Here is a 288,358-nt window from a genome sequence, read left to right as displayed (position 1 = left end):
TCTGTCAGTTCTTTATAAGCGTGTTCGTTATAAACTGAGTTTATTGTATGTATATGGAGAGGAATAATTATTTATTGATGTTTGAAATACTGGATGACAAGCACAGGGGCAGCGGTGTAGGTGAGGAGTTGTCTAGGCACGCTGAAGACCTCTGTTCGAACCCCTTCCCCCCTCCACACACACACAAACACACACACACACACACAAACACATACACATATACACACATATACACACACACACACACACACACACACACACACACACACACACACACACACACACACACACACACATACACACACACATACACACACACACACACACATACACACACATATTTGTTTGTCTTTATTTAATGTCTGTACCCAATACGATGTATTGATGCGATGGTGATCAACGCTTCAGACGGCTTGAAGAATAATAATATATGAACATCCAGTTTGCCAGAGAACGTTAAGGTGTTCGGTTTACTGTTCGTCGACCACGTGAATACCATAAAAGACAGGACAGTAAATTGAATAACCATCAATTGGCTAATTGAAACGGATTTTGGCTTTGAATCAGACAATTACTCCATTGTTGGGCGTCGGTAAGAACAGCATTAAAGTCGCGCACGTCTTAATTGAAATTCAATGAACTTTGGAAGGTGGGTGACAAAATAAATTATCATGAATCACGGCAATTAATCCGCCAAGCAATATGATTTCTCCTCAACAATGCGAAACCCGCTTGACTCAGTCTTATACTGACAACTTTCGTGTTTTATTAATCCTTCGCGACAGATGTTAATACCATTAGCGGCCGAAACGCTGCCCAAAACAATCGGCCTCAAATACCTACCGAACTTAAACAAAACCACACATCCTAATATCTCGCCAGAAGGTTGAGATCAGAATCCCTTCCTACAGAAGTGAACAATTTGCACAGGTTCCAAATGCACGTGCAAATCGGTGGAATATCAACACTTTTTGTCCTTATTTGGACAGCTCGCGCAACACACACGTGCAGGATCTGTCGCGCTGAAGCGTGGCGCGTGCGCATTCTGGCTCGCCTCGTTCTGGTGTTGACACAGGAAGTGGATTTATCTTTTCCTTGGCGTGATAGTACGCCACTGGAACGTGATAAGTGTATGTTTAGTCGCTAACACCTCCATGGCCAATAGGACCATATGGGCGTTCTTCAAGACATGTGACTATATTTACACGTCTAGTTGCGCGTGTTTTGAGAGCGTCGATTGTACCTTTATCATCTTCTTATTGAGATCAAAGTCAGAATGAGAAGAAATATAGTCTTTGAAGACGTCAATGAACTTTCATAACCTTACCAATTAGATTGAATTGGCCCGACGTAAACTTGATTTTAGAACCGTCCATGAAATTGATTTGTATCGTTTCAAATCCTAAATCACTGCAAAGCATATACAGTAAACTACGGTTATAACGAACACGCTTATAATGAACTGACGGATATAACGAACTTTCGTTTTTGGTCCTGACTATTTGTTGTAGTTATGCTGTATATATGCTTATACAAACTACGGTTAAAACGAACTAAAATTAGTAGTACCTTTCAGTTCGTTATAACCGTAGTTTACTGTGGTATAGTGCTGTTTTGGGCTTCGTAAAAAATATTTATGAATATATTTATGGGTGTGTATGGAGCAGTAGGGATCTTTAGTTCACTCCGACATGTAAAATAATGTTTATGGTATGAGAGAAGAATTCAAATGTAGTTTTGAAACAGTAGGGACAAGGAAACTAGATTGAACAAAATGGTGGAATGGTTTGGCCCGAACCAAATGCTTGTGTCATATACTCTACGTACATATTTTGCATCGTGTAAATAATTCATCATGTTATTTTGTAACCTCTATGCCGCTTTAAATGAATGTATCAGCAAGTCAGCATTATTATAATTATAGTATCTATCGTCCGCATAACAAAAAGGTATTATCTCAAGCATGTGAATGTAGCAATAATGTACCGGCAATAAATATGAATTGGGCAAGAAAGCAACCAAGCTGAAGACTCCATTGAGATACAATAGCTATAAATAAAAAGCGACAAAAAAAACAATTATCATCAGAAATTTCTGTTAAAAGCAGAGTTCATTGTGCGATTCTGACTATCATGAGCGTGTGTTTATGAATCACTATCAAATAGTGATGATACCAGGTGTTCGTGAAAGGGTCAGCGTATTCTGCCCCACCGGTGGCACCCGTCACAAACACATGCAAAGGCAAGTCAATTGTTCACCTGATAAAATACAGGAAGATATGGTCAAAATAGGAAGTTGCACCAACCAAATATAAATTGATTGATTGTAAATATTGTATTTATCGGAAAGAAATACAGAATATCGCTTTGAATTATAAGCATTTATATTCAACAAAACTATTCTTATCCACTCAAACATGTTTCATCATTATTCATAGCCGAAAATAAACACCCGCTTGTCCCTGTCCGACCCTTACTACCCCCACATTTCCTACCACCTATATCTATATAACTGTATCTCCCTGTGGTGAGAGATTTACGAGCTTACCGGTCATAATATCATACCACGGTCATAATTTCTCAGGAAATAATGCCCACCTGGCTCAAGTTATGATTTACACCGGTCGTTCCCATCACATAAATTGATGACGGGTTGATACATATACGATCAGCGACTAAAATATTGTAGTTTGTAAATTTGAATGTCATAGCCTGGCACGGGAAACAAAGCGGCATAAAATTGGAAATAATCTGAGCTAGCGCGGCTCATAATTTAATTGCTATGTATTAAGTCCTCGTGTCAAAGCCCCGAGGCCCTGTCGCAGTCACAACAATCGTGTCTCTGGAGGAGGCGCGACGGAGTTGCTCAAGCTCTTTGAGAGTGAGTGAGTGAGTTGGGTTTAACGCCGCTTTGAACATTATTTTGTTACATTACGGCTTGTCAGTTTGGTGTGGAAGAAAAGTTTATATGAAGGTCTTAGACATTCACTTCGGTGAAACCTACGAGCACGGGCATGGTGCTGACAAAACTAGCTCTTAGAGATTCGATCCCTGGCGTTTATATATCTTTGACTGTCCAAATGGGTTTTATATTTAGAGTGAGTGAGTTGGGTTTAACGCCGCTTATAACATTATTCCAGTTATATCGCGGCGTGTCAGCTTAATGTGGGAGGAAAGCCCGAAGTGATGCAGGTCTAAGACGTTTAACACTTCGGTGAAACCCACGAACACGGGTATGGTGCTGACAAACCTAGAAACATAATTGGGGCGAACCGGGATTCGAACCCATAATCATAGGTTTCTGGCGTGCCCAAGGGACGCAACTCTGCACAGCGAATCGCGGCACCTTAAACGACTGGGCCACCCGTGCCCCCTTTTATATTTAGAAGAAGATAGTCTTCACTGAAGTGTAAATCTATTTGAAAAAAAACACAGGGTTTTGTAGTATACATTTTAATAAAGTAACTGTTCCAGCTCGATGTGTAATTCTATGTAACTTGATTTGAAAAACAAATGGACAGATATATCTTTATCTTGAACTCGAGATGTTTATCTCCATATATGTTTAAATTAATAGTATATATACGTATGTCACTTTATTAAAGATATTTACATATTTAAAGAAAAAATATTTTTAAATACTTATATTTGATTCGGTTTGTCCACTGACACTTCAATAACGTCATGGACATTGCGTTTGGTTAGAAAAAGGTACTTGTATGGAGAGTACACGGGTGCTTGTAAATCCCTTTTTTCTTTTTTTTCTTTTTAAGACAGTTGACTGAAATAGGGATCTACCCTTATCAATGTATTTCTACAGTTAATGCGATATGTGGACATGCATTAATGATGCAAGAGGCAAAATCGTCATAATTTTGTCGGTCCAAGTGGTATTTGCAGACATGCTAAATAAATAATGCATGTAAGGTATTTTTTTATAAGAGAAAGCAATTTGGATTACAAATGACAATATCGACAGTTTCATTGGTGTTTTTCAAACACATTTTTTTGTATACAAAAGTACTCATAATCAAAATGCATATTAAAAAACGTTATGTTACTTGTACGTTAAGTTGCTGTAAATTGTATGCACGATATTGTATCATTTCTCTTAATTTTAGGAATTGATCTGAATGATGAAAAATGGTAAATAATTTCAAGTTCACTTTGTAAGATGTACTCTTAAACCGCGTCCTATATTCATCGTCTTACACGTTTGTGTGAAAACATATGAATGAACTTTTATTGCTCTTTATGTGTGTCATCAGCTTGATAATGCTGACCATTAGCGATCAGTGTGTGTTATGTTTAAGATGCACTGTAAATTATAGAAGTTCACGGGAGGACTCACGAGTGCCATAAAGCTCTTATCTGGAGGAATATTTTGACAGCGTGTCACAGGGGGCGAGACTCTTCAACGGTCGTAGAACATTCTTACACGTCTATAATACGATGACGTTCAGTTTATATAAATTGTAAATTGTGGCGAGAAATATTAAATTGGGCGTGGACTTGTTGTCAGCTGCCAGACGTTGATAAGATACGGAGCATGGTTGTGAAGATTTATTATTATTTACGTATACTGACGTTTGTTGAAAAACTCGACACCCCAAGGGGATTCCTGGCCGAATGAGTCTTGTAGGAATGGGGACCGGGAGGATATAGGGGGAGACCTGGTATTGTGGCATCGTGTCTCAACGGCTGGGATCTCTGCTCATGATATCAACCACTAGTTCTCCTGACACAGATTTCATGAGTTACATTCTTCTGTGATATGGCTGGAATACTGCTGAATGTTGTGTACAGCATTATCTCGCTCACGCAATAACCCGCGGGGGTTGTGGGTTAGAACTGGCCCCCAGTAACCTATGCTGGTCGTAGTACGGGACATAATGGATCGGGTGGTCAGACTCGGTGACTTGGTTGAAATGTCATGATCGTGGATCGTTTCTCATGAAATCAATCACTGGATTGTCTGGTCCAGGGCCACGAAATATACCTGGTCCCCGTTCTACAAAGCCACCTTAGCTCTGGTGTAATCGTAACTCCCATACTTTAACATCGACATACGATAGTCGTAGCGCTAAGATCGCGTTGTTGAACGGATCCCTGGAACATTGCTGAGTGTGGTGTTAAACAACAAACGCTACATCTCGACTAAGGCAGCGGGGAGGGCATTCTGCACCGGAGTCCTCTCTAAACTATATTTACATTTCAGAATAATCATTTATGTAAATGTAAATGTAAAAGACTATGTTTGGAATATATAGTTTTATTTTTAACCAATGTTATTTATGGCGAGGCGTTCAGGAAAGCTTAGCGTATATGTCCCCTATAGCTTGTGTAAATCTTACATGAGAAGTTATCGATACCCTTGAAGCGTTGTGTATGAACGCTGGTGATGTTCGCCTCTTCTATATTCCGGTGGTTCCTGGAATCCGCTGCTCCGTGATTGTCTTGTCCGGATTCTTGTGCTACCGGTAACTTGTGTGTTTAGGTTTGTGGTAGCCGTTATTGTTCTGTCCGTTGGTTTGTAACACCTGGTTTTTGTTGGATTTGTAATTTCGTGATACCATTTATGTTGTGTCTTGATAACCGTGATTGTCATTTCCGTTAGTTTTAGGAACTGGCTGTTAGTTCTTTGACACCCGTGTCTATGCCTGTAGCTTCGTGATACCGTTATTTGTTACCATTACCGTTTGTGTGTTTAAGTTCTTGATACCCGTGTCTATGCCTATAGCTTCGCGATACCGTTTTGTTTTTCCGTTACCGTTTGTGTGTTTAAGTTCTTGATACACCTGTTTATGCCTATAGCTTCATGATACCGTTTTGTTTTACCGTTACCGTTTGTGTGTTGAAGTTCTTGATACCCGTGTCTATGCCTATAGCTTCGTGATACCGTTATGTGTTACCATTACCGTTTGTATGTTTAAGTTCTTGATACCCGTGTCTATGTCCGTAGCTACGTGATACCGTTATGTTTCACCGTTACCGTTTGTATATTAAGTTCTTGATACCCGTGTCTAGGACTGTAACATCCTGATACCGTTATGTTTTACCATTACCGTTTGTATGTTTAAGTTCTTGATACCCGTGTCTATGCCTGTGGCTTCGTGATACCGTTATGTTTTACCTTTATCGTTTGTGTGTTTAAGTTCTTGATACCCGTGTCTATGCCTGTAGCTTCGTGATACCGTTATGTTTTACCGTTACCGTTTGTATGTTTAAGTTCTTGATACCCGTGTCTATGCCTGTAACATCGTGATACCGTTATGTTTTACCGTTACCGTTTGTGTGTTTAAGTTCTTGATACCAGTTTGCCGTTCGTGCTCGATGTCCATATTGTCCATAAGTTATGTCCACAGTAAATCTCGACACAATTCACCAACCAACCATGAGCTGATGTTTGCTATGGCTGATAAATTCTGAAAAAGTAGCTGACATTGTCACATGTTAGTCTCGCCAGCACTAGCGTGGGACACGTGCTTAACAGATAGACATGCACTATCTGTATGCATGCATGTGTATGCTGAGGAAGTAGTGTAAATGTTCACATAATTGCACAGTAGCTGCTAATGACACCGATTACATAGAAAATAAACACAGAGCGCTTAATCCTAAAGAGGATGGCCTTATTTCAAGGACACACAAACCTACGATGAATATGCATCGTCAAACCACGCTCCATGTCGTCATCTCGCGAGACAATTAGTGATCTATTCACTCTCAAGAATTATGTCGTGTTTGAAGAGAACCCGATTAAGTCATCAGTTGTTTGTTCTGTCTGAGACCCACCGAAGGCCCGTGCCTTTACGTACAGCCCTTAGCGTAATGCTCAACTGCTTTGTAAGACCACTCCGATTTCCACTTTATTAATATGTGAGCAAACCCTTAAGACTCTTCTTTACTAACTGGCGGTGTTGGGCGAAGGTAGACACCGAATTAGTGACCTCCTATCACTTTATGCTGCCTGAAGGACAGCGTGTGACAACGCAAAGTGTCGCTTCCTGTTCTGTAGCAAACATATAGGGTAATTCTATCCACCTCAGAAGGGTACTTTTCCCCTGCAAGAGGGGCTTACACCCGCGCCAAGAGGGCTCTGGCTCGTTCAAGACTCTTTTCCGCCATCTTCACTCTGATTTCTCGCTTGCTTCCAGAAAGGTTTCCTCCAATCGTTTGGACGGGCAATCCTATTTTCGATTGTGACAAAGCAAAGCCACTGACAGAAGCCTGAGTTACCCACGACTCGACAAGCATGTCCTCAAACGTGTGAAATGAATCGAAGGGGGGTAACTGCAGTTGCCCTTCCACTGATGGCAAGAGGCATTCATCCATCCCCTATGACCGCTAAATACATAGACTGTCTGATGGAGTCGCGGCTGAGTAGTGGAGAACGATTGACTGGCGATTGTCAGAAGAAACCATGTCGTGACTTGGCGCTAGACGCCACTACCAACTCTGGCCCAAATGTTTGCCTTGTTTTCAGCGACCGGCATTGCATGGCCTCGCTGTTTATTGCAATGGCCGGGGAATATACAAATTGCTTCAATGGAAGTCCACGTAAACAAAAACCATGGATTGGGAATTAGTGGCCCCCTCTTTATCAAGCCTGTGTTTGGCTATCCGTCAGAAGCGCCCGGTCCATCTCTTCCTACTTCGTTAGCTTAATTAACTTACGTGCATCTCTGAATAGTTATATAACACTGTACACACGGTGCTGTCATGGCGTATTCAAAACGCCAACAAAACCAATTTATTCTCTTGAAATATGCTAAGTTGAAAGGTTATATTTTCACATTCTGTACCTCTTAAGTGGCCTGGATTGATGGAAACTTGCATGATGAAAGTAATTGCCAAATCAGATCAAGAAATCTGTAGGCGGCTGAAATGTTTGGCGTACATCTCAAACGCTTGAAGAAGTCTTGAGTGTGACCCTCTATGTGTTTCGTGTTCATTTCAATGCATCAGCTGTTGAGAATCTCTGGCATCGTTTGCATAATGACGAGACTTGATGTTATTATAGAATCTCTCTACGCCCCTGGTTGTGCTTTTCGTATTACGAAGATGTTGACAGTGAGTTCGTCACGGATTTGAATTGAAACCGACATTAAATTAACACAGCCGGTGAAGCACTTTGTGTATATATATTGTCATTCGATGAAGCAGTTAGTCAGTTTGAGTTGTTGTTTTTTACTGCTTACTTGAGGATTTAAATAAAAAATTACATATATAAACATTTAAGGTGTTTACCCTTCTCATTTACATAGAAATAGCCTTTTTAATCGTCAAGTGATATAACCATCCCTGAAATCACTATCGTTAATTTTACCGTTGGATCTGAAAAGAGACACATTTAATTGATGCTCTTACTATTGTTAATAGTGAAAGATACATGGGATGTTAATACTGACTTGATGCTGGTTGCAAATGCACTTTTACTCAACCATGTCAATGAAACATCTCATATGTACATACATATACCTACTCGTATATACAGAAAACAGAAATGTTTGAGTGAACGGTGTTACTTTGCATATGTTTCTCTATTTCTTTCCTTTCTATCATTTGATGTTTTAATTATAAAAAAGGGACCGGCAATTTGATATTCAGGGAGTGCGGCCTGGGATTTTATCGAAAAAAATAAATTGTCCCAGAAAATTCTTGAAACAATTTTTTTGTGCTTCGGACAGTTGAAAAGAAGAAGAAACTGTAGATTGATGCAAGATGCTTTAAAAATATTATGGCTCATACTTTTGATTTGAAATATATAGTTTTGCATTTCTAGCTGAAAATATACCCAGAATATAAAATGGTCGGTCCTTAAGCATACATGTAAATTTATGTGAGCGGACGGCCTACATTGTGATTACTTGTGCCCAATCTTTTTTACAAGAAAATAATATGTTTAAACTTATAAAACAGGAACATTTGTTTCTATGCAACTTTCCTTTGTGATAAGATTTTTTTACTTTATACAGTGAAACCTTGTAAGTCCATACCCCGTTAGTCCGGCAACTCCTTCTTCCGGACGACAGTTTAGTGAACGTAATATAGAATTAAAGGGACATTACTCTGTGTCATGATTTGTAAATCCGGACGATATCAGTGAAAACGGTAACTTTCGGGTGATACATATAGTGAAACCCCGTTAATCTGGACCCCGCGCACTGAGCGATTAGTGTTTAGAAAGTCTATAAATTTAGATTGACAACACTACGTATCCATTGGTAAGTGATCTTGGAATTTTGTAGGCGCCGGAACTCGCTTTGCAGAGTTCGTACCCCGGTTCATCCCGAATATGTGTCTAGGTCTGCATGTCCTCGTGGGTTTCACCGAAACGGTAATCGTCTAAGATCTGCATCACATCGGGCTTTCCCCATTCACCAAGCTGACACACCATCTTTGTTCATTTGTTTGTTGTTTAACGCCGCACTTAGCAATATTCCAGCTACATGATGGCGGTATGTAAATAATCGAGTCTGGACCAGACAATCCAGTGATTGACATCATGACCATCGATCCACGCAATTGGGATCGATGACATTCATCAACCAAGTCAGCGAGCCTGACCACCCGATCCCGTTAGTCGCCTCTTACGACAAGCATAGTCGCCTTTTACGGCAAGCTTGGGTTGCTGAAGACCTATTCTACCCTGGATCTTCACGGGTGACACACCATGCTATAACTGGAATGCATAGCGATGTTCAACCAATATCGCTCAGTCACTCACTCACTTGTACCTCCAGATGGACAATAGTACTCGGTCACGTGATCATAGAAACAACCATGTCACTAGATAATCGATATCGATTCCTGTACTTTGTGTCATAAAATAACGATTATAGAAAATTCTTATTTCACATGGTTATATAGAGTAGGCATTGATTAACCTTTTTCCTGGTGTATTTATCGGGGTAATGCTATTACGGTTAAGTTGCACATAGACAAACACATTTTACAAAAGAATCAAAGTTAAATATTTTTTAGTTTGGTTTAACGCTGTTTTTAACATGATGTCATTATATTACGGCGTGTCAGCAGGTGTGAGAAAAACCTGACGTGATGCAGGTGTTAGACGTATACAATAATGCAAATACTATAGACCCTAGATATTTAAACCATGGATCATGATTACGAATAATATAGTATAAATAATAACTCCATAACCAACAGTTTCCACTCCCTTTAAAACAGTCCTGATTAACGAGTGTCACGTATAAGATGATGTGTATTAGGGTGTATACCTTGTCCCCAATTTTAGGCAAGGTTACCATGGTTACATGCAAAGTCAAATTTTAGAACCATACCTGGCAATGTGTAAATGTGACCAACAACAACACGGGGGAGTAATTATATCAAGTAATAACGACATAAAGGAGAATGCAATACGTATTCATACCAAGTCTCATCATCAATGTTCAGCTTCCGTGAAACATATTCACGTACCCACTGGTGGGAAAATTACAACGCAGTTGTTAACAACTCGGCAGAAATTCCATCACACCATCAAGGCAAATTGACTTGTGGTCCCTGTGCTATCGTTAAGCTTGACAAACGGAAAGCAATTGGAGTATAGTGTGTTTTGTCAACTTGTCGGATTTCCTCGCTCAGTAGCAGATTAATTCCTCATTGAGAAAATGGAAGTGATCAATATATCTCCTCTCCCAGACAATCACGCCTGACAGCTAGGTGAGACGACCACAATGCACGCGACAGGTGGGGAAATCACTTTGGTCGCCGACACAGGTGAAAATTGATTGCTGCGCATGTCAGACGCCGGCACGTGCAAGATGGCGCCGTCTAAGTCTCGTAGTAACTGGCGAGATAGGACGAGATGTTAACCCTTTCGGCTGTTATGACACATACTTAATTCTGTCTTAGGCTGATTTTTTAACAGAAGAAGAAAAAATAGGCTTTGAAGTTCCAAAGTGATAATCAATGTTTCACAACCATCGGGATAATAATTTCACAGACAGACAGACAGACAGACAACACGATTGTGTACATCATGATACGGGATCTATTTATATTTATGTAAGACGTAGCGCCTGTGTTCTAAATACTTACACAGGTTCTGGCAACATAAAGAGTATGGTCCGGGGATGATAAAACTATAATTGTTCACTATCACTAAATAATGAATACTTGACCATTTCTGAAAACATTTCCCTGATTCCACTGTAGAATGGGCATGACAGTACAGTGTGCGGTTCATCCTCTACAACAGCTTTACAACTAAGACAAGAACGGAGGTGAGAAGTAGAAGGGGGGTTACAACAATCGAAGTAGTCTAGCATATGTAGTAGAAGTTGAGATAGCAGTAGAAGTAGTATCAATAGAGCAATGGCAATAAAAATAGTATCAATAGAGCAATAGCAGTAAAAGAAGTATCAATAGATTGAAGAAGTAGAAATAGTATTAATTGAGTAGTAGCAGTAGAAGTAGTATCAACAGAGTGAAAGTATTAGCAATTACTAGTATTAGAGAAATAGTAGAAGTAGAAGCAGTAGCAGTAGAGAACTCGCAGTAGAAGAAGTATCAAAACAGCAATAGAAGTAGAAGTAGTATCAAAACAGCAATAGAAGTAGAAGTTGTATCAAAACAGCAATAGAAGTAGAAGTAGTATCAAAACAGCAATAAAAGTAGAAGTAGTATCAAAACAGCAATATGAGTACAAGTAGTATCAATAGAGTAATAGACGTAAAAGTAGAATTAGTAATCACCGTAGAAGTAGCATCAATAGATAAATAGAAGCAGAAGTAGTATCAATAGATAAATAGAAGCAGTATCAATAGAAGTAGAAGTAGTATCAACAGAGCTAATATAAGTAGAAGTAGTATCAATAGATAAATAGAAGCAGAAGTAGTATCAATAGATAAATAGAAGCAGAAGTAGTATCAATATATAAATAGAAGCAGAAGTAGTATCAATGGATAAATAGAAGTAGTATCAATAGAACAATAGAAGTAAAAGTATCAATAGAGCAATAAAAGTAGAATCAATAGAGAAATAGAAGTAGAAGTAGTACCAATAGATAAATAGAAGCAGAAGTAGTATCAATATATAAATAGAAGCAGAAGTAGTATCAATGGATAAATAGAAGTAGTATCAATAGAACAATAGAAGTAAAAGTATCAATAGAGCAATAAAAGTAGAATCAATAGAGAAATAGAAGTAGAAGTAGTATCAATGGATAAATAGAAGCAGAAGTAGTATCAATAGATAAATAGAAGTAGTATCAACAGAACAATAGAAGTAGAAGTATCAATAGAGCAATAAAAGTAGAATCAATAGAGAAATAGAAGTAGAAGTAGTACCAATAGATAAATAGAAGCAGAAGACGTATCAATAGATAAAAAGAGTAATAGAAGAAGAATGCCGCTTCAGCAATATTGCAGGTATTCATTGAAAGTAAGCCAACTCGTAGTATTGGATGAGGTGGTGGTAATAGTTATAGTGATTTAATAGTAGACGTAGCAGTAGTGGTAGTAGTAGTAGTGGTAGTAGTAGTAGTAGTAGTAGTAGTAGTAGTAGTAGTAGTAGTAATAGTTGTGACAGAAGTATTAGTAGCAGTAGTTGCAGTAGAAGTAGTAGTATTACCAGTGTCAGAAGGAGTAATAGCAGTCCGTATCAGTATCTGCAGTAGTAGTAGCAGTAGTCGTTGTATTAATAGTATTAGTAGTATTAGTATTAGTAGTAGTAGTAGTAGTAGTAGTAGTAGTAGTAGTAGTAATTGTAAGACTAGCACTGATAGCAGGAGCAGTAGTGCTACAGTTGTAGTAGTAGCAGAAGTAGTAATTGTTGTAGAATCAGTAGTTGAAGTAGTAGCAGCCGCAGCAGCAGTAACAGCAGCAACAGCAGCAACAGCCGCAGCAGCAGTTGTAGAAGCATCAGGAGCAATAGTAGTAGTAAGAATAGCAGCCGCAGCAGCAGTAGTAGTAGTAGTAGTAGCATCGGCAGTAGTAGAAGCAGTAGTATAGTAGTAGTAAATACAGCGGCAATAGTAGCAGCACCAATAGTAGTCGTAGTAGTTGTAGCAACAGCAGCAGAAGTAGTAGCAGTAGCACTAATAGCACCAGCAGTAGTTGTAGCAGCCAAAATAGTAGCAGTAGTTTCAGTAGTAGTAGTAGTTGTAGCAGTAGCAGCAGTAGTAGTAGTAGTAGTAGTATCAGCAGCCGTAGTAGTAGTAGTAGTAGTAGTAGTAGTAGTAGTAGTAGTAGTAGTAGTAGTAGTAGTAGTTATACTAGTAGTAGTAGTTTTGGTAGTAGTAGTAGTCCTAGTTGGAGTAGAAGTATGTCGAAGCGTTGTTACCGTGAGATAAGACCAGTATTCAGTGTGTACGTGAAGATTCAGCACGTCAAGGGTTAAGGCGCCGTGCCATGTCAGTATATACAGACGCTCTCTCGTGGAGTGTATTTCACTCAATCAATGTGATCCCTTGTCAATTATGTCTCTTCACATTAATAACCCCTCAGGTACCTGTGTCAATACACAGCGACTGTATACATGCGACTCTGGTGCTGGCTTATACAATAACCTGTCACGTAGAACATCGCCAGCAATAAAGATCATCTTGTTTCGCCAAATTGTAGACATTCTAAAGAAATTGACAAAGCCATTATCTTGTAATGATATGTGTATAACAGGCCGACAATGGTATGTTTAGAGACATACTTGTGGGGCGTTTGCTGTGCAGTCTGAGAAAACACACAGAGAAGATACAGCATGTATTTGTTTTGCGTCGATAAATTTCAACACAACAGTTTACACACATATCAATAAAAAAAATTTACAGCTACCTGCATATTCCGATACTTGGAAAACTATGTGTATGGCTGGTACATCTCATCTCTGCCACAAAGGTGGCTTTGTTCACATTATGCTGTAATGATTGACTTAAAGGTACCCATCGAACGCTCAATCCTTGCACTGCTTAATCCCAAAACGAGGCTTACATAATTTGCTATTTTTATCGTCACTGGTCTTGCTTTGCGAGATACGTTCAATCAAGATGTTTTCGTTGCTCTTACGAGACTGTGCAAAAGGAATTCCATTGTGACGTACTTAGATCACGTGTTACTTTAGATCTTCCAACCTTTGTATATCACTCGATATCTTCCTTTAATCTGAAACATGTGAAGGAAACGTTTGGGCTCTGCTAGAATTATATGGAATTCTTACCTGTGACATCATCATGTCTACTGTGGCCACCTCATCCTAGACAGATGTCTTACCTGTGACGTAACCATGTATACGGTGGCCACCTCATCCTAGACAGATGTCTTACCTGTGACATCACCATGTCTACTGTGACCACCTCATCCTAGACAGATGTCTTACCTGTGACATCACCATGTCTACTGTGACCACCTCATCCTAGACAGATGTCTTACCTGTGACATCACCATGTCTACTGTGGCCACCTCATCCTAAACAGATGTCTTACTTGTGACATCATCATGTCTACTGTGGCCACCTCATCCCAGACAGATGTCTTACCTGTGACATCACCATGTCTACTGTGGCCACCTCATCCTAAACAGATGTCTTACCTGTGACATCACCATGTCTACTGTGACCACCTCATCCCAGACAGATGTCTTACCTGTAACATCACCATGTCTACTGTGGCCACCTCATCCTAAACAGATGTCTTACTTGTGACATCATCATGTCTACTGTGGCCACCTCATCCCAGACAGATGTCTTACCTGTGACATCACCATGTCTACTGTGGCCACCTCATCCTAGACAGATGTCTTACCTGTGACATCACCATGTCTACTGTGGCCACCTCATCCTAGACAGATGTCTTACCTGTGACATCACCATGTCTACTGTGGCCACCTCATCCTAGACAGATGTCTTACCTGTGACATCACCATGTCTACTGTGGCCACCTCATCCTAGACAGATGTCTTACCTGTGACATCACCATGTCTACTGTGGCCACCTCATCCCAGACAGATGTCTTACCTGTGACATCACCATGTCTACTGTGGCCACCTCATCCTAGACAGATGTCTTACCTGTGACATCACCATGTCTACTGTGGCCACCTCATCCTAGACAGATGTCTTACCTGTGACATCACCATGTCTACTGTGGCCACCTCATCCTAGACAGATGTCTTACCTGTGACATCACCATGTCTACTGTGGCCACCTCATCCTAGACAGATGTCTTACTTGTGACATCACCATGTCTACTGTGGCCACCTCATCCCAGACAGATGTCTTACCTGTGACATCACCATGTCTACTGTGGCCACCTCATCCTAGACAGATGTCTTACCTGTGACATCACCATGTCTACTGTGGCCACCTCATCCTAGACAGATGTCTTACCTGTGACATCACCATGTCTACTGTGGCCACCTCATCCTAGACAGATGTCTTACCTGTGACGTCATGTCTACTGTGGCCACCTCATCCTAGACAGATGTCTTACCTGTGACATCACCATGTCTACTGTGGCCACCTCATCCTAGACAGATGTCTCACCTGTGACATCATCATTTCTACTGTGGCCACCTCATCCAACCCAGATATTTTTACGAGTGACATCATCACTTCAACCTAGACAGATGCGGTTCCTGTGACCACCTCATGCAACGCATGAGTTTATACCAGTGACATCATAGTGCCGAGTGTAGTCACCGTATCCAACCCAGATCTTTAACATTGCTATCATCACTTCATCCTAGACAGGTGCTTTTGCAGCAACGTGTTCATTTATTAAGATGGTAAAGAGAACTGGCCACCCTAGGTCCCCACATATATCGATCTCAGACCCCACACATGTGTATGTGAAGAAATACCAACAGACTAGTTTCCCCAATCTCACTCCTACCCCTACCCACACCAAAATCCACCCTGTATGCCGAGGATGATTTGGCACCAGGCAAACCAATTTCATCGTCAACCTTTTACATTATTTGAGAACACAGGTCATCATATAGCCCCACCATTGTATGCTGGATAGCAGAACCATGACCCATCTCGTATCCACACTCATAGCTTACACCAGTATATAATCAGGGTTGATTTCAGATCCCCCAAGAGTAGCGTCAAGCCTTGTCAAGTGACCGGTTAAACGGGAGGGTCAGAGATCGATCCCTACCCCTGTTCCTGATTTGAAGTAATCCCCAGACCGTCACGTCTACCAGAGCCATTGCACTTCGTCGCTGTTTACAAAGGACCTACGCTGAATCTCTTTAATACGAAACTAATGGCTCGGATAGCAATGTTTGATTCCGGTGTCTTGGGGCACCCGGCCACCACACCCCTCCCAGGGGATTGCCCAGCGGGGGACTCGGTCCCGTGTCGGCTCGTGTAAGAGGAGGGACATAGCGTTCCCGACCCTGGCCCCTAAAGCTCGGAACTCGACCTCTGCACTCAGATCCCTTCCCGGCATGCACCGTTTCATGTGGGATGTCCCGGCATGCATTCCTGACAGCCGGATGTGTGTCCGGGTAGGTGCTATTTCTGCGTCTGTAATGAGGTTGGTGTTACAGGGACGGTGTCTCAAGCTGTGAAACACTATGCCAGGTAGACAGTGAGTGACAGGTCACAGAAACACACGGAACGAGGGCGACAACAGAGTGACACGGCCTGCGACAAATACAACATGTCTGCGTACTGTATTCTGGCAACACCTTGCCTGTGGAATCTTGTATAACCCCAATTTGTTCGAACACATTCCATGACTTGGATGCAAACAATCAAATATGTTTGAAAATAAAACTACAGTTTTGAATAGTTGTTATCGACTGCTACATGACACGGATAGAAGTGAGTTAATGATACGGTAAGGGCATTGAACGACCTTGACATTGACCTTGACCTCGGCACAACCTGAATTTCCACTGAGTGAGTGAGTGAGTGTGTGGTTGAGTATGGTTTTACTCCGCTTTTAGCAATGTCCAAGCAATATCACGGCGTGGGACACCAGAAATGGGCTTCACATAATTTACCCATATAGGAAATCGAACCCAGATTTTCAGCGTGACGAGCTAACGCTCTAACCACCAGGCTACCCCTCTGCTATTGCTGCTACTACTACTGCTGCTACTACTACCACTACTGCTGTTACTACAACTGCTACTGCTACTACTGCTACAACGACAACTATACTCCTGGGGTTCGAATCCCAGATTCGCCCTTACAACGTATTTAGGTCTGTCTGCACCAAACCAGTGCTCGTGGGTGATAAACGTCTAAGACCTGAATTACTTCGGGCTTTCTGCCGACATCGAACCGAAACGCCGTGATATGACTGAAATACTGTTCAAAGCGGCGTTAAACTCACATTATACACCCGATGCTACTATTAATACTGCAACTACTGCCGCTGAATCTATGTTAATAAATTCTTTGCTGCTGTTACTACTTCTTCTATAAAGACAACACCCACAACTACAGTTGCACCCGTAAGATCCGGGGTAGAATTGGTCATCAGCAACCCATGCTTGTCATTAAGGCGACTAACGGGATCGGATGGTGAGGCTCGCTGACTTGGTTGGTGCATGTCATCGTATCCAATTGTGCGGATCGATGCTCATGATGCCAATCATCGGATTGTCTGGTACAGACTCGATTATTTACAGACGGCTGCCATATAGCTGGGATATTGATTCAGTGCGGCGTTAAACAACAAACAAACAAACAAAACTACAGTTGCTGCTACTGTTACTAGTATTAATCCTTCTTTCTTAAACTGTTGCTGATGCGAAATCCTTGCCACTTCTTCGACCATAAAGAATTTTACTTACAGTATTAGAAAATGATTTTTCATCATCATCATCCTCATCATCATCACCATCATGTTTTTTTTCATCCGGGTAAAGGTCGGCAGTCAGCTGACTTCAACCCGTTGTTTTTAGCAGCGCCTGCATCTCGAATTATTAAATAGCGCTTTAAAAACAAAATCTGCACGTTTTTTACTATTATTATTTCAGTTTGTGCTGGTAATGTACGTATATTTCACACGCAGCTAAATAAAGCCGCTCGCATCCACTTGACTGCTGACATTTCGTGCCTCTGTTTCAAGTGGCGAAAACGATAGTACTATATCAGGATAAGGACACGTATAAGAACTCGTATTTCTAAATCATTTGGTGACATGTTATCAACAAAAATAGAAAATAATAAATGTTCGCTAACATACACAAATTGTTTCCCGTTGTATCTGCTTGGGGACCGCTGTTTGTACTTATAAATGATTATACACCTTGTGCCTATACTGAGTCGACCGCCTCCGTGGTGTAGTGGATAGAGCTTCTGCCCGGGGAGCGTAAGGCCGGTGGTTCGATCCCCGGCCACGTCATACCAAAATACGTTAAAATATGGTACAAGGACTGTTTGTTTGTTGTTTAACGCCGCACTCGGCAATATTTCAGCTATATGACGAGATCTGTGAATATTCGAGTCTGGACCAGACAATCCACTTATCGACATCATGAGCATCGAGCATCGAGCATCCCCACACAGACACAGTATACTGATTCCCAGCCGACCCGTGAAGATCCGGGATAGAATAGGTCTTCAGCTTGCCGTAAAAGGCGACTGAACTTGTCGTTAGAGTCGGGTGGTCAGGCTCGCTGACTTGGTTGATGCATGTCATCGTATCCCAATTGCGTGGATCAATGCTAATAATGTCAATCACTGGATTGTCTGGTCCAGACGCGATTATTTACAGACCGCCGTCATATAACTGGAATATTGCTGAGTGTGGCGTTAAACAACAAACACACAAACACTGAAATCAGAATCTCTGTTTCCTCTTATAAAAAAAACTTACTGAAAATTGAAACAAAAAACATTTAAAATTATTTTATAAGGATCAAATTACCTTGTTTAACTACAAATATGTAAATTAAATTCATCAAAGGCGCAAGCCACACTGCTATGAATTTCTTTAAATGACAATTGTCCCATGGTGTGATATGTTCAAAGGAAATATGTATGCGGTAAATAAAGCAACCAAGAAATTTACCCTTGAAGTTTACCTTCGTATTTCCCTGAGGTAATTCGTCAGCAATTTCTCATATATTTAAAAAAAAAGAAAAAAAGACTCAGTCTACATCAACATAAGATCAACATCATTTGACGACCACGCATTAAACGTACACCTACCGATCCGTGTAAAACATACGCGTCAGATTTTTCAAAAACAAAATTTAATAAAATTACAGAAATAACTCAGCTGGAATGTATTACATACACCCTGTGTGGTATACTCTAATGGGAGTAGTTTATCATTTTATCTGTGTGAGGATAAATGGTTAAATATATCAAGAGTTCAACAAAAGCGCATTTATGTCTGGGTTTTTATCGTTAAAAATCGTTTGAGGCGCCTGAGAAAGCACTGACGAACACGGGCCTATCAGTAAAGCCAAGTCGCTTATCGCCAAACATAAACCCAGAGATCACATTGGCATTAAACTAGGGTATTTATGTCAAAACAGTTTTGATATAAAAATCCTTTTATTTTGATGTTTGGAGTAGACTTGGAATTCATCATTTTTTTACCCACTGTCAAAGGTAATGGGTACTAATCCTTATAAGACTAACAAGAACGGGTTGAAACGTTATTTTGTAGGATCTTAGTAATAATCGTTACAAACACGATTCCGCCAGTCTGGTTAATTGCCCGGACTATGTATACTTGTCTAGCATGGCCTCAGACAAGCAAATCTAAAATTAGTTAATCCGCGTTGTGTGGACGGCATAATCCCATGTCAGGTATTATGGCACATTAAATTAGTACTAACAAACATGTAACCGGCGATGGTGTCGATATCACAATCAGCTGACAGATAACGGTATCATCTGGATATATATCATTATCACCTATTGGTATATTTCATGTTTATCTTCCTGTACGCCACATGTCTGTTAACATGAATCTCATACAAAGAATAATTTTCAAATATTATGATTTTGAACGTATATCATTAACATAAAAACACACTTTATAAAAATATTTGAGTGTTAAAAAATAAAGAATAATGATACAAATTAACTGGAATCTTTACTGAGCAACCTTTCGTACTCGAATGCATTTGCGTGACAAAAGCACTTCAAGACAATTACCTTATCCTAGTTTTTTTGTCAAATACATTTGTTGTAAACAGTTATGTTACGTCAAGTCGTTTTACATGAAATCTAAATAGAAAGTGTGTTGTTTTCTCTGTCACGCCGTGTCGGCACTATGTGTCATGGTAGTAATAAAAGCGACCTTTCTAACCAAAAGCCGTAAAAAACGCTTATTCGCTAGTGTTTTTACAGGGCTTCTAACTCGCCCCGGAAACTACCCCAGTAAGTGTAGTTTAAGGAGGATTCCGTTTATTCCCAAACAACAACTTTTTATCACAAGTGGAATGGTTTTAAGCGAACTTGTCCTCTGTAACAACTGATGTCGTATCAATGGGTAAACTGCTATTTAACTCCAATAAAATCACAAATTTATTCTGTGTATGACATCGCATTACGTGTGCTGCAATCAATTTATTAAGTGAATGCCTTTAAGGTAATCCGCATCCCAACAAAAGAAATATAATTACAGAGTGTAGCAAAATTTCAAAACTGGCCGTGTCAGATTTTCAAGGCATATAGAGTTATAAAACAAGAAATACAATGAGAACCTTAAACGATTCTTGAAAACCGATTAGGAGTATCGTTTTTCTTTTTAATTTTGTAATGATTGCCATACTGCGAAGCATGAATGGCGGCAGTGTATGGGCGGAGAGGGAGGGGAGCATTGTGGACTAGACCCCTGCGAGCCTTGCGATTAACGGGCGTGCTAATTATTTCCATAGTCTCATTTGTCTGTCTTTATCGACACGTTTGATTACTCTTCCAATGTTTTGCCCTCGTGACGGGAGCACAGCCAGTTCTCGACAAAGCGGCCTTTATATTCACCGTTCCATTATCGTCATATTCTTCACTTCAGTATCGACCAGGTTAAACCTTGACTGGCGAAACGGGTCCCATACTTTGGCCGTTGACCCCCTGCTAGGCAAATCGCGCTTCAGCCATGACGACGGGACTTTTGACTTCAATTAAATAAAACAAGAACTTTATGAAAGAGTTCGAAATGATTTGCTGTTTTATTAATGTAGCAAACGTTCCTATTGTCTGTGGAAAATCCAGTCCTGTCTTTGATGACGCTCTAACGGGCTATTAGTAATCTTTGGTGCCCAAGTCTTGAGTTTCCATCTAAGGAAGTGTCTTTATGCCGGACTGGTACTTGAGATCAGTGTCTCCCTGCTTCTGTCTCGCCTTGCACGGGCCCATCGTGCCTACGGGTGATTACTGACGATGTCCTATTCAACGCTTTCTCTCGCTGAGCAAAGAATAGATGAGTCCATTGTCGTTAAATGTACACTTACAACCTTATGGCATAAATCATTCGAGGCTTAATGACCTTAAAAAAGTTTCCATTTACGAAAAAATCTCAATTTGAACAAAACTTTTCATAAGTTAAGACGTCATTCGGAAACCTGTTATTTAAGATTTTTTAAGAAAACCGACCCGTTTCGATTAATGGGGTTCCACTGTATTTGAACTCTGTTTAAATCCATGTCGATTTAATCGTTTGTAACCTTTCTCTGGCCTCGTCAATGGCTTAAATAACAGTGCGGGCACAGCAATGGCGCGCGGGCAATAATTCCGAATGCGACCACCGTGAACCGAAATGTCCGGTTTACAGAAAACAGGAACACCTCGTTGTTGGGAACAAACTATTATTTCTGTATTATTTCATTATTTATTCGCAGTTCGATAATCTCAAAGACATCCTAAAGAGCCGTTTTGGAGCCGTCTATTTAAAGACGATTAAACTGTCATTGAGATGCCCGAGGATTGTACAAGGTAGCTATCAACTTAACCGATCTTAAATACATAGCTTATATCTTTGTCTTCAGTTATCTATAACACAAGAAACAGAATAATTAGGAAATTTGGAGGATTATATTTTCTATTTCGCTTTTTTTTTTACATAAAGATCCGACTTAAATGTAGCAATATAGGAAAAATTAAACGTCCAAGTAACAAATGCTTGTTAATTTTCATTGACCTTCCATTCTAACATCTTTAAGTAATTGGAGACAAGGAGTATATTTTGTTTTGTATTTTTCCTCATATAGATCCGAGTGAACTGGAGCAATATAGGAAACATTAAAGGTTCCAGCAACAAATGTTTGTTCATTGTCATTGATCTTCCATCCTAACATCTTAAAACAACTGGAGACAATGATGACTTGATTTGGTAAAATATACATATCTGCAATTTCTTGAAAGAGTCTTTGATTTTCAGTGATTCATTGAAATAATTTTCATCACAATATTTCCTTTTACGACCAATGGAATCTTTTTCACGGGTAATTGAGAGTGGTTATTCTCGGGCTTTGATGTTTTACAATTGTATATCAATAGAACTTTCGATTTTGTTTTCGATATTTTTGGAGGGTTCCTGTCAGAGAAATTTTATGGCATCAAGACTATGTTGGTTATATATCCCATTCAGGTCATAGCTGGAATCCTTAAGTCAGTTAACAAATGTTTCAAGCAATGTATCGACCTCAGGTCAACGTTTCATGTAGACAATTAGCTACTAACACACTCTCTAGCGCACTGATTGTCTTTAATCCGATCTTTCTATATTTCACAGTACCTCTTCAGTCTCCTAGCTCCGAAATCAAAGAAGTTCACATAACAAAACCTTAAAACAGCCTTCACAGAAAGCAAGATTTTTCATTTAGTGTTTAGTTAAAGACCTCTCCTCTCTTCATGTAAGGGGCACGGTTAATTAAGAGTATGTGTTAAGTGCACCTGGTCTATAGGCTATAAATAATATGCGTTCTTTAATGGTAGATGGAGAACTTGAGTTAAATAGGCGCCCGAGTCCTCAAGGGCTTGGCGAGAGGGCGGGAGAGCAGTGAGGACACTTACAAGTGAGATTTGTGCTGCGTTAATGGGGGCGGGGACCTGACGTCCCAAACTACAACTACGAGAACTCCTCAGAAAATATGAAACAAAAGTTATGATTTCCATAATACGAGCTCCCAATGTTCCGTTAGAGCTTGCCTACACTCTCATGCCAAGACATGACTTAGCAATTATACCACGCAGCTTAAGAGCGTGTCGGACCAGGGTGCAACATTAAAGACGTTTTAATTTATTAGTTCCAATGTTAGGCGAATTTAGAAAAGGGCACTTTTTCAACGAGGTTCTCTTGTAGTAGGCTTGGCTTTGCAGTTCTTGTAGCCTTTCATCGTGGCTTGAGTGTGCTTTATTAAACATGTAGGATGGGATTCTCGCCAGTACTGAACACTCAAAGCGATACGGACGGCTACTGATGGTGCTTGTAGGCCTATTCCAAACAAATCATGACCCCAAATCTTTATTTTTTACTTAATCCCGCATTGAAAGGTCTGTGATATGTGCGTACGCCAAGTAGACGAGAATATTTGATTTCTTTTTTTCCGCTTCTTCTACCCCCTTTTAATCGGAATGTCTTCACAAACAATTGGAGATAGGCAACAAGGTTTTGCTTCATCGTGGCGGCGGTTCAACATTTTGAAGCACTTAACTCATGGAGTCAAAATTGGATGGATATCCGCTAGGTGTTAACTCCGTTAACGGGGATGTTTAGTGAAAACACCATTCGGAAGAAACGTCACTGTAGCGTTTTTAAATTCGAACATTCAAGTGAAAAGTCTATTTGTGTTTCCAATCTGTGGGGTGTTTTTAAACCTAGAATAAACATGCATCGATATCAAATACAAAATAAACATTATGGTTTTAATGTCGTTGTCTGAGTTAAGTTCCAGAATTATTTAAATCTATATTGGCAGCATAGCTTATTGTCAGTGTGTTCTCGTACATCCATTTGTATTTAAGAATATGTATTTTATACAATATAGAATATACTTTATAAACCCGGTATATTGATAAATTATTGAATTGAATCTTCTTTTCATCTGCTCATTGTTTTCAGTTATGAAAAAATCAAAGGTCAGAATAGAACACACACACACACACACAGAGACACAGAGACACACACAGAGACACACACACACACACACACACACACACACACACACACACCATTCTTATATTTCTTGAAATAGATCGTGTTTGTTTGGACCCCTGTTGTTTCTCTGTATGGGGCTATGTGTATTTAACTCTATGTGGACGTGTATGGTTGTATTTATTATGTACAGTAAACTACGTTTATAACGAACACGCTTATAACGAACTGACCTATACGACGAACTTTGTTTTTAGTCCCGACCATTCGTTGTATATATGTTGTATGTATGCTTATAACGAACTACGGTTATTACGAACTAAAATTAGTGGTCCCCTCGAGTTCGTTATAACCGTAGTTTACTGTACTATAGTCAAGTTGATGACCTGCCAGGTGATGATCCTTGTTAGAATAGGTCTTCAGCAACCCATGCTTGTTGTAAGAGGCGAGCAACTGAATCAAGTGGCCAGGCTAGCTGATTTGGTTGATGCATGTCATCGTATCCCTATTGTGTCGATCGATGAATTGCTCATGATGTCAATCACTGGATTGTCTGGTCCAGACTCGATAAGTTACAGACCGCCGTCATATAGCTAAAAAAACCTTTCTATATTCATAAGACATCTCTGCCAAAAATTTCGATTGTAAGATTCCGACTATATCATGAGCACGTGTTCATTAATCATAATCAAATAATGATGATACCAGGTTTTAGCGAAACGATGAGCGTATTCTGCCCCACCGTGGTACCCGTCACAAACACACGCAAAGCCATGTCAATTGTTCATCTGAAAGAACACGGGAATATATGGTACAATAGGGAATTGCATTGGAGATCATTTTGGTTACAGATGCGTCAAATTTGGAAATGTCCTCCACATGTTTACCATAAAACTTTTGGAAAGCTTCACTGAGGCATTGAATGTAGTAACCTTGATCAGACAACTTCGGAGCAAGAGCCATGTGACGCTCTTGGAAATCTTGGTAGAAAGAGCATGCTTGATTGTACCTCCATAGTTGTGAAATGTAGACACCAAGGGCTGGAGCTGCAGAAATCTTGCTGGACATAAATGGGAAAGTTGACTATCGGAAGGTTGTGGAGAATGTTTTGTCACTCCGAATCTTTATGCACAAAACTAAATATGAAACAGATGAGATGGTCTCCTTTATTTCTAGTTCAGGTGGGTAGATCAGTGGAAGAGAATTTGCTATTTGATGGTTGTTGAACGATATCAGATCATCGATATACTGAAGCTTAAGTTCAACTTATTGGCAAAATTATTTTGTTTTGACTGTGCCAATCCGAGCAGAAATTCTGATTCATTGCATAAAGGAACAGGTCAGCAAGAAGGGGAGCACAGTTGGTGCCCATGGGAATGTCTACTTCTTGCAAAATGAAGTACCACAAATTTTACATAGATGTTATCAATGAGTCCATCATTTCACATATTGTTTTCTAAGTAAACTTCAGATGGCATTTGCGTTCATTTTTGACAAATTGACCTGAATCTCTGAAAGTTGTCAATTTAGGTGGTGTTTTTCATCTACTAGGTGGTTGCTCAAAGATCTTATTACGGAGATTTGGCCTTGAAAACCGAAATAGATACAGAAACATATATATGCTAAGAAAACACGAATCTCCGTTTCATGTAGCTAATGTAAAGCAAGTGTATATTAACATATGTCTGTGTTTCATTTTTCCTGTGTGATAAATCGGACCCTTTCGTCAACAGCGTTATTTTACAACTTATCGGAATTCCCGGTGCTCGTACAAAACATGTGCGTTCTATGGAGTCACCCAGTGCAGGTGTACCGATCGATTCCTTTAGACTTTGAATACCATAAGTTTCAGAAAACCTAGTACCTTTAATCACATCAACATGGAAGAGCCCAGCTCACAAAGACATGTTAGCATGACGCCTTTCGTATGAATATGTTGACGTATTGGGGGTACCACACTGCAAGTGTTAATATCACTTTGTTGGACAGAGTTAAAGACCGACGTGCATAAAAAACTTTGTAAATAAGTCTATGATAAAATATGTTAGTCTGCTAATATGGCTTTGTGGGGCGGGACAGAGACGCTACAGCAAGTCTAAGTTAAGATGAGAGTTACGACTATCTTCGTGCTCAAATCACTTTGCGGTTCTTTGCCATACTTGTACAAACGATATTTGCGCTTCGACTATCATCAACCTATGTTAAGGTATTGGAGCGCTGAGATCGCTTTGTGCATGAGGGCCCAGGGCGCGGTTGTACAAAACAACCTTAGCACTACGACTGTCGTAAGTCTATTTTAATGTTTGTGAGCTACGATCACCTTAACGCAAAGATCGCTTTGTACAGCAGAAGCCAGGTCAGCTTTTTACCCACGCCCACCCATCTTGACCAGACACGTTATATCGCTGCATCGGTACATGAATATATTCCCCTATAATGAACATAAATCAAACAGTCACTATAAACTCAACGCTGATATTAACCCACCAGTGTTGGGCTTATAGAATAGATATATTTGACAGTCTGGACAAACAGCCATAGCCTTATCAATAAAGATAAAATTGAATCATATTTTTGCCAAAACCTCACAATCTGACACATATTATGGTTCGTCATCCCCTTCAGTTATCTATCAAATAATTTATTATAGATCCCACGGCATCATAAAACTCCATAACAATTTTACTTGACATTTTGGTCAGCTTTTGTGCTTTGTAGTCTGAAGAAAATGTATACTCTACAAAACAATAAACGCACCCATCGTAATTATACTTGCCCTAGATACGGAACTAACTAGTACGAGACAAGTACTATAATTGCTGTTTTCTATGGATTTTCGGTCGAGATATGATTCTTGCTCAAAAGTTTTATTGTTTAGCGTTACAGCATTCCCAGGATTAGCAAAGCTGTCAGTTTATTTTATGGTAGACATGTGGAGGACATTTCCAAATTTGACGCATATATTCCAAATAATGTCCGATGCAATTCCTTATTCGGACTTATACCGTATGTTCCCGTATTTTTATCAGGTGAACACTTGGTTTGCCTTTGCATGTGTTTGTGTCGTGTGTCACCAGGGGAGCAATATGCACTCACCTTTTCACGAACACCTTTTATTATCACGATATGATAATGATTCTTGTTGTCGGAATCGTACAATCGACGGTGTTTTGAATATGTCGCTTTTATTTACATTTTATTTACAATTTTTTTTGTTATTTGACGACCATGGCATGTGTGTATTAATAAATAAGTTCGATACATATTGTTGTAAGCTGTCAGTCAGGTGCTATTAGCTGAAATGTTTCTCATGAAACATCTGAATTATCAGCTTATTTTTTTTTATCTGAAGAATTGATTTCTTTTCGGGGGATTTTATGTTTAAGGTCCTGAAATAAAATCAAGATAATTCTACTCCATCTAAAGTTCGAAATCATACTGATAGCTAAATACATACACGTAGCAATCAGCTGTCGAACCCACTTTAATTACCTAGATCGTTGCTATGTCTAATAAGGTCAAGGACATGTAAGGGGAGGCGACTCTCAATGGCGATTATCGATAGAGCACCTCCTTCGAAGAATATTCCTCTTCGATGATCGTGGGATCATTTACTGGTTGACACCAATGCTATCCACTCTCCATTGTTCATTTTTCAAACCTTTCGACAGTTTAAATCGTAAATTGATCTCGTGTCTACTCCACGAGACTTGTAACAAGTCTCGCGTGGTGAGGAAATCCCGCCGTATACGACATGTGACAATATCAGGTCATTTCTCATTGAGTGCGTGATGTATTCAAGTACGCGTTCTAAGAGGAGCGTGCTGATGTGGGTTCTCTCTGGTCCCAGGCTGTCAGTGGTGACCCAGAGGGCCGCTCCCCCAATACGTGTAGACTCCGGTGGAGGGTCGTCATCGTGGGGGGAGGGGGACAAGTATTCGACGTCCTATTGCTTGTCAGCGGAGAAATGGGTTGTCTCAAAAAGTGAGAGTGAAATATAGAAATCGGGCCCGTGTTATACCGTACCTGGATACCTCGGTACTATACGTGGATTCCATGGTACTGTACATATATACCTCGGTACTATACATGAATACCATGGTACTGTACCTTAATACCTAGGTACCCAAACCGTATACAATCAGTCAATCAATCTTTATTACAGAAATACTGAAAAGCCATAGCCTATAGTACATATCTTGTGGAAAGTGGATGGACATTGATTTCTACTTTCCTATCACTTCTAAAGTTCATTGCATGGAATAGATACGCAGTCAAAGGCTTCAGTACATTAATATTTATAGAAGACATTAATTCATTAAACTTAAAGGGGCGGTCGGGTAGCCTAGTGGTTAAAGCGTTCGCTCATCACGCCGAAGACCCGGGTTCGATTCCCGACATGGGTACAATGTGTGAAGCCCATTTCTGGTGTCCCCCCGCCGTGATATTGCTGGAATATTGCTAAAAGCGGCGTAAAACCATACTCATTAAACTTAAATATCTTTGGAAATTGATACATTGATGAATGTAGGTATGCAATTCGTAAATTATGATAAAAAGGACAAATGAGAACAAAATGGTACTCATCCACGATTAGCTGTAGATTACACATTCACATAATCTAATTTACTTTGGGATTTTGGAATAAGTCAGTACTATACATGTATACAAAGGTGCTATACACTGATACCGTGGCATTATGCGATATACCTCATTAGTAGCCATGGATACCATGATGCTATTCATTATGCCTCGGTACCACACCTGTACACATCGATGCTATACATGGATACCTCGACCCGTGAAGATCCGGGGTAGAATAGGTCTGCAGCAACCGATGCTTGCTGTCAAAGGCGACTACGCTTGTCGTAAGAGGAGACTGACGGGATCGGGTGGTCAGACTCGCTGACTTGGTTGGTGCATGTCATCGATCCCAAATTTGTGGATTGATGCTCATGAGTCACTGGATTGTCTGTCCCAGACTCGATTATTTACAGACCGCCGTCATACAGCTGGAATATTGCTGAGTGCGGCGTTAAACAACAAACCAAACAACCAACCAACATGGATACCTCAGTGCGATACATGTACATATTTGCTTAAGATCAAGACGTCATTTATATTGTTAGTGTATAGTAAGCTGAGAAGATCTTAGGGTCTAACCAGCAGATCTTCGAAGGATGGTCTAGTAGTGATCGGTGATAGTGAAGGACTACGGATATAACGAACCAAATTCAGTATGTTTTATTGTACGTGAGGGATGGCATTACTTTGGAAGTGGAATGCTGTCATTGTGTCACGATATTACAGGTCACCCCATACCAAACTATAGATTCCAGGACACGGACCACTGCGTAACTCACCGCCGTGTTTGTTGGAGTGTTAGTTCAACTGGTTTGATTCCCCAAGTGGGGACCTTGAGTATTGGCAGGTAGCGTCCTCTGCCACGACCAAGCTGCAGCATTGGGTGAGTGAATGTTGTATTGCGCTACATGCAGCTATATCAAATACCTATGACCAGCTGATCAAGTTTAGTCGCCTCAAACGATCAGATGTGGGGACCCGATGAAGGGAGTGCAATCTGTCTGGGTTAAACGAAGGGAAATAAAGCCTAGGTTATACGAAGGGATCTAAAGTCTGGATTATACGAAGGGATCTAAAGTCTGGATTATACGAAGAGAACTAAAGTCTTGGTTTTAAGAAGGGAAATGAAGTCTGGGTTATACGAAGGGAAATAAAGCCTAGGTTATACGAAGGGATCTAAAGTCTGGATTATACGAAGGGAACTAAAGTCTGGGTTTTAAGAAGGAAAATAAAGTCTGTGTTATACGAAGGGAAATAAAGTCTGTGTTATACGAAGGGAAAAAAAGTCTGGGTTATACGAAGGGAAATAAAGCCTAGGTTATACGAAGGGATCTAAAGTCTGGATTATACGAAGGGAACTAAAGTCTGGGTTTTAAGAAGGGAAATAAAGTCTGGGTTATACGAAGGGACATACAGTCTGTGTTATACGAAGGGAAATAAAGTCTGGGTTATACGAAGGGAACTAAAGTCTGGGTTATACGAAGGGAAATAAAGCCTAGGTTATACGAAGGGATCTAAAGTCTGGATTATACGAAGGGAACTAAAGTCTGGGTTTTAAGAAGGGAAATAAAGTCTGGGTTATACGAAGGGATCTAAAGTCTGGATTAAACGAAGGGAACTTAAATCTGGGTTTTAAGAAGGAAAATAAAGTCTGGGTTATACGAAGGGAAATAAAGTCTGTGTTATACGAAGGGAAAAAAAGTCTGGGTTATACGAAGGGAAATAAAGCCTAGGTTATACGAAGGGATCTAAAGTCTGGATTATACGAAGGGAACTAAAGTCTGGGTTTTAAGAAGGGAAATAAAGTCTGGGTTATACGAAGGGAACTAAAGTCTGTGTTATACGAAGGGAAATAAAGTCTGGGTTATACGAAGGGAAATAAAGTCTGGGTTATACGAAGGGAAATAAAGCCTAGGTTATACGAAGGGATCTAAAGTCTGGATTATACGAAGGGAACTAAAGTCTGGGTTTTAAGAAGGGAATTAAAGTCTCGGTTATACGAAGGGACATACAGTCTGTGTTATACGAAGGGAAATAAAGTCTGGGTTATACGAAGGGAAATAAAGTCTGGGTTATACGAAGGGAACTAAAGTCTGGGTTTTAAGAAGGGAAATAAAGTCTGGGTTATACGAAGGGACATACAGTCTGTGTTATACGAAGGGAACTAAAGTCTGAGTTATACGAAGGGAAATAAAGCCTATGTTATACGAAGGGATCTAAAGTCTGGATTATACGAAGGGAACTAAAGTCTGGGTTTTAAGAAGGAAAATAAAGTCTGTGTTATACGAAGGGAAATAAAGTCTGTGTTATACGAAGGGAAATAAAGTCTGTGTTATACGAAGGGAACTAAAGTCTGGGTTATACGAAGGGAAATAAAGCCTAGGTTATACGAAGGGAACTAAAGTCTGGAATATACGAAGGGAACTAAAGTCTTGGTTTTAAGAAGGAAAATAAAGTCTGGGTTATACGAAGGGACATACAGTCTGAGCTGTACGAAGGGAAATAAAGTCTGTGTTATACGAAGAGAAATAAAGCCTAGGTTATACGAAGGGAAATAAAGTCTGGGTTATACGAAGGGAAATAAAGCCTAGGTTATACGAAGGGAAATAAAGTCTGGGTTATACGAAGGGATCTAAAGTCTGGATTATACGAAGGGAACTAAGGTCTGGGTTATACGAAGGGAAATAAAGTCTGTGTTATACGAAGGGAAATAAAGTCTGTGTTATAAGAAGGGAAATAAAGTCTGGGTTATACGAAGGGAAATAAAGCCTAGGTTATACGAATGGATCTAAAGTCTGGATTATACGAAGGGAACTAAAGTCTGGGTTTTAAGAAGGGAAATAAAGTCTGGGTTATACGAAGGGACATACAGTCTGAGCTGTACGAAGGGAACTAAAGTCTGGGTTTTAAGAAGGGAAATAAAGTCTGGGTTTTAAGAAGGGAAATAAAGTCTGGGTTTTAAGAAGGGAAATAAAGTCTGGGTTTTAAGAAGGGACGAAGGGAAGTGCAGTCTGGGCGTACATTTAGTTAACTATATCACAAAGTTTAGACAGCATGTTTCCAAGTTTCTAGATAGCCCTATAAACACACTCAAGAAAAAGACAAATGTGTCTATGATAAATGATAAGGCGTTGACATGGGTTAAAGCTTTAATATCTGTTACGACAGCTGGATCGTAGACACCGGATTATTTCCAAGAAAACATGTCAGTTAGCACAATAACTTTCCTAACGAAATCTCAAATCTATCTCTATTTTTCTAGGAGCAAATATTTTAAGTGCTTAAACACGGGAAGTTAATGAAATTCTCATAAAGTTTAGACAAAGAATTTCCTATTTTCTCGCTATAAGTTAAAACGTGTATGACAGTGGATTTTTGTCACAGTTAAGTACAGTTTAAAAACTGACGGGGATAAATCTCTTTTGAAGTTCACGTTCCTGTACAAATTTGACCCTGTTGAGTACGTTCAAACAGGAAAAAAAGATTGGGATAAACACTGTATTAACAAAATGACATCTAAAGCCATGTTTGTATATTTTAATCCAATCTGAATATACACTCTTCAAAATAAAGAAACGCACAGGTAGTATGTAGTTCATTGAACCTGACTACACACAAAATCCGGTGTATAAATTGGGTATATGTTATTAGAAAATGTTGGTGGCCTGATATTCGACAATCGGTGCGTCAAAACGCAGCCATTGTCGATTTGCAAAGTCTGAAACGGCATTGTTTTCACACTTGTTCAAAAATGTCATGGAGGAAAACAGTAAAGCAAAATGCACGTGCAAGTTCGTGCATTCGTAACTCGTGGTAGTGGCTATAAAAAGGCAAGCATAAGCCAATAATTTGTCATTCAACATTGTTCAAGTTCGAAAATGCCTAGACTCAGCGCTGTCGATGGGAACATCGCCATAGGACGTATCCAAAGAGGGGAATCGCAGTTTTCTGTTGCACGCCACTAGAACGTCCACCGCAGCACCATTTGCCGCCTTTATTACCGATCCACACAGTTCAATTCCACTGCAGACCGTCCGAGAACCGGCCGACCAAGAGTTACCACCCCTGCACAGGATCGCTACATTCGACTATTCCGCCTACGTCATTGCAATGCCACAGCTACGGAGACTGCAGGACGCATCCCTGGTTTGAGGAGGATATCGGACCTGACTGTCAGGAACCATCTTCGCGAGGCTGGAATCCGACTCAGAAGACCAGTTATCGTCACTGTTTTGCAACAGATCCATCGACAGCGACGCTTGCGTTGGTGCTATACCTTACAGCCTTGGAATTTGAGAAACTGGAGACGCGTGTGGTTTAGCGATGAATCACGATTTCTTCTTCACCGGCGAGATGGAAGACAACGTGTTTATCGTCGTCGAAATGTGCGTTTTGCCCCACATTGTGTACGTGAATTCGACAATTTCGGTGGCGGCCGTGTATTGGTGTGGGGGGGCCGTTTCCTACACCACGAGATCTGACTTGGTTGTGGTTCAAATTCTTCAACCTCACCTTCTTCCAATCATTGGCCGCCAGAGGGAGCTGTTTCAACAGGACAACGATCCACCGCACACAGCTCGTGTCACGCTAGACTACCTCCATAATACCAACATCAACGCTTTGCCCTGGCCGTCGAAATCTCCAGATTTCAACCCAATCAAACACCTCTGGGATGAACTCGACCGACGTGTACGTCAACGTCAGAACACACTGCAGACACTCCCACAACTGGCCAACGCGTTACAAGCAGAATGGCGCAGAATTGCGCAGGACAGAATTCGTACACTTATCCCGTCAGTGCCAAGGAGATGCAGAGCCGTGATTGCTGCCCGGGGCGGTCACGCGAAATACTGAGTTCAGTGCAACCTTGTGGCCTTATGTGACATGACAATGAACAGTTTTCAATAAGTTTGTACAAAGACAAAATGTGACTATCGAGCTCCAAAATTCCATATTTGTATCTATGATATAAAAATAAATATATCGACTTTATTAGGTACAATGAATTTACTATAAATCTACCTGTGCGTTTCTATATTTTTTTTGAAGAGTGTAAGATCTTACATAGGTGGGTGTGTTTGCCATAAGGCACCACATCAAAAAGGAGACAACGTTTGCATATTTTAGTGACAGGCTTACAAAACCATGCCTAATGCGATTCCATGCCGTGATATATTTCTTACCATGAGACACAATCATGTAGACAAGGTTTGTTTACAATTGCCATTATTAGGCTTGTGCAATATAGACAGTCCTTGGGTACATTGGCTGGGCTACGATTGTCATGTGATGTGTCACGCAAAGCGTATGCGTAGTGCCAGCAAAATTGTGCTGAGTGTGTTTTTTGCCCAAGCAATAAACAACATTTTCTCTTCAGTTATTTTTCTCAAAGTTGGCGTTGTATCATCTGTATCTACGTATATATCCACAACAACCACGCCAACATCTACGCCAACATCTACGCCAACATCCACGCCAACATCTACGCCAACATCCACGCAAACACCTACGCCAACATCGATGCCAACACCTACGCCAACATCCACGCCAACATCTACGCAAACATCTACGCCAACATCCACACCAACATCCACGCCAACATCTACGCAAACATCAACGCAAACATCTACGCCAACATCTACGCCAACATCCACACCAACATCCACGCAAACATCTACGCCAACATCTACGCCAACATCCACACCAACATCCACGCCAACATCTACGCCAACATCAACGCAAACATCTACGCCAACATCCACGCCAACATCCACGCCAACATCTACGTCTATCTTCTATGTACTTGCTATTCAGACTCTGGAAGTGTTATTATTTCCTCGAATGTCGTAGTTACATGAAATCTCGAAGATTAATATTTCATGAGTTTTTCAATTTGGCATACAATTTGATCTTAATATTATTCCATATGACGACCCATACTCAGATGATGTCTTGAAAGCGCCGCAATACGCTGTACAAAGTTCCGTCTCCTTGGCACGCCAGAAACATGTGATCGTGGGTTCGAATCCGAGTTCTCCCCGATTATTTGCCAGGTTTGTCAGCACCATACCATGATCGTGGCTTTCACCGAAGTGGTCAACGTCTGAGAACTGCATCACTTCGGGCTTTCCTCACACATCAAGCTGACACACCGTGATATATCCGGAATACTGTTCTAAGCGGCGTTACACCCAACTCACTCACTTTTTAAAACTGTACATAATCATATTATGTTTAAATAATGTAACTAACTCATGGTTTTGTCTCCAATTATGTTTATCGACAATTATACTGTTGATTGCATGTATTGATCATGCTATTCTTTTGAAAAGGAAAGGATCGAGTAAGCTCTTTGAGCTTTTCACCAATTCTATTGACTATCAATAACATATGTTTTAATAAGAAATCTACATCCATGTCTACGTCTACTTTTGTTTCAACATCGACGGCTCCTGTCTACATTTCCGTCTACGACTGTATCAACATTTGCCGCTATCCACCACATCTTCATCTGTTCATTCAGTGTATATGTAACTCGACGTCTTCCACAATGTACACAATTAGGTGAAGCGGGGTTTAACGTTGCGTCCAAGATTATTGAACTTATACAGAGACGTGCATGTGTATGGCTGCTTGTACTAGTCCAGACTGATGCCGATTTATAGTGCTAGCTCACTGAGATACCGTGCCGCAGTTTAACATGAATACCCCACTCAGACACAGTATACTGACTCCGAGCCGACCAGTCCTTGTTTTAGCCCCTTAATGCCGAGCGCCAGGCAGGGTAACAACAAATACCATCTTTTAATGTCTTTTGGTATGACGCGGCCGGGGACCGAACCCCGGACCTTCCACTCTCCGGGTGGACGCTCACTACTAGACAACGGAGGCGGTTCTACTATTTTCGTGTGTTTGTTGTTCAACGCCGCACTTAGCAATATTCCAGCTATATGACGGCGGCCTGTAAATAATCGAGTCAGGACCAGACAATCCAGTGATTGACATTGTGAACAGCCGGGGTACGATGGAACGCTATCAACCAAGTCACCCGGACTGACCACCTGATCCATTCTGTCGCCTCTAACGACCCGCATAGGTTGATGGTGACCTCTAACCCGGAATCCCCAAGGGGCATTTCTTCTTCTTCTACTACTACTACTACTACTACTACTACTACTACTACTACTACTGCTGCTGCTGCTGCTGCTGCTGCTGCTGCTGCTGCTGCTACTACTACTACTGCTGCTGCTACTATTACTACTTCTACTATACTACTGCTACTGCTGCTACTATTACAGTAAACTACGGTTATAACGAACTCAACGGGACCACTTATTTTAGTTCGTTATAACCGTAGTCCGTTATAAGCATATTACAGCATAACTACAGCAAATAGTCGGGACCAAAAAAGTAAGTTTGTTATATCACTCAGTTCGTTATAAGCGGGTTCGTTATAAACGTAGTTTACTGTACTACTACTACTGCTCCTGCTACTATTATTATTACTACTACTGCTGCTCCTGCTACTATTATTATTACTACTACTACTGCTATACTACTACTACTGCTGCTGCTACTATCACTACTACTATATTACTACTGCTGCTACTACCACTACTACTCTAATACTACTACTATACTACCACATTTACTACTACTATTACTACTACTGCTGCTGCTACCGCTGCTACTACTACCACTACTACTATACTACTTGTTTTACTTCTAGTGCCACTACCACCACCACTTTCACTACCACTACTACTATTACTACTACTACTACCACTACTACCCTTATACTACTACTATACTACTACATCTACTACTACTATTACTTCTACTACCACTACTACTACTATACTATTACTACTACTATTACTACTACTTCTACCACTACTACCCTTATACTACTACTATACTACTACATCTACTACTACTATTACTTCTACTACCACTACTACTACTATACTATTACTACTACTATTACTACTACTACTACCACTACTACTCTAATACAACTACTATACTACTACATCTACTACTACTATTACTTCTACTACCACTACTACTACTATACTATTACTACTACTAGTAGTACTACAACTACCACCACTACATCTTAAACATGCCAACCTTTATCCTTCTTATTTTTTTAACTTTATTAACAAACTGTGTATCTAATACTTTTATACAACGCTCCTACTCCATGCCACGCCGACACCGACTCCCTCCCCTCCACCACCACCCCTCCCTCCCCCACCTTACTTTCCTCCCACCCACCCAACCACCCTCTTTCCTAAGTCAACTCCTTAACCTACCCCCTCCAGTGGAGTCAGCCTCATGGTACGACTGCCTCTACTCTGATATGACAAAATCCAAAACACTACCCCCTCCTCGACCCCGTCCCCCTGTTGTTATCAGGAGCCTTGGTGTCCATATATCAGTCAAGCGGGGGCCTGGCAGATTTATATGCCGGCAATAACGCTCGGCACCCAGTGTCACGGCCGGGCGCTGTGCAGTTCCTCTTCCTATACACAAGTGTCAATAATGGGACGGGCTGAATAAGCACTAGACAGTCGTGACAAGCTCAATAAGTCACTAGACAGTCGGAATAAGCTGAATAAGTCAATAGAAAGTCGGGGTAGGCTGAATACGTCACTAGACAGTCGTGACAAGCTAATTTAGTCACTAGAAAGTCGGGGCAAGCAGAAAAAGTCACTAGACAGTCGAGAAAAGCTGAATTAGTCACTAGACAGACGAGACATGCTGAATGAGTTACTAGACAGTCGGGACAAGCTGAATACGTCACTAGACAGTCGTGGCAAGCAGAAAAAGTCTCTCGACAGTCGGGATAAGCTAAATTAGTCACTAGACAGTCGGGACAAGCGGAGTACGTCACTAGTCAGTGAGTGAATATGGTTTTACGCCGATTTTAGCAATATTCCAGCAATATACCAGCGGAGGACACCAGAAATGGGCTGCACAAATTGTACCCATGTCCGGAATCGAACCTGGTTCTTCGGCGTGACGAACGACCGCTTTAGCCACTGGGCTACCCGACCGCGCCCACAAGTCAGTCGGAACAAGCTGGATAAGTCATTACACTTCGGGATAGGTCGGGGCACGCTGGATACATCGCAAGACTTCTAAATATGTATGTGTCCGAGTACGTTGTGCATAGGCTAGTCTGTGGGCGTTTGTGTTTGTGGGTTTTATTAATGTGTATGTGTGTCCGAGCGAGTTATGCATGTGTATGTGTGTGTGTGTGTGTGTGGCTTGACACTGCAGGGCGTGTGAGTTCTCACCCTGTGAACAACACATCCCACACATTGTGACGTGGCCTGTGTGTCAGGCTATTCCCAACATATACACATTCCCACATATACACATGTCCTAAATACACCAGGCTTCCATCGGAAAACATATGTTGGGGAATTCGGCCAAGCTTTGTCGCCCACAGCACCCCTGTCAAACATACATACAGATATTTAGAGAACCTAAAAATAAGAATAAGGTGATCTGAAAAAAGCAACCACGTTTATTTATGGCCGTGAGACCCAAACGACAGATCCACGCAACACGCAATACGCACCTCAAATACTCCACATTTTCAACACAGAAATGTTATCTGATATTTATAATTTTCATTATATTTTTTATGTCCAGCAATCTTGAGGTGGATATGGGTGTTATCGCGTGTCATTGTAAACGCACCGCCAATGTAATTGCGGGAAACTGCACTTAAGTATTATAAATCATTTGAACTACATACAAAGGAAACTAGAATTACAATCTATGGAAGGGTAACTTCAACAAAAAACAGATTTTTTTCATGTTGCGCCCTGTTTTGGCTGAGATCTTGACTGTGATGTACCCGTCTTTTGTCGTTTTTCTGTCGTTGTCGTTGTCGTTGTTCTGTCGTCGACGATGTTCTATCGTTGTCGTTGTTCTCGTGTTTGTCGTTGTTTGTCTAATATTCTTTTTCTATGTATACTTGTGCGTGTTCATGTGCGTCATATTTACAAATGTGTGTGTATCTGTGTCTGTATTGAACTAGAAATTATAACTATATTTAATAGACTTTTATGAATATGTTCTATTCTTTAATTATTATTTTTAAAAACGCCTACTCCCATGGGACTGATTTGAAATTAGTCAGTTTGATATTTTTGTGTCTTGTTTCACTACCAGAAGCATCTAGTTGTTTGTTGTCATTGTCAAACTACACCCACGACAAGCCACTTAACGCAGTAACAACGAGCGCAGGTTTTACAAAATAAGTTCTCAATTTGATAACAAGTCGATAGGGGATCGAATTAAAATCAGAATGTAAATTGATGAAATGTTAAATCTTGTTTATTTATGTTCATTTTCGACATAGTTTTAGCTATAACCATTCAACAAAATATAAAATCGTAATTCAGTGCATATTTTTATACCCTATAATCCTCACATTTTCCCAAATTATTGCTGAAATATTACATCAATCCATGCGATTTTATCTGTGTTTATTGTCGAGTCCCAGAAACTGTAGCAAGTTAACGAAAGTGACAAACGAAATCGCTTGCAACAGAAACCCATAATCGTCTCGACGGGAGGTGGATTGTCCAGATGACGAGTTGGAAAAAGGCAAGAGACAAAGATATAGTTGATTTTAGCCTAAGGTCTTAACTAAATGAGGGGGAGCTAACAAAACCTTCCATCAGACCGTATATGTCTGTACCGGTAAAGCACCTTGAGCCTCGTGGGGCTGATAAGAACGTTCAATGCTAAAGGCCGTGTTTAATATCACAGGCAAGCAAATTGTCCTTCCATTTCCGAGACAGTCAACAATTCAAGTCGAATCTTTCTTTGAATAAGCCTATCGTAACTATATGAATGCTAGCGACTTCAGTTTAAAAATACGAAGATTCTATTGAATCGGCACTCCGAGCCTGTGTTACGAGATCTCGGATCTTAAAGTTACCCGACACTATTTGATGCGTGCGCCGAGCACGAGAGTAGCCCCGCAGCAGTCGGCCAGCCTGGGCTTTAATTGGGTGGGCGGGGCGTAAAGCGCAGTTTCAATTTACAACGTTTGTTCATGGGATTTCCTCGCGCCATGATTAATTCATCAACACCGGTAATGAAGGAAGGCGTAGACACATGCTGGCGCTGTGTCAAGGCTGGTCCGGCAAGCAGCACTGTCCTGGTGTTACGTACAAGCGTTCGTGTTGGGGCCAACTTGTCCCTGTTTTACTTTTAAATTGGTGGGTAATTCAACATCACGCCCCTAATTTTATTTGGTGCCTCATCCAACGGCACCATCCCCGTGAATGGAAATTAAAACTTTGGGCTATAGGGAAATTAGACTTCGAAATAAGATGGATCGCAGCCTTGGCAAATTGAGCAGACAATGTGGCCAAATTGAGCACAAGAGACGGCCGATTTATGAAAAGTGTCAACAGAATAACTCCAATTACATAGATTTTCCAAAATGACACATGCTGAATGCTTTGATTGAAGCTTGGCTTTTAAGTATTCAACTTACTTACCCCGTTTTGTTCGCGTCGCTGCCGACCGCGACCAGAAAGCAGGGGGAATTCAGGCCACCGGTCAGCTGTCATGGGTCGGAAGGGCAATAGGAAATCATTTGGTCATATTGTCCAGTTTCTTCTCCAAGAGGCTACTTCAGAATGACCCCTCTTGAAACCCTGGTAGGGGGACCATCCCGGCATTGACCACCACTGACCATCACACTTCTAGGGCCACTTTCACAGATGGACTTTCCAAAGACGCCCTTGCTGTATACAGAATGTATATAAAGCTTAATGGAAAAAATAAATGGAATTATTTATCTTGTCCCTTGATAAACATTTCATTTGTACGTGCAGGTGAGGTTTAGAAAGATAAACAACATGGAATAAATTAACATGAATGCAAACAAACACAAATATTGATAAAACTGTCGAATGTTCTTAACAAAAGTACGGTCTCGACCTTAGAAGATTTTTCGTGATTTTAATTAAAGGGATACATTTTTAGAAAATTACGGAGACGAAGAAGATGGAAAAAAACATTTTACCTTCATGTAAACGCAGTTCAATATAATCGACGTTCACATTTCAGCTTACATAAGAGCTTAGCTGTAAATGTTTACCTATAACCCAAACACTCAAATTTTTTTTTTTTTTTTTTTTTTACTTTGTCTTTGTTTCATTTCAGTTGATTAAGGTAATAAATTGTCCTTAAACTGGAGAGTGAAAAGGGGGTTCATATCTAATAAATAGTTCCGTGAGTATTGGTACATGAATGGAATGTGCTACACATAAGACTGTTTTGTGGGGGCGGTCGGGTAGCCTAGTGGTTAAAGCGTTCGCTCGTCACGCCGAAGACCCGGGTTCGATTCCCGACATGGGCACAATGTGTGAAGCCCATTTCTGGTGTCCTCCGCCGTGATGTTGCTGGAATATTGCTAAAAGCGGCGTAAAACCATACTCACTCACTCACTGTTTTGTGATGTCTGGATGGCGCTGACAGGCTGACAGGCATTCATTCCAGTGTTTGTCACCCAATCTTCATGAGTCTTAATATGTGTTTCACGCCGTCACAATATTTACCATTTCTTTGTTTGTTCTTGAAATTATCACTTCTTTTTGTTTTCTCAAGTTATTAACACAAACATAATGTCAAGGGTATTAACAAAATTAAATTACTCACAACCCGCTTCTCATAACTATCAAACACTTCAGTGAATTTCGTCAAAGAGGGTGTCAGCAGTTTGACTGACGGGTTTCAAGATTGACAAAGATTATTTACAGGAGTCTTGTACAAAATCCCTTTCCGCGCCCCCTGATAACTAAGACAATGGGTTTTAATCCCCAAACCAACGTGAAGAGGGTAAATTTTAAAGATAAAATCATAACACTCTTGATTTTACCCAGCTATACTTTTCCCTCACAGGGATTATGTTTTCTTTGTCTTCCAATACTTAACGGCACACCTGGCCCCTGTAATGACATGAAATATTCATACGCAGTGTGGAAGTGTTTGTGAACAAGTTGTGAAGTGGTCAGTAAGAGGATAGCGAAGGGCTACCTATCTGCCCCTACTCCTGTTGGGGTAATTATATCGACGGGTGTTGTGCTTATCGTGCGGAGACGATATCTCCAGTGTATCCCAGTTTAATATGAGACGGTACGCTAATATTCCACGATGTTTATGCACAGGATCTTTACTTCATACGGGTGTAAATAAATATAGTTTATTTGGCTAAATAAAACATTTATGTCCATATTTAATGAGAGTACAGTCTGCTATGGCATTGTGTTGTATTCTTATACGTGACCTTGGTCTATATAATACATTGTGACGCGATACAAGCTGAAATTGTTTCGCAAGAAAACGTTAAAAATTCATTAAGCTGTCATGTATTGAGTTATCGCCAAATCGAAAATTTAACGAATCTAAGAACTTCCTCTAAAACATTTATTTCAAGATTTCATACTTTATAGTTTGCAGGGTCGATTTGGATTGAAATAGATTACGTTTATGTGGCTTTGGTATGAGGAGGCCCGAATGGTCCTTGGGCATGACAGAAACCTATAATTGTGAGTTCGACTCCTAGATTCGCCCTGAATGGTTTCTAGGTTTGTAAGCGCCATATACGTGGATGTGGGTTTCACCAAAGTTGCAAACTTTAGGCTCTCTGTCCTCATCAAGCTGGGGGCGGTCGGGTAGCCTATGGGGTTAAAGCGTTCGCTTGTCGCGCCAATACCCGGGTTCGATTCCCGACATGGGTACAATGTGTGATGCCCATTTCTGGTGTCACCCGCCGTGATATTGCTGGAATATTGCTAAAAGCGGCGTAAAACCATACACACTCACTCCCTCATCAAGCTGACACTGTTTGAAATAACTGAAATACTGTTCAAAGCGTCGTTAAACCCACTCCCTCATATGATATAACCATAGGGGCGGGTATATAAGTGGAATTATTCTCAGTAATTACCACTGAGCCATATAATTTTGGATTCAATCTGCCTGCTAGTTTGTTCCAATTGTTTTCCTTTCTTGCAGAAAAGGCTCATTGCTTCGTGATGTCATTGTCACAAATAATAGATGACGTCATCCATTGGTCATGACGATTGGTTTCGATAATAGTGAGTGAGTGAGTATGGTTTTACGCCGCTTTTAGCAATATTCCAGTAAAATCACGGCGGGGGACACCAGAAATGGGCTTCACACATTTGTACCCGTGTCGGGAATCGAACACGATAATAGTCCAACTGAGCTAATGTCTGTACTTGAAATGAGGAAACCCACGTTCTTCTACATTTTCTTATAACAAGAAGGCTGTGGGTATTATTAAGAATTACCCACTCGGCTCGGAACTTAGAACATTTATTAACTCGGGACAATTAGTCAGTAATTATGCTTTCGGTTTCAAATTAAATGTTAACGGGTGAGTGGGTGAGTGAGTAATTAGATGCCGCTTTGGGCAGTATTCCAGTGACATCGATCGTGGCGCCACCAGTGGCTATTACGAGTTATGTCCCTTCTTTGTCCCTGCTATTGACCAATAAGATTTCACCTCTTATATCAATTGCATTTCCTTCAAACAGAATGGCGGGGCCATCTGATAGATAATCAAGATCTATATAATAATAAAACGGGTCTTAGCCCGCGAAGTGCACCAGATCACGTGAGCACCTTGATAAAAACATGAAAATATAAGCAAAATATCTGTCGGTACACAGTTGACGGTACACATGCTTTGGAAATACTGCAGTCGACGGACATCCGCTTCCTGTAATCCATGTTGTTTACGAACCGGATGTCATTTTTGATTGGACTATGCAAAGTGAGTGAGTGAGTATAGTTTTACGCCGCTTTTAGCAATATTCTAGCAATATCACGGCGGGGAACACCAGATATGGGCTTCAAACATTGTACCCATGTCGGGAATCGAACCCGGGTCTTCGGCGTGACAAGCGAACGCTTTAACCACTAGGCTACCCGACCGCCCCGACTATGCATAGACTCGTTAGTCCAGCCAAACTGTAACTCCGACATTCCAGCCTAGTTCGGCAAGGGGGAAAACTAGACTTTTATGGTCAGTTAATTTTTTTGGAAGATGACCACTTTGGTGAAACCAACCAGTGCGGACATGGTGCGGACAAACCAAGAATCATAATCAGAGCGAATGCGGGATTCAAACCCCCGATTAAAGATTGTGAAATGCCTAATGGGCGTCACTGTGTAAGGCGAATTGCGACAGTGTGACGATTTGGCCACCCGTGCCCGCCAGAATGTTGAAATATTCGTGCCAAACTTGTCAATGTGAAATACAGTGTCAGTATGAAATAAAAATTAAACTTAGAAGTCACGGCTCATGACTACGGAAGCGTAGTAGGGCCACGGGGATTTTTTTTGTCTAAGTATCTCCTACGAAGGACTGAGTATTTTCTACGTAGGACTTAGTACCTCCTACGTAGGACTTACGATCTCCTACGTAGGACTTAGTATGGCCTAGAATTACTATCTCCTAAGTAGGACTTAGTATCTCCTACGTAGGACTTAGTATGGACTAGAATAATTATCTCCTACGTAGGACTACGTAGGAGATAGGAAGTGCTACGTAGGAGATATTAAGTCCTACGTAGGAGATACTAAGTCCTGCGTAGGAGATACTTAGACAAACAAAATCACCGTGGCACTACTACGCTTCCGTACATGACAAACCGGGAATGGGTGAGTTGTGTTACATTTCATAGTAAACTTTCGACCGGAGGTAATCAGTATCATGTTTATTTTACGGATGCCTGCAATGTAACATTCTATGACGGCCTATAACAGCAACATTTCATCTATACCACGGTGATCTGTAATCAGCAATACTACATTATATCACAGGCGTCTGTAACCAGCAATAGTACATCTATATCACAGGCGTCTGTAACCAGCAATATTACATCTATATCACAGGCGTCTGAAACCAGCAATATTACATCTATATCACAGGCGTCTGTAACCAGCAATAGTACATCTGTATCACAGGCGTCTGTAACCAGCAATTTAACATCTATATCACAGGCGTCTGTAACCAGCAATTTAACATCTATATCACAGGCGTCTGTAACCAGCAATAGTACATCTATATCACAGGCGTCTGTAACCAGCAATTTAACATCTATATCACAGGCGTCTGTAACCAGCAATTTAACATCTATATCACAGGCGTCTGTAACCAGCAAGAGTACATCTGAATCACAGGCGTCTGTAACCAGCAATAGTACATCTATATCACAGGCGTCTGTAACCAGCAATAGTACATCTATATCACAGGCGTCTGTAACCAGCAATTTAACATCTATATCACAGGCGTCTGTAACCAGCAATAGTACATCTATATCACAGGCGTCTGTAACCAGCAATTTAATATCTATATCACAGGCATCTGTAACCAGCAATAGTACATCTATATCACAGGCATCTGTAACCAGCAATAGTACATCTATATCACAGGCGTCTGTAACCAGCAATTTTACATCTTTATCACAGGCGTCTGTAACCAGCAATAGTACATCTATATCACAGGCGTCTGTAACCAGCAATTTTACATCTATATCACAGGCGTCTGTAACCAGCAATTTAACATCTATATCACAGGCGTCTGTAACCAGCAATCGTACATCTATATCACAGGCGTCTGTAACCAGCAATTTTACATCTATATCACAGGCGTCTATAACCAGTAATAGTACATCTGTATTAAAGGCATCTGTAACCAGCAATAGTACATCTATATCACAGGCGTCTGTAACCAGCAATAGTACATCTATATCACAGGCGTCTGTAACCAGCAATTTAATATCTATATCACAGGCATCTGTAACCAGCAATAGTACATCTATATCACAGGCATCTGTAACCAGCAATAGTACATCTATATCACAGGCGTCTGTAACCAGCAATTTTACATCTATATCACAGGCGTCTGTAACCAGCAATAGTACATCTATATCACAGGCGTCTGTAACCAGCAATTTTACATCTATATCACAGGCGTCTGTAACCAGCAATTTAACATCTATATCACAGGCGTCTGTAACCAGCAATCGTACATCTATATCACAGGCGTCTGTAACCAGCAATTTTACATCTATATCACAGGCGTCTATAACCAGTAATAGTACATCTGTATTAAAGGCATCTGTAACCAGCAATAGTACATCTATATCACAGGCGTCTGTAACCAGCAATAGTACATCTATATCACAGGCGTCTGTAACCAGCAATATTACATCTATATCACAGGCGTCTGTAACCAGCAATATTAAATCTATATCACAGGCGTCTGTAACCAGCAATATTAAATCTATATCACAGGCGTCTGTAACCAGCAATGTTACATCTTCATCACTGGCATCAGTAACCAGCTGTAATACAGCCTTATGTCGGGCGTCTGTAACCAACAAGATTACACCTACATCACGGGAGTCTGTAACTAGCATTATTACATTTGTATCATGGACGTCTGTAACTTGTTTGTCTGTTTGTTGTTTAACGCCGCACTCAGCAATATTCCAGCAAAATGCCGGCGGTCTGTAAATAATCGAGTCTGGACCAGACAATCCAGTGATTGATATCATGAGCATCGATCCCCGCAATTGGGATAAGATGACATGCATTCTACCCCACGTCTGTAACTATCAAAATTAGAAGTATATCACTGGCGTCTGTAACCAGAAACAGTACATCTATATCACAGGCGTCTGTAACCAGCAGTAGTACATCTATATCACAGGCGTCTGTAACCAGAAACATTACATCTTTGCAGGAAGGAACTCCGGTGGAGTCTGCTAGGGAGGACATAGAGCCACGTTGTCGGGGTACGATGACACGACAAGGCAGCCAGGCGCAGACTGACCACCAGCGTGTTGTCCCATCGTGCTGACTATCACAACAGGTCCCTGGCTATCGCTACACGGTCCTGGCGCAAGCAGTGCTCGAAATGTTCTTGGTTTCAAATTTCCCGACCAGTGGGAACCAAATACAACAAAACATTCAAACCATAACTGACTTTTCGAGGTTAATCTAATTTCGGAATGAACGAATCGCAAATAAACGTTGATGGATGTGGCTCACTCACTCACTCCCTCACTCACTCACTCACTCACTCACTCACTCACTCACTCACTCACTCACGGGTGTTGATAATTGTTATGTCAAAAGACACTAGGGTTAGATTCTATATTCGTTTTCCCAAACTGGCTTCCGCTTGGGTGATATCGCTACAATGAAACTGCATCTCAATACTATGCATGCCGTTGTGGCGTCACTAATCACTAATCGATCTGCCATTGAAGCTGTTCATCTGCACCTTTTACATCCAATACACTGGATATTTTATTGGAAAATATCCTAATGGTATTTGAGAAGTATCTCCCTTTCATAAGGCGTTTCTCAGTCCATCCTATATGCCATGCTGTTGCGATTTAAGCAAACGAAAACCCATACAACAGCGGCATGTTTCAAAGCGTCAAAGGTAGATATACTCAGCTCCAAAAGAAACGCGAACCATAGAAACATATGGAGTGAGTGAGAGAGTATGGTTTTACGCCGCTTTTAGCAATATTCACAGCCGGGGACATCAGAAATGTGCTTCACACATTGTACCAATGTCGGGAATCGAACCCGGGTGTTCGGCGTGACGAGCGAACGCTTTAACCACTAGGCTACCCGACCGCACCTAGTTTGTAGACAAGTTTGTACGTTAAGAAGAGATGTTTCCCATGTGTACCAATTAATGACGAAACTAACAATCAATCAAGTGTAACCACAGCGTCTTTATTCTTATTACAATATGCTGCACGTGATTTCCAAACTTTACACGCTAATCCCGCACGAGACAAATGGTGCATCCCGAATCATGGATCTATGACGTCACATGTTATGCGTTCATGAGCGTCGGTTCACACAACATACCAGTATGTTCGTTTGTGCATCGAACCAATCTAATATCTCTTGAATATGAGTAATTCTTCATATATTAACCAACATGTATGATATTCGCGTTTCTTGTGGCGGTGAGTATATAAACAAACTTATAACCTTGAGCATCTTGGCGTGGACGTTGACGTTCACGAACAGTTCTTCACGACCAGCGTTATGAATACACGAATATATAAACCACACATGAACCTCGCCAATTCCTTGTATCAAATTCCGTTCTAATCTTGTCCACGTGAACTCTGTGACATTCTATTTGTGTGTCGTGTGTACGGGGTGTTGCTGGAAGCAATGATTGCTGTAACGCCTTAGCAGTATTAGTTCCAGCTCGCTCGTTCCCCGCCAGCAACCAGCATCAAGCATTCAACTCTCACGTCCTACTAACATCATACAGTAATTGCTAAGCCTGCCTAGTTTTCATTGGGGTGAAAAATCGTGTTTAATTGCTTCAACATCCTTCTTTGCTCGTTATGTTAGGCTAAATGCGTTCCCTTTAGACATCGATGTGGATTTGGAGCGCCCTGGCCCCAACCTATGCCCCAACCCGCCATGGGCTACAGTGCCAAGCCGCTGGTCGCACTTTCCGCCAAATTTGTCAGTCACTGTAGCGGTGCTGTGCATCTCACCCCCATCCATCCCCCCGCGCGTGAGGCCCGGGGGACCTGCCGGACTGTAATTAGGCTAATTTTTCAGTGTAACATATTTGTTGCATTCCATCAAGTAGCTCGATTATGGAGGTAGCACAATCCAGCCATGGCGCTCAGTCTAATAGTGTCGTCTGCTCTGATACCAAGACCTGCGGAAGGTGGTGATTCAAGGATTTGGAGGAAACAATGATCTCCCGGAAACAAAGATTGTAAGGCGTTGCTCACAAATCATGATATTTCTCGTGTGATCAGGCGATGAACGCTAAATGAGCACGTTTTCCGTTTGAGTAACCTAACCTCGTGGCGACGTCGGCTTCGGTGGCAGCGACTGTCAACGTTACAACTCGGTAATTAGAACGAAAACCAACAGGCAATGTTTTTTTTCTGTTCCTGATGCAAGACTGGTCCTCGCCACTGGGCTAGGGCCATGGCAGAATTCACTTCCAAGCTGTAATGCCGGAATAAAAGGCTTTGTTTTTTGTGGTTGGGCTTAGCACGAAACTATGACAATGTATAAATAAGGCTTTTATCTTCGCGCTACCTAATCGGCCACAATGCCGGAGTCGTGTTGCAGCGCCACCCTACGGCAAGCCGCGGATCAAAGGATGTATCTACAAAAGATTAAACGATACTAGGACCTCCAGATGTTGGGCTTGGGAGGGGGGTACGGAGGGGGTCGGGCAGGACTCAAACAATCAGCATGGGACCCATAGAAAAGGAAAGGATCTTCAACTTGTGTGGCAAGAATGCTATAAGACGTATTATATGATTTATTAATGGGCTTAATAATGTGTAGCTTGTTCCTGGTAGGTGTGAAAGTTGCCTACAGACAGTTCTAGTCTTATAGGTGGTTCCGTACCTGCGTGTTAGGTATAATTTAACGTCACGTCGGCAGTGTTTCGGGCATATGCGATATATAGTGTGTTATAATATCTGTTTGTTGTTTTTTGTGTAGACATGGTGTAGAAAAGCATTGATAGACACATATACTTTAATAGTAAATACAGTAATTATATAAAGAACTTTTTTTCCATGTGTCTCTAGGATCTCTCTCTCTCTCTCTCTCTCTCTCTCTCTCTCTCTCTCTCTCTCTCTCTCTCTCTCTCTCTCTCTCTCTCTCTAACATGTGCTGTCTCTATCACATACATGTAAATCTCCCTCCCTCTCTCTCTTTGCTGTGCTGTCTCTCTCACGTACTTCTCCTTCCTCTCTTTCCACCCTCTCTCTCCCTTTCTCTCTCTATAGCATGTGCTGTCTCTCTCACTTAATTCTCCTTCCTCTCTTTCCATCCTCTCTCTCACTTTCACTCTCTATAGCATGTGCTGTCTCTCTCACTTTCTTCTCCTTCCTCTCTTTCCACCCTCTCTCTCCCTTTCTCTCACTCTCTATAGCATGTGCTGTCTCTCTCACTTTACTCCTTCCTCTCTTTCCATCCTCTCTCTCCCTTTCACTCTCTATAGCATGTGCTGTCTCTCTCGCTTTCTTCTCCTTCCTCTCTTTCCATCCCCTCTCTCCCTTTCTCTCTCTCTTTCTCTCACTCTCTGTAACATATCCTGTCTCTCTCACTTTCTTCTCTCTTTCTCCTTTCTCTCTCTCTCGCATTCCCTCTCTCTCTCTTTCTCTCACTCTCTATAGCATGTGCTGTCTCTCTCACTTAATTCTCCTTCCCCTCTTTCCACCCTCTCTCTCCCTTTCTCTCTCTATAGCATGTGCTGTCTCTCTCACTTTCTTCTCCTTCCTCTCTTTCCACCCTCTCTCTCCCTTTCTCTCTCTATAGCATGTGCTGTCTCTCTCACTTTCTTCTCCTTCCTCTCTTTCCACCCTCTCTCTCCCTTTCTCTCTCTATAGCATGTGCTGTCTCTCTCACTTAATTCTCCTTCCTCTCTTTCCACCCTCTCTCTCGCTTTCTCTCACTCTATATAGCATGTGCTGTCTCTCTCACTTTCTTCTCCTTCCTCTCTTTCCACCCTCTCTCTCCCTTTCTCTCTCTATAGCATGTGCTGTCTCTCTCACTTTCTTCTCCTTCCTCTCTTTCCACCCCCTCTCTCCCTTTCTCTCTCTCTTTCTCTCACTCTCTGTAACATATCCTGTCTCTCTCACTTTCTTCTCTCTTTCTCCTTTCTCTCTCTCTCGCATTCCCTCTCTCTCTCTTTCTCTCACTCTCTATAGCATGTGCTGTCTCTCTCACTTAATTCTCCTTCCCCTCTTTCCACCCTCTCTCTCCCTTTCTCTCTCTATAGCATGTGCTGTCTCTCTCACTTTCTTCTCCTTCCTCTCTTTCCACCCTCTCTCTCCCTTTCTCTCTCTATAGCATGTGCTGTCTCTCTCACTTTCTTCTCCTTCCTCTCTTTCCACCCTCTCTCTCCCTTTCTCTCTCTATAGCATGTGCTGTCTCTCTCACTTAATTCTCCTTCCTCTCTTTCCACCCTCTCTCTCGCTTTCTCTCACTCTATATAGCATGTGCTGTCTCTCTCACTTTCTTCTCCTTCCTCTCTTTCCACCCTCTCTCTCCCTTTCTCTCTCTATAGCATGTGCTGTCTCTCTCACTTAATTCTCCTTCCTCTCTTTCCATCCTCTCTCTCACTTTCACTCTCTATAGCATGTGCTGTCTCTCTCACTTTCTTCTCCTTCCTCTCTTTCCACCCTCTCTCTCCCTTTCTCTCACTCTCTATAGCATGTGCTGTCTCTCTCACTTTACTCCTTCCTCTCTTTCCATCCTCTCTCTCCCTTTCACTCTCTATAGCATGTGCTGTCTCTCTCGCTTTCTTCTCCTTCCTCTCTTTCCACCCCCTCTCTCCCTTTCTCTCTCTTTCTCTCTCTATAGCATGTGCTGTCTCTCTCACTTTCTTCTCCTTCCTCTCTTTCCACCCCCTCTCTCCCTTTCTCTCTCTCTTTCTCTCACTCTCTGTAACATATCCTGTCTCTCTCACTTTCTTCTCTCTTTCTCCTTTCTCTCTCTCTCGCATTCCCTCTCTCTCTCTTTCTCTCACTCTCTATAGCATGTGCTGTCTCTCTCACTTAATTCTCCTTCCCCTCTTTCCACCCTCTCTCTCCCTTTCTCTCTCTATAGCATGTGCTGTCTCTCTCACTTTCTTCTCCTTCCTCTCTTTCCACCCTCTCTCTCCCTTTCTCTCTCTATAGCATGTGCTGTCTCTCTCACTTTCTTCTCCTTCCTCTCTTTCCACCCTCTCTCTCCCTTTCTCTCTCTATAGCATGTGCTGTCTCTCTCACTTAATTCTCCTTCCTCTCCTTCCACCCTCTCTCTCGCTTTCTCTCACTCTATATAGCATGTGCTGTCTCTCTCACTTTCTTCTCCTTCCTCTCTTTCCACCCTCTCTCTCCCTTTCTCTCTCTATAGCATGTGCTGTCTCTCTCACTTAATTCTCCTTCCTCTCTTTCCACCCCCTCTCTCCCTTTCTCTCTCTCTTTCTCTCACTCTCTGTAACATATCCTGTCTCTCTCACTTTCTTCTCTCTTTCTCCTTTCTCTCTCTCTCGCATTCCCTCTCTCTCTCTTTCTCTCACTCTCTATAGCATGTGCTGTCTCTCTCACTTAATTCTCCTTCCCCTCTTTCCACCCTCTCTCTCCCTTTCTCTCTCTATAGCATGTGCTGTCTCTCTCACTTTCTTCTCCTTCCTCTCTTTCCACCCTCTCTCTCCCTTTCTCTCTCTATAGCATGTGCTGTCTCTCTCACTTTCTTCTCCTTCCTCTCTTTCCACCCTCTCTCTCCCTTTCTCTCTCTATAGCATGTGCTGTCTCTCTCACTTAATTCTCCTTCCTCTCTTTCCACCCTCTCTCTCGCTTTCTCTCACTCTATATAGCATGTGCTGTCTCTCTCACTTTCTTCTCCTTCCTCTCTTTCCACCCTCTCTCTCCCTTTCTCTCTCTATAGCATGTGCTGTCTCTCTCACTTAATTCTCCTTCCTCTCTTTCCATCCTCTCTCTCACTTTCACTCTCTATAGCATGTGCTGTCTCTCTCACTTTCTTCTCCTTCCTCTCTTTCCACCCTCTCTCTCCCTTTCTCTCACTCTCTATAGCATGTGCTGTCTCTCTCACTTTACTCCTTCCTCTCTTTCCATCCTCTCTCTCCCTTTCACTCTCTATAGCATGTGCTGTCTCTCTCGCTTTCTTCTCCTTCCTCTCTTTCCATCCCCTCTCTCCCTTTCTCTCTCTCTTTCTCTCACTCTCTGTAACATATCCTGTCTCTCTCACTTTCTTCTCTCTTTCTCCTTTCTCTCTCTCTCGCATTCCCTCTCTCTCTCTTTCTCTCACTCTCTATAGCATGTGCTGTCTCTCTCACTTAATTCTCCTTCCCCTCTTTCCACCCTCTCTCTCCCTTTCTCTCTCTATAGCATGTGCTGTCTCTCTCACTTTCTTCTCCTTCCTCTCTTTCCACCCTCTCTCTCCCTTTCTCTCTCTATAGCATGTGCTGTCTCTCTCACTTTCTTCTCCTTCCTCTCTTTCCACCCTCTCTCTCCCTTTCTCTCTCTATAGCATGTGCTGTCTCTCTCACTTAATTCTCCTTCCTCTCTTTCCACCCTCTCTCTCGCTTTCTCTCACTCTATATAGCATGTGCTGTCTCTCTCACTTTCTTCTCCTTCCTCTCTTTCCACCCTCTCTCTCCCTTTCTCTCTCTATAGCATGTGCTGTCTCTCTCACTTAATTCTCCTTCCTCTCTTTCCATCCTCTCTCTCACTTTCACTCTCTATAGCATGTGCTGTCTCTCTCACTTTCTTCTCCTTCCTCTCTTTCCACACTCTCTCTCCCTTTCTCTCACTCTCTATAGCATGTGCTGTCTCTCTCACTTTCCTCCTTCCTCTCTTTCCATCCTCTCTCTCCCTTTCTCTCTCTATAGCATGTGCTGTCTCTCTCACTTTCTTCTCCTTCCTCTCTTTCCACCCTCTCTCTCGCTTTCTCTCACTCTATATAGCATGTGCTGTCTCTCTCACTGTCTTCTCCTTCCTCTCTTTCCACCCTCTCTCCCTTTCTCTCTCTATAGCATGTGCTGTCTCTCTCCCTTTCTTCTCCTTCCTCTCTTTCCATCCCCTCTCTCCCTTTCTTTCTCTATAGCATGTGCTGTCTCTCTCACTTTCTTCTCCTTCCTCTCTTTCCATCCCCTCTCTCCCTTTCTCTCTCTATAGCATGTGCTGTCTCTCTCACTTTCTTCTCCTTCCTCTCTTTCCATCCCCTCTCTCCCTTTCTCTCTCTATAGCATGTGCTGTCTCTCTCACTTTCTTCTCCTTCCTCTCTTTCCACCCTCTCTCTCCCTTTCTCTCTCTATAGCATGTGCTGTCTCTCTCACTTTCTTCTCCTTCCTCTCTTTCCACCCTCTCTCTCCCTTTCTCTCTCTATAGCATGTGCTGTCTCTCTCACTTTCTTCTCCTTCCTCTTTTTCCACCCTCTCGCTCCCTTTCTCTCTCTCTTTCTCTCACTCTCTGTAACATATCCTGTCTCTATCACATACATGTACTTCTCTACTTCTCTCTCTCTCTCTCCCTCTCTTTCTCTCTCTCCTATGAAAATCCTATAATATTCGACTAGACGAATATAGGTTTATCACGTTTAACTGTTAATCATCTTCATATACAGTTTTCAGTTCAGTTAGTCATATTATTTACATACAAACCTCTAAGATACTTGTAGGATGTCAAGATGATGATAAGATATCATGATATACAAGTAATTTAATATCTGATAATCATGCCCACAAGATGTTGTTTCAGATGCAAGAAGAAAAATCATACAATAAAATCATCGACGAAAACATAAAGATACCCACTGCAAGATATCGGTAAATCAGAAATCAATTTCAACCTACCACTTGGAAAAATACATCAATTTGAACCGTTTTTGTCTATATAATGTCAGAAGGAGACTCCTGGTAAAATTTCAATAAACTATTTCTTGTTTATCTTAAATCAATTTTGATCAAACCCGCAAGTTAGTTTATGTAAACACTGCCTCCACGTGCGGCGCACGGTTGTCTATTTCAGGAGTTATGAAATTGACATTTGGCCGTTTGGACAGATACATAACAATTGATGAAATGTTCGCTGCGGCTAGACCTTTTGTCTCCTGTATTGCACTTTCAGGAACAGTAGCTCTGTTCTTTCCTGTTTTTAGAGTTCACACATAAAAGATGTGTGCGACTGTGACACATATTTCTCTATACGCTGCGAATTCTGAAAGCTCAATTTTCGCAAAGCCCCTGTAAACGTATGACGATATTGAAGTCACCGAGCACATGGACTTTCAACACAGAATGGAGATAATAGGTTCGAAGTATTACTTGTTTATGCATTTGATTTTGGGATATGGCTCCATGGTGACCACACTGCAAGTGGCCAAAACTAATTTCTTTTTTGCAATACAAATCAGAGAAAGCCAAAAGTCAGGATTGTTTGTTTAAAACCATTTCAAATGACGTTGTGTTTCTATATATTTCAGTACATATTACCTCAAGTTACAACATACCGAAATCCCGCTACATTTTAGTATATGTTATTTGTACATTGTAACGAATGATTTAGGCAGTTAGCGGAAGGAGATGCAGAAGATCACATGTACAGTGAAACCTCGTTAATCCGGACCGTTCCCACTAAAACTGTCCGCATAAGCGAATCATGTGTAAATTGTTCTGTCTGGATAAACTGTTATTATGGTCACACAAAGTAACTTTTCAGGAAACCGTGGTTTCGGAATAACGAGGTCCGGACTACGGAGGTTTCACTGTATATCTCCCAAAATATAGGTGCAAAATCACATAGATCATCGTTTATTGATAACGAAATATGTCGCACCCTGACATACACATACGAACACATACATACACATATATATACACGCATACACACACATACATACACACACATACCTACACATATATAGACACACTTACACATACATACACATATATATATACACACACATACATACACACACACACACACACACACACATACATACATACATACATACATACATACATACATACATACATACATACATACATACATACAACAAAACCATTTCCTGGATTATAATATGTAAAAATATAATATGCAAGAGAAAAAACAGCCTCGATTATCCGACGCAACAGATTCAATTGGCGTAAAGTACAAAACAGCCGTAAAAATTATCTAAGATATCCCTGCTGAAAGCAGAATCCGTTGTACAAGTCTGCCGATCTAATACGCATGTGTTTATGACGCACTATTTATCAGTGATGATACCAGGTGTTCACGTGTCACAAACACATTCACAGGCAAGTCAATTTTTCAGCTGTCCAACGCGAGAAGATATGGTACAAGTCAAAATAAGGGATTGCACCGGATATCATTTTGGTCAATGGGGCGTCAAATTTGGGAGCATTCCGCATGTCTACCATAAACGACTTTGAAAGTTTCACTGAGGCCTCGAATGTTGCAACCCTGAAAAAAACAACACTTTTGAGCAAGAATCGTACACGAGAGTGATGTTTCATCACTTTAGGCTAAATGTCAGCAATATCACGGGGGGTGAGGATTCCAGGAATCGACGTGCCACTTTATACCCATATGGAATCGAACCAAGGACTTTTCTGTAACAGCAAACGCTTTGGCTACCTAACCAAACTCTCATAGCTTGCTGTTTGGTGCATAAATGTCAGCCGACATGATTTCCCAACAGCAATTTCGTACGAAAAATAACCAAAACAGTGTCCCTACCCATTTCTCCTCCCCCGGGGCGGTCGTGTAGCCTAGTGGTTAAAGCGTTCGCCCGTCACGCCGAAGACCGGGTTCGATTCACGACATGTGTGAAGTACAATGTGTGAAGCCCTTTGTTTTGGTGTCCCCCGCCGTGATTTTGCTGGAATATTGCTAAAAGCGGCGTAAAACCATACACACTCACTCACTCACTCCTCCGTTTTCAGACGATCCCAGTAGAAACACACCGAAGAGCACCTCACACTGCGCTCTGATATTGCGTCAGTACTATTGTCAATTAGTATACTATGGAAATATTAGGTCCATATTTGGAACACTCCCAAACTGATCATTTCGAGGTTTCGTTATTCTTTATCCGAATGTTTCTGCTGCGAGTTTCCTCATTTGAGGTGAGGTGAAATGGGGTTTAGCGTCGCGTTTAAGACTATTGCACTTGCCGGGCGCCAGGCAGGGTAATAACAAGTACCATCTTTACGGGCTTTTGGTATGACGCGGCCAGGGATCGAACCGACTTTCCGTAATCTGGGCAGACGATCTAGTAACTAGGCCTCGGAAGCCGTCTCCTCGTTGAAACAAAACGTCACATGTTACACTTTTCAGTTAACAAATTTCTAATTATAACACGAAAATAATCAGATGTTTTTAACATTTTTGGACATAAACAACCACGGATCTCTTTCTAGAAGCATTCTCGTCAAGTCTTGATTAGTCATTCGGTACTTGATTCAGGTGAGCTTCGCGATCTTTCCCTATAACAATCTCGCAATTTTATTCATGAAATTCATATTTCATGTGATAACGATTTCTTGAAATTGAATCTCTTGTCCCTGGGTTAATGCAGTTGTCCCCTCGTCAAATGAGGTTTTGGAAATGACAAATCCGGACGGTTACCCAATCCTTCGTTTGTACCATCGGCTTTAGAGAGGATAAGATTTCAAAATACAAACCCTTGCAATGAAAAGTTAACATAGTAATCTGATTGAATGATTAGACGCCAATTATGGCGAACGACAAGCTAATGGTAACTACAGCCGTATTGTTCCTTTGTAACGCTCTAGGATCATATTCAGGGCGTGATGCGGCTCTGGCAGTTAACTCACCACAATCGATTCCTCCGCCGGTATTGCCTGCCAACTCACGGCGCGTTTGGCCAATCAATCCGCGACAAAACCCAGTGCTGACGTGATTGGCGCTAGCAGACTTTTGGGTTTTAATTGGTGCGGACACATTTTGTGTCTGAGTATGGATACAATGATGAAGCGAATTCTTTCATAATAGGACGGCGGGAATGATTCAGTTCAAGGAAGTAATCTAGTTAATACAGGAATCCCACCGCTCGGTCAAAAACGGAACATTGTTTCGTGTTCAGCGTTTAAAAAGAAATATTTCGGCGGAAATTTGGATGTTTGTTCAAGTTTTTCTATTGCAAACGCCGTCATTAAAAAGTATGTATGTGTTCGCATCATGTCTCATAATCATTGTGTTTAGCGCCTTGCCATTTCGAAATATTTGTGGCATCGCCAGACGCTAAAAGCTACTTTACAATCGAACCATTCCTTAAACATACCATATTTAAGAATATTTGTTAGAATATTTATTTTCTACACTGCGGTATGCATGCGATATATTGATACAAGATATTGTGAATCCGATGAAATTCAATTGGTCACGATTAGGATTAAATCGTGTCTTAATATTGAGGCAGATATCATTTAACACAAAAATGACGAAGAACGCGCGTTATTTTTATATTTAGATATTTATTTCTACGTTCTACATCAATGAGCTAAACATGAATATAAATTTTGTCTTGTGTTATGTTTTATTAGTTCATCGCTATCTAAAAATATATGTTAGCTTACTGCTTGTACGTTGCTATCGAAGTTTCTAATAAATATGTCCAAACATTTTACTCCTTTAATTGCAGATATTAATCACAAGATATTTGTTTAATTTCAAAATTAATGAGACTTTAACTGATTAAAGAAATCCCATTAGATAATAATGTATACCAATTTTAACAGCGTCTGAACAAAAAAACCTCATATTTACAATTTAAACAACTGATACAAATTGGGTTGTAAGTCCTAAATCATCGATCATAAAAAAAGTAACATAAAAAATGAATTTAGATTTCAAAACTTAAAGTTATTTTCAAAAGATTTCGACGTATATTCAGTAAATCAAGAACGAAATCTTTGTCATAATTCATCTAAATGCGTGTAAAATAATCATCAATATTGTTTGAAACGTATTTTCATCCTTTAGCTGCGTTTAACTTTTTGCTAGCTTGGGGGCAAATCGGGCTGTTATTTTCTCGTTCTGTAAACAACAAACGAAGCCCGGAATTGGCGAGAGGAACAATTAGCAGAGGAAACTGATACAACGATGTTGTTGACTGTGTTCGCTGTCCCTTATCCCCCCTTACCCCGGGAATATGGGGACAATTAGACTATAATCGCTAATGATCGGGTATAGGGTGAACTGCAACACGGGAACCATGGCGCAGCGTATAGGAGGAAGATCGCCGACAGGCAAACGGAGAATAAAAGCCAATTGCGGGTTTAATTTAGTCAGTGTGAAGCAGAAAGGAAAATTGAAAGTTTTATTTTGGGGTAGGGATAAAACCGACTTTGATTTGATGTATTTGGTCGCGTGCAGGGTCGGGTGCTCTGCCGCCCCTAGAGAAAGTCCATTCGGTCCTTCGTCAACGTATTGGTTCAATTTCCTGTACATACCATTGATTCAGGCGCTGTGTCAACAGGACGAACGAAGAAACGTCACTTGAAGAGAGCTGAGTTCTCGTCTGTCCACGATGGGCCGAACAAGCAGGCGGGAAAACACAGAATTTCAATAAAAAGCCGCTTGCCCAACTAGCAGGCACGTGCCCTGCCTAGATTGGGCGGTTGTTAGAACCGCCTTATAGCTTGAAACTGAAAAGTCAAAATATAAGTCACAATATTAACGCTTGCCCCTCGGAACAAAGAGATCCCCTCTCCGCATGGGATAAAACCTCTCCCTCAGAAATTATCACAGAGGTTAATGTTAGACAACGGAGAGCATATTTAGTCATAAAGTCTAGCTTTATGTTCCGAACAACTGTCGGTCCTGAAGAAAGTCGAGTTGTTTAGATTAGAGCAGTCAGTTTGTAAGGTTGATAATAAATCAATAAAGATGCTCGGGGCGTCATAATTTATTTATGGTCGCAATATAGAGGTACATGATTTTGAGACTATCCCTTTGTTTCGCCCCTGTTCGGCGCTACCGACAGTTAATGCGCGTCAGTAAAAACATTAAAACCCAATTTCAAAAATCTTTTATCGAGATGGACGTTTTGACAATAATTTATGAATCAGTAACTGAATTGATTTCAATATTTAGAATCGATTCAATCAAGCAACACAGTGAACATAACGAAGTAAATGTATTATCAAGTCTAAATAACACGCGTCCAAGGTGGAAGAAAGGTTGTTTTGGTAAAAGGAATATTAGCTCTTAGAAATCAGGATAAAAGCGGATTTCGAAATTCCCAATAAACAACGATAGTATATTCAACTTGAAGGAAACACATTTCTAGTGAATATACACGAATATTTAAAATCTGCCGTAATCCAATTTAATATTTGGGATACAATTCGCAATACAGCACCTCATGTTTCTAAACACCACATTTTCTCTGGATACCCGGTGTTGAATATTCAAATTTCATCATGTTTTACTGCTAAATCGAATGTACAAAAATAGACTAAAATATTACAACAAAGAACAGAAAAACACACAATACATTCATTAAGATTAATGATTCAATACGTTTCACTATATTTAAAACATACTTAAGTACTGAAACACAACGAAAACATTTTTAAAACATTCAATTGTCAAAATATTAATGACTAAAGACAGGCTATTGATTTTCATATTAACTATAAGCTTCTCGTGTAATGAAAACGGCCACCAACATAAATTTGAACTGACCAAACCAAGGAGGCAAAGTTCAAGGTTTAGCTAGAAGTCTTTGCGTGTAGTTCATGGTACGTTATCTATCAATGTTGATGCTACTGAATGTATTATTTATCAACCTTGGCAATTCTTGTCCCATTCTTTCTTCTTTATCTGTCATCCATCTCGTCATTGAAGCCCATCTCGGGTTGTGACAAAGGTGAAGTACGCTGATATAGATATGTCAGCATGACTTATATAGGCAAGGTAAAACAATGATGTGCTTCATGTTTCTACCCTATTCAAAGATTTGTTTAAATTATTTTAAACTGCCATAATATTTCATTTATATCTTAAAAACCAACCCTTCCAATCCAGCCTTTTCGTAACGTTTGGAGCTGGGAGTTCCACGTGCAAGAATTGATTTTCTTTCATTTCTGTTTGAACTTGAATCCGACGAACATGATAACACATTATCGACATTTTTTAAGTCATATGATTATTTTTTTTAATTTTTGAAACATTCTTTTCAAAAAGTTTTAAGAATAGAGATGAACATGAGACATTCAATATTATCACTCTTCATCTAATTAGAAATTGCATTAGCTCAAACCAGGTAAACCACTGGTAAGGTAACATGATTGCCGACACCTATATATCACATTTAATCATTCCTTTGCACTGGGAGTCGTGTGAACATATTAAATGTACCGACCCTGTCTGTTCAGAGACTGTGAGAGTTCACAATACTCTAATTAACCGTCATGCGTGGTGCTTCCCAGGTTTTACCTGTTGTTTTGATATACTTTGTATTGCATATCATTTTTAATGTCAACCGCTATTATACTTTATGATGAACGAATTTATAAGATAAAAATATAAAATATCCGATAATTCTAAAATATATACTTGCATTTGATCGTATTCAGTCGTATTAAATAAAGGTGATGACTCTTCACCTGTATCAAGAGTTCAGACATGAATCATATCATGCCAGTTTAAAATGTTCAAACGACATTTTCCTGAAAATTAAAGTTTATCGAATGTATTTTAAAAATTAAATTTAAGAACTTGATGTTTAAAGGTTGTTAACAGACATTCAAGACATTTTTTTCAAACAAGTGATATATATCAAAGATGAAACCACAAGGATCAAAGACGCATCTTCCAGCATCACCCTTTCACGATGTGGTGTCACCTTTGAATAAGTCATCCTCTGTAGCCATCACACATGGGCCCAAAGTGTACCTACACCGTGACTACGCCTGATGTAACCACAGAGGTCGCCACAAACAAACAACCAGTTTTAGATCCAGAATGGTCCCCCTAGGCTTTTCCAAATTTCAATTTAAACACCTGGCCGATTCTTACCTGAGTGACGTCACGGGTGTATTAAATAATATACCCTGAAATTTGCCATTTGAGTTTGACGCACTTCTTCTGCGGAATTTTGCTGTTTTAATCTATACTTATTTTACTTTCAAACTAGATGAAATTAAATCTGTATAACTGGTTGATAACTGTATTTACTGAAATGGATCTATTTATTCGCAAATAGAAATCGTAATGAAAATATCATTCACAATTTTTATGCAATCTTCAAGAAAGTTCTGTGTTAAATTACAGTGCCTCAGAACATAAACTCATATCTCGGTCATTTTGTCAATTTATATTTTTCGACTTTAGTTATCAAACATTATTAGCTACTCTTTTCTCACGGACACACATTTATCTTGATGCTTTAAAACCTGCAGCACATAAACCCAATGTGTATCACCTTATATTAAGTACATGCCAATCAGTGTCATCTTTCAAATGAATCGATTAAGGAATGAAAGCAATACGTGCGGGTCGATCTTTATCGGGCACCAGCTGATCAGGCTCTTCAGCAATACACACTTGTAGTTTTCGTCTAAGCAATATGATGCCGTGGTACCATTTTCATCTTACTTTATGATAACAATCTATAGATGCAAGTGCACTAGCATTATGATAAATATGGAGGAAATCGTGCATGGACGAGAGAAAAATATGTAATAGCCCCAAATGTTTAAAAAAACAAAACAAGTGGTGAGACGTTGCAGAATTTCTGCAAAACTCCAAACGTATGTGAATTGAAGGTTTACTTGTATTTGACAAGAAAATCCCAATTTCTTGTTTCCTAAACCCATGTCACCTGATAAAACCAGGTTTAAACTGGACACATTTCACTCCAAGATCATACTGCAGCGGGGAGGTGGTCTGTTACTATTAGGAGGTAATGAAGTGCCTCATCAGGCACTCACAGCTTGTTCCGAATGCAAAGTTTATATTCGGATAAGCCAAGACTCTCAGTTATCACGCTTGCAACCTTGGCATATTCCTGGAATTGTAGATACACGTGCATGCACTTTTATCTTGGATATGCTAAAACAGTTTGAAAAATACTCTTTGATATTTTACGAACATTATTGCCTGATATGCGCATAATTCATATTGTAATAATTAGACATCTTGATATATTTATTAATATATAAGCTCTGAATTTCCAATGATGTAACAAGAAGGGAATAATATCATTATCATCATCATCATCATCTACGGTGTTTCCGACATACCAGCGGCGGTATGGGGTAGGGACGGTGTCCGGTAAAAGGAGGTTTCACGGTAATTCTGCGAGGCCTACACCTCTATAACGATGTCATCGATCGTAACAGTAGGGTTTGCAATAAAATACACAAATGCATCATTACCTCGACAAATCGTTCAGGACGACACAGCATTAAAGTCCTTATCGACACGAACACCGATAATCCGTTTATCTCGAACTACGAATAATTCGATAGTTCAAAAGGCTTCGAGTTCACAGGATTTCACTTTATAATATCTATTAACTTCGTCTTTGCTGATACTTTAACTTAAATCAGTAAAAAGGCTTTTGCGAAGTTAGAACACAGGTTTCTCGGTGTAAATGACAGCCTACCTTAAAGTCGCATATAATGCAAGTTCTACCCTCCCCCCTTCCTCAGTCCCCCCTTCCTCAGTCCCCCCTTCCTCAACTCCCGCCCCCTATCTTAAGAAAGATTACTGCTCAAACATCAGCAAAATTTCTGTCCAGAATCACGATTCGTTAATCCGATAATGTTTTTAATCCTAGTGGTTGTAACGGTATCGTCCGGATTAACGGGATTAATCATCCGAAAAACTGACTGTTTGATACTGAATACTATAAACAGAAAAGGATTAGCTTAATATAGCATAGAAAAAGGTGCATATAAACTTATAGGGTGTTTTAACATGAAGGGTCACATTTTGATGCGAAATATCACATTGATGTGTGTAGCTATTACTTCACGAAGAAAACAGATAATGGTGACATATTAAACATGAATATTAAAGGAAGCAAAATGATAAATAATAGTGTTATGTGTTATACGCAAGCCTATATGCATGGGGAAATGTATTAAAAGTTGGAATATAAAAAAAATAACATAAGGTTATATATAAGAATGAATCATGTGTTATATGCAAGCTATTTCACATGTATATGAGTATGCAGGAAAAGGTTCCAAGTAATAGTTACATAATAATACATTCACATACACGTAATGAAAATGGCATATTCTGGGTTAAAGCGTTAATGCAAATTATCAAAAGATCAAGATCTAAAGTATATGTTATAAGAAAATTAACTACGAATAATAATAATGATGATGATGATGAATTGTTTATAATGATGAGGATAGTATCATATGTAAATTAATGCAAATAAACTAATGATAATAGCATAATGCTGAGACTGACTTGGTGAAATACGGCCTATTTGTTCTAATACAAGCTCATACATGAATATATACTTGTATAAAGGTTACACTATCGCATTATGCATGTTATCGAAAACAGTCTTTTGAAAGGAGCAAAGATACATGTAGCAATTCGATGAAATGCAATTTATTGATTGAGCAAAGCATCAAGTTTGTTGAAGCTGAGCTACCAGAAATCTGATCATTTTACCACTGTTGAGATCGACCACGCACCTAATTCTAAATCACCCCATCTTTAAAACAATACGTGGTGATAGAGAATTTGGACATTGATTGAGCTTGCTAAAGTTTATGTTACGTTATGCCTATCGTTCTTTCAATGTGAGTTGAATTTCAAACAAATGAAAAAAGTGAAGTTTCTCTTAACGGTCTAAGTTTTAAAGAACACACGAAATTGAATTCTGAGAAGTTTTTAACGAACTTATCAAACGCGGATTAGTTGGATACTTTATTGGCCGGCAAGAGATACATTTTTCTAGTGTACGGTATAAATTATAAATAGGTGAAAATATAATTTGTAATTGTTTTCTTTAACGATTGTACGTGTTCCGGTTTTGTGTTATAGAGACTGTAACTGATAACAGATTCTGAAAATCTATAACGTCAAAACGATATCATTATTCATATTTGTACCTCTTTCACAAAATATTGAGAACACTGTCTCAAATATTTTCACGATGAATTCAAGAACATACATTCATAAAGTACCTCAAAAATAAATATGTATATAAAACGCTTATCTATTGATATCAAGATAGACATCATGTTCATCGTTAGAAGTAAAGCTCAGTTTTAAACTTTGCATAAAATATTCTGCTCCACAAACGTCATGAATGTTATGTTTTTAATACTTCAAGAAAATCGTGTATTGACATACAGATCCATTAAACAAACCGTATCATGTTACGATGGAGCATTTAAGTCAGGCTCTTAGACTATCGATTCGAATATACGAACTCATTGTAAGATACATATAAAAATCCCAAAATAGTATTTCAAAATAGTAACAGTATTGTTAACAGTTTCTTGTTTAATTCTTTCAAACTATCTGGGTACGGCAGATCGTTTAACTGACCGGCTGTATTCGTTGCGTTATTTTAAATCGTGCCGTATAAAAGCATGTTGATACACAGTGCTAAGGGTGCGCATAAAACACACTACTTCTGATCAGTCAAGTTTGCAGTTAAGTGCGCTACCTTGAATAAGGAGGCATTTCATTTTGGAGTCGCATACACAAATACGCGCTCGCTTTTAAATCAGACTTAACCATTGTAAAATTTGAACTGTGGAGAACGTATATGAAAGGATGTTATTCATATGACGTCTTACACGAGCTACATTAAAATCTGTCGTTTTAGGGAAAGGTAAAAGAAAATAATACGTTTATTCAATAGATATATTTCTGAAACTGCTACTTATAATTGAATTAACACTGTAACACTTGCTCACAATGACATGAAATTAACGTTCGACGAAAGCGTTATTTCAGATTGGGGATTTCGGACCATAAACAATTGAAATCGAATTTAAATTTGAAATTAAATTGGAGTAAATGTTCTTTTATAATATCCCAGATTCATCATTCGTACACAACATAATGTTAATAAACGTAACTCAGAATAAAAAATGAATGTATTTGAATGCCTGTCCCAACACGGACATTTTCCTTTTAAGAATTCTAAAGTGTTCGTACATACGTGAAACTTATTAGGAGCTCTCCGTAAGTAAGTTCGTTAATCCACGTCTATCCCCAACCCAGGGAGACATTTCCTGCACCCGATCAGCGGACAATTGTGCTAATAATATGTCCGCCCTAGCGCGATCTTACACTCCAACTCACTCCAACTCACTCCAACCCTCTCCAAAACACTTAGCGATATTTGAGCTCATATTGCAGGGTGAGACAAGTCCGACATCTAAATCATATCTTGACTTGGCTGATACTGTCTTTTCTCGATACGGTATTTCATTTGTTTTATGAATGTTTAAATAAATGTGTTTTGATTTTTTTTAAATTTAATCGTAAATGTAGGGATTTTAAGCCCGCTTCAAAAATCACGCCGTAATTATTCAAGAAGATTTTCTTATCGTGTTCATTTCAATTGAATTTATTTTTAAAACGTATCTACATATTTATTTATATGTATTATCATAGATTAATTGTTATTTTTTCAATAAGTATTCTGTATGAATGTTCGACAGCGGAATCTATAAACAAAACTTACAAAAGAAAGTATACACTTGAAAATTGGATTTGACCCCCAAAATGCAAAAGTTTTCAAAACGTTACTGGCTGAAAACAGCCGCAAAAACACTACACAACTGAGATTTAAACACAACTTTGACCCGTATGAAATATATCACAATCGAATAACCATTTCGTGTCTGTTTCATTCTTAGCAACAATCAAACCTAGGTGCATACTTTCTTTTGCCGGCCGCTTGGTTTCCGTGCTTTCCCGTTGCTTCCAACAAACTTTTCTTCGTACAAATAAAAAACACAAAGCAATCTCTATATGTATTATAAAACTAGTTTTAAGATATAAAGATTGAAATATTTTCATTAAAATCAACTTGAATAAAAAAAAACGTTTTTAATGACAGTTTGAATATGGACTGCAAGTCCGTTGCCTGACTGTTTCCTAGTATGACAAGTGACACGAATGATTGATCCTTCTTATCAATGGTGTTGTTGTTCATGTCACTCTGCAACACTTGACATGGAACAACAAGTTACTAAATCATTAAGGAGGTGCTGATCGGAAGGACAATTGCTTTCATTATGTCAACACATTCTATTGACATTCGTCAAACTGATAAATTAATATCATAAACGTTGTGCAATTATATTCGCATTTTGACCTTCTACCCTGTACTTTGTATCTATTTAACCTTTATATGTGAGAACACAAGGTTCGTGTCCTGTTGAGCCATATCAACAATCATTGTGTATATAGTAAAATGAATGCAACCTGATTGTCTTAAAACGTTGTTAAATGGGATTGGAGGACTATTGCTGCGTTTGAATGCTAGTACATTTCTTGACAAGTATCATATCCCAAATAGAGAAACGCGACATACGGCATAGTAACAAGAATGCCGTATCAATTATATATTGCGTTTGATTAATACTAAGTTTTAGGCTTTTACTCTGCGTTTTGCTAACAAGGCGTGTTCGATTAAACATAATTCCAGATTTGAAAAGAAGTATTGCACATTTGAAGGCACACAAAGACATAGACAGTCTAAAAACACAAGCTATCGATGGACACAAATGCACAATCTGAACCTACAAAAGGTCAATGACGCAGTCTGAACACATAAGGTCACAGGCGGTCTCGACACTCACAAGGTCAAGGCCACACCCTCAACACAGTCAAGTTAAAGGACACAACATGCATATACAAGGTTATGGACACGTCTGGGCACATACAAGGTCAAGGTAACGGTTCGGACACACTCAAGGCTGACAAAGACAGAGACACAGTCTGAACAAGGTCGGCACAAGGTCAAGGACATAGTCTGGGTATCAACAAGCCCATAGACACACATATGAGCTGCCAAGAAAGGGAATCGGATGGTGTTATCGAGCTTCGACATTATTGCTCATGCCACATGCCAATACATCTACATACCAACATTTCTATATACCAAAACGTTGACATACTAAAACATCTACATGCCAAAACGTTTATATATCAAAACATCCACAGCCTAAAACATTTGCATGCCAAAACGTTTACATAAACATCTTCAGCCTAAAACTTTTACATGCCAAAACGTCGACATACAAAAACGTCTACAGCCTCAAACCTTTACATGCCAAAACGTTTACATATCAAAACATCTACAGCCTAAAACCTTTACATGCCAAAACGTTTACAGAAACATCTTCAGCCTTAAACTTTTACATGCCAAAACGTCGACATACAAAAACGTCTACAGCCTCAAACCTTTACATGCCAAAACGTTTACATATCAAAACATCTACAGCCTAAAACTTTTACATGCCAAAACGTTTACATATCAAACATCTACAGCCTAAAACTTTTTCATGCCAAAACGTTCACATATCAAAACATCTACAGCCTAAAACTTTTACATGCCAAAACGTCGACATACAAAAACGTCTACAGCCTCAAACTTTTACGTGCCAAAACGTTTACATATCAAAACATCTAAAGCCTAAAACCTTACATGCCAAAACGTTTTCATATCAAAACATCTACAGCCTAAAACTTTTTCATGCCAAAACGTTTACAGAAACATCTTCAGCCTAAAACTTTTACATGCCAAAACGTCGACATACAAAAACGTCTACAGCCTCAAACCTTCACATGCCAAAACGTTTACATATCAAAACATCTACAGCCTAAAACATTTTCATGCCAAAACGTTCACATATCAAAACATCTACAGCCTAAAACTTTTACATGCCAAAACGTTTACATACCAAAACGTCTACAGCCTAAAACTTTTACATGCCAAAACGTTTACATATCAAAACATCTACAGCCTAAAACCTTACATGCCAAAACCTTTTCATATTAAAACATATACACCCTAAAACTTTTACATTCCAAAACGCTTACATATCAAAACATCTACAGCCTCAAACGTTTACATGCCAAAACGTTTACATATCAAAAGATCTTCAGCCTAAAACCTTACATGCCAAAACGTTTACATATCAAAACATCTACAGCCTAAAACTTTTACATGCCAAAACGTTCACATATCAAAACATCTACAGCCTAAACCTTTTACATGCCAAAACGTTTACACATCAAAACATCAAAAGCCTAAAACTTTTGCATGCCAAAACGTTTACATACCAAAACATCTACAGCCTAAGAATTTTACATGCCAAAACGTTTGCATATCAAAACATCTACAGCCTCAAACTTTTACATGCCAAAACGTTTACACATCAAAACATCTACAGCCTAAAACTTTTACATGCCAAAACGTTCACATACCAAAACACCTACAGCCTAAAACTTTTACATGCCAAAACGTTCACATATCAAAACACGTACAACAGCAAACTGCGACTCCAATGCACAACTAATCCTTGCCTGATACCTGATTAAGAATGGTTCACTCAAACATACGTCACTTTACACGATAACACAGTAAAGAGGACATCACTGTCGATCATCGATCATAAATAGCCTATCTATCTCCTACCGTAATCATATTCAGATTATTATATTCCATATTAAAAAAAATTTAACGAATAAACAGGAAAATCAACGTGTTCGTGTTTCAATGTATTCAATCAAAATCAAAATGACAGGAACATATTTGTACAGCCAATTCTATAAATATATGCGACAAAGTCATTTCATTTATCATAAGAAATATCTGCTCAAAGCATTGTAAAAGTCTCTTGTACAATTCAGACTTTATCGTGAGCTTGTGTTCATAAATCACCAGGTGAGCGTATCCTGCCACACCGGCGGCACCTGTCACAAACACATGCAAAGGTAAGTCAATTGTTCACCTAAAAAAACACGGGAACATATGACACAAGTACAAAATAGGGAATTGCTTCGGAAATTATTTGCGACAGATTTGGAAATGTCCTCCACATGTCTACCATCACAATGTTGAAAGCTTTATAAATGTCTGCAATGTTACATCACCGATCAAACAACTTTTGAGAGCCAATTGACGCTCTTTGCAATCGTCGTAGAAAGATCAAGCTCGATTGTACCTCAAATGTTGTGAGACCTAGACTCTAAAGACAGTTGATTCAGGAATATTGCTCGACATAAAGGGAAAGTTGACTATTGGAAAGTTGTAGTCATCACTGTTGTCATACAGTCTTGTGGAGAGTTTTTTGACACTCCGAATATTTATGCATATATATAAGTATGAAATGGATGAGGCGGTCTCACTGGTCTCTTTTACCTTTAGTTCAAGTGGGTAAATCAGTGGAAGGAGGTTGACTATTTGACCACTATTGTACGATATGACATCACAGATGTACCTTAAGTTTAAGTTAAATTTCCTAACCAAATTTCCTTGTTTTGATGCTGCCAAAACGAGCAGAAATTCTGCATCGTATGCAGCAGATCAGCAATAAGTCGTAGCATCAAATCACTATTTGATTGGCATTCAAGAATTTACATGGACACGTCGCTATGTGCAATGCCCAGATTGATAACGATGTAAGACGATTTCAAGGAGAGGCTATCTGATCGACCTCAGCATCGAGTTTATCGAGTTCTGGTTTATCACATATGGCGACGTTTCGATGTAGATTCTTACAACGTTATCAAGCTGGATCCATCTTGATAACAGTATAAGAATGTACATGGAAACGTCGCTGTGTGCAATATCTAGATTGATAACGATGTAAGAATATACATCAAAACGTCGCTATATTCAACAAACCAGAAATTGTCGATAAAGTTGTATGGTATAAATAAAAGAAATGTGGAGGCATAAGAGTTTTAAAAATATGTGCATGTTGGTCTCTTTGAAATTTGTACATACAGCATTTGATATTTTAACAATGTAAGAACTTTTCTTCTGATAGGGTTGTCAATGTATCTCATGTTCTTTTGACGGAACATACTTGTGTTTTGTACGTTTTTATTTGATTGTGGCTTCACAAACGAATATATTCTTGAAAATCATAATTTTAAAAAGTAAACTTCCTCTCGTTTGATAAGACAGAAATTTCTTCATTCGCTTGCTGACTTAGGGGTATGCTTTTTCAAAATTTACAATTTGTTTATTTGGGTCACACACTAAGTTGTGAAATATGTTTTCTATTAGGTATAATTCACTTTTGAAGCGAGTTATTTACATTTCTCTATAGTGCAGTGGTGCTATTTGTTATTTAATATTATCAAACAAACTATCAAGCTCGTATTAATATATACTGCTTGTAATTTGAACAAACTTAGAAAAACACACTAGAAGGTAAACCTTTGTCTATTGTTTAAATTTATGGAATAAATTACCAGGTTACCTGAATATCTATATGGCCAACATTTGAGGGGAGGGGGGTGGGGGGTGGGGTGGTGGGGGGGGGTGGGGTGGGGTGGGTGGGCTGTAGTACTCTCACTCCAAACTCCTGATAAATAATAATAATAATAATAGAATTGTATTGTGCACTTTTGCACACATTGATTTGTCTGATAATCCTCTTGTGAAGCATGTCACGATGAAAACAAGGCATTCCACAGTTTTCTTAAACGAGAGAAGGATGTGGGACATAAACTCAGCGTTGATTTTGTTGACGGTTCTGTACTGCTGGACGGTACAGAAATGAGTGTCAACCAAGCGAAGTCCCATATCAGATCAACCCAGACTCAGGTTTTCAAGGAGAGACTATCTGATCGACCACAGCATCGAGTTTATGTGCAGTGTGTTGAGAAGATCAGCAAACCCGAAGAGTCGTTCGCTTGGATGAAGTCGGCTGGCCTGAAAAGTGAAACAGAGGGGCTTTCTGTTTGCTGCTCAGGACCAGTCACTTCTCACTCGAAACCGTCAATGTGGGATTTTGCATCAAAATGTAAATGTGAAATGTAGATTATGTAATGAATTTAATGAGACTGTCCAACACAGTGTCAGTGGATGCACAGCTTTGGCACAAACACAGTATCTTAAACGACATGATGGGGTGGTTCGATCATTTTATTACCGCCTTCGCCATGCTTGTGGTTTTGACACAGAGATCCATCCATGGTACGACCCAGAATATGTAGAGGGCGTCATTGAAAATGATAAATACAAAATTCATTGGAATAGGCCCGTATACAGCCTCAGGCCTATCCAGGACAACAAACATGATCTTGTCCTTTTTGATAAATCCAATCAAATCATTTGTATTGTTGAATTTTCTGTCCCCTTTGACACTAATGTGATTGACAAGATTCGGGAAAAACATGGCAAATATGCGGACCTCGTTTTCGAAATGTCACGCTCGCGTCCCAGTTGTTCGACTCCCCATTGTTCTCGGTGCCTCAGGTTTGGAACCTCCCAATCTGTTGACTGACACTGTTTGCTGCCAGGAATACAGCCCTTCTGACAATCTGGGTAATGAAGTAGGCTGCAGTGAGCTGATGATGAGCCTAACCAGCCTGACTGTACCAGGATCACCCAAACCTTATTTTAATCTGTACATAATCATAATCATGATATTATCATTGTTGTTGTTGTTGTTGTTGTTTTTGTTGTTGTTGTTGTTGTTGTTGTTGTTGTTGAAACACAACACTTTGAGTCTGGGAGATGGCGGGTACCTTTAATTGTCACATGCTTCCATAATGTCCACGTGACGATGTCCAGACAGTTCTACTTTGATCGGACGATGACCGAGAGTAATTACCAAAGCAACGATTTCATTTTTCATTTAAAAAAGAAGTTCTTTTAAATTTTAAAACATTATATTTCCATTCTCGTTATCCGTCATTCATGTCATGCGGAAAAAAATCTAAACTTCCTTAGCCCACTTGTGTATTTACTTACACCGAGTAGACGTTGACACAGCGTTCGCCATATTTATTTGTCTTTGAAAATATACATCTAGCTCTATTCCTCTTCATTCACAAGCCCCAGCTGATGGTGAGTCTGCCAATTACCCAATTAGAGTAGCACCCTTGACGGGGCCCACGACTGGGGTCACCCAAGGATATGCAAATCTGACACAGCGAGTAAATATTGTGATAGGAAATACCGTCCTCGCCTGGTATAGGTGTACGTCAGGGTCCCTAGCTATGAACTGATGTGTGTATAGCCCAACTCTTACACCTCCCCACCACAGACATAACTGCATTTAACACCCTTATATATTCAAGTCGGTCACCCCCCTCGTCGACATAACTGCATAACCAACCCACCTGTCCTACAGACACAATTGCATATCACACCTCATTTTTTCTTGGTCTGATCACCACCCGTCCTATCGACCCAACTGCATCACACGCCCATATTTTTACTTTGGTGCGTTCCCATCCCGCCTGTCGACAACTTTATGGCATCCACTTATTCATGTCTATTTATCGACGTCCCTACCACCACCGTCCCTATCCTTAACCCTACACCTATAGCCAGTCCATCCTTACCATTAAATAACTATAAGAATTGACCATCCCTACCATTAGCCAATCAAAATAATTACCAAATCCTCACCAACCACTGCCATTACCATATCCTTACCATCACCCAATCACAAGCATTATCCAATCCCTACGCTAACGAAGCACAGCCATTGCTCCATCCCTATCATTAAATAATCACAGTCATTACCCATCCCTACCACTAAACTAATCACAATCGTCACCCATCCCTACCACTAAACTAATCACAATCGTCACCCCATCCCTAACGCTTACCAATCACAACCATTGATCCATCCCATCACTAAACTAATCACAATCGTCACCCATCCCTACCACTAAACTAATCACAATCACCCATCCCTACCACTAAACTAATCACAATCATCACCCCATCCCTAACGCTTACCAATCACAACCATTGATCCATCCCATCATTAAATAATCACAGTCATTACCCATCCCTACCACTAAACTAATCACAATCATCTGCCCATCCCTACCATTATCAAATCACAATCCTCATTCACCCTTACCATTAATATTATAGTAATCACAATTATTACCTTATCACGACAATTAACCAATCGCAGCCATTACCCAATCCCTATCATTAGCCCACCCTATAGACTATAACTTAATATTGAACGGATTAACTCACTTAAACACTCACGTAATCCTTACCCTTGTATACCTGTCCCCACTATCCCAACTGTAAAATCACAGCCCTGACACATGCAGTGATTTCACCACACCTTTAACCTACCCCACTCCCCTGTCCATTCCCAACCAATGACCCTACCCCCATCACCCTACCCCATCACCATCACACCTGTGTCTGACTTCCCCATAATATCAACGCCTTCATCGACGCATGGCAAACCTATCCCCATCTCGTCTTCCCGTGCCTCATCCTTCTCCCCCGAGGATGTTTTCATTACCCAAAGCGCGTTGCTCGGTAATTCCTCTTCCTGTGTTCACCTGTGTTTACCTGTGTTTACCTGTGTTCACCTCAACACGTGGATTATACCCTCAGCCGAAAACCACACACCCATTGTGTGCAGGCACACACACATTTGCGCAGCGACAACTAACAAATATTTGATATTTAATTTTGTTTCTGTACATAATTGTCGGGGGTAAGCTTTGTCAACACTGGCTGGTCTAGTCTAACCCGGTAGGTCGTCATACGCACAGGTGTACGACATAGCGAGGCATGGAGTAGACCTTCACCCGAGAACTACCGACTACCACCCGTACTCTCACATTGGTTTGAAACTACTTCACGGACACATTTCCGAACAAACCTGATATCCTGTTATCCTTCCGATTGCATAGAAGGTTGTGTGCTTTTTCCCCTTTACGGAGAAGGTATTTGGATTTTTCAAAGGGCTAAGTACCACCTCAAAATATAACACTAATGCGATATGTTTACGGGAGCGGATGGGTAATGAGGTTGTTGTAATTTTCTATGTAAGAATTTGACATTTATTTGCTCTTAAATAAAAGGAAATCTGAAAAAAAAGTTTGATCATACAAGAACTTTTTAAAAAAATCGTCGGTCCTGTAGCAGAATAAACTCGACACTCCATGCTCCTATACTTTTAACGCTGTTGTTCTAGTTAGCTCCGGCTGCCGGGCACTTTGTTGATTGGGTGGACACAATGGATGCTAAAGCCATGGTTTTCACAACAGAAGAAGCGAGCTTAGCTTTCGCCTAGGACTTTTCACACAAATGCATTTTAGTGTACGACTGATACATACATTAACACAGACTTAAAGGTAAGAACACTTTGTGGAAAGCGGCCCCCGATTGTGGAGTCATCGTACGTGTACCCTCGCGAAGATCTAGATCGCTTTACTTCACATGCAGTTGTTGTAATATAGTTGTAATGTCTCTCAGTGCCATTCCTTGGCATACAGGTGTGTCATTAAACATCATACTCTTCTGAGTACCGTCGCGGAAAGTAAAAAATGAAATGAAAAAAATTGCGAACAAAAGTTTTTTCGTTTTTTTTAAATCGATGTACTTTGGAAATAGTAATAATGACGTTTGTAGATAAAAGCAACGAAATCATAAGAAATAATCATGAAATATCTCAACTGTATTCCACATTTGATAATATTTGGGTCGGGATTGTAAACAAATTAATATATGATTGAAACGAATAAGGGAGCTATGGCAAATAAAGGGAAATTAAGCTTTACTGTCAGTATTTGTTTAATAGCGCTACAAATTCAATACGTGTCGGAATCAAATGTTGAGATGTGTTTGTGTGCATTGTTTCCAACGCGTATTTGATAGACAAGGCCGGGAACCCATGATAGCATATATTTTTACTGTGTGTAAAACTTAGTGATCCCTTATTCTTTTCCGTCAGAACACGGAAGCTCCGATTACAGCGGTTCAGCTCACTCACTCTGGTAGCCATCGGAACTTCCAGGGCACTTGTTTTGTCAGATGAATCATTGACTTGCCTTTGCATGTGTTTGTGACAGGTACCACCGATGGAACAGGATACGCTCACCTTTTCACGAACACTTAATGATACATGGACGCATACACATCATATCGTCGGAATTGTACAATTGAGTGAGTATGGTTTTACGCCGCTTTAAGCAATATTCCAGCAATATCACAGCGGGGAACACCAGAAATGGGCTTCACACACTGTACCCATGTCGGGAATTGAACCCGGGTCTTCGGCGTGACGGGCGAACGCTTTAACCACTAGGCCACCCGACCGCCCAGGAATTGTACAATCAACTCTGCTTTTGACAGAGTTTGTTTGTTTGTTTATTGTTTAACGCCGCACTCAGCAATATTCCAGCTATATGACGGCGGTCTGTAAATAATCGAGTCTGGACCAGACAATCCAGTGATTGATATCATGAGCATCGATCCACGCAATTGGGATCGATGACATGCATCAACCAAGTCAGCGAGCCTGACCACCCGATCCCGTTAGTCGCCTTTTACGACAAGCAGAGTCACCTTTCACCTTCATGGGTTGCTGAAGACCTATTCTACCCCGGAATCTTCACGGGTCCTTTTGACAGAGACTTCTTTTGAATATGGAAACGGTGTTGTCACTTATATTAAACACGTTGTAATGCAAAGACAATCACAATATTTATATACCAAATGCTGTACATGAACATAAAAAATGAGATTCACTCAGCCCATTAAAAGACCATAGCAGCAAACAGTTCTCTTCGCTCAAAAAGTTATAAAGTATTCTGACTTTGATACCAGAAGTTACTAATGCTATTTTTTCTCATGTCGCACAATGTAAACACTTAATGATGAACAAGATATCAAATGAGTTGGGTTCCTTTGATAAACTTCCCTCTTCAGTCAGAGGAGAGTTAACATTAAGATGGCTGCAAACATGTCTTGAAAAAATTGTAAAATAAATATATTATAAATTAAATAGATATGTAAAATCTTCTCAGAAATGAAAACTTACTTGCATCAATACGCGGACGACGTAAGTATGTAAAGCCTTCAGGCGAATATCCAATAATCCTGACATTAAAACCGTGATTCATCTATACTATATTTTCTTTCGCTCTTTTCCGTTCTGTGTTTTATATTTCAGTTAAAGATGACGGTATCAGAAAAGGAAGTACTACAGTGTGTCCAATGGGAATATGACGTGTTTTAGTTTGCACCTAGGCCCTGCTTGATCGCTGCATATGGAATAAAAGCTTCCGTAAAACTGTTTTGATGTTTTGTTATTGTTTTTGTTATTTTTGTTTTATTGATACCGCTACATGGCTCCACACCTCAAACCATGGGGCTTCAATGACGGTATGACCTATGTTGACCACAAGGTGTCATTTTCATTGTCATTGTCGTTGTCATTGTCATTGTCATTGTCGTTGTCATTGTCATTGTCATTGTCATTGGGGACAGCGTCAGTCGATTGTGATTGTAAGCCACATTGGAGAAACATTTTTCATCACTAATCTTTAACATTATGTATGTCAATGTTGTTGTCTCCGTGAGAATTATCAAAATGTTTCGTAACAGAATGCAGGGCAATGGTAAATAAGCCTGTGGTATATACCCCGGAGTTAAACGGGACGTTGTTTGTGTAATGGGGTTGTTGGGGAAGGTCACGCAGCCTACAAACATGCAACCTGTTGATAAGTTCACAGCATCATACGCCACAGGCGCTATTTTTTTCTATCTAAAAAAATAATGTACACGAACGCTGCCTTACAACGCTTTGGGGAATCTGGCGTCAGAAGAGGACAGAGTATAGCCACGTGACCGGCCATTGCCATGACATCATTTAATCATTTGATGTGAAATAAGTCAGTTGAAGTTATTACCCTTCTATTGGTATGTCAGATTAACTACGTCAATGACGTCGGTGTACTGCTTAAACTGTTTTTCAGCGTCAGTGACCTAATGATGTTTAAGCTGGCAGACCTGTTCAGAGAAATGTCATGACATCATTTAAACATTTGACGTAAAATAAGCAAAGTAACGAAATTATATCCCATTTTGTAGGGTATGAATGGTGGCAAGACATTATTTAAGAACTTATTGTTGCGGTAATGACGTTGGTGGACTACTTAAAAGGTCTATATTTCAACACCAAAGTCATAGTGATATTTAGCTGGTCATGGCATGACACATTAACTGTTGTAATATGAAAGAATCAAGTAGTCCTGAACTTATGAGGTGAGGTAAAATGGGAATTAATGTCGCTTCCAAGATTATTGCACTTACATAGCGACGTGCATGCACGTGTGTTTGTGTGTGTGTGTGTGTGTGTGTCCGTGCGTGCGTGCGTGCGTGCGTGCGTGTGTGTGTGTGTGTGTGTGTGTGGCTGCTTGTACAAGTCCGGACTGATGCCGATTTATAGTGCTAGCTCACTGATATACCATGCCGCAGTTTAACATGAATACCCCACTCAGACACAGTATACTGACTCCGAGCCGACCAGTCCTTGTTTTAGCCCCTTAATGCCGAGCGCCAGACGGGGTAACAACAAGTACCATCTTTTAACGTCTTTTATTATGACGCGGCTGGGGATCGAACCCCGGACCTTCCGCTCTCCGGGCGGACGCTCTACCACTAGACCACGGAGGCGGTCTCTAGGTCCTTAAGTGGGCGGTATATTACCGAGGACTCAAATGGTTACTATTCAAAAATGAGCATACTGGGGTGTTTACATATATATTGCTTTATAATGATGTTGATTGTGATAAACAAACTCATGTGTAGAGTGTGTCCAGTCCTTTCCTTGCAGCTGAGGTCATCGACTGCACTCCCTGGTGTACATAATGACCCTGTCTGAAGTGGTGTAGCTGCGGTGGTGGCTCAGTGTCGGGAATCATGGAATCCTCTCCAAGAGTCTGGCTGATAACACATTTAACGTTTCGGTGTGTGACTTTACCGACCGGAGAGAGTTGACACATCACGCAGGGTCTATATTAAATGTCATCGGCAATCATTTGCAATATATAGTAAAACGGCATTCTGTCTAGTCTCGCTCGTTATGACCTATCATCATCATCGTCATTATCATCATCGTTGTCGTCGTCGTCGTCATCATCATCGTCGTCGTCGTTGTTGTTGTTGTTATGTACAGATAAAAAATAACAAATGCAGCAAAGAGGGTTTGGGTGATCCTGGCACAGTCAGGCTGGTTAGGCTCATCATCAGCTCAGGGCCCTTGCCCCCTCTACACGCAGCTCAGACAGCGAATGGGACTTCTCCCAGGAAGCGCTGCCTTGTCAAACCCACCCAGAACTTTTCGGAGAATGTGAAGACTCCCCAAAACTGCAGCCTTCTGCAGAAGGGCTGTATTCCTAGTAGCAAACCAGGGTACTCTCCCAATGGACAGTCTCATTAAATTCGTGGCATAATCTACATTTCATATTCACATTTTGATGCAAAATCAAATTGTCGGTTTCGAGTGAGAGGAGACTGGTTTGAGCAGCAAACAGAAAGCCTTCTGTTTCACTTTTCAGACCAGTCGACTTCAACTGTGCTCTAATGTGTTACTGAAAAAAATTTTGTTTTGAAGAAAAACACAATTGTGTCGTCATTGATTGTTAAAGAAAGCAGTTGTATTTTAAAAGGATGATTGACATAAAAATGATTTCTTCAACGGTGTTTGACAAGATGGCATCAGCTATAGGGAGTCTAAAAGTTCAAACCCTGACAATCCGGACGGTGCTGTTTTCACTGTTCGGATTAACAAAGGTCCACTGAATCGAATCATGGGTAAAACAATAATTGCTCGGAAGGCGAGTATCCAGACTAGCAGGTTTCGGATTAACGAGGTTTGACGCTATAACAATTGACTTGCCTGTACATGTGTTTGTGACGGGTGCCACCGGTGGGGCAGGATACGCTGACCTTTTCGCGAACACCTCGTGTCATCACTATGTGGTAGTGATTCATAAACACATGCTCATGATATAGTCGGAATCGTACTATCGACACTGCTTTATGCAGAGATTTCTATTGGATGTGTCGCTTTATGTCATATCTCTCTCGTGTCTAGTCAGAAATATACGCTCGATACACAATCAGATGAACCTCGCATCATATCTGGCGCTGTATAACATATGCAGAAGGCCTGAACAAAAAAATCACACACAAAAACTAAAACTCGACAAAACCAGGAATCTGACTTCTGACTGGACTGTCCCGCGATCACCCTGACACCTCGCCATATGTGTGCTGTGTAATTTCGCCAGTGTCGATCCAGAGGTCCAGTAATCTCATTCAAGTATTTAAAGACGGTAACCCGTCTGTGTGTACGGGCCAAGATTGTATTGCCCCCGTCAGCATTCGGTCCATCTCCGGCCTTAGTCTGGCGTTCTCCCAATTCGCTCATCTTGTTTGACTACCGAACGTCGATTTCATTAACAAGCAATCCCTCCAAACCCGGACTAGAAATTATGGCTTTATTTGCATTTTTCATCGATACTCAATGATGCTCCGCACAAGGTAAATTTGGCTTGGGGCGGATAGGGAGGGAGCCTGCCTCTCGTGGCTGGGGAGGGGTGGGGGGTTGTGTTGTATGACTAGGGGTGAGGGGAGGGGGAGGTGCCAGCGATGAGGGTTTGGGTGCAAGAATCAATGTTGGAAAACAGGGAGGGTTAAAAGAAAGGGGATGGGAGGGGGGTTAAGGATGATCTTCAGAAGTGGATCCAGGATTTTGATAAAGGGGGTGCTCACTGAAACACTGATATTACACCTCAGGGTCCGCTAGAGGGGATTCTGGGAAGACATTATTTTTACATACATGTATTTACTGCTAGTGAGTGAGTGAGTGAGTTGGGTTAAACGCCGCTTTTAACAGTATTCCAGTTATATCGCGGCGTGGCTAGTAGTAGTAGTAGTAGTAGTAGTAGTAGTAGTAGTAGTAGTAGTAGTAGTAGTAGTAGTAGTAGTGTCATTATTATTTGTATCATCATCATTATAACATCGATAATTTCTATTTGTCCGTAATATGTGTTGTGAAATGTGACAAAGGTTAAGATACACTCAAAGTGGGTTTTTGAAAAATGTGAATTCTTAGTCAAGAGTTGAAGACAGAGCAGGGATGATGAAAGGGGGAGAGAGACGATTTTTTTTTGATTATTTTTTTTTTGGGGGGGGGGGGGGGGATCTCAGGGTTAAGAGTCGAGGGAATGCAGTTTGTAGGGCGTACAGAGAGCGTTTACCACGTACACTTAAACGAGCGAATAGAAGAAACAATATAATGCGAATTGTTAAATAGTGCAGTATAGGGGGAGGGGGGGGGGGGGGGGGGGGGCGTAGCATCATCACTGCGTCGTTGTAGGTGGGGGTTACGGGAGAGTGCCGGGGGAGGGGAGAACACCAAAAATCGGAGGCTTCGTGGCGGCAAATATTAGCAGTTGCAGATCGCTTGGAAGAAGCCAAAGCTAGCCGAAGGCGCCGTCTTCTGTAAGTGGCAGTGTACCCTGGATCGGGGGGATTTCCGCTAATACAGATTACAGACATCTGGGTCTGTGTTGGGGGATTTACGCATTTAGTTTGTTTTCCTAAAAGATTATGTAAAAAGCAGCTTTTCAATCTGCTAATTAAATCACACGGAATTAACTTCAATTAAATATTAGACAAACACTGTCATAATATCTCTGTCTGTAATGTTCCGATTTGGAATTGACAGACATCAAGAAAATATTATATACACAGTGAACAGTTGATTAAAACATGACTTGATTTTATAACATCTGTGTTCTGATGGCGATGAATATTTTTATTCGAAACAAATTAATTACAAAAAGCGAAAAAACATACACGTGTGTTAGAAAAGGACGTTTTTGAATTAAACAGTTAGTGATTTTGAGTATCCGTAGCTCACAACTGAATGCCAGCATCGCTGTTATACCTAACAACCACTGAAGGTTATATACAAATAGCTTTATCAGATCGTTGATATCAAATTACAAAAACGAACAAACCCGTTGTACAATTATTCGAACGTCTTAAAGATTCGTCTTTGATTAAGTTAAAAGCTGATATTAACGCGTAAAGTAAACGAGTAAAATTACCAATGGGGTCAACTCGAATTCATAGATACAGTATATTCTTTTCACGGTAAGTTCGTGTAGATTTTAAAAGACAGCTAAAGAAAAGCAACCCACCTCATGGAGAGTCGTGATACATTGGGGTAGTGACGTCAATTTCTAACATCAAAATTGTCGTCTCGTACATTTAGTTATAATTGTTTCACGCCAGTTTCGTGACAATATCGTGAATTCAATCATGAAAACATCATGTTACTTTACTTATTTATGGCAATATAAAAATAATGTTAGTGAGAACTTGATAAAAAATATTGTCGCAATACTTATAACAAGGTTATTGTATATATGTTTCTCACATAATCCTCAATTGAATTCCTAAATTCCGTTTTAAATATCCGTTTCCATCATCAAGTTCAAGCTATAGCTGGGATGTTCGAGTAATGCAGGCTGATCAACGAATGGCGCCTTGGAGACGTGATCAGGAAGTAGACATAACGACATCCGCACTCCATGGATATGGATTCGCGGTACAGCAATTAAAATACTCTCACGCCTGCAACTTATTTCAGTTTTTGCTTTGTTTTTGTCAGTATTTTAAAGCTAAAATACAATTGATATTCTCAACAGCAGGATGATTGATGTTTTAGGCATGGCGTTCACTTCTAAAACAGGAGTTGTCTCGAAATATCGTAAATTATGAAAAGACATAACATCTGCGTATTGAAATTCAAAGTTTGAAATGTTTGATTTTTTTGCAGTAAATGCTTGTTGTTTTACGCTAGTTTTCTTAACACTAACGCCGCTTTGTTTGAAAGGATAGGCTTTACACTCTTTTGTGGCCGCATGCAATTGTGGTCATAATCTCGTGCGTTTATAGATTAATATCTTGAGAAATATTTCACCCAAGCACTAACGCTGGAATTATAAGGAAAAGCATAATGTGAAACATTGATTCAAAAATAAAAAAAACTTCAAAATTCGCTGCAAGTCTTTTTCGATTTCTTGTGCAGAACCTTTTTTTCAAAAGAGTGTTTGATACGTTTAAAATCTGCAAATCAATACCTTTCGCCTAGGGAAACGAACGCTGATTCCCATATTTCATAAATATTTCTATGAAATGAAGCATCGCACAGTTGGAATTTTCAAAGTCCGACCCCTCGGCACACAGATAACGGGTGGTCTAAGGGGGGTAGCATCGCCCGGGGGTGGGGTAAAAAGGCGGGACGGGGGTTAGAGGAAGGGTGGAATATGACAGAACTGCATGGGAAATATCGAAAAGTAGGATCTGGTATAAAATATATCAGCCTCTCTAGTAATTAGTGTTCCCCGAGATGAATCAGAACACCCCATCTGTAGAAAGGGTCCGCAGAGCCTGAAGGCGCCGTAGAGAAGCTACTTGATATAAGAGAAGGCCAAATGTTGCTCGCTACAGCTGGTAGACAGTGTCATCTCACAAAAGGCTTACACTTGGTGAATAACAAAGCAATACAGTCTTAACCGACATGCTATTTGCAGGTTTAAGAAACAGCGGGACAACATCCCTTTAACATTTAAACCCATTCCAAAAACAAACTCTTTCGTAATCCATACGATTCTAAAGTATGGTTTTTCATGTGAGGAATACTATGAAAGGAATACTTTGCAGAGAAGCGCGTGTGAATATAGTTCGATCGAGGTGTGATGGGGATTCGCGGAACGATATTTCAAGAGGTTCTGACGGCAGCAGTCTCCAGGCAAGAGGGTCAAGTACCTCGTTTCCATAGTGACTGGAAATTTGGTGAACTCACAGAATTCAAAAGAAATTTTCTTCAAGTGTCCACGCGAACTACACAGCAAGTTTGGGAAACAAAGCAAGCCCGATTCTTGGTTTTGTTAGCAGCGAGCGTCTTCCATACACGACGTTCTGGGAGAGACTGAATCTGTTCTTTCTCTCATACAATGACGAATCAATTCTAAATTATCAATAATTGTTATTTCATTTGGCCAGTTTCCTCTAATGAAGATTATTCAACTAATATTGGCTATTACGTCTACTTACCAAACTGAACTAGGAACTACAGCGTCGTCTAGTCCATCTTTTACACGAACCCGCTACCCTCTCCTCGGTGCCAGCCGGTCGCCTTGTGCCCGTGTTAACTTGACTCGGCCACAAGCCCTCTCGTGGCCATATCTGGCTACTAAAGTTTCGTGAAAAGCTTTTCAAGTATATTTTTGAGGGCCAAAATGGGGCTATTTCGAATTGCTGTCTATCTCCTGGGAATTATTCTTTTCTCGACGTTAACACCCGTAAACAGGTAGTCAGCTCTAAATAAACTTTATAAATATTAAAAAATCTTATTTATCATTAAGCGATTATATGTCTTTAAATGATATTTTCATATGCAAAACCCTTCGTTTAATCATTTTTTAATTCGAATTTATTGATATCTTTATTAAAACAAATAACTTTTTTTAAATTACCTTAGGATAAATATGTAAAATATTATTCAGTCTGACAAATATGTTTCGCATGGTCTACAAAATCGCATTAGTTATTTTATTGATTTTCTCTCTTTGATAAACACGGCTTCTGACATTCGTTGTGGGTAGATCAGTAAGCACGGCGATAAGGTATGGATTTCTTAAACGTTGTGTAGGGACAAGCGCGGAATATCAACTTTTCTCTTGATTTATACATATTTCTTTTAATATTGAACAGTTTTGGGAACAAGTTTTCGAACACAGGAAACCTTCTCCTGAAAATGCATTCAAAATCTTGATATCAGTACACAGAAAATAGAAAAAGAGAGAGAATAGAAAACATTAGTAAAATAGACACTCTTAGCTTTATTTTTATAGTTTAGAATATGACGTTGTGCTAATTGAAAAATCTTTTCATTTTCAGCTGTATATCAGCATTGCCATGTAAATTTAGATTAATATCAATACCTTTGGTTCCCTGTGATAATAAGGGGATAAAACAAAGTCTAGGCGGCTCCGAGTCCGCATACTGGGTGGGGTATTCATGTTAAACTGCGGTATGGTGTCTCAGGGTCCTAGCATTATAAAAACGGCATTAGTCTAGACTAGTACAAGCACACACACACACACACACACACACACACACACACACGCAGGTTGTCGCTATGTAAGTGCAATAATTTTGAATGCGACGTATATGCTTATATACATTCTGGTAAGCATTTGATTCTGTTTTTAGAAAGGGGGCTTAAATATATTTCATTCACGTAATTAATTGGCAGTGAAGCAGTCAATGATGATAGTTAATATTATACCTTATTGCCAAGCATGCCACATGTAACTGTTATCATACGTTACTTTTATTCATCAGCGTCATATAGAAATATATTGTTCTACTGACAGCAGAATATTTCAAAATTTGTCATAAAATTTCAATACATCGTATCGTAAAGGCGGGCTTTCATATCCTACGTTGTACGCTCGGGTTCATATTCAAAAAATATTCCTAGATATGAAAACACAATACAGCTATCACAAATGATTAAGTAGCAGAAAACCCATTCCTGATGAGCCACGTACAAGTAAGGACATGAATTGTTACCGAGGATGTTATCCAATACAAGAATATCAGTTCACAGGAACTGAAAATCAGCGTCCATACATTTTTTGAGTCAAATATAATTTTCATATTTCACTTTGTTTCTATAATACACCATGGAATATATAATATTGTTTAACTACCTTGTTATGGGTTTCCTTAAAGCACGTAAATGTTCTCATTTATTTAAAACCGTCACCACGGACGAAACTGCAGTTTTTTCCAGCAATAATGTTTCAAGCTAACATACTTAAGTTCAAAGTAAAACATGCATGCATTTGCTTAAGGAAATATTGGCGTTTAGCTACTGGTACATAAGTTAACTATAGTATGAATATAACAAGTGTTCACATTATAAAACACGCATACCATTCCTTGTGAAGACTTACACCGACCTCGGCAATACAATAATGAATTAGTATATATGGCTCTGAAAGCATATCAATTTCTATGAATGTTATAACGGAACACTGACATGGTATAAAAAGAATGATAATTTTAAATATTGCTTTCAGAAGGGTACATATATGCATGAAATTCGTTTGGGCTTTGGAATAATAAGATATTCGCAAGAGGTGGGGAATGTACAGTTATTTTTGAAGGCATTTAAACAAAAGTTAAAGGATGGATTAGTCACATGGATAATCACTTCATCTAAAACTCTCTTTTGTATTCTTGACAAAGTAGACACTATATGTGGATAAAAGTGTGTGTAGATGTTGATCGCTGATAAAAAAAGAGACAATTTATGGATAACAACTTCTTTATTTACTGTAATGGTGTCGTTTCGGAACCTTATACCGCTGTCAAGGGAGGCTAAATAATGAACATTGTACAGGATATATATTGTAGGTGGGGGATTAACAGTAACAACAATTGCATACATGAGAGATTAATTCTTGCTTACTTTAAGTCCTTGTTAGAATGTGAGATCTATTTCTTACATATCGACATTCTACACTATAGAACAGCATTGATTAAATTCAGAAGTGGATAGAATTCTCTCTGAATTCAGACATTTCGGAGGAGTTTTCATTATATGATTAAGAAGTAATGTGTTTAGTATGTTCAGTATCTGAAACTGAAAACCATGTATTGTGTAATTACCCTCTGTCTGATCTAGATCGCACTCTGCTGACATGTTAAATAAACATGAATGTATCTCATGGTAGTCCATTACTGAGACCGGAAACACGGCAGTTCTGTTTGCAATATCAACAATGTGTATGCAACGTTCCGCTCAAGAGAAGATATGTACGCCATTTAATGTGTACGCTCCCAAAGTACTTATCACCTTTTGTGAAAAACAGAAAGAAATGAATAACGCCTCACTCATGTCATTTACACAAACACGCACGCACGCACGCACGCACACACACACGCACGCACACACACGCACGCACGCCGCACGCCGCACGCCGCACGCACACACACATACACCATGTTGTCGCCATATCAGTACAGTAATTTTATTTGTGACGTTAAACCCCTCTTTTCACCTCACATTACAGATGCTTACATACATTCTAGTAAGCATTAAGTTCTGTTTTTAGAAAGCGGGCCTAAATATATTCCACGTAATCAATTCTCAGTGAAGCAGTCAATGATGATAGTTAATATTAAACCTTATTACCAAGCATGTCACATGTAACTGTTATCATACGTTACTTTTATTCATCAGCGTCATATAGAAATATATTGTTCTACTGACAGCGGAATATTTCAACATTTGTCATGATTTCAATACATCGTATCGTAAAGGCGGGCTTTGTACGTTGTACGTTCGGGTTCATATTCAAATAATTTTGCCAGATATAAAAGTAAAAATACAGCTATCACAATATTAGTATCACACATTATAAAATAGCTGAAAATTCACACAAAAAAACACACGACAGGAATTGTTCTCCTACATATGCCAATTGTATTTTTAGGGGAAGTTATTACAGCTACTGATTATATTATGCTCTCGTAATATAAAATAGAAGTAACTAAAATATATAAGTATAATCTGTAACTATAATCACTTCTCGCTGAAGATAAAACTGACACATGTAGGAGAGAAATTCGTGTCGTGTGATTATTTTGTGAATTTCTTTATAAATATACAGATATAGATATAGTTATAGATATATACAACTAATAATAAACTTAAAGAACACCACATTCGTTCATCATACGTCAAGACATGACATGACAGATTAACACAATAATATGAAAGACTCGCGTGTGCTTAGCCTCTTCTGAGTAGTATATTTCTTGTACATGCATTATGGGTTGTATGGCCTTAAAAGCATATAAAACTTGACTTGACTTGAAAACGAATCATTGAATGTTTGATAATGCACAATGTAGTTTTACCATCCGTAGAATATTCCGATAGAATTTGTCATACTGTTATGGGAAATATGGGAAAGTTATCCACTCAACCCTTGTCTTGTCTCGACACATTTTGGAGATATCAACAATGAATACCCAAGTCCATTTAATCAATACCGTTTATTCTGAATTTAACAAAGTGTTTTATAGTTTCGCCGGGGTTTTCCAAATCGGGTATAAGAATTTTATCTAGAGTTTGTGCACTAGCTTATCGCATGTCAGGCAAAGCGAAAATCACGTCAAGAATACCCGCGTATTTGTTAACCGAGTTTTTATAAGAACTTACATTGTATTACTGACGTAGGTTCCTCGCGACAAAGGAAAAGTTATAATTTTAAAACTTATTAATTTAACAAAAATTTAAACATTCGATTTAATATACATGTATTTGGCGCAGTGAAATTGTTTATACCATCCATGATCATGTTTTTTATATCAGCGGCTTAACACAACATGCACGTATTCACTGACATAATTTCCTTACGTTAACGAAATCACTCAACATGTGTGTATGGGTTTATATCCATTTTAAATTTTTACTTATAATGCAATGTTTTTAACAAAATGCAAAGTTGTGGCGTGTAGAGCTTAGTCTTAAATCAAGGATTCTGTGGTGAGAATTTAAGTATAGGAGTCATTGGATAGATGAATGAGTGAAATGGTAAGTGAGATAATATGTCCACAGTACTATTTCAATTCCTAACAAATAAAAAAATTGTTTGTATTTGAACTGTTTTCATATATCAGATAGTCCCACGCACAAAGAACCACGAATGTTAAAGCATGTTCAACGGTACAACCACAAACAATCATCGTAGGATTACGTGGCAACACACATTCGGACCACACCCCGAGGTTCAACGCACCCTCCAGTGCCATTGCCTGACATCCATTTCTGCAAGATGTCTTTGATCTTTGACAACGCTTCCCCCGATAAGCACGGTCTCAAAGAGTTCCATCTAATGCCGACGTATTTGACGCCTGTGTAATCAAAGCTTGGCAATACACGGCCATCCATCTATCACTCAGTATCCCTGTACAAAGACAGGTGTATCGCCTCGTGAAAGAAAATATGGTGAAATTATCGACTGTAGTCACAGTGAAAAATTCAGAAATCGGAGCCAGGGCCATATGTCATCCCAAGATTCAGGCAAAACACTATTGATGTTTTTCAAGTGGAACAATCTCAGCGGATTTAGCTGGCGGTGAAATACGCCACATTCACGCAGTAGAAGCGAGAAGTACAGATGGACGCTAATATGCGTTTTTGAGTCGTGTTCTTTTCAAACCCAACCAGCAATTAATTACTAAGATATAGATTTAGAAGTAAGACATGTATGTTTTCAAAGCTTCAGAGATTTCGTTTGGATTAATAATCACACGATTTCGCGAACATTTGTTTATCACGTGTCTTAGGTCTTATCACCTAGATGGGATGCAAACATGACTTGTGTAACGAGATAGGCCATTGTAGACCATGGTCGTTTTTCATGGGATGTCTTTTTTTAAATTAAAATAAAAATGAAATTAAATTATTAAAAATATAAACGGCTGTTATTTTCGTACATCAAGCTTCCCATTTACACACATATACCGGTAGTTAATAAATTAATAACAATTAATAATTTAAAGGAAGCGGTGAGGTAGCCCAGTTGCTAAAGCGTTGGTTCGTCACGGTAAAGACTCGGGTTTGATTCCCTATAAGGGTACAAGGTATGGGGCCTATTCTTTTTCACCCGCCGTGAATTTTCATGAATATTAAAAAGGGGTGTAAAACCATACCCACGTACTGTTATCAAATAAACACGTATTCTCAACATTTGGAAACTGTCGACTATATGTGCCAGGAATTCCTCGGAGACAGGTATGCTCCCTTAGCACGATATCCCTGCTTACAAGAGCGGTTCCACGGGTGGTGGGTGCATGGGTGGCCCAGTCGTCTAAGGCGCCGCAATTCGCTGTGCAGAGTTGCGTCCCTTGGGTGCGCCAGAAACCTATGATCGTGGGTTCGAGCCCCGTTTCGCTCCGATTTTGTGTCTAGTGTTGTCAGCACCATGCCCGTGCACGTGCGTTTCACCAAAGTGGTAAACGTCTAAGACCTGCTTTCCTCCCACATTAATCTGACACGCCGTGATATAATTGGAATACTGTTAAAAGCGGCGTTAAAGCCAACTCACTCACTCAATCATTCTAAAGATCGTTGTCATTTACGTTAAATACACAATCTCAAATGGTACATTTGTACGGCTTTGGAACATGCGATTAACATACCACACGTGAAATGACAGGACACGTTTAGTTAAAATATTTTTGGTTCACCCTTTCAAAACATCATGAAATGCTACGTCTGGACGAAACCCATCAAAAAGTCGGACTGGTTGGGAAATTAGCATGATATGTTTATCAAAAATAGAGTCAACGAGAATGTCAGAATCGGTCGATGAAGAGTAATGTTTTTTCCTACAAGACCGAAGCCATCTACACAAAGAGAGACCAGTGTTGGGAAGAGGTAAGTATTATATGGATCTAGACGTTTGAGACAAACGGGCTGGTGTTGCTGTACACTAGGGGTGTCACGATGAATCGAAATATCGATATATTGCTATTGGTAAGCACTTGAAGTCAATAAATCGATTGTGAAATCAGTTTCCGATCAATAGTATAGGTTTCAGTTGGGAATATCGCTAGTTTCGATTGTATTTACCATATCAATGAAATACATGCAATGCTGTTCAAATTTGTTTTTCTTTTGATCATGAGTGGTAGTAATTTACACATGGTAATGTGGAAGTTTCTTTTTCTTAAATTATCAGGGTAAAGAAAAAACAAATCAGTCATATCTCAAACTTTACTTTTTATTTGTTGTTGTGGTTATCACATTTATAGGAAACTTCAGTTCCAAGGTTTAATTCAACTCTAAAATCCATCTACAATGATACACTGAAAACTATCGATATTTATCGCAATAGTTGCTTGCAATATCAATAGTTATCGCAATAGTGATTTCCAGACCAATAGTCACCCCTACTGTACACTACGACAAGAAACGCCAATTATGCGACAAAAAAATATACTACTCATAAAAAGTTAAAGAGCACCGATGTTTTCATATGACTTCAGTTAATCTGTCATAGCTGGTCGTTTTGCAACACAGGACCCGTGAAGATCCGGGATAGGATAGATCTTCAGCGACCCATGCTTGTCGAAAGAGGCAAGTAACGGGATCGGGTAGTCAGGCTCGCTGACTTGGTTGATGCATGTCATCGTATCCCAAGTGGGTGGATCGATGCGCATGTCAATCACTGGATTGTCTGGTCCAGGGCCCCGTTCCCCAAAGCGATCTTAGCGCTAAGGTGATCGTAAGTCCCATACTTTAACATAGGCTTACGATCATCGTAGCGCTAAGATCGCTTTGAGGATAGGGGCCCAGACTCGATTGTTTACAGACTTGAATATTGCTGAGTGCGGCGTTAAACAATAAAGAAAGAAAGAAAGAAAAGAAAAAAGCAACACAGCTTTCGAAATGGGGGTTAACTTCTTTTGGGTAGTAACAAAACTGCATAGCGAGTTCAACGTGATGCCGGTGATGTTTTCTGGTTAGATAACATAAAGCTTTACCTACACAAGTTGATATTTTTGTCTCGTGAAAATGTTCAGCTTGGCTGTCATCTGTGGTGGTGGAAATCTGGGACATCAGAATACGTTGTCAGTTGTGGTGGAACCAGATCACAAGTAGAATTTCATTGTCCAGTGCAACGATGCCACTCACAGCTGACAAGCCGTATCGAATATGAAAGTATTGTTTTAGCTGCGAAGCCATGTGTGTATTTCTCCCGCTGTTGCCGTCAGACGGGCACTGGCCACCGATACATAACATCTACTTAAGTCCAATGCTGAATGTATCAAAGTGAAAATAACAGTATATCGTCGATTTTATTACACCCCCTTGATCCCAAAGCTTTAGCTGGACATATATTTTGATAGACGTCTAAAAAACACAATGTGGCGGAGCTTTGGGACCGATCATTTGGCATTCTGGGGGAGGGTAGGATGGGATTTTGTACGAGATTAGATATTTGTTCAGCTACTGCTACAAAACCAGATATTATTTTTTTTATTTCAAACTGTGAACCTGAATTCTATTTCAAGAAAAACACCTTGCACCAATTTCATTTTCTGGGCAGGCCATTTTCGCCAGAGAAATCTGACGTTTTGCTGAGGTGCCGTTTTAGCCTGCTGTTCACCATCATATCATGCATGTATAAAAACAGTACAAATATAGGACAGGTGTTGTTAGTTTTTATTTGAATGTCCGAAAATACAACATAAAGTACAATGATATTTTTTTCAGACTTTGAACTTACCCATACGTTTGTATACAAAAACAAATGAATTCGGTTTGAGGAAAGGAAGTCATGTTAAATTCTAACATCACAGTACACTGGTTCAATATTGTTCCACTTATACACTTTGATGGCATGTTTGAGTTCTGAGTTGAATAAATTATTAAGTTTCTCATTTCTCCCAAGACTATTTGCAACAAATATTCTTTGACCCACACTTATTGTAACAAAATTATGTGACAATTGTGGTTAACATATTGCATGAAAATCAGGCATATTTGCAAGTTCAGTAAATGGTTTTTTTAAACGAAGCAAGCAAGAATATTTTCAGAAAAAGACAAATATTCCATGAAAAGTAATGATACTGGAGAATTGAATTGAAAATAAAACTGGATAGTGTTTTTAGCTAAGTACTCATTTCTGCACCTGATATTTACAATGCAATAAGGATGAATCACAGGATACGAAGATAGCATCCAGCCTCTGACACACCGGGCAAGCATAACCTCTTGTCACAGCTCTAAACAGGCCATAAATGCTTATATCAAATAGTGCCTGCTCTCATGAAACAGAAGTCCACGTGGCTCAACACTTTCTTTACTAACTTCGTATTTACACTCCTCAAAACAAGTTAATGAATACCCACAATTAGAGTGAGTGAGTGAGTATGGTTTTACTCTGCTTTTAGCATTATTCCAGCAATATCATGGCGGGGCCAACAATTAGAAGTATGTGTTGCAACAAGCCATGATCGATTAACTAGTCATATGAAAAAATAGGGTGTTCTTTAACTTCTTTTGAGAAGTATAGTTCTGAAGAAAGAGATATTGAATGCGAGTGACTTGATATTGTGAATGAGAATGAAAAAAGTGTAAATACAGATTGTTTTTTCACATTCCTAATAAAGAACCTGTATATTCCTTACAGTGACATATCAATTTGAATATATATTTTCTAACATTTATTTCTATATGAGACTTACATAATGATAAATACTGACTCATTACATGTTCTATTTCAATTATTTTTCATCAATAAGAAATTGGATTTCATTTTCAAAGTTACTAAATAACAGAAAGCCACCATAAAAATTTAGAGTTTTCAAACTTCAACAAATGTCTAGGATTTAAACAAGATTGGAATCAGCCATCATAATCATAACCTGGGTGTAATCATTGCACCTGTCTGGGGATGCAAATAGTGCTCAAAGACAAATATTTCATCAAAACTACTAAAGCCTGAAATACGCAATTTACACTGCATTCATCTTTCCCTTATTGTTAGAAGAGGCTAGTCAAATTAGTGTGAGCAGTTATATACATGTACCTTGTTTCATTTAAAGGATGCTGATAACAAACAACAATGACTTGTTATGCATTTATTAGCATTTATTAAATAACTTTCTCAGTGGAAAAGCAGTACTGAAATCAAGTTTTTAATTGAAATCATATCCTGACAGTTCAATTATTAATTTTATACGTAACGTTTTCATGCTCCAGGTTTCATGTAGTATTAGCATAACAAATTTCCATGACTTACAGATGGGATTGTCACTACTGTGCCAGTTTTCTATGACATAATACCAGCAAAGATGACACAAAAATATAACCAAACTCACTTTATGTCAACTTTTTTTCACTTTGGTCAAAGCATTTATTTGCCGGTCACCCATACATCCCCAGGAAAAAACAGCTGCTAATAACTAAACTTTTCCTTGATAATTCCATGACTTTACAACAACAAAAAACTTTCCAAAATTATTTCAGGCCTGGATATCATAACAAAAATTTCATGATTCCATGCTCCTTAAACCCTGTTTCTTACTGTCCATTAATTCTTCCAAGTTGTCTGGTCATCTATTATTGCCCAACTGGCCTGGAAAACCCTCAACACAAAACTTTCAATATCCTTTTCATACTTATTCTAAATGTTCAATGCAATGTATGTTTCTTTAAAATAACAACATTTCATGTAACCAAATATATACGCAAACTTCTAAAATGATCAGTACCAACATAAAACAACAAAGTCTTCACCAAGTACCAACTGACAAACATAATGGTGTTTCATGAACAGGGTATGACAAATATGATGCTATTCCATGATCAGGGTATGACAAATATGATGCTATTCCATGATTAGGGTATAACAAGTATGATGTTATTCCATGATCAGGGTATAACAAATATGTGCTATTCCATGATCAGGGTATAACAAATATGTGCTATTCCATGATCAGGGTATGCAAAATATGATGCTATTTCATGAACAGGGTATGACAAATATGATGTTATTCCATGATCATGGTATAACAAATATGATGCTATTCCATGATCAGGGTATGCCAAATATGATGTTATTCCATGATCAGGGTATAACAAATATGATGCTACATGTATTTCCAGATCAGGGTATGACAAATATGTTATTTCATGATCAGGGTATGACAAAAATGATGTTATTCCATTATCAGGGTATGCCAAATATGAAATGATGGCACATGAATTCATGAAAAAATTACATGTGTTTCAAAAACCCGACCAACCCAATGTTTCACATGCAACCCAAACGTGTTTTATCACAGCTGGAAACAGCTGTAAAAAAAAACATACTTAAGACTGGAAACGAGTAGATCCTGCATATTATCGTTGCTGCAGCTGTTTTGACCTACAAATTTGATAAACATTGCAACTAACATCAGTTCTAAACAGACCATCCGCGTTACACATCATTAAAAATGAAAACATTAAATTAAAAACAAACCTACCTACCAACCCATAACTGTTGGATCATGTCAGCTGAAACAAGTACTTTTTTCTTGGCCTTATGAAAGCTATGTACATGTTCTTCATCAGTTATGTGGATATCATACACACCTATTTACATGTAAAAGTCAGGACCATGACAGGCAACCATTAATGGACTGACCAGGTGCAGTAGCATTGGATAATGTAATCTCAAACTATTGTGTCCAACAAAACGTTTCATATCAAAGTTGCTAAACGTTCAGCAGAAAAGCACAAAGTCCCTGAAAATACAAATGTGGTTCCATGAAAACAGGACCTTTATTTCTTGTTTACAGATGTTTTTTTGTGAAAAATCTTGGTCAGCAGATGGGAATAAACATAAAACAAAAAACATATTTCAGATTGATATATTTTTCAATTTATCCGAATAAGTTGCCATGTGTGCAGTGTTAGTAAACTATGTCATTGATAAACAGCTTAACTGATTTTCCAGCAGTGCTTAACAGATTTCCTCTAAACACACACTTTTCATAAATACAGAATGTGCAGATGTTTTAAAAAAAATCTTTCAAAAGCCCCACGTTGACATAAACACTTGTATGGCAACTTATTCTTTTGGAAACTGTCAGCCTTGGGTTGTGAAGTGTCTTGAACAATGATGATTGATTGTTGTTTAGGATGTCTACAACACTGATGTTCAGCTGCCTGAATGTAGACCCAGCACCACAGACACACACGTCAGCTCTATCTGGCCTCAGTCTGGGTTCAATACCGCCTGTAGTTACCGCTACCGCTACTGCTACCACTGCCTTGTGGGTATTGTTGCTGTTGGTTGTACGGTCGATACTGAGGACAAAAATAAGTAAAACTGTATCAATTTTAGGGTTCGAATTAATACAGTTTGCAGAATGTTCTCACATGCAATGCTCTCTTGTGCAATAGTGAGTTGGGGATGGTTGCTTAATGTTGCAGGCAGAAATATTCTAGCAATATAACAGCGACATATATATGAGCAGGTCAGTGCCAGACAAACCAGCGGTTGATACAAAGAGCAACAAACCATTCCATTGGGGTACAATCAGCATTAGATATTGGCACTAGTCCTATAGTCCTTGCCAAACTGTCCAATAGTTAAGGTATCAGAAGGACTAGTAGAAATTTTCCCCTTTTAAGGGTGTTGCTATATGTTATCATAATAAGGACTAGTTGACTAACACTGTCAGTTTCTATAGCTGGTACAATGCTTCACAATCAACAGTCACACATTGTGAACATGAAGTAAGTTGACAGGCACAGTAATCCCAATGAGGTTAATCACGTAATTTATTGAATTATCTTTTAAATTAACAGATTAGACAAATGCCAAAAAAAGCAGTTTACATTATCTGCAGTATTGTAATGTATTTCCTGATGTCCTTCGATCAGACTTCACTGAAATACATTAGTTTCTTAAACGAGTGTAGAAACCTTGACATCATACATTCAAACTTATTCAAAAGTTCCATTTTCTTCAGAGCCATTACTCCTGCATGTAACACCTACCCGGTCTTGTCCTGACTGCTGGGACCTCTGATCACCGTATCCCCGTGTCTGACCATCACGACCACCATAGCTGCTACCGTAGCCTCCACCATAACCCTGGGCGCCCCCGCCATAGCCGCTGCTGTAGCCGCCCATCTGACGGCTCCCCTGTCCCCCTCCATACTGATCCATGTTCCTCTGCCACCCTTGGCCTTGGCCTCCTCCTCCTCCTCCCCCTTCACTGTAACACAAGACAAGTAGATCAGTGTGAATGTACACAGGATATGTAGTACTTGTAACAAAAGACTGGATGATGAACATGAAGACGCTGGCATGCTTTAGGAGGAATGCATCTCTCCCCAAGACCTGCAGATGCTGGCATGGTAATGGAGGAATGCATCTCTCCCCAAGACCTGCAGATGCTGGCATGGTAATGGAGGAATGCATCTCTCCCCAACACCTGCAGATGCTGGCATGGTAATGGAGGAATGCATCTCTCCCCAAGACCTGCAGATGCTGGCATGGTAATGGAGGAATGCATCTCTACCCAAGACCTGCAGATGCTGGCATGGTAATGGAGGAATGCATCTCTCCCCAAGACCTGCAGATGCTGGCATGGTAATGGAGGAATGCATCTCTCCCCAAGACCTGCAGATGCTGGCATGGTAATGGAGGAATGCATCTCTCCCCAAGACCTGCAGATGCTGGCATGGTAATGGAGGAATGCATCTCTACCCAACACCTGCAGATGCTGGCATGGTAATGGAGGAATGCATCTCTCCCCAAGACCTGCAGATGCTGGCATGGTAATGGAGGAATGCATCTCTCCCCAACACCTGCAGATGCTGGCATGGTAATGGAGGAATGCATCTCTACCCAACACCTGCAGATGCTGGCATGGTAATGGAGGAATGCATCTCTCCCCAAGACCTGCAGATGCTGGCATGGTAATGGAGGAATGCATCTCTCCCCAACACCTGCAGATGCTGGCATGGTAATGGAGGAATGCATCTCTACCCAACACCTGCAGATGCTGGCATGGTAAAGGAGGAATGCATCTCTACCTAACACCTGCAGATGCTGGCACGGTAAAGGAGGAATGTTTCAGTTTCTCCCATGTCCAAACATGGTAAGAAAGACATTTGTCTACAGTCTGGCAACCTCATTGATTGATTGATTAATTGTTGTTTAACACCGCACTCAGCAATATTCCAGCTATATGACATCAGTCTGTGAATAATCGAGTCTGGACCAGGCATTCCAGTGATTGATATCATAAGCGTCAATCCACACAATTGGGATATGATGATATGCATCGACCAAGTCAGGGAGCCTGACCACCCAATCCTGTTAGTCAAATCTTACAACAAGCACAGTCGCCTTTTACAGCAAAATGAAATATTTGATTTGATATTTGAATAATGATTTGACACATATGCTCATGTCCAGGGAGTGGGTGCATCTAATTTTGGTGTTCAGGCTACACCCAGTAATAGCTTTAGGGCCCCATGCTGGAGACATGTGACCCGTTACACTTGATTTCCAATAATATTACTGATGTCACATCACTTCACATGCTAAAAAGCTTTAAGTCTTTCACAGATGGGGATTCCAATGAAGATTGAAGAAAGTATGCCATTGCCACTCCAAACTATGAAAGAAGTTCTTACCAGAATAGAAATATTAGTTATATGTAACAATATACAGTAGATCTACAATTTTGAGTTGTAATGATTCAAACTTTTTTCCACCAGGATTTGCAATGCAAATTATTTGCATCCATTCCCAAGTTTGTTTGCTTCCAGGATGAACTATTTTCCATCCAGTGACCATGATTATCTATTAAACAATATCATATATTTGTGGAAATCAAATCATCTTCTGCTAAGAAAATCAAACCCATACAGGCACGCATCCTCCCCCTCACGTCTTCTCCCTCTTCAGACATAGCACAGCCACACCATAGCCCTGGGAGAACACTACTAGTCTTTTTCAAACAGTTGTTGTGAATAAGTCAAGAAGCAACAAGGATCCAACCACCATCTTTACATATGTTGTACATTGTCAGCCTCCCAAGCTAGGAGGAGGATGGCTGGTGTGAAAGGGCCGGCGATGAGAGTCAAGACTTGTCTTGTCAGTGTCAGGCCCATTAGAAGAAAGGTGCGAGCCATTGATGGTCACAGGTGTGACGCTGATTAGGGACAACAACAATTACGCCAGGAAAGCTGTTTTCCGTGTCGCTGGGCGGGTCATTGCCTGACCCCCACTCGTGGGGACGGCATAGAGGGGCCGGACAATCCAGGCCCTCAAAGCCGGGACAAGCGATTTGACCTAGGACAATACTGCTTGTTAAACACCGCTCTCGAGAGGGAGGGTACAAAGATTGCTCAGCGACAGGACCCCAGCAGGGGGCAGGGCACGAATGGCCAGAGGTGGGGTCAATCGTTCTGTCAGTAGGGGGTGGAGGTCAATTGGGGTGGGGGACAATCTGAGGGAATAATGAGAATGTCAACATCTGCAGTGTTCGTGCGGACCAGTCAATCATCTGTATCGTATACACAAGCTACAGACCATCACTTCCTCCGCCATTGTTTCACAAAGTAGCCATCTTGACATCTGCTTAACAAGAGGAGTCGACGAGAATGGCCGGCATCCTCATGGCCATTGCGTATGTCATTTAGATGGCGTAAGACACAAGGGCAGGTGAGAGGGTGGGAGGAGGTTCTAAACGCACCTCAAACCCTCTCAGCCGACATGAAGCCTAGCCGTGAGAGCTGGCAATCTCATCATGCCCTCTCCAAACCACTGAAACAGATAGTGATAGCTGCTTCAGCTTCTCAGCTCAGCCTGCGACCAAGACGCCGTCTCCACATCGGCAGCTCCGCACACATCACACACCATCATCTACTGCACCTCACGCAATACTCCATCACAGATAGACATCTCAAATAACTCATATTCAATTAATTTGTTACCTCTTCCAAAACACACACCCATGGAATACAGTTACAAATAAGCCTCACTAATAACTACCCTTCAGTGTCTACCATGACTGACAACACTCATTCCGAACTCTCACAAAGGGGACCGTTGGATTTTGAAAATCACATTCCAGAGGACGCATAGGAAAATTTATCCTTATTAAATTCAAAAACTGGAACAAATTATCAGTTCATCATACAACCATACTACAATTAATTCCAACACCCCAGGACAAATTTACAACAAAAACTACTGGTCAATTTCATTATGGACCACAACATCAGACAAATTACAAGGTTCAAATTGTGGCCAAGATTGAAGCTGCTGGCCATTGAGTGGCCGCTTGACCAGCGCTTGGCTCCCTGCCGGGAGGAACCCTAATCAACAGCAACACCGCAATCATCTCATTGTCATTAAGACCCTCTATGATGACAGGCTTCACATGAAAATCAAATCAATCTCATTTAAACGGCAGCGGTAAGCTTGACGTGATCCGTGGCGGGCCGTAGTCACACAAATATAAAGCTGGTTGGGGTATCACGCTCTCTGTCAGTGCATTAGTCCATGTGCTTATTTCCTCTTTAAGACTATCATATGATGAGAGGACTGACAGAAACATATGCCCGTGTCGTGGTTCATTCAGCAGCTGACTGACGAGGATGGGATGATTCCATGTATTACCCTAGTTTTATCTACCAGGATCTGTTAGCCCCATCATACTTTCTATGTTTACTTTCTATTTTAATTACACTGTATGTTGAACAGTTTATTCTCACCAAACCCTCGGGGGGAGGGGGTCACAGAGTACAAGAGTAATACTAACACATTCATTATAGATATGTGACAAGATGACATTTTAAATATTTCATTAATAAATCTCAAAAGGTTCTTCTGATGAGCTTATAGCCAACACAAAAATACAAAAATCTATGTCTTGACAGAGCCTGGCATCTCAAGAAATAATTAAATTCCTCTGGAGGAGAGACACAGAGGTACAGATCTTAGTAAACATATCTGAATAAGAATTGGAAAACTAGAGTTGCAGAGTGAAATCTTGTCATCTTTCCGAGGCAAGAGAGTTAACTGCCTTTAAAAGTCCAGTTTCCTGCCTTTAAAAGTCCAGTTTCCACTCATGCCGAACTAGGCTTGTATTATGGAGTGACATTTTGGCTGGACTAATGAGTCTATACATAATCCAGTTCAAAATCCAGTTTGTAATCTGTCATGCATGTGCACCACCAACTCGTTGTCAACAGATATTTTCCAAATCTTTTCATGTTTTTTATCAAGGTACTCAGGTGATTTGATGCACTTCGCGATGTTTTATCACAATATAGATACTGATTATCGATCAGATCGTCCTGACCTGGCGCCACCATTTGGTTTGAAGCAAATGCCAGTGATATGAGAGGTGGCATCTGATTGGTCCACAGGAGAGGCTTAGAAGGGACATCACTCATAACAGCCACTGGTGGTGCTACGACTGTGTCCAAGAATTCCAGCCTAGTTTGGCAAGTGTGGAGACTGGACTTTTATAGTCAGTTAACTCTTGCCTCGGGAAGACGGATCTTGTCAGCTTGAAGTACTGTTGATCATTACATACAAGTCAAGGATGGCAAAGAGTCCATAAGTATCCATAAGTGAGTGAGTGAGTTGGGTTTTACGCCGCTTTAAACAGTATTCCAGTTATATCACGGCGTGTCAGCTTAATGTGGGAGGAAAGCCCGAAGAGATGCAGGTCTCAGACGTTTACCACTTCGGTGAAACCCGCGAGCACTGGTATGGTGCTGACAAACCTAGACACATAATCGGGGCGAACCAGGATTGGAAGCCACAATCATAGGTTTCTGGCGTGCCCAAGGGACGCAACTCTGCACAGCGAATATCGCCACTCGTGTGCCCGATTCTGGAGGAACCATGAAGTTACATCCTCTTAAAATATACACTACTCAGTTAATCTATAGTAATATGAAAGAAAAGGGTGAAACAGGAGGAAAACTGTTTTTTCTTCTTCGAAAAATAACCGAAAGGACGGATGTATTCGCAATAAACATTGTTTCAAATGCTGCTCACAAAAGTGCAACCCACTTCCCTTTTCATACTGACCTTCGTCCACCACCTCCACTACTGCCGCCGCTGTAGCCTCCATACTGACTCCCACCTGTAACAAAGCAACAAATAGGTAGAGACAGTGCTGTAAATTCGGTTTAACACCGCCTTGAGCAGTATTTCAGTTACATCACGGCATGCATCCTATGACTTTGGTCACAACTCCAGAAGTATAACAGCAACATCAGCAAGGATGAAGATGATGTTAATGTTGGAGATTTTACGAATGCTTCCTGTGGAACAAATTATGCACTCTGGGCACACCTTGAAAATATTGATAAGATGACAAAAAATTACATCATATGGGAAGAATGGGAATAATATGGATCTAGAGCAGTAACACTAGGATAAAGGTCCTGCTGAGGTTATTTCATGGGAAGTGGTATTGTCTGGAATAAGAAGATTGGGTGTTTTATATCCTACCGTTTAATTTTGACTTCATTAGGGAATGCCTTGTTGTAATTCTATGAGTTGGTGAGTAGTTGTTTTGATGATCATCTTATTTAAGAGATAGATATGGTGTGATTGGTGGTGTTGGCATTAGAATATCTCAGCTTATATCCTCCACTGAGAGACAATGTTTATGGCTATTTCAGTTTGTGTGGCCCTGCAGAACCTAACTTGACAGTTGTTGTTGCTTTAAGTGTTTAAGAGGTCGACTTCTGCCTTAACAATTTCGGCTGACCTGTCCCTCTTTGGGACTCGTGTGTGAGTAGGGTACACGTATCTATTGCGAGTTTGGTATTCACAGAATTTCTGTTTTTGTATTGATATGATTTCTATTTCCATATATTGATATATTTTTTCATTTTTATCTTTGGCTGTTCTGTTTATATACGTTCGAGTAGCTGTCCATCTCTCAGAAATAAGGTTAGTTTGGCCTTCGCTATTGCATCTCTTGGCTTTAGGAGATCTATGACAGATAGCGGGTCTAACTGTAATTCTTGTTTAAACCGAGCCCGGGCTGGGGCGTGGTCTTGACATTCCAGTAACAAGTGAGCAATGGATTCAGGTTGATTGCAAGATGGACAAACCTTGTCATAGTGCTATTTGTGACCTAGTCTGAGGCGTGAGATGGAAATTTCAACTTTCATCTCATTTGAGTAAGAGTTTGGCTTTTGGTGGATCTTGGGTAGAATTTTGTATAACCTTCTGCCGATCATACTTGCGTCCCACTGGGCTTGCCATCTTTTGGCTATGGAGGCTTTGATTTTGATTTTTATCTCTGGTTTACTAGAGGGAATAACTTGACAGTAAAAGATGACTTGACTCATACCCATGTCATCTTCAGCACCGGATGGGCAATTATTCATGACAAGATCAGATGAAATAAAATACAACCTCAAGGGACAAACCTACAATACCTCACTAATACATCAACGAGCAGCCCAACTTACAATAACACTCAACCTGTCCCCATTATAATCAGCCAACCATGTGCACCAGCATAACACCAATCAGCTCAATATGCCTGCTTAATTCCCCACACCTAACTGCTCTGCTCTAACAGGACATTACATGGTCTGTATACTCAGGTGAACACTGGACAAGGCTGCCAAGGCTGACCACGCTGACGTAACATCCTCAGAATTCTCTAGCTTACATCATTGTCTGCCTGGCATCACGCTGGCTGAGGACCAAGCCCCAACACAAACGCTCTCCCTAAATCCATTTACTGGCAGGCGAGTGAAAGGCTGTCATGGCCTCTCCATGTGTTCGAGATACCTGAACATAATGGTTAATCTGGGTGAGGGGCTGTTGGGAGTCGGTAATGGGCAGGATATTATCATAAGTGAGAGTCCTTGTACCTGCTGAAGCGATGTAAAGTAGATGAGGAGATAATCTCCTCCTTGTTTTACAGGTGAGAAAAATCACAGGTGTGCATGTCAGTGTTAAGCTACTGTTGGCACTTGAAGCAGGTAGACTGGAACTAAACTAGTGGCAAGGGCATTCCTTACTGCTCTATCTTATACCTATACTATTGATTAGCTGGAGTCCCCTCCATCGACTTAATCACTGCCCAGTGCTGTTCCTTCCAACCATACACAATCTCATTACAGACACTTAACTCACACGCTCCAATGAACACTGCAACACCCAACTTAGTGAGTAGCCTCTAATAGCACTTCCAACAACTTAACATGTGATTGAGTGGAAGTTGTGAAATGCCAGTCAGCATTATTTCAGATAAATCACAGCAGCCTATAAATATCTGTCTGGACCAGGCAAACCAGTGATTGAAAGCATGAGAACTGATCCATATCACAGGGTACAATGGCATGATCCATCCAACAGGGTAAAATGGCATGATCCATACCACAGGGTACAATGGCATGATCCATCCCACAGGGTACAATGGTATGATCCATCCCACAGGGTACAATGGCATGATCCATACCACAGGGTACAATGGCATGATCCATACCACAGGGTACAATGGCATGATCCACCCCACAGGGTACAATGGCATGATCCATCCCACAGGGTACAAAAACATGATCCATACCACAGGGTACAATGGCATGACCCATACCACAGGGTACAATGATCCATACCACAGGGTACAATGGCATGACCCATACCACAGGGTACAATGGCATGACCCATACCACAGGGTACAATGATCCATGCCACAGGGTACAATGATCCATACAAGGTACAATGACCAATACCACAGGGTACAATGATCCATACCACAGGGTACAATGACATGACCCATACCACAGGGTACAATGGCATGACCCATACCACAGGGTACAATGACCCATACCACAGGGTACAATGACCCATACCACAGGGTACAATGACAGGCATTCAGCCAAGCCACAGAGCCTGACAACCCAACTCCTAGTAAATCAGAAAGCTCACAACAGTCATTTCACATAGAGAGTGAGTGAGTTGGGTTTAACGCCGCTTTTAACAGTATTCCAGTTATATCACGGCATGTCAGCCTAACATGGGAGGAAAGCTCAAAGTGATGCAGGTCTCAGACGTTTACCACTTTGGTGAAACCCATGAGCATGGTATGGTGCTGACAAACCTAGAAACATAATCGGTGCAAACCGGGATTCGAACCCGCAATCATAGGTTTCTGGCGTGCCCAAGGAACTCAACTCTGCACAGGGAATCGCTGCCATTGCCACCCGTGCCCCCCTCATTAGACATAGACATAGACACAGTTACAAACATCGAGACTGTCGCCACTGGCTTATTAAAGACCCTGGTTTACTTCTCTACATGGGTACAATTTGTGAAGACTCTTCTTGAAGCCACTCTCCAGCAGGTTCCCAAATGGGAAGAACGGTGCTAAATCGGCACAGAAACCAAACTCCCTCCTAAACTGCCCACAGAACACTCTCCTCAAAAAGTTGGAATGGTACTATAGGTCAAGTGGAACCCTAGTGTTGAATGATTTTCCTGATGACAGAACCAACAGAAATACACGAACACTCTACAAGCCAAAACAATCCACTTTCAAGCTTCAAAGGAACTCATTATTTGTGCGAACATTTCTTTCCTGTACAATGGAATCCTCGTCAACCCTGAAAGCCTTCCTTACATCCAGATGATCTGCATCAGATGTGCCAGCCAACTAAAAAGTTTCTCTATAGTGTATTCCATCCACGTATCTACTAATTTGGATCTGCAAAAAATTACAAAAAACATCCTGCACTTTTACCTGCACATGATGGTTTTATAAAGCTGACATATGAATGTTGTTTTCATATTGCTGAAATATGAGTGTTGTTTATATGAAGCTGACATATGAATGTTGTTTTTATGAAGCTGACATATGAACGTTGTTTTTATGAAGCTGATATATGAACGTTGTTTTTATGAAGCTGACATATGAATGTTGTTTGTATGAAGCTGACATATGAATGTTGTTTGTATGAAGCTGATATATGAATGTTGTTTGTATGAAGCTGACATATGAATGTTGTTTTCATTATGGTGAAATATGAGTGTTGTTTTTAATGAAGCTGACATATGAATGTTGTTTTAATGAAGCTGACATATGAATGTTGTTTTTATGAAGCTGACATGAATGTTGTTTTTATGAAGCTGACATATGAATGTTGTTTTTATGGAGCTGACATATGAATGTTGTTTTCATTATGGTGAAATATGAGTTGTTTTTATGAAGCTGACATATGAATGTTGTTTTCATAATGCTGAAATATGAGTGTTGTTTTTATGAAGCTGACATATGAATGTTGTTTTTATGAAGCTGACATATGAGTGTTGTTTTCATTATGGTGAAATTTGAGTTGTTTTTATGAAGCTGACATATGAATGTTGTTTTCATAATGCTGAAATATGAGTGTTGTTTATATGAAGCTGACATATGAGTGTTGTTTTTATGGAGCTGACATATGAATGTTGTTTTCATTATGGTGAAATATGAGTTGTTTTTATGAAGCTGACATATCAATGTTGTTTGTATGAAGCTGATATATGAATGTTGTTTTCATAATGCTGAAATATGAGTGTTGTTTTTATGAAGCTGACATATGAGTGTTGTTTTTATGAAGCTGACATATGAATGTTGTTTTTATGGAGCTGACATATGAGTGTTGTTTTTATGAAGCTGACATATGAATGTTGTTTTTATGAAGCTGACATATGAATGTTGTTTTTATGAAGTTGACATATCAATGTTGTTTTTATGAAGCTGACATATGAGTGTTGTTTTTATGAAGCTGATATATGAATGTTGTTTTTATGAAGCTGACATATGAATGTTGTTTTTATGGAGCTAACATATGAATGTTGTTTTTATGGAGCTGACATATGAATGTTGTTTTTATGGAGCTGACATATGAGTGTTGTTTTTATGAAGCTGACATATGAATGTTGTTTTTATGAAGCTGACATATGAATGTTGTTTTTATGAAGCTGACATATGAGTGTTGTTTTTATGAAGCTGACATATGAATGTTGTTTTTATGGAGCTGACATATGAGTGTTGTTTTTATGAAGCTGACATATGAATGTTGTTTTTATAATGCTGACATATGAATGTTGTTTTTATAATGCTGACATATGAATGTTGTTTTTATGGAGCTGACATATGAATGTTGTTTTTATGGAGCTGACATATGAATGTTGTTTTTATGAAGCTGATATATGAATGTTGTTTTTATGAAGCTGATATATGAATGTTGTTTTCATAATGGTGAAATATGAGCGTTGTTTTATGAAGCTGATATATGAACGTTGTTTTTATGAAGCTGACATATGAATGATGTTTTTATGAAGCTGACATATGAGTGTTGTTTTTATGCTGTTTTCACCAAAAGCATAATCCCAAAACCAGGAATGTGTCTTTTACAGTGTCAGGGAGCTTTGATCATATTGGATGAGTGGGCGTTCTTCTACCCAGCAGTCACCAGTATTCCAGCACCCGCAGCAGCCTGTAAGTAAGTCTGGGTCAAGAACACCAGAGGTTGAAGGCATGGACAAACATCGAGACTGTCGGCACAGTGGCATGAACAGACCCTGGTCTTCTTCTCTATGTGGATACAATGTGTTGCCTCTTCTTGAAGGCACACCCCAAATAGATGGAATGGTGCTAATGTGGCACCAAACCAAACTCCCTCTCAAACTGCCCAAAGAACACTATCACTTTCAATTTTGTTTGTTTGCTTGTTTGTTGTTAAACACCACATATTTCAGTACACGGTGTAAGTCTGTAAATAATCGAGTCTGGACAAGACAATCCAGTGATTGACATCATGAGCATCAATCTACACATTTGGGATAAGACATTGTCAACCAAGTCAAGTCAGCAAGCCTGACCATCCGATCCCGTTAGTCATCTCTAACAACAAGCATGGCTTGCTGAAGGCCAATTCGAGCCCGGACCTTCGCGGGTGTATCACTGCGAAGGATACAATATCAGTCATGTTGATAACATGTTCACTCAAATCTTTCCACAACATCTTCCTGACAATCCAAGCTGACAGAAATCAACTACTTACATGACAATAACAATATCCCCTACATATCCATCTTAATAGCAATATCCACATCACAGGCCACTCCATTCAAGCAGGTGACAAACTTACCCTGAAGAGAGTACATGGCAGGTGCTTTGTTTATTGTACAATTGCAATTAGTGCTGGGTAAGGGTGAAGCTCTGCTGTGAAGGAGCTGCCACCCCGAGGTAGAGGGCCGGTCTCTATTCACTCCTCACCTTTCAGGGATAGACACTCAGGTAGGTAGGTAAGTAGTAGGTGCTTGACCAAGTGGCTTTACATCTTGACATGGTTACATCACCATCTGAAGAGATGTGATTAACCTTCCAGGGACAGGCAAGATGGCCTAGGCTTGGCTAGAAGGGATTAGTGGTTGTTTCTGGATTAATGCTGGGTTTTGTTCTGATCTGAATAGGTCTAACCTAGCTTGTAAAGTTAAGGGGTAAATCACCTCTTATTTGTGTTTCTGGTTTATGAGTAGTCTGTGACGGACAATATTGTGCAATTGGGTCAAAATTACAAAATGATTTGATCAATTGTTTGATTACAACATAACTATGGCCCATGTTCATACTCCCTGGACCAATGTAAATATTCCCTGGACCTGTGTCCATATTCCCTGGATCAATGTTAATATTACCTGGACCAATGTTAATATTCCCTGGACCTGTGTCCATATTCCCTGGATCAATGTTAATATTACCTGAACCAATGTTCATATTCCTTGGACCAATGTTCATATTCCCTGGATCAATGTTAATATTACCTGGACCAATGTCCATATTCCCTGGATCAATGTTCATATTCCCTGGATCAATGTTCATATTCCTTGGATCAATGTTCATATTCCTTGGACCAATGTTCATATTCCCTGGACCTGTGTTCAATTCCCTGGACCACGTTCATATTCCCTGGATCATTGTTAATATTACCTGGACCAATGTTAATATTACCTGGACCAATGTTCATATTCCCTGGACCAACGTTCATGTCTCCTGGACCAAACAATACCCCAACAAACTTCCCGACAACCCTGTCCACAACCATCACATCCAATGAAAGCTGACAAACCACAGCAACTGACGATACTTGACATGGTATTAACAATACTCTTCTTTCAGTAACCAAACCCAAAGCATACCTACTGTTCAATTATTATCAATCTCCACGAAAGATTAAATCTTCACATGTGAAGAGATGACTAACAACGTTTAATTTCATACTTAAATGCCCTACAACCGCTCGCTACAACGTCTCCACAACTTGTGTATCTCCTATCTACACAACACTCTTCACACACTCTCAAAATATTATCTCTATCAAGTGAACTTCTTCATCCCACATCTGTTGATGGCAACAAGGATGCCCTGAAACAAAATGTCTTCATCGGTGCTATCTTAGCATACTGAGATTGAGAGAGTTTGTTAAACCAAAACACAAAGACGTGCTATGTTTCAATACCTGGGGGCTGTAGATACAATCAATGCCTCACTGGCTGTGAAAATCTTTACGAAGAGGCGACAAATCAAACAATCAGATATATTCATAACAGATAAGTTTTGAATTTAGTTGTATGTGTCAATTATTGTGTCCATTACACTGTGAGCAAAGTGGTACGCTAAGTCCCATGATGGCAGGACAAGCAGGACGATCAGCCACTTGCAGCCTCTTGAGTACCTTACCTCGGCCTGAAAGGATCTTCAGACAGCCGGAGTACCGCTTAAACATCGGAATTATTGCATGTAAAAACATGTCACACGAAAGAAGAAAATGAAGGAGACACATGTAGAAAATGCAAAACAGTCAGGCAAGTGTGGTGAAGCTCGTCGGAGACGGATCAAGTGCTGTATCTTGAGGTGGGAAGACAAAGCTAGCATACCCTTCAGGAACTCATATTGATTAATTGCATGTAGGACTCGGCAGGTAAAAGCGTGCCTTTCAACCACACCTCAGTCGAACATCTTTACATTTCCAAATGAAAACAACCATTTGACGGGTGCAAGAGCAGCGGTGAACCTCAGTTCGATACACAGCATTAAAACCCTTCAAAACCACGGCTGTGCAAAAGGCTAGTATCGAACACTATTATCTGACTAAATTAGAGGCAAATTAATATCAAGTGTAATCGGTTGACAGCAGAAAGAGACGCGGCTTAGTGGTAAACATGTAGTCTCTTTAAAGTCTTTGTCAGCGAGTCGTCACACCCTAATTACTGTGAGAACTCACACTTTTTTTCAAGCCTGGGGCTATTATTGTTGAGAGTCCATACTATTCGTGCACCAAGATAACTTGCTCCGTTTCTGTCTCTCCTCTCAGCTATCCATCCCAACTTCTTACATTTAACCTCAAGTGTTTCCAACCTTTTTCTATCAACAATACACTTCATAAATTCAGTGCGCTCTATATTCTGTAAATATTATTTTTCTACCTTTTCGTGGTTATGGGTTAAAACCCCAGGAACTTAATTAACGTGTAAATCTATTCAGTTGGAGCCATTATTTTGAGTGTGGCTGATGAAGATGGTTATTCTCACACTCACTAATGAACAAAACACATGGCGGAAACCTATGTCATTGCAAAACATCTTAACCATCAAGTCGAAAAATCTCATGAAAACTATTAACCTGGAAGGTTGTCATGAAAACAAAAACACCTTTTTTCCATCCATTGTAAATGTCGCCATTGTGTCTAACAGTATATAAATATAAAATAAATACATATATAACTAACCTACATACCAGTATATACATGAATCCCAATTTGCAAGTTAATCCCCAGATGGACGAAGAATTGATACTAAAATCACACATATCATATCTATCATTCAGTCGGTTTGAAAAAAACCAAGAATAATGACTGTATGTCATTCAGGCATCAGCTATATCTCAGTCTGATGACTCTTACAGCCTATGGTTGACTCCTGTAATCTGTCACTTCCCTTCTACCCTCTCCTTTTGAGAACCTACATATCCCACAACTTGAAGAACATGTCCATCAGAGAGGGGATCAATGTACATAAATGGATATTCTGAACATGATAGAAACGTATTAAAAAAATAATCTCTCTTCCACAAAACTACCTATGTTTATCAACCATCTTCCCACCCTAGCTCAGAGCATTAAGATGGAGATTCTCTCCACAGCATCTCAACACGCAAACATATAAAAGAAACACACCCAGAACAGAGCCTTTGTGTCTTTTAGCCCAGCTACAAAAAAGGATTTGAGAAAGGAAATACTTGAAGTTATTCACATGCAGTCTCTGATTGCATAATGATTTCATGTCATGTCCGACTAGTCTTCCGACTGTAGCAATGCGTCATCGGCAGCAACAAAGACCTGGCCACTAGACGGGGCTTTGTGAGCTGACATCACGAATCTTGGGTCGTCATTACAATCGTTAATATCAATAGAATTAACCCACCAATATGTACGTCGGCCCAAAAAATCATGCAGCAATAGTTAGTGCACAAAGAAGCACCAGCAACGAAACATGGTCGGGACAATTAAAGTTGATAGTGTGAGCGCGTCTCTACAATACATCCAAATTCAATCTGTGATGTAATTAGAAGTATAGGGGCTATTATGAACAAGTTGTTGAGGTGAGCGTGGACCGTGAACGAAGCGTGACCAAGTATGGCACAGGGATTATTGCCTTAGACTGGAGTTTCCGTGCAATTACCATCAGTTTTGTCCGTACAAGAGTCAATATTATATCACAATAACACAAGCTGACACGATGTTCACATGAATGCCCTCTGGGACATGTTACAAGAAAACATGCACGACAAAGTCCAAACAAACTTAACCATTTTATATTTTCTTTAAAAGTTTTTTGCCAAAACAATACCTTTTTATATGCTTTATGCCATGAAAACTTCTACATGAGATTTGAAACAGAAGAAAAAATATATAAAAAATCAATTTCAAAATCTTGAATAATTATGACAATTATGTTTGATTCATTTGCTAAATGAATATAGAGTTAATCTCCGCTATGATAAAGAATTAGATATAACTTTTTCTTTCAGAAAATCAACACAAAATGATTACTTGGAATCTTGTCTCGTACATTGACTGGTCTTTGCAGTTTGTAGTAAGGACATTAATAGAGTTTGTGTATTCTGATCATAAATATACCAACAAACCCAAATAAATATTTCTCTGTATACATACTAAACAACTTCAATGAATTTCACCCCCTTTGCTCGGAACCTATGAATTTTAAAAATCACCAACAACTTAAGTACATATGTTCCAATTCTGGTATGCAAAAATGCCCAGGAAGGAGTTTACCAATCAGTAATAGGGACAGAACTCAGGCTTCCAATACTTTCTATGTTCATGTTTAAAATGGCCATGCTTCAATTGCTGAATTTCAAACATGCTCAAGGACATCGTCAAGCACCTCAATCTGCAGCTTCAGCAATCGAGCAAGAATCAAATGAACCTATTCCCCAATGACCAAAATTGTCCGAAGCCAGATTCGGAAAAGTTACTGACAAGCCAACGATTGCAAATAGGGGCTGATCTAATTGGGCGAAGCGAAACATATAATTTTGGTGGACTCCATCAGTCGTAATTGACTGGTGGGTACGGTGAAGAGCCGACTAAACCAATGCTAGCAACTGGCCGCTTCGACACTTGTCAACAAATTGGATTACAATTACACGAACGAAATTTTGCCAATGTGCCTAATACCTGTGCTTGGTGTTAGAATTGAGAGCTTGACAAGGACCCACAAGGGTGTCCGAGCGATTGACATTCATTGCGTGGCCTTCCAATTCATTCCCCAACAAAAACGACAGCAAATTTCGGGTGATTTCATTCAAATCAGGGCAATTCTTCACACTTTTCATCATGGTCGCAATTAAAATGAACATTCCAATGAAATTTAGTGGTAATTACTGGAGCATGTGGGGTGCTTGAAGTAAGCTGCTAGCTGATTGGCCTTTGTTGGGGGGATAAGTGGGGCATAACACTACAATTTAATCTGCAACATCATCAAGTAAGTTCTCCGCATCTTCTCGGGGATGGGTATTCCAGATCAATCTGACATACATCAAATCTTTTTTCTATTTTTTAAAAACCTTTTTTATAGGTATGAGAGCAAAGATGACAATCTGTGTACCCTGCTCCCTTTAGGATGTGTTGAAATACATAATAAAAAAATGCCTCCTGTCACATGTTCGAAACATTTTGAGGCCTTAACCATTAAGTAGGTCTCTTTCGTCACGTTTCTTCATGGAACATAACTTTTATATAAAGAAGACACTAAGTATAAGTAATTATTGTGCGTATCCTAAGTTGCTTGTGTCCTGACAATGATGGGTGATCCAGAAGTCTGAGATGCTGCAAATTGACATTGATAGTTCAAATCTGGGCTTGGCTTTTGGCAACCTTTGCCACTATGAACTGCCACATGGAGCTGACATGCTGTGCTATCATTAAAGCACTGTTAGAAGCAGCGATAACCCAACGTAATCACTCACTTCAGCAACGCAAGTAGGACTGACCAGAGTACAGGTATCAGCACCATCTCAAGGATGAGGGTACCACTCTTTGTTCCTGCATCTCTTATCAACCAGCTGGCCACATTTTACAGCCATCCCAAGTCAAAAAATTTCTAATTTCCAAGCGCCTAAAATTTCACCAGAATTTACCAAACAATATGAATACCGTATTCGACGTAATAAGCGCCCGCTCTAATAAGCGCCCAGGGCGATATTTGCGAATATATTGGCTAGTGAACAATCCCAATTAGCACCCCTTCCGATTGATCAATGTTCACAAGACATTGATTCGCGTATGATACGCACTCGTGTGTTATATGCAACCTTAATTATGGACAATTAAATCTGGAAAAATATATGTCGTACATGAACACGAAATTTATCTTTCAACTGTTTTTTTTTTCACCAAAATAATATTTTAATAAGAGCCCCCTATTTCTAATTTTGAGAGTGCCCTGCGCTTATTACGTCGAATACGGTAAGCCTTTATGTTGATACATGATCAAGGGGAAGAAAACATTCAGAAGATGCAAGCTGCAGGTCAAGTATCTTTATTTCTTACTTCCGACCAAATTTCTTGACTTACTAAAAATAAAACTTATATCCATGCCAAAACGGATCTTTTCATCTCATAAAACAGATTTATGACAATTTCAAGTCTGTCTTTGTCAGTCCCCATTTCCGCCAGTTGACTAAATAATATGCCTGGCTAAAAAGATAGATAATAATGTCAATGATGTCAATTGTCGAAGACAGAAAGCAACTGTTTTTGATAAATGTCCTCAAAGTAATCCATGTATAAATGTGTTACTGCTCACCAGTGGTGTGAAATATGTTGATTTTTTTCGGGACTTTCTTGCATATTTGCTTAAAGTTACTTCTCCGATATTTATCGATAATTGATCGATATTCTGTTAGCAATTAGCATTCTCTATAATCTATATCGAAAGCCAGCCCTACTATATAATTGATCAAAGCCAACTGATAGCTCCTGTCTGCAGATGTAGCAGTGTCAATAGTGGCTAAAGTCAAATCACCCCTAAAGCCACAAAAAGAGAAACTCACAATCAATGCTTTAACCCAGAATCTCCAAACTCTTTGAAAAGAAACATATTTTTCCATATTTTGCAACAAGAATAATATGTCCATATTTATTCTTTTCCATGGATGTTCTTTATTAAACCTGTAGCTTTCATCTCGGCACTCTTCATACAGAAGCATCTTTGAAGTTGTATTCATCAATAACCTGCATATTGAGTTTTTACAGCTTCTACAACCAATAGATTCAACAGCCAAGCTAACCACTTCATAAATTGATATCTCTCTTATTTCAAGGTTTATTTCTTTTATTTGCCAACAAATTGACTAGCAGAGCCAACGAGCCCTCACTAGTTTGTCTTGAGAACTCTTGTGGAGAATTTAAGCATTCCTTCCCGTGGAGAGTTACAGCACAATACAGACATCTTGTTTGTCAAAATGGTGAGAAAGGGGTTTCGAGTCTCTCTTCGCAGTGCTTGCCACAGACTTGAACCACTTTACCCACTCAGACTATAGGCTTGTGGCCGTTTGTTGCCGTAGACAATTTATGCATAAGGTGCAAATAAGTCATCTGTTGGTAGTATTTCTGGCCAGGGCTGATTTTGATTCGGAATGTTACGAGAGCAATCGTCCGCTAAAATCGGCATGGATAACATGTAGTGTTAGTCCACACTTGAAGTTGGCGGAGCTCTCGGCTCCGTACTTGTCAGCATGGGGAGCCTTGTGTACGCCTCAAGCGCTCCTGCATGAATAATTACGACAGTTTTAGCAACTATCACTCCGCTCTCTTGAAGGGATTAGCCCTGGTAGGAAAGGCCCAGATGCTAACGGAGTCCACGGCGACAAGTGACGAACGACAGCACTTGAAATCCCGGCCAAACACCAGCGAAAAACCCTCAGCTAATTGTCACAAGCAGACTTAATAACCACACTTAAGTAGATGTCAAAATCTATATCCTCATCTGTCAACTGCAGTTTCAGATTTGTCTTGAAGCTCCAGGTCACAGTAAGCCGACTTGCCCTAATTGATACCACCAAGATGGAGAGCACGTTAAGTCTGATGTGGTCCCACCTCCATCTTCCCTCGAAAGCTAAGTATAACAAATGACTCGCAGTCTTTCTTCTGTTGTCGTACGCATTGAATGGAGTGGTATATTGGGCCCTCATATGCCAAATTAGCCATAGCAAGAGCCCTGAGTAAACATGGGAGAAACATTATCGGCCATTAGTGATGTCAACACCAACAGTGATACGCCATGTGACCATGGCCCACTGAAATAATTAGGGATGGTCACTTGGGGAATAGCAGGGAAAAAAATAATATGATAACTTTTTTTTTTCAAATTTTAAACATATTTCATTTCAAGGAGCTTCTTTGTTAGTAATCTTTCCTCATATAATAATATTTAAAAATATTTAGTTCAAGCTTAATTATTTTCAAGGAACCATCTATAGCACAGAAATTAAATCTCTCTGCTAATAAATAATGAAATATTCCTTATTCCTCCCAAGTAGCTTTACTTCTATTCAGCCTAAATATTAAACATTATCGATGATGGTCAAATCAATTTACATATAATTAGTGTTTTAAAAAAACAACAATTAAATATAAAAAATAAAAATAATTTTGGCATCACAAATACAGTCTCAACACACTAAAAATAACTATTCTTGCCATTACCCAAGCTTCATCAAAACACAAAATAAACACCATTTTCAATGTCCTATCTAAATAATTTAAAATTACTCATTTGTTTTGCCCCAACCATGATCCTTCCCCACTTTGGTTAGCTGATACAGCATTGAGCTGAGACAATACAACGTGCAACAAGGGATCAGCTGAGAGTAAGGTATAGCTGTCCCACCTGTCTGGGTGCACACGCGCACACACACACAGATAGGTAACGCTACACACGCCAGCTTCACATACTGCCTAGCTGCCTCGAGTGCTCATCCAGCCTGGTATGGATAGGCATGGAGGGTCATCGAAAGAGACGAAGAGGGGATTTTGAGGCTGAGGTCGATACTGTCAACGCAATACCCAATCAATCTTGAACAGTTTTCTCTGGGATATATTACCGGGTGTTCCCAGTTAATACGAACCCCTGACAGTATCTTGAAACAAAGGCTTCGGCAGGTTTATCCACTGAAGTAGAAACTCATCATGTTCATTCATAATGTACAATGAACAATGACACAGAATAATTTTGCCCGATTCACTTTTTAAATCTGTATGGTTTTGGTACTTTTACAAATGATTAATACGAAATACATCATCAGATTTTGGCTGTTTTCCCAGCAACAGATGGGTGATTTCCATTCACTCAGTGTTTTTGAGAGGGGTAATTTGGAGAATACAAGTTTTTCACCAATTAAGTGTGGTGCAAATATTGGATTACTGGAAAATATCTCACTTACTGTTGGATCAGTCTGTTGCCTCTAATCCCTAGAATTTGTGTAATTGTTCTTCAATAAATTATGTCTGACCCTAAAGTCAATGTGTACAGATTAATTTTTGAACTAACATTCATTGCTAAAAACAGAATAAAATTAATCCATTATCAAAACTTGAAGATTTGACAACTAATCTAAAAATCTAATGTGTGGACCAAAAAACTATAAAAAATCCTCAGGATCCCACAAGGAATAGCCTCGTAGTTGAAGCACTGCCATTTTTTCAAATCCCTAAATTTGTAAATGAGTATGTATGAAACCCCACCTCATGGCTGGGCTGTTGCTAAACAAGGCATAATACTTGACTGAGATCAATCCATTAATACAAAGGGTTTTGTTTGGTTGTGTTGTTGTCGATGGTCTGAAAGAAGACATTTTGTCAATTTGTTTAACAGGTCTGACCAAGCTGAAAGTCACAATCAGAAAACAAATCAGAAATAGCTTACATTTACTCCTGTATACTAGACCACTCATCCGTGACTGACAACTTTTAAATTAAAAATTAGTTAAATGCACTGAATGTAGTCTTGGGCAATTCTGTCACAAAAGAGTGAATGAGTGAGTGAGTATGGTTTTACGCCGCTTTTAGCAATATTCCAGCAATATCACAGCGGGGAACACCAGGAATGGGCTTCACACATTGTACCCATGTCGGGAATCGAACCCGGGTCTTCGGCGTGACGAGCTAACGCTTTAACCACTAGGCTACCCGGCCGCCCCCGTTACAAAAGAAAAACAAAGCCTTTTCATAAGTATGACATCTATATCTTACTGTAAAAAAAACTAAATATCCTCCACATAATATCAGCATTTATTTTTTAACCTTGACAACACATTTCTTTTTGTCACTCCTGCATTTTGGCAAGACTGCCCCAACAGAGGAAGATAAGCAGTCCCAGTAACTCCCCCAACTTTTCAGGTATTTTCTTGCAACCTCTTGTTTCTGGTTATGGAGTCATCCAGTACTGGACATACAACTATATGTTAATTTGCATAAAAATACTTGTTCCTGATTGGTTGCTGAAAGGAGATTTTTTCCCACTCCGCTGAGGTACAAATTTCATATACCCCGCTAGGAAACGCCAAACTTCTCCCTACTGCAATTCATAATTATACAATTATATTATCTCGAAATGCAGTTTAGCGAACTTAATCAAACATTCCCGATTGCAATTCAAGGGTGATAACTCTGTGAGTAAATTTGTTGACAACCAGTCACTTGGGGCATATGGTGGGTGTATCCTGTGTGTGGCCCCATGGGTACATCGGGCCAAATACCTTTCAAGACAAGACATCAACAGACTGTGTATTACACAAAAAAGGTTTAAAAAGCAACAACCTAGTTTGCAATAATAAGTTGATAACCAAGATCAGATATCACTGATGGGGATGTCATTGATCGAAAATTTCGGAAATGATATATCGATTAACATGATTTACAATAAAATGAATTATTCTGCATGTGTACAGAAAAAAGTTAATCAGTTTAAAGCTAAATATGAACTAGGCTCATCCATTAAATGTTTAAACTGAATTTTCGTCATTCTAATTGTCCTTCATCACCATGGTTATCATAACTAATGTAAACGTGTCTGTGGCAGTGAATTATTAAATTAGTATCTATCTTCACAAATTTATATCAATACAGTATCGACATTCAACACTTACTGATACATCGACATCGCGATATACAATGACGTCCCTTGACATCAGTAAACATTAACCCTTCTGCCCCCAGTAACAGTTTGAGAGACAACAGGAACACTGTGTGTGTTATGTCAAGCATGTGTATGATACAATGAAAGTGAAATGATCACTACACTCGATCAATTCAACATGATTCAACATGATTCAACATCAATTCAACGTCATTCAAGATGACATCCTTCAGAAATACACCAGAAAGTAGACCAATCTACAGCAAGATACTTGTATGGTTGCCAGATACGTGTTATATTGCCTGCAAGTATATCTGGGTCGATTCTGGATATATTGAAGTGGCAAGACACTCCATCAATTCAACATGATTCAACATCATTCAAGATGACGTCCTTTACAAATAAACCAGAAAGTCGTGACCAATCTGCAGCAAGATACTGGTGAGATCGGCAGATACGCGACATATTGCCAGCGAGTATATCGGGGTCGATTCCAGATGTATTGGAGCAGCATGAATATGTATCTATGCAGATACGCACGCAAAAAGGGATCCTTTGACGAAACATATGTCAAGAACCAAGTCGGAGACAATATTGAACGTAAGTCCACCCTGAATGGGAACACAAAGGTCACTATAGCTCTGTCATGTCACCAAGTGCACAGTCAAGCCATCATACAAGGGGGAATAACTCCTATTAAGTCTTTACGATGAAACAGCATGACTCTCGTCAACCATTTAGTATCACATTAATATATTCAAAGTTTTTTAAGAATTTTGTTTGCTCGAAAACTTATTGTCCCAAAAGCAAAAAACTTCCTGGCTATGACAGTGACATTACTGAGAGCAAGGGACTTTGGGGACATCAGACCCTTGACTGTAAGAACTCATGGACTTTTTAACTACCCCGATTTTTTGTGAAATTCTCAAGAGCTACTTTCAGTGATAAACTGGCGGACAACCTGATCAGACTATTGTATATGTGAGTGGTCTTGACAGGTTTGCAAGGAAGGGAAGAAATGAAACTTTTCAGTTAATCAAGAAAATGACAATTAGGGTTGGTCCAATTTCCTCGGCGTATCATCTGGACGTTGACAACTCTGTCACGAAATTCTCATTTACCTCCCAGATCGCAGTTGTGTGTCCGTACACCTTTTGGCGCACCTCCTCAGAAACAATACCACTGGTTTGGAGAGTCCTCAATACGGCTGTCCTCTCGTAGGTAGCAACTGGACACCCCTCTCAGCCTCCCTTTAATAGAGATATTCTCACTCCGAGTGACAGGCCCCTCTCTCACTTAGATTGTACAAGTGCTAATTAAGCCGTGAAGGGGTTTAAGATTTGACCGGGAACCTGTCAAAGACGCTCTTATCTATTCTGACGAGCATGGCACCATTAGCAGTCTTTTCTCTCTCTACCTCTTTTGTCAAACGAACAAAACTCTCAGTAAAAAGTTCATTAGTTAGTTTGGTAATGGACACCTGCACGGCGGCCGTCTAATTGCCGTGCGATGTCACACTGCACTTGCAACTTATATCGCTGTTCAGACAAATTTAACTTGAAAAACAGGAAGTGGATGACATGACATATTTATCTAAATATAGGGCATGTTCAAAGTATGCCATTTCATAGAGTGATTTTCAAATTGGACATTTTCCATACTCAATAAATTGATTGAATCTCAAAAAAAAATACAAGAACAATATTGTTATCTACAACAAACTAACAGTGTCCCAAACTAACAGTCTGCTTGTCAAGGTGAAATTTGAGTGTAATTGATGGACTATTTCTCTCAAATCGTCTGCAATGACATTAACAAATAATACCTTTGGAGGATTAATGGATGTTGTACGCCACTTTTAGCAATATTCCAGTCGTATCATGGGCGTGACATCAAGAATAGGCTTCACACATTGTACCCTTGAGGGGAATCGAACCTGGATCTTGATTGTGATTAACCAGCGCTTTATCCACAAGGCTCCCCCACCACCCAGGAAAGTTAGCTGAGATTACTACCCCATAATCCACAACCCTGTTCAACATATAGGAATAACCCACAACACATACCCTTGATCGAGCAATGATAGAAGTGTTAACTTCACAAACTCACATCTTAGTATAAAAACAGGGACGTTTGACGCCATGGCAAAGTCATAGACATTCAAAATACAACCTAGATATGAAAGTATATTTTTAGCCGCTAACAACAATTTTCCAGAGATATTTTTTTCATTCATCAGAGTAAGCAGAAGCTGAGAAATGTATCTAATTTTAAGTGAGGGAAGATCTTATTTGCTCAAACACTCAACTTGCCACAGCGGCAGGTTGCAAAACGTTAAGTTCTCACTGCTAAGCAGTTAGTAGGGAGAGAGCCTGTATACGGTGTTGTCTCAGTAAACAAGTTGAACAGAGCCCTCGCTCCAGCCAAAATACCCAACATGAGCTGTGTTATGTCCCAACCAATAAAATATAGTGTATCTACACCGGCAGTGTTGACCTGTGTCAACACCCAGAGCCGTCCCAACACGGCAGCATACAGCCCAGCCCCACGGAGAACCATTCAGTCTCATCGGGATGCACCAGCACAAAGCATTCACTCAGGGGCGGTCGTTTTGTAGATGGAATGGCTAGCATAATTGAATTAATTCGTAGATCCCTTGTCAGTGAATGTGAAAAAGGTTATTGAACATTATGTGAAAAGGAACCTACATCAACGCATCTTGCCACTCATTGTGAAGGTTTCTTGTTTCTTGTCGAGAGATTTGCGTAAATTGGGGAGGCCGAGCTTGCAGCACCTGGGTCGGAGAAGCGCTGGGGCCGAGGCAAGCTTTGAGGGGCTCCCCCAATCACAGCAGCCCGAAGAATCTTTACAAGTGAGACAATACCGCCATGTCTAAGAGGCCAATTAGGAGAACTTTCTTCGCCCGTGCATTCAGCTTTTTGCAAGTAATAACAGATCAGTGGCTGCGATGCGCGAACAGCAACAATTAAAGACCGCTCACTGCTGAAGGCCGGACGATAGAGGAGACACTTCAAACTGGAGGGGCCACCATTTTGACAGCTTAGATTGACGGGTACGGGGAAAAAATACACAAAATCAGGCTTCAATTGAGGGAACAAATAATACTTTCCACCCAACTAAACAATAATGGTGGAACGAGGGCAACTTTTCTGCTTACAAACATATCGCTTCATTGAAAGACAGTGTGGGTGCTTGAAAGCCTATTACAACGCAAGTAGGTCCCCCATCAATGCTGTGCTAAATACAAGATTACTACCATGTCACCTCTCCCAAAACTCCCCAGAAATGCTATTCAACGTCGACGCTGTCGATACTATCGCCAGCATAGCAAAATATTATCTGTCACTCAAATTCACAGCATCTTTCAAAGAGTATTGGGCTGAGAAACAATATGAGGAAATTGGCAACGTTAGTAATTTATCTTCAAGTTTGCCGCTACCCCCATGATAGACAGATGGTGTGAGTGTGTGCCTATTAAACTCCTCTTGTCGGACTTTCTTGGGTTAACCCAAGACGGCGGGGGTCATGTTGTAGAAGGTACAACAGCCCACCCACAAGCTCCAGCAAACTGTCGCTGTACCCCTCCCATCTCTCTATCTCCTGTCTATGTCCCCATCGCTGGCACACTCCATGTTGGCTACACTGTATCAATGGGAGGCAAAAGCAGGAACATGTCCCCGTGGTGTGGCACTTCTGTGTCAAGCTGACAAGGGTAATAGGATCTCTAAGGCTTGTTCGTCATAGTGAGCAGGGTTATACAATGATGTGTATACAGTAGAACAAACTGGTTAAATATACATCACAGAGTAAGGGTTTCCTGTGGAGGGGGAAGAAAGATAAGAGAGAAAGAGAGAGCATGGATATTAACATTGTGGGATTCAAGTACAGTGAAGGAGACCATCAAATATGTAAAGCTATCCGTACTTTGATATAAAAAGATTTGTTTTGTTTGTGCGGTTTGACTCTGCACTCCACCATATTCCAGCTATAAGATACGTCCCTTACATAACAGAGTGTGAAAATGCAAATCCGGTGATTGATAGTATGAGCAATGTTATGTGTATTTTTATGCGTTATGTATTTTTTGGGTACGATGACACACAATCAACAAAATCATGAAGTCTGTCCACCCAATACATTGAGTCGCCTTGCACGACAAGCATGGGTGGCAGGGCACTTTTCTAACCAGGAATCCCCACAAGGAGACAAGCAAAGGTTGCTGGAGACCTTCTTTTACCAGGACTCTCCAGAAGACAAGGAGACAAGCACAGGTTGCGGGGGACCTATTCTAACCTGGAATCTCCACGGGACCTATTCTAACCAGGAATCCCCACAAGGAGACAAGCAAAGGTTGCTGGAGACCTCCTTTTACCAGGACTCTCCAGAAGACAAGGAGACAAGCACAGGTTGCGGGGGACCTATTCTAACCTGGAATCTCCACGGGACCTATTCTCACCAGGAATCTCCAGAATGAGACAAGGAGACAAGCAGAGGTTGCCGGGGGACCTATTCTAACCCGGAATCTCCAGAACGAGACAAGGAGACAAGCATAGGTTGCCAGGGGACCTATTCTAACCAGGAATCTCCACAAGGAGACAAGGAGACAAGCACAGTATTCCAGTTGTATCATGGCTCCTGCTTAGTATGGGTTTGTTTGTTTGTTTGTTGTTTTACGCCGCACTCAGCAATATTCCAGCTATATGATGGCGGTCTGTAAACAATCAGGCCTGGACCAGACAATCCAGTGATTGACATCATGAGCATCGATCTACGCAATTGGGATACGATATCATGCATCAACCTAGTCAGCGAGCCTGACCAATCGATCCCATTAGTTGCCTCTTACGACAAGCATAGTTGCCAAAAACAGCAAGCATGACCTATTCTAACTCGGATCTTCACGGGTCTGCTTGGTGAGGGAGGAGAGCCTCAGGTGAAGCAGGTCTCCAGCATTTACCACTCTGATATTTACCGATCTGCTTAGCAATGAATTTCTTTTCTTCAAAATCATGAATATATTTAAAGACCATTAATTATTTAATTTAGCAAATCAAAATTGATATCATATGTGTCCAAACTTTTGAAAAAATGTACCCATGCAGTGCACCTTAAAAAACCATACTGACAAGATATCCGACACAATGCAGATTGCTCAGACTACTTCAACAGAATTCATTCTTGATGCTTTCACTCCTATCTAGCTTGCCTTACCGTGTACAAACATGCACCATCACAACAAGACTAGGCATCCTTACAGTCATTGATACATGCAACAAGATCAATGTGAAGGTCATCATATACATGAAGGTGAAGGTCAGATGACCCTGAACGCCCCGAGAGTATCTCGACCATTGTGTAAGTTGTCAATGACATTGAAGTGCATCTCGATGCCAGTGCTAGATCCTGCTTGTTCCTTAATTGAGAACATGTATGCTTAATCTGAGATTATCTGTATCAATGATATTCTTCAACACATTCACGGCTTAGGGAGCTGTAAGGCGAATAACTGTTTTACATGGCTTACATGGCTTACATGGTTTTACATGTTTTACCATCTCCAGAATAGTTAGAAGGAGCCTGAGCATGCTGACGGTGGTCTGTAAATAATCGCGGACAATCCAGTGATTGACATCATGAGCATCGATCCACGCAACTGAGATACGATGGCATGCATCAACCAAGTCAGCAAGCCTGACCACCTGATCCCATTAGTTGCCTCTTACGACAAGCATAGTCGCCTTTTACGGCAAGCATGGGTTGCTGAAGACCTATTCTACCCCGGATCTTCACGGGTTCTGCACAAATGTCTCCTCACTTGACATCATCATTAGGCTCCTCCTCTTCATCATCATCCTCCACCGAGTGAGTGAGAGAGTGAGTTGGGGTTCACTCCAATAATAGGAATATCCCAACCATGGGGGAGACACCAAAAGTGAATGAGAGAGAGTTGTGTTGAATGATGCGTGTGAGATTAATGTAGGAGGAAAGTGATGCAGGTGTAAAGCTTTTGGGCATGGTGGTGAAATTCCTCGAAACATGATTGAGGTTAATCTGGGATCTTAACCCACAACCACAGGTTCCTGGCCCGCCTAAGGGACACAACTCTGTACAGCCAGGACCAGCCGCTTGAAGGACAAGCCTAATTAGGAAAGTGGGCGAGTCATTGAGCTGGGTTTTATGCAACATTCCACCCATGATGGGGACGAGTTTATTGTTCCCATTTTGGGATTCAAACCTGGTCCTGGCATGACAGGCAAACGGTTCAACTACTGGGCTACTGCATGTCCTAATAATAACTCTTGGACATGACAAGTGTAAAAGGCTTTTTTTCAAGAAGAATTATGCTGACATAAAAGAAAGAGTGTTTGGAGTGTTTTTGCTACTGAAAATACAATCAATATCTTTGATACCAGTGACAGAATAGTGTATTTTTAAACAAACTTATGAACAGTTAGTTGACATAAATAAGAATTTTAAAAATAGCATTCATTTCAATGAATATTTTACCACTTCAAAAAAGGAAGGGGAAAAAAAAAATATTTACAAAGAAACAGAATGACAAGTTTCTTTACCAAGCTCAAACAATGTTCTCAGGTCACAGTGACCCAGGAGCCTTGAATGAATCTGTATGTCATCAGTGATGTCAAGGGGCGCCCAACATCATCTACATGACTCCATTCAGAGTTATCTGCCCCTTATCTGTGAGTACATCTCTCCATCAGCTAACACGACCACGATAACGCTCCAGCGTCATCGCCAGTCTCCTACACAGCCCCAGCAATCAACACTAGAACTTATCTTCAAATATTTCTCAATCATATCTTTAAACTTGTGTCAATGATTTCCACAGCTCATTCACAGGCCTGTACAGCCTCAATGGGGGTTGGAAGGCCATTCACAGGCCACAAGGGGTAGCGTTCATCTTCATCCCTTGTTCAGCGTGATCACAACTCTTCAACCCTCCTTAGGCCTGCTACATGGTAAACTGGATTGATCTTAACACTATTCATTCATTTTTAATTAAGTAAGTTACAAATAATAATTAACAATATCCATCTTCATCTAAATAACCATTTGTTTTTTCCCGTTCTTTAAAGAGTTCTAAATTAATGAAGAACAGAACAGACTCCAATCATGATAAAATGATTAATATTGTAAAATATCTTTTATTCGTTTTAAAATTGTTCATTTAAAGTATTTTTTTAGTATTCCTTGTTCAAATTTCTCAAGTATTAGTTTATTTAGTGAGTGAGTATTGTTTAACGCCGCTTTTAGTAATATTCCAGCAATCGAGTGAGTGAGTGAGTGAGTGAGTGAGTGAGTGAGTGAGTGAGTGAGTGAGTGAGTGAGTGGCTTCACACAAACCAAGGTCTTTGGTCGGATGAGCGAAAGCTTTAACCACTAGGCTACCCCACCATCCCTACTTTTATTAAGTTGTTGAGGGTGAGTGAGTGAGTGAGTTATTCTACACCACCATATTCCAGCAGTGTCAAGGCAGCATAAACATTTTGGTTGACAGCATAGTGTCCCAATGCCGTTTGTAAGTATCACACTACTACTGCAATAGTCCAGAGGCCTCTGAAACCACCCCAACTCAATGAGTGAATGTTGTTTTACGCCAGTCTGAAATATTCCAGCTATATCCTGGCAGACTAAAATGATCGAGGACGGATCAAGCAAACCATAGTAGATGCCATAAGGAACATCCCACATCATCAAGCCATGATGAAAACTGAACCGCAATCAACCATGTCACCGAGATTAGATTCAGTTGATCAAGAGAATGTGACAGCCGGTTCCAACACAGGTCTCCATCGGTCATCTGGGAAATGATAATATACAGGGTGCTGTGGTATAACTGGAATATTGCTCACTGCAAACAATAAACAAACAGCGGATACATCATGTTGCAGAACTAGTTTCTAGTTTCACTGGGGGCCTGCTCTGGTCTGCAATCTTCACTGGCTTTAGCAAGTAACAGACATGTTCTGACAAGAGGTGGAGACAACTGAGGGTTCAATCCCAATCTGCACCTGCTTTATGTTAATGGGAGGGAAGTGGTGTGTGCTGATTTACGAGTGTGTATGGATTATAATCAGTTGAGTAACGTAGGCAAAAAAAAGATTGATTATCGGAATTATCATCGATGGAGAAAAATATAAAGGATTATCAATATAAAAATTGTGTCATCGATAATATCTCACAAAAACTATTGTGATGAAATAAATTTAGATTTACCCAAACAGAACTGTTATTGTCAATAATGTCAATTGCTAAAGATGGGAAGTAGCTGTTTTTTGTTATGTCTCAAATGTCAACAAAGTAATCTCTGCATAAATGTGCCACCACTCACCAGTGGAGTGAAATATGTTGATTTCCTTGGGAAATTTTGTGTGTGTATTTGCTCAAAGCTGCTTCTCCGATATATTTATTGATAATTGATTGATATTTACCCGGTAGTTAACGATTATTGATCTATATGATATGTCTCGACAGCCAGCCCTAGAGTTATGTACCCTTGTTCTTTGTTATTTACACACATAGGTGATTAGGTAAGTGTTTCCTTACTATAAATAGCACATATACTACTTAAAGAACAGTTTTTTCAAATCACTACAGTTTATCTTTTATGTCATGACAGATTAACTATAATCCTATGGAAAAAAAAATGTGTGTTCTTTAACTTCTTTTGAGTAGTATATTAGGATTAAAAAGTGTATTGTGCTCACCAAAGGCTTGCATATTTTTAGTTCCTGATAAATGAAATTACGATGTGGAAAAACACAAGGGTAAACTCTTTGTATCATACGTCATTCTTAAATTACCTGTGCTTACTGTGTTATTTCATTCACTGAAGTGAGTTAGTGAGTATGGTTTTTGGCCGTCTTTTAGCAATATTCCAGCAATATCACGGCGGGGGGACGCCAGAAACGGGCTTCACACATTGTACCCATGTCAGGAATCAAACCCGGGTCTTCAGGGTGACGAGCAAATGCTTTAACCACTAGGCTACCCGGCCGCCCCTTTATTCACTGAAGTATCTTTAGAAACCACATCATAAACACAATGCTAGAGCCATGATTTAGTATCACATAGTGCCAATATTTGTGAACAGAAACATCAATACATTGGGAAAAACTATCTAGACTATCTGAGAGCAACAGTTTATTGAGCAACATACCTTGCATCAATGCATGGAGCTTGTTAAAGTAGTTCCTCTTAGGGTGCCTCATTTGCATATATATCGGATCCTGATACCAAGTATATCAGATTGGTTCCTCGCATGTTAAAACACTTCTGTGACGTCTCCATTATTTTCCAGGAATGGAGAGTTGTTTGTCAACCATACATTATCTTGCACCAGCATTTGAATTAATGTCCATTTGGAATAGACGGAACTATTTTTAACATTTATTGACTATAAATAATTATGATCTCTTTCCGAAAAACATATGTCACCAGGGGGCTTCGAACCCCCATTGATTTGAGAACGTGTAATTGTCAACCTCAACTACGGCGGCAGATGAGGGAATCATGTGAAATTAATTATTAAATATTTCCATAATTTTGCATAATGCTAGAAAGCTAAAAATAATATGTACATAATACGGTGTTAGAGCAGGTTACCTACAACAATGTTCATATTTATAGCAATAGGTTTACATAAACCTTTGGCGAGAAAAAACAAATCAGGAAATATATATATATATCCTTGTTCGTGGCTCTATATTTCCTATTATTCCTGTCAGCAAGTATTAACAATGTGCAAGCGATTGATAAATACTAGTTTAGGACCCAACAAAATTATGAAGAGCCGTGTACCATGCATTGTAAATGTTAGCTCGCAACGGAGCTTGGCGCACGTGCATCAGCGGCAGAGAACGCATTCCTTGTGCATCACGCAAGGGCGACTCACGCAGCATAAATAAAGACAACAAAGAGTTCTGGTGTATTTTTCAAATATTTTCTACAACAGAATATTTTGTCAAAGTGTGAAAGTAGGGATGAGTTTTAAAATTTAAGTAGGGGAATATCCTTGTAACTCTCCATTCCTTAAAATGCGCCATTATTTTTAAGGAATTGAGAGTTACTCGGACATTTTCCTCTACGTAACACTAACCATTACATGGTAGTGCCAGTAATTTATCAATGATTTCACGTCAGAAATGTTCTTGTTCGGGTAGTCATGGCATCATTTATCATAAGAACAAAACGTCTACATATAGGACATATGTAGGATTGTACAGAATTTCACTCAAATAGTTGCGTGTCAAACAGTGTGACCTGACAATGTGATCATGAATTCCGTGTCCCTTCTCCATGTTGTTGTATTTTCAGCCCTGCTTTTTCAATCTCACAAATGAGTTCTCTGTCAGAGTTACGATAGCTGTCGTATTTTTGTGCGATCTGCGACAGGTTTACGATAGTTTCGAAAATGTAACCTATCTTAAACTTAAGATATCTTATCTTTGAACGTAAGTTGTTAAGATTTATCGTAGCTAAGATCGTTCTGAAAATCTAGACACAGGGCTATAAAAGTGTAACAGACTCAGAGCTCCAGATAAGCTGCGTATCTGCGTAAAATACGCATCAGAAATGCAGAAATATGCAGTAAAACAAAATCCAAGCGTATCAAATACGCAACGAAAACATTACACATACGCTACAAAAATAAAACTTGTGCGTATCATCAAAATATTGTGAAGTAACCCTGCGTATTCGATTAGCAAATCAGCAACTTATTTTAAAATTATAAACGGGCATTCCGTCAACCTTGCCAAACCCCACGATGATACATCATGATCATTTGCCATCACACTTTCTTGTGGAAGTATCGTGGTATTTTTGAGTCCTATAAAGCTCTCGAACCCACACGACACCAGTTTGCAGGGACTAGATGAATAGCGTTTTTAAATATTTAACTTAAATACCCACATGTGTAAATCTAGTGGGTAACAGAAATTTGAATACCCAGATAGAATTACTGATACCCAATGATTTTAAAATGCATGGGTAAAATACCCACAAAAGCTTATCTGGAGCGCTGAGACTTGGGCTTTGTTTCTTATCTAATGATAAAAACAAGTGTGAGTTGTATCAGTATCTAACTCACAAGGCATGCTGGCTTCTGTTATGTGGCAGTTGATATTGTTGTATGTTTATTTGTAGTTATTGTCAGTCAGAGCAAATGATTGAAACGCTGGTAAAAATGGTCGAGGGTTGTCGGCGGAATCGAATAAGTTGAATTCAGAGTTACCTCCCCTTGTTTTAAATAAACATGGCAGGCTTGATCACTCAAGGAGTCTCTGGATTGGAAAGTTTCTAAAAGGCTGGCTGTACCTATACAAGCAACACAAGGGCGATTGAAGGCCTTGAACGACCAGACTTGTCTTATCTACAAAAAACTAATTCCTGCCAAAGAACAAAAACAGGCCTGTTTAAAGACATTCGACAGTAAAAATTTGGGACATTCATGAGACATTCACTGACATATATTGTTGGACTTGCTTCTTATTGCTGGGACCAATTATGACACATTGTATTGCCTTTTGTGATTGTAGACCTAAAACTGTGTGTTTCAACATAATTTTGTTATTACTCATTGATCGTATGCGGTCATTTACTGACTTCACAATTTAGTTCTGTACAAACCAATTTATGAGTTAACCGTTAATTTTGAAATCACCCCGTAGCACGTGGTTGAAACAGTGTTTGTTGTTTCATGCCGCTCTCAGCACTATTACATTATATGATGGTGGCATCTAAATCATTAAGTCAACGAGACAATCCAGTGTAATCAATCAATGTAATGTTTCATTTCTATGGTTACAAATATTCATGTTAGTATCACTAATTTTGACAAAGCTGTTTCTGAAATGAACGATAATCTATTTTCACTGACACTGTCATTCTCATAAAGATACACCTCTCTGGGTCTAGAGGTTCGGAGAAGAAAATTCATAAACATGAATTTTTACCATTTACTGGCACAAATCTGACTCCAACTATGTTATCTTGTGATGTCTAAGATGATTGATCAATGTTTGATCTTTTTAAACACCATACAATACAACAATATGCAAGCTGAATCGTCTGCGTGTATTGATCAGTAAATTCCTCAGTGCGAGGCAGCAAAATGTGGTGCAAGGGGAGTAACTCTTGCTCACACAATCGAACGAAGCACCAATAAAAGCACCACTAATAGCACAAACACAACAGCTGTTTCCCCAGTTCGCATTGTGACGGTTCATATAACTGAAAGTTCTTTTATTACCTTGACAATCAGCTGAGCAGTGGACGTGAGTGAAGCCACTAGTGTCTGACAAAACAGTATGAAGCAAACTCGTAAAAGTACCCCAGCCGTCTGCAGTCAACAGCACGGCTCTCACCGTCACAATGTTTGTCACCATAAACCGCTAGGTTCTCAGAGCCATGTTTGGCCCCTTCCTTTACAAGAAGAAAGTCTGTAGCAAGGAGCTGAGGTCGCCACAATGTAAGAATGTAAGAATGTAAGAATGTGAGAAGGACCTAGACAAAACACAGTACATGAAACTCTCCGGACATCTTACCTCCGTAGTTGCGGCCGCCATGATACTGAGAGTGATGCATGCTCTGGGACGACATGACAAAGTTCTGACCACCTCCGTAGGCCTGGCTCTCATGTCTGTAACAGAACGTGTCTCTTGAGGTGATTTGTGGCTTGTTTTGTTTTACGCTGCAGTCAGCAATATTCCAGCTATATCACAGCAGCCTATAAAAATTATGGTCCAGCCAAACCAATGGTTGATGGCATGAGCTTTCATCTATATCACCATGAAGCCACCAGATCCCCATTTGGTTGGCTCTCATGATGGGGTACTGGGACTGTGCCTCAGGATTCCCGCATGGAGAATGTATTTTACTCTGCAGTCTGTTTTATAAAGGCAGCCATCAAGAGACTAAGGTTACACTTTCTCAATTATTTTGGTTTATGGTGTCAATGATGTCAGAAATTTATATAAAAGCATTTTAAACTTATTCATATTTATTTATTTATTTATTTATATCATATTTATGATATATATGTATCCATTATGTGTCAACTAAAGTTTTTTGAAGGCGCCAATAGCGGTAATCTGACCATGGTTGCTGTTAATAATAGTGAGTTGTGCGATCTTCCCATTGCGTCACATACGATTTTGACAAAATAAATTAAGACAATATTAAAAGGAATTTTGAATAAAATTAATGAAATAAGTTACAAACATAAGTCCAGATATACAATGAACATTTTTTATAACCAGGCAGTGTAATTACATGATAAATTTGCGTACTTCAGTAGGGATTTGTTGACATGGTATTTCCGGAGTTACGTGCTCACAGTAGTGTCTTTGCGTTGGGGGAAAAAAACATCAAAACTCATCATGGCGTGTATAATGTGCACTCCCTTCTACCCAGCTGTGTTTTTTGGAAAAAAAGTGTGCACTATACTCACGAAAATACGGTACTTGCCTCCAGTTGGTTGGTTTGTTATTTAACGCTGCACTCAGCAATATTCCAGCTATATGACGGCAGTCTGTAAATAATCAAGTCTGGACCAGACTATCCAGTGATTGATATCATGAACATTGATCCACGCAATTAGGATCGATGACATGCATCAACCAAGTCAGCTAGCCTGACCACCTGGTCCTGTTAGTCACCTCTTACGACAAGCATAGTCGCCTAGGCCTTCTTGCCTCTAACCATATATTGAATATCAACATGTTTGTGAAGAAAAGGACACATTCCACAGTGTCCTGGCAGTGTACTGACCTGATCATCCTGAGGGCTGAAGAAATGTCTTTATCCTGTCTGTAGCCACTGTTGGGGGTGAAGCCAAGCTGCGGTCTATAGCCCAACCCACCCCGGCCTCCGCCACGGTACCCACCGCGTCCCCGGCCACGCCCTCGCTCCTGCTGGCTGCGGAACATCTTCACAAAGTCCTCTGGCTTCAAGACCTTATCAGGCATGCTGTGGAAACAGGGTTTCACGCATTGTTTGTTTGTTTGTTTGTTGTTTAACATCAAACTCAGCAATATTCCACCTATATGATGGCAGTCCGTAAACAATTGAGTCTTGACCAGACAATCCAGTGATTGATATCATGAGCATCAATCTACACACTTGGGATACAATGACATTCATCAACCAAGTCCGTTAGCCTGACCACTCGATTCTGTTAGTCGCCTCTTACGACAAGCACAGTTGCCTCTTACTGTAAGTATGGGTTGCCGAAGACCTATTCTCTACACAGATCTTCACGGGTCTTCAGACATTGTACTCATGTGGAGAATCAAACCTGGGTCTTCAGTGTGACTTTGACAACTAGGCCACCCCACTACATGAAAATAATATTCATGTGTTGTCTAGAACGGTTAAAAAGGTGGAAGAACTTACTTGGCGCCAGGCAGGATCTTGGCAGGGAAGAGATGATCTTCATCAAACTTGGGATCCTTGAAGTGAACACTGGTGAAAGAGGGAAGAATGAACAGAGATGCCAGCACCAGATTGTTTGATAGGCATTACTTACAAGTTGACAGATGACAAAGTAGGATATTTCTGGATAACAACTTCTTTATATACTATAAAGGCGACTTTTCAGAAAAGATCCTTATACCGTTGTCAAGCAACGGTGCTTGCCAAATGATTTAAGGGTCTATAGCGAAACATCACCTTTCCAGAAAATAATGAAGTTGTTATCCATAAGTTGTGTCTACTTTGTTATGCCAACACTAGATTTCAACAATATATCAAATGGCCCTTATGAGCTTTGGAAAACATGAACACATCCCATGACAAAATGCATGTTAGTCATGACTGTGTGATTCCTCAAACACCAGAAAACTGATGGTGTATTCTTGAATTGTTTTACTCCCATTTCTTAAGCCTGCATTTGGTCCTTAACCCTTACTGCCATCGCTAATAACGACAAGAGACGTGTCTGCTGAAAGTTTGAACAATGGTCAAAAGTATGGATTAACTTAATTAACTTTTTTTGGCATTAATATTTTGCAATTTTTCAAACCAATCATGATGGAGTAATTTGTAGTAGTCCTTTGTATCGATTGTCCAAATGGGTTTGTATCAATTGTCTAAATGGGTTGGTATCTCTGTGTTGGCCTGTCTGTCTTAATAACCCTAGAACTGGGACAGCAGGTTTCAGCTTTTTGCATGAATGAGTGAATGGGCTTGTATGTCCTATCTTGCACTCTGGAAGCAACATATGTTTCATACAAAACTTTAGGCCTTCCTATGAAATACAGACTGTATGTAGACTTGTCCAATGGTTCTGGTATCCTGGATTGTCTCCCCTGTTATGCCACAACCCGAGACTTTACGCTTCACCCAATGGCTGTTATCCTGGATTGTCTCCCCTGTTTAGTCCCTGTATTACGCCACACACCAGACTGGACACCTCACCCAATGGCTCTGTTATGGATTGTCTCCCCTGTTTAGTCCCTGTATTACGCCACACACCAGATTGGACACCTCACCCAATGGCTCTTTTATGGATTGTCTACCCTGTTTAGTCCCTGTATTACGCCACACACCAGACTGGACACCTCACCCAATGGCTGTTATCCTGGATTGTCTACCCTGTTTAGTCCCTGTATTACGCCACACACCAGATTGGACACCTCACCCAATGGCTCTTTTATGGATTGTCTACCCTGTTTAGTCCCTGTATTACGCCACACACCAGACTGGATACCTCACCCAATGGCTCTGTTATGGATTGTCTCCCCTGTTTAGTCCCTGTATTACGCCACACACCAGACTGGACACCTCACCCAATGGCTGTTATCCTGGATTGTCTCCCCTGTTTAGTCCCTGTATTACGCCACACACCAGATTGGACACCTCACCCAATGGCTCTTTTATGGATTGTCTACCCTGTTTAATCCCTGTATTACGCCACACACCAGACTGGATACCTCACCCAATGGCTCTGTTATGGATTGTCTCCCCTGTTTAGTCCCTGTATTACGCCACACACCAGACTGGACACCTCACCCAATGGCTGTTATCCTGGATTGTCTCCCCTGTTTAGTCCCTGTATTACGCCACACACCAGATTGGACACCTCACCCAATGGCTCTTTTATGGATTGTCTCCCCTGTTTAGTCCCTGTATTACGCCACACACCAGACTGGATACCTCACCCAATGGCTCTGTTATGGATTGTCTCCCCTGTTTAGTCCCTGTATTACGCCACATACCAGACTGGACACCTCACCCAATGGCTCTGTTATGGATTGTCTCCCCTGTTTAGTCCCTGCATTATGCCACACACCAGACTGGATACCTCACCCAATGGCTGTTATCCTGGATTGTCTCCCCTGTTTAGTCCCTGCATTATGCCACACACCAGACTGGACACCTCACCCAATGGCTCTGTTATGGATTGTCTCCCCTGTTTAGTCCCTGCATTATGCCACACTCCAGACTGTAGACTCACCCAATGGCTCTGTTATCCTCGACATCCTTCAGTTCAGGCAGAATAGATCTCACAACACTGAAACAATATAAACTTCAATGTACTAAAGGGACACTGAATTTACATTATACAACTACAACATATCATCTTTTACAAAATACCACATCTAGTTGTGGCAATGAGCCATGCAGGAGACACCACATACTACACAACTGAACATGAGTGTAAATGACTTACCCTCCGGTTAGCACTGCATACTCATCACACCAGATTTTCCCTGAGACTCCTTCAGACAGACCGGCATCCAAATCTACAGGCTTTAACAAAACAACAGAAGGAAACTGTTTTATATCTTTCAGTTAAAAGATTCAGTTGGAGACTGGAGACAAGTAAAGGCTACTCCCTCCGGCCAACTACCCCCAGCCCATTTCCTCTCCTTCATTTTTAACCCCCAACCCCCCCATTTTTGTAAAAAGTGCCAAAAAATCTTATAATTTATTTATCGTGGCCTAAAGAGTACACAATCCTGATTTAGTCAATGACATGTATCGGGTACTTCAAGAAGTTGAAATATGCTGCTTGATGCCACTGAGACTATAACCCCATGAGGGCCTCACCTCACTGGTTCCTCCACCCTCGTAGAGCCCCTCAAACAGGGAGTAGGAGGGATGGTTGAAGCCCACAAACAAGCGATCATCGCCGCGGACATTTCTCTTCCCTGAAACAAACACACACCATGGTGAGCCAAACAATGGTGACTCAAACTCAAACAGGTAGGAAAAGAGGCACCTCAAATCCAGTACATCATTTCGCAATAAAAAATATAATATTGAAATGGTAACAAAACAACAACAATTAAAAACTATATTAAAAAAATAGAACATCAAACAAGTGAACAATTTAAACACTTATGAGGACTTAAGCCATCATTAATATCTTCACTTCCTGACATGACCACCATGTGAAAAACAAAGTTCACAGCTTCTGTCAACAGTCAAGCTCTGACTGCATCGAAGTATTGAATTGTTAAGTAGGTAATCTACCATCAGCTAATTTGGATCTGTCTACTTCTGGAGCTCAGTGATCTCGATTTAATATGAACACTGTGCTTGTTTACTTAAATTTATGTTTTGAAGTCATTATATAAACATTTTATGGCTTAGTACAGATAGTGAATGGATGTGAGTGTGAATGAATGTCTATGTCAATGTCCAATATTAAAATAAATCTGAGTCCATAATATCCATACCTCTAACATCAATTCTACTTTTAGTATCAACCTGCATAACAATAGCTTCTGGAATCCATTTCATAACCTTGTATGTATTGTCTAAAACTGTCTGTACCTTTTCTTCCTTAGCCAGGAACTACCCTGGGTGTCTGGTCATAGCTGCAAAAGGGACTCGGAAATAAAATATCAATTACAAAAACAGCAACTTACGTTCAGCCTCTGAGAGATCAGGATACACACTCTTCAAGGCCTCCTTTAGCCTCTTCTCATCCACAAACGGCAACAGAGCGACACCTACAAACAGAACAGCTCTGTGTGAGGATTTCTGAATTGTTAATCCATGACCAGGAGGTGCAGTGAAAAGAGGTTTAACTCAAGATTATTGCACTTACTTAGAAACATACATGGCTGTGTCTGTGTGAGTGTGGCTGTGAGATACCATACAGTTCTACATGGCTATCCCACTCCCACACACTACACTGACTCCCTGCCAACCAATACTTGTTTTATCCCCTTGATGCTGAGCGACACAAGTCCAGATATGCAATGTACACTGTTTATAACCAGATAGTGTAATTACAGTATAAACTGCATACATCAACACAAATACAAAACCAGGCCTTGGGTAAAGGTAAAATGTCCTTGTAATGTTCTGACAATGGGAAAGTTAGGAAATTAGTACTAGCCCGCAGGAATTTACACCAGCCCCGGGCTAGAGGGCTACTGTTAATTTCTAACCCTGTCATTGTAGGTGTGTAATTTCCACATCCCTCCTCTACACAGCTGTTATTACCGGGGGAAAGTGTGCACTATGGTAAAGGAAATATGGAATACCACATTTCAACCAATAACAGTGTCCGACACCTCTTGAACATCACAACCCACACCTTATTTACCGGTTAACATCTGGTATATCCTTGAGGAACACTGCTATACACTGAACATTACTGCTGGTCGCAAACACTATCCTGCTCACGTTGGCAACACAATCCCTCTTACAAGTTTCAGACATATGGGTGTGAGGAATCAGGCCAGGTGTAAGGAGCATGAACTACTCCATCAAAGCAACCTGATGATGAGTGACAGCAGGGAATGAATCAATGCCTATTCTTTGAACATAACAAATACACCGTTCACCCAAAATAATACATCAAAAGCATAATTTGAACTTGGATAGTTCCTGCCCAATTCAATCCCCTTGAGCAACTGCCCTTCAAAACAAGTCGATTTCTTACCCTGCCAAGCGTATTTCTTGCCATTCAAATCTATCTTGAAGTCTGTGGGGTAGAAATCAATGATGGGTGATTCCTGAAACAAATATAGTAGAACTTAACAACAGTTTCATACAAAGTAAGAAGTTAGCATTGTCAAAAGAACAGTGTGATGTAAAATTCTTAAACACACCGTGAATAAAACATCTGTTTAAAAACACACATAATTGAAATGTTTCGATAAGCAATTTAAGTATTTCCTTCTGTTTTTCTTCCACAATCAGAGTAGAGCAGGGTTTTGATGTCATTATCATCAATTTCCAACAATGTAATTTGTGTGCCTCAAACAATGACATCCATCATGACAGTACTAGCAGAACATATTATGTTAATGTTTGTTTGTTCGCCGCAATATTCCAGCTATATGATGGTGCTCTGTAAATAATCAAGTCTGGACAACACAATCCGGTGATTGACATCATGAGCATCAATCTACACAATTGGGATATGATGACATGCATCAACCAAGTCAGAGAGCCTGGCCACCCGATCCCATTAGTCACCTCTTATAACAAGCATAGATCTTCATGTGTCAGCAGAACATATTAATCCAACTCAGTCATATCAACAGTCGGAAGATTTGTTGGTTTGTTGTTTAGCCAAAGCTCAGCAATATTCAAGCTATACAAAGGTGGCCCTTAAATAATCAAGTCTGGATCAGACAAACCAGTGTTCGATATGATGAGTACCATCCTACACCATTAGGTGACACACAATCAACCAAGTCACAGGGCCTGACAAGCCGATCCATAATGTCTCCCCCCCCCGCCACCAAATATGTCAAACATAGGATGCTGGGGACCAATTCTAACTTGGAATCCTAATGGTACAGCAGGAAAAGAATCCCTTGAACAAGGTACAGTGATACACATTATAAGAGACATTGTGTCTCTTGAATGTTCAGCTTACCGGTTCCTCCATGAGAGTCTGCCAGGTGAGGGGGAGATGCTGCTTGCTTCCCGCGGGGAACACACTCATCAGCTGCTCCAGGGGCTGGAACTGTAACGGAGGCACACACATCAAACATGACATGTACAAAAAAAAAAGTTGATCAGGGCTAGAGCCCTAGCTTCATCCTAGAACACCCATCATCTGTTCCAAGGAGCACACACTTCAAACATTGGCCAGTGCTAGCTCTACCCAGAAAGCCTGATATCCCAATTCAGTACATGTATATGAGGGTCAACCAGGATGCCAACTTTCCAGCATGCTATTTGTTGGTATTTCACAAACTTCTTCTCCAAATTTTACTAGGTAAAACTGACTGCTAAACCATAATTTGTACATATAATGATTACACATTTGACTGCTCCATCGACTTACAGAACAGTTCTTAATCTTAATTCCCCAAGATCGGGGGAAAGGTCAACAGGTCAACAAAGTTTCCATTAGTTGTAACACAGTTCAAGTGAAGAAATAACAGCCCTAATCATCCAAGCGGTGTGTCAGGGGGTTTGTCTCAAAATCATATCTCTGATATATCATTTATCCAGAGAGAGGGTTACGTGATAAATATTCATGTCAATCTGCATGAAGCATCCGATGGACTAATACTCACAGGTGCAGTGTTCCTCTCAAAGTCGTTGGGAAGGTCACCAATGTTGACAAAATCCGATGCAAATGGTGCATAGTGGTAGGGGAAGTACCATTTCCAGGAAGCACAGCCCTGAAAGCAAGTCAGCGTGAACTTAATTCAGTAGCAGATGTCGGCTGTCATCACATGACAACCACACATATATGTCAATGTTAACATAACATTAAAAGAGATGACCTGTTCCTGCTCTAGTATTCTCATTAATCATGTTAATGTTGCAAGTTTTACTCAAACTGTCAGAAGAGAAACCATCTTTGGTAGTCCGTAAGTTAGAAATGTTTTGTTTGCTTGTTTGTTTGTTGTTTAACGCCGCACTCAGCAATATTCCAGCTGTATGACGGCGGTCTGTAAAATAATCAAGTCTGAACCAGGCAATCCAGTGATTGACATCATGAGCTTCGATCCACGCAATTGGGATAAGATGACATGCATCAACCAAGTCAGCGAGCCTGACCACCCAATCCCGTTAGTCGTCTCTTACGACAAACATAGTCGCTGTCCGTATGTAGTCTGCATGCAGTGTGTATGTTGTCTGCCTGTAGTTTGTATGTAGTCTGCTAGTAGTCTGCATGCAGTCTGTATGTTGTCAGCCTGTAGTCTGTATGCAATATGTATGCAGTCTGTATAAAGTCTTCAAGTAGTCTGAATGCAGTATGTATGTAGTCTGCAAGTAGTCTGCATTTAGTCTGTATGCAGTTTGAATGCAGTCTGTATGTAATCTGCCTCTAGTCTGTATGAAGTCTCTATGTTGTCTGCTTGGAGTCTGTATTCAGTATGTAAGTAGTCTGCAAGTAGTCTGCAAGTAGTCTTCATTCAGTATGTATGTAATCTGTATGTAATCTGTATGTAGTCTGTATGTAGTCTGTATGAAGTCTGTATGAAGTCTGTATAAAGTCTGCCTTTAGTCTGCATGTAGCCTGCATGTAGTCTGTATGAAGTCTGCCTGTAGTCTGCATACAGTATGTATGCAGTACGTAAGTGGTCTGCATGTAGTCTGCCTGTAGTCTGCATTCAGTATGTAAGTAGTCTGCATTCAGTATGTAAGTAGTATGTAAGTAGTCTGCATGTAGTCTGCATGCAGTACGTAAGTAGTCTGCATGTAATCTGCATTCAGTATGTAAGTAGTCTGCATGCAGTACGTAAGTAGTCTGTAAGAAGTCAGCATGCAGTATGCATGCTTTATGTATGCAGTCTGTTGTCTGTATGAAGTCTGTACGTTGTCTGCGAGCAGTCTGTATGAAGTCTGTACGTTGTCTGCTTGGAGTCTGTATGAAGTCTGTATGTTGTCTGCCTGGAGTCTGTATGAAGTCTGTATGTTGTCTGCTTGGAGTCTGTATGAAGTCTGTATGTTGTCTGCCTGGAGTCTGTATGGAGTCTGTATGTTGTCTGCCTGGAGTCTGTATGGAGTCTGCATGGAGTCTGTATGTAGTCTGAATGAGTACTCACCTGATAGTAGTACCTCAACACCCAACACAGTCCTCTCACATAGTGGTGAGCCTGAAACAATGGAAACAAAAGCTTACTGCCGTAGTGTGTGACAGGACAGAGGCAGCCAGACACATAGATTAGTTTGTTGTTTCATGCCACTCAGCAGTATTTCTGCGTTATTAAAGAAACTGGAAATAATCAAATCTGTGCCAGGCTAAACTGTGGAAGATAGCATGAGGTCAAGGCAAGGTCAAGAAAGTCACTACTCACCACTTTATGTCGGAAGTCAATGTCATTTGCATCAGTGTCAAACTTGGATTTGTAATACCTATCTTTCCAGCCATCTTCCCATAGTCTGTCAAACAAGAAAGTGTTCACCATTACCACCTTGATAGCAACAGACCTCACAGTAAATACACTCAAGACATGCACAATGTGGGACATCATCTAGGTGCCCTCCCCTCACGGAACATTCTGGGAAATACAACATTCCTCATACTGAGGTGTTGGTTGAATTCGCCACAATTCTCCCTGATGGCAACAGTACAAACAGCTGAGCCAAAAGAATTGTTTCAAAGAACATAGTCCCAAAGTGGGGAATCAAACCTGCACCTTTGGCGTGTCAAGCGAATGCTTTAACCACTAGACTACTCAGTGTTAACTCCAGTGCTTACGAGTCTGCACAAATGTTTGTTCGTAGTTTAATGCCACACTCTGTAAATAGTCGAGTCGGAACCAGACAACAATGAGCATCGAACCACGCAATTGGGATACGATGACATGCATCAACCAAGTCAGCGAGCCGGATCACCTGATCCCATTAGTCGCCTCTTATGACAAGCATGTGTTGCTGAGGACCTATTCTAACCCGGATTGTCACGGGTTCTGCACAAATGTCTCCTCACTTGACGTCATCATTAGGCTCCTCCTCTTCTTCATCATCCTCCACTGCTGATGCTCCTCGCTTCGTTCCCCGACTTTCCCCACCATTCTCCGCGGCATTCTGATTGGCTGAGCCTCCACTAGATGTGGAGTACGATGCTGACTGCTGCATTCTCATCTGGTAGGCCTCCTGTCGTGGGTTGGACACAGGAGATGCACCATCGCCAACAGGCTGCAAACCATCAAGCAAGATAACCCATTCATGCAACTTTCTTAAGTACCAGAAACATGGAAAAAATAATTGTCAAGTAAATTTTTGCATCTTTGTAGGGATGAGTCAATTAAATGGGAGAAGGGCCTGATTAGGTCCCAACTGTATTAAAGTAACAAGAGCCATCAACAAAGTGAGGATTGGGTGGTTTGTTTGTTAGTTTGTTTGTAGTTTACCACCGCTCTCAGCAATATTCCAGCTGTATGACTGCGGTCTGTAAATAATCAAGTCTGGACCAGACAATCAAGTGATTGACATCATGAGCATCGATCAAACCAAATGGAATCGATGATAAGTCAGCGAGTCTGATCACCTGATCCCGTCAGTCGCCTTTTATGACAAGCATGGGTTGTTGAAGACCTATTCTACCCCGGATCCTCACAGGTGGTTACAATGCTGCTTGGTGTCTCCTATTGCTCAGATCATTGCTCATCTCCGCAACTGCCTAATCTTATCCACAAGCAAAGAACAACTACTGTTTGAAGGTTAATTAAACAAAGTCAGAATTTTATTTCACAAGTAATAAAGATATGTTTCATAACTTCATGTGATAAACAAGCAAAGTGAATGTTGTTTTATGCCACAATCTGCAATGTTCCAGTTATATCATGGCAGTCTTTATGTGATAGAGTCTGGGCCATGTGAACCAGTGAGTGACAGCTTGATCCACACCTTCCAGATCTGCCGACACCCAAGCGGCCAGGTCAGACACTGTAGCCACCCAATCCTCATGCATCATCTCAAACAGTAAGTATTTGGATCTAATCTACCCTAGATCGTCATGGGATCCTACAAAAATCAATCCTGGACGTTCTAGGGTCCTGTTTGCTAATACGCCCTTGTCCAATCTTGAAGTAAGCAATAAGTCTCCTCTATTTACCTTTGGTGCAAACTGTCCCCCTGCCATCCATCGCGGTCGGTCTCCTTGTCGTTGCTGAAGATAAACATGAGTTCTGTTTATCACTCCATCAAATTTGTCCCAAAGTACCATTCGTTTTACATGTTCACAGTTATGAAGACTATATTTCCAAATGTCATGTCTCACATGTCCTGCCTTCACACAGCAGAAGGTGTGAAAGCCTTCAGGCCTCTTCACTCACCTGTTTCATCCTCATCTTCTTCTCCTTGTTACGTCTCCGGAAATCAAGCTGAAATGGTAACAGGCAAAACATAAATAGAAACACACTATTGCTACTGTCATCATCATCATCAATCATCAGTGTTGTCACAAATAACATATCAGTTCGCATGTCAAGTGAAACCATCACCATCATCAATCATCAATCATCAATCATCAATGTTGTCACAAATAACATATCAGTATGCATGTCAAGTGAAACCATCACCATCATCAATCATCAATCATCAATCATCAATGTTGTCACAAATAACATATCAGTATGCATGTCAAGTGAAACCATCACCATCACCATCACCATCATCAATCATCAATCATCAATCATTAATGTTGTCACAAATAACACATCAGTTCGAATGTCAAGTGAAACCATCACCATCATCAATCATCAATCATCAATCATCAATGTTGTCACAAATAACATATCAGTACGCATGTCAAGTGAAACCATCACCATCACCATCACCATCACCATCATCAATCATCAATCATTAATGTTGTCACAAATAACATATCAGTTCGCATGTCAAGTGAAACCATCACCATCATCAATCATCAATCATCAATGTTGTCACAAATAACATATCAGTTCGCATGTCAAGTGAAACCATCACCATCATCAATCATCAATCATCAATGTTGTCACAAATAACATATCAGTACGCATGTCAAGTGAAACCATCACCATCATCATCATCATCATCATCATCATCATCATCATCACCATTCACCACCATCAACATCACCATCACCAATCATCAATCATCAATGTTGTCACAAATAACATATCAGTATGCATGTCAAGTGAAACTGGACATTTTTACCAAATGAAAACATGTTTAGTATGTATTAGTGAACATGGCCTTGCGTGTACCATGAAGACGTGCATTGTCATCTGGAGAAACACTAGCACCCTGTAGACTCCTCCCGTGTCACAGGTCTATCTCCAGATACATGGTGGATGTCAACATGTCACAGCTGCTGGTAAAGAATTTTCTCCAAGTAAACCAGTGGTTGACAGCATGAACAACATCCCTGGATGCCATGGTTACAATGATACACAAGAAGATCTAGATCTAGAAAGGATGCCTTGCATCCCGCGTCAAGGAGTAAACTGAGCACCATTACCTCTGTTTCTCGTCTCTTCTTGAAAATCTCATCTTCCACTTGACCCAGATCTGGAAGAAGAAGAATCCCACACAATTGAGGGAACTAGCTGCAGTCTATAAGCTCTTGGTTTTATGCTTCAGTTAGCTTGCTTATTCAAAACAGCATATATTCACATAAATGAGTGAGACACCTGATACCATGTACTCAGTATTTTAGTCAAGGACGGATCCAGCATTTTTAAAAGGGAGGGGTCCAAAATATAAAAATCCCCTCTCAGATAATTTTACTGCCTACAACATACCACATTTGGTTTTCAAAAGAAGGGGGTCCAGACCCCTTGACCCCCTGAACCCCTCCTCTGGACCCCCCCTCTGGATCACCTATGTTTGTTACATGTCAGCTTAATGTGGGAAGAAATCCCAGTGTGATGCAGGTCCCAGATGTTTACCACTCTGGTGAAACTAAGAGGTACATCACTTCATGCACTATGTTATTCACAAAGTAATCTTGAGATTCAGGATTTCAGAAGCATATTATCAATCCTTATGAAATGAAGGGGGCAACCTTCTTAACTGCTTATTATCCAGCTCATGAAGAAATAACATTCATTGTGTTAAAGACAGATCAAATGCATTCTTTCGACTTGTGGGCACGCTTAGATTCCAAAGGGAACGCTAAATATCCTGATATAGCCCTATATGTATTAGTTTCATTCAATGCAGAAAATAATTTACACTGGAGAGGAATTTTGTTGAAACCCTGTTGTTTTTTGTAAAGTGATACTGCCTGTTGTTAAACCACAGACTTACCTGCCATGACAAGTTGTACTCTCTCCAAGGACACCACTCCACTGTCCGTCAAGTAGCCCTGTACAAGACAAGCAAAACTCACATGGTGACAGAGCTTCCAAATATCAGATGCTTCATCACAACCAGACACACAGACAGTCAGCTCCTACGCACAGCAGTGTCTGACAACACTGTTTATGGCAAACATGAGGTACTTGACTCACAATCCCAAAAAGCTATAACTAGTTTGTTTGTTGTTGTTTAATGCCGCAGCCTGCAAATATCTGAGCCTGGATCAGATAATCAGTGATTTGTGCTGTGGGAAAAGATCCATGCCCTTGTGGTACAATGACACACAACCAACCAAGTCACCAAGTCTGACCACCCGACCCATTGCCTCGTACGACCAGTATAGGTCGCAGGGGACCAATTCTAACCTGAAATCCACCCGGTTATATCCCAATGGCCAGTCATACTTACCCCAGTCTTGTAGACGGTGATCTTGTACAGCTTTATCAGTCTGTCTATAGCTCCCTCCCTGAAACAAGCGTTGAAAGTTTATAACAGGTACCGGACCAGCACATTTATACATGAAACCCATTTATTCATACAACAGCCCGATGGACTATTATTTCGTTCACTGGTCTTACAAAAAAACTTGGATTTGGTGATACTGCTGAAATTGCACTGAAATGACGTGCAGGAAAATTACACAACATCAAACAAACACTGAAATAAAGAACTGCTTTAGTCATGTACAGTTACCGAAATTGGCTATTAGAAATTTGTCCGATAACTTGACAAAGTCTTCACTCAGAACATATCAGTACATATTGTTTATCATTTTAAAATGTGGGACACATGAAACCCCATGTACCCTGAGTGATCCTGCTACAACAAATTTATCATACCGACATGTTTTAATAATACATTGTAAACGAACAAAAACAAAATCAAAATTGACAGATAACAGCTGTTCGATTGAGCTAAGGTTAACTTTTGCTATGTCATGTGATTTTCATTGACTCGGAAAATGTGTGTGGCTTTTTGCATCGAAGCAGGTACAAGGGATTTATTCTGTCTCTCAGAAATCCACATACATCCTGACTTGCTGGTGGCGGGGTATAAGGGATTTATGTTCCCAGTTCCCAGCTTCTGAGGCCAACCTACCTGATTTCCAAGGATGGTAGATGTGGTAGAAAGTCATTGCCCACAAAGAAGCACATGAACACCCAATCATCCAACGCTCGCTGAAAACATACAACACATGGGTAACCAGACTCGTACTATAATACTCACATCACCAAAATGGAGGCATTAAGGCTTAAAAAAGATAGCCTTCATTCTCAAATACATATATATATACAGTTGACTAGAGGTATGAGATACCCAATTGTACAACTGAAAACAGACTAAAACATATTTCTTCATAAACTCATAATAACATCATAAACTGTTTCATCAATATCAGAAAACATCCTGTGAGAATTAATATGGATAACAATCTCACCTCAAAGTCATACTCAAACGGTAGCCCATCCATCTGCAGCTCTCGCTCCAGGTACTCCCGAAGGATGTTCAAGCGCAGAAATATAAACTCCTGCTCCGCACCAACGAAGGGCTCGATCTGATCATGCTGAAGAAAGAGCATTTGCACAAAGTTCACAACCAACAAATTCTTCATTCCTGGACCTACACTAAGAAGTACCAACTAAACTCCCAGCTTTGTAAATACAACTGGCTGGTCGACAAAAGAATCATGCCGAAGATGCAGGTCTCACTGGTATGGTGCTGACAAACCTTGAAACATAATCAGGGCAAACCAGGATTCAAATCCACAATCATTGGTTTCTGGTGTGCCCAAGGGATGCCACTCTGCACAGCAAATTGTGACGCCTTAGACAATTGGGCCCCCATGGCCCTGTACATCAAGGAAACAATGGTTTTTATGTCAAAACAATTTTACTGTGCACGCATTAGATGAAAATAATGTGAAAGAGACTATTTCAACAAGGGAGATAATCCGTGTCTTACCTCTCCAGATTTTTCCTTTGGCAAGCCAGCACACTCCTTCATTTCATGACCTTATAACCAACAGAAAAGTGCTTAAATAACCACCTGAAAGTGATGTTAAAATTGGTATTACACATGTGCACTGCTATCAATTGTACATGAATACAAGACTAAGTAAAACATTCTGTTATAAAAGTTACTTACTGTTTGCTAGAACATCATGAAAACTGAGGATACATTATACATGATGTATTATGATGTAACACAGGCAATCATCCAATAACAGCCATCTGGTTCATTCAAGTGAGGCCAGAAAAAAATATGAGACAGGGATAGACATGGCCACAAGTCCATCAGTCCAAGAATAGCGTAAATCCAGAGGGACAAGGTGTTTTGTACCAAAATATAGCTCTGATTTGGATTTGACCAATGGTGTCTACCTCTGTGAAACGAGACAATGGTCATTGTTCGTTTTTGTTTGTTTGTTGTTTAACACCGTACTCAGCAATATTCCAACTATATGACGGCGGTCTGTAAATAATCGAGTCTGGACCAGACAATCCAGTGATTGATAGCATGAGCATCGATCCACACAAAAGGGATACGATGACATGAACCAAGTCAGTGAGCCTGACCAACCTATCCAGTGAGTCGCCTCTTACAACAAGAATGGGTTACCCGGATCTTCGCGGCTCCAATGAACATTGTACACAATATACATGTCGTAGAGTAAATTACTGAATAAGTAATACTTCCAAGTGAAACCTACCCATTTGTCCACACAGTTCGCACGGCTTGGGCTTGTTGGGTTTAAACTCCTCTCTGATGATGGTGAAGTACGGCTCATGGGTTGCCAGGCCTGTAACCATGGTAACACTGGGTCATACTGAGTGAGATGGGATTAACGATACACTAAACTGCATGTCATTATTTCACAATGTAAGCAGGTCACCGACGTTATGGTGAATCTTGGAGTCAAGCCCACAAGCTCTCTTCACAAGATGTTGCACTTAAGGCCTCTCGGACACCACTTTAGAGTGAGAATGGTGTGCATAGCTTTTAGCAACATTTCAGCAATATCACAGCAGGGGACACCAGAAATGGGCTTCATACAATATACCCTTGTGGACAATCAAATCCAGGTCTTTGGCATGACAAGCGAATGCTTTAACCGCAATGCTATCCCTACCGCCCCCAAACACCCCTTTTGACCAACAGGGGAGGTCAATAATACATGACAAAACAACTGTGGATGATGCAACATAAACAAGTCATTTTAACCACACTTAGCAACATTCCTGTATTGACAGAATTAAGGCCCTTCAGTTTAGTCCTGGTACAACGTGAATTGAGATCAAATTCATTTCATTCAAATAATGACAATAGTTGAGATTCAATCTAAACAGAACATATCCATCCAACAATTCAAGTATAGAAATTATCATCCAACTTATTTGACGACAGAATCTTCCAAGCATACTTACCCAGCATAATGAGATCAGCTGAAACAAGACAAATTTCCTTATTTTTATAACCGAATCATATTCAGATGTCGATTTCATTCCAACAATGTTACTTTAGTTGCATTCTCAAATTAATTAAATTCATTTTACAATGATTTACTGATGACTGTACATGTTAACTATATTGGATACTCAGTGTATGGTGTACATGTGTACTGATCAGCAGAAATACTGCATCTTACTTCAAACGAGCTCTACCTGGCCATCTAAGCATGTTAAAACATTGCTTGTGAACACCTACCGTCAGCCCCGCAGAGACAGTGATGGGTGTTGGGGTCATGGGCAGGCATGGCTGAAATGTACAGGTGTCATTAGACTCATTACACCTCATTCCAGTGACAGGCAACGCACATACAATCCAAACCATAAACAAAGAACATGTACTCTCTCATCTCTCTCCTGTACGCTCTCATCTCTCTCCTGTACGCCCTCATCTCTCTCCTGTACGCCCTCATCTCTCTCCTGTACGCTCTCATCTTGCTCTCATCTTTCTCTCCTGTACTCTCTCATCTCTCTCCTGTACTCTCATCTCTCCTGTACTCTCATCTCTCCTGTACTCTCTCATCTTTCTCTTATCTACTCTCTCATCTTTCTCTCCTGTACTCTTCTCTCTCTCATCTTTCTCTCCTGTACTCTTCTCTCTCTCATCTTTCTCTCCTGTACTCTTCTCTCTCTCATCTTTCTCTCCTGTACTCTTCTCTCTCTCATCTTTCTCTCCTGTACTCTCTCATCTCTCCTGTACTCTCTCATCTCTCCTGTACTCTTATCTCTCTCATCTTTCTCTCCTTAACTCCCTCATCTTTCCTGTACTCTTATCTCTCATCTTTCTCTAATGTACTCTCTCATCTCTCCTGTACTCATCTCTCTCTCCTGTACTCATCTCTCTCATCTTTCTCTCCTGTACTCTCTCATCTCTCTCCTGTACTCTCTCATCTCTCTCCTGTACTCTCTCATCTCTCTCCTATATTCTATCATCTTTCTCTCCTGTACTCTTTCATCTCTCTCCTGTACTCTCTCCTGTACTCTCTCATCTCTCTCCTGTACTCTCTCATCTTTCTCCTGTACTCTCTCATCTTTCTCTCCTGTACTCATCTCTCTCTCCTGTACTCTTATCTCTCTCATCTTTCTCTCCTGTACTCTTTCATCTCTCGCCTGTACTCTCTCATCTTTCTCCTGTACTCTCTCATCTTTCTCTCCTGTACTCATCTCTCTCTCCTGTACTCATCTCTCTCATCTTTCTCTCCTGTACTCTCACTTCTCTCTCATCTCTCTCCTGTACTCTCTCATCTCTCTCCTGTACTCTCATCTCTCTCCTGTACTCTCATCTCTCTCCTGTACTCTCATCTCTCTCCTGTACTCTCATCTCTCTCATGTACTCTCTCATCTTTCTCTCCTGTACTCATCTCTCTCTCCTGTACTCATCTCTCTCATCTTTCTCTCCTGTACTCTCTCATCTCTCTCCTGTACTCTCATCTCTCTCCTGTACTCTCATCTCTCTCCTGTACTCTCATCTCTCTCCTGTACTCATCTCTCTCATCTTTCTCTCCTGTACTCATCTCTCTCTCCTGTACTCTTATCTCTCTCATCTTTCTCTCCTGTACTCTTTCATCTCTCTCCTGTACTCTCATCTCTCTCCTGTACTCTCATCTCTCTCCTGTACTCTCATCTCTCTCCTGTACTCTCATCTCTCTCCTGTACGCTCTCATCTCTCTCCTGTACTCTCATCTCTCTCCTGTACTCTTTCATCTCTCTCCTGTACTCTCATCTCTCTCCTGTACTCTCTCATCTCTCTCCTGTACTCTCTCATCTCTCTCCTGTACTCTCATCTCTCTCCTGTACGCTCTCATCTCTCTCCTGTACTCTCATCTCTCTCCTGTACTCTCTCATCTTTCTCTCCTGTACTCATCTCTCTCTCCTGTACTCTTATCTCTCTCCTGTACTCTCTCATCTCTCTCTCCTGTACTCATCTCTCTCTCCTGTACTCTTATCTCTCTCATCTTTCTCTCCTGTACTCATCTCTCTCTCCTGTACTCTTATCTCTCTCCTGTACTCATCTCTCTCTCCTGTACTCTTTCATCTCTCTCCTGTACTCTCATCTCTCTCATCTTTCTCTCCTGTACTCATCTCTCTCTCCTGTACTCTTATCTCTCTCATCTTTCTCTCCTGTACTCATCTCTCTCTCCTGTACTCATCTCTCTCATGTACTCTCTCATCTCTCTCCTGTACTCTTTCATCTCTCTCCTGTACTCTTTCATCTCTCTCCTGTACTCTCTCATCTCTCTCCTGTACTCTCATCTCTCTCCTGTACTCTCTCATCTCTCTCCTGTACTCTCATCTCTCTCCTGTACTCTCATCTCTCTCCTGTACTCTCATCTCTCTCCTGTACGCTCTCATCTCTCTCCTGTACTCTCATCTCTCTCCTGTACTCTCATCTCTCTCCTGTACTCATCTCTCTCATCTTTCTCTCCTGTACTCATCTCTCTCTCCTGTACTCTTATCTCTCTCATCTTTCTCTCCTGTACTCATCTCTCTCTCCTGTACTCTTATCTCTCTCATCTTTCTCTCCTGTACTCTTTCATCTCTCTCCTGTACTCTCATCTCTCTCCTGTACTCTCATCTCTCTCCTGTACTCTCTCATCTCTCTCCTGTACTCTCTCATCTCTCTCCTGTACTCTCTCATCTCTCTCCTGTACTCTTTCATCTCTCTCCTGTACTCTCTCATCTCTCTCCTGTACTCTTTCATCTCTCTCCTGTACTCTCTCATCTCTCTCCTGTACTCTTTCATCTCTCTCCTGTACTCTTTCATCTCTCTCCTATCTCTCTCCTGTACTCTCTCATCTCTCTCCTGTACTCTTTCATCTCTCTCCTGTACTCTTTCATCTCTCTCCTGTACTCTCTCATCTCTCTCCTGTACTCTCTCATCTCTCTCCTGTACTCTTTCATCTCTCTCCTGTACTCTCTCATCTCTCTCCTGTACTCTTTCATCTCTCTCCTGTACTCTCTCATCTCTCTCCTGTACTCTCTCATGTACTCTCTCATCTCTCTCCTGTACTCTTTCATCTCTCTCCTGTACTCTCTCATCTCTCTCCTGTACTCTTTCATCTCTCTCCTGTACTCTTTCATCTCTCTCCTGTACTCTCTCATCTCTCTCCTGTACTCTCTCATCTCTCTCCTGTACTCTCTCATCTTTCTCTCCTGTACTCATCTCTCTCTCCTGTACTCTTATCTCTCTCATCTCTCTCTCCTGTACTCTCTCATCTCTCTCCTGTACTCTCTCATCTTTCTCCTGTACTCTCTCATCTTTCTCTCCTGTACTCATCTCTCTCCTGTACTCTTATCTCTCTCATCTGTCTCTCATGTACTCTCTCATCTCTCTCCTGTACTCTTTCATCTCTCTCCTGTACTCTCTCATCTTTCTCTCCTGTACTCATCTCTCTCTCCTGTACTCATCTCTCTCATCTCTCCTGTACTCTCTCATGTACTCTCTCATCTCTCTCCTGTACTCTTTCATCTCTCTCCTGTACTCTCTCATCTCTCTCCTGTACTCTTTCATCTCTCTCCTGTACTCTCTCATCTCTCTCCTGTACTCTTTCATCTCTCTCCTGTACTCATCTCTCTCATCTTTCTCTCCTGTACTCATCTCTCTCTCCTGTACTCTTATCTCTCTCATCTTTCTCTCCTGTACTCTTTCATCTCTCTCCTGTACTCTTTCATCTCTCTCCTGTACTCTTTCATCTCTCTCCTGTACTCTTTCATCTCTCTCCTGTACTCTCTCATCTTTCTCCTGTACTCTCTCATCTTTCTCTCCTGTACTCATCTCTCTCTCCTGTACTCATCTCTCTCATCTTTCTCTCCTGTACTCATCTCTCTCTCCTGTACTCTTATCTCTCTCCTGTACTCTTTCATCTCTCTCCTGTACTCTCTCATCTCTCTCCTGTACTCTCTCATCTTTCTCCTGTACTCTCTCATCTCTCCTGTACTCATCTCTCTCTCCTGTACTCTTATCTCTCTCATCTTTCTCTCCTGTACTCTTATCTCTCTCATCTCTCTCCTGTACTCTCATCTCTCCTGTACTCTCTCATCTTTCTCTTATCTACTCTCTCATCTTTCTCTCCTGTACTCTTCTCTCTCTCATCTTTCTCTCCTGTACTCTTCTCTCTCATCTTTCTCTCTCATCTTTCTCTCCTGTACTCTTCTCTCTCATCTTTCTCTCCTTAACTCCCTCATCTTTCCTGTACTCTTATCTCTCATCTTTCTCTCCTGTACTCTCTCATCTCTCTCCTGTACTCTCTCATCTCTCTCCTGTACTCTCTCATCTTTCTCCTGTACTCTCTCATCTCTCTCCTGTACTCTCTCATCTCTCTCCTGTACTCTCTCATCTTTCTCCTGTACTCTCTCATCTTTCTCCTATACTCTCTCATCTCTCATGTACTCTCTTATCTCTCATCTTTTTCTCATGTACTCTCTCATCTACTCTCTCATCAATCACAGACCTCAGACCACGCTGAGTCACAAATACATTTCCTTGCCAAAAGATAATGTTTAGGCAAAGGGTGAGTGGAGGTTATCCCAATATAATCCCAGTATATTTGCTTCTTCAAAGTTTTTTCTGTGTTTCAAAATACAGTTCATAATCAATATCATTGACAAGTTAGCAAACATGAAATTTGTTACCTCTCTGTCTTCTAATGTAGTCCATGATCTTGTGTTCTCCCTCGCCAGGGACATTGGCATCAGACAAGATGACCTTGATGCCCGACCAGCCAGGGTCGTGGTTGAGCCGATCGTGAATGTAGTAACGCAGACAGTCGGCCAGTTTGAACATAAATGGCGTTCCCTGTATGAGAGGTCAAAACAGAAACCACAGTGTGAATAAAGTATCCACAACCAAATAATGGTGCAGCCTTTATTATTTACATTTGAAAATGGACATGTAACTTTATTTTCAAGATGCAGCAATCAGGCATGATTGCCAGCATGTTTAGCTCACTTGTCACAAGAATAAAGAGTGAGTGAATGAGTATGGTTTTACGCCGCTTTTAAGCAATATTCCAGCAATATCACGGCAGGGGACACCAGAAATGGGCTTCACACATTGTACCCATGTCGGGAATCGTACCCGGGTCTTCGGCGTGATGAGCGAATGCTTTAACCACTAGGCTACCCGACGGCCCCCACAAGAATACAGAAGCCTTAACCCTGATTGTTTGATTAAAACCTTACTGAACGATTAGAAGGTCCACCTGACTTGTGGAGGTATCATCAGGTCTTCACAGAGGTATCGCATTGGACTTAAAGATTTGATCATAATGACATTGATCTATGCCGATAGGTATTCCTACTGTTAGAACAAATGTGATCATGCTAACCGGAGTGATACAATTGCTGTCAAACTTTTCTTGAGCAGGTTTCTCTGGAGGGAGACTACAACCCTTCGCGAAGATCTCTTCCCTCAGTTGAGCCATGATCTCCGTCTTCTCTCTGGAACAACAATGAGCTATATCACTGAGGAAGTAGTACCATGCATCAATAACAGTGGTAGAGTCCACTAGTCTGACACTAGTTAAACTGCACATTAACACGATCAATAAACAATAAACAATAAAATGTTGTCCATAGACTACATGTACTGGTCACCGACCAGTTATGGACATTTTTGTCATATCATTTCTGAAATATTCTGTGTACAAAGTTTACAAAGCAAAAAACTTTGAATTGTGAGAAACTATGAGCAAATGTGCATATTTCTGTCAATGGAAAAAGAACCAATAGATTTCTGTTATAACGCGGCAACAGGGAATCAAAACAGTGGAAATAGAAATTTCCCATCGATGGAAGAAATGACAGACAAATACATGTAGCAAGCAGGGACAGAACTGAATGTGCATCAGCATGTTGTTAGATTTTTGTTTACGCATGAAGTAGTCACATGACACTGCTTGTGTGTCTCTTTTGAAGTTGTATTTTAGAAAGGCGATTACATGGTTTGTTTTTTAATATTTTTTCACAAGAGTCAGTTTTGTTTACCATTTATGGAAAAATATCTCTTTCTTCCAATGAAACCCAGCAAAAGTAAAACGAGCTGTGATCACATGCCCGCTATAACAAGGATTTGCCGATAATTGGTCCTAGGCAATAACAGGCCGCAAGCCAGTAGCTCTATAAAAATTATTCAGCATTCTATCATCAAAATCCAAGTTTCCAGAAAATCACTGGGGTTTCAACTATTTCCAAATACCAATGTATACGTATAAACACACCATAAACCATAACATTGATGTGTTAATCGGACAGTTTCACTTGGGACAGTGCTTCTTTATGAACAGAAGGTTACTGCACACTGCCAAGAGAGTAGATATGTTCAACATGTCTTACATTGCTTCCTTTGAAGCTCGGAATCGCCTGGATCTCTGTTGATTCATCTTTGCTCGAGGGGCCTGAAGGAAAATTACATCCATTGTTATATTCAAGTAATATTTGCAGTGGTAGAAACTGTTGGAGTGATTGTCTGAGGCAGCAAATGACTGAACTGCTAGTCACAAAAAGCAAGTGTTTCTGTGGCCAGATTTGAACATTGGCTGAGTTATCTGCCCCTTGTTTACATAAATAAGGCAGGCTTGACTGTTGGAGACATTTCTGGATGGGACAGTTTCTAGAAGGCTGGCAGTACCTAGGTGAGAGTGACAAAAGAGCAATTTGTAGCCTTTTGACCTGATTTGTTTCCTATCTACTTGCCAAGTGCACTTTGGATACCTATTTTGGAACACCAAATTCCTGTCAGCTTCCAACACTATTTCGGATTCAAGAACGGAGACATTTGACAGTGACAAGTCCAGTCATTTGTGAGAGCATTAACCTAATTATAGGACATGTTGCTTATTGCTGGTGACACTTATTTCACCCATTGTACTGCCTTTTCGATTGTAAACCCAAACTGTGTTTTAATTAATTATTGATGATTAACTGATCTTGTGCGGTCATTTATTGATTTCACAATTTCGTCCTGTGCAAACCAATTTCCAGGTTAACCTATGCATTTCAATCTGGAAGTCCACTTATAATAGACAGGATGACAACTGTTACTATGGTTACTCACCACACCATCTATAGCCATGTAGAGGACTTTCCTGGGACGCACGATGGAGAAAATGCGATCAATGTACTCAAAGATCAGGACCATCATCTCATCCTCATTCTTGGGAGCAGGTCTGGAAGGAAAAGTATATTTAGACATGCGAGTGACAACTGAGGACTACAAAAATTGCCATTACACAGGCCCATTGAGACCAGGGACGTTATGATAAGGAGCAAATGCATAATCCACAAGGCTGCTTCTATTATGCCAAAATGCTCACACGCTGATACCATCTCAAGAAGCTTGGTTTATCTATTTTCGTTGATAATTTTGGAAAACAATATTTCCATTAAACAAAACTTAAGCATTACAACATGTGTACTACAGCTAGAATAATACCAGCTGACCAAAGGATAGAAATCAAAGTTGTCCACAGATTCAATCAGATCGTTGTTTATCATGTTTAGTAACCATTACTTAGATTTTGGGACTCGTGAAGATCCAGGGTAGAATAGGTCTTCAGCAACCCATGATTGTGGTAAGAGGCACCTAACGGGATCAGGTTGTCAGGCTTGCTGACTTGGTTGATGCATGTCATCATATCCCTATGGCATGGATCAATGCTCATGATGCCAATCATTGGATTGTCTGGTCCCGATTTGATTATTTACAGACTGCCATCATATAGCTGGAATATTGCTGAGTGCAGCGTTAAACAAACAAACAAATAAAGTTAAACTTTGGGAAACTAGTACTTATGCTTAACCCTGTGTAAGGCCAAACATCAGCATCATAGCTCACATGTAAGGTACCAATGATGGAATTGTGGTTTCGAAAATAAATGCCCAACATCAACTTCTTAACCCATTAGCATAAACAAGATTCAGTTATTTCATCCTTAAGCTTCATTCTGATCATAGATAATTATGTTAATCTTATCATGTTAATAACCTGGAAATTAAGTGTAAGAGCTTAATTTCTGTGGAAACAGGCCAATAAATTTGAAAATGAAAATAAGGCATATAAGTGTTACTTGTCTTCAGGATGGCAGCATGGATGGATAATGCCGTTCATGTCCAAGTAGAGGTTGTCAAACTCCACGTCATTGGGGTTAGGCTTGCTGCTGTCAACAGGCACCATGACCCCATTCACCTCCTTCGGCTGCAAACAAACATGCACAATTCATAACTGGCATTATCTGATTATCATGGTGGGAGTAGTGCTAAATTGAAATGCAAAACTTTGTGCCCATAAAACTGGGTAAAGTTCAATCCTTTCAGTTTATCATTCTTAACGTATCATTTTAAGTGAAGGGACAGGACGTCAACCGTTCTGAAGCTTTGTTTGTAAACAAGAGCTGATAACCCCTGAGCTTACCATGCCTACTCAGCTCTGCTCGCCCTATTCAGTTTCCAGTAACCACACAGCAAGTGTAGGCCTATGACGTGACCAGACTTTATTGTTGTTAGTAAATAAACAGTTATTCTCAAATTAGAACAGACAGACCTAATGCAAGTGCGCTGTCGTATTTTTATACACTTTATACTTCAACAACTGCAACAGTGAGATGCATGACGATATAGCTTTACACATCAAATTGAGTGTATATTGATTGCTCTGCGTAGGGCTTCGATGACCAGATGTTGAGAATACGCAAATGGAAATAGTTTTTATGTTTTAGGACATTTTAACCATGTTAACAATGAAAGACAAATATTTCATGACATAATTACCGTATTCGACGTAATAAGCACCCAGGGAACTCTCAAAATTAGAAATAGGGGGCTCTTATTAGAATATAATTTTGGTGAAAACAAAACTGAGTTGAAAGATTGAAAATTTCTAGGTTTACCTGAAATGATACAAAAGAAATGCCCGTGAATATTATATACGACAGATATATTTTTCCAGAATTTAATAGCCCATAATTAGGGGTGCATATAACACATGAGCGCATATTATACACAAATAAATAAGTCTTGTGTTCATTGATCAATCAGAATTGTTAACTAGCCAATATATTAGCAAATATCACGGTGGGCGCTTATTACATTGAATACAGTATGTTGATCATGTTGATGTAATGGTGCAGACTCAACGAAGAACTGTCCCTTTAACATGTTTAATCATCAATGTATCGGTCATTAGACTATCATAATGGTTATTTCTAGAATGTGATCATGGTGATATTCCAAACTTGTTCACATGCATGTTCACTTGGCACGCTTGTCATTGTTTTCACCAAGTGTTAACAGTTCTGCATTAATCACTATAAACATTGTCCCCTGAAAAGCGCATGACTCCCATTTTGGCTATTGTGCATGCTCAGAATGTGTCTTGTGAGCATTATTCAAAAGCCAGAGATACTGTCTGCACACATTTTTATTATGGTGTAAATATTCTCAAACTTGCTGCCTTATTGCAAGTTGCACTAACTATTTGTTCACGCTTTGAATCAGTATCAGGAGTAATGCACTAAACACGATTATTTATCAATCAGCATTTAGAGAATGCAAACACTTTGGCTGAACAGAACCATGGGCTATTGCATAAGAATCACATGATGTGTGACAATGTCTGTGCACAAACAATACTTTAAAACAGGGCCAATCGCATCATCACGCTTTGATTTCATGTTAAACGCAATCTTACTTTGTGGAACAAAAAGACGTTTGAATTTTAATAACTTACCTTTTCTTCCACACAGTGCACCACAATGGAGGCATATTTGCGACTTAGCCATCTAAAAAATGCTGGAACACCCATTTCTTAAGAATTATGAAGAAGCACGCTTGTTGTTTTCATGCGGCTTCTAAAATGGCCGCTTCTGAGTAATTTGCAAAGTGTATTTTTATTGGTTATTGTCCAAATCTTAATCCAATCAAATCACACGTCTCAGTCAATCGCGATAGACTGAATAATCGAAAAGTATAATTGACAATTACAAACGGAAACAAATTCTTTGGAAAGGGTTTATAAATAAAGATTTACATATATTTTCATTTTTGTTATATTATATCAATATTTCATACTTTTTGTGCTATGCAGTAATATGTTTTAAGATGTATACTCTGAATAGTACTTTGGAATCAAATCCATATTTCAGTTTTACAAATACAGAGTCACCCTATGTTTAAATATGGCGGAAGATATGTTGAAATTGCTGTGCAGTACAGCCAAACTTGATCGGGACAAAGGCTTACAACAGCTGCAAGAATTTCTTAAAAAACAAAATGTTGATGATGTCAGGGAATTTGAAAACAAGCTTGTTGATTTGATGTCAGATGATGACAGTACGTGGGAAAAGAAGCATGGGTCCCTTATGGCCGCAAAGACGATCATGGACAGTCAACACTTTTCAACAGAATATGGGAATAGAGTTCTTCAGAAGTCCCTCATTCTCTTGGATGACAAGGAGTATCGTGTTAGAATATCAGCAGGTAATAAAACATTATTCATGATTGTTATTTTAGCTTAGGTAAAAGATGGGCAAGTAAGCATGTTATCAGTTTGTACCTTGGACTATTAACATGATTAATCACTGTTGATCAAGTTGACCACATATTAATCCAAACTTATCATGATTATCAATGATGATAGTGATATTTATTTTTGACAATCGGTAAGTCTTATTGTTGAACTGATGTCTTACAACTGGAATACAAATTTACTTGAAATATATATTTACACATTACAGGCCTCAAAGTTGCAACTAAAACGGTAGCCAATGTGGCCTAAATTTCAGTTTGTCTACTGTCTAAAATTCAGAGGTAGCCAAATGACTACCTAGAAAAATATATTGTGGCAACTAAATTCTATTGCTACTCATCTGTAGACACAAAAATAAATAACAGCTGATATTGGAAAACATATCTGCTGATAATTGTACTCGCAAATAACTCCTTCTAAAGTCGACAATGAACCAAAATACATAATTATTAATGTAATTAGTAGTTTAATTTAGTTGACAATGCACATTGGATAAGCAAGGATATACCTATATAATCTAGTAACATAAATTGCATCATTCTTCGAGTCACAAATAACAATAATCAAGTACAGTTTCCACTAATATACAATTTCAAGACTAGTGCTGTTACTTGTACATATTATAGTAGTTATTTGATAAAGATAATTTCAAATGCTTTTGGCTTCCAACAATATTGGCTTGACTTCTGGATTTTACCACTGGCTACCTGGAAGAAAATACTTGTAGCTATATGGCTACTTGGTAAAAATTTAAACTTTGAGGCCTGCATTAAACATGTTAAAACAAATTTCAATCCTATCAAGATACAGGCCTAAAACCTGCTTTTTTCATTACCTACAGTAGATTCCTCCTTATCATGATCTGTTCCATGTCAACAGGACATAATAAAGTATTCAATAAAATATATCACATTGACAATAACACGGTTAACATGGTTAAGTCATAACCAAAATATTTTGCGTTATCATGCGTAGAACAATTCACTAACATTATGCATTGATTAGCGTATGAATTAGCCAAATTATGATAAGGCTGTAATTGGCTCGCTCTGTAACTTGCTGTTTGGTTTTGTGATCACCAAACTCATGAATAGGGGGCGGTCGGGGAGCCTAGTGGTTACAGCGCTTGTTCGTCATGCCGAAGCCCCTGGTTCGATTCCTGACATGGGTACAAAGTGTGAAGCCCATTTCTGGTGTCCTGTGCCGTGATATTGCTGGAATATTGCTAAAAGCAGCGTACTCATGAATGAATGAATGAATGAATGATTGAATGAATGAATGAATGAATGATTGATTGATTGATTGATTGATTGATTGATTGATTGATTGATTGATTGATTGATTGATTGATTGATTGATTGATTGATTGATTGATTGATTGATTGATTGAATAGGAGTGTCTGCCTTCAACTGTCCCATCACAATAGTTGCCATCTTTTCCATAAAAAAACTCAGAACTTTGCATCTTAAGATGCTTGACAGGACCATTGTGTTGTTGATTTTGTGACGTGGATAAAAAGGTTTCCCCATGTTGACGTAAGCCATTCGTAAGACTGTTAATCAATGACGAGCCCATCAAACCACCTGTTTTTGGTGTCAGATACTGCAACAAAGACTGCACTCTAGAATGAACTCTGCACGTCTTTGTGTAAGTATTCATTGACATGCTCATTTATGCTTGCCTTTTTTTTTGTGTAGGTGAAGTGATTGGCTCGTTATGTAGAACAGCAGGTGCAGACATTTACAAGCAGGCCCGAGAGAAAGTCTTGACTGGGATACGTGAGAACCTGGAAAGGCAGCCACTAGATGGAGAAACTGGAGATGATAGATGTCAACAGGAGAGGTTGATGGAGAAGCTTGTACCAGGATCCATACCCCAATCCCCGCCCCCATCCCCGCCCGTATCCCCACTCCCAGCAGGGCAGCAGCGAAGGGTGAGATATCAAACTACAGTGAAACCTTCTTAAACAGGCTGACCCTGCTGCCAGTGAAATCTAGATTAGGAAATGTCTGTATAAAGGAGTCATTGTTACAGAGTAATGTCCCTTTGGATACTTATAGACGTTCCCAACACGATCGTCTGGAAGGAAGTTTTGCGGACGAAAAGGGTGGGGATAAAAGAGACTTCATTCCATTTATCATGCTGTATTCCTGAATTTTGGAATAAGGGTTATTCACTGGGTTCTATTTCAAAACAGTCATTAGTAATGCATTGTCACAGTTTTAATAAATGTTAAAACAATTATATGACATTGTTAAAAGGTTTTATGTATGCTGTTAAAGTACTGGGATGGAAAAGTGTGTCCTATAATAAGTATTAATATAAAAGGGATGGTATTCCTATGTATTGCAGTAATGCATATTTTACTCACTGTTGAACTTATCAGGATGATTAGTCCCACAGTCTGTTGGAGCCACTTCAGGTGAAATCCAGAAATATGTTGACTATGTTACTTGATCGCTCATATCAATCAAAAACTAAGAACTTGTTCAGGTTCTCTTCCTTGTTAGTTAGTTGTTTTTTAATGCATTTATTTTACTTTTTCAACCCTATGTCATGTTCCACAGAGAAACAGTGCTGAGCAGATCTTCCATGACACTGCAGGCTGGAAGTCCCTGGAGACGTGGATGAAGTAAGACTTTAGGTCTTGTCGATAAAGATGCTTTCATGGTTCAGTGATCAACTTCAGTGTGTTGACTGGCTCACCTGAACAAACAAAATTGGAGCTTTACTGTAGTACTCCATCTTCCGTCCTTCATTAACCCCCTGGAGGGGATTCTGGATTATGATTGGTCCCACAAACTATCATGCCATCATACGGAGCTACTTTGTGGATTGGGTGGTCAGGCCTGGGGACTTTGGTGATTGTGTTTCATTGTATCCCGAAGGCGTGGATTGTAGCTTATAATATCAGTCATTTGATTATCTGGTCCAGACAGGAGTATTAACAGCCCGCCATCATAAAGCTAGAATATTGCTGAATGTGACATTAAACAACAAATAAAGAAACAAATCCCTGTTACTTCTGGGTTCATTTAGTGGCTGAAATGTTATATGCTTGTTGATATTTAAACATGGATGTGAAATTGTACAGGTCTTAATTGGAACTGAATTGTTAAATTTATCAAGCAGATGAAGATTTAAGGGGTTGGGTTGTTATTAAACATGCCAGCTTCTAGATTTTCATCATAATTGTCGTTGAAGAAGGCCCCATGAAAAGGTCAGCCACAATACACAATTAGGCACTTGGCATCAATCATGTGATTATATTAATTTTTTAACTTATCCTGCATTACTCCGTATTGCATTTACTGCTGTCTTTTGACAGAGAGACGAACTGTGTGAGATCCAGCTGCTGAAGAAAGTTGTCCCAACCAGTACAGGAAGCAGCGCCCTCTCACAGTCGGCACGTGACCCGGAAGTCATGACGTCACATCAAAACACATAACTGCTTTGTCACCTCCACGGACGGACGTACTTTGTATCCCTTGTGGAAATTAAAGCTTATTGTTTCTATATTTTGCGTGTTTCTACATTCATCGTATGCTGCTACATTGTTACCTGTTTATGGGCTGTTACCTTAGGGTCTTCCCATTCGTAACGTTTATCGCTCGTTTGTGGCTCTAGTCACAGTAATTTATGGGCGCAATGTTGTTCCCGCCATTTTGTGTCTTTCCCGCCATTTTTGCCATTGACCACATGGCCACGTAATTTTGTGTTCTGCGTTTTGAATTCTTCCTTTGGCTTGGGTAATACATCAAGTTTATGTATTTTGTTTTTGGCGGGCTTCAAGCCTTGCCTTTTTCGCTACCTTTCAGCGTAATTGTTTCCTCTCATAAACTTCAATAAAATGCAAAGTTTTTGAGTTACATTATGCTTCCCTTTGTGGTTGTGCCACATGGTTACGTTTTGCTTGAATTCCCGATTTTCTGCCTCACTGCACTTGTTGCCGTGGGAACAAATCTGGTCGGGGCCGCCCCTTCTGCCGTGTTTGTACGACACCCTGTGCTTTCACAAGGCAGTGCCTATGTTGCAGTCCTTTATCGCTGTGCTCCTTCAACTCGATACGAGTATCAAGGACACACCTCACTCAACGTGCTCGTCGACCCCCTGATATGGCTTACAACTCGGAGACTGCGGTCTTTCTACACCACTCTTGCCGTCACCTTTATCGACAACATCGCCCCTTCCGGTGATGCCCGTAACGGGACGGGTCTTCCGTCTCCTCAGCCATCTACATTGACAGCAGCCACGCTCAGCCGAGCTTCCCAGCGCCTCCGGCGCTACCAACACCACCGGCACTCCCAAGAAGCAACACCTCCGGCGCTCCCAGCGCCTCAACTCTCTGGCGCTCCAGGGGCTCAGATCAACAAGCTGATTATCTCAACCGATCTTCTGCTTCGGCATAAGGGGTGCCATCGGCAATCGCCTCTCCGGCGCTACTGACATCTGCTTCTATTACTGACATCTCATAGATCGTCACACAGGGAAGCAAGGTGAAACAATTGTCTGCTCCTGTCGCTGCTCTCCAGTAGGTCTTCGGGATCGTTTCGTATCGTTCAACTTCCTGGGAGGAATCTTTTCAACCAATAGACATTTGGTCTGATTCATCTTGCCCACTGGTGACGTTCTCCTTAACCCCGCCGTTTAAAGCACCATGCTTTCGGAGAGATGACCTGTGAGTGTCCATCGAAACAGAGCTTCTGGTGGACAGCGTCTGTATCAGAACTGGCAGATCTTCACTGTTAGGCTCATTTAGCCTGTTTGACCCCTTCGTCATAGGCTACCGGGTACCCACTTCTCGGGATCATGGTTGACTGGTCTCGCATATCACAGTGTATCATATCACCCTGCACTGTCCCCGCCATTCGACGACGACATCCACTCTCTTCTTCGTCAACATCGCCGACACCAACGCTCCTCTACCCTGCCCTACTGCAGCGTTCCTCAAAGAGGCTCTACCTCGGCGCTCCCCGGGTTTTCCACGGCGCCCCCGGTGATCCCCCGTTTTTTCACAAGACTTGGGTACACCACTTGTTTGTCTACCGCACAGTTCATTGAGGATTGTCTGCCTGTGGATGTTGCACTTCATTTCCGGCTCTAATACAGCTTTCTCGGCTACTGCGCAGAGTGATTCACATGTCACGTGTCAAGTACTAGGACGGTCAACAACTCCGACCAGAATTAGGTCAACTGACCATGGTGAGCAGTGCAATGTATTTCTACAGATTGGTTTGCATGCTTACATGTATGCATGGTGCAATCACTCAACCAGATGCCTGTCACAAGCCATCCATGCACAGATGATGGAAAAGATAGACCTATGGTTTGATCTTTTAGACCAAGACACCTTCATATCTTCAGCCTTGGCTTCCAGACACAGCATCGATTTTATACTTCGTTCCACGACCGTTCCATCGACCCCTGTTGACTATTTGCCTTGTATGTCGTCCTTCATCGTCACCTCGATATAAGACCAGGACGCTTATACGACGCTCAGGGGATGGAAACGATCACATTACTTCGTGCAGTACGGTGCGATCTACCCGAACCACAGTTTTACAGATTTCCTCATTCTCTTCTAGACATATTGCCTCGTAACTACTCGGTTACGTCGATGCCTCTGCGGTCGAATGTGAAGCTGGTTTATTTCGTCTGGGGTTTGGTTCGCAGGCGAGCACACCTCTCCACGTATCGTCCCGACGGTACACTTTCGGAGAGCCCTGTTGCTGACTTTTCAACTTTACAGTCTTGTAGACAACCTCATATACCATGACTTCCCTCTCTTCCACTGCCACTTCCACCTTGTCAGTGGCTAGTGTTCTGGGCTTGCCCACACCAGCCCACGTTGTGACCGACTGTGATCCGGAGATCAACACCATTGGCACAGCAACAGCCTCGAGATAAAAGTGCTTATCCAGGACGTCACTTGCTGGCAGAGAATTCTCGGTCACGCCCTGTTGATCATGTCCATTGACAACATCACCATAGTGTGGTGTTTGAGGAACCAGGGTACTCTCCACTCTCCATCCCTGCTAAACCAGACCCTCCACTTCCTCGACTTGGTAGTCAGCCTGGACCTGTACTTTAAGAAAAAGGAGCTCGTCTTGGTTGAGAGCATGTTCTGGCACAGGCTTTGTCCAGGCCTAACTAGGTTGCTCCCACTGGATGGAAGCTCCACCCAGAGGCCTTCGCCAGACTATGTCAAACGGTCAACGCACCAAACATTGATCTGTTTGCCACATCTCTGAACTGCCAGCTGTCGCCTTACATTTCACAGGTGCCAGATCCGGCCGCTGTGGCAGTCAACGCCTTCAGTTGTTCCTGGGAAGGAATACACGCGTATGCTTTTCTGCCTCCAGTTCTCCCTCCCATGGTTCTTCAGAGATCCAGGCCACTCGGCACCTGACACTGATTTTGGTCGCGCCTTGGTGGCCGGCCAGAAGTTGATTTATCTACCTCCGAAACATCGCCAGAGACAGCCCCTGGAACTTCCAACCTTCTGCTCCATCCACACAGTCTGTTGCCACACCCTAATACCCGCATGGTTTTGTCTGCACGCCTGGCACATCTGCAGAAAGCCCCTTGAGCCAAGGGCTATTCGGCTAGAGCGGCCAAGTCTATTGCTTCAGCCCACCGTCCATCTACACGGGGACTGTATGATGCGCTGCTTCCTGTACTGGTTGGGACAACTTTCTTCAGCAGCTGAATCTCACACAGTTCGTCTCTCTGTCAAAAGACAGCAGTAAATGCAATACGGAGTAATGCAGGATAAGTTTACAAATGTAAAAGATATTTAGATTTTACTAATTTTTGTGAATGATTGCTATCTGAATGAGGTCTGCAGTCCAGGATCCAATTGTATTCATTTATTTCAAATGTATTGTCACTTACCATGCCTACATTAATTTCATGACAAATTTTTGAATAGGGGTTGGCACTCGCATTAAGTTGGTGCTGCAGTAATGTCATGATATACAGTATTTCACATGTGTGTAATTGTTCCCCAGATGTCTGCAAGCCGCTATAGAAGGCTGTGGCCCAAGCTTCAACTCCTTTGTGGACCAGGAACTGCTCGACCTTATCTTTGCTGCACTCGTACACACCAACCGCTTCGTGCGCGAGACTGGCTACTACGTGTGCTCATCTCTTGTGGACTCCGGTCCTAAAGGTAAGAAGCGGTAAATAGGAATCAACTCAAAGATGCAGACCCCCACTGGGTCATGTCAGCGGTAGTTCATCGCTCTTAGCACGGGGTCATCAATTCGCTGTGCAGAGTTGTGTCCCTTGGGCACTGCAGAAACCTTTGATCGCGGGTTTGGATCCTTTTCTGGGTTTGTCACTACCATACTCGTATTCGTGGGTTTCATCAAAGTTGTAAACGTCTAAGACCTGCATCGCTTCAGACTTTCCTCCCACATTAAGCTTGTTAAGCTGACATTCTGTGATATAACTGGAATACTGTTCAAAGCGGCTTTAAACACAGCACACTCACTCACTCACTCACTCACTCACTCACTCACTCACTCACTCACTCACTCACTCACTCACTCACTCACTCACTCACTCACTCACTCACTCACTCACTCACTCACTCTCACTCACTCACTCACTCACTCACTCACTCGTACACTTGGATCAAGTTATCAAGATCTTTTGTTTCTAAAACTGAAGAAACATCTGTCATATTTCACTGAAATAGCTATACTTTTTCATATTCTATGAGAAAAACCTCTTCAGATTTACACAGAAATAACTTGTAAAAGAAGTGTGGTTTCTCTTTGTGTGTAATGTCATTAATGACTTATTTCAGAAACCAAAGAGGATGAAGGACAGGTAGAAGATAATGCCATCTATCGCCATGGTGATCAGTTTTCAGAGTACTTGGGGAAGGGCCTTGCTGACAACTGGAGCCAGGTAGTTATCTAGATCTTGTGAATGCATTATCAACTTGATGAAGTAACTCGTATCCTTCATCTGAATGTGCTGGAGACATTATAACTATAGCTATGGTTACATCAGGCATATCAAGCATTTAGGGAGAAGTTGAAAGTTCAATGTAGAATATATACTGTAAATCGTGAAATTATGCGTCTACAAAAGAATGCGACCGCTGGCCCCTAGCCATAAATGCGACTCAATATGAATGCGACACCCCCCTCCTCTCAAGCATCAGTGGATTTATATCTAAAGAAAATGTCCTGTCAGGTTTACAGGAGAATCCTCACCTTAATCAAACCTTACATTAATCCAACCACACACCAAATAGCACTGCTTATTAGCGCTGAGTAAAGTACTTCTGCTAAAACAATACATGCGCGCTGGCTCGTGTCGGCCTTTGACACAGTCGCAAAGAACCAAGACGCCGTGTTGCGTGGGTGGCGCCTGTCTGGACTTGCAGGTGTGATCAGTGATGACATAAGTGAGTAGAACTCTTGTCTTGACCCCGGCAGTGACAATTCACAGGATGTAATTAGTGTTTGAATGACATTGTTTATATACTTGCTATAAGTGCTGCTCAATAAACAGTGATGTGGAATACATTCTTTATTCTTATCACGTGATTTCCAAACTTAACACACTAATCCTGCACGAGACAAATGGTGCATCTTGAGTCATGGATCTAAGACATCACATGAGATGCGTTCATGAACGTTGGTTCATGCAACATACCAGTATGTTTGTTTGTGCATCGAACCAATCTAATATCTCTTTTATATAGGTAATTCTTCATACATTAACCAACATGTATGGTATCTGCATTTCTCTTGTCGCTGAGTATATTACTTAATTCAGTTGGAAGGTACTCCTTGATGTGCCACTTTACGGGAGTTGACAGCATGTCCCTTACTCCTCTACAGGTGAGACTGGCTAGTTCTGTGGCGACACGGAAGTTCCTCATGAAACTGTCTGCGGAGGAGGCGCGGGAGAAGTACTACTCCTGCCTGCTGCCCCGCATGTGTCTCAACCGGTACTACGTGGCCGAGGGCGTCCGGATATACTCGCAGGAGACGTGGAAGCTTATCACACACGGAGTGGGCAAGTCACTGGTGGAGAAATACATCAAGAATGTGGTATGGACTTCTGTACTACCCTCATTCTTCTTCCTTTTTGTGTAGGGCAGTCGGGTAGCCTAGTGGTTAAAGCATTTGCTCGTCTGGGTGCAATGTGTGGAGCCATTTCTTGTGTTCCCCACTGTGATATTGCTGGAATATTGCTAAAAGGGCGTAAAACCTCACTCACTCACTCAAGATAACAATTAGGCAACAGTCTCAATATGAAAAAGACTTTTACGACAGCTTCAGAAGTTTATACCGTATTGAAGCAGAGGCATACAGGTACGGGAGCCTTTGAGGGCCATTTTTTTCCTTTTATTTCTTGAAATTTAAAGATAAGCAAAATCTTGAAATTTCAACTAAGTATCTTGAAATTTCAACTTATGTTTCTTGAAACTTCAACATAGAATCTTGAAATTTCAACATGGCATGTTGAAATTTCCAGATACTAAGTTGAAATTTCAAGTTAAAATCTTAAAATTTCCACTTAATATCTGGAAATTTCAAGGTTATCATATTGAAATTTCAACTTAGTATATAGCTTGAAATTTCAACATAACATCTTGAAATTTCAACATAACATCTTGAAATTTCAAGAAAAAAGCCCCAAACCAAATGGCTTCTGTTTACGGAAGACTCCTGGGACTCCTCCAATATATCAGGGATTAATTTACAATTCCCCACTAAGCACCCTTGGACCCCACTAACACTCGGGTTCGATTCCCGACATGGGTACAAAGTGTTAAGCCCATTTCTGGTGTTCCCCTCTGTGATATTGCTGGAATATTGTTAAAAGCGGCATAAAACAAAACTCACTCACATCTTTTTGTTTAATTATTTATGAAAAAATATCCCAAAACATACTGCACTTGTATTATTATAGTTTTAAAGCTTGAAGGCAGCAAGATCACAATCAGTGATATAGTCGTGGAGATGTCTTGTGATGTATGATGTCGTATTGTGCCACCAGGTGGAGTTCTACATCGCCCAGACTGAGGCTGACAACCATGCAGTGCGGGAGGCTGCATGTGCTTGCATCGCAGAACTCGGCTCAAAGGTTAGATATGTTTATGTGATCCTAATTGCACCAAAACTCAGACTGGGTGCTTAGGTAACGTAGTGGTTAGGGATTTTGTTTCTCACACCAACCACAACCTTGTAGTTAGATGATGTGGTGGAGGCAGAAAGAGATATGGCTGAAGGCCGGGAAAGGCAGGGAGAGATATGGGTGAAGACAGGGAGAGATATGGGTGAAGGCAGGGAGAGATATGGGTGAAGGCAGGGAGAGATATTGGTGAAGACAGGGAGATATGGGTGAAGACAGGGAGAGATATGGTTGAAGGCAGGGAGAGACATGGGTGGAGGCAGGGAGAGACATGGGTGAAGGCAGGGAGAGACATGGGTGAAGGCAGGGAGAGATATTGGTGAAGACAGGGAGAGATATTGGTGAAGGCAGGGAGAGATATTGGTGAAGACAGGGAGAGACATGGGTGAAGACAGGGAGAGATATGGGTGAAGACAGGGAGAGATATTGGTGAAGACGGGGAGAGATATTGGTGAAGACAGGGAGAGACATGGGTGAAGGCAGGGAGAGATATTGGTGAAGACAGGGAGAGATATTGGTGAAGGCAGGGAGAGATATGGGTGAAGGCAGGGAGAGATATGGGTGAAGACAGGGAGACATGGGTGAAGGCAGGGAGAGACATGGTTGAAGGCAGGGAGAGACATGGGTGAAGGCAGGGAGAGATATTGGTGAAGACAGGGAGAGATATTGGTGAAGGCAGGGAGAGATATTGGTGAAGACAGGGAGAGACATGGGTGAAGACAGGGAGAGATATGGGTGAAGGCAGGGAGAGATATTGGTGAAGACAGGGAGAGATATTGGTGAAGACAGGGAGAGACATGGGTGAAGGCAGGGAGAGACATGGGTGAATGCAGGGAGAGACATGGGTGAAGGCAGGGAGAGACATGGGTGAATGCAGGGAGAGACATGGGTGAAGGCAGGGAGAGATATGGGTGAAGGCAGGGAGAGACATGGGTGAAGGCAGGGAGACATGGGTGAAGGCAGGGAGAGATGTGGGTGAAGGCAGGGAGAGGTATGGGTGAAGGCAGGGAGAGATATGGGTGAAGGCAGGGAGAGATATGGGTGAAGGCAGGGAGAGACATTGGTGAAGGCAGGGAGAGACATGGGTGAAGGCAGGGAGAGATGTGGGTGAAGGCAGGGAGAGGTATGGGTGAAGGCAGGGAGAGATATGGGTGAAGGCAGGGAGAGACATTGGTGAAGGCAGGGAGAGACATGGGTGAAGGCAGGGAGAGATATGGGTGAAGGCAGGGAGAGACATTGGTGAAGGCAGGGAGAGACATGGGTGAAGACAGGGAGAGATATGGGTGAAGGCAGGGAGAGATGTGGGTGAAGGCAGGGAGAGATGTGGGTGAAGACAGGGAGAGACATGGGTGAAGGCAGGGAGAGATATGGGTGAAGGCAGGGAGAGACATGGGTGAAGACAGGGAGAGACATGGGTGAAGGCAGGGAGAGATATGGGTGAAGGCAGGGAGAGACATGGGTGAAGGCAGGGAGATATGGGTGAAGGCAGGGAGAGACATGGGTGAAGGCAGGGAGAGATATGGGTGAAGGCAGGGAGACATGGGTGAAGGCAGGGAGAGACATGGGTGAAGGCTGGGAGAGATATGAGTTAAGGCAGGGAGAGACATGGGTGAAGGCAGGGAGTGATATGGGTGAAGGCAGGGAGAGACATGGGTGAAGGCAGGGAGAGATATGGGTGAAGGCAGGGAGAGACATGGGTGAAGGCAGGGAGAGACATGGGTGAAGGCTGGGAGAGATATGAGTTAAGGCAGGGAGAGACATGGGTGAAGGCAGGGAGAGACATGGGTGAAGGCAGGGAGAGACATGGGTGAAGGCAGGGAGAGATATGGGTGAAGGCAGGGAGAGATATGGGTGAAGGCAGGGAGAGACATGGGTGAAGGCAGGGAGAGATATGGGTGAAGGCAGGGAGAGACATGGGTGAAGGCAGGGAGAGACATGGGTGAAGGCAGGGAGAGACATGGCTGACAAGAGCTTGTGTTTGTGTGGCAGGTGGAGAAGACGGTGGTGAGCCCCAACATTCCCCAGCTCCTGGCTGCCCTGGTGGTGTGCTTCAATGATGACAGCTGGCCGGTCCGAGATGGTAGGTAGTCCCAGGAAACGTGGCACAGAAATAAATAGTGGATAGAGGTCATCTAATTGTCCCATTCCTGAAAATTGCAACATTGAAACCACAATATTACAATACCATGACCACAACCCATACCACCATTCTGTACATGGCATCTGACTGGTATGTTTCAGCTGCTTGTGTGGCCTGTGGGAACTTCATCAAGTGTTTTCCCGAGGAGTCCAGGTGAGTGAAGGAGCATGTTCATGGAAGAATGTCGTGAGACTCCATCAATAGAGGATTGCTGGGTATGTGCCTTGTCAAGTGTGTGATATTGCCACAGGGTTTGGGTGTTTGCATCGTCATTACTTCACACGTTCTGTGCACACTATTTTCCTCCATCACCTGTGAATACATCCGACCACTTTGTGGTGTAGTGGTGTCTGTCAATTTTCATTTAAATCATGAAATAAGGCCATTTATCATACCTCTCTGTCAGAATAATGACAGCTGACTGTCCACGTAATCTAGATAAAATACTGTGTATCCTGCCTTGAGGGGAAATAGATTCTTAGTGGGTGACTAAATCTCCTATACCCCGCCATAGCTAGTCAGGCTGCACATGGGTTTCTGAGAGATACATCCCTTTTTCCGAGTCAATGACCGTGATGTGACATAGCACAAGTTAACCTCAGCTCAACCGAACAGCTGTTTTCTATCAATTTTTAATTGATTTAATTAATTTACAATGTCATGTTAAAACATGTCGGTAAGATAAATCTGTTGTAGCAGGATCACGAGGGGAAGATGAGGTTTTACGTGTCCCTGGTTAGGTTCTATACTATAGTCCTCGGTAATTTACAATGTCATATTTAAACATGTCGGTAAGATAAATCTGTTGTAGCAGGATCACGAGGGGAATATGAGGTTTTACGTGTCCCTGGTTAGGTTCTATACCACGAGTCCTCGGTAACTTACAATGTCATATTTAAACATGTCGGCTCGTGGTATAAAACCTAACCAGGGACACGTAAAACCCCATGTACCCCTCGTGATCCTGCTATAACTTATATTGTAACTCCTCGATGTGAAATGCGTCCTACTCCATGTGAACCCTACCGTTGCCTGATACTGAAGCTGTATGTAGAGTACTGTATTTTCTTAGGTATAGTGCACACTTTTTTTCCAAAAAACACAGCTGTGTAGAAGGGGGTGCGCATTATACACGAAATAATGAGTTTTGATGTTTTTTTTCCCCATGGAAAGATATTACCGTGAGCACGTAACACCGGAAATACCATGTCAACAAATCCATACTGAAGTACGCAAAATCATGTAATTACACTGCCTGGTTATAAAAAATGTTCATTGTATATCTGGACTAATGTTTGTAACTTATTTCATTAATTTTATTCAAAATTCCTTTTAATAATGACTTAATTAATTTCAGCGAAATCGTGTGTGAAGCGATCTTCCAATTACACAACCACCGTTATTAACAGCAACCATGGTCAGATTACCGCTATTGACGACATGAAACAAACTTTAGATGGCCACAAGGTTGGGGCACATGTTGCATGAGACACACCATATAAACTGAGCACTCATTGGCTCCCCTCTCACTTGAACCATTCCCTGTCTTGATTCCTTGGCTATTGATAAATGGTCTTGTGTATTTCTTGTTGATGGGGGAAAGTATCAACCTATAAGTATTGACAATGGGCGTTTGACACATGAGAATGAAACATGTTAACCTAAATACAGTCAAGTCTCATTAATCCGACAATCGGCTTTATCCGACACTAATGATGGGAACCAATTAAATCAGTCTCGCACTCCAACACACCTAATTTGCAAAGAATTACCGAAATTACTCATTAATCAGTCTCCTTAATCCGACACAGTGATCAGCGTACTCCATGGTCATCTGCCCGTGAGTACACAGTCCGTGTTTTGATGCGAGACGAGTAGAGATAAACTGTAGAGATAAACTTGCTGGACAATAAACAATTGATGAACAATTAGTGTTTGTATCATTATCTATCGTGTAGTTGTCCGATTTTCGATCACGAATGTTGATACTTAATTTTGTTTATCCCACATACTCATTAATCAGACATAATCATATGCAACCGACCATAACAGGACTGTATCTAAGCACCATGGGTCTCCTAACTCTTGTCATCTCAGAAAATACATAATGCATCTCTCTCCCTTCTTCAATCCTGGTGTGGAAACGCCTCAGAACAAAGTTTCCAACTTAAAAAAAACACCTCCCCCAACACATCACGCACCAATCAATCCCATGCTACCCGACCTCAGCTTTCTTGACCACTTAGTATACCTTCCCAAGCCATTCTCTTTCTCATCGCCAAGGTGTCGAGGGTTGACTTTAAGAATTGAAGATTTTTGGTTGTTTTTTGCTTTGATTTACCTACGAACATTTCTTAGTTTGTGTGTAGAGATTGTCCGGGACATGAGAATGAGTTGTTTGTTTCAGAGGGACCATGCCGGAGCTGTATCCATTGTTCTTCAGCAACCTGGAGGACAACATCCCGTCTGTGAGGCAGGGCGCCGCCCTTGCACTGGCTCATGTGGTTCAGGCGTACGGTGAGAACTAGCCCACATGTTCTACAATGTTCAAGGACATCAGTTTTGCTAGGCTGACATGATAGCACTGCTAATTTACTGATTTCCATGTATAGCCTCATCCACTCTGTCCCCAACTAGTAGAATGTAAAGAAGTCATTGCTACAAATTGAATTTAAGGTCATCATTGCAACCAGTAGAATGTACTTACATTGCAACCAGAAGAAATGTAAGGTCATTGCAACCAGTAGAACGTAAAGTCATCATTGCAACCAGTAAAATGTAAGGCACCATTGCAACCAGTAGAATGTAGGGTCATCATTGCAACTTCTCCAACTGCGCTGTGTAGGTGAGGAGTCGATGAGTGTGATCCTCCCCAAGCTGAAGGCGGGGCTGGAAGGGGTGGAGCACCAGGCCGCATGTGTGGAGAAGTACAGTGGACTCGACAAGGGGCCGGCAACCTACGGGGTGGTCAAGCGTCTCCGTGACAACGACATGGAACTACACACTGATCAACAGGTTTGTCACACAAGTCTCATATCTTCTAAACCTAGTTTAGTAATGGTCAGAATTGCATGTACCTTTTTATTTGATTCATCCATACTAGTAATGGTGATTATTCATATGGTTCAAGAGCACTGTTGAAGAAATGAACATACTATGGTAAACTTGAACGTATTCAATTCTAAGGGGAAATCGGCAGCCATTGTTATGTGCATCGATGCATTGACTATTGATAGATCAATGTTTTCATATGCAGGGTTTGTGTTTGGAAAGGCATGTTAATTTTGAGGCATCAAATGGAATTAGGCATCTTGTTTTGACCTGTCAGAATCAAGCATTCTTCAGTTTGAAGGTAGAATGCTTGATAAATAATTACAAATCATTTAAAAGGACATGAAAATTGAGCTTTACAAAATGAATTTATAAAGAACTGTCAGGAAGTAATTATTATCAGAACAACAGAACACTCACAATGAGTCAGTGTGTCAGTGCGACACAATCATGTGTCAGTAAAACCTCGCAGACTCTCATGTCGTACGATGCCATCTAGTTGTCACTCAGCTCCAAATTAGAATAATATATCTAACCTACAGTTAGACAACTGTGGCAGTGCAAATTGTAGGCAGACAGGAGGCGGGTAGGGGCTAACAGGGTCCACGAACTTACCCCACAACATGATAAGACAATAGCACCAACAACCCAAGAAAAAGAAATAACACTGAACACCAAATGTTTACAGAACTATAACATATTCTACCCTATTATCATAACCATAACATGAGATGTGCAGTAAAGTAGTGCGCATGTAATGGTAAGTAACCGTGTGCTATATTGGATTACGTTGTTATTACCTAGTATAAGGATGTTTTTTATGTGTTTTTTTTTTAAATGGAAATAAAAGCAAAACGTGCAGCAGACTTTATGATGATGCGGGCGGTGCCTGATAACCAAGACTATTATTTTTTTAGCCTAATGTAAATATCGTTATCACCCAATTAGTTCAAATGGTAACAAGGTCATTAAACCTTACGACTAACTAATAAATCTTAAGTAAAAGTTATGTACATATTTATAAATACTTGAGCCTGTCACACAGCCCCAAATATATAAACACAGCCGGTTCATGTCCTAATTGTATGGTTTTGTTTCCAGATGTATTCCTGTGGCTCTCTGGCGCCAAAGATGGGTCGGGGCTCTCGAGGGGGAGGTTGTATGGACCACAAGTTCCGGAAACCTCCAGAACCTTGGGAAATGGCTGATGGGTAATTACAGGAATTTGCAGAATATTGCTAAAAGCAGAGTGAAACTCACCCACTCACCCCAAAGTTGTCTTATTCGTCTAAGGTGTTGCAACTACTGTACAGAGTTGTCTCCCTTAGCTTTCCCATCTGCCATGATCACTTGGCTCATGTCAGCCCAACAGTATGACGGCCAGCAAAGGGAGGAATCCAAGTTGAACTAGTTTTATGCACATGATACATCACAACCTGTTGGCGGTTCAGATTGTTTCCGTTTCCTTCAAATCAAAGTGAATACTATATTCGACATAATAAGTGCCCACAGCGATATTTGCTAATATTTTGGCTAGTGAACAATCCCAATTAGCACCCTTGCAAATGATCAATGTACACAAAACACATTTATTTGTGTATAATATGCACTCGTATGTCATATGCACACTTAATTACGGGCAATTAAATTCTGGAAAAATATATCTGGCATGTATAATACTCACAGACTTTTCTTTTGTATCATTTCAGGCTGTCTGCATAAACCATGAAATTTACAATCTTTTAACTCTTTCACCAAAACTATATTCTAATAAGAGCCCCCTATTTCTAATTTTGAGATCACCCTGGGCGTTTATTACGTCTAATACGGTACCTAATTTCTGTTTATCACAGAATAACCTGTCTTTGAAAGTAGCCAGCTTGTTATGTGAACTACATGCGGCGGGATATAGCATTAAAAGGTTTACAATGAATGTTCATGAATACCCATGCCATATCAATACTCCAATACTACTGCCCCAAGTATTATGTAGGAAGCGAAATAAGCCAAGAGGACCCGAGTGCTGGCATGTGGGGAGCATTCCAGTACCCTGTTTGTTTGTCTGTTAAATGCTGCACTCAGCAATATTCAAGCTATGAGACGGCGGTCTGTAAATAATCTAGTCTGGACCAGACAATCCAGTGGTTGATATCATGAGCATCGATCAACATATTTGAGATATGATGACATCAACCTTGTCAGTGAGCCTGACCAGCCAATCCCATCAGTCGCCTCTTATAACAAGCATAGTCGCCTTTTTCAGCAAGCATGGGCTGCTGAAGACCTATTCTACCCAGGATCTTCATGGGTAGTTTGTTGTAAGAGCTGACTAACATGGCGACGAGAGGGTGAATGTGGCCATTGCGTGTCCTGATGGCAGGCAAGTTTGCTCATGCTATTAACCCTGGTTTACCTGATCCATTGTTGATAGGCCACCATGCTATATTTGGACTATTGCTGCTAATGTAAGCGACACTGGGGTTGTGAAGAATGTCTGCAACATGCATCCGATGCATCCCCCATAATCAGATGGCGTCCCATGATATGCCAGAAATACTTGTAGAAGCAGCTTCAAACCCGAACTCACTCACTTCTTGTTCTTCCTCCAGATGTGTCCACCTGTTGGCGGAGTTATCTCCCCAGCAGCCTCATCACCAGAAGGTGGTGGAACTACTTTCTGTGATGTCACAGACGGCCGACAGACATCACTACACTCAGCATGTGGCCTTCCTAGAGACAGTGTGTAAACAGGCAAGTCATAGTACTGGGTGCTGGAGGGGGTGCTGGGCACAGGAAGGGGTGGGAGAGCAGGTCACAGGAGGGGTTGGGAGAGCAGGTCACAGGAGGGGGTGGGAGAGCAGGTCACAGGAGGGGGTGGGAGAGCAGGTCACAGGAGGGGTGGGAGAGCAGGTCACAGGAGGGGGTGGGAGAGCAGGTCACAGGAGGGGGTGGGAGAGCAGGTCACAGGAGGGGGTGGGAGAGCAGGTCACAGGAGAGGTGGGAGAGCAGGTCACAGGAGGGGTTGGGAGAGCAGGTCACAGGAGGGGTTGGGAGAGCAGGTCACAGGAGGGGTTGGGAGAGCAGGTCACAGGAGGGGGTGGGAGAGCAGGTCACAGGAGGGGGTGGGAGAGCAGGTCACAGGAGGGGGTGGGAGAGCAGGTCACAGGAGGGGGTGGGAGAGCAGGTCACAGGAGGGGGTGGGAGAGCAGGTCACAGGAGGGGGTGGGAGAGCAGGTCACAGGAGGGGTGGGAGAGCAGGTCACAGGAGGGGTTGGGAGAGCAGGTCACAGGAGGGGGTGGGAGAGCAGGTCACAGGAGGGGGTGGGAGAGCAGGTCACAGGAGGGGTGGGAGAGCAGGTCACAGGAGGGGTTGGGAGAGCAGGTCACAGGAGGGGGTGGGAGAGCAGGTCACAGGAGGGGTTTGGAGAGCAGGTCACGGGAGGGGTTTGGAGAGCAGGTCACGGGAGGGGGTGGGAGAGCAGGTCACGGGAGGGGTTGGGAGAGCAGGTCACAGGAGGGGGTGGGAGAGCAGGTCACAGGAAGGGGTGGGAGAGCAGGTCATGGGAGGGGGTGGGAGAGCAGGTCACAGGAAGGGGTGGGAGAGCAGGTCACAGGAGGGGGTGGGAGAGCAGGTCACAGGAGGGGTTGGGAGAGCAGGTCACAGGAGGGGGTGGGAGAGCAGGTCACGGAAGGGGTGGGAGAGCAGGTCACGGGAGGGGGTGGGAGAGCAGGTCACAGGAGGGGGTGGGAGAGCAGGTCACAGGAGGGGTTGGGAGAGCAGGTCACAGGAGGGGGTGGGAGAGCAGGTCACAGGAAGGGGTGGGAGAGCAGGTCACGGGAGGGGGTGGGAGAGCAGGTCACGGAAGGGGTGGGAGAGCAGGTCACGGGAGGGGGTAGGAGAGCAGGTCACGGGAGGGGTGGGAGAGTAGGTCACAGGAGGGGTGGGAGAGCAGGTCACAGGAAGGGGTGGGAGAGCAGGTCACGGGAGGGGGTGGGAGAGCAGGTCACAGGAGGGGGTGGGAGAGCAGGTCACGGGAGGGGTTGGGAGAGCAGGTCACAGGAGGGGGTGGGAGAGCAGGTCACGGGAGGGGTGGGAGAGCAGGAGGGGTGGGAGAGCAGGTCACAGGAGGGGTTGGGAGAGCAGGTCACGGGAGGGGTTGGGAGAGCAGGTCACAGGAGGGGTGGGAGAGCAGGTCACAGGAGGGGTTGGGAGAGCAGGTCACAGGAGGGGGTGGGAGAGCAGGTCACAGGAGGGGTTGGGAGAGCAGGTCACAGGAGGGGGTGGGAGAGCAGGTCACGGGAGGGGGTGGGAGAGCAGGTCACGGGAGGGGGTGGGAGAGCAGGTCACAGGAGGGGGTGGGAGAGCAGGTCACAGGAGGGGTGGGAGAGCAGGTCACAGGAGGGGGTGGGAGAGCAGGTCACAGGAAGGGGTGGGAGAGCAGGTCACGGGAGGGGGTGGGAGAGCAGGTCACAGGAGGGGGTGGGAGAGCAGGTCACAGGAGGGGTTGGGAGAGCAGGTCACAGGAGGGGGTGGGAGAGCAGGTCACAGGAAGGGGTGGGAGAGCAGGTCACGGGAGGGGGTGGGAGAGCAGGTCACAGGAAGGGGTGGGAGAGCAGGTCACGGGAGGGGGTAGGAGAGCAGGTCACAGGAGGGGTGGGAGAGTAGGTCACAGGAGGGGTGGGAGAGCAGGTCACAGGAAGGGGTGGGAGAGCAGGTCACGGGAGGGGGTGGGAGAGCAGGTCACAGGAGGGGGTGGGAGAGCAGGTCACGGGAGGGGGTGGGAGAGCAGGTCACGGGAGGGGTGGGAGAGCAGGAGGGGTGGGAGAGCAGGTCACAGGAGGGGTTGGGAGAGCAGGTCACGGGAGGGGTTGGGAGAGCAGGTCACAGGAGGGGTTGGGAGAGCAGGTCACAGGAGGGGGTGGGAGAGCAGGTCACAGGAGGGGGTGGGAGAGCAGGTCACGGGAGGGGGTGGGAGAGCAGGTCACAGGAGGGGGTGGGAGAGCAGGTCACAGGAGGGGGTGGGAGAGCAGGTCACAGGAGGGGTGGGAGAGCAGGTCACAGGAGGGGGTGGGAGAGCAGGTCACAGGAGGGGGTGGGAGAGCAGGTCACAGGAGGGGGTGGGAGAGCAGGTCACAGGAGGGGGTGGGAGAGCAGGTCACAGGAGGGGGTGGGAGAGCAGGTCACAGGAGGGGTGGGAGAGCAGGTCACAGGAGGGGGTGGGAGAGCAGGTCACAGGAGGGGGTGGGAGAGCAGGTCACAGGAGGGGTGGGAGAGCAGGTCACAGGAGGGGTGGGAGAGCAGGTCACAGGAGGGGGTGGGAGAGCAGGTCACGGGAGGGGTTTGGAGAGCAGGTCACTGGAGGGGTTGGGAGAGCAGGTCACGGGAGGGGTTTGGAGAGCAGGTCACGGGAGGGGTTGGGAGAGCAGGTCACGGGAGGGGTGGGAGAGCAGGTCACAGGCGGGGGTGGGAGAGCAGGTCACAGTACTGGGTGCTGGTCACAGGATGTTTATGTTAAGAACTGTATATTAAGGTTGTCCTAAGATCATGTTAGATTACTATACTATATAGCCCACACCTCTTTGATTTGAGACTTGTTTCGTCGAGATTGAAGCTGATAGACATTCCAGATTAATTTATGTCCGAGAAACTTATCATCTGGACCACCATAAGAAGAAATACAAAATGTAACTTCTGTATTAATAGCATTCATGGAAACAAAGTATTTGGACAGTTTAGAATCATTTGTATGATAAAGAAAAAGACATTTAAAGTAAAAAAATAGATGACATTTGGTAAGGTCATACATTTCAAATACACTGATGGTTGAACATTGTCACAAATATTTGGACAGCTCACAAATATGTTGATCTTAACAATCCCACCATCTTGTTTCAGATTCCTAATATTGCCAAAGGTTTGGGTAAACGGGCCTTCAAGCCTCACCTGGAGCAATTCATGGACTCTCTCTTCTACAGCTTGGTAAGTACCGGTGAATTCTTGGCTGTGACTCTTCACGTGACAAACATAGATTCACTGCAATGCAGGTTGACAGAGCTGGTATAAGAGCTGTCACTTTCATGAATCATTTTCGCTGTGAAGATCCGGGTTACAATTGGTCTTCAGCAACTGATGCTGGTCGTATGAGGCGAGTTACAGGATTGGGTGGTCAGGCTCACAGACTTTGTTGATGCATGTCATATCCCAATTTTGTAGATCAGTGATCATGTTGCCAAAATCTCGATTGTCTGGTCCAGACTCGATTATTTACAGACCTCTGTCTTATAGCTGGAATATTGCTGAGTGCAGCGTTAAACAACAAACAAACAAACAAATCATGGCTTTTTTTAGTGTTTGATATGTGTGCAATGTGTAAATTCTATTCTTGGTACCAGAACTGCTTTGATTGGATAGATTGTTGCAAATGACCCATCCTTGATAATCCAGTGTAGTATATCTATTGTTTTATGATAAATGCCTTCCACTCATTCACCACCATACCTTTGTTTTGAGTCCTGGTCAAATGACATAGTCATACCGAAAGACATTTAAAGATGGTACTTGTTGTTACCCTGTCTGGCGCTCTGCATTAAGGGGCTAAAATGAGGACTAAGTGCAATAATGTTGGACGCGACATTAAACTCCATTTCACCTCAAATGACACATCGTTAAAAATAGGCCTTCGTGAAATTCTTGATTAAAACAAGCAGTGAAACGACTAGTGATTGACATCATAGTATGAAGTCTTAGTACTTTGGATAACACCTTTTCAAGCAAAAAATTATTTTGTAAGTATCTCCTGATTGAATCAGTTATATCAAATCTTGTTACGAAGCCTTGATTTGGAACGCAGATCTATGCTGAACGTCTGTTCAGAAGAGGTGTTTTGATTGGTTGTTGATTACAAGCTCATGAGCAAGTTAAATTCTGTGCTGTGTCCAAAACAAATCTATGGTTTAATCAATTAAAGACTCCAGGATATATATAAGTCGCAATAAAGAACAAAGCATGGTTTATTTCACACTAAAACATTTTTCTATCATGACGTCAGTCCTGGAGATTCGAACATGCTCTCGCAACTTGTTGATGTCGTATGTTTGACGACGTTATTTTTTAGAGGGGAGTGTCTAGTGAGTTGTTCCTCATAGATGTATCTCGGCAACGCAGATAAACGCGATGGCCAAACGATCCCATCTAAAAGCAGGAGAGATATGACAGTCAGTATTTAGAGAAAAGGTTCAGGTAATCAAAGAAAGGATTGCAAGGTTATGTGGAAAATACACACTTGTGCATAAAATGGACTTTTCCAACATTGCCGAGGTCGGATTCTGTTGAGGGAGTCATCATTATTAAAATATGGGTGAACATTTTTAAAGCGTGTACATTGTATCATCATCCTTAAAAAACCTGTACAAAATGTTGATATCTCAAATAAGAAATACACGACTCATGGTCGTTGTTTATCGTACATTAAAACAACTCCCACAATCATTCATTTCTTAAATGGAATAACAAATGGAATGGAGATCTGATAAACTGGATTATCGAGGATGTGTAAGTTCATACTCACTTCAGTAAAAACCGAGAAAACCAATCACCAATGTTGTCACACATGTATTCCAACCTAATTTGACATTTTAGTTTGTTTAACTTTGTATTGTATGCTCTGTCAGCACAAGTCTTTTACATTTCTGACACCACTTTCGTTGTCTCATTGATTGAATTGTCTGAAGTGTGGACCTTGATACGAATTCAGGGGATAGTTTTCAGGTCTTGAATACATCCCATACTGTAAAAACATTTTGTTAAACTTCATTCAGATAAATGTGCTCCTGAGACCTGTAAAAACTTCAGTAATAAACAGCTCACAGAGGTCACAACTGTGAGCTAACTGCAGTCTGTCTGTTCTCAGTCATGTGACAACATCCTGACGTCGACTGCGGCCACTCAGTGCCTGTCTCAGCTCAGCACCTTCCTTGGCCCGAGTATCCTGCGGGGCAGAGTGGAGCAACACAACCCGAGGTCAGCTGTCTTTCAAACACTACGATCTTAATACAGTTAGAAATTGGCACTAGTCCTGGAGTCCTTGCCAAACTGTCCAATAGTTAAGGTATCAAAAGGACTAGTAGAAATTGGCCATTTTTAAAGAGTTTGCTATATGTTTTCATTTCAAAGACAAGTGTACAAAAACTGTTAGTTTCTACGGCTGTTAATGTTAGTGTGATCATTTCTAGTGTTTGTGTTCAGATCTAAAGACGCCATACCCGTGCTCGTAGGTTTCACCAATGTTACATCCAAGACCTGCATCACTTCGGGCTTTCCTCCCACGGAGTGGTTTAGGTGAATGAATCACTGAACGCAGGTTGATTTGTTGATGACAGTTGTTTAATACAGAAGCATAAATAACTGAGGCCCTGTGAAAATAAATACACAGAGTTAAAATATGCACACAATACCTACACATACAAATAAATCATTACATTATAACTTATTAACAAATATTAGAATCTTATATATGATCATATACATTGTTATGATCCATCGTAATTAGTTTTATCTTACTTTACTCTAAATATTACAGGGGATTTATCATATGATAAATATCAATAATGGGAGAATGATGATAAATGCATTAATACATAACACACAATTTCAGTAAATATCAATAATGGGAGAATGATGATAAATGCATAAATACATAACACACAATTTCAGTACCGGTACATATCACTATAAATACATTCAAAATATAAATGTCCTCACCAGGTGTATGGCACTGTGCTCTATGATGTCACAACATCAGACATTATAGCTAAAATGGATAGAATTATCATTAAACCGCCCGCACGTTATCAGAAATGAGCGGGCCACTGTAACTTGATAATGCCCTCATATTGCTTGACGACGGGCCATTATCAAGCCCGTTGTTAGGTGACGTCATAGGGTAGAGAAAATGACGTCACGTATTATAGTGACGTCATCTGGTTTGTTCTATGACGTTTCAATATTTGTAAAATGTGGTCAGTGACATTCGTGTTGATTGCAGTAAATGTTTCAAAACCGATGTTGTTGTTTCCCTTTATTTGATAACAAATTTCATCCATTTTAGCTATAATAACGGTAACGCTCTTTTTCAGGGCATTATCATTTGCAGAAGCCCTCGGTCTTTTCAACTGCCCTCCTTCGTTGGGCAGTTAATAGAAAACCTCGGGCTTCTGCAAATGATAATGCCCTGAAAAATAGCGTTACTCTTATATCATTTGCTTTACCGGGACACACCTGAACATAAATATATATATATAACATGATTACAGTGAACATATTACATCAATATGTTTACATCCTTAGGTATATACAATAACCCTAAAATATATATTCTAATCACTCACCTCATCATACAGACATACATTCATACATGTGCAGTTAGGTGCAGAACTTTAATTTACAGGTAAATAGCTCCAGTCTATCAATAAATGTACTCATTATGCCTAGTTACACAATAAGTTAAGTAATATCAACATGAAAATGCTTGTTAAGTATTTAAGCAAATTTAGCCTAACTACATTTACCTGAATACGATGACTGATATGATATATATTTATCACACCTAACAATATAAGTATTATTAAAAGAAGTTAAGAAACCATACATATGCACCTTAACAAACCCTACAAAGCACTAAATAAGAACACATAAATATACAATTCAAACAAACTAACCTGTGACAGTTGATTGAATTATTTCAGAGAACTTGTCTCCAAGCATAGTCAAATACAAGTGTGAATATAAACTGACCAGTCCCATAATGCACCCTGTCACTGAAAGTAAGGGGCTTGGGCTAGACAATAGAGACCAGAGAAACAATAGAGAAGGCAAGCGCAAGGGTGACTGTGCTATTGTATTAGTGAAGCAGGTTAGATTGGAGGGTAGACTAAAACTTAGGTATTAAAATAAGAGGTGACCTTAATTACATACTACTACATTAAGCTGACACGCCGTGATATAACTGAAATAATGTTAAAAGCGGCGTTAAACCCAACTCACTCACTCACTCACTCACTCACTCACTCACTCACTCACTCACTCACTCACTCACTCACTCACTCACTCACTCACTCACTCACTCACTCACTCACTCATTCACTCACTCACTCACTCACTCCTGCATACAGTTTAACAAATGTCATATTTGGGATAACACTTTCTTTGTAAAGTACAGAATATCGTTCTTTTTTGGGTTGAGTCCTGTCCGGGATTCGAACCCACAATGCCAGAGTGCACTTTACAAAGTATATAGCAGCATATGGGAACAGTTTTTAGTATCACTATAAAGGTGTTACAAGATAACTAGGTTTACTTAGAAAGTGTTATCCCAAATATAACATTTGTTACATTTGACCACCTTCTAAATGGCAGTGTGTGTTCATAGCTTTCGGCCATTGGACATGTTGGAGTTTTACGCTTGTCAGAGGGGTACACAAAGTACGTGATCTAGACAAACAGTTGTCAGACTTTCATTTTTGTGGCCTTGGTGGCGGGGTTGGTTAAATCGCTGACTTTGTGTACTTGCGATTAAGTGCCTCACTCTGGCAGTGTGGGTCGAATCCCGGACGGGACTCAACCCAAAAAGGTACGAGAATCTGTACTTTACGAAGAAAATTTTATCCCAAATATGACATTTGTTTCATTTGACCACGTTTTAAATGGCATTTCATACCCACAGTTTGTTTCTTGGTTGTAGGTACCTGGAACAGTTGAATCAAGTCGCAGGACCTCCAGTGATAATGTGAAGACATTTTAAACCAATTCTGTGATCAAAGCTTCCACCTAAGATGACAATTTCTGGGGATACAGAAGACTCCTTTTAATCAAACATGCATGTTAAACAACATTTGTGCTCATGTAAACCACAGATATCACACAGTGTATGTTCAAACTCAGATGTCACACAATATGTGCTTGTATCAAACAGATACTGTAAATCTTGAAATTAACGCGAGTGTGAATTAAATGTGAAAAATGCAAGTGATCTTTGTTCGCATTAATGAAACTTCACATTTATATCTCCAAAATGACTATCAATAATAAGACGGCATCACTGCACTCTTTGGATAGCAGAAATACCAACTTGAATATAAACACAAACACTGTTTATTGAGCAGCACTTGTAACAAGTATATAACAATGTGAGTTAAAGAATAGGAATTACACAATAGGCATCCGGTGAGTTATCGCTACTGGGGTCAAGAGTTCTACCCACTCATGTCAAACTAGGCATCATTGACCACTCCAGCAGTCCAGACAGATGCCGCCATGCAACACTTTGTCAAAGGCGGAAATAACCTAACGCGCACTGTTAGGCTTAATCACATTCCTCAGATCTACAGCCCTTGTCTTGTTATCTGCCTTCAACTTTGTTGACACCTTCGCATACCAATCAGTGAACTGTTGGTTCAATTATTGTATTGCCTTTGAACTTCCTTAAGGCCAGTCAACAGAATAAACATATAAACTGTGTGTTGTTTTTAGGAAAACACTGTTTATTGTTTTTACAGAAGTGCTATAGTCAGTGCTAATAAGCAGTGCTATTTGTGTTTGATTGGGTTAAGGTAAGGATATGTATCATTCCACTGGGGATAGGGTGGGGGGGGGGGGGGAATACTATTGATATTGAGTCAATTTTTTGGCTAGGGTTGGAAACGCATTAATTTTAAGATTTACAGTATCACAATATCAAACACATATATCACACAATAGTTTCTTACCCCAAACAGATATCACACAATATGTGCTTAACTCCAAAACTGATATCTAACCTTCGAAATTCCTGCTAGTCCGCCAGCAAGAGACTACTATATAGTGCTGAGGACAAGTTAACATCCAGTGATGGTAGCAGTGGAAAGCTAAACTTCTGAGCCAGTTTTCAATGCTTCAATTTTGCTACAAATTGGGACTGAATAAAACTGACAGAAAATGTAAACACAGAAAACACTTTGTCTCGTTTTACCAGGACTAGCTTCAAACTCTATTGACTAGTAAAATAAAAAACAAATTTCCATGGGTCAATGTCACACACTATGTGCTTAACACACGTCACACAATTTGTGCTTAACTCAAGCACACAATGTGTGCTTAACTCAAACAGATGTCACACAATGTGTGCTTAACTCAAACACAGATGTCACACAATGTATGCTTAACTCAAACACAGATGTCACACAAAATGTGCTCAGGTGAACATCACTACAATAACTAGAGAAGAGTGAAAGTAGTCTAAGATAAATGTGCCCACTACATCGATCACAAGCTATTGATGTCAGATTAGTAGGAAGTCAGTTTGTTGAAAAATGTATGTTCCTTCTGAATACCACAATGATGTAAAATGTATAGTGTATAGATTTGTAAAAATATTTATCTGTGAAATGGGGATATTCACACATAATAATGATATTAATATTGCCAGATCTATGTTTGAGAACATTTTTAGTTTGAAGATGAGAGAATTTGCATATACTGAAATAGTATTATACTAATTAAATTAAGAATTTGTGTAGAGCATTTTCTAATTAATAACCGCTCAAATGACCAAACTTGATCTAGTCAAAGGCTGTCTTGAAGAGACTGGTTGCTTCTCAGAATTCCTGTGGCAGCTTGTTCCACAGCAATGGGCCAGCATGATTATGTTCATGATTTATTTGGGGGGAAATAAATATTTGTTGCCTAATACAAAACTAGTGAATATAATAATCATACAACATTTATGTTAGAACTACTACTTTCTGTGGAGATTTGTCCTGTCGTGTACCTGTCCCTGACCCGCCGTGGTTTGAACCCCCACCTGCTGAGTGTGTAACCTCGCAGTTTAAGCTGCAGCAGTTCTATGTGCTGAGTTGTGTCCCTTAGTTAGGCCAGGATCTGCTGGTCATAGGTCAAAGTCCCAGACATTCCTGCTACATTAATCTGACATGCCACGATATAACTGAATACTGAAACAGTGTTAAACCCAGCTTACTCTTCACTGATGGACATGTGCTTGAACTTTCTCGGGGTAATTAAATTGTGTTCCTGTACTATCCCACCTGTGCGAAGAATTGGATTGTCCAATATACTGGTGTTAGTAGTTGTAGATACCAGTCATACACACTGATACCTGTGATGTGCAGTGCAACTTAAAAAAATAACTTCATGTGTTTTGTTGTCATTGATTGAAATATGTCCTTGTTGAATTGTGAAGCTATATTTTTGTTCCATGTTCATTGTTGTTGCTATCAATAATCAACATGACTCCTTGTCAGGACTTTTGGGTGATCAAACAAAATATATAATTAAAATCTTTTATGTACCTTGTTTCAAGTTTTTGTTAGGATGTTAATCTTGGTAGAATCTGTTTGTGCACAGCATACAAATATCTGTGCTAAGAAGCTGATTGGCTTAGAGCCTATATGTGTCAGTGGATGTAGGTCAAGGTTACAGTGTAGCTGAAAGGGTCGTTGTCGGCACAGGTACAACAGATATTTACCCCAGGTACGTTTCTGTATAGAGAAATGTACCGGAGACCAAATTAGAATACAGAGATGTACCGGTACCCTAAACGGCGGACGAGTCCATATTTCCCAACCCGAAACCGGTTCATGTTGTAATTCCTGTTCGACTGATTACGAGTGCATGCGTGCTACTTCTACACGATCCTTTGCCTAAAGCTCCCTATCCTTGCGTACCATTACGACCTTGTCAAAGACATTCAACTTCAGAAGATAATCCAAAAGTTTCTCCTGACGAACGCGTACTGCCATGTTGAATTTAACCGCGGTTTGGCATACAGTAAGTGACGAATACCTAAAAAAAGACCCGGTTACGCGCATTGCACCCTGCGGCGAATGGACTCATCCTAGGTTTCGTTTCTTTTTTTTATTTTGGCTGTGGTACATTTTTGTTGTATCTGTGCCGATAAAGACCCCTTCAGCTGCAGTGTAGGACAAGAAACTGATCTTTAGTTGATGATGATGATGATCTGTCAGAAGTGAGCAAGGACAAACACTCCATAAACAGTAGTCGGCATGCTTCAATGCATTAACCACATGTAGATCTACACAGTTTTGTGTAGGTTTGTTCATGTCAATGGAGTGTGCAGTATTGAGTGTGTTGGTTGGGTGATATTGTGTAGGAGCAGGTATGGGGTGTTTGTAAAAAGACAAATGTGTCCTAAAATTATGTTCTTCAAATGAAGATAATGTTTTCGTGTTACTGAATTGATTGAAATGTTCTTTATCCTACAATGATAATCGTGTTCAGTAGTGTATATATCTATGGTTCTTATGTCAATTCGGCTCCCAAATTTGTTTGCCTCCTTGGCTCCGCATTTTGATAAGTTGGTGCAGACATGAAGCACAGGTGTTGTGAATTATCAATATTTTATTTCAGGGTCAGACTTTTCGTTTGTTTTGCTCGTGTAAAAAATATGTTTAGTGCACTGTATTTTTGCCGATATGCCGGTGCCGGAGATTTCTTTTTCTTTTTCTTTTTTCCCAGCCTAATGTTAACAAGAGGGAGATAGAACCCTTTGAACATGTATCAGTTTAATCAAGTCTTTTACAGAATTCTTGGTTTCTAACATGGACTGTCACTGTTTTAAGAAGTTGGTGTGTACATCATATTGTCACTGAGCTGAGGTTTCCAGGGCGACAGTGCGGGACTCACAAGGCCGACCTCAGCTCGTAACTAGACGTAGTATTTCAAAATATTGTCATTTTAGTAAGAAGTATATAAAGTTTAATTCATTAGTGTAAACAAATAGCAAGAACATACACAGAAAGAAAGAACTTTATTTACAATTCTATGTGAGTATTGTACACATTACATCAACTTATTTGTGACTTTAAAAGAAAGTGCTTGGAAGAAAACACACAAGGCTCTTCTGGACCAAACTTGGTAGACTATCACATTTGAGGATGTTGGGTAATTTACGCAATGGCCCTTCACCATCAAGCTGTTGGGCTAGTTACCCAGATCATATTCAGTTCCCTGCCGGCCACATGACCATGTTCAAGTACTGTATTTGCCGTATTAAGCGCCCTGCTCATACCCTGACAAATTTCTAGACCAATCTGTAAGTAATCCTTATAAGCACCCCTACTAAGTCCCCAAATTTGTATGACAGTCCGTATTTTCTTGTGTACATGCAATACCTTTTTTACAGAAAACATCAGAATAGAAGGGGGATATAGTTGCCAAGTAACTATTATCCAAAACCTTTCTTTCATCAATGTTTTTTTAAAACTAGGTTGTTCTCCACTGCTCATCTCGACAACACGTTTAACAAGCTGGTATAATAAGCTCTCCCTTTGTCAATATGTCTAAGCACCGGGGGCGCTTTTTACGGCAAATATGGTACTGGAGTTAGGGCAATCACGTCACTATTGTTTTGTTAAAAAATGAATTTTCACCTGAGATGCTAACCATTACGGTTTTGGTGGAATTATTATGATCATGATGATACTTTTAATATAATTTTTTTTGAATACGATAAAGTGAAATATATTACGATAAATAAATTAAAGTTTCCATGACTGCAGGGATACTATCAAAGCATGATATCAGAAGGTTTTGTTTGGTTTAACCTACAAAACAAAGTTAGGGATCAAATATTTTGGGGATATTTTTTGGGTAGCGAGGATTGAGCACACACTTTCAGAAACATATCCCTAATATTATGATCCCAACCTTTTTTGTTCTCTATATATATATATTACTTGACACGTCCAGTTCAGAACGTTGAAATAGACAAGGATCCTCTTTTCCTAGTTGTGTCCACGTTAATGTAGACTTACTGTAGGTCTCCTTTTTCATTTATTTACAATCTTGTCCCATAGACTTAGCAAGAAAACAATCACATGCATATCAATTTGAAAGACGTGTATTTGTATAACAAAATGTAGAAAGGGTTTAAAGCTTTATATACCCAAGACACGAGTTTCATGTTAGATTTACACAGACGGAAGTAGTGCTTGAATCTGCACTTGGACTTAATCACTGGTGCTTATGGATGTAATTGACCCGTGATGTGCCAAATGTTGTATTAATAAATATGATGTTAGTAACAAACAATGAGACTGGATTCTTCTGTTCCTGAGACTTGGCACATCACCAGAACCAGCTTGTCCAAAGTGACCTCAGCGCTACAACTATTGTTTGTCGTATGTTAAAGTATGGACGTTACAATAGTCTCAGAGCTGAGCTGGTTTTGTGCAACCTGGCCCAGGGGATACGTCTTGTCATCTGCAGAGCCATTTTGAAAACAGGATAAAATATCAAGTGTACCTGACTTACGTAAGACAATGGTCTGGTTTCCAAATATGAAAATGTGTCCATCTCGGGACAAGGGAAATGAGACCCAATGTACAAGAAAGATCTACAGTACGCTACTACGCTTATAACGAACACGTTTATGAGGGACCGACGGATATAACGAACTGTTTTTTTTGTCCCGGCCATTTGCTATGTATGCTTATAACGAACCTCGGTTATAATAAACTAAAATGAATTGCCCATTTGCGTTCGTTTTAACCGTAGTTTTGCAAGACAGGGAAATGAGCACCAATGTTCTTACAGAATATGAAGTGTGGTTATACATGTCTTCCTCCACCCTCTGGATTAACGTGATTGTTGTAAATGAACAAAACAATTACATTCTTTACAAAAGTAAAGTTGTTAACCAAAACAAGGCCATCAGCGAGTGCTGAAATGTGTTGTGAAGTGTTCTTACAATTGAGATCAGAGCACGTCAACAGGACCATTCGGTTCCATCGACTTTGCAGGGTGAGATGGGGGGGGGGGGGGGGGGGGTACATCTGTACGACCGTGTGGCTTACTGATGGCAGAGATTGGGTATCCCGTATTAGAAGAGATCTCCGATCTATGCTGGTCTAAAGAGGCGATCAAATGTATCAGATTGTCAGACTCGGTGACTTGGTTGAATGCCTCCTGCGATGGTATTCCAACAGCGTGGATCATTCACATTATCAATCACTGGATTGTCTGGTCCAGACTCGATTACTACCACACCGGAGTCATATAGCTGGAATATTGCGTTGCGGCGTTAAACATTCAGAGGCTATGACTGTGATTATGTGAAGACTTGACATGTATGGATTCAGTATTCTTCCAGGAATGAACAAGATACCTAAGGACCACAATATCAGGTAAAAAAATGATAAAAAGTTGAAAATCTACTAAAACAAGGTAGTTATTAAAGAAAGTGGGAAACGTCATATGCAGATAAAACGTCCATCACCGAATCCTGGGGTGAAGGTCACTCCATATTCCCCAACCGTGTGATATTTGTTGCTCTGAGAACGTTACCATACATAGTCTGCACAGTCGGTTATGTAGGATGTGACTTGTACCCGTTGCCACAGTCTCGTAGAGGAGCTACGTCCACCGCGTGGCACCATTCAGTCCACATAGCCACCTTCAAAGCACGGCGCACCTTTGTCCACAACTTGAGGCAAACTAGCTGTGGCATCAAATAACGGCGAACACCTTGCTGTATGTGAACACTCTGAGGGTCGACTCATCACAACCTCCCTCCACATTCCACATATGTCTAATCTCTCAATAGCCCCAGGTCTTGTATTGAAAGGGTTACATTTCCATTTTATTCAGAATAGGTTTCTCCTAATTTTGATCCGTGATACGCATTTTTCGTTTGCTCTTCATTTTTGTTTTCCGATCAGTGAAAAACCACCCATAGTACTCCAAAGAAGAAAGGCCCTGGTAGTTAGATCAATGGCAGATGTACAATCAATCACCAACCAACCTATTCGGATTCTCGTATATTCATACCCATTCCATGATGAGAATATCCGTGGGAAGCTGTTTGGGTAATCTGACGCAGTGGTACCTATGAATCAAACACACGCCCTACCACTGTCCCTGTCAAGACGGGTGGACTATACCCTTGGGCACCTGTAACCTGTAACATCACACACCATTGTCCTCAAGAGATCAATTAATGCTAGCGTTGATCTGAACACCTGTAACATCACACACCATTGTCCTCAAGAGATCAATTAATGCTAGTGTTGATCTGAACACCTGTAACATCACACACCATTGTCCTCAAGAGATCAGTTAATGCTAGTGTTGATCTGAGCACCTGTAACATCACACACCATTGTCCTCAAGAGATCAGTTAATGCTAGCGTTGATCTGAGCACCTGTAACATCACACACCATTGTCCTCAAGAGATTAATTAATACCAATGTTGATGCACGGGTGACCGACGACCCAATCCTTGTAGTTGTAACGGGTTTTGCAAGTGATCCACAGTCCATTTAGCGTTATGGAATGACATGGGTACCATAAAAGAACGGAAATTCATCTCTGCATCATTTGCAAACAGTGCAACCATGTCTTGACTCATCATTTGATTGAGCACTGATCACAGACACAGAACAAACATCTCTGAATCCATGTTGACCTGCCCTGTGTCAAGACGAGTGTTGTAATCATCCCATCACTACAGTAAAGTACGTTTATAACGAACACGCTTATAACGAACTGACGGATACAACGAACTGATTTTTATCCCGACTATTTGCTATAGTTATGCTGTATATATGCTTATAACGAACTATGGTCATAACAAACTAAAGTTAGTGGTCCCTTCTAGTTCGTTATAACCGTAGTTTACTGTACTATTCAATACCCTAGTCTCCCGTTCATAGTATTAATGTCTCCATGGTTTGTGTCCACGAAATTATTCTAGAGTGATACCTCCCGTATATCTACCATCCCTTTCAAGTTTACAACTTCCCCTCCCACTCCCCCCTCACCCCATCCCTTTCATCAACCATACATTAAGATGAGCTTGACCTGGGTCACCCACCCTCTCTTATGAGCCCCCCCCCCCCCCCCCCCCCCCCCCCCGCCCCCTCCTTCCTGCTTCCATTACCCATACATTTAGTTCAGTTTGACATGGGTCACCCACTCTCCCTCATATCAAGTTGACAAATTCTCCTCCCTCTCCCCCCTCCCATTGACATCCACCCCACCCCTCCCCCACCCCACCTTCCATTATCTATTCATTTAGTTCAGCTTGACGCGGGTCTCCCACCCTCCCTCATATCTCAAGTTTACAACCTGCCCCCTTCCACCACCCACACATCTCCTAGCGCTATGAAGCGTGTCACGGCATCTGCCTCAGCTGTTGGAGGTTCTCCTGCTCCTGCTGCCGACGTTGATACTCCGCCAGGAGACTGTAGTACATGTCGTCGTCGGTTTGAGTGGAGATCTCGTGGGTCACCATGCTCACTGTCGGCGTCGCCGTGCTCACGTAGCGCGTCTCATGCTTGGTGTAGACGATGCCGTACTTGAAGGTCTTCACGATGTACAGACAACCCAGGATGATGAGCAGGAAGCCTGCAAGAAAGAAGCTTGATCAAGCATCCCTGACAGGTGCTGCATCTTCACATGGGGGAGTGGGAAGAGATTGCCACAGGTTTCACAAAACAAAACATTATTGTTCACTGAACATGATGGACCTGATAAAAACATGCTTTGTGACACAAATTAACGCGTAACAACGTTTATCAGAAGGATGGGTTAACTTAATCCGGATTACCCAGTCACGGGGCGAAGACTGTTCATGTGTATTCATAGTGACATTCTTCTTCCAGAAGGGGAAATAGGGATAATGGTTTTTTTTGTAACCATACTGGGTGGATGGGTGGATGGATGGATGGATGACGAATGGATGGATGGATGGATACTTACCGCTGACCATGCCAAACATGATTCTCATGCCGCTGATGAAGGTCGGGATGACCAATGGATGGATGGATGGGTGGATCGATGATGGATGGATAGATGGTGGATGGATGGATGGATGGATGTGTGGGTGGATGATGGATGGATACTTACTGCTAAGCATGCCAAGCATGATGCTCATGCCGCTGATGAAGGTCGGGATGATTGATGGATGGGTGGATCGATGATGGATGGATAGATGGATGGGTGGGTAGATGGATGGATGGATGGACGTGTGGATGGTTGGGTGGGTGGATGATGGATGGATACTTACTGCTGACCATGCCAAGCATGATGCTCATGCCGCTGATGAGGGTCGGGATGATGGATGGATGGATGGGTGGATCGATGATGGATGGATGGATGGATGGATGGATGGATGGATGGATGGATGGATGGATGGATGGATTAATCGATGATGATGGATTGATCGATGATGGACGGATGGATGGATGGATGGTTGGATGGATTGGTGGGTGGGTGGATGGATGGATGGATGGATGGATGGAAACTTACCGCTGACCATGCCAAGTATGATCCTCATGCCGCTGATGAAGGTCGGGATGGACAGAGCCAGGTAAAGGATGCCCTTCTTCCAGTTGTCCACCCACATCATGATGGACCAGCACTTGCAGCAGCATCCTTCACGTCTACAACGACAACCACATCACCGGTTACATCAGCACTTGAGTGAGTTGGGTTTAACGTCGCTTGTAACATTATTCCAGTTATATCGCGGCGTGTCAGCTTCATGTGGGAGGAAAGCCCGAAGTGATGCAGGTCTCAGACGTTTACCACTTCGGTGAAACCCACGAGCGCGGGTATGGTGCTGACAAACCTAGAAACATAATCGGGGAGAACCGGGATTCGAATCCACAATCATAGGTGTGGCTTGCCCAAGGGACGCAACTATGCACAGCGAATCGCGGCGCCTTAGACGACTGGGCCACCCGTGCCCCCATCAACATTTGGAGGGTACTCGGGTAAAATAACACAGCGCAGCCATCAGTTCTGTGCTTATTTAGTACAAAATACTTTTAAATGTATACATTTGAGTTATGAACTTGTTACGAGAGCAGCGCTTTTAGTAAAGAAAATACTATTGTTAGTAAAAATAAGTGAGTGAATGTGGTTTGACGCCGCTTTAGACACCATTCAAGGCGGGGAACACCAGTTACGTGTGTGACACATTTACCCATAGGGGAATCGAACCCTGTATTTGGCTAAACATTCCATCACGACACCACTGGGCTGCCCCCTGTACTGATAGTGTATTTAATACCAGAAAAGACTTACGTTGGTCCTGAAGCGCTGCAGTTAGTGTTAGAAAATATTGCTTGTGCTAGAGATAAACGACTGATACTACATATGTGCAATATCATTCATAACTTCTTGTATACATTGTATATTCTTCCAGAAAACACAAAGCCTTCATGAGTACACATGTCTATTACTTACAGACAACAGGCTGACTTGTCAAAGAACCAGGTTATTTCATACCAAGTAACCAAAACGCCGGCTCCTCTGAAAAAAATACAGGTCTGCTGATATAAGAGATTCACATTGTTTCAACGCGCCAGAAGGTACCTAGAGTATGGAATCCTGGAAGGGACATTGTCACGGTGTCGCATAAAACAAGCACAAAGTGTCAAAATTAACCAAACATTTTGGTCATTTGTCGCATTGTCGCGCTTTGGTTAATTTTGACACTTTTTGCTTGTTTTTGTAAGGGCGACAGTGAGACAACGCGACGATGTCCTTTCTAGGATTCCATACCAGAGAGTTTATCGAATTTCAGGTTTTTTAGGCGGTTTTCAGTAAATGTCGGTAAAAAATAGCATGTCTGAATATATTATGTTTTTATATTGATCCTCTCTGGTGATGAATGCGTTTCGGGTCAAACTAACAGAAAATATTGATGACTCATGCACAATCACAACGGCCGGGCAAAAGAGAGTATGCACTATGCACCCATGTTTGATAGTGGCTAGTCTTAAGTATGCAGTGTTTCGGCGATATTTTTCAGCCTAGTAACGTTTTGATAACATTTTTTTATTTTCTGATATTGTTGTTTGGTGTATACTTTCATTTGCCCGCCGGTTTATTCCAAAATACAGTGTCTATGTCCTGCTTGACCACAACATATGTTTTGTTTTGGTCTTCTGAATCGTATGTCATCAGAATAGTAGACAGACACGCGCGTGTAGTAGTTTTATAAACAGTGACATAATAGTCACGGGAGCCGGAGAATGGCATTTTTTGCTGGACAGTTGGGTGTGTGAATAGTGAGTGAGTTTGGTTTTACGCCGCTTTTAGCAATATTCCAGCAATATCACGGCAGGGGACACCGGAAATGGGCTTCTCACATTGTTCCCATGTGGAGAATCGAACCCGGGTCTTAGGCGTGACGAGCGAACGCTTATACCTCTTGGCTATACCAAATTCGATTATTCACAGACCGTTGTCCATATAGATGGACAATTGCCGAGTGCGGCGTTAAACAACAAACAAACAAACAATCAAACACATGCTATAACATTCAGTATTCATAATAGCAGATAAACAATCAAAAACACTGGCACTTGTAGATAGTCTTGTTGTGTTTAATTGTTCTGGTAGTTGACCCAATTTAATTATTATTCCTTCGATGAACCAATAGCTGTTCTCCCATCTGACATTGAAAACAACATACCAACGACCTTTCGCCACTGCAGGAGCCGATACACTGAATGGTTAAAATGACAAATAGATCTTGAGACAGCTGCAGCTCGATTGCTACCAACAGACATCACTAGGCATGCGGAGGTGTGTGTCACGTAAGTATACGCACATCTGCCAGCACACTGGTATCGGTATATACATTAATTGCTTCTATGGTAAGACTTTTAAGAATCGATCTCTGGCATTTGACGGGATTGGCTGATTCGTCCACCTGATGTATGGCAGCCAATCCGTTTCCTACTGGATGAATATCTGATTTTCGCCCCTAATAGCGTCACGTGACCTGTGTAACACGCTGCGCGTGAATATGCTGGTGAATATTTGCTTAATGCAGCGTCAGCAACTTCAAGATATTCTCGCAGCGTGTTGCATATTATCACTCGCTCGTATTGTGTAGTGTGGTCACAATACGAGCTCCGTGTTAAGATATAATTACAGATAAATAGTACTATTATAAACAATTGGATCTAGTTCAATAAAATAATGAATAGCAAGTAATATTATAGGAGCGATGTATCATCTGATAGTGCTATGTGAATGCATGGTTATGATCTGTGGGTGTCTGTACGGATTATATTACACGGCAGTTTAATATACAGAGTGCGACTGTACTGCTGATTCCATCATTTGAAATGACTATGGGTTTAGGTACGGTGGACTTAGAAGGGGCGGTCGGGTAGCATTGTGGTTAAAGCGTTCGCCCGTCACGCCGAAGACTCGGGTTCGATTCCCGACATGGGTACAATGTGTGAAGCCCATTTCTGGTGTCCCCCGCCGTGATATTGCTTGAATATTGCTAAAAGCTGCGTAAAACCATACTCACTCACTCACTTAGTGTTGAATAAAACTGTCAAGGTAATTGGTTTCTGTTTGTGACATCAAGGCTCCAGTCATTGGATGACGTAATCGGGCGAATGTATACAGTCCTGTCGGCTAGGGGGGACTAGAGAGGCTGTCGGTTTGCAAAACAAGTAGTGGACATTGATATGTGGAGGTATGGTGAAATATGGGGCGACACAGGTCTGTGTAGTAGTAGTAGTAGTAGTAGAAGTAGTGGTAAATATAGTAGTGGACGTAGTAGTAGTAGTAAATATAGTAGCAGCAGTAGTAGTAGTAAATATAGTAGTATTAGCAGTAGTAGTAGTAAATACAGTAGTGGACGTAGTAGTAGTAGTAAATATAGTAGTAGCAGTAGTAGTAGTAAATATAGTAGTATTAGCAGTAGTAGTAGTAAATATAGTAGTGGACGTAGTAGTAGTAGTAAATATAGTAGCAGCAGTAGTAGTAGTAAATATAGTAGTATTAGCAGTAGTAGTAGTAGTAAATATAGTAGTATTAGCAGTATTAGTAGTAGTAAATATAGTAGTTATAGCAGTGGACGAAGTAGTAGTAGTAGTAAATATAGTAGTAGTAGTAGCAGTAAATATAGTAGTAGTAGCAGTGGTGGTAGTAGTTTAGTAAATATAGTAGTAGTAGCAGTAGTAGTAAATATAGTAGTAGTAGTAGTCAATATAATAGTGGACGTAGTAGTAGTAGTAGTAGTAGTAGTAGTCTAGTAAATATAGTAGTAGTAGTAGTAAATATAGTAGTAGTAGTAGTAGTAGTAAATATAGTAGTAGTAGTAGTAAATATAGTAGTGGGCGTAGTAGTGGTGGTAGTAGTAGTAGTAGTAGTAGTAGTAAATATGGTAGTAGTAGAAGTAGTAGTCGTCGTAGTAAATATAGTAGTAGTAGTAAATATAGTAGTGGGCGTAGTAGTAGTAGTAGTAGTGGACGTAGTAGTAGTAGTAGTAGTAGTAGTAGTAGTAGAAGTAGTAGTAGTATACTTTGTTTGTTGTTTAATACCACACTAAGCAAGAAGTATTTGTTGTAACAGCATATATTTTATATAAAACAGTCGTCCTTACGTCGTCCTCACAAGATGACCTCAGTATATCCACATACCCAGGGTACCCGTGTGACTCACAGTAGCGCCATCTGTTTACGCACGTAGCACGACAACACGGACGGAAGGAAGTCGGTTATAATGGTGATTGGGGTAAACTCTGAGAAGTTGTTGTCACTGTTTACGACAGCTACAAGTTGGCGAGTTTGGCGTAACTGTCTACTTACACGAGGTACCAGCCCACGTAGTACTGGTCGTGGCCGGACTGTATGGTCGTCACGGCTCCGGCCCACAGCACTGAAACACAAACAGTCTGTACTGTTTACCACGCCTGCTGACAGCCACATCGCAGAAAAGCCCCCCTGTCTACTATACCTGCAATGGTAGAAGGACCCACAGTCTACTAGTTTGTTTGTTGTTTAACGCCGCACTCAGCAATATTCCAGCTGTATGACGGCGGTCTGTAAATAATCGAGTCTGGACCAGGCAATCCAGTGACTGACATCAGAAGCATCGATCTACGCAATTGGGATACGATGACATGGATCAACCAAGTCAGCGAGCCTGACCACCCGATCCCTTAAGTCGCCTCTTAAGACAAGCATAGTCGCGTTTTATGGCAAGCATGGGTTGCTGAAGACCTATTCTACCCCGGATCTTCACGGGTCTAATGTAGCACGTGCATTACTCAGCAAACGGGTCTCACCTGCAATGGTGGCGAGGCCCACAGTCTACTATACCTGCAATGGTGGCGAGGCCCACAGTCTACTATACCTGCAATGGTGGCGAGGCCCACAATCTACTATACCTGCAATGGTGGCAAGGCCCACAGTCTACTATACCTGCACAATCTACTATACCTGCAATGGTGGCGAGGCCCACAGTCTACCATACCTGCAATGGTGGCGAGGCCCACAATCTACTATACCTGCAATGGTGGCGAGGCCCACAGTCTACTATACCTGCAATGGTGGCGAGGCCCACAGTCTACTATACCTGCAATGATGGCGAGGCCCGCAGTCTACTATACCTGCAAAGGGGGCGAGGCCCACATTCCACTATACCTGCAATGGTGGCGAGGCCCACAGTCTACTATACCTGCACAGTCTACTATACCTGCAATGGTGGCGAGGCCCACAGTCTACTATACCTGCAATGGTGGCGAGGCCCACAGTCTACTATACCTGCAATGATGGCGAGGCCCGCAGTCTACTATACCTGCAAAGGGGGCGAGGCCCACATTCCACTATACCTGCAATGGTGGCGAGGCCCACAGTCTACTATACATGCAATATTGGCGAGGCCCACAGTCTACTATACCTGCAGTGGTGGCGAGTCCCACAGTCCACTATACATGCAATGGTGGCGAGGCCCACAGTCTACTATACATGCAATGTTGGCGAGGCCCACAGTCTACTATACCTGCAATATTGGCGAGGCCCACAGTCTACTATACCTGCAGTGGTGGCGAGGCCCACAGTCTACTATACATGCAATGGTGGCGAGGCCCACAGTCTACTATACATGCAATATTGGCGAGGCCCACAGTCTACTATACCTGCAGTGGTGGCGAGGCCAACAGTCCACTATACATGCAATGGTGGCGAGGCCCACAGTCTACTATACATGCAATGTTGGCGAGGCCCACAGTCTACTATACCTGCAGTGGTGGCGAGGCCCACAGTCTACTATACATGCAATGGTGGCGAGTCCCACAGTCTACTATACCTGCAATGGTGACGAGTCCCACAGTCTACTATACCTGCACAGTCTACTATACCTGCAATGGTGGCGAGGCCCACAGTCTACTATACCTGCAATGGTGGCGAGTCCCACAGTCCACTATACCTGCAATGGTGGCGAGGCCCACAGTCTACTATACCTGAAATGGTGGCGAGGCCCACATTCCACTATACCTGCAATGGTAGAGAGGCCCACAGTCTACTATACCTGCAATGGTGGCGAGGCCCACAGTCTACTATACCTGCAATGGTGGCGAGGCCCACAATCTACTATACCTGCAATGGTGGCGAGGCCCACAGTCTACTATACCTGCACAATCTACTATACCTGCAATGGTGGCGAGGCCCACAGTCTACCATACCTGCAATGGTGGCGAGGCCCACAATCTACTATACCTGCAATGGTGGCGAGGCCCACAGTCTACTATACCTGCAATGGTGGCGAGGCCCACAGTCTACTATACCTGCAATGATGGCGAGGCCCGCAGTCTACTATACCTGCAAAGGGGGCGAGGCCCACATTCCACTATACCTGCAATGGTGGCGAGGCCCACAGTCTACTATACCTGCACAGTCTACTATACCTGCAATGGTGGCGAGGCCCACAGTCTACTATACCTGCAATGGTGGCGAGTCCCACAGTCCACTATACCTGCAATGGTGGCGAGGCCCACAGTCTACTATACATGCACAATCTACTATACCTGCAATGGTGGCGAGGCCCACAGTCCACTATACCTGCACAATCTACTATACCTGCAATGGTGGCGAGGACCACAGTCTACTATACATGCAATATTGGCGAGGCCCACAGTCTACTATACCTGCAGTGGTGGCGAGTCCCACAGTCCACTATACATGCAATGGTGGCGAGGCCCACAGTCTACTATACATGCAATGTTGGCGAGGCCCACAGTCTACTATACCTGCAGTGGTGGCGAGGCCAACAGTCTACTATACATGCAATGGTGGCGAGTCCCACAGCCCACTATACCTGCAAAGGGGGCGTGGCCCACATTCCACTATACCTGCAATGGTAGAGAGGCCTACATTCCACTATACCTGCAAAGGGGGCGAGGCCCACATTCCACTATACCTGCAACGGTGGCGAGGCCCACATTCCACTATACCTGCAAAGGGGGCGAGGCCCACATTCCACTATACCTGCAAAGGGGGCGTGGCCCACATTCCACTATACCTGCAATGGTGGCGAGGCCTACATTCCACTATACCTGCAATGGTAGAGAGGCCTACATTCCACTATACCTGCAAAGGGGGCGAGGCCCACATTCCACTATACCTGCAATGGTGGCGAGGCCCACATTCCACTATACCTGCAAAGGGGGCGAGGCCCACATTCCACTATACCTGCAAAGGGGGCGTGGCCCACATTCCACTATACCTGCAATGGTGGCGAGGCCCACATTCCACTATACCTGCAATGGTGGCGAGGCCCACATTCCACTACACCTGCAAAGGGGGCGAGGCCCACATTCCACTATACCTGCAATGGTGGCGAGGCCTACATTCCACTATACCTGCAATGGTGGCGAGGCCCACATTCCACTATACCTGCAATGGTGGCGAGGCCCACATTCCACTATACCTGCAAAGGGGGCGAGGCCCACATTCCACTATACCTGCAAAGGGGGCGTGGCCCACATTCCACTATACCTGCAAAGGGGGCGAGGCCCACAGTCCACTATACCTGCAATGGTGGCGAGGCTCACAGTCCACTATACCTGCAATGGTGGCGAGGCCCACATTCCACTATACCTGCAATGGTAGTGAGGCCCACAGTCTACTATACCTGCAATGGTAGAGAGGCCCACAGTCTACTGTCTACTATACCTGCAATGGTGGCGAGGCCCCACAATCTGCAGATGATAGTGATATTGGCCAGGAAGAATGGTTCTCGAGCATAGCCCCCGGATGTGTTGCCATGGAGAGGCTGTTTCTCCATGCTGTTGCTGTTGTCTCACTTGCTGTTGGCCTTGGTATACACACCGGTAGTGTAGCCATTAGGGGTTACATTTCTGAAGCACCAATTAATGTAGGAATGTATGATAATAAATAAATCAAGTGATTAAACATGCGGGGAATGGCGCACTCTTAATAAGATTAATCAGTCAGTTAGTTTACTACAATATTTAAAACATTATGATTGACAACATGGTCAGGTGATATGTTATTGATGCTGTTCAATTATCCTTCTACATAGAAGCACCTGCCACACCCAGATTTCTGACTGACAACGAGGTGAGGTGGCATGTGATAGATACTGTTCAATAGCACCTGGTATTGTTATCCTTCAACAAAGAAGCACCTGCCTCACCTAGACTTCTGACTGACAACGTGGTGAGGTGGCATGTGATAGATACTGTTCAATAGCACCTGGTATTGTTATCCTTCAACAAAGAAGCACCTGCCTCACCTAGACTTCTGACTGACAACGAGGTGAGGTGGCATGTGATAGATACTGTTCAATAGCACCTGGTATTGTTATCCTTCTACAAAGAAGCACCTGCCACACCCAGATTTCTGACTGACAACGTGGTGAGGTGGCATGTGATAGATACTGTTCAATAGCACTTGACATTATTATCCTTCTACAAAGAAGCACCTGCCACACCCAGATTTCTGACTGACAACGTGGTGAGGTGGCATGTGATAGATACTGTTCAATAGCACCTGACATTATTATCCTCCCACATAGAAGCACCTGCCACACTTAGACTTCTGACTGACAACGTGGTGAGGTGGCATGTGATAGATACTTTTCAATAACACCTGGCATTGTTATCCTTCAACAAAGAAGCACCTGCCTCACCTAGACTTCTGACTGACAACGTGGTGAGGTGGCATGTGATAGATACTGTTCAATAGCACCTGGTATTGTTATCCTTCAACAAAGAAGCACCTGCCTCACCTAGACTTCTGACTGACAACGAGGTGAGGTGGCATGTGATAGATACTGTTCAATAGCACCTGGTATTGTTATCCTTCTACAAAGAAGCACCTGCCACACCCAGATTTCTGACTGACAACGTGGTGAGGTGGCATGTGATAGATACTGTTCAATAGCACTTGACATTATTATCCTTCTACAAAGAAGCACCTGCCACACCCAGATTTCTGACTGACAACGTGGTGAGGTGGCATGTGATAGATACTGTTCAATAGCACCTGACATTATTATCCTCCCACATAGAAGCACCTGCCACACCTAGACTTCTGACTGACAACGTGGTGAGGTGGCATGTGATAGATACTTTTCAATAACACCTGGCATTGTTATCCTTCAACAAAGAAGCACCTGCCTCACCTAGACTTCTGACTGACAACGTGGTGAGGTGGCATGTGATAGATACTGTTCAATAGCACCTGGTATTGTTATCCTCCCACATAGAAGCACCTGCCACACCTAGACTTCTGACTGACAACGTGGTGAGGTGGCATGTGATAGATACTGTTCAATAACACCTGGCATTGATATAACATTATGGTTGCTGCATTTACGTTCACATGCCATCATCATTTACATATATATTGAAGAACATGTCAAAAATTCTTGATGTAATTTATGCACATACGTGTTTTTCAATATCAAATCTGCCTTGTGTAAGTCATTCCTATACATCAGTTATTGTGTGCTATCACATTTGAATAATTGGAATTCGATTGAAGACTTATTAACACCATCTTGATAAAGTCATTGTTTTGAGTTTCAAACGTGAATCAATGGCATCAGTATCGGTGATGCTGGTTTGACCCCCATAGTTGACGTAGGTGTACAGTTATGGCTAGGAGTATACAAGCTGTTGGAGTTACTCAGGAAGAAAGGCAAACACACAGAACAGAATTGCTTCCCACCATTTGCCAGGATCTGTACCAATCTCAGAATTCAAACAGTTCCATGGTCGATTCCCATGGTTGTACAATGTGTGGATCAAATTCTTAATGTACCAACTATGACGTTGATGGACTATTGTTGAAAGCTGCGTAAAATTCTATAGAAATTTACACATGCCTGTAATCACCATCATCATCATCATCATCATCATCGTCATCATCATCATCATCATCATCATCATCATCATCATCATCATCATCATCACTGCAGTCACATATACAGTTCACTGTAGCCTTAGCGTCGCCTGAGAACCATAATGTCCTATATCCACCTTTACAAGTTTTGGGTTAATAATATTTTAAAATTTGGGGTGTTGTATAATAGTAACTTAGTAGCAATATGCATTTATTTCACATAAAACAAACAAATACAAATCAATTTATATGTTTTTAAAACAAAAGTAATTATTTATTCTCAATTAGAGATAAATGTTATTTTTATGTGAGAGTAGCAATGATGTTTGGACATTTGTTTTCAGATCCATCCTGTTCTATCACCATTAGTAAATTCAATTGGCGTATTCTTATTATTCTGGACGAAAATGTGGTCATTATTAAGGGGGGGGGGGGGGGGGGGGTATTTTTGGTATTTGTTTTTGGTGTTTTTTGTTGTTGTTGTTTTGGGGTTTTTTTTGGGGGGGGGGTCTTTGTCAATTTTTCTTTTTTTGGGGGGTAGCGGTTAATAGTTAACATAGTTTTGGCTTCAAATGGGCGGACATCCAAGTAGGTAACTTTAGACACCCTCTATTGCCCCTGACAAGATACTCGCTAAGGGAGGCGATTAGTAATGATTTGCAAGATTCTTAGGGATTAAGGATTTTAGGGACATATTTTTCTTTAAATATTGTTTAAAAAACAAGAACTTATCCTGAGCCTTGATCGACAAAATACAATGTTGGCTGGACACGCTGGTCATACTGACTATCCTGAAGAAAAAAGTTTATTAAAAACTGATTTTGTGAACCTACTCTTGGTGTTCTCCAGGAAATACTAACTGCCGGGCAAAAGAAAGTATACACTTGACAACTGGATTTGTCCCAAACATAGCAAACGTTACTTTGAAAACAGTTGCCCGTGAGATATACATTGATACGCATGTACTATCGCCTATGATACCCGTATCAAATACCGCACCATCGAATAACCATGTGCGCCCCATGAAACCTTCCTCCAGCTAACTGTCATCCAGTGTGTTTGGATATGTCAGCCTACTTAAAATCACTTACACGATGCATACTGGTGAATTATGTCATTATATGTGGCGTGCACGCACGTTTCACCTCCCTCACTGAACGCTTACATTCAGAATAGCAAAAGGTTATGCAGAGACAAGAACAAGTTTGCTTGATGTAATAATAATAATAATAATAATAATAATAATAATAATAATAATAATAATTATAATTATAATAATAATAGTAATAATAATAATAATAATCAGCTTGTAAAGCGCATACATACAGACACAATGTATTCTCGAAGCGCAGTATTATTGCCCCAGTTAATAGATCAGTGTGCACTCGGTTTTCATTCTCAGCTGCCTGGGGAGTATACAATCCATGCTGCCTTTAAGGCGCTAGGTCAACATTTACATTGCTATCTCATCTTACCGGGTACCCATTCACTGCTGGGTATGAACTCAAATTTACTTGTGTTAGATTATCTAAAGATGAAACGGACTCCGAGCCGACCAGTCTTTGTTTTAGCCCCTTAATGCCGAGCGCCAGGCAATGTAACAACAAGTACCATCTTATAACGTCTTGTGGCAGCCGGGGATCGAACCCATGACCTTCGCTCTCCGGGCAGACGCTCTACTACTAGACCACGGAGGCGATCTCTATTATATTTACGACACAGGGATAATAATCTATGTGCATAAACTATGAGTGATGTTTCGTTAACATAGAATGACAAAACACGTGAAACAGACTGTTGATGAATTATTATTAGTCATATCCCTACAGATGTTGCTAATTGACGCAATCCACGGTTCAGAAACCCGTTCCGCAGAGCGAGTTTAATGACATATCTGTGACGTACTTGTTATTGAAGCTGTAATAACCATCGCTTTTTGGAGTGAGTGAGCAGAGTTTTAAAGTCAGCAGCGGACTTCACACATTGTACTTTTAAAGGCAATAACACGTGATGAGCGAGTGTTTTCACTATAGATAATTGTAATGAAAAGTATAGGTCTATGAACTAGACTAATGTAATGTATACTAGAGGCCTGTGTTTGTTTGTTTATTTGTTGTTTGACGCCGCAATATTTCAGCTACATGACGGCGGTCTGTAAATAATCGAGTCTAGACCAGACAATCCAGTGATTAATATCATGAGCCTCGATCCACGCAAATGGGATACGATGACATGCATCAACCAAGTGAGCGAGCCTGACCACCCGATCCCGTTATTCGCCTCTTACGACAAGCATAGTCGCCTTTTACGGCAAGCATGGGTTGCTGAAGACCTATTCTACCCCGGATTTTCACGGGTCTATAATAACGGCATGCCTTGGCCGCGATTTCTTCACGAAGTGGGGACAGTCTTTGACCTACGCCAAGCTATAACGGCATGTCTTGGCGCAGGGCAAAGACTTTTCCCCCTCTGGAACAAATCGGGGCGACTCAGACGACTGGGCCCCCTGTCTTAGTCCGGACACCGTTATAACAGAAATCCCGCGATACGGTGTGTTAGGCTGCTTGTCCGGAATGATGCCGATTTATAGTGCTAGCTCACTGAGATACCATGCCGCAGTTTAACATGAATACCCCACTCAGGCACAGTATACTGACTCCGAGCCGACTAGTCCTTGTTTTAGCCCCTTAATGCCGAGTGTCAGACAGGGTAACAACAAGAACCATCTTTTAACGTCTTTGGGTATTACGCGGGTGGACGCTCTACCACTAGACCACGGAGGCGGTCATAATCGCTTTGAACGCAGTCGGGCAAGGGTGTACTGTATGTGTAACGGACATGCAGAGGTGCAGGATATGTGCCTTTCGACATAATTGGAGTGAGTCACACTACAAATGGAAAGAGTCGCACCACGACCAATGTAAAACTGTCAACTGCTTGAGTGAGCGAATGAATATGTTTTTACGCCGCTTTTAGCAGTATTCCAGCAATAAGTATATTATGTATAGTAACATATATTCGAGGCCCCCTGTAATAGTTCCGGTCCGTGAATGTCTGTCACAATGGTGTTCAGTACACAGCTACAAATGTCAGTGTACGTTCAATACCACTGACCTATTTCACAAATACTGTTGCTGATTCTGAAAGTGTTTCAAGGGATCTTCGTGGTGAAATATTAAACACACAACAAAACAAGGGATCTTCGTGGTGAAATATTATAAACACAACAAAACATCATTTACCTGCGATGCGCGGTACATCCTGCCAATGAATTGTCACAAACACAACGAAGGCTTGAAAACTGTCACTCTCCGCCTACAAGCTGTCGTCTGCTCAACCGTCGCCAATTATCTTGCATTCCTCACCGCGATTAAGTGGGATTAATTATCGTAATATTCTCCATATATAGATGCAATGTGGTAAGCCTTCCCTGTGTAGTCCAGAGCTAGAGATAGTCAAGTCAGTGCGTTGTTTCAGTGTTAATTAGTCAGCTGAACAAACTTCCTAAATGTCTATTCGAAATTGCCCACGCTCAGCAACAGGTGGCGTAGAACGGGAAAATATATGCCTCACAAACAGATCGATACCTCAACTCCACCAAGTCCACTGTCGCTATTTAGAATGGATCGGTGACCCTGACATCATATCAGTCGAACACGTGTTGCCGCAGCGTTAATGTATATGTATATATAGATATTGGTTCTATGCATGTTTTTGTGTTGTGCTGTATCGTATGTTCGGCTGAATTGTCGACTTGCAAAGTTTCCTAAATGGTTATTCATGAAACTTGATGGACATATCATTGCATTTCGAGATACAGTAAACTACGGTTATAACGAACTATAACGAACAAACGGATATAACGAACTAACTTTTTAGCCCCGACTATATGCTGTAGTTATGCTGTATATATGCTTATAACGAATTACGGTTATAACGAACTAAAATTAGTAGTCCCTTTGAGTTCGTTATAACCTTAGTTTACTGTATTACCTGTGCATCTTCGTGTGTATTTATATATTTAAGGTATCGCGAAGTATCTCAGAGTATCGCGAGTTCTGTCTATGCATTCAAGGTTTATAAGGGTATTTGGGGGCACGGGGGGCCCAGTCGTCTAAGGCGCCGCGATTCGCTGTGCAGAGTTGCGTCCCTTGGGCACGCCAGAAACCTATGATTGTGGGTTCGAATCCCGGTTCGCCCCGATTATGTTTCTAGGTTTGTCAGCACCATACCCGTACTCGTGGGTTTCACCGAAGTGGTAAACGTCTGCGACCTGCATCACTTCGGGCTTCCCTTCCACATTCAGCTGACACGCCGCCATATAACTGGAATACTGTTAAAAGCGGCGTTAAACCCAACTCACTCACTATAAGGGTATTTCTGTTCATCTCAATATTCGTGTATTTCATTGATCAGGTTATTCCGAGGTACAGTAGAACATGGACAAAACGAACTACAAGGGAGCAGAGAAATCAGTTCGTTATATCCGTTGTTCGTTATACACGTAAATTTTATATGATGTGATTTAGGAGATAAATCGGGGATTTTTTAACAGTATTTCAGGGTGACGGTGTCTCGACCTTTCTCAAGGTGTTTCAGTGTATTTCAAGGTGTCTCAGTGCATTTCAGGGTGTTTCAAGGTGTCTCGATGTTTCTCAAGGTGTTTCAGTGTATTTCAATGTGTCTCAGTGCATTTCAGGACGTTTCAAGGTGTCTTGATGTTTCTCAAGGTGGTTCAGTGTATTTCAATTTGTCCCAGTGTATGTCAATGTGTCTCAGTGCATTTCAGGGTGTTTCAAGGTGTCTCGATGTTTCTCAAGGTGTTTCAGTGTATTTCAATGTGTCTCAGTGCATTTCAGGACGTTTCAAGGTGTCTTGATGTTTCTCAAGGTGGTTCAGTGTATTTCAATTTGTCCCAGTGTATGTCAATGTGTCTCAGTGCATTTCAGGGTGTTTCACGGTGTCTTGATGTTTCTCAAGGTGTTTCAGCGTATTTCAATGTGTCTCAGTGCATTTCAGGGTGTTTCAAGATGTCTTGATGTTTCTCAAGGTGTTTCAGCGTATTTCAATGTGTCTCAGTGCATTTCAGTGTGTTTCGAGGTGTCTTGATGTTTCTCAAGGTGTTTCAGCGTATTTCAATGTGTCTCAGTGCATTTCAGGGTGTTTCAAGATGTCTTGATGTTTCTCAAGGTGTTTCAGCGTATTTCAATTTGTCCCAGTGTATTTCAATGTGTCTCAGTGCATTTCAGGGTGTTTCACGGTGTCTTGATGTTTCTCAAGGTGTTTCAGCGTATTTCAATGTGTCTCAGTGCATTTCAGGGTGTTTCAAGATGTCTTGATGTTTCTCAAGGTGTTTCAGCGTATTTCAATGTGTCTCAGTGCATTTCAGGGTGTTTCGAGGTGTCTTGATGTTTCTCAAGGAGGTTCAGTGTATTTCAATGTGTCTCAGTGCATTTCAGGGTGTTTCAAGGTGTCTTGATGTTTCTCAAGGTGGTTCAGTATATTTCAATGTGTCTCAGTGCATTTCGGGGTGTTTCAGGGAGTCTTGATGTTTCTCAAGGTGTTTCAATGTATTTCAAGGTGTCTCAGTGTATGTCAGGGTGTTTCAAGGTGTCTTGATGTTTCTTAAAGTGTTTCAGTGTATTTCAATGTGTCCCAGTGTATTTCAGGGTGTTTCAAGGTGTCTTGATGTTTCTCAAGGTGTCTCAGTGCATTTCAGGATGCTTCACGGTGTCTCGATGTTTCTCAAGGTGTCTCAGTGCATTTCAGGGTGTTTCACGGTGTCTCGATGTTTCTCAAGGTGTCTCAGTGCATTTCAGGGTGTTTCAAGGTGTCTCGATGTTTCTCAAGGTGTCTCAGTGTATTTCAATGTGTCTCGGTGTATTTCAGGGTGTTTCAAGGTGTCTCGATGTTTCTCAAGGTGTCTCAGTGCATTTCAGGGTGTTGCAATGTGTCTTGATGTTTCTCAAGGTGTCTTAGTGCATTTCAGGGTGTTTCACGGTGTCTCGATGTTTCTCAAGGTGTCTCAGTGCATTTCAGGGTGTTTCACGGTGTCTCGATGTTTCTCAAGGTGTCTCAGTGCATTTCAGGGTGTTTCAAGGTGTCTCGATGTTTCTCAAGGTGTCTCAGTGTATTTCAATGTGTCTCGGTGTATTTCAGGGTGTTTCAAGGTGTCTCGATGTTTCTCAAGGTGTCTCAGTGCATTTCAGGGTGTTGCAATGTGTCTTGATGTTTCTCAAGGTGTCTCAGTGCATTTCAGGGTGTTTCACGGTGTCTCGATGTTTCTCAAGGTGTCTCAGTGCATTTCAGGGTGTTTCAAGGTGTCTCGATGTTTCTCAAGGTGTCTCAGTGTATTTCAATGTGTCTCGGTGTATTTCAGGGTGTTTCAAGGTGTCTCGATGTTTCTCAAGGTGTCTCAGTGCATTTCAGGGTGTTTCACGGTGTCTCGATGTTTCTCAAGGTGTCTCAGTGCATTTCAGGGTGTTTCAAGGTGTCTCGATGTTTCTCAAGGTGTCTCAGTGTATTTCAATGTGTCTCGGTGTATTTCAGGGTGTTTCAAGGTGTCTCGATGTTTCTCAAGGTGTCTCAGTGCATTTCAGGGTGTTTCAAGGTGTCTCGATGTTTCTCAAGGTGTCTCAGTGCATTTCAGTGTGCTTCAAGGTGTCTCGATGTTTCTCAAAGTGTTTCAGTGTATTTCAATGTGTCTCAGTGTATTTCAGGATGTTTCAAGGTGTCTCGATGTTTCTCAGGGTGTCTCAGTGCATTTCAATGTGTCTCAGTGCATTTCGGGGTGTTTCAAGGTGTCTTGATGTTTCTCAAAGTGTTTCAGTGTATTTCAATGTGTCTCGGTGTATTTCAGGGTGTTTCAAGGTGTCTCGATGTTTCTCAATGTGTCTCGGTGTATTTCAATGTGTCTCAGTGCATTTCAGGGTGTTTCAAGGTGTCTCGATGTTTCTCAATGTGTTTCAAGGTGTTTCGATGTTTCTCAAGGTGTCTCAGTGCATTTCAGGATGTTTCAAGGTGTCTTGATGTTTCTCAAGGTGTTTCAGTGTATTTCAATGTGTCTCAGTGTATTTTACGGGTGTTTCAAGGTGTCTTTATATATTTGATTCTATCGGAAACACAAATGTGACATATGCATATTTCTCAAGTGGAAATGTGAACTTCTAATTATTATCCCTGCTGTTATAACTTGGTTATCTATACTGTCCGTTTTATTACGCAGTGGTTTTAGAAAGTTGAAGAATCTTCGCATTAACCCGTATTTTATGTGCAAGTTATTTATCCCGAAAGAAACCAGAAATATGTACAGTTGGTACTTACGATGGGCAATTTGACCACAAGTGATTCTTGATTTTGCTTTGGGCAAACAGAGTATAAGAAGTTGAGTATTGATGGGTATAAATGTACATCTATATTTGTCACTAATCATGTGACTTAAGCAGTGTTCGAAATACCTGCCTGTCCGACCGTCCGAGACGGGTTGATTTCAACTCGGGCTGCCAGATTTGCAAATCCCCCTGCCCGACGGTCGGGTTATATTTCATATGTGAAAATATTCAAAATATTTCCCGATGATAAGCATTAATTCACATGTAAAGATGAATGATAAAATGTAACCAAAAAGAAACCCCGTTAGCTTATCCTGAGAAACATATGCTTATAGTGGGCAGGCAGGTTTTGGTCAGGGCGGGCAAGTATTTCAGCTAGCCAGTCCTGTGGTCTGGCTGAAATCTTTGGGAGTTTCATACCCTGACTTAAGGCATTCACACGGTACAACTAGTTGTATACAATTTGTTGTATGCAATTAGTTGCACGAACTGAAATTGTATACAACTCGGCATTCACACGGCGGCGAGTTGCATACAACTCGGGTCTCGCGAGATCTCTCACAAAATGCTTTTGATTTACTACATTATCGCTGGAATCCTGGTTGCCGAGTTAATTTTCAGACGCATAGCTTTGAAAAATCAACGCTGTGCGAGAATTGCCGTTGCGCAGTACTGGACCAACCTCTGACTTTGCAATTTAACGGACTTGTATATTATTGAATTTTTAACCCTATGATGGAAAATTAAAGACTGGTTTAAAAAGCAAAATATGTTAAATGTTGTCCAAGTTTCTGTTTTGCTTACGAGAAAGCCACTGAAATATTTAGCCACAATTGATCGTACATAGACAAAGTACAGTTCGACGAAATGTTTTATTTGACAGCTTTATGTAAACTGTGAGCGAACAAAATATATCTTACATCCGAACAACATCATGAGACAGATATATTAGAATTGTACGATTATGCATAACGTGATATTCGATACGAAAACGTACTTGTTTTATGTCGCGAAAATAAATTCTCCGCTATGACGTCAAAACACGAGGGCGATGTCTACATGTACAAATACAAAAAAGGGGCATAACTCCGCAATTCTTAACCTAAGTCATTGAAAAACTCAGTATCCGCCATGTCTGTGGTGAGCATCTGCTTTGGCTCAAAACAATACGTTCTTGTATATTTTTGTTTATTGTGTATCTGCAAAGTTCCCAGACAGTTATCGATTTTAATAACCACATCGGTTCCTTTTCTGGGACATTGAATGATAGTTATAAAACAATGCCCTGAAGACATATTTCAGATTTTGTTATGATATAGAAGAATGACTTATAAAAGTCCTGAGAGTGCCTTTAGCCAGTTGAAACCAATTACGTTTAGGTTATATCCCAATTTATAAGAAACGTTGAAATCGGTACCACAAAAAAGTAACAGTATATTAACAATAATATTCGTTCATTGTATATAGAAAATTTCGATTAAAAGAACAGAGTGTTTGGTTTTATCACTACAACAGCTCAACAACTCCACACCCCAACCCCACCCACTAACGCACACCCAAACCCCAACAGACCATGACCCTCCCCCACCCATGAATCTCAAATGGTCGGCCCCTATTTTGAAACGCGCACCTGATGCAATCTTTAGCTGTCAATGTTCCGCCCATTAAACGATATAATTCAAATGTAAAACAAATAGTTGTCCCCACATGAGTATACATTAATAAAACATGACGAATTTCCTTCAGGTATACTAAAACCGTATACATCTACTTTGATTTAAGAAATGAAGTGCATGTTTTATTCAACCTATCTATATAAATTTGCCACAATGAATATTTCACAATTCTCCAAAGGAAATATGTATATGCTGCGGTGTGTTACATTCACAAGGCAACTTATATAGGAAGAATAACACAACGAATGTCAATTTCTATGTTCAAACAAACAAGTGATTATTAAGAGTTTCATAAATTCTATGGCATTTTAGATTATATTAGTAACAGTACTACATACATGTACCCAGTGCAGCAGTGCATTATTTTACTGGGTGAAAAGGTATTGAAGAGATATTCAAATTATAATTCAAGATTGAAACAGTAAACTACTTCATGAACTGAATGCGTTGTGTACTATTTCACCCGCACCGCAAAGAAAAAAACAAATATGTACAACGATGTTGATGTTGACGTATACTGATATGACATCACTACCGGTAACCTCCCGGCATAACAAAGCGAGTTCAGTGATAGCAGTACGCGGAATGTTTGGAGTAGGTTTTACCGTGATGCTGGGATCACATGAGGTCTGGGACGAGTCCAAATTTACCTACCGGGTATCCACCCCTCTATTACCCGACCCTACCCGGGTACCCGCTGTAGGTCTCAAGAGATCGGTCAAAATGTCCGACTGGGAATAGTTTGACCGTAGCCCCGGCAAAATGTATTGAGATGCATAAACTGAAGTTGACTGAAGTTTTATCTTCATTCATACATATAAAGTCAGAAGGAATGTAAGCATAATCAAAAAGATATGCAAACATTAGTGACTTGTAGTGTAACCGTAGAGTTCTAGATAATCTTTTGTCATTGAACAATACATCACGTGACTAACCACGGGTCCGGGTACCCACAGGACTACCCGGGTCCTACTCAGTACCCACCCGACCCGAGTACCCGAGTTACCCGTCCCAGCCCCAGATCACATATACACATAAATGAGTCATGTAAGTTAAGTAATCAGAATCAATCTGAAATCAACAAGTTCTGTTTGTTTTGTTTCCCTTCTCGCCTTGATACTACGTGGAAAGGCAGACCAATATACCGCGTTCAGTTTGTGTGATTTTGCGTCAATCATGGCGTCACGTGGAACGATTTCTGTTGACTTTTCCAAATAAGTATCTAGACTCTAATTAATAATTCCTCAATTCTTGCAACGATTATCGACCCATGCATATCGATTAATCTGAGCTAATGTATGAAACAAATTGACGACGGAATAGTAGAAAATGTTAAGTAAAACTAGAAGTTTGCTTTGTTTACGTTTTCAAGTGAGAAGGCCCACTGGTAGGTCGCAGAGCACAGGGTTTGGTTTCACACATGAATATTTCGGTTGATTTCATTTGGACGGATTATATTAGTGTAAATTGATTCTTAATGGTATGGTGAATTCAGGGATGTATGTATCGTAGCTGAGTGTGAAATACATGTGATGTGACAGGCGTTTTGATTGGCTGCGTTTATACAACTTGTCGCATGAAAACAGAGCATGTCCTATTTCGTACGACCGACTTGCGTGTTCACACGATGCAATGTGTTGCATGCAACAAATTGTATACAACTAGTGGTACCGTGTGAATGCCCCTTTACACTTGAAACAGCACAGTCGTGAACCTATTATGACATTTCGAATAGAGTCTGCTATTGTCAAAGAGTATATAATTTTCACAGAAATATGCTTCCGTCAAACCTGACCATCGTGTAATAAGAACTTTAAGCGGCAGGATCTGGCGTTATACGGAATAGTGTGATCTCATGCAATATCACCACTCCATGCAGTGATGCCTAGTCATTCGTGACCAACGCGTGCCATTCCGGGACAAGCCGAATAGCTTGTTACGGAAAGGGTCGAGTTGTGACGAATGCTGCCAAGGAAGGTCGGTAGCGGATTATGCCGAATGGACCCGAGTGAATCTAGAGCACTGCATACAGGAGTAAGTATGGTAATACGCCACTGTTAGCAATATTCCAGGAATACCACGGCGGGGGACACCAGAAATTAACTTCACACATTGTACCTATGTGGGAAATCGAACCCGGAACTTCGGCGTGTCGAGCGAACGCTTTAACCACTTGGCTACCCTACCGCCCCTATATACAGGAAGAATTTCCGTGTGTCACCACCAGCAGGAGTAAACGATGGGGCGACTTACCATTCATGTTACGTCGATGTGCCGAGAATCTGGGCATGTAGCAGACAAACTAGTGACTGATAACGTCAGCAACAATCATCGTTGCCTGGGATACCAGAGCTGACAGTTCTCCCATGAAGTATGGTTTATACTCAGCAGCCATTGTTACAAACTGATCCACATTTCAGACACTTTTATATCAAACAGGATTGGGTGGTGCAAGGGTATTGGGTGGTCATTCTGACCCGTGTACATACTAGTGTAGGCTTTACAGTTGAGGGGTTTGTTGGTGATTCTGTCAAGGGGAGGGGGACGTGAAATAGGATCCGACCAGTCCTTGTTTTATTCCCTTAATGCCGAGTGTCAGTCAGGGTAACAACAAGTACCAACGTTTAAGGTATGTTTGGTACAACGCGGCCAAGGGATCGAACCACCGACCTTCCGCCTCCGAGAAGACACGATCTTCCGCCTCCCTGAAGGCGGTCGTGTCCGTTTGAAGGTGACGTGTCAGAAACAGCTGTTGTGTCATTTCACATATTTCGGAAATGGATATCTCGTAGAGCTTTGATACAGCGTTATGTGTAGAGATTTCTCAGTTAATAACATTGTTCAGTTCAATATCACGGCGTGTCAGTTAAATGTAAGGGGAAGGCAAAAATATACAGGTCATGAAACTCACGATTAGGATTAGGTGCTGACAGACCAAGGATCATCATCGGGACGAATGTTAGATTCGAACACAGAATCAGCGGTTGGAAGGAAACCAACTCGGAAAAGTACGCCTTGGTCACTGGACCAGGTTTTGTTTAATAGAACTCGCCAGAAATGTGTGAGCGATGTGCTGGTATTAAGGTACAGTTCACGATGATAATCGTCACGATGACGCTTAATCCACTAGACCATCTCACATTCCCTGACACTGGAGTAGGAATCATCTGCGTCCGTTCCAAGAACTCGTCTTTATATAAAAACTAGTGTTATTTCAAACACTTTCGTGGTTCCTCCCACAATTTATTGTTCGTTTGTTTTTGTTTAACACCGCACTCAGCAATATGCCATTTGTATGACTGCACCTTTCGTGTAAATATTCAAGTCTGGACCAGACAAACCAATGATTGATATTGTGAACATCGTCAACCAAGTCTCAACTGACCACCCGTTCCGTTTAGTCGCATAGATTGCTGTGGACTATTCATCATCCCACGGCAAAGGTGTTAACTGAAACTGTTTTTTTTATAAAGTCAGTTAACACCTTTGCCGCGGGAAGATGGGATCATTTCTAATCCGGCCAAGGGCATCAGCTGTGGATGGCCAATCGGTACATTTGTTTACGTACATCCAGTAATCTATAATGACGTGTGCCATCTGTGACAGTTTCAGTTCTATGTCGTTATATGAACGTCAATGAGTGTAGTATTTCCTTCTGTTATTACATTTGGTTACATTCATAGGTTTGATGACCAAGCTGGTGTGGTGGGCGAGCCTAGTGGTTAAAACTTTGACGCGTCACGTCGAAGACCCAGGTTCGGTTCTCAACATGGGTACAATGTGTGAAGCCCATTTTGGTGATACTGCTGAAACTGTACTCACTTACTCACTGGCTGCTGTGCAGAGTTACGTCCCTTGGCCACACCAGGAACCTATGATTGTGGGTTCAAATACCGGTTCGACCCGATTATGTTTCTGGGTTTGTCAGCATCATACCCGTGCTCTTGGGTTTCACTGAAGAGGTAAGTGTCTGTGGCCTGCAACACTTCGGGCTTTTCTCTCACATCTCCCTGACATAACTGGAATGCTGTTCATCAAAGCGGTGTTAAACCCAATTCACTCACTCACTCACTACTCACTGGCCAACCACTAGAAAAGAACACTGTAAACCCACTATCGTGTATAGGAGGTTGGTCAAAAAGCTCAAACAAAAAACAATACTAACAATTGTGAAAGTGTTTTTAATTTATTTATTTTTTGACATAATTTCCCTGCTTTTCAATACAGTGAAGCTTTTCTATTTCAGTAGGAAAGAAGTTTCCTGAAGCAACCCTGGAAAAAAACCCATTCACGACAGCTTAGTGTCATCGCTGTCGTCATAGCGCTTTCCACGAAGGTGTCCTTTCAGTTTGGAAACAGGTGGAAATCACTTGGTGCCAGGTCTGGCGAGTATGGAGGGTGTGGAAGCTCTTCGAACCCACATTGTCGTACAGCAGCCTTTGCAAGTCGAGGGGTGTAAGAAGAGGCATTGTCATGAAGTAGTAGAGCTCCGGCAGTCAGCATTCCTCGCCGCTTTTCTTTGATAGAATAACTCAACGATGAAGCAAATCAGCATAGTAGGCACCGGTAATGGTCTTTTGATTTTGTAAATAATCAATGATCACACTCTTTGCATCCCAGAATACAGTGGCCATAACTTTCTTCACTGATCTTGAAGACTTGAATTTCTTTGGTGCCGGAGTAGTGGAATGGTGACATTCCATGGACTGAGGTTTTGACTCGGGATCATAGTGATGACCCATGTTTCATCACCCGATACTAATCTCTTTTTGAATTTGACGAAATCCTCCTCGGTTAGCTCTAAATTTTCTCTGCAATGTCAGTTTTTTGTCTTAAGATCAGAATTTAGAAATTTTGGCACCCAACGAGCAGATAGCTTACTCATCTGTAAATGTTCGTGAATAATAGTTTCAATGGATCCATGGCTTAGACCTGTGTCTTCCTCAAGTTCAGCAATGGAATTACGTCTATCTGACAGTATAAGTTGATTGAATCTTCACCGATGCAAGTTGAGGGACGTCCAGACCTAGGGTTATCACCAAGGCTTGTTCTCCCAGCCTTAAACATAGCTGCCCAACGTTTAACAGTGAATAACTAGGGCACTTATCCCCATACACTTGCGACATGCGGACGTGAATTTCTTGGGAAGGACTTTTCTCTAAAGTAAACATCTTGACGACTGCTCGTTAATCGTTCTTTTTCATTTCTGTGTCCATTTGGACCCCTATCACGTTCAACTGTCTGTCATTAATATACAAACGGCCTCAACAGACCAAATACACTTGCAATAAAGTACACAAACAATGTACTTCATTGACTAGTTCACTTTGTTATGGCCCATAGTTGAAAGTTAGTCAGGCTTATTTTCTTTTTGACCAGCCCTCATATCTATGACATCGGGTCGCCAATAGAAAATGAAACGCAAAAAATATATATTCTTTTATCTGTATATATTTGCACAAATTTACGCATTATTTCTTTATCTTTATTCTTTAATTTTAATAGAGATGCATCTTTTCTCTTCTGGCCAGGTAGGTAACTCATTAGCTGAACAGTCACAATGAAAGGCATATTAACAACAAAAACAAAACTGCATTAAAGATAGTAATCGCCTCACTCTAAGAGGATGGACGGATGCGTAGTACCAACATCTTGATTTTATCTGGCAAAACAAACAATTCAATACACATTGTTAAGTGCCCTGTGTTTTTGTCTCACGAACCAACACTCAACACGTTTGTGACATGGATGCTCGATTCCTACTTTTAAGGCAACCATGTATAATTGGCGTCTATGTATACGGTCATCGAAACTATTTTCGAGCATTAGATGTAACGGCGGCTTGTCAGATGCTCGTGGAGTTTGGTGTAAGGCCGCTTTGAACAGTATTTCAGTCATGTCACGGCTTGTGTCAGCTTGATGTGGAAGCAAGTCTGATGTAATGCAGGTCTTGGACGTTTTAAGCTTTGATGAAACCAACGAGAAGAGGTATTTTTTCGATGACGAGCCAAGAAACATAATCAAGGCGAATTTGAGATTCGGACCCACGATCATAGGTTTCGGGCAGTACTTACTCAACTGTACACAGTGAATTGCGGCGCCTTAGACGACTGAGTCACCCGTGTCCCGAGTATCTGTGGAATTACAAGCTTGTAGTGCTTCACCCGTACCTTCTTCTCCTAACCTTGCGGTAACCACTGTTCGAACATGATTTTGATCTGAGTGAATATTGTGTTACACCGTAGTTGGCAATAATCCAGCCACAGTACCCCGGCCTGTACGTAATAGAATCTGGGCCAGACAAACCAGTGACTGATAGTGAGAACAATGATGTATGTTGGGGTGGAGTGACACACAATCAGCCAGATCACACACTGCTACCACCCTGTCCCACACTCAGTGGAATGAGACGCTGTTCGACGGGAAGTGGGGACCTAGCCTGGCCTATAGACTCCCCACGTGGTTATGGTGACGTAGTCTATACCCTATCGCGGCCAAATAACCCAACAGCTAAACAAATTCAAGCAACAAATATAAGCTGTATTGTGGAAATGATTTAATTCAGTCTTGTTAAAGACGGGGAAAGCACTTTTATGTATATAAAAATGATACACTAGGAAATGATTAAATATTTTTAAAATGGATACCAAAAAAATCTATAAAAATGCTGTCAAAGTTTTGGTTAATTTACACATGGTGACAGCAGCAAAGTCCAGAGTTAAGGGATGGTTTTGGTTTCAAGTCTATCTTGACCTGTAGAGGAAGCCAGCGAGTCTATGGAGAGCCTGAAACACAACAAGGTTAGACTTAAAGTCCAGTCATGACAGTTGTAGCTACAGCCTGAATAGTGTAGATCAAGTAAGTAAGTTAACAAAAGCATATTTTTAAAAATAAGTTTAGCTACGTACATGCAGCGAAAAAACAAATTTTAATAAAAGTTAAATCAATTTTGTTATCAAGGAAAGAGAACTGTTTCATTTATAACTGAAAAATTTAAATTACCGATGAAAATCGTTTCCGAAGAGATTCACTTTTCTGACACTTCACTCCAGGGGTCATCTGTTCATCTGAGTGTTCCTTGACATCCCCGGTGTCTGGTGCTGGGCGGCCAAACAGGGAGTACAGAAAATTGACAGGCTGCTCACCAAGGTCACGGCTGTCTGAGGGGTCGCTGTTGTAGCAATGAGCTTGGGCTAAAATGGAATTATGATTATAAGCAGACCTTAAAATATTTATTCAGGCTGAGGGGCGGTGCCAAATAAGGGTAATTTGGCTCTATTGCTTTAACGACTTCTTCACTGGAACTAAGAGATAGATATCAACCATATATGGTTAGAACCATTCTCCAATGGTGGGGATTCAAATTGGAGAAATGGAGAGGCTGAACCCGACCCCGGGCCTGAGGGGCGGGGCTAAGAAGGTAATTTGGCAATATTGCTTTAAACGACTTTTTCTCTGGAACTAAGAGGTGGACATCAACCATATTTGTTTGGAGGTATTCTCAGGTGGTGGGAATTCACAATTGTACAACTGGAGGGAGTGAGGGGCGGGGCCAAGTTTATAACTTTGACACAATTAAGATCCCCACCGTATAACCGTCTGTACAATTGCTGAGTATAATGAGAGGAAGGCACATATGCTACCAGGACTGGCCCTTCTGTTCATCTGTCCGGCACTCCCAATGGAGTAAGAACCTTGACCATCACACGCAAACCGATATTATCCCCACCCTGTGATAATCAGATACATTGTATACATTTGTTTGTTATGAAGAGAATAATACATTTATGCCAATAGGATTCGCCCTGGGGTCCCGCCTTGCCTCTGGAAACTTAGATCCTGGATCATAACGTGCTGTCAGATTTGCCATCCACCCCTTTTAAATGCTGACAGAGTCAAAATTACGAAATATTTGCAGTATTATATACACGTACAATGCAAATGTATATTTTGTCATGATTGCGTAAATATCCAGGTGAGTGATACAGGCCCTATGGGCCTCTTGTTATAATGAAAAGAATAAAAATCGCTAACTGAATCTCAAATGGAAACTTTCCAAGTATTAACATACCGTTTAACTTATAATAAGAATCTTCCATGCAATAGCGTGAGATAGGCCACGGAGACACAATGTCAAATACATCGACATTTCTGTCTGTGTGGTTCCTGAAAGACTCCGAGCTGACCACCTGGACACTGGTGGCCATCAGATTCGCCGTATGGACTTTGGCCATCCATTCCTTCCCCTTCTCTTTGCCTCTAACTCGCCCCACCTCGACAACCGCATCCTCCTTCCTCGCATCTCTATGTCGCCTGCTTAGATTCTTCCTCCCGCTCTTTGATGTTCCAGTGCTAACCGCGTCTTTCTGAAGAGCTACTTTGAATCCATCTCCCAGTTGCCACCTCTTTCCTGCATCTCTGACCACTTTGTCATTCTTAGATGCTTTCTGTCCGTTCTTTCCCACCTCTCTTAAAGACATCTGTCTTTTATCGGGACTATCCGCCATGGTGCTTCTCTTACTATCCTCCTTCACCATCTTCTCCTTCCTCTTCATGCTCTCCTCATATCTCCTCATTCTCTCCATCTCCTTCCTGCTTCCTCTTGTCTTCTGCTCTCTTCCTTTCTTCATCAGTCTCTCAGACTCTCCGTCACCGCCACCAACCTTCCTCGACTTCCCAAGACTGGAACCTTCCATCCATTCCGGTAATGGTTCAAAATCGTCAGGTGGTATGTAGTATATACGTGGCATCCTATAAAGAATAAAATGTTTACATGATAACAGACACCTAAGTAAACCGAATTCTTTGAAAACTTGTTTTGGGCGTCATGCGTATGATAAACATTATGTCATACCAAATTTTCCATACTTGAAAGCATGTTCTCTTCTATAAACATCGGTAAACTTCGATTAAATAAAAAAAAACTAATAACATATGAGATCTACTTACTTTACTGACGAATGTGGTCGAGTTTGGATTTGAAACAACACAGATAACTGATGAACCTTGTCTCTTTGTAATCACAACTTCTTACAATGTCTGCATAGAGCTGAATCAACAGAACAATGGGTCTGTTCACCTAGCGACCGCATCCCATCATGCTTATCGCGTGGGTCTGTGTGACGTCATTCGGATTGTGACGACAAAGACACTATGACGTCTTTCAAAAACACTGGCAGTAGGCTCGGTTATCCACACTGTGTGTTTGCTGCGATGTAGAAAGTTAGAAACGGAGGGAAATGGTAGATTATTTACGCCTGTCTACCCGAAATGAATTTTAAAACACACTCGTTTCAGTCTTGCTTGACAACGATATAAGAATCTATGCAGAAACGTCGCTTTTTACAGTATTACAGAAGTTATCATCCATAACATTGTGTCTATACCTTGTCATCAGTCAACTTCTAAGTACTGCCTATCAAACAATTTAAACTCGTTTCAGAAAAATGATTGTATTTCTTCCAGGAATAACTCCATGTGACCTTGGATGATATAAACCAATAGTTTCCCATTGAGATTCAGAAAACCGCAAAAGCGAATCTTGGTTGCTTTTGCCAAGATTATCCGTAATAAATCGTCAAATCAGAGGTTTTCGGACGTCATACGTTTTCGGACCGCCATATTTATCGCGATTACTTGCGTTATAACGATGTATGGTGGGGTGTAGCATCACACAGACGTTGTAAATGCTCAAATGTTGGCTTGTTTTTAAGAGAATATTGTCTTTTATAAGTGAATGATATGGCTTATATGGTGGCCGAGAGGGGACATCGCTTTCTCGCATTGTACCAATATTCCCTCTTGGCCGCTCTCGGGGTCGCATGTGTTATATGTTTCTAAACGATAAAAAGTATATACGTAAAACAACATTAATGAATTGTTAAACCTGACCTCTGTGGTGGGGGAGGCTGAGGTGGGTTTGAATCATAAAAGAGAGCTTTTCAAATTATACATATGGAGGGAATGTTGAAATTTTCTCACTATCTACTTATTTTAACTGTACAGACGTATGTGATTTTATAACAATCCACGGATTTCTGCGTAAAAGTAATTGATTGATTTATGGCCCTATTTAGGAGTTTTATGGGACCCCCCGCCCCCAAACAAAACAAACAGCAAATAACATCGCTTATTAGCACTGAGTAGTGTACTTCCTCAAAAACAATAGTATTTTCCTAAAAACAACACTCAGGTTATATCAATGTTTATTCTGTTTGCGGAGTAGATGTCATCAAACTGGAAGTCCTCATCCCAGCAATGGTAACACTACCGGATGACCATTATGTAATTCTTGTGTTTGAATGCCATATTGTTCTTAATTATCCGTAATGAGGAAATAGATATGTGTTTGGTTTTATATTCAAGTTAATAGTTCCGCTATTTAAAGTGTGGAGAGAGGCCGTCTCATCAACAGTCATTTCTAAGACATAAATGCAAAGTTTAATGAATTAAGTCACCTCTCATTTTTTGCATTTATAATTAACTCTAACGTTAATTTCAAGATTTACAGTACATACTATTCTAAAGAACACCCGATTCTTTCATATGACTATGGTTAGTCATAAGAGAAAGCGATAGAGCGAGAAAGGGAGAAAGCCATAGGGCGAGAAAGCGATATTTCCCATAATGCCGTACATTAAAACGGTTATTTCCTGATATTCAGTGATCCATTCCTAATATTCTCGACGCTATTTTGCCTCTTATAACTAGATTTTTTCAGCATCTTGTGGTAGATAAATATGTTTGTTTTCTTGTAGCGTAGTATATAAGCATGATTCAATCAATCAATTTTTATTACAGAAATACTGGGCCATAAGCCTATAGCAGATACTATAGTATCTCTGTGGATAGTGGGTGGACATACTGATTTCTATTTATTAAAGTCACTCACCTTTTCATTTCTAAAATTCATTGCACCGCATATATACGCAGTCAAAGGCTACAGTTCATTAATATTTGTAGAAGACATTAATTCATTAAACTTAAATATATTTGGAAATTGGTACATTGATGGGTGTAGGTATGCAATTCGTAAATTATGATAAAATGGACAAATGAGAACAAAATGGTACACATCCACTATTAGCTGTAGATTACACATTTTACATAATCTAATATCCTTTGGAGTTTTGGAAATATCTTCCCGTTTCAATATTAAATTCACGTGGTGAGCATCTTAATCTAGAAAATGCAATTCTATATTTGTACAAGAGTGGTTTCAAAAGATCTTCTGCAGCTGACATTTTGACGATAAAGCTAACAAACAAACAAACAATACCACTTTTGTATGTACGTATCTTGGAGCCTTTGTGTACACAATTTAACAAAATGTTCAGGACAATCTACACTTCAGATTCACAGACTACAACAGAATAGTCGCTATTCGTATTTTCATTTTGTTCATAATACCACCCCGTTCTTCCATCAATATTAAAACAAACTTTTAAGGATAAATTGAACTGGAACAAATAATGATTTACATATAGATCATACATTGACAAATAATTGTCAGTATTATCAGCCACTGGTTGTATTGTTTGCAATGTCCACAGAATTATTTTGTCGGTCAACAGATTTGGAGTTGAAACTGAATATGTGTTCGTCCGATTTAGGGATGCATGTACATTATGCAGACAAAAGTTATACATGTACACTGTTATGTTTCCCTTACAAAATACAGATATGTGTCTCTACCTTAAGGGACCGCCTCCGTGGTCTAGTGGTAGAGCGTTCGCCCGGAGAGCGGTAGGTCCAGGGTTCGATCCCCGGCCGCGTCATACCAGAAGACGTTAAAGGATGGTACTTGTTGTTACCCTGTCCTCGGCATTAAGGGGTTAAAAAAAGAACTTGTCGGCTCGGAGTAAGTATACTGTGTCTGAGTTTGGTATTCTGCTGCATGGTATCTTAGTGGGCTATCACTATAAATCGGCATCAGTCCGAACTAGTACAAGCACACAAACACACGTGCATGCACGTCGCTATATAAGTGCAATAATCTTGGACGCGACGTTACACCTAATTTCACTACCTCACCTCTACCTTAAGTCACATATATGACTTTTGAGAGCGTCATTAACCCGTAACCTCATTCCTTGAACAATAGAAATAAAATGCGTTGTAAACATTATTTAAAAAACAAGCCGTTTCTTATAATTCCAAACCAAATTAAATTTAATGCTAAGTGCATGTAAAATAAAGTTTAACTTTCCCGCCAGGAGAGACCAAATATCCGATTATAGTGTAGGCTCAAGCAGGAATATACATATTTATGTAACAATTCTCTATCAATTAAACTGTATGGTGAACAATTGTGCGTTCTGATGTGAGTTATGTAGTTATCTACCACATACATGTATATACACAGACAATGAGTCATACACACACACATATACACACACACACACACACATATACACACACATACATAATTTTGACAAAACTATACTCAAGATATACATAAAATATTAGGATGATAGCTGATTTAACATATGTTATAGATAATCATAGTAATGCACTTCATATTGTTATCAACGTTAACTATGTGGCCACACTAAGTTGGATATCTCTCCTTATATGTAGTTTACACAAGTACACATATCAACTGTGATAACGCCACAGCGATGGGGGCAGTGGGGAAACTTAGTGGTTAAAGCGTTCGCTGGTCACGCCGAAGACCCAGTTCGATTCCCGACATGGGTACAATGTGTGAAGCCCATTACTGATGATCCCCGCCGTGATATTGCTGGGATATTGTTTAAAGCGACGTAAAACCATACTCACTCACTCACAGTGGTGTTCATCAAATTACTATATGCAAGTACATATACTTGTAGATTTGCACAAGACAAGAGATACAATTAAAGTTGATCATAAATCAAAGGTCAAAAAGAATATGTAACATCTTATACTGCTGAAAACAAGTTATGGAGCACCCACAATTAGAAGATTGTAATTTGCAATACAATCAGCCATGATTAATTAACTTCTTAACTTCTTGTGAAAAGTATATATTTAGATTTTAACCTGATTTATTTGGAGCGTATTGCCATGATCCGCCACGCGTGATGGTCACATAAAACTAAATAGGGCCATAAATCAATCAATTACATTTTACACGCAGAAATCTGTGGATTGTTTTAAAATCACCTACATCTGAACAGTTAAATTATGTTTTAAGTAAATAGTGAGAAAATTTCAACATTCCCTCTCAATTGAAACAGATAACACATGCGGCCCCGCTACAGTGGTCAAGAGGGGATATGGCTTTAGCGCGAGAAAGCGATGTCCCCTCTCGGCCACCATAGTTTTAGTTGTTTATGTGATTAGAGAGAAAACTACGAATGTTTCTAAAGCGTCCGAAAACCCAATAACACGGGAGTAGTTGAAATATGGCCGGTTGCGGCTTAAAACAATACTCACACACTCAGTCTATGAGTAACCAATTGTTGCAGGTTTGAAATGGATCAGTTACCAAGATTCGCTTTTTATTTGATTGACGAATTGTTGCAGAAAATGAAAGATTCTCCTCCAAAATATGACCATCCTCGATTATCCAGTGTATTATATGAGGTGAGGTGAGGTATTGGGGTTTAACGTCGCGTTCAAGATTATTGCACTTATATAGCGACGTGCATGTACGTGTGTGTGTTTGTGTGGCTGCTTGTACTAGTCCGGACTGATGCCGATTTATAGTGCTAGCTCACTGAGATACCACGCCGCAGTTTAACATGAATACGCCACTCAGACACAGTATACTGACTCCGAGCCGACCAGTACTTGTTTTATCCCCTTCATGCCGAGCGCCAGACAGGGTAACAACAAGTACCATCTTTTAACGTCTTTTGGTATGACGCGGTCGGGGATCGAACCCCGGACCTTCCGCTCTCCGGGCGGACGCTCTACCAGTGGGCCACGGAGGCGGTCTTATTATATGACGTGAAGATGTGACCAGGGTGTTTCTGTCAACTCGTGAAGATCCGGGGTAGAATAGGTCTTCAGCAACCCATGCTTGCCGCAAAAGGCGACTATGCTTGTTATAAGAGGTGACTAACAGGATCGGGTGGACAGGCTCGCTGACTTGGTTGATGCATGTTATCGTATCCCAATTGTGTAGATCGATGCTCATGTCAGTTGGATTGTCTGGTCCAGACTCGATCATTTACAGACCGCCGTCATATAGTTGGAATATTGCCGAGTGCAACAAATATATTCCTTGGTTCTTCAGCACCTACCATACCTATGCTTGTTGTAAACGACTACGACCTGCGTTACTTTAAGTTTACCTTGAACATTAGCATGAGCAGGGTTGAAACTGAAAGTGATTTTAAAAGCTGCGTTAAACCACTCACTAACTCATTCGTCAAAAATATCAATTTTATAATAACTATTAAACTATCAAAGTGCAGCAGGAATGCTATATTATAGTCTTTAAAATGAATAGTGTGCAATTTGAAGAGCTCAAGAGTTGTCTCCCTTCACCAGTATCTTTGGTCATGACGCTTTATGTTCAAGTTCTACCCTAAACTTACGGGTTATCACAATGGTATGAAAACTTCTAATGCCCCAAAATTATGTTATCACACCAGATCATGAAAGGATCACACATGTATGTGTTTTGTGGGTTCATAGCTCCGTAGAAGACATCACAGATGAAAGACTGTATTGGTTTGATTCATGTGGTTGTTTGTTGTTTAACACCGCTCTCAGCAATATTCCAGCTATATGACGGCGGTCTGTAAATAATCGAGTCTGGACCAGACAATCCTGTGATTGACAACATGAGCATACGGGTTATCACGATCATATGAAACCTATTAATTCCCCAATATTATATTATCACACCAGATTATGAAAGGATCACACGTGTACATGTTTTGTGGGTTTATGGATCCGGGGAGACAGCATAGATGAAAGACCGTATTGTTTCGAAGTCTGCAAAAATAAATGCAACGCATATTGTTAGAAATGGCGTACACCTCAAATTTCTAAACTAATCAAAATGTCTGCCACGACAACAGACTGTGCTGTAGTTTTATAAGTAGTATTCTAATGTGTAATTTCTAAAAATCAACCAGAAGAATTTCGGATTTGTCTGATAGATCCTTTTTTTTATGTTAATACATTTTCAATGTTCAAAGCGGCGTTAAACCAAACGCCAGGAGTGCCCAGCTCAGCAAGCTGCCATTGCATCTAATACTCGATACTAGTTTTGATGACCGTTTGTTTGTTTGTTGTTTAACGCTGTACTCAGCAATATTCAGGTCGACTAACTGACAACATTGTATATGTCAGTTAAGTGAGGGAGTTGGTTTTAACGCCGCTTGAACAGTATTATGGTTATATCACGGCGCGTCAGCTTAGTAGGGGATGAAAACCCAAAGTGATGCAGGTCTCATACATTTACAACATGGGTAAAACCCATGAGCAGGGCGCTGAGAAACATCGAAACATAATCGGTGCGAACCGGGATTCGAACCAACGGTCAGAGGTTTCTGGCATGCCTAAGGAACTCTGCACAGCTAATTGCGGCGCCTTAGATGACTGGGCCATCCATGCCCCTGTATGTGATAAAGATTGTTTGTTGTTTAACGCCGCACACAGCAATAATCCAGCTATATGACGGCGGTCTGACATTATCGTGTCTGGACCAGACAATCAAGTGACTGACATCACGAACTTCGATCTACGCAATCAACCAAGTCAGCAAAGTCAGCCTGACCACCCGATCCAATTAGTCGCATCTTACGACAAGCATAGCCACCTTTTACGGCAAGCTTTGGGTTCCTGAAGATCCATTCTTTCCTGGATCTTCACGGGTTCTAAAATGATGAGAGCAATACCTTTTTTGCATTTGGGTTAACCGCTTATGGATACGATGTGCTGTAAAGTTCGATTTGGATTTGTTTTTCCTTTCATTGAAACTGTGATAATGGCGATATGATTGGTTTGCTGAAATAGTATTTTCCGTGTGTCATGGTACATGCTGAGACTGTACAAGATAATTGATAATCATCAACTACACATTATAAATCTACTCAGAACATATGGGGAATCGAACCCGGGCATTCGGTCGGCGTGACGACCAAACTCTTTAACCACAAGGCCAAAAACCATCCCCACCCACACTCCCTCTCCCCATTATCCTCTGAACCATTGGATACTTGAAACTGAACTGGAATGTAGTGATGAACCCAGCAATTTGGTCTCTTTAAAATTGGCCCACAATATATACAGTCAAAGGGACCGACTATATGAATTTCGTTGATGGGTATCTTTGATAGCTTATCTTGAAAATCAATAAATTTGCTCTTTTAGGCATAAATTAATGGCATTTCAAACATGTTAGGTGTCATGTGGTTGCAAGTTTATTTCCTACCGTAGTCGTCATTGAACCAATATATTTTTACACAAAATTATTCAGCCACAGATTACTTTTCACAAACTGTTGCAGGAATGAGTGATAGTTAAATAGACATAATCAAATTTAACAACAGTTCTTTTAATCATTTTCCATTACATAAAAAACAAACTCGGCATACTCTCCTTTGACCCTTAGTTAATACGTTTTTGCTCGTGTGGACCTCTATGCATATTGTTCATAATGTTTTGAATTTTTTTTTTTCAAAATTATCATTATGATTAAAATGCATTCAAATGTTAAGGCGCTTGGCAAGACCATCCACTGTATTACATCTCCATTCTATTATGTTGAATACCGGTAAAAATTACCATTTATTATTACAAAATAATTTGCAAAATTTTAAACTAACAAAATCCAAGCCATATTATGGAGAGGGGCGGCGTCAAAATCGGCTCTACATGGTGTACCCTTGTGGTGAATTGGTGTGACGGGTCAAGGCTTTAACCTCGCGAGACAAACGCCACCGCCAATGGCTTTGTCGGTTAAGATTATTTATATAAACAAATGTCAAATCAGGTTTGAAGTGTTGTATATTTCATGCAGGTGTTCACCAGAATAGTCACGTGATGTCATGGTTACGAGTTTAGCCAATCGGGAAACACTTCCGGTGCACGAGTTTTTCCTGCGCGTAATCCAGATTCTGTGGATCGAAGCAGACGACACTTACATTATCAAATGCACCGGTGCATGTTAAATTAATTTCATCAAGCTGTTTAGAATTCATTTAAAATCGCAATGGGCTTAGACCTCTATTTCTCATGTTTATATCATTCACGCGCTACCTTGAACGCTGCGTTTAAAACTTTGGTATGTCAGGTGTATTTTGAAGACTTTTCACGAAGAAACATTTTTCAGCGTGGTTTCCTGCCCTGCCGTATGTTTTCACTCTGGAGAGGACGTTGAACAAAACGACATGGTAAGTGCAGCAATATGTAATTAAACAATCTGTTGGTGAACATATAATTATGTAAACGTAAATCGCTGCGGCTGTAACGATTCGCAGATGATGTGATGTTATATTCGATACAAAACAGCACCAGGGCACCAGGCCGAAAAGAGCTTTTCTCTTTCACTATTTTGAAAAAGATAATTCGGTGTGTATATAGTGTGCACGCGCTGGTTCGAATCCCGACATGGGTACAATGTGTGAAGCCCATCTCTGGTGTCCCCCGCCGTGAAATTGCTTGAATATTGCTAAAAGCGGCGTAAAAAAATACTCATTCATTCATTCATTATCTAACGGGTGGAGTTATGGCATGGTTATGGTATATTAACACTGCATAATTGTGTTGAGGAAGCCGTTATGACGGCAACGGAACTGTTTTCTCTCGTTTACATCACTGGTGTTGTATGGAGAAACCATGTTAAAACGGTCGCTCCTGTGACGAAAATCCGGGCCCTGTACCCAAATTGGGTAAAATGTGTAAAACCCATCCTTGGTCTTCCCGTCGTAATGCGGTTGAAACATAATTACATTTGTGTGATTGGTTAACTTAAAAACACCAACAATATAGGTATAAGATAATAAATGACCGTTGCAACCATTCACTGCAGCTCTATATTGTCCAGCTCCGCTATGAAAGGTGTAGTAACATCAATACATGCTGTTTTCTTTGTGAAACTTGCAAACTGTTGGTTTTATATCAATAAAACTTGGTATTAATTGCAATAAAAACGTGTTTAGCTCCGTCGCTTCAGAAGTCTTACTCCGACGAGGGTAGTTGTTTGGTTCGCTGTAAACGCAAACGTAGTACCAGTGTCTAAATAGGGAGGGGTGAGGTTAGGTGTCACTTTTTCCCTTGGAATTCTTATCAACAAATCTGCAAATTAGACTTTGCTAACGCCCTGCACCCACTGACCGACATCTACATGCATACAAAGATTTTTTTTTAAAACGAATGTGTATTCTATATATATGGCAATTGGTTTCGAATTTTGTTTTGTCAAAGATTAATCAAAAATATTTTCTGTATATTATAAGGCAATTTGAAATTGCCGAGAATACTGTCGATGCATTAAATGGCCTGAAGAGTAAAGCTAGATTGTTTTTATATTTTGATGTATAGAGCTCGAACAGAAGTTTGCTACTGATCATGGCATAAAGATCAGTTGTCAAGGTCGTCGTTGTTTTGCACTTTGTACATTGATCAGTGTGGTGTATAGTTGCAGAGTTCAGATCAGCAATTGCCCTTTGAATTCTTGAACTTATTTTGTCTAAATATGTCGAGTTCGAAAAAAAATGTGCCATTTAGTAATACTTTTATTGTGAAGGAATTTATGTCAATATAGATTTACAATTTGGAATATAAATTTTGAAATTTTAAAATTAGATGCTATTTTATATTAATGTTTTATATTAATGAAGTTTGAACCTTCATAGAGTGTGATCTAAACTGAATGAACGTCAGGGCTCGACTGGGGTATGTTCCCGTGTTGTAAACTTACCTTGACATGTGTTTGTGACGGGTGCCACCGGTGGTGCAGGATACGCTCACCTTTTCGCGAACACCTGGTATCATCACCATTCTCGAGTGATTCATAAACACATGCTCATGACATAGTCGCGATCGTGCTTTTAGCAGAGATTTCTATTGAATGTGGTAAGGGTACTGTCGTTTTTATTTATTTGAAGAAGACTGGGGACAGGACTTTGTTGGATTGTGGTAGGTTCGGAGGCTTTAGATGGAGACTTAGTGGTGGAGGTTGAAAGCTGTTTGCGAGTCGCACGTTGTACTGATATTGATGCCGGAATGTTGCTGTCGCTGTCGCTGATAGTACTCTCTACGGCCGATTATACCATAAAATAATGTGAATGGTTGAATCATTATGAGTGCGTCTTTTAATGTTTTGGCTTCAGCCCAGATGCGTGAAACCCTATCATGATCAGTTCATCTCTTATATTTTATCTTCCTACAAAAACGAGTTAGTCTTTCAATGTATTACTTCCATTTAAGACGCGCCACTTCCTATTTAGATGAGATGTACTATTAATGTTGAGATCCATCTAGATCTCTTAGGCGATGCAGATACAGACATTATCGTTTTCACTTTTATGGTTATTGAAATGAATTTGTCTTTTAATGTGTCAGTATCAGTTGAGGCGCCCCATATTTTTATTAAGATGAGTGTATCTTTTTTAGCTCAAGCTAAGACGCATAGAGTTTTTGCAAAACGATCGTAGCCCTAAAATTATCGTAAAATTATCCTAAGGAAATCGTAGGCTCTCATAGCCTATTTTCGAAACTACCGTAGCCCTAAGATATCGTAAGATTGTCATAAATCTAAGATAGCCCATTACCTGTCGTAAGTTTATGTTATCTTCATCCAAGATGGCGGCATACTTTGCCATAGATATTTGTCAAACAAATAATCTCCTTTACGTTCAAAGACTGACATTTCATTTAAACTGTGTGATTCAAATTAACAGTTCGAAAAAACATGAAGAAGGTATCGAGGATTTTACCTCAGAAATATTCTTAATCGCGACAGCGATCCACATTACTATTATGGAGTCGATAGCTTACAATATATTTCTATCCGAGTCCATGCTGAAGAAGTGTGAAACAACATACCTTTTCAATAATTTGGGAAGGATTAAAACGGAAGTAGTCGGCAGGCTCTATAGTAATGACCGTGACCTTATTGACTCAGGGGCAGCTTATCTTATTGATTTAACAAAGAAAAACATGTGATCAAATATGCGTATAGTATATATGTATAAAGAGTATATGTTTCTCTAGAAAAAATAATTGTGTTTGGTTTCGTTTTCCAAACAACACCTCGGTTATCTATATAACTGAAAGACAAATATTTGACAAGTGATTAAATATTGTCTAGTGAATATTTGCATTCTTTAAAAGTGAGTGAGTATGGTTTTAAGCCGCTTTTAGAAATATTCCAGCAATATCACGACGGGGACACCATAAATGGGCTTCACACATTGTACCCATGTCGGGAATCGAACCCGGGTTACGAGCGAACGCTTTAACCACTGGGCTACCCGACAGCCCCGCATTCTTTAAAAACAGGGGATTTACGACATAGATGTATTCCATTAAATGTAGCAATTTATTGATATTTTCAGAGCAAAAGTTAAGCACATATTTTCGTATGGTATTTTCAAGAATGGCGATTTGAAGTAAAAAATGGGTTCCAATGCTCATTTGGGTTTAAAATGTCGTAAAGAGGTAACATATTTTGAACATTGTCCAAAATTCACTTTCCAATATATTTTCGCAGAAAATGTTTATTGAATGAAATTTACTGATCAATATAAAACAGACATTTTCACCACAATAATCTTTGAAGTTTTCATTCAATGGACCGATTTTAAAATATTAATTGATGTTAGTCTTTTTAGAATTTAAGTGTACATTTACCCGTTTTATATTAATAAAATATAGATACTTGAGACCATTCAAACAATGATATCATTGTAAAGGATAGGGTCACCGGACAAATACTATTAACTGACCCTCAGCAATGCTGTCACACAAGCCAAGCGTCATCGAACTACGTTCTGGAATAGATTTTACACATTGACAATGTAGATATTTCGCTCCTCAGCCAGATTTATATCAAATCAGACAAATCAGTTTATTAGCTCTATTTAATACAGAGGGATAGAAAAGGACGACATAATGTGTATGTTCACGTTAACTTGTGGCGTGTTCCATGAGACAACATGACTTGACAATTCCTAATTATCTCCCTTTGTGAACGGAAGTGTCACTTTCAAATTTTGATATGAATTATGGCTCTAGATAGGTTAAAAAAATACATCATCTAAATACAAATAGCTTGATATTGTATTTGAGTCCATTGTTTATTTGTAAAATATATTGGATATGTAAATAACAAAAGAAACTTACATTGTCATTTTAACTCGCTCATGGGTACGCTGCTTCATGAACAATTTTTGTTTTGAGTGTTTCCAGGTATAATGTTAGTGATTTCTCTATAAACTTGACTTTTGACATAAACACAAAAAACAAGCAGTATTGTGAAACTGACCCAGTATACATCAAGTAACATCAGACCTGAACACGCTTCTTAAATGCTGAACGCTTGATGTTCGATCATAGGTCTCGTCATTGCCATTTAGAATAACGTCCCTTAATTACTTTCGTCCTTGACTTTGTACGCGATGTGATTACATAAAGCTCTACTCTCTCGCGAGAGGATCATTAGAAGGGATAATAGTGAAGTATCTTTTTTGCACATTATTTCAATTCTAATAACTATAATGTGGTAACACTACACTTATTGATGATAACATTTATTTGGTTTGAAAAATGCATTTGCATAGCTCAGCGTCCGCTCGCCACTCACTCACTTTGCATGACACACGGAAAATCGGGTAGTCATGGTATCCCTTATCATAAGAACAAAACGTCTACATATTGGACATATGTAGCATTGAACGGACTGTCACTCAAATTGTTGCATGTTAAACAGTGTGACCTGACAATGTGATTATGAATTCCGTGTCACTTCTCTATGTTGTTGTTATTGTCAGCAGCTGGGACATACCCGTGACGTCACTGGAAAACACCCCGCCGCTTTTTTGAATGTCTAACACAAATGACTTTATACGATCTGCGACATATTTAAGAAAATTTCGAAAATGTATCTGATCTTAAACTTGAGATATCTTATCGTTGAACGTTAGTTGTTAAGATTCATCGTATCTAAGATCGCTTCGAAATCTAGAGCGTGGCCTCTAATGTTTCAGCTCCAGTTGAGACATCTATAAATATGTGATGTTCTGTCATGTTTTAGCTCTAGTTGAGATATCTCCTGTCATTATGCGCTAGTCTCTAATATTTAAGCTCCAGGTGTGTGACACCAGTTCATATAATGGGCAGGTCTCTAATATTTAAGCCCCAGGTGTGTGACACTAGTTCATATAATGGGCTGGTCTCTAATACTTAAGCTCCAGGTGTGTGACACTAGTTCATATAATGGGCTGGTCTCTTATACTTTAGCTCCAGGTGTGTGGCACTAGTTCATATAATGGGCTGGTCTCTAATACTTAAGCTCCAGGTTTGTGGCACTAGTTCATATAATGGGCTTGTCTGTAATACTTTAGCTCCAGGTGTGTGGGACTAGTTCATATAATGGGCTGGTCTCTAATACTTTAGCTCCAGGTGTGTGGCACTAGTTCATATAATGGGCTTGTCTGTAATACTTTAGCTCCAGGTGTGTGGCACTAGTTCATATAATGGGCTGGTCTCTAATACTTTAGCTGCAGGTGTGTGACACTAGTTCATATAATGGGCTGGTCTCTAATACTTTAACTCTAGGTGTGTGACACTAGTTCATATAATGGGCTGGTCTCTTATACTTTAGCTCCAGGTGTGTGGCACTAGTTCATATAATGGGCTGGTCTCTAATACTTTAGCTCCAGGTGTGTGGCACTAGTTCATATAATGGGCTTGTCTGTAATACTTTAGCTCCAGGTGTGTGGCACTAGTTCATATACTGGGCTGGTCTCTAATACTTTAGCTTCAGGTGTGTGGCACTAGTTCATATAATGGGTTGGTCTCTAATACTTTAGCTCCATGTGTGTGGCACAAGTTCATATAATGGGCTGGTCTCTAATACTTTAGCTCCAGGTGTGTGGCACTAGTTCATATAATTGGCTGGTCTCTAATACTTTAGCTCCATGTGTTTGGCACTAGTTCATATAATGGGTTGGTCTCTAATACTTTAGCTCCAGGTGTGTGGCACTAGTTCATATACTGGGCTGGTCTCTAATACTTTAGCTCCAGGTGTGTGGCACTAGTTCATATACTGGGTTGGTCTCTAATACTTTAGCTCCATGCGTGTGGCACTAGTTCATATAATGGGCTGGTCTCTAATACTTTAGCTTCAGGTGTGTGGCACTAGTTCATGTAATGGGCTGGTCTCTAATACTTTAGCTTCAGGTGTGTGGCACTAGTTCATGTAATGGGCTGGTCTCTAATACTTTAGCTCTAGGTGTGTGGCACTAGTTCATATAATGGGTTGGTCTCTAATACTTTAGCTCCAGGTGTGTGGCACTAGTTCATATAATGGGCTTGTCTGTAATACTTTAGATCCAAGTGTGTGACACTAGTTCATATAATGGGCTGGTCTCTAATACTTTAGCTCCAGGTGTGTGGCACTAGTTCATATAATGGGTTGGTCTCTAATACTTTAGCTCCAGGTGTGTGGCACTAGTTCATATACTGGGCTGGTCTCTAACACTTTAGCTTTTAGGTGTGTGGCACTAGTTCATATAATTGGCTGGTCTCTAATACTTTAGCTCCAGGTGTGTGGCACTAGTTCATATAATGGGTTGGTCTCTAATACTTTAGCTCCAGGTGTGTGGCACTAGTTCATATACTGGGCTGGTCTCTAACACTTTAGCTTCAGGTGTGTGGCACTAGTTCATATAATTGGCTGGTCTCTAATACTTTAGCTCCAGGTGTGTGGCACTAGTTCATATAATTGGCTGGTCTCTAATACTTTAGCGCCAGGTGTGTGGCACTAGTTCATATAATGGGCTGGTCTCTAATACTCTAGCTCCAGGTGTGTGGCACTAGTTCATATAATTGACTGGTCTCTAATTCTTTAGCTCCATTTTCTGTCATCATAATCTGTATTTGTTTACCAAATATGGCAAATAATCACCATTAGGCGACACTTTTTTTATTTCTTGGTTTACGGATGCGCCGCTCTTTCCAAAGTCCAAATGTTAAAAAAAAATAAAAATGAAACTTACCCTTTTTTTATTACCGCCGATCTTTTCGACAAAAAGTTCAAACCCAAAAAAGTTGTATTTTCCTCGTCGAGCGTAAAGCAAAGGGAAGTCACTCTGGTATTTCTTGCTGGGATCCTTCTCTAATACCATCAAAGCTTGTCAACGCAAAGCGCAGTGGTGACCAGTTTAACTTATTCAACACTGTTGGCCGTTCAAAACCACAAGTCACACCGCACGGTTGACCGTCCAAGTCACGTCAAAATAGTTTATAATTATATTAACCTACTTGTCATATCATTCATTTATTAAATCTATCACATTTCACAATGTCTGAAATACGTATTCCATTTGATTTTATCATTTTTTATCAATAGATTAAAAATATATTCACTTCAAGTCTTGACACTATTTCCCGCAATGTTTAATATTGAAAATATAATTCTCGGACACACTTCGACAACGGGTCCTCATCGAACATGTCAAACAGCAAAATAAAGACGTTTCACGTTCTGAAACGTCTTTATTTACAACATAATAAAATCATCAAAAATATATCTATAAAGTTGCCAAACTGACATCTTAGTTATTATTTCCAACTTTTCGTGCGATCGCATATCGTAAGTCAAATGACATCTCGGCTCGGACACGATGTCTTAATGCCAAAATATATGCATAAGAAATCTTTGTCACAGCTCGTAACCTAGCTCTATGCATCCATAAAGTTCCATATTTTTAATATAGATCGCGATTTCATGCTAAAACGTTCAGAAAACATGATTTAACCCAAACCTTTCGCCAAAGTCTGAAAATTACCGTTGCTGTAATTTGATTGGCTGCCTTAGGTCACGTGCTTAAATTTGACCAATCACGAACCTTGTAGCAGATTTTGTCGGTGAAACAATATAAGTTTTTTTAATGTATACTGACATGGCAGGACGTATGAGTTATTCATACGAAGCTTTGAAAACGGAGGTATTTCCTCATGTTAGTGAGCGGACAGCCACTATCATCGGGAAATGGGTGATGACAGATATTATTTGTAATTCTTTTTAAAATAATGTTCCAACAACGTAAACAAATGAAAATAATAAAAGAAATAGGTAAGTGGATTTTATGTCTTCTTAAATTTGCCGAAAAAATCGTTAAATTTGCGCTAAATTTGGACGTTATGAATGTTTTAGCTTACATTATTTTTTATTTAAAACGAACTTTATATAGTTGTTCATGAATTATTTAAATAATGTAATACACATAACTTTCATATGTATAAACAATAGGATTAATTAGACCTTTCAAATAGTGTATGGCCAAACATGTAGTAGCAAAGATTTTAATTTCAGAAGATAATTCCTTGATAAATGTTGGTTTCATCTATCACACAAGAGTCTCTGGGAACTTGGTGTCACAGCAGTAATCTTCTGGTTGGCTGGTGTTGAAAGAGTTCAACGTTGCCAAAATAGCAGCGTCTTTCATGCATTTCCACCCATGACATGAATATTGTTATGTTGCCATCCTTGCACAAGTTGAGTGCCAAATAAAATGATCTTGAAAAATTGAGTTATTTTACTTTTATTACGCCAGGATATTTTTTTTTCATACCTACCTAACTTTTTAGGACAAAATTCAGGTAAAAAAAAATGTGAGAGGCTTCTTTTTTTCTTTTTTTTAAAATTGGCCTGCCTCACTTTTGCAATGAGTAAACCAAGAAATAAAAAAAGTGTCGCCTTATGTGTTTAAAGACATCCTGATTAAAGCCTCCATGAAGAAATCATTTTCCCCTTTTCTACCATATTTGTCCCGATAAATAAAATGGTTAAAAAATATATTTGCCAGGTGTTGATTTTGGTGGTGTTCGTTGATATGGGGTGACAGAATATGTATATGATTCATTTTAACATAAGATTTGTCTCCTCGAAAATGTCTAGGTGTTTCAATATTTCTACTGGCCTGTATGCACTGCCTAGCCAGCGATAAAAGTGCCGGTCTTGTAAGGTTCCTACTTTTCTACATTAACCGTAATATGGAAGCACCCGAATGTGGCAAGTAAAGTCAAGTAAGCGCTCTTGTTTGAAATCTCATTGTCCTATTATTCACATCATTGGAATGTACATATCCTGACGGTGATAGACATGACATTTATGTCGCAGTACATATTCATTGAGAATTTTCAGTTTATGTTTACTGGTCACCGACCAGTTATTATTTTCATGTTGTTTCTGACATATTCCGTGTACAAAGTTGACTGTACCAATAACTGTTATTTTTGTGAAACTATGAGAAAATGCGCTGAATAAGATTCAGTTGATTTCTATTATAACGCTACGATAGGGAATTCGATCTACGTTATTAGTAGCATCAAACAAACATGGCGGATTGGTGTCCGGTATAATGCATGTGTACCCGAATGGGTTTCAGAATTGTATTTTCGGGAAGAAATGACAGGCAGATAGAACGCAATGACAGAACTGAAAATGCATCATCGTGTTGTTTGATTTATATTTTCGTATGAAATACTCACGTGACACAGCCCAAGCGTCTTTTCTAAAGTTGCATTTCAGCAAGGTGATTATGGTGGTGTTTTTCTAATTATTTCCTCACAAGATTCCATTTTATTCATCATTTTCGGAAAAATATTTTCTCTCTTGAAAACGAGCAATAGTTAAATGAGTTCCGATCACGTGCGCGCTATAACGGGGAGCTGGCGATAATTGGTCGTCAGCGATAACTGGTCAGTACCGATATAAAATCCCGATGAAATTGTCAGTGTTTTCTTACATCAAAACAAAATTGACGGATGTGGTCGTGATTAGTTCGTACGCAGACTGTCAAAGAGAATGTTACAATACGAATGACAGTTTGGAATGTATATCTTGAAGAAATCCCGATTACGTCCATGTAGGTTTCCGTGCCCGTGCTCTTTCATTAGTGATAAAAACAACTTCGGGTAATTGGAATCAGACATTTTCAAAGGACAAAATGTGAAAGATCGCTAAACAGCCCTAACAATACTCAAATTGACATCGTTCAATATCTGATATCATTATTATTATTTCTTAATAATTAACAAAATTATAACATACTACCACCCAAGAGTATGTACATGTAGATACATCGTTGAAACGTTTCATGGGCAGCAAATCTATTCAATAAATCTATTTTTGACCACTCGTAACTTGGGCGCTGTATGTCATACAAGCATATTGCTTCGTTGTGCAATCACACAGACTGCTTAATTATACTTCGGGTGTTAAGATGTGTTGTTAATGGTTTAAATCTTCCTTACAAAAACCTTGAAACGAGATGTAATTGGACAATTCTAATACTTGAATTTGAAAGCTCAAGAAGCATAGAGTAGCCTATTTAATACATGGAAAGGATAACTTGCACAGGTGAAAGAAGGCAATATTATTGTTTTTGCGGTACAATTATAAGTAATATCTATATCAAGTGAACGAGAAAATTACGAAAATATGAATTACTTCGATTGAAGTAGTGTTCAATGTATGTGCAGTTCATGTACTCAAAACACGGAACAAATTTGTTTCACAATGACCACTAGAAAACATATATCCTCGTCTCAGCATGTATTTCGAACTTGGCTGCCTCACTCAGACCTTTGCTCAAAATATACGTGTATGGTCAGTCCTTGAAATACAACTTTCTCTTCCATATTGTTTTATGAATACGACTTTAGAAGTGTATTTTACACCTAGGTATGTACATGCACATTCAAAGACAGTCGTGATAGTTTATTTCCAGTACAGTTTTCCATGTCATCCCATTCTACAAAAGGAAAAGTTTGAAATAGATAATGATCGTTGGTGAATGAAAGTAATGGAATTATTTGTCATATATTCTTTGTATTGAACTTCGAAAACATAACTAAAACAATCTTTAATATTAATGGTTTTCGGTTGTGTCTTTCCTTTTTGTCTTTTGGCCTAGCTAAACTACAGCTTGGAAGGAACATACACAATTTACAATTGTGAAAAAAGAACCACAAGAACGCATTCCTTTTGCTCTTAGACAAGATTTTTCTTTCACAAACTGTATTTCTTACTAAGGGTGCGAAACAAAGTAAGTATTACTCAATACGTATGTCACTGATCGAAGTATTTGATAAATGATATAATGCACAGTGAAAAAAAATGAAAAAACTATTTAAAACATCAAAACGAAATCACAGTTAGTCTACACTGAAATCATATGTCATTCAGAAATCGATTATGAATTTACCTATATATTGCGTGTAGATCTAATTTTATTTACTGTTTATGTTATAAATTGAACTATGCGAGATTCTAATATATGAGGCTAAACAATTAAAAAGGTTGTTAAAAATTGGGTCCGTTTTGACAGCTTTCTCACTGTGAAACATTCCATTCCCTTACTCAACTAAATGCACATTATTTTCTTGGAATATCAAACCTTTAAACATATATGAAAAGCACATTCGTCAACATACCAAAATTAGAAAACGGCCCCAAATATTCTAACAGTGTTAGTGTAGTGATAAACCGTCTCATTCACTCCTCGGTCGCCGTGGTAATCTTCCCATTCGTGATGTACTAGTCTTCTTTCTAGTTCTGTCAAAGAGAATATATTATCATTTGGAAACTGAAACCACGTGTATCCATTATACGACCACAATATTAGATCAGCTGTTTGACGTGAGGTCAACCACGTCACAACACGCGAGGTCAAATCATGCGCACCTGTCCAGACCACAAAATCACAGCGGCGAGAATATCACCTATTAAGCCTACACAAATAAAATTGAAGATTGTAACGTCATTGAACGAAAAAAATATAGCGTTTAACTCACTGCTAACTTATCGGATAAAATATCAAATAAGAGTTGAAGACTTGCAATAGATTATCATACATTAATCGAGAGTACAGTCTGCATCGATAATTTGTAAATTTAATATTAATTGGATCTAATATCCATGGCAGAATGTTGGAAATACGAGCGGTCGTCCTATGATTATATATTCAGTTTTCTGAGGAGATATATAATGTGTATTTGGTGATGTATATACATACATAATTGGTTATTAGTTATCTTGTACAATCACAGCATGTACTCACGGAAAATACTATTTCAGCAAACCAATCATAGTGCCATTTCACAGTTCAATGAAAGGAAAAACAAAATCGAACTTTACAGCGCATCGTATCCATAAGCGTTTAATCCAAATGCAAAAAAAGGTATTGCTGTCATCATTTTAGAACCCGTGAAGATCAGCGGTAGAATAGGCCCCCAGCAATCCACGCTTGCTGTAAAAGGTGACTATGCTTGTCGTAAGAGGCGACTAACGGGATCGGGTGGTCAGGCTCGCTGACTTGGTCGATGCATGTCATCGATCCCAATTGCGTGGATCGATGCTCATGATGTCAATCACTTGATTGTCTGGTCCAGGCTCGATTATTTATAGACCGCCGTCATATAGCTGGAGTATTGCTGAGTGCGGTGTTAAACAACAGACAAACAAACACTTCATATAATGAGTTTGTCTCATATGTTTTAGCGCCAACAAGATACAAAACACGAAAACAGCATCCTCTGCAAACATCACCCCACAAAAACTACACAGCAACATGAACAAATAGTTGAGTTTATAGTTGCCGCAATCCCCACAACTGCAAAAAAAAATACACAATCTGGCTACCGTGTCCAAAGTTTACCAACAGTTCTTCTCCTTCTCCTTCTCCTTCTCCTGGCTCAAAACAGCCACTTTAAAGCTTAAAATTAACTAAATAACTAAAAATCAAATCTTTAGTCAAAAGTCTGCTAAGTTGGGCTTTCAAATTAACAATGAAGAAATCACATTTCAAAAAGAAGCAAAATTTCTAGGCGTCACATTTGACCAACACCTCACCTGGACTCCCCATATTTCAAAACTGGCCCACTCTTGCGAAAAAGACTTAAACCTAATGATGGCCATCAGAGGAACTGACTGGGGATAGGCAAGCAAACACTTCCTAGTATAAATGAAAAAGAAATATAATCAAAATAGATTATGCCGCTCCGGTCCTAAGTGGCATTACAAGTATAAATCATAGCCACAGGTACCAGGACTGGTACTGCCCACAATACACTATTACTTATGACAGGCACACTCTCAATCACACACCACAGGCATCAATCTAGCTTAAACTACTGGGCTGGGGCCCAACGTAACCCAATATACAAAACACTCACACAAAAATATCACAATAAAAATATTCAAAATCCACCAAGAAAAAGCCCCATACCTTACTCACCTGTACAAACTAGTACACACCCACAATCCCACCAACATTAAACACACTCCCCCACCCAAACATCATATACTTGATCAACCAGCACCAGAAACAGAAACCTCACTACACAGTGTACTACATACACAACCCAACATCTCCCCTACAGAAAATAACCCATCATTAATACTTAACCACATACATACCAACTGGCCACCCCCCACACACATATACTCTGACACCTCACAAGATAAGAACAATAACACAGCACTAGGTATCCATGTAGACCAGGCCAAACCAATAACCCCTAATTATCATTATAAAAATTATACTAATACTAATACTGCTGAACTATGAGCCACACTTACAGCCCTCCATCTAGTAAAACCCCTTAAACAAAACAACTTTCAATTATTTCAGACTCTCTTGGCTCATTAAAACAAATTCAAAACAAATATTCCAAAACCCGACCCGAATAAATATACAACATCATTACATTTCATTTCAGAATTAAAATCAGAAAATAAATCTATAAGTCTACTATGGGTACCTGGTCACCCCAACACACCTGGTAACAACATTTCAGACATAGCAGCTAAAGTAGCCATAACTCATCCATCCCCATCCATTGATTTTCACACTTCCAAATCCGAGCTGAAATCTAAAATAAAACAATCCATCAAAATTATGAGTTGGTCTCATATGTTTCATCTCCAGTTGTGAGCACCACTTCACATAATGAGCTGGTCTCATATGTTTCAGCTCCAATTGAGATGCACAACTTTAAATAATAAGTAGGTCTCTTTTATTTCAGCTACGATTGAGATGCACCACTTCATATAATCACTTGGTCTCATATCTTTCGTCTCCAGTTGTGAGAACCACTTCCTATAATAAGTTGGTCTCTTTTGTTTCAGCTCCGATTGAGATGCACAACTTTACATAATGAGTAGGTCTCTTTTGTTTTAGCTCCGATTGAGATGCACCACTTCATATAATGAGTTGGTCGCCTTTGTTTCGTCTCCAGTTGTGAGCATCACTTCATATAATGAGTTGGTCTCTTTTGTTTCAGCTCCGATAGATATGCACCACTTCCTATAATGAGTTGGTCTCTTTTGTTTCAGCTCCTATAATGGGTTGGTCTCTTTTGTTTCAGCTCTGATTGAGATGCACCACTTCATATTATGAGTTGGTTTCATATGTTTCATCTCCTGTTGTGAGCACCGCTTCATATAATGAGCTGGTCTCTTTTGTTTCAGCTCCTATAATGAGTTGGTCTTCTATGTTTCAGATCCAATTGAGATGCACCACTTCATATTATGAATTGGTCTCTTGTGTTTCAGATCCAATTGAGATGCCCCACTTCATACAGTGAGTTGGTCTCCTTTGTTTCGTCTCCAGTTGTGAGCAGCGCTTCATATGATGAGTTGGTCTCTTTTGTTTCAGCTCCGATTGAGATGCACCACTTCATATAAAGAGTTGCTCTCTTTTGTTTCAGCTCTGATTGAGATGCACCACTTCCTATAATGAGTTGTTCTCATATGTTTCATCTCCAGTTGTAGCTCAAGTTGTGATGCACCACTTCATATAATGGGTTGGAGTCTAGTGTTTCAGTTGCAGTAGTGATGCACCCCTTCATTTAATTACTTGGTCTCTAATGTTTCAGCTCCGTTTGTGACACGCCACTTCATATGATGAGTCGGTCTCTTGTGTTGTAGCTCCAACTGTGACACGCTACTTCATATAATGAGTTGATCTCTTTTGTTTCAGCTGCATTGTGGTGCACCACTTCATATAATAACTTGTTCTCATATGTTTCAGCTCCGGTTGTGACAGGCTTCTACATATAATTATTTGGTCTCTAGTTTTACAGCTGCAGTTGTGATGCACCACTTCGTTTAATTAGTTGCTCTCTTATGTTTTATCTCCCGTTGTGACGCACCACTCGATTATTTACAGATCGCCGTCATATAGCTGGAACATTGCTGAGAACTGCGTTAAACAACAAACAAACGCTTCATATCATGTATTGGTCTCAAATGTTATAGCTCCGATTTTGAAAAGCAACTTCATATAATGAGTTGTTCTCTTTTGTTTCAGGTCCAGTTGTGAGCACCACTTCATATAATGACTTGGTCTCTATGGTTTCAGCTCCAGTTGTGATGCGCCACTTCATATAATGACTTGGTCTCCAGTGTATCAGCTCCAGTTGTGAGCACCACTTCATATGAGTTGGTCGCCAATGTTTTAGCTCCAGTTGTGAACACCACTTCATATGAGTAGGTCTCTAATGTTTCAGCTCCAGTTGTGAGCACCACTTCATATAATGAGTTGGTATCCAATGTTTCAGGTCCAGTTGTGATGCGCCACTTCATATAATGACTTGGTCTCCAGTGTATCAGCTCCAGTTGTGAGCACCACTTCATATGAGTTGGTCGCCAATGTTTCAGCTCCAGTTGTGAACACCACTTCATATGAGTAGGTCTCTAATGTTTCAGCTCCAGTTGTGAGCACCACTTCATATAATGAGTTGGTATCCAATGTTTCAGCTCCAGTTGTGAGCACCACTTCAAATGAGTTGGTCTCTAATGTTTCAGCACCAGTTGTGACACACCACTTCATATTGGTTGGTCTCCAATGTTTCAGCACCAGTTGTGACGCATCACTTCATATAATGAGTTGGTGTTTCAGCTCCAGTTGTGAGCACCACTTCATATAATGAGTTGCTCTCTTATGTTTCAGCTCCTGTTGTGACGCACCACTTCATATGATGAGTTGGTCTCTAATCTTTTAGGTCCAGTTGTGACGCACCACTTCATATAATGAGTTGGTGTTTCAGCTCCAGTTGTGAGCACCACTTCATATAATGAGTTGGTATCCAGTGTTTCAGGCCCACTTGTGACGCACCACTTCATATAATGAGTAGGTCTCTAATGTTTCAGCTCCAGTTGTGAGCACCACTTCATATAATGAGTTGGTATTCAGTGTTTCAGGCCCACTTGTGAGCACCACTTCATATAATCAGTTGGTCTCTAATGTTTCGGGTCCAGTTGTAAGCACCACTTCATTTAATTAGTGGGCCCCCATGTTTCAGGTCCAGTTATGACGCACCACTTCATATGATGAGTTGGTATCCAATGTTTCAGCTCCAGTTGTGAGCACCACTTCATATAATCAGTTGGTCTCTAATCTTTCAGCTCCAGTTGTGAGCACCACTTCATATAATCAGTTGGTCTCTAATGTTTCAGCTCCAGTTGTGAGCACCACTCCATATAATGAGTTGGTATCCAATGTTTCAGCTCCAGTTGTGACGCACCACTTTATATAATGAGTTGGTGTTTCAGCTCCAGTTGTGAGCACCACTTCATATAATGAGTTGGTATCCAATGTTTCAGCTACAGTTGTGAGCACCACTTCATATAATGAGTTGGTATCCAGTGTTTCAGGTCCAGTTCTGACGCACCGCTTCATATAATGAGTAGGTCTCTAATGTTTCAGCTACAGTTGTGATGCGCCACTTCATATAATGAGTTGGTATCCAATGTTTCAGCTCCAGTTGTGAGCACCACTTCATATAATGAGTTGGCATCCAATGTTTCAGCTCCAGTTGTGAGCACCACTTCATATAATGAGTAGGTCTCTAATGTTTCAGCTCCAGTTGTGAGCACCACTTCATATAATGAGTTGGCATCCAATGTTTCAGGTCAAGTTGTGATGCACTACTTCATATTATGAGTTGGTATCCAATGTTTCAGCTCCAGTTGTGAGCACCACTTCATATAATGAGTTCTTCTCTAATGTTTCAGCTCCAGTTGTGAGCACCACTTCATATAATGAGTTGGCATCCAATGTTTCAGGTCCAGTTGTGACGCACCACTTCATATAATGAGTAGGTCTCTAATGTTTCAGCTACAGTTGTGAGCACCACTTCATATCAGTTGGTCGCCAATGTTTCAGCTCCATTTGTGAACACCACTTCATATGAGTAGGTCTCTAATGTTTCAGCTCCAGTTGTGAGCACCACTTCATATAATGAGTTGGTATCCAATGTTTCAGCTCCAGTTGTGAGCACCACTTCATATAATGAGTTGGTATCCAATGGTTCAGCTCCAGTTGTGAGCACCACTTCATATAATGAGTTGGTATCCAATGTTTCAGCTCCAGTTGTGAGCACCACTTCAAATAATGAGTTGGTATCCAATGTTTCAGCTCCAGTTGTGAGCACCACTTCATATAATGAGTTGGTCTCTAATGTTTCAGCTCCAGTTGTGAGCACCACTTCATATAAAGAGTTGGTATCCAATGTTTCAGCTCCAGTTGTGAGCACCACTTCATATAATGAGTTGGTATCCAATGTTTCACCTCCAGTTGTGAGCACCACTTCATATAATGAGTTGGTATCCAATGTTTCAGCTCCAGTTGTGAGCACCACTTCATATAATGAGTTGGTATCCAATGTTTCAGCTCCAGTTGTGAGCACCACTTCATATAATGAGTTGGTATCCAATGTTTCAGCTCCAGTTGTGAGCACCACTTCATATAATGAGTTGGTATCCAATGTTTCAGCTCCAGTTGTGAGCACCACTTCATATAATGAGTTGGTATCCAATGTTTCAGCTCCAGTTGTGAGCACCACTTCATATAATGAGTTGGTATCCAGTGTTTCAGGTCCAGTTGTGACGCACCACTTCATATAATGAGTAGGTCTTTAATGTTTCAGCTCCAGTTGTGATGCGCCACTTCATATAATGAGTTGGTATCCAATGTTTCAGCTCCAGTTGTGAGCACCACTTCATATAATCAGTTGGTATCCAATGTTTCAGGTCCAGTTGTGATGCACCACTTCATATAATGAGTTGGTATCCAATGTTTCAGCTCCAGTTGTGAGCACCACTTCATAAAATGAGTTGGTATCCAATGTTTCAGCTCCAGTTGTGAGCACCACTTCATATAATGAGTTGGTCTCTAATGTTTCAGCTCCAGTTGTGAGCACCACTTCATATAATGAGTTGGTCTCTAATGTTTCAGCTCCAGTTGTGAGCACCACTTCATATAATGAGTTGGCATCCAATGTTTCAGGTCCAGTTGTGAGCACCACTTCATATAATGAGTAGGTCTCTAATGTTTCAGCTCCAGTTGTGATGCGCCACTTCATATAATGAGTTGGTCTCCAATGTTTCAGCTCCAGTTGTGTGCACCACTTCATATAATGAGTTGGTATCCAATGTTTCAGCTCCAGTTGTGACGCACCACTTCATATAATGAGTTGGTATCCAATGTTTCAGCTCCAGTTGTGAGCACCACTTCATATAATGAGTTGGTATCCAATGTTTCAGCTCCAGTTGTGAGCACCACTTCATATAATGAGTTGGTCTCTAATGTTTCAGCTCCAGTTGTGAGCACCACTTCATATAAAGAGTTGGTATCCAATGTTTCAGCTCCAGTTGTGAGCACCACTTCATATAATGAGTTGGTATCCAATGTTTCAGCTCCAGTTGTGAGCACCACTTCATATAATGAGTTGGTATCCAATGTTTCAGCTCCAGTTGTGAGCACCACTTCATATAATGAGTTGGTATCCAATGTTTCAGCTCCAGTTGTGAGCACCACTTCATATAATGAGTTGGTATCCAATGTTTCAGCTCCAGTTGTGAGCACCACTTCATATAATGAATTGGTCTCTAATGTTTCAGCTCCAGTTGTGAGCACCACTTCATAAAATGAGTTGGTGTTTCAGCTCCAGTTGTGAGCACCACTTCATATAATGAGTTGGTCTCTAATGTTTCAGCTCCAGTTGTGAGCACCACTTCATATAATGAGTTGGTCTCTAATGTTTCAGCTCCAGTTGTGAGCACCACTTCATATAATGAGTTCGTGTTTCAGTTCAAGTTGTAAGCACCACTTCATATAATGAGTTGGCATCCAATGTTTCAGGTCCAGTTGTGAGCACCACTTCATATAATGAGTAGGTCTCTAATGTTTCAGCTCCAGTTGTGATGCGCCACTTCATATAATGAGTTGGTCTCCAATGTTTCAGCTCCAGTTGTGAGCACCACTTCATATAATGAGTTGGTATCCAATGTTTCAGCTCCAGTTGTGAGCACCACTTCATATAATGAGTTGGTCTCTAATGTTTCAGCTCCAGTTGTGAGCACCACTTCATATAATCAGTTGGTCTCTAATCTTTCAGCTCCAGTTGTGAGCACCACTTCATATAATGAGTTGGTCTCTAATGTTTCAGCTCCAGTTGTGAGCACCACTTCATATAATGAGTTCGTGTTTCAGTTCAAGTTGTGAGCACCACTTCATATAATGAGTTGGTATCAATTGTTTCAGGTCCAGTTGTGATGCACCACTTCATATAATGAGTAGGTCTCTAATGTTTCAGCTACAGTTGTGATGCGCCACTTCATATAATGAGTTGGTATCCAATGTTTCAGGTCCAGTTGTGACGCACCACTTCATATAATGAGTTGGTCCCTAATGTTTCAGCTACAGTTGTGATGCGCCACTTCATATAATGAGTTGGTGTTTCAGCTCATTGTGAGCACCACTTCATATAATGAGTTGGTATCCAATGTTTCAGCTCCAGTTGTGAGCACCACTTCATATAATGAGTTGGTTTCAATTGTTTCAGCTCCAGTTGTGAGCACCACTTCATATAATGAGTTGGCATCCAATGTTTGAGGTCCAGTTGTGACGCACCACTTCATATAATGAGTAGGTTTCTAATGTTTCAGCTACAGTTGTGATACGCCACTTCATATAATGAGTTGGTATCCAATGTTTCAGCTCCAGTTGTGAGCACCACTTCATATAATGAGTTGGTATCCAATGTTTCAGCTCCAGTTGTGAGCACCACTTCATATAATGAGTTGGTATCAATTGTTTCAGGTCCAGTTGTGATGCACCACTTCATATAATGAGTAGGTCTCTAATGTTTCAGCTACAGTTGTGATGCGCCACTTCATATAATGAGTTGGTATCCAATGTTTCAGGTCCAGTTGTGACGCACCACTTCATATAATGAGTTGGTCCCTAATGTTTCAGCTACAGTTGTGATGCGCCACTTCATATAATGAGTTGGTGTTTCAGCTCATTGTGAGCACCACTTCATATAATGAGTTGGTATCCAATGTTTCAGCTCCAGTTGTGAGCACCACTTCATATAATGAGTTGGTTTCAATTGTTTCAGCTCCAGTTGTGAGCACCACTTCATATAATGAGTTGGCATCCAATGTTTGAGGTCCAGTTGTGACGCACCACTTCATATAATGAGTAGGTTTCTAATGTTTCAGCTACAGTTGTGATACGCCACTTCATATAATGAGTTGGTATCCAATGTTTCAGCTCCAGTTGTGAGCACCACTTCATATAATGAGTTGGTATCCAATGTTTCAGCTCCAGTTGTGAGCACCACTTCATATAATGAGTTGGTATCCAATGTTTCAGCTCCAGTTGTGAGCACCACCTCATATAATGAGTTGGTATCCAATGTTTCAGCTCCAGTTGTGAGCACCACTTCATATAATGAGTTGGTCTCTAATGTTTCAGCTCCAGTTGTGAGCACCACTTCATATAATGAGTTGGTATCCAATGTTTCAGCTCCAGTTGTGAGCACCACTTCATATAATGAGTTGGTATCCAATGTTTCAGCTCCAGTTGTGAGCACCACTTCATATAATGAGTTGGTATCCAATGGTTCAGCTCCAGTTGTGAGCACCACTTCATATAATGAGTTGGTATCCAATGTTTCAGCTCCAGTTGTGAGCACCACTTCATATAATGAGTTGGTCTCTAATGTTTCAGCTCCAGTTGTGAGCACCACTTCATAAAATGAGTTGGTGTTTCAGCTCCAGTTGTGAGCACCACTTCATATAATGAGTTGGTCTCTAATGTTTCAGCTCCAGTTGTGAGCACCACTTCATATAATGAGTTGGTATCCAATGTTTCAGCTCCAGTTGTGAGCACCACTTCATATAATGAGTTGTTGTTTCAGTTCCAGTTGTGAGCACCACTTCATATAATGAGTTGGTATCCAATGTTTCAGGTCCAGTTGTGATGCACCACTTCATATAATGAGTTGGTCTCTAATGTTTCAGCTCCAGTTGTGAGCACCACTTCATATAATGAGTTCGTGTTTCAGTTCAAGTTGTAAGCACCACTTCATATAATGAGTTGGCATCCAATGTTTCAGGTCCAGTTGTGAGCACCACTTCATATAATGAGTTGGTCTCTAATGTTTCAGCTCCAGTTGTGATGCGCCACTTCATATAATGAGTTGGTCTCCAATGTTTCAGCTCCAGTTGTGAGCACCACTTCATATAATGAGTTGGTATCCAATGTTTCAGCTCCAGTTGTGAGCACCACTTCATATAATGAGTTGGTCTCTAATGTTTCAGCTCCAGTTGTGAGCACCACTTCATATAATCAGTTGGTCTCTAATCTTTCAGCTCCAGTTGTGAGCACCACTTCATATAATGAGTTGGTCTCTAATGTTTCAGCTCCAGTTGTGAGCACCACTTCATATAATGAGTTCGTGTTTCAGTTCAAGTTGTGAGCACCACTTCATATAATGAGTTGGTATCAATTGTTTCAGGTCCAGTTGTGATGCACCACTTCATATAATGAGTAGGTCTCTAATGTTTCAGCTACAGTTGTGATGCGCCACTTCATATAATGAGTTGGTATCCAATGTTTCAGGTCCAGTTGTGACGCACCACTTCATATAATGAGTTGGTCCCTAATGTTTCAGCTACAGTTGTGATGCGCCACTTCATATAATGAGTTGGTGTTTCAGCTCATTGTGAGCACCACTTCATATAATGAGTTGGTATCCAATGTTTCAGCTCCAGTTGTGAGCACCACTTCATATAATGAGTTGGTTTCAATTGTTTCAGCTCCAGTTGTGAGCACCACTTCATATAATGAGTTGGTCTCTAATGTTTCAGCTCCAGTTGTGAGCACCACTTCATATAATGAGTTGGCATCCAATGTTTGAGGTCCAGTTGTGACGCACCACTTCATATAATGAGTAGGTTTCTAATGTTTCAGCTACAGTTGTGATACGCCACTTCATATAATGAGTTGGTATCCAATGTTTCAGCTCCAGTTGTGAGCACCACTTCATATAATGAGTTGGTATCCAATGTTTCAGCTCCAGTTGTGAGCACCACTTCATATAATGAGTTGGTATCCAATGTTTCAGCTCCAGTTGTGAGCACCACCTCATATAATGAGTTGGTATCCAATGTTTCAGCTACAGTTGTGAGCACCACTTCATATAATGAGTTGGTCTCTAATGTTTCAGCTCCAGTTGTGAGCACCACTTCATATAATGAGTTGGTATCCAATGTTTCAGCTCCAGTTGTGAGCACCACTTCATATAATGAGTTGGTATCCAATGTTTCAGCTCCAGTTGTGAGCACCACTTCATATAATGAGTTGGTATCCAATGGTTCAGCTCCAGTTGTGAGCACCACTTCATATAATGAGTTGGTATCCAATGTTTCAGCTCCAGTTGTGAGCACCACTTCATATAATGAGTTGGTCTCTAATGTTTCAGCTCCAGTTGTGAGCACCACTTCATAAAATGAGTTGGTGTTTCAGCTCCAGTTGTGAGCACCACTTCATATAATGAGTTGGTCTCTAATGTTTCAGCTCCAGTTGTGAGCACCACTTCATATAATGAGTTGGTATCCAATGTTTCAGCTCCAGTTGTGAGCACCACTTCATATAATGAGTTGTTGTTTCAGTTCCAGTTGTGAGCACCACTTCATATAATGAGTTGGTATCCAATGTTTCAGGTCCAGTTGTGATGCACCACTTCATATAATGAGTAGGTCTCTAATGTTTCAGCTACAGTTGTGATGCGCCACTTCATATAATGAGTTGGTATCCAATGTTTCAGGTCCAGTTGTGACGCACCACTTCATATAATGAGTAGGTCTCTAATGTTTCAGCTACAGTTGTGATGCGCCACTTCATATAATGAGTTGGTATCCAATGTTTCAGCTCCAGTTGTGAGCACCACTTCATGTAATGAGTTGGTCTCTAATGTTTCAGCTCCATTTGTGAGCACCACTTCATATAATGAGTTGGTATCCAGTGTTTCAGCTCCAGTTGTGACGCACCACTTCATATAATGAGTAGGTCTCTAATGTTTCAGCTCCAGTTGTGATGCGCCACTTCATATAATGAGTTGGTATCCAATGTTTCAGCTCCAGTTTTGAGCACCACTTCATATAATGAGTTGGTATCCAATGTTTCAGGTCCAGTTGTGATGCACCACTTCATATAAAGAGTTGGTATCCAATGTTTCAGCTCCAGTTGTGAGCACCACTTCAAATAATGAATTGGTATCCAATGTTTCAGCTCCAGTTGTGAGCACCACTTCATATAATGAGTTGGTCTCTAATGTTTCAGCTCCAGTTGTGAGCACCACTTCATATAATGAGTTGGTCTCTAATGTTTCAGCTCCAGTTGTGAGCACCACTTCATATAATGAGTTGGCATCCAATGTTTCAGGTCCAGTTGTGAGCACCACTTCATATAATGAGTAGGTCTCTAATGTTTCAGCTACAGTTGTGATGCGCCACTTCATATAATGAGTTGGTATCCAATGTTTCAGGTCCAGTTGTGACGCACCACTTCATATAATGAGTAGGTCTCTAATGTTTCAGCTACAGTTGTGATGCGCCACTTCATATAATGAGTTGGTATCCAATGTTTCAGCTCCAGTTGTGAGCACCACTTCATGTAATGAGTTGGTCTCTAATGTTTCAGCTCCAGTTGTGAGCACCACTTCATATAATGAGTTGGTATCCAGTGTTTCAGCTCCAGTTGTGACGCACCACTTCATATAATGAGTAGGTCTCTAATGTTTCAGCTCCAGTTGTGATGCGCCACTTCATATAATGAGTTGGTATCCAATGTTTCAGCTCCAGTTTTGAGCACCACTTCATATAATGAGTTGGTATCCAATGTTTCAGGTCCAGTTGTGATGCACCACTTCATATAAAGAGTTGGTATCCAATGTTTCAGCTCCAGTTGTGAGCACCACTTCATATAATGAGTTGGTATCCAATGTTTCAGCTCCAGTTGTGAGCACCACTTCATATAATGAGTTGGTCTCTAATGTTTCAGCTCCAGTTGTGAGCACCACTTCATATAATGAGTTGGTCTCTAATGTTTCAGCTCCAGTTGTGAGCACCACTTCATATAATGAGTTGGTATCCAATGTTTCAGGTCCAGTTGTGAGCACCACTTCATATAATGAGTAGGTCTCTAATGTTTCAGCTCCAGTTGTGATGCGCCACTTCATATAATGAGTTGGTCTCCAATGTTTCAGCTTCAGTTGTGAGCACCACTTCATATAATGAGTTGGTATCCAGTGTTTCAGGTCCAGTTGTGAGCACCACTTCATATAATGAGTAGGTCTCTAATGTTTCAGCTCCAGTTGTGATGCGCCACTTCATATAATGAGTTTGTATCCAATGTTTCAGCTCCAGTTGTGAGCACCACTTCATATAATGAGTTGGTATCCAATGTTTCAGGTCCAGTTGTGATGCACCACTTCATATAATGAGTTGGTATCCAATGTTTCAGCTCCAGTTGTGAGCACCACTTCATATAATGAGTTGGTATCCAATGTTTCAGCTCCAGTTGTGAGCACCACTTCATATAATGAGTTGGTCTCTAATGTTTCAGCTCCAGTTGTGAGCACCACTTCACATAATGAGTTGGTCTCTAATGTTTCAGCTCCAGTTGTGAGCACACTTCATATAATGAGTTTGCATCCAATGTTTCAGGTCCAGTTGTGAGCACCACTTCATATAATGAGTAGGTCTCTAATGTTTCAGCTACAGTTGTGATGCGCCACTTCATATAATGAGTTGGTCTCCAATGTTTCAGCTCCACTTGTGAGCACCACTTCATATAATGAGTTCGTATCCAATGTTTCAGCTCCAGTTGTGAGCACCACTTCATATAATGAGTTGGTATCCAATGTTTCAGCTCCAGTTGTGAGCACCACTTCATATAATGAGTTGGTATCCAATGTTTCTGGGCCAGTTGTGAGCACCACTTCATATAATGAGTTGGTCTCTAATGTTTCAGCTCCAGTTGTGAGCACCACTTCATATAAAGAGTTGGCATCCAATGTTTCAGCTCCAGTTGTGAGCACCACTTCATATAATGAGTTGGTATCCAATGTTTCAGCTCCAGTTGTGAGCACCACTTCATATAATGAGTTGGTATCCAGTGTTTCAGCTCCAGTTGTGAGCACCACTTCATATAATGAGTTGGTATCCAATGTTTCAGCTCCAGTTGTGAGCACCACTTCATATAATGAGTTGGTATTAAATGGTTCAGCTCCAGTTGTGAGCACCACTTCATATAATGAGTTGGTATCCAATGTTTCAGCTCCAGTTGTGAGCACCACTTCATATAATCAGATGGTGTTTCAGCTCCAGTTGTGAGCACCACTTCATATAATGAGTTGGTCTCTAATGTTTCAGCTCCAGTTGTGAGCACCACTTCATATAATGAGTAGGTCTCTAATGTTTCAGCTACAGTTGTGATGCGCCACTTCATATAATGAGTTGGTCTCCAATGTTTCAGCTTCAGTTGTGAGCACCACTTCATATAATGAGTTGGTATCCAGTGTTTCAGGTCCAGTTGTGACGCACCACTTCATATAATGAGTAGGTCTCTAATGTTTCAGCTCCAGTTGTGATGCGCCACTTCATATAATGAGTTGGTATCCAATGTTTCAGCTCCAGTTGTGAGCACCACTTCATATAATGAGTTGGTATCCAATGTTTCAGGTCCAGTTGTGATGCACCACTTCATATAATGAGTTGGTATCCAATGTTTCAGCTCCAGTTGTGAGCACCACTTCATATAATGAGTTGGTATCCAATGTTTCAGCTCCAGTTGTGAGCACCACTTCATATAATGAGTTGGTCTCTAATGTTTCAGCTCCAGTTGTGAGCACCACTTCATATAATGAGTTGGTCTCTAATGTTTCAGCTCCAGTTGTGAGCACACTTCATATAATGAGTTTGCATCCAATGTTTCAGGTCCAGTTGTGAGCACCACTTCATATAATGAGTAGGTCTCTAATGTTTCAGCTACAGTTGTGATGCGCCACTTCATATAATGAGTTGGTATCCAATGTTTCAGCTCCACTTGTGAGCACCACTTCATATAATGAGTTCGTATCCAATGTTTCAGCTCCAGTTGTGAGCACCACTTCATATAATGAGTTGGTATCCAATGTTACAGCTCCAGTTGTGAGCACCACTTCATATAATGAGTTGGTATCCAATGTTTCTGCTCCAGTTGTGAGCACCACTTCATATAATGAGTTGGTCTCTAATGTTTCAGCTCCAGTTGTGAGCACCACTTCATATAAAGAGTTGGCATCCAATGTTTCAGCTCCAGTTGTGAGCACCACTTCATATAATGAGTTGGTATCCAATGTTTCAGCTCCAGTTGTGAGCACCACTTCATATAATGAGTTGGTATCCAGTGTTTCAGCTCCAGTTGTGAGCACCACTTCATATAATGAGTTGGTATCCAATGTTTCAGCTCCAGTTGTGAGCACCACTTCATATAATGAGTTCGTATCCAATGGTTCAGCTCCAGTTGTGAGCACCACTTCATATAATGAGTTGGTATCCAATGTTTCAGCTCCAGTTGTGAGCACCACTTCATATAATCAGATGGTGTTTCAGCTCCAGTTGTGAGCACCACTTCATATAATGAGTTGGTCTCTAATGTTTCAGCTCCAGTTGTGAGCACCACTTCATATAATGAGTTGGTCTCTAATGTTTCAGCTCCAGTTGTGAGCACCACTTCATATAATGAGTTGGCATCCAATGTTTCAGCTCCAGTTGTGAGCACCACTTCATATAATGAGTTGGTATCCAATGTTTCAGCTCCAGTTGTGAGCACCACTTCATATAATGAGTTGGTATCCAATGTTTCAGCTCCAGTTGTGAGCACCACTTCAAATAATGAATTGGTATCCAATGTTTCAGCTCCAGTTGTGAGCACCACTTCATATAATGAGTTGGTCTCTAATGTTTCAGCTCCAGTTGTGAGCACCACTTCATATAATGAGTTGGTCTCTAATGTTTCAGCTCCAGTTGTGAGCACCACTTCATATAATGAGTTGGCATCCAATGTTTCAGGTCCAGTTGTGAGCACCACTTCATATAATGAGTAGGTGTCTAATGTTTCAGCTACAGTTGTGATGCGCCACTTCATATAATGAGTTGGTATCCAATGTTTCAGGTCCAGTTGTGACGCACCACTTCATATAATGAGTAGGTCTCTAATGTTTCAGCTACAGTTGTGATGCGCCACTTCATATAATGAGTTGGTATCCAATGTTTCAGCTCCAGTTGTGAGCACCACTTCATGTAATGAGTTGGTCTCTAATGTTTCAGCTCCAGTTGTGAGCACCACTTCATATAATGAGTTGGTATCCAGTGTTTCAGCTCCAGTTGTGACGCACCACTTCATATAATGAGTAGGTCTCTAATGTTTCAGCTCCAGTTGTGATGCGCCACTTCATATAATGAGTTGGTATCCAATGTTTCAGCTCCAGTTTTGAGCACCACTTCATATAATGAGTTGGTATCCAATGTTTCAGGTCCAGTTGTGATGCACCACTTCATATAAAGAGTTGGTATCCAATGTTTCAGCTCCAGTTGTGAGCACCACTTCATATAATGAGTTGGTATCCAATGTTTCAGCTCCAGTTGTGAGCACCACTTCATATAATGAGTTGGTCTCTAATGTTTCAGCTCCAGTTGTGAGCACCACTTCATATAATGAGTTGGTCTCTAATGTTTCAGCTCCAGTTGTGAGCACCACTTCATATAATGAGTTGGCATCCAATGTTTCAGGTCCAGTTGTGAGCACCACTTCATATAATGAGTAGGTCTCTAATGTTTCAGCTACAGTTGTGATGCGCCACTTCATATAATGAGTTGGTCTCCAATGTTTCAGCTTCAGTTGTGAGCACCACTTCATATAATGAGTTGGTATCCAGTGTTTCAGGTCCAGTTGTGACGCACCACTTCATATAATGAGTATGTCTCTAATGTTTCAGCTCCAGTTGTGATGCGCCACTTCATATAATGAGTTGGTATCCAATGTTTCAGCTCCAGTTGTGAGCACCACTTCATATAATGAGTTGGTATCCAATGTTTCAGGTCCAGTTGTGATGCACCACTTCATATAATGAGTTGGTATCCAATGTTTCAGCTCCAGTTGTGAGCACCACTTCATATAATGAGTTGGTATCCAATGTTTCAGCTCCAGTTGTGAGCACCACTTCATATAATGAGTTGGTCTCTAATGTTTCAGCTCCAGTTGTGAGCACCACTTCATATAATGAGTTGGTCTCTAATGTTTCAGCTCCAGTTGTGAGCACACTTCATATAATGAGTTTGCATCCAATGTTTCAGGTCCAGTTGTGAGCACCACTTCATATAATGAGTAGGTCTCTAATGTTTCAGCTACAGTTGTGATGCGCCACTTCATATAATGAGTTGGTCTCCAATGTTTCAGCTCCACTTGTGAGCACCACTTCATATAATGAGTTCGTATCCAATGTTTCAGCTCCAGTTGTGAGCACCACTTCATATAATGAGTTGGTATCCAATGTTTCAGCTCCAGTTGTGAGCACCACTTCATATAATGAGTTGGTATCCAATGTTTCTGCTCCAGTTGTGAGCACCACTTCATATAATGAGTTGGTCTCTAATGTTTCAGCTCCAGTTGTGAGCACCACTTCATATAAAGAGTTGGCATCCAATGTTTCAGCTCCAGTTGTGAGCACCACTTCATATAATGAGTTGGTATCCAATGTTTCAGCTCCAGTTGTGAGCACCACTTCATATAATGAGTTGGTATCCAGTGTTTCAGCTCCAGTTGTGAGCACCACTTCATATAATGAGTTGGTATCCAATGTTTCAGCTCCAGTTGTGAGCACCACTTCATATAATGAGTTGGTATCCAATGTTTCAGCTCCAGTTGTGAGCACCACTTCATATAATGAGTTGGTATCCAATGTTTCAGCTCCAGTTGTGAGCACCACTTCATATAATCAGATGGTGTTTCAGCTCCAGTTGTGAGCACCACTTCATATAATGAGTTGGTCTCTAATGTTTCAGCTCCAGTTGTGAGCACCACTTCATATAATGAGTAGGTCTCTAATGTTTCAGCTACAGTTGTGATGCGCCACTTCATATAATGAGTTGGTCTCCAATGTTTCAGCTTCAGTTGTGAGCACCACTTCATATAATGAGTTGGTATCCAGTGTTTCAGGTCCAGTTGTGACGCACCACTTCATATAATGAGTAGGTCTCTAATGTTTCAGCTCCAGTTGTGATGCGCCACTTCATATAATGAGTTGGTATCCAATGTTTCAGCTCCAGTTGTGAGCACCACTTCATATAATGAGTTGGTATCCAATGTTTCAGGTCCAGTTGTGATGCACCACTTCATATAATGAGTTGGTATCCAATGTTTCAGCTTCAGTTGTGAGCACCACTTCATATAATGAGTTGGTATCCAATGTTTCAGCTCCAGTTGTGAGCACCACTTCATATAATGAGTTGGTCTCTAATGTTTCAGCTCCAGTTGTGAGCACCACTTCATATAATGAGTTGGTCTCTAATGTTTCAGCTCCAGTTGTGAGCACACTTCATATAATGAGTTTGCATCCAATGTTTCAGGTCCAGTTGTGAGCACCACTTCATATAATGAGTAGGTCTCTAATGTTTCAGCTACAGTTGTGATGCGCCACTTCATATAATGAGTTGGTATCCAATGTTTCAGCTCCACTTGTGAGCACCACTTCATATAATGAGTTCGTATCCAATGTTTCAGCTCCAGTTGTGAGCACCACTTCATATAATGAGTTGGTATCCAGTGTTACAGCTCCAGTTGTGAGCACCACTTCATATAATGAGTTGGTATCCAATGTTTCTGCTCCAGTTGTGAGCACCACTTCATATAATGAGTTGGTCTCTAATGTTTCAGCTCCAGTTGTGAGCACCACTTCATATAAAGAGTTGGCATCCAATGTTTCAGCTCCAGTTGTGAGCACCACTTCATATAATGAGTTGGTATCCAATGTTTCAGCTCCAGTTGTGAGCACCACTTCATATAATGAGTTGGTATCCAGTGTTTCAGCTCCAGTTGTGAGCACCACTTCATATAATGAGTTGGTATCCAATGTTTCAGCTCCAGTTGTGAGCACCACTTCATATAATGAGTTGGTATCCAATGGTTCAGCTCCAGTTGTGAGCACCACTTCATATAATGAGTTGGTATCCAATGTTTCAGCTCCAGTTGTGAGCACCACTTCATATAATCAGATGGTGTTTCAGCTCCAGTTGTGAGCACCACTTCATATAATGAGTTGGTCTCTAATGTTTCAGCTCCAGTTGTGAGCACCACTTCATATAATGAGTTGGTCTCTAATGTTTCAGCTCCAGTTGTGAGCACCACTTCATATAATGAGTTGGTATCCAATGTTTCAGCTCCAGTTGTGAGCACCACTTCATATAATGAGTTGGTATCCAATGTTTCAGCTCCAGTTGTGAGCACCACTTCATATAATGAGTTGGTATCCAATGTTTCAGCTCCAGTTGTGAGCACCACTTCATATAATGAGTTGGTATCCAATGGTTCAGCTCCAGTTGTGAGCACCACTTCATATAATGAGTTGGTATCCAATGTTTCAGCTCCAGTTGTGAGCACCACTTCATATAATGAGTTGGTCTCTAATGTTTCAGCTCCAGTTGTGAGCACCACTTCATAAAATGAGTTGGTGTTTCAGCTCCAGTTGTGAGCACCACTTCATATAATGAGTTGGTCTCTAATGTTTCAGCTCCAGTTGTGAGCACCACTTCATATAATGAGTTGGTATCCAATGTTTCAGGTCCAGTTGTGAGCACCACTTCATATAATGAGTTGTTGTTTCAGTTCCAGTTGTGAGCACCACTTCATATAATGAGTTGGTATCCAATGTTTCAGGTCCAGTTGTGACGCACCACTTCATATAATGAGTAGGTCTCTAATGTTTCAGCTACAGTTGTGATGCGCCACTTCATATAATGAGTTGGTATCCAATGTTTGAGGTCCAGTTGTGACGCACCACTTCATATAATGAGTAGGTCTCTAATGTTTCAGCTACAGTTGTGATGCGCCACTTCATATAATGAGTTGGTATCCAATGTTTCAGCTCCAGTTGTGAGCACCACTTCATGTAATGAGTTGGTCTCTAATGTTTCAGCTCCATTTGTGAGCACCACTTCATATAATGAGTTGGTATCCAGTGTTTCAGCTCCAGTTGTGACGCACCACTTCATATAATGAGTAGGTCTCTAATGTTTCAGCTCCAGTTCTGATGCGCCACTTCATATAATGAGTTGGTATCCAATGTTTCAGCTCCAGTTTTGAGCACCACTTCATATAATGAGTTGGTATCCAATGTTTCAGGTCCAGTTGTGATGCACCACTTCATATAAAGAGTTGGTATCCAATGTTTCAGCTCCAGTTGTGAGCACCACTTCAAATAATGAGTTGGTATCCAATGTTTCAGCTCCAGTTGTGAGCACCACTTCATATAATGAGTTGGTCTCTAATGTTTCAGCTCCAGTTGTGAGCACCACTTCATATAATGAGTTGGTCTCTAATGTTTCAGCTCCAGTTGTGAGCACCAATTCATATAATGAGTTGGCATCCAATGTTTCAGGTCCAGTTGTGAGCACCACTTCATATAATGAGTAGGTCTCTAATGTTTCAGCTACAGTTGTGATGCGCCACTTCATATAATGAGTTGGTATCCAATGTTTCAGGTCCAGTTGTGACGCACCACTTCATATAATGAGTAGGTCTCTAATGTTTCAGCTACAGTTGTGATGCGCCACTTCATATAATGAGTTGGTATCCAATGTTTCAGCTCGAGTTGTGAGCACCACTTCATGTAATGAGTTGGTCTTTAATGTTTCAGCTCCATTTGTGAGCACCACTTCATATAATGAGTTGGTATCCAGTGTTTCAGCTCCAGTTGTGACGCACCACTTCATATAATGAGTAGGTCTCTAATGTTTCAGCTACAGTTGTGATGCGCCACTTCATATAATGAGTTGGTATCCAATGTTTCAGGTCCAGTTTTGAGCACCACTTCATATAATGAGTTGGTATCCAATGTTTCAGGTCCAGTTGTGATGCACCACTTCATATAAAGAGTTGGTATCCAATGTTTCAGCTCCAGTTGTGAGCACCACTTCATATAATGAGTTGGTATCCAATGTTTCAGCTCCAGTTGTGAGCACCACTTCATATAATGAGTAGGTCTCTAATGTTTCAGCTCCAGTTGTGAGCACCACTTCATATAATGAGTTGGTCTCTAATGTTTCAGCTCCAGTTGTGAGCACCACTTCATATAATGAGTTGGCATCCAATGTTTCAGGTCCAGTTGTGAGCACCATTTCATATAATGAGTAGGTCTCTAATGTTTCAGCTACAGTTGTGATGCGCCACTTCATATAATGAGTTGGTCTCCAATGTTTCAGCTTCAGTTGTGAGCACCACTTCATATAATGAGTTGGTATCCAGTGTTTCAGGTCCAGTTGTGACGCACCACTTCATATAATGAGTAGGTCTCTAATGTTTCAGCTCCAGTTGTGATGCGCCACTTCATATAATGAGTTGGTATCCAATGTTTCAGCTCCAGTTGTGAGCACCACTTCATATAATGAGTTGGTATCCAATGTTTCAGGTCCAGTTGTGATGCACCACTTCATATAATGAGTTGGTATCCAATGTTTCAGCTCCAGTTGTGAGCACCACTTCATATAATGAGTTGGTATCCAATGTTTCAGCTCCAGTTGTGAGCACCACTTCATATAATGAGTTGGTCTCTAATGTTTCAGCTCCAGTTGTGAGCACCACTTCATATAATGAGTTGGTCTCTAATGTTTCAGCTCCAGTTGTGAGCACACTTCATATAATGAGTTAGCATCCAATGTTTCAGGTCCAGTTGTGAGCACCACTTCATATAATGAGTAGGTCTCTAATGTTTCAGCTACAGTTGTGATGCGCCACTTCATATAATGAGTTGGTCTCCAATGTTTCAGCTCCAGTTGTGAGCACCACTTCATATAATGAGTTGGTATCCAATGTTTCAGCTCCAGTTGTGAGCACCACTTCATATAATGAGTTGGTATCCAATGTTTCAGCTCCAGTTGTGAGCACCACTTCATATAATGAGTTCGTATCCAATGTTTCTCCTCCAGTTGTGAGCACCACTTCATATAATGAGTTGGTCTCTAATGTTTCAGCTCCAGTTGTGAGCACCACTTCATATAAAGAGTTGGCATCCAATGTTTCAGCTCCAGTTGTGAGCACCACTTCATATAATGAGTTGGTATCCAATGTTTCAGCTCCAGTTGTGAGCACCACTTCATATAATGAGTTGGTATCCAGTGTTTCAGCTCCAGTTGTGAGCACCACTTCATATAATGAGTTGGTATCCAATGTTTCAGCTCCAGTTGTGAGCACCACTTCATATAATGAGTTGGTATCCAATGGTTCAGCTCCAGTTGTGAGCACCACTTCATATAATAAGATGGTGTTTCAGCTCCAGTTGTGAGCACCACTTCATATAATGAGTTGGTCTCTAATGTTTCAGCTCCAGTTGTGAGCACCACTTCATATAATGAGTTGGTCTCTAATGTTTCAGCTCCAGTTGTGAGCACCACTTCATATAATGAGTTGGTATCCAATGTTTCAGGTCCAGTTGTGATGCACCACTTCATATAATGAGTAGGTCTCTAATGTTTCAGCTACAGTTGTGATGCGCCACTTCATATAATGAGTTGGTATCCAATGTTTCAGGTCCAGTTGTGACGCACCACTTCATATAATGAGTAGGTCTCTAATGTTTCAGCTACAGTTGTGATGCGCCACTTCATATAATGAGTTGGTATCCAATGTTTCAGGTCAGTTGTGATGCACCACTTCATATAATGAGTTGGTATCCAATGTTTCAGGTCCAGTTGTGATGCACCACTTCATATAATGAGTTGGTATACAATGTTTCAGCTCCAGTTGTGAGCACCACTTCATATAATGAGTTGGTATCCAATGTTTCAGCTCCAGTTGTGAGCACCACTTCATATAATGAGTTGGTCTCTAATGTTTCAGCTCCAGTTGTGAGCACCACTTCATATAATGAGTTGGTATCCAATGTTTCAGCTCCAGTTGTGAGCACCACTTCATATAATGAGTTTGCATCAAATGTTTCAGGTCCAGTTGTGAGCACCACTTCATATAATGAGTACGTCTCTAATGTTTCAGCTACAGTTGTGATGCGCCACTTCATATAATGAGTTGGTATGCAATGTTTCAGCTCCAGTTGTGAGCACCACTTCATATAATGAGTTGGCATCCAATGTTTCAGCTCCAGTTGTGAGCACCACTTCATATAATGAGTTGGTATCCAATGTTTCAGCTCCAGTTGTGAGCACCACTTCATATAATGAGTTGGTCTCTAATGTTTCAGCTCCAGTTGTGAGCACCACTTCATATAATGAGTTGGTGTTTCAGTTCCAGTCGTGAGCACCACTTCATATAATGAGTTGGTATCCAATGTTTCAGCTCCAGTTGTGAGCACCACTTCATGTAATGAGTTGGTCTTTAATGTTTCAGCTCCATTTGTGAGCACCACTTCATATAATGAGTTGGTATCCAGTGTTTCAGCTCCAGTTGTGACGCACCACTTCATATAATGAGTAGGTCTCTAATGTTTCAGCTACAGTTGTGATGCGCCACTTCATATAATGAGTTGGTATCCAATGTTTCAGGTCCAGTTTTGAGCACCACTTCATATAATGAGTTGGTATCCAATGTTTCAGGTCCAGTTGTGATGCACCACTTCATATAAAGAGTTGGTATCCAATGTTTCAGCTCCAGTTGTGAGCACCACTTCATATAATGAGTTGGTATCCAATGTTTCAGCTCCAGTTGTGAGCACCACTTCATATAATGAGTAGGTCTCTAATGTTTCAGCTCCAGTTGTGAGCACCACTTCATATAATGAGTAGGTCTCTAATGTTTCAGCTACAGTTGTGATGCGCCACTTCATATAATGAGTTGGTCTCCAATGTTTCAGCTTCAGTTGTGAGCACCACTTCATATAATGAGTTGGTATCCAGTGTTTCAGGTCCAGTTGTGACGCACCACTTCATATAATGAGTAGGTCTCTAATGTTTCAGCTCCAGTTGTGATGCGCCACTTCATATAATGAGTTGGTATCCAATGTTTCAGCTCCAGTTGTGAGCACCACTTCATATAATGAGTTGGTATCCAATGTTTCAGGTCCAGTTGTGATGCGCCACTTCATATAATGAGTTGGTATCCAATGTTTCAGCTCCAGTTTTGAGCACCACTTCATATAATGAGTTGGTATCCAATGTTTCAGGTCAGTTGTGATGCACCACTTCATATAATGAGTTGGTATCCAATGTTTCAGGTCCAGTTGTGATGCACCACTTCATATAATGAGTTGGTATACAATGTTTCAGCTCCAGTTGTGAGCACCACTTCATATAATGAGTTGGTATCCAATGTTTCAGCTCCAGTTGTGAGCACCACTTCATATAATGAGTTGGTCTCTAATGTTTCAGCTCCAGTTGTGAGCACCACTTCATATAATGAGTTGGTATCCAATGTTTCAGCTCCAGTTGTGAGCACCACTTCATATAATGAGTTTGCATCAAATGTTTCAGGTCCAGTTGTGAGCACCACTTCATATAATGAGTACGTCTCTAATGTTTCAGCTACAGTTGTGATGCGCCACTTCATATAATGAGTTGGTCTCCAATGTTTCAGCTTCAGTTGTGAGCACCACTTCATATAATGAGTTGGTATCCAGTGTTTCAGGTCCAGTTGTGACGCACCACTTCATATAATGAGTAGGTCTCTAATGTTTCAGCTCCAGTTGTGATGCGCCACTTCATATAATGAGTTGGTATCCAATGTTTCAGCTCCAGTTGTGAGCACCACTTCATATAATGAGTTGGTATCCAATGTTTCAGGTCCAGTTGTGATGCACCACTTCATATAATGAGTTGGTATCCAATGTTTCAGCTCCAGTTGTGAGCACCACTTCATATAATGAGTTGGTATCCAATGTTTCAGCTCCAGTTGTGAGCACCACTTCATATAATGAGTTGGTCTCTAATGTTTCAGCTCCAGTTGTGAGCACCACTTCATATAATGAGTTGGTCTCTAATGTTTCAGCTCCAGTTGTGAGCACACTTCATATAATGAGTTAGCATCCAATGTTTCAGGTCCAGTTGTGAGCACCACTTCATATAATGAGTAGGTCTCTAATGTTTCAGCTACAGTTGTGATGCGCCACTTCATATAATGAGTTGGTCTCCAATGTTTCAGCTCCAGTTGTGAGCACCACTTCATATAATGAGTTGGTATCCAATGTTTCAGCTCCAGTTGTGAGCACCACTTCATATAATGAGTTGGTATCCAATGTTTCAGCTCCAGTTGTGAGCACCACTTCATATAATGAGTTCGTATCCAATGTTTCTCCTCCAGTTGTGAGCACCACTTCATATAATGAGTTGGTCTCTAATGTTTCAGCTCCAGTTGTGAGCACCACTTCATATAAAGAGTTGGCATCCAATGTTTCAGCTCCAGTTGTGAGCACCACTTCATATAATGAGTTGGTATCCAATGTTTCAGCTCCAGTTGTGAGCACCACTTCATATAATGAGTTGGTATCCAGTGTTTCAGCTCCAGTTGTGAGCACCACTTCATATAATGAGTTGGTATCCAATGTTTCAGCTCCAGTTGTGAGCACCACTTCATATAATGAGTTGGTATCCAATGGTTCAGCTCCAGTTGTGAGCACCACTTCATATAATAAGATGGTGTTTCAGCTCCAGTTGTGAGCACCACTTCATATAATGAGTTGGTCTCTAATGTTTCAGCTCCAGTTGTGAGCACCACTTCATATAATGAGTTGGTCTCTAATGTTTCAGCTCCAGTTGTGAGCACCACTTCATATAATGAGTTGGTATCCAATGTTTCAGGTCCAGTTGTGATGCACCACTTCATATAATGAGTAGGTCTCTAATGTTTCAGCTACAGTTGTGATGCGCCACTTCATATAATGAGTTGGTATCCAATGTTTCAGGTCCAGTTGTGACGCACCACTTCATATAATGAGTAGGTCTCTAATGTTTCAGCTACAGTTGTGATGCGCCACTTCATATAATGAGTTGGTATCCAATGTTTCAGCTACAGTTGTGAGCACCACTTCATATAATGAGTTGGTCTCTAATGTTTCAGCTCCAGTTGTGAGCACCACTTCATATAATGAGTTGGTATCCAGTGTTTCAGGTCCAGTTGTGACGCACCACTTCATATAATGAGTAGGTCTCTAATGTTTCAGCTCCAGTTGTGATGCGCCACTTCATATAATGAGTTGGTATCCAATGTTTCAGCTCCAGTTTTGAGCACCACTTCATATAATGAGTTGGTATCCAATGTTTCAGGTCAGTTGTGATGCACCACTTCATATAATGAGTTGGTATCCAATGTTTCAGGTCCAGTTGTGATGCACCACTTCATATAATGAGTTGGTATACAATGTTTCAGCTCCAGTTGTGAGCACCACTTCATATAATGAGTTGGTATCCAATGTTTCAGCTCCAGTTGTGAGCACCACTTCATATAATGAGTTGGTCTCTAATGTTTCAGCTCCAGTTGTGAGCACCACTTCATATAATGAGTTGGTATCCAATGTTTCAGCTCCAGTTGTGAGCACCACTTCATATAATGAGTTTGCATCAAATGTTTCAGGTCCAGTTGTGAGCACCACTTCATATAATGAGTACGTCTCTAATGTTTCAGCTACAGTTGTGATGCGCCACTTCATATAATGAGTTGGTATGCAATGTTTCAGCTCCAGTTGTGAGCACCACTTCATATAATGAGTTGGCATCCAATGTTTCAGCTCCAGTTGTGAGCACCACTTCATATAATGAGTTGGTATCCAATGTTTCAGCTCCAGTTGTGAGCACCACTTCATATAATGAGTTGGTCTCTAATGTTTCAGCTCCAGTTGTGAGCACCACTTCATATAATGAGTTGGTGTTTCAGTTCCAGTCGTGAGCACCACTTCATATAATGAGTTGGTATCCAATGTTTCAGCTCCAGTTGTGAGCACCACTTCATGTAATGAGTTGGTCTTTAATGTTTCAGCTCCATTTGTGAGCACCACTTCATATAATGAGTTGGTATCCAGTGTTTCAGCTCCAGTTGTGACGCACCACTTCATATAATGAGTAGGTCTCTAATGTTTCAGCTACAGTTGTGATGCGCCACTTCATATAATGAGTTGGTATCCAATGTTTCAGGTCCAGTTTTGAGCACCACTTCATATAATGAGTTGGTATCCAATGTTTCAGGTCCAGTTGTGATGCACCACTTCATATAAAGAGTTGGTATCCAATGTTTCAGCTCCAGTTGTGAGCACCACTTCATATAATGAGTTGGTATCCAATGTTTCAGCTCCAGTTGTGAGCACCACTTCATATAATGAGTAGGTCTCTAATGTTTCAGCTCCAGTTGTGAGCACCACTTCATATAATGAGTAGGTCTCTAATGTTTCAGCTACAGTTGTGATGCGCCACTTCATATAATGAGTTGGTCTCCAATGTTTCAGCTTCAGTTGTGAGCACCACTTCATATAATGAGTTGGTATCCAGTGTTTCAGGTCCAGTTGTGACGCACCACTTCATATAATGAGTAGGTCTCTAATGTTTCAGCTCCAGTTGTGATGCGCCACTTCATATAATGAGTTGGTATCCAATGTTTCAGCTCCAGTTGTGAGCACCACTTCATATAATGAGTTGGTATCCAATGTTTCAGGTCCAGTTGTGATGCGCCACTTCATATAATGAGTTGGTATCCAATGTTTCAGCTCCAGTTTTGAGCACCACTTCATATAATGAGTTGGTATCCAATGTTTCAGGTCAGTTGTGATGCACCACTTCATATAATGAGTTGGTATCCAATGTTTCAGGTCCAGTTGTGATGCACCACTTCATATAATGAGTTGGTATACAATGTTTCAGCTCCAGTTGTGAGCACCACTTCATATAATGAGTTGGTATCCAATGTTTCAGCTCCAGTTGTGAGCACCACTTCATATAATGAGTTGGTCTCTAATGTTTCAGCTCCAGTTGTGAGCACCACTTCATATAATGAGTTGGTATCCAATGTTTCAGCTCCAGTTGTGAGCACCACTTCATATAATGAGTTTGCATCAAATGTTTCAGGTCCAGTTGTGAGCACCACTTCATATAATGAGTACGTCTCTAATGTTTCAGCTACAGTTGTGATGCGCCACTTCATATAATGAGTTGGTATCCAATGTTTCAGCTCCAGTTGTGAGCACCACTTCATATAATGAGTTGGCATCCAATGTTTCAGCTCCAGTTGTGAGCACCACTTCATATAATGAGTTGGTATCCAATGTTTCAGCTCCAGTTGTGAGCACCACTTCATATAATGAGTTGGTCTCTAATGTTTCAGCTCCAGTTGTGAGCACCACTTCATATAATGAGTTGGTGTTTCAGTTCCAGTCGTGAGCACCACTTCATATAATGAGTTGGTATCCAATGTTTCAGCTCCAGTTGTGAGCACCACTTCATGTAATGAGTTGGTCTTTAATGTTTCAGCTCCATTTGTGAGCACCACTTCATATAATGAGTTGGTATCCAGTGTTTCAGCTCCAGTTGTGACGCACCACTTCATATAATGAGTAGGTCTCTAATGTTTCAGCTACAGTTGTGATGCGCCACTTCATATAATGAGTTGGTATCCAATGTTTCAGGTCCAGTTTTGAGCACCACTTCATATAATGAGTTGGTATCCAATGTTTCAGCTACAGTTGTGAGCACCACTTCATATAAAGAGTTGGTATCCAATGTTTCAGGTCCAGTTGTGATGCACCACTTCATATAATGAGTTGGTATCTAATGTTTCACCTCCAGTTGTGAGCACCACTTCATATAATGAGTTGGTATCCAATGTTTCAGCTCCAGTTGTGAGCACCACTTCATATAATGAGTTGGTATCCAATGTTTCAGCTCCAGTTGTGAGCACCACTTCATATAATGAGTTGGTATCCAATGGTTCAGCTCCAGTTTTGAACACCACTTCATATAATGAGTTGGTATCCAATGTTTCAGCTCCAGTTGTGAGCACCACTTCATATAATGAGTTGGTATCCAATGTTTCAGCTCCAGTTGTGAGCACCACTTCATATAATGAGTTGGTCTCTAATGTTTCAGCTCCAGTTGTGAGCACCACTTCATATAAAGAGTTGGTATCCAATGTTTCAGCTCCAGTTGTGAGCACCACTTCATATAATGAGTTGGTATCCAATGTTTCAGCTCCATTTGTGAGCACCACTTCATATAATGAGTTGGTATCCAATGGTTCAGCTCCAGTTGTGAGCACCACTTCATATAATGAGTTGGTATCCAATGGTTCAGGTCCAGTTGTGAGCACCACTTCATATAATGAGTTGGTATCCAATGTTTCAGCTCCAGTTGTGAGCACCACTTCATATAATGAGTTGGTATCCAATGTTTCAGGTCCAGTTGTGATGCACCACTTCATATAATGAGTTGGTATCCAATGTTTCAGCTCCAGTTGTGAGCACCACTTCATATAATGAGTTGGTCTCTAATGTTTCAGCTCCAGTTGTGAGCACCACTTCATATAATGAGTTGGTATCCATTGTTTCAGGTCCAGTTGTGACGCACCACTTCATATAATGAGTAGGTCTCTAATGTTTCAGCTCCAGTTGTGATGCGCCACTTCATATAATGAGTTGGTATCCAATGTTTCAGCTCCAGTTGTGAGCACCACTTCATATAATGAGTTGGTATCCAATGTTTCAGGTCCAGTTGTGATGCACCACTTCATATAATGAGTTGGTATCCAATGTTTCAGGTCCAGTTGTGATGCAACACTTCATATAATGAGTTGGTATCCAATGTTTCAGCTCCAGTTGTGAGCACCACTTCATATAATGAGTTGGTATCCAATGTTTCAGCTCCAGTTGTGAGCACCACTTCATATAATGAGTTGGTCTCTAATATTTCAGCTCCAGTTGTGAGCACCACTTCATATAATGAGTTGGTCTCTAATGTTTCAGCTCCAGTTGTGACGCACCACTTCATATAATGAGTTGGCATCCAATGTTTCAGGTCCAGTTGTGAGCACCACTTCATATAATGAGTAGATCTCTAATGTTTCAGCTACAGTTGTGATGGGACACTTCATATAATGAGTTGGTCTCCAATGTTTCAGCTCCAGTTCTGAGCACCACTTCATATAATGAGTTGGTATCCAATGTTTCAGCTCCAGTTGTGAGCACCACTTCATATAATGAGTTGGTATCCAATGTTTCAGCTCCAGTTGTGAGCACCACTTCATATAATGAGTTGGTATCCAATGTTTCAGCTCCAGTTGTGAGCACCACTTCATATAATGAGTTGGTCTCTAATGTTTCAGCTTCAGTTGTGAGCACCACTTCATATAAAGAGTTGGTATCCAATGTTTCAGCTCCAGTTGTGAGCACCACTTCATATAATGAGTTGGTATCCAATGTTTCAGCTCCAGTTGTGAGCACCACTTCATATAATGAGTTGGTATCCAATGTTTCAGCTCCAGTTGTGAGCACCACTTCATATAATGAGTTGGTATCCAATGTTTCAGCTCCAGTTGTGAGCACCACTTCATATAATGAGTTGGTCTCTAATGTTTCAGCTCCAGTTGTGAGCACCACTTCATAAAATGAGTTGGTGTTTCAGTTCCAGTTGTGAGCACCACTTCATATAATGAGTTGGTATCCAATGTTTCAGCTCCAGTTGTGAGCACCACTTCATATAATGAGTTGGTCTCTAATGTTTCAGCTCCAGTTGTGAGCACCACTTCATATAATGAGTTGGTCTCTAATGTTTCAGCTCCAGTTGTGAGCACCACTTCATATAATGAGTTCGCATCCAATGTTTCAGGTCCAGTTGTGAGCACCACTTCATATAATGAGCAGGTCGCTAATGTTTCAGCTACAGTTGTGATGCGCCACTTCATATAATGAGTTGGTCTCCAATGTTTCAGCTCCAGTTGTGTGCACCACTTCATATAATGAGTTGGTATCCAATGTTTCAGCTCCAGTTGTGAGCACCACTTCATATAATGAGTTGGTATCCAATGTTTCAGCTCCAGTTGTGAGCACCACTTCATATAATGAGTTGGTATCCAATGTTTCAGCTCCATTTGTGAGCACCACTTCATATAATGAGTTGGTCTCTAATGTTTCAGGTCCAGTTGTGAGCACCACTTCATATAAAGAGTTGGTATCCAATGTTTCAGCTCCAGTTGTGAGCACCACTTCATATAATGAGTTGGTATCCAATGTTTCAGCTCCAGTTGTGAGCACCACTTCATATAATGAGTTTGTATCCAATGTTTCAGCTCCAGTTGTGAGCACCACTTCATATAATGAGTTGGTATCCAATGTTTCAGCTCCAGTTGTGAGCACCACTTCATATAATGAGTTGGTATCCAATGTTTCAGCTCCAGTTGTGAGCACCACTTCATATAATGAGTTGGTCTCTAATGTTTCAGCTCCAGTTGTGAGCACCACTTCATATAATGAGTTGGTGTTTCAGCTCCAGTTGTGAGCACCACTTCATATAATGAGTTGGTCTCTAATGTTTCAGCTCCAGTTGTGAGCACCACTTCATATAATGAGTTGGTCTCTAATGTTTGAGCTCCAGTTGTGAGCACCACTTCATATAAGGAGTTCGTGTTTCAGTTCAAGTTGTGAGCACCACTTCATATAATGAGTTGGTATCCAATGTTTCAGGTCCAGTTGTGATGCACCACTTCATATAATGAGTTGGTATCCAATGTTTCAGCTCCAGTTGTGAGCACCACTTCATATAATGAGTTGGTCTCTAATGTTTCAGCTCCAGTTGTGAGCACCACTTCATATAATGAGTTGGTATCCAGTGTTTCAGGTCCAGTTGTGACGCACCACTTCATATAATGAGTAGGTCTCTAATGTTTCAGCTCCAGTTGTGATGCGCCACTTCATATAATGAGTTGGTATCCAATGTTTCAGCTCGAGTTGTGAGCACCACTTCATATAATGAGTTGGTATCCAATGTTTCAGGTCCAGTTGTGATGCACCACTTCATATAATGAGTTGGTATCCAATGTTTCAGGTCCAGTTGTGATGCAACACTTCATATAATGAGTTGGTATCCAATGTTTCAGCTCCAGTTGTGAGCACCACTTCATATAATGAGTTGGTATCCAATGTTTCAGCTCCAGTTGTGAGCACCACTTCATATAATGAGTTGGTCTCTAATATTTCAGCTCCAGTTGTGAGCACCACTTCATATAATGAGTTGGTCTCTAATGTTTCAGCTCCAGTTGTGACGCACCACTTCATATAATGAGTTGGCATCCAATGTTTCAGGTCCAGTTGTGAGCACCACTTCATATAATGAGTAGATCTCTAATGTTTCAGCTACAGTTGTGATGGGACACTTCATATAATGAGTTGGTCTCCAATGTTTCAGCTCCAGTTGTGAGCACCACTTCATATAATGAGTTGGTATCCAATGTTTCAGCTCCAGTTGTGAGCACCACTTCATATAATGAGTTGGTATCCAATGTTTCAGCTCCAGTTGTGAGCACCACTTCATATAATGAGTTGGTATCCAATGTTTCAGCTCCAGTTGTGAGCACCACTTCATATAATGAGTTGGTCTCTAATGTTTCTGCTCCAGTTGTGAGCACCACTTCATATAAAGAGTTGGTATCCAATATTTCAGCTCCAGTTGTGAGCACCACTTCATATAATGAGTTGGTATCCAATGTTTCAGCTCCAGTTGTGAGCACCACTTCATATAATGAGTTGGTATCCAATGTTTCAGCTCCAGTTGTGAGCACCACTTCATATAATGAGTTGGTATCCAATGTTTCAGCTCCAGTTGTGAGCACCACTTCATATAATGAGTTGGTATCCAATGTTTCAGCTCCAGTTGTGAGCACCACTTCATATAATGAGTTGGTATCCAATGTTTCAGCTCCAGTTGTGAGCACCACTTCATATAATGAGTTGGTATCCAATGTTTCAGCTCCAGTTGTGAGCACCACTTCATATAATGAGTTGGTCTCTAATGTTTCAGCTCCAGTTGTGAGCACCACTTCATAAAATGAGTTGGTGTTTCAGTTCCAGTTGTGAGCACCACTTCATATAATGAGTTGGTATCCAATGTTTCAGCTCCAGTTGTGAGCACCACTTCATATAATGAGTTGGTATCCAATGTTTCAGCTCCAGTTGTGAGCACCACTTCATATAATGAGTTGGTATCCAATGTTTCAGCTCCAGTTGTGAGCACCACTTCATATAATGAGTTGGTATCCAATGTTTCAGCTCCAGTTGTGAGCACCACTTCATATAATGAGTTGGTATCCAATGTTTCAGCTCCAGTTGTGAGCACCACTTCATATAATGAGTTGGTCTCTAATGTTTCAGCTCCAGTTGTGAGCACCACTTCATAAAATGAGTTGGTGTTTTAGTTCCAGTTGTGAGCACCACTTCATATAATGAGTTGGTATCCAATGTTTCAGCTCCAGTTGTGATGCACCACTTCATATAATGAGTAGGTCTCTAATGTTTCAGCTACAGTTGTGACGCGCCACTTCATATAATGAGTTGGTATCCAATGTTTCAGCTCCAGTTGTGAGCACCACTTCATATAATGAGTTGGTCTCTAATGTTTCAGCTCCAGTTGTGAGGACCACTTCATATAATGAGTTGGTATCCAGTGTTTCAGGTCCAGTTGTGACGCACCACTTCATATAATGAGTAGGTCTCTAATGTTTCAGCTCCAGTTGTGATGCGCCACTTCATATAATGAGTTGGTATCCAATGTTTCAGCTCCAGTTGTGAGCACCACTTCATATAATGAGTTGGTATCCAATGTTTCAGGTCCAGTTGTGATGCACCACTTCATATAATGAGTTGGTATCCAATGTTTCAGGTCCAGTTGTGAGCACCACTTCATATAATGAGTTGGTCTCTAATGTTTCAGCTCCAGTTGTAAGCACAACTTCATATAATGAGTTGGTCTCTAATGTTTCAGCTCCATTTCTGGGCACCACTTCATATAATGAGTTGGCATCCAATGTTTCAGGTCCAGTTGTGAGCACCACTTCATATAATGAGTAGGTCTCTAATGTTTCAGCTACAGTTGTGACGCACCACTTCATATAATGAGTTGGTCTCCAATGTTTCAGCTCCAGTTGTGAGCACCACTTCATATAATGAGTTGGTATCCAATGTTTCAGCTCCAGTTGTGAGCACCACTTCATATAATGAGTGGGTCTCTAATGTTTCAGCTCCAGTTGTGAGCACCACTTCATATAAAGAGTTGGTATCCAATGTTTCAGCTCCAGTTGTGAGCACCACTTCATATAATGAGTTGGTATCCAATGTTTCAGCTCCAGTTGTGAGCACCACTTCATATAATGAGTTGGTATCCAATGGTTCAGCTCCAGTTGTGAGCACCACTTCATATAATGAGTTGGTATCCAATGTTTCAGCTCCAGTTGTGAGCACCACTTCATATAATGAGTTGGTATCCAATGTTTCAGCTCCAGTTGTGAGCACCACTTCATATAATGAGTTGGTATCCAATGTTTCAGGTCCAGTTGTGAGCACCACTTCATAAAATGAGTTGGTGTTTCAGCCCCAGTTGTGAGCACCACTTCATATAATGAGTTGGTCTCTAATGTTTCAGCTCCAGTTGTGAGCACCACTTCATATAATGAGTTGGTCTCTAATGTTTCAGCTCCAGTTGTGAGCACCACTTCATTTAATAAGTTGGTATCCAATGTTTCAGCTCCAGTTGTGAGCACCACTTCATATAATGAGTTGGTCTCTAATGTTTCAGCTCCAGTTGTGAGCACCACTTCATATAATGAGTTGGTATCCAATGTTTCAGGTCCAGTTGTGAGCACCACTTCATATAAAGAGTTGGTATCCAATGTTTCAGCTCCAGTTGTGAGCACCACTTCATATAATGAGTTGGTATCCAATGTTTCAGCTCCAGTTGTGAGCACCACTTCATATAATGAGTTGGTATCCAATGGTTCAGCTCCAGTTGTGAGCACCACTTCATATAATGAGTTGGTATCCAATGTTTCAGCTCCAGTTGTGAGCACCACTTCATATAATGAGTTGGTATCCAATGTTTCAGCTCCAGTTGTGAGCACCACTTCATATAATGAGTTGGTATCCAATGTTTCAGCTCCAGTTGTGAGCACCACTTCATATAATGAGTTGGTATCAAATGTTTCAGCTCCAGTTGTGAGCACCACTTCATATAATGAGTTGGTCTCTAATGTTTCAGCTCCAGTTGTGAGCACCACTTCATAAAATGAGTTGGTGTTTCAGCTCCAGTTGTGAGCACCACTTCATATAATGAGTTGGTCTCTAATGTTTCAGCTCCAGTTTTGAGCACCACTTCATATAATGAGTTGGTACCCAGTGTTTCAGGTCCAGTTGTGACGCACCACTTCATATAATGAGTAGGTCTCTAATGTTTCAGCTACAGTTGTGATGCGCCACTTCATATAATGAGTTGGTATCCAATGTTTAAGCTCCTGTTTTGAGCACCACTTCATATAATGAGTTGGTATCCAATGTTTCAGGTCCAGTTGTGATGCACCACTTTATATAATGAGTTGGTATCCAATGTTTCAGGTCCAGTTGTGATGCACCACTTCATATAATGAGTTGGTATCCAATGTTTCAGCTCCAGTTGTGAGCACCACTTCATATAATGAGTTGGTATCCAATGTTTCAGCTCCAGTTGTGAGCACCACTTCATATAATGAGTTGGTCTCTAATGTTTCAGCTCCAGTTGTGAGCACCACTTCATATAATCAGTTGGTTTCTAATGTTTCAGCTCCAGTTGTGAGCACCACTTCATATAATGAGTTGGCATCCAATGTTTCAGGTCCAGTTGTGAGCACCACTTCATATAATGAGTAGGTCTCTAATGTTTCAGCTACAGTTGTGATGCGCCACTTCATATAATGAGTTGGTATCCAATGTTTCAGCTCCAGTTGTGAGCACCACTTCATATAATGAGTTGGTATCCAATGTTTCAGCTCCAGTTGTGAGCACCACTTCATATAATGAGTTGGTATCCAATGTTTCAGCTCCAGTTGTGAGCACCACTTCATATAATGAGTTGGTATCCAATGTTTCAGCTCCAGTTGTGAGCACCACTTCATATAATGAGTTGGTCTCTAATGTTTCAGCTCCAGTTGTGAGCACCACTTCATATAAAGAGTTGGTATCCAATGTTTCAGCTCCAGTTGTGAGCACCACTTCATATAATGAGTTGGTATCCAATGTTTCAGCTCCAGTTGTGAGCACCACTTCATATAATGAGTTGGTATCCAATGTTTCAGGTCCAGTTGTGAGCACCACTTCATAAAATGAGTTGGTGTTTCAGCCCCAGTTGTGAGCACCACTTCATATAATGAGTTGGTCTCTAATGTTTCAGCTCCAGTTGTGAGCACCACTTCATATAATGAGTTGGTCTCTAATGTTTCAGCTCCAGTTGTGAGCACCACTTCATTTAATAAGTTGGTATCCAATGTTTCAGCTCCAGTTGTGAGCACCACTTCATATAATGAGTTGGTCTCTAATGTTTCAGCTCCAGTTGTGAGCACCACTTCATATAATGAGTTGGTCTCTAATGTTTCAGCTCCAGTTGTGAGCACCACTTCATAAAATGAGTTGGTGTTTCAGCTCCAGTTGTGAGCACCACTTCATATAATGAGTTGGTCTCTAATGTTTCAGCTCCAGTTGTGAGCACCACTTCATATAATGAGTTGGTATCCAGTGTTTCAGGTCCAGTTGTGACGCACCACTTCATATAATGAGTAGGTATCCAATGTTTAAGCTCCTGTTTTCAGCACCACTTCATATAATGAGTTGATATCCAATGTTTCAGGTCCAGTTGTGATGCACCACTTTATATAATGAGTTGGTGTCCAATGTTTCAGGTCCAGTTGTGATGCACCACTTCATATAATGAGTTGGTATCCAATGTTTCATCTCCAGTTGTGAGCACCACTTCATATAATGAGTTGGTATCCAATGTTTCAGCTCCAGTTGTGAGCACCACTTCATATAATGAGTTGGTCTCTAATGTTTCAGCTACAGTTGTGAGCACCACTTCATATAATGAGTTGGTCTCTAATGTTTCAGCTCCAGTTGTGAGCACCACTTCATATAATGAGTTGGCATCCAATGTTTCAGGTCCAGTTGTGAGCACCACTTCATATAATGAGTAGGTCTCTAATGTTTCAGCTACAGTTGTGATGCGCCACTTCATATAATGAGTTGGTATCCAATGTTTCAGCTCCAGTTGTGAGCACCACTTCATATAATGAGTTGGTATCCAATGTTTCAGCTCCAGTTGTGAGCACCACTTCATATAATGAGTTGGTATCCAATGTTTCAGCTCCAGTTGTGAGCACCACTTCATATAATGAGTTGGTATCCAATGTTTCAGCTCCAGTTGTGAGCACCACTTCATATAATGAGTTGGTCTCTAATGTTTCAGCTCCAGTTGTGAGCACCACTTCATATAAAGAGTTGGTATCCAATGTTTCAGCTCCAGTTGTGAGCACCACTTCATATAATGAGTTGGTATCCAATGTTTCAGCTCCAGTTGTGAGCACCACTTCATATAATGAGTTGGTATCCAATGTTTCAGCTCCAGTTGTGAGCACCACTTCATATAATGAGTTGGTATCCAATGTTTCAGCTCCAGTTGTGAGCACCACTTCATATAATGAGTTGGTATCCAATGTTTCAGCTCCAGTTGTGAGCACCACTTCATAAAATGAGTTGGTGTTTCAGCTCCAGTTGTGAGCACCACTTCATATAATGAGTTGGTCTCTAATGTTTCATCTCCAGTTGTGAGCACCACTTCATATAATGAGTTGGTCTCTAATGTTTCAGCTCCAGTTGTGAGCACCACTTCATATAATGAGTTGGTGTTTCAGTTCCAGTTGTGAGCACCACTTCATAAAATGAGTTGGTATCCAATGTTTCAGGTCCAGTTGTGACGCACCACTTCATATAATGAGTAGGTCTCTAATGTTTCAGCTACAGTTATGATGCGCCACTTCATATAATGAGTTGGTATCCAATATTTCAGCTCCAGTTGTGAGCACCACTTCATATAATGAGTTGGTCTCTAATGTTTCAGCTCCAGTTTTGAGCAGCACTTCATATAATGAGTAGGTCTCTAATGTTTCAGCTCCAGTTGTGAGCACCACTTCATAAAATGAGTTGGTGTTTCAGTTCCAGTTGTGAGCACCACTTCATATAATGAGTTGGTGTCTAATGTTTCAGCTCCAGTTGTGAGCACCACTTCATATAATGAGTTGGTATCCAGTGTTTCAGGTCCAGTTGTGACGCACCACTTCATATAATGAGTAGGTCTCTAATGTTTCAGCTACAGTTGTGATGCGCCACTTCATATAATGAGTTGGTATCCAATGTTTAAGCTCCTGTTTTCAGCACCACTTCATATAATGAGTTGATATCCAATGTTTCAGGTCCAGTTGTGATGCACCACTTTATATAATGAGTTGGTATCCAATGTTTCAGGTCCAGTTGTGATGCACCACTTCATATAATGAGTTGGTATCCAATGTTTCAGCTCCAGTTGTGAGCACCACTTCATATAATGAGTTGGTATCCAATGTTTCAGCTCCAGTTGTGAGCACCACTTCATATAATGAGTTGGTCTCTAATGTTTCAGCTACAGTTGTGAGCACCACTTCATATAATGAGTTGGTATCCAATGTTTCAGCTCCAGTTGTGAGCACCACTTCATATAATGAGTTGGCATACAATGTTTCAGGTCCAGTTGTGAGCACCACTTCATATAATGAGTAGGTCTCTAATGTTTCAGCTACAGTTGTGATGCGCCACTTCATATAATGAGTTGGTATCCAATGTTTCAGCTCCAGTTGTGAGCACCACTTCATATAATGAGTTGGTATCCAATGTTTCAGCTCCAGTTGTGAGCACCACTTCATATAATGAGTTGGTATCCAATGTTTCAGGTCCAGTTGTGAGCACCACTTCATATAATGAGTTGGTATCCAATGTTTCAGCTCCAGTTGTGAGCACCACTTCATATAATGAGTTGGTCTCTAATGTTTCAGCTCCAGTTGTGAGCACCACTTCATATAAAGAGTTGGTATCCAATGTTTCAGCTCCAGTTGTGAGCACCACTTCATATAATGAGTTGGTATCCAATGTTTCAGCTCCAGTTGTGAGCACCACTTCATATAATGAGTTGGTATCCAATGTTTCAGCTCCAGTTGTGAGCACCACTTCATATAATGAGTTGGTATCCAATGTTTCAGCTCCAGTTGTGAGCACCACTTCATATAATGAGTTGGTATCCAATGTTTCAGCTCCAGTTGTGAGCACCACTTCATAAAATGAGTTGGTGTTTCAGCTCCAGTTGTGAGCACCACTTCATATAATGAGTTGGTCTCTAATGTTTCATCTCCAGTTGTGAGCACCACTTCATATAATGAGTTGGTCTCTAATGTTTCAGCTCCAGTTGTGAGCACCACTTCATATAATGAGTTGGTCTCTAATGTTTCAGCTCCAGTTGTGAGCACCACTTCATAAAATGAGTTGGTGTTTCAGTTCCAGTTGTGAGCACCACTTCATATAATGAGTTGGTCTCTAATGTTTCAGCTCCAGTTGTGAGCACCACTTCATATAATGAGTTGGTCTCTAATGTTTCAGCTCCAGTTGTGAGCACCACTTCATATAATGAGTTGGTATCCAATGTTTCAGGTCCAGTTGTGATGCACCACTTCATATAATGAGTAGGTCTCTAATGTTTCAGCTACAGTTGTGATGCGCCACTTCATATAATGAGTTGGTATCCAATGTTTCAGGTCCAGTTGTGACGCACCACTTCATATAATGAGTAGGTCTCTAATGTTTCAGTTCCAGTTGTGAGCACCACTTCATATAATGAGTTGGTATCCAATGTTTCAGGTCCAGTTGTGACGCACCACTTCATATAATGAGTAGGTCTCTAATGTTTCAGCTACAGTTATGATGCGCCACTTCATATAATGAGTTGGTATCCAATATTTCAGCTCCAGTTTTGAGCACCACTTCATATAATGAGATGGTATCCAATGTTTCAGCTCCAGTTGTGATGCACCACTTCATATAATGAGTTGGTATCCAATGTTTCAGCTCCAGTTGTGAGCACCACTTCATATAATGAGTTGGTATCCAATGTTTCAGCTCCAGTTTTGAGCACCACTTCATATAATGAGTTGGTATCCAATGTTTCAGGTCCAGTTGTGATCCACCACTTCATATAATGACTTGGTATCCAATGTTTCAGGTCCAGTTGTGATGCACCACTTCATATAATGAGTTGATATCCAATGTTTCAGCTCCAGTTGTGAGCACCACTTCATATAATGAGTTGGTATCCAATGTTTCAGCTCCAGTTGTGAGCACCACTTCATATAATGAGTTGGTTTCTAATGTTTCAGGTCCAGTTGTGACGCACCACTTCATATAATGAGAAGGTCTCTAATGTTTCAGCTACAGTTATGATGCGCCACTTCATATAATGAGTTGGTATCCAATGTTTCAGCTCCAGTTTTGAGCACCACTTGATATAATGAGTTGGTATCCAATGTTTCAGCTCCAGTTGTGATGCACCATTTCATATAATGAGTTGGTATCCAATGTTTCAGCTCCAGTTGTGAGCACCACTTCATATAATGAGTTGGTCTCTAATGTTTCAGCTCCAGTTGTGAGCACCACTTCATAAAATGAGTTGGTGTTTCAGCTCCAGTTGTGAGCACCACTTCATATAATGAGTTGGTATCTAATGTTTCAGCTCCAGTTGTGAGCACCACTTCATATAATGAGTTGGTCTCTAATGTTTCAGCTACAGTTGTGAGCACCACTTCATATAATGAGTTGGTCTCTAATGTTTCAGCTCCAGTTGTGAGCACCACTTCATATAATGAGTTGGCATCCAATGTTTCAGGTCCAGTTGTGAGCACCACTTCATATAATGAGTAGGTCTCTAATGTTTCAGCTACAGTTGTGATGCGCCACTTCATATAATGAGTTGGTATCCAATGTTTCAGCTCCAGTTGTGAGCACCACTTCATATAATGAGTTGGTATCCAATGTTTCAGCTCCAGTTGTGAGCACCACTTCATATAATGAGTTGGTATCCAATGTTTCAGCTCCAGTTGTGAGCACCACTTCATATAATGAGTTGGTATCCAATGTTTCAGCTCCAGTTGTGAGCACCACTTCATATAATGAGTTGGTCTCTAATGTTTCAGCTCCAGTTGTGAGCACCACTTCATATAAAGAGTTGGTATCCAATGTTTCAGCTCCAGTTGTGAGCACCACTTCATATAATGAGTTGGTATCCAATGTTTCAGCTCCAGTTGTGAGCACCACTTCATATAATGAGTTGGTATCCAATGTTTCAGCTCCAGTTGTGAGCACCACTTCATATAATGAGTTGGTATCCAATGTTTCAGCTCCAGTTGTGAGCACCACTTCATATAATGAGTTGGTATCCAATGTTTCAGCTCCAGTTGTGAGCACCACTTCATAAAATGAGTTGGTGTTTCAGCTCCAGTTGTGAGCACCACTTCATATAATGAGTTGGTCTCTAATGTTTCATCTCCAGTTGTGAGCACCACTTCATATAATGAGTTGGTCTCTAATGTTTCAGCTCCAGTTGTGAGCACCACTTCATATAATGAGTTGGTGTTTCAGTTCCAGTTGTGAGCACCACTTCATAAAATGAGTTGGTATCCAATGTTTCAGGTCCAGTTGTGACGCACCACTTCATATAATGAGTAGGTCTCTAATGTTTCAGCTACAGTTATGATGCGCCACTTCATATAATGAGTTGGTATCCAATATTTCAGCTCCAGTTGTGAGCACCACTTCATATAATGAGTTGGTCTCTAATGTTTCAGCTCCAGTTTTGAGCAGCACTTCATATAATGAGTAGGTCTCTAATGTTTCAGCTCCAGTTGTGAGCACCACTTCATAAAATGAGTTGGTGTTTCAGTTCCAGTTGTGAGCACCACTTCATATAATGAGTTGGTGTCTAATGTTTCAGCTCCAGTTGTGAGCACCACTTCATATAATGAGTTGGTATCCAGTGTTTCAGGTCCAGTTGTGACGCACCACTTCATATAATGAGTAGGTCTCTAATGTTTCAGCTACAGTTGTGATGCGCCACTTCATATAATGAGTTGGTATCCAATGTTTAAGCTCCTGTTTTCAGCACCACTTCATATAATGAGTTGATATCCAATGTTTCAGGTCCAGTTGTGATGCACCACTTTATATAATGAGTTGGTATCCAATGTTTCAGGTCCAGTTGTGATGCACCACTTCATATAATGAGTTGGTATCCAATGTTTCAGCTCCAGTTGTGAGCACCACTTCATATAATGAGTTGGTATCCAATGTTTCAGCTCCAGTTGTGAGCACCACTTCATATAATGAGTTGGTCTCTAATGTTTCAGCTACAGTTGTGAGCACCACTTCATATAATGAGTTGGTATCCAATGTTTCAGCTCCAGTTGTGAGCACCACTTCATATAATGAGTTGGCATACAATGTTTCAGGTCCAGTTGTGAGCACCACTTCATATAATGAGTAGGTCTCTAATGTTTCAGCTACAGTTGTGATGCGCCACTTCATATAATGAGTTGGTATCCAATGTTTCAGCTCCAGTTGTGAGCACCACTTCATATAATGAGTTGGTATCCAATGTTTCAGCTCCAGTTGTGAGCACCACTTCATATAATGAGTTGGTATCCAATGTTTCAGGTCCAGTTGTGAGCACCACTTCATATAATGAGTTGGTATCCAATGTTTCAGCTCCAGTTGTGAGCACCACTTCATATAATGAGTTGGTCTCTAATGTTTCAGCTCCAGTTGTGAGCACCACTTCATATAAAGAGTTGGTATCCAATGTTTCAGCTCCAGTTGTGAGCACCACTTCATATAATGAGTTGGTATCCAATGTTTCAGCTCCAGTTGTGAGCACCACTTCATATAATGAGTTGGTATCCAATGTTTCAGCTCCAGTTGTGAGCACCACTTCATATAATGAGTTGGTATCCAATGTTTCAGCTCCAGTTGTGAGCACCACTTCATATAATGAGTTGGTATCCAATGTTTCAGCTCCAGTTGTGAGCACCACTTCATAAAATGAGTTGGTGTTTCAGCTCCAGTTGTGAGCACCACTTCATATAATGAGTTGGTCTCTAATGTTTCATCTCCAGTTGTGAGCACCACTTCATATAATGAGTTGGTCTCTAATGTTTCAGCTCCAGTTGTGAGCACCACTTCATATAATGAGTTGGTCTCTAATGTTTCAGCTCCAGTTGTGAGCACCACTTCATAAAATGAGTTGGTGTTTCAGTTCCAGTTGTGAGCACCACTTCATATAATGAGTTGGTCTCTAATGTTTCAGCTCCAGTTGTGAGCACCACTTCATATAATGAGTTGGTCTCTAATGTTTCAGCTCCAGTTGTGAGCACCACTTCATATAATGAGTTGGTATCCAATGTTTCAGGTCCAGTTGTGATGCACCACTTCATATAATGAGTAGGTCTCTAATGTTTCAGCTACAGTTGTGATGCGCCACTTCATATAATGAGTTGGTATCCAATGTTTCAGGTCCAGTTGTGACGCACCACTTCATATAATGAGTAGGTCTCTAATGTTTCAGTTCCAGTTGTGAGCACCACTTCATATAATGAGTTGGTATCCAATGTTTCAGGTCCAGTTGTGACGCACCACTTCATATAATGAGTAGGTCTCTAATGTTTCAGCTACAGTTATGATGCGCCACTTCATATAATGAGTTGGTATCCAATATTTCAGCTCCAGTTTTGAGCACCACTTCATATAATGAGATGGTATCCAATGTTTCAGCTCCAGTTGTGATGCACCACTTCATATAATGAGTTGGTATCCAATGTTTCAGCTCCAGTTGTGAGCACCACTTCATATAATGAGTTGGTATCCAATGTTTCAGCTCCAGTTTTGAGCACCACTTCATATAATGAGTTGGTATCCAATGTTTCAGGTCCAGTTGTGATCCACCACTTCATATAATGACTTGGTATCCAATGTTTCAGGTCCAGTTGTGATGCACCACTTCATATAATGAGTTGATATCCAATGTTTCAGCTCCAGTTGTGAGCACCACTTCATATAATGAGTTGGTATCCAATGTTTCAGCTCCAGTTGTGAGCACCACTTCATATAATGAGTTGGTTTCTAATGTTTCAGGTCCAGTTGTGACGCACCACTTCATATAATGAGAAGGTCTCTAATGTTTCAGCTACAGTTATGATGCGCCACTTCATATAATGAGTTGGTATCCAATGTTTCAGCTCCAGTTTTGAGCACCACTTGATATAATGAGTTGGTATCCAATGTTTCAGCTCCAGTTGTGATGCACCATTTCATATAATGAGTTGGTATCCAATGTTTCAGCTCCAGTTGTGAGCACCACTTCATATAATGAGTTGGTCTCTAATGTTTCAGCTCCAGTTGTGAGCACCACTTCATAAAATGAGTTGGTGTTTCAGCTCCAGTTGTGAGCACCACTTCATATAATGAGTTGGTATCTAATGTTTCAGCTCCAGTTGTGAGCACCACTTCATATAATGAGTTGGTCTCTAATGTTTCAGCTACAGTTGTGAGCACCACTTCATATAATGAGTTGGTGTTTCAGTTCCAGTCGTGAGAACCACTTCATATAATGAGTTGGTATCCAATGTTTCAGCTCCAGTTGTGAGCACCACTTCATATAATGAGTTGGTCTCTAATGTTTCAGGTCCAGTTGTGAGCACCACTTCATAAAATGAGTTGGTGTTTCAGCTCCAGTTGTGAGCACCACTTCATATAATGAGTTGGTATCCAATGTTTCAGCTCCAGTTGTGAGCACCACTTCATATAATGAGTTGGTCTCTAATGTTTCAGCTCCAGTTGTGAGCACCACTTCATATAATGAGTTGGTGTTTCAGTTCTACTCCTGAGCACCACTTCATATAATGAGTTGGTATCCAATGTTTCAGGTCCAGTTGTGACGCACCACTTCATATAATGAGTTGGTATCCAATGTTTCAGCTCCAGTTGTGAGCACCACTTCATATAATGAGTTGGTATCCAATGTTTCAGCTCCAGTTGTGAGCACCACTTCATATAATGAGTTGGTCTCTAATGCTTCAGGTCCAGTTGTGAGCACCACTTCATAAAATGAGTTGGTTTTTCAGCTCCAGTTGTGAGCACCACTTCATATAATGAGTAGGTCTCTAATGTTTCAGCTACAGTTGTGATGCACCACTTCATATAATGAGTTGGTATCCAATGTTTCAGGTCCAGTTGTGATGCACCACTTCATATAATGAGTTGATATCCAATGTTTCAGCTCCAGTTGTGAGCACCACTTCATATAATGAGTTGGTATCCAATGTTTCAGCTCCAGTTGTGATCACCACTTCATATAATGAGTTGGTTTCTAATGTTTCAGGTCCAGTTGTGACGCACCACTTCATATAATGAGTAGGTCTCTAATGTTTCAGCTACAGTTATGATGCGCCACTTCATATAATGAGTTGGTATCCAATGTTTCAGCTCCAGTTTTGAGCACCACTTGATATAATGAGTTGGTATCCAATGTTTCAGCTCCAGTTGTGATGCACCACTTCATATAATGAGTTGGTATCCAATGTTTCAGCTCCAGTTGTGAGCACCACTTCATTTAATGAGTTGGTCTCTAATGTTTCAGGTCCAGTTGTGAGCACCACTTCATAAAATGAGTTGGTGTTTCAGCTCCAGTTGTGAGCACCACTTTATATAATGAGTTGGTATCTAATGTTTCAGCTCCAGTTGTGAGCACCACTTCATATAATGAGTTGGTCTCTGATGTTTCAGCTACAGTTGTGAGCACCACTTCATATAATGAGTTGGTGTTTTAGTTCCAGTCGTGAGAACCACTTCATATAATGAGTTGGTATCCAATGTTTCAGCTCCAGTTGTGAGCACCACTTCATATAATGAGTTGGTATCCAATGTTTCAGGTCCAGTTGTGATGCACCACTTCATATAATGAGTAGGTCTCTAATGTTTCAGCTACAGTTGTGATGCGCCACTTCATATAATGAGTTGGTATCCAATGTTTCAGGTCCAGTTGTGACGCACCACTTCATATAATGAGTAGGTCTCTAATGTTTCAGTTCCAGTTGTGAGCACCACTTCATATAATGAGTTGGTATCCAATGTTTCAGGTCCAGTTGTGACGCACCACTTCATATAATGAGTAGGTCTCTAATGTTTCAGCTACAGTTATTATGCGCCACTTCATATAATGAGTTGGTATCCAATATTTCAGCTCCAGTTGTGAGCACCACTTCATATAATGAGTTAGTATCCAATGTTTCAGCTCCAGTTGTGAGCACCACTTCATATAATGAGTTGGTCTCTAATGCTTCAAGTCCAGTTGTGAGCACCACTTCATAAAATGAGTTGGTGTTTCAGCTCCAGTTGTGAGCACCACTTCATATAATGAGTTGGTATCTAATGTTTCAGCTCCAGTTGTGAGCACCACTTGATATAATGAGTTGGTATCCAATGTTTCAGGTCCAGTTGTGATGCACCACTTCATATAATGAGTTGGTATCCAATGTTTCAGCTCCAGTTGTGAGCACCACTTCATATAATGAGTTGGTATCCAATGTTTCAGGTCCAGTTGTGAGCACCACTTCATAAAATGAGTTGGTGTTTCAGCTCCAGTTGTGAGCACCACTTCATATAATGAGTTGGTATCTAATGTTTCAGCTCCAGTTGTGAGCACCACTTCATATAATGAGTTGGTCTCTAATGTTTCAGCTACAGTTGTGAGCACCACTTCATATAATGAGTTGGTGTTTCAGTTCCAGTCGTGAGAACCACTTCATATAATGAGTTGGTATCCAATGTTTCAGCTCCAGTTGTGAGCACCACTTCATATAATGAGTTGGTATCCAATGTTTCAGCTCCAGTTGTGAGCACCACTTCATATAATGAGTTGGTATCCAATGTTTCAGGTCCAGTTGTGAGCACCACTTCGTAAAATGAGTTGGTGTTTCAGCTCCAGTTGTGAGCACCACTTCATATAATGAGTTGGTATCTAATGTTTCAGCTCCAGTTGTGAGCACCACTTCATATAATGAGTTGGTCTCT

General features: G+C 40.9%; 4 protein-coding genes and 1 long non-coding RNA gene across 5 annotated transcripts; 1 reads left to right on the top strand and 4 right to left on the bottom strand.

Moving 5' to 3' along the window:
* Window positions 1-94,935: 94,935 nt before the first annotated feature.
* Window positions 94,936-157,233, bottom strand: LOC124132351 (5'-3' exoribonuclease 2-like). Its single transcript, XM_048403234.1, has 33 exons — window positions 157,090-157,233; window positions 155,432-155,559; window positions 154,420-154,531; window positions 153,699-153,760; window positions 152,693-152,804; window positions 151,998-152,160; window positions 147,565-147,615; window positions 147,285-147,302; window positions 146,570-146,659; window positions 145,822-145,871; window positions 145,298-145,423; window positions 144,958-145,037; window positions 144,268-144,325; window positions 143,809-143,866; window positions 143,018-143,067; window positions 141,852-141,899; window positions 141,632-141,685; window positions 140,504-140,712; window positions 139,869-139,953; window positions 139,617-139,667; window positions 138,135-138,242; window positions 137,486-137,575; window positions 136,541-136,613; window positions 135,516-135,599; window positions 134,692-134,792; window positions 134,312-134,391; window positions 134,096-134,152; window positions 132,034-132,102; window positions 131,410-131,607; window positions 130,185-130,279; window positions 100,948-101,002; window positions 95,881-96,100; window positions 94,936-95,184 (listed from the first exon to the last, which is right to left on the bottom strand). The coding sequence occupies exons 1-33, from the start codon at window positions 157,162-157,164 to the stop codon at window positions 95,104-95,106; spliced, it is 2,991 nt and encodes a 996-aa protein (XP_048259191.1). The 5' UTR covers window positions 157,165-157,233; the 3' UTR covers window positions 94,936-95,103.
* A 297-nt stretch (window positions 157,234-157,530) lies between these two features.
* LOC124132349 lies at window positions 157,531-184,870 on the top strand. Its single transcript, XM_048403233.1, has 16 exons — window positions 157,531-157,838; window positions 159,586-159,821; window positions 160,456-160,520; window positions 164,899-165,059; window positions 165,702-165,805; window positions 166,750-166,962; window positions 167,915-168,001; window positions 170,039-170,129; window positions 170,291-170,342; window positions 172,597-172,706; window positions 173,035-173,204; window positions 174,342-174,451; window positions 175,850-175,991; window positions 179,137-179,220; window positions 181,151-181,260; window positions 183,980-184,870. The coding sequence occupies exons 1-16, from the start codon at window positions 157,538-157,540 to the stop codon at window positions 184,026-184,028; spliced, it is 2,085 nt and encodes a 694-aa protein (XP_048259190.1). The 5' UTR covers window positions 157,531-157,537; the 3' UTR covers window positions 184,029-184,870.
* A 3,176-nt stretch (window positions 184,871-188,046) lies between these two features.
* On the bottom strand, window positions 188,047-192,124 carry LOC125384308. The gene is made up of 2 exons (XR_007223204.1): window positions 191,271-192,124; window positions 188,047-191,209 (listed from the first exon to the last, which is right to left on the bottom strand). It is a non-coding gene; the product is annotated as an uncharacterized LOC125384308 (long non-coding RNA).
* Window positions 192,125-192,313: 189 nt separating this feature from the next.
* Window positions 192,314-206,981, bottom strand: LOC124132450. The gene is made up of 6 exons (XM_046496362.2): window positions 206,682-206,981; window positions 201,244-201,428; window positions 197,878-197,947; window positions 194,504-194,569; window positions 193,562-193,695; window positions 192,314-192,658 (listed from the first exon to the last, which is right to left on the bottom strand). Exons 2-6 carry the CDS (start codon window positions 201,353-201,355, stop codon window positions 192,426-192,428), a joined length of 615 nt encoding a protein of 204 aa, XP_046352318.1. The 5' UTR covers window positions 201,356-201,428; window positions 206,682-206,981; the 3' UTR covers window positions 192,314-192,425.
* A 12,006-nt stretch (window positions 206,982-218,987) lies between these two features.
* LOC124132449 lies at window positions 218,988-221,530 on the bottom strand. Its single transcript, XM_046496361.2, has 4 exons — window positions 221,396-221,530; window positions 220,518-221,197; window positions 219,449-219,639; window positions 218,988-219,231 (listed from the first exon to the last, which is right to left on the bottom strand). Exons 2-4 carry the CDS (start codon window positions 221,194-221,196, stop codon window positions 219,190-219,192), a joined length of 912 nt encoding a protein of 303 aa, XP_046352317.2. The 5' UTR covers window position 221,197; window positions 221,396-221,530; the 3' UTR covers window positions 218,988-219,189.
* Window positions 221,531-288,358: the final 66,828 nt, after the last annotated feature.

Source organism: Haliotis rufescens, unplaced genomic scaffold (assembly GCF_023055435.1).
Source record: "Haliotis rufescens isolate VD_foot unplaced genomic scaffold, xgHalRufe1.0.p SCAF_3, whole genome shotgun sequence".
In the NCBI taxonomy this organism is placed as follows: Eukaryota; Metazoa; Mollusca; class Gastropoda; order Lepetellida; family Haliotidae; genus Haliotis; species Haliotis rufescens.
Note: the sequence above shows the minus strand (reverse complement) of the source record. Positions and strands in the feature narration are given on the sequence as shown.

What these genes read in the sequence shown, in the direction of transcription:
- LOC124132351 (XM_048403234.1), bottom strand. Translation starts at nt 157,164, where the DNA reads ATGGGTGTTCCAGCATTTTTTAGATGGCTAAGTCGCAAATATGCCTCC. An exon ending in TTGACTTCCGACATAAAGTG is followed by an intron (nt 139,668 to 139,868) that starts GTGAGTAGTGAC and finishes CCATTGTTTCAG; the next exon opens with GCTCACCACTATGTGAGAGG. An exon ending in AGGGTGGAGGAACCAGTGAG is followed by an intron (nt 134,392 to 134,691) that starts GTGAGGCCCTCA and finishes GTTTTGTTAAAG; the next exon opens with CCTGTAGATTTGGATGCCGG.
- LOC124132349 (XM_048403233.1), top strand. Translation starts at nt 157,538, where the DNA reads ATGGCGGAAGATATGTTGAAATTGCTGTGCAGTACAGCCAAACTTGAT. An exon ending in TCCCTGGAGACGTGGATGAA is followed by an intron (nt 160,521 to 164,898) that starts GTAAGACTTTAG and finishes ATTGTTCCCCAG; the next exon opens with ATGTCTGCAAGCCGCTATAG. An exon ending in GTGGAGCAACACAACCCGAG is followed by an intron (nt 181,261 to 183,979) that starts GTCAGCTGTCTT and finishes TCTTGGTTGTAG; the next exon opens with GTACCTGGAACAGTTGAATC.
- LOC124132450 (XM_046496362.2), bottom strand. Translation starts at nt 201,355, where the DNA reads ATGGAGAAACAGCCTCTCCATGGCAACACATCCGGGGGCTATGCTCGA. An exon ending in GGGCCTCGCCACCATTGCAG is followed by an intron (nt 197,948 to 201,243) that starts GTATAGTAGACA and finishes TTTGTGTTTCAG; the next exon opens with TGCTGTGGGCCGGAGCCGTG. An exon ending in GACAAGTCAGCCTGTTGTCT is followed by an intron (nt 193,696 to 194,503) that starts GTAAGTAATAGA and finishes TTGTCGTTGTAG; the next exon opens with ACGTGAAGGATGCTGCTGCA.
- LOC124132449 (XM_046496361.2), bottom strand. Translation starts at nt 221,196, where the DNA reads ATGCCACGTATATACTACATACCACCTGACGATTTTGAACCATTACCG. An exon ending in TTCTTATTATAAGTTAAACG is followed by an intron (nt 219,640 to 220,517) that starts GTATGTTAATAC and finishes ATTCCATTTTAG; the next exon opens with CCCAAGCTCATTGCTACAAC. An exon ending in TTCGGAAACGATTTTCATCG is followed by an intron (nt 219,232 to 219,448) that starts GTAATTTAAATT and finishes GTTGTGTTTCAG; the next exon opens with GCTCTCCATAGACTCGCTGG.